Genomic DNA, 258,265 nt, shown 5'->3' on the forward strand with positions numbered 1-258,265 from the left:
TTCTCCCAGCTTGGAACTGAACCAGATGGATATTTCTTCCAACACTACCTCATAGACTTCTTGTTGGGGGGAGAAAAAAAGCAGCTTTGTGATGTTGGAGAAAAGGCAGGACAGGTATGTTATCTATATAACAAACCAACTAAGATTTATAATAAATGGAGGGAGAAGCTGAAGTATCCAGAAAACCAAACAAACAAAAACCTGATGCAAAACAAAGTGGAAGATACACTTGGGAAGTCTTGTTATTTTGCCCTGATGCCAGGTTTTTAAACAAGAGAAATATGATTAGTGAGTTATTTTGATTAAAAGTAACAAAACTGACATTTTCTATAAATAGTGCTTTCCTTACACCCCATAACACTAGCCTGTTTTTATAAAATTGCACGCTGAAATATGATTAAGCTTTGTCAGATGTATTTTAAGGCCACTGCTGCAACATGTGATGTTTACTCCAGATTAGCATCTTATCTTGTGGGTGAGTATGTGGGTGTACTGACAAAAATGGAAAGCTTGCTGTTACTCAACACAGTCAAAGTAATCACCCCACGCCCCAAACAATTCTGCCAAGAGAACTATGTGGAGAACACAAAGTGACAATATTCACATTTTTTATAATTAATCCACATTGTATAAATGGTGACTCAAGGTAAAAAATAGTATCTCTTGCATCAGTTTGTTTATTTGGAATATATGGGAAATGGGACAAAACAGACAGCTTTTAATTCATCTTTGGTAGCCTTACAAAATGCATTAAAACTGTATGTTCAGAGTTGTCAGGGTTATTAAAACATCATACAAGTATTTTCAATGAGCTGAGAGTTAAGTGGAAGTTCATTTAACTTAATCATTTAACTTTTAAGTTTGTTGTATATAGTGTAGCCATATAATCTGGATTAATCATTATCTACAGCTGTCCAAATGTATTTGTTTTACTTTTTACTTGCAAGAATGGTCCACTTTTAAGTGCAATACCTAGCACAAGATATTAGGGAACAAAAAAGAGATTTCAGACTAATGTTTTGCTCCCTATAAAACAGATAATTTTATATATGATTACCAGAATAATATAAAATACCCAGTTCAATTAAATAATAAACTAAGAACTGGGTAAGTTCATTAAAAATCTGTTTTCTACACAACTATGAAAGAAGAGGCTCTGCCGGGCTCCGTCTGACATGGTTAGGAAAGAAAAGAAGGATCAGCACAGGATGTCATTTCCTGCAGTTTCTTTTTAAGGATGCTGATAATGACCTTACTAAGGCGGTATAGTAGTCTGTCTAGTGGTTAAGTTGCTGGGCTTGTCAACCAAAAGGTTGGCAGTTTGTAAATCCAAGTACCTGAGCTCCTGTTCCTGCCCTTGCCAGCCTAGGAGTTCAAAACCACACAAATGCAAGTAGATAAATAAGTACCACTTTGGTGGAAAGGGAACAGCATTTTGTGTTCCTTTGGCTTATAATCATGCCATCCACATGACCAAGGAAGCATCTTTGGACAATGCTGACTCCCTTGGCTATAAAAGGAAGATGATCACTGCATCAGATACGGCTGGGCAGGGGAAACTTCTATACTGCTTTATAGTTTTTAATTGTTGTGCACTATTTGGATGGTTTCCACATGTAGGATATGGAAATTCTTTGGGGGGTGTGTCTGTGTGTGCGTTTTGGAGTCAGTGTTGACTCCTATTGACTGCCTGAACCAGTCCCTGCAATTTTCTTGTCAAGGTTTTGGAACTGGCCTACTCTTGTTTTCTTCCTATAGCTGAGGGAAAATAACTGGCCCAAGGTCACCTTGCTGGATTTATGCCCCTTTACACAGCTCATTCCCGCAATAGTGTAGATGACCAAAGCCACAGAACTTTAAAACTGGTACCCAGACATAAAAAGAACATGGAGATAGCTCTCAAAAATAACAAAATACAGTCCAACTAATATTTATTAGCCCATGTGCTGAAGTGTTTGTCACAAACTGCAATTTTGGAGTGGCTGCAAAGGCAGCCCTAAGGCTAATGCATTACAGTAGTTTAAGACCCATTTGATGTAGACTCTTCCCTTAGGCCACAGTCTACCCACAAGAGAGAGTAGTGACATTTGTCTTCCTTTTGGAATAAGTAGTTTAAAACCACTTTCCCCATCTTGGTCCCTGTGATGGTTGGAAATTCCAGGAGTTGAGCTGCAACACATCAATTTTGTTTGTGTTAACTTCATAATTACTTTATGAATGGTTTGCTTAACCAAAAGTATACAAACTTTTGTTTCTCCATTTGCATATCACATCAGACCTGCAGCTAACCATACAGAGCATATATTGGAACAGCCTAGGGTAAATATAGTAGGCTAGCATGTAATTCAGATGCTCCATGCCATCTGGAAGGCTGTTTATAGAGCTTAGTGCTTAAGAAAACATCCACTGAGGGTAATGAAGATTTCAGTGGAAGAGGAGAACACAGTCCCTTTCGGAGAGAGAACAAAATGGGCACAGCATGTTGGTGAGGAAAGGTGTATCATTTTGCCTCTGGCAGCCATGAGAAAATTAAGTTCCAGCTCTTTGCAAAGACTGGTGAGCATAGGAATGAAATCACCTGCCTATCACAGGAACTCTCTGGCCTGCTATGGTTCAGTGGCTGCTTGAACTTTTTGCTAGTTAAACTTCTACACTTTAATCTTTTGACTCAGTGAAGCGTTTTGTCTCAAGCCTTGAAACACACAGTAAAAATTAGATGAGATGAAGCACAGAGGCAGAAGAGGCTCGCTGTGAGCTAAAGCTTTGAAGAGCCTTGGATAAATCACTTGGATTTTCCACTGGGACTAAATGCAACTGGTGGTCAACTAGCCATTTTATATTACCTTTCAAGAGAGCAGGGGGATCTATCTCAGACCACAGTGGAAACTTTTTTTAAAGTATTAAAGAGAAGATATGGTGTTCCCAAATAAAGTCTTAGATAATACCTAAAGAAGGGAATGTTAAGAGAAACAGCTCAGGCTGCAAATGTTCAGTCACCAGGAGTGGTCAAGTATTTAGAAATCGATTATATTGCTAGTGAGTGGTAATGCTGTGTTCTTGGAATATGGGCTTCTTATTCTAACAAGAACACTTTGCTGGGGACTTCCAGTTTGGGCTTCTTCGGCGATGGACCAAAATCGCGATCGTGCGTGGTTTTGATCTGTGCTCACTGCTGGAGCACCCTGAGCTGCCCGGATTCAGGGCTGAAGCCACCCCATAGAGGTGGTGAAGAAAGGGGAGGCATCAGCGGGGTTGAGGAGAGCCACATCTCTCCTCCTCGGCTGGCCATTACTCCCTTTCCCAAAGGCAGTTGCAGCGGTGGTCAGAAATGGCCACCTCAAAGAAGAACCCGAATGGACAAGATTGTGCAGGAGGAAGTTTAAAAGAGAAAGTTTGACTGACAGGGTTGAATGGAGAATATCTATTTAAGGTACCTGGAACCTAAATCTTAAAGACTAATACTATTCCTAAAAAAGATTTCAAGCAGAGAAAGAGAAAGGGAAAGGAAACAGAATTGGCTTTTTTTTCCTCTCACATTGACAGTTTTAATTGACGTGGAATGTTAAAAAGAAGATATTTGAATAAGTAATTGATACTAATCCACTTTGACATTAATAGGCTATTTCTGGCTGAAAATAAAGTGTCAAAGGGATAAAGAATCTTGGATAATTTAAAATTTTTCTTTAAAAAAGGAAAGAAAGTAGCGGAGAGAAAAAAAGAAAAAAGAAGGTGGAATCTGGAAAATGGAGGAGACCACCTGGAACTTAAAAAAAAATGATAGTGGAATTTTAACAAGGCTTGCAAAAGATACATTTTATCTGAAACTTTGTTACAAGATAACAAAGCCCCTGGAAAGAGAAAGTGAGAAAAGAAGCAAGAAACAGTTTTGGATTATTGGATGATTCCTGGAACTTTGGATGGAGGATCCTAATGAAACAAAATAAAATCATTTGGGGGTTGTTTAAATTTTTTTAAAATGGCATCACTCCTTGAAGAGTTAAAAATGAGACTTAAAGAACACAAAGAAGAAGCACAAGACAGAAGAGGATCTTTTGGTTTCATATTTCTATTTTTAGAAATGGAGATCTTGAGCTATGAAAAGCAACAAGAAACGCTGGCAGAACGAGAAGGGTGAGACAACGAAGAAGCCATCTTTAATGACCAAGCAATTTTAAGCGGGGCAAAATAGGGAAAGGGGGAAAAGGGGGTTAAAAACTTAAGCACTGAAGCAACAACCCAAAAAAAAAGAGTAATTTGAAAAGTAATCATAATATCAGAAAGAAGCAGAAGGGAGGATCACAGAAGGGAGAATCAGATAATAAAGGGAATAAAAGGGGGAGAGGGAGATGGAAGAGGGAAAGGAAAAGAAGCTACAAAGGACAGAAAAGGACAGAAAAAGATATAGAGGTACAGGAAATGTGTACTAGAATTAAAGGTATAAACTTATTTAAAAGACACAGAGACAATGGTAAAAATTTAACTTAAGGAGAGGATTCTGCAAGGGTGCATGGGATAGCATTGTTATATTAGAAATAGAAAAGGATTAGAAAATAGGTTAGATGATTAAAGTGATGTTTCTGTTGATGTGTAGTGGAATATTTGTTTGAAAAGAGAATAAGGCTCTCAATGATTTAAAAAGAATGTTTAAAAAAAACTGAAAAGAAACATGGAAGATTTTTATCAGTTGACAAGATGAACCTGAATAAGAATAATAACTTTACTGACTACTGTTAATAACTATTGTTTGGTTTTTTATTTAAAGACAGTAATAAGTAAAATATGAAATATAGAAGATTAAAGTGAAAGACAACTGATATTACTAGGTAATGTTTGTTAAAAGAAATAGAAATGTAAAAGATTGTTATTAATATTAATGGCAGAGCTGCACTTGAAGAGAATAATTATTCCATTTACTATTGTTTTATACACACACACACACACACACACACACACACACACACACACACATATATATATATATATATATATATATATATATATATATATATATATATATATATTTGTTTTCTGACACCTCCCGCCTTCCAGCCATTTGGAAGCCCGCCCTCATGAACAGACGAGTACCTAACATGAAGAAGGACACCAGACCCACACCCATGAGAGCCACACAAGATGCCACCACCACACTTCCATGTAGAAAACAGACTCACACCCACTCAGAAGATGAGACACGACCATGGACCAGAAGCTGCACTGCAGCTGCATCACTACCCACTTCAAACCCCTCCGAGCCATACATGAAGCAAACCGACACCCACTATGAAGATGCAGCACGACCACGAACTTGAAGCCAAACAGCAAGATCACAGCTCACCAACTCAAATCCCCCAGCAACTAAGACTAACCTGAGCACAACCAAGCCCCCACCTGAACAGAACACGCCTCCAACCAATCAGAACACGGCCAACCCCCCAACCAATCAGAACACAGCCAAACCCCCTACCAATGAGAACACACCCCACCCAATCAGAACACAGCCAAGCCCCCACCCAATCAAGTCCCACCCCCACTAGCAGTTAAAAGGAAGAAGCAGCTGCAATCTCACATCACTCTGAGAAGCACAGAGCCGGAGACAGAAGCCTGAAGATGATGAATGAGACTTCATCGAAACGTTGCCTAGATACTTCGAATCTTACGCGGGAGAAAACCCGAACAACCAAAGATCCATATATATATATATATATATATATATATATATATATATATATATATATATATATATATATATATATATATATATAGTACATTCCTTAAAATACACACTAAATTCTTAAAAACATATATATATATATATTGTTTTTAAGAATTTAGTGTGTATTTTAAGGAATATACCAAGCAGAATCGATTGAAAATAGGTATGTGTTATAAAATAGAGGTTAGAAAATGAATGTTATAACTGTAAAGGTGTAACTTAAATTTTTAAACAAGATTTGAAAAAAGATACAAAGGTGTTACACTCCAGTCTAGTAATTACAGGGGAAAATTTGTTTAATGAGACAAGATAATATGAAATTGTACACAGGAGAGACGAAAGTATAAAAAATTGATTAGAAAGATTTTAAAAATTAGAAAAAGATATGTAATTGAATTAAGAAACGAATGAGCTAATTTAAAATAAGGCTATAGGAAGTAAAGAAAGGGAAAAGCTATTGAAAAAATTGCAAAAATAGTTATAAGATATGAATTAGAATGTATAAGATAAATATTTATTGAGTTTATGTCTGTATGGAGAAGTGATAACCGGGGGCCACAATGTTCTCAAAAAAAGATATTTTATTTGTATTTGTATGTTTTGTGAAAACTTAAATAAAACTTTTATTTTAAAAAAAGAACATTTTGCTGGGCTCCTAAACTCAGCAAACCACTTCGTCTGTGTACCACATCTAGATATATGCTTCCCTGATAATGTCATAAAAGCGGGGGCGTGGGGGGGGGGATCCACTTTCTGACAACATCCTTGCTGGACCTATTTTCAGAGAAAGTACAGTTTAGCCCCACAGAAAGTGGCTGCTGCCTGTGGTTCATCGGGTGATCTCCACTGCCCTCTTGTGGACACGTTGCTGCCCCATCTTTAAAATGATCCAAAATGTGATGGATGCTACAATTTCTTGAAAGTGAAGATTGACAAGTAAAAATGCTTTGCTTTGATTTCTGACTTGCTTTAGATTTCAAAACATATTCATTTCCAGAAAAAAGGAATCATGCATGAGCAATACATTGTTAATAATAGAGACACATAATCTACCAGGGAATTCACTACTTCATGACTACATGACTTCATGACTACTTCAGCTTCAACCACAACAATACAAGAGCACACAACGGATACAAACTCAATGTAAACCAATTCAAACTTGATTGCAGAAAGTACACCTTCAGCAACAGAGTGGTCAATGCCTGGAAGGCACTACCTGACTCTGTTGTTACATCCTCTACCCCCACTCCTTTAACCTCAAACTATCCACTATTGACCTCATCCCATTCCTAAGAGGTCTGTATGGGGCGTGCATAAGTGCACCATTGTGCCTACTGTCCCTGTCGTACTATCCCCACTTATTCGTACCTATTTCCTATATTCTTACTCATGTTTATACTTATACCTATTATCTTGTAAGCGATTGACAAATCAAATAAATTAATAAAATAAAAATAAATAAATAAATAAATTGCAACCCACTGGGCAATATGGCTCTCCCTCTCTTTCTCCTAACAGGACTAATGCTTGGGAGAGACCTCCCTGTTTTCTGTGGCTTCCGTTTTTCTGCATTAAAAACAATTCAGGAAGATGGCCTTTCTTCAACTCTGTCTGGTTCCTCCAACTCCAACTAAGGTATTGACAACTGTGGCAAGAAAAGTCGTAAAAGTGGGGCAAACTCACTTAACAATGGTTTCACTTAGCAACCTAAACTTTGGGCTCAATTGTGGTCATATCTCAAGGACTATCTGTATTTACTTAGCAATCCTGGAGATCCCCTGCCATCAATCACAGCCCATTTTGCTACTGTTTTATTCTCCCCACATCTGCTGAGAACGCAAGAAAACTAAAAGGAAACAAGGGGTTGCTTAGTCAGTGGATGGGAAGGCCTGGAAGGACACACCATTTTAAAAAGTAATAAAAGGAAGGAGTCACTACTTGGTTTTATTTCTCAAAATTAGTCCCTGAAAATATCCATGCGGGTCTGGAAAGTTATTTTACATCTTCAGTGAAGACAAATGCCGAATCTTCAGCTTCCCTGCAACCTCATTTTCCTTTTAATGTTTACTTTCCAATTATTCAACAAACCAAATCACTTCAAATACTGTGATATAAGATTTTCCATTAGTTGGTTTCAACTAATTTTGTTAGACACAAAAAGGGGAGTTTATGTGCATACCTCGTTGTCTCTTTGCTTTTTATTATAGGGAAATTAATATTTGTGTTCCCTTTTCATTATTGGACAACAGCCCCATATTCTGAAGGAAACCTCTTCCCAACCTCCCAAAAATACTTTTCTTGACACTATCTATTGACCCTGCTGGATATCACTTGAACATGGTGGTGCATATCCAAACCTGCAGTATTTTACCACTTCTAGTCCTCTGTTTGCACTTGCGACTTCCAAGCATCTGAAATTAATGGGGCTCCGTTCACATATGGTTTGGTTTGCAGTTGGCCCTGCCTTCCAATCCATCCGATCTACAGCAATAGCCTGCAGCCAATTGCCGTGTGTAGGTTGGAAACCTAACGTTCTTAGAAATTTTAGAAACTGGTACACCACAGCGTTGCGTCTTGAGTCCCTTACTCTACATTCTTTATGTGCATGACTCCATTCCCACTCACTCTAGTAATACTATTACTAAATTTGCAGATGATACAACAGTGGTGGGACTCATCTCCAGGGGCGGGGATGAGTCTGCCTACTGAGATGAGGTATACCGGTTGCTTTCGTGGTGTGGAGACAATAACTTGATCCTCAACACCAATAAGACCAAGGAGCTTATAGTGGATTATAGAAGGAAAAGATCAGACATCCAGCCCTTGCTTATCAATGGAGACCAAGTGGAGCAAGTGGCCAGTTTTAAGTTTCTGGTTGTTACCATAAAAGAGGACCTCATCTGGGTGATCACATTGCAGCCCTGGTCAAAAGGGCCCAGCAGAGATTATACTACCTGAGACTTCTCAGAAAACAACAACTGAATGAAAACTGCTGGTGACCTTCTACTGCTGCACCATAGAGAGTATCTTAACTTACTGTACCTCTGTATGGTTTGCTAATTGCACAGTGGCAGATAGGAAAGCACTCCAGAGGGTTAACATCATTGCCTAGAAGATTGGTTGCCCTCTCCCCTCTTTGGAAGAGCTTTATAGCTCCCACTGCCTTAAGAAAGTTCAAAACATTCTCAAAGATCCATTCTCATCCTGGGAACCCTGTTTTTGAACTATTACCATCTGGCATACAGTACAGAATAATAAAAACAAGGACAAATAGACTGAAAAACAGTTTCTATCCCAGGGCAGTAGCTCTTTTGAATTCTACTGTATGGTGCACTGTTGGTGGGGTGTTGGGGGTTTTCAATTCAATGTGTGGAGTGTGAAGGATGTGTGTTTGTGTTTATTTTCATGGTCATGGTAGTCACTGAAGATGGTGTTTGATTTCATTGTATGAGGTGCAATGACAATAAAGTAAACTAAATTAAAAAACTAAATTTTAAACAATTTTACATTTGTATTACTAGAGATTAAATATGAAATAAACTCATGCTCTGGGTCCTTTACAACCCCCTAAATCATAAAGAAAGCACAAATATGTCCATAAATATATTTGCTTATATATAAGTGGCCATCATTTTTTTCTATCAGCATTTATATTCAGGCAACTGAATTACAAAATTGCAATTTTAACTTAAAACTATGTAGTCAATGCTACTTATTCAAAATTTCATTATTTCACTGGGTAATGTTTTGTAGATGCTAATTCAGATCATTCTTTTTTTACTTAATTGTCTGACCTTAGTTTTTTTTAAATCTGAAACATACCTAATGCTATCTGAAAGTGTTCATGCTATGAAATTGGTTCTTTGTTATGAAAGTTCACGCTGTACTATCAGTGGAAACAACTTTCCAACTATGCACATATACCTTTCCATTTGTACATAGCTACCTGAACATAAAACTAATTCTAAGTCAATTTGGCTTTTGACTTAATAAAGTAAGGCTCATTGATTGAAATGAGATTTAATCCCATGCAAATGTACGTAGAATTGAGGCCTCATTATTTTCTTAAGTGTCATCATGCTTTGTTCCTTTTGGAGAGTTTGGTAGAAGATGAAGATATTTGTTATTATTGCACTTCTTTAATTATCTACAACGAAATTGGCAAATCAGTTTCATTTGTTAAAAACATAGGTCTTTTGTGCATAATTTCTTGGAGCTCCTGCTGCGTCTATACTATTTAGTAACTTTAAAATCTGTAGCAAGAAAGAATGTCTTTTATGTAGCTTTTTTTGTGAAATTAGTTGAAGAAATTTATACTGAGAATGTGTGTGTGTGTGTGTGTGTGTGTGTGTGTGTGTGTGCTTAGACTTGCAGAAGTTAATGAAAAACAGAGCCATTCCATTGTTATCTCTATATAGAGCAGTGGTGATGCAGTGGTTAGGGTGCAGTACTACAGGCTACTTCTGCTGATTGCCAGCTGCCTGCAATTTGGCAGTTCGAATCTCACCAGCTTAAGGTTAACTCAGCCGCACATCCTTCCAAGGTTGGTCACGTGAGATCCCAGATTGTTGGGGGCAATATTATGCTCACTCTACAAAAACTGCTTAGAGAGGGCTGTAAAGCACTGTGAAGCAGTATAGAAGTCTAAGTGCTATTGTTATTGCAGTAAGAAGAGAGATATTTTGGGTCTCTCAGTTCCATGAGATGTCTGTCGCTTAGGTTATACATAATTGTATTGTGGCCAGGCAGAAATCAAATCTGATTTTACCAAAAGATCATCAAAGAACAGAAGACAGGCTATTGAGAGAAATTCTTACAAAGAAAAGTGAGATCTGAGAGCTTGAAAGCTCCTGTTTCCTGCAGGCATCGTAGAAATTAACCAAGTTTTACTTGATTAAAAAACTGCTGATATTCCAGATCAACTGTATTCCGGTGTTTATTTAACTGGGTGATTCTGACACAGCAAATACTGGAGTACTTGTAAACTTTGATAACAAAGGACTGTGTGAAGACAGTTCTTCATTACCAGCTTGCATTTCATTGTGGACAAAGTGGGTTATGTTTCATTTAAATGATTTTGGAGGAATTGTTTCTTTCATGTTGCAGAAAATGTTTTTACTTTACCAACGCCACCTAAGTTAGCATCTGTGTTATCTAATCCCGTTAATCTTTTTTGTAACTTTGCTTGCCAAAGGCCTTATAGATACCTCCACATCATGTGGAAGAAGTTTCAGCTGTTTTTGTTGCTGTTATTCAGTCAGTCACTTCCAATTCTTCATGACACAATGGACATCATTTTTCAAAGACAGTCTGTCAATAACTGCTTCTGTAAGCTTATGTCAACACTCAGAGTCACTAGCCACTTTGTCTTTTTTATTGCCTTTGATTTTTCCAAGCATCAGGGTCTTCTGCAGTGATTTGAGCCTTTGCATTGTATGTTCAAAACATGCAGCTTTAGCTTTTTAGTCACATTTTCAACAAACACACTTTTGCTTCATCCAATATTGAATTATTGGTTCTTTCATTTCAATGTATTCTGAACTCAATTAAAAGTAGGCTTTTTAAAAATGTGATTCAGTTTCAACAAGTTTTTCTCATTTCCAATCACCAAAGTAATATCCTATCTGACATTGCTGATGCTTCTGCTAAAAAAATTAATTCAAATTTATATTTCTTGTTGTCCAGCATTTCTCAATATATATTCTATGTAAAAGTAAACAACAAAAAAGATGATATATAGCCATGGCATACTTTCTGCTTCTGAACTATTCAGTCACTCCATATTCCATTACAAATGTGGCCTTCTACTCGTTATACAAATTCTTAAACTGGCAAATCAGATACATTTATGTTTTGAAAGGATAGCCACAATTTATTGTACTCTGCAGTCAAAAGTTTTTGAAGACTCAAGTAAAAACAACAATTTTTTTTAAAACTGCCTTGCAGATAAGAAAGCACTCCAGAGGGTTAACATCATTGCCCAGAAGATCATCGGTTGCCCGCTCCCCTCTTTGGAAGAGCTTTATAGCTCCCCCTGCCTTAAGAAAGTTCAAAACATTCTCAAAGATCCATCTCATCCTGGGAACCCATTTTTTGAACTATTACCATCTGGCAGACGGTACGGAATAATAAAAACAAGGACAAATAGGCTGAAAAAAGCTTTTATCCCAGGGCAGTAGCTCTTTTGAATTCTACTATGTAGTGCACTGTTGGTGCTGTATTGCAGTTTTTCAGTTCATTGTGTGGAGTGTGAAGGATGTGTGTTTGTGTTTATTTTCATGGTCATGATGTGCACTGAAGATGGTGTTTGATTTCGTTGTCTGAGGTACAATGACAATAAACTAAACTTTTTCTATCATCCCTCAGCGACCGCCAAAATGGGATCTCTTGTTGTCTCTCATCTACTGAATCCACCTTATACATCTGCCAGTTCTTGTTCCACGTCCCGCTGAAGCCCTAGGTGGCAAAATCTTGACATTAAGTATGAAAGGATATGAAACAAGTGCAATTACTTGGTAGTTTGGGCATTGTTTATCGCCACTGTATTTTCTACACCCACTTCGAACTGCAGCTCCCACGTTCATCGCCTTGCAAGCGTTTTTAGCAGCGCGGCACCACCCCCAATAGTTCTCCAGCTAGCAAATATCCGAGGGGCAAAGAGAGCACCAACTTCCGATTAAGCCTTTGAAGCTCGGAAACTCCGGCCTGCCAATCGCCAGCGCTCTTCGCTTTTATTAAGAAGCAACCAATTTCTTGGCCGTGGGGGGGAAGAGGGGGAACGGTCGTCGGAGAGAAGAGTACAAGCCAAGGGGTTAAAGAGAATTAAAGTCGCCGAGTAAAATCACTGAGAATTAAAGTCAGACTAGGAAAGGAGCGGAGATTATGACTTTTGCTCCGGAAAAGAGGAGCGCCGCCGGCCTTGCAAGCCTGAAACTTGGAATGGTTTAGTCCCCCGCTTCCCCCTAGCAACCCTCGCGGGCGTCCTGGAGCTTGGAGACCGAGCGGTTGGCCCGGCTTAGGAAGGGAAGCCCGCAGGCTCGGTGGGTATCGGCGGGGCTGGGAAGGGCGCTGGGAAGCGGGGGTCGCCTCGTTTCTGGAGGTGGGACTCGGGTGCCGTGCAGGCTCCGTCCGAAAGCCTTAGAGCAGCCGTCTGAAATCGGTCACCCAGCCGGTCTGTGGGGGTCATGAGGGCAGCCCGACCGGTGGCCGGTCTGGGTGGACGTTGCAACGGGGTGTTTTGAGGAGGGGTGTGTGGGGTGGGTCAGCCCCTCTGGAGGGCACAGCGGGAAGCGGGTCAGGCCGCTTTAAGGCCCTCTCGGGTCTGTGGTTTCTCTGGGTCACGGATCCTATAAATAACAGGCGGTGCCCGGTGCAGGTTAGCACAGCTGAGCAGTCGGGCAATACAGTCCTCGACTTACGACAATCCGTTTAGTGACCGTTTGAAGTTACAGCGGCACTGGGGGTAAAAAAAGTGGCACAGGGCGTTTTTCCACCCTTACAACCCTTGTAGCATCCCCATGGTCAGGTGATCCAAATTGGGATGCTTGGCAACTGAGTGCTATTTGTGGCAGTTTCAGTGCCCTGAGGTCTCTTTCTGAGGAGCAGAGTCAACTTCGGGGAAGACAAATTCACTCAACAACCGTGTTGCTTAACTCAGCCGCTGCAGCGATCCTCTTAACAACGGTGGCAAGCAAGGTCGCAAAATGGGGCAACACTCACTTAACAAATGTCTCGTTTAGCAACAGGAAACGTTGGGCTCAGTTGTGGTGGTAAGTCGAAGACTGCCTGTATGTTCCTGCAATAAACAAATAAGTAAACGCTAGCTTGCTGAATAATGCACCGTGGGTTGGGTTCTCCATAACGGGGCTAAAGCATAGTTTGCAAAGCACAAGGACCTAGTTCCTTCAAGACCCTAAGCCACAAGCAAGCCAAAGACATTGTGGTCCAGTATGTTGTGAGCCATTTTGCAGAGTTGGTATTATTCAATACAAGCTAAAGTGAGAGACCATGCTGGAAAGATGCTCCTTATTGAAACAGCTATTGTCTGAGGATTTATTCAGTCACAGATCAACCCAAGTTAAAGGAAGGATCTGGCAAGTAATGCCCCATAGGTGGGGTCCAAGGCAGAGTATGGCCATTTCAACATATGGCTGGCAGAGCCCAAGATCATGATTGTTGCTATCAGTTCTAGGCGGAAGAAAATATTCAGAAAATATTGGCCCAGTGTGGTTTGGAGCATTACAGCACTGTTTTTCAAGAAGGAAGTGACTTCAAAATCTGTAATAACATAGTCTTAGTTTCTTAATGGATGCAAAATATAAGCAACTAGCTCGATACCCATGCTTCGTTATGGGACTGTGGTCAGGCTTAGTTTATGGGGAGGAAAATAAGGGGGGGAATTCTGCCTCTGCCTACCAACATCCATCGGTATTCATCTGGCTAGCATACTGTCAGTGTATGAGAATTGAGGGCTGTTTGGAAACTGAAACAGTATTTGCTGTGTGAGCAAGAAGGAGACAGCAAGGAGCCTGGGCATGGCTTAGCTCAACTGTTCTGTACTAAAACTGAAACTCCTCTGTTTGTGTTTTGCATTTGGAACAGATTTGTTTTCAGTTGGGGAGGGGGAGTAGAACTCCTTAGCATGAGAGCGTATTAATAATAATATACGAAATACTAATGCTCTGATGGTCATTTCAAAAAATCCTTTCTTAATGAGCACCTAGAAGCCAAGAGGAACATATATGCCAAATTTCAAGTTTGTAGGCTTTACGGTTCTGGAGATTTTGTGATGATGCGTGAGTGGTATTTTGCTTTTAGATAGATAGATAGATTTAAAAGCAAAAATATAAGCAAAATGTAAGCATTTTTGTCAAGGACAAATAAGTAAATGTTCCATAACAAAGTAAGCACAGAAGAAACATATAATGATGCACACAGTGGAGAGTAAAAAGGGAAAAAATTAAAAAGGAAAAAAAAAGACAAGATATATATACAAAAATAGAGTAAAACAACAAAATTATTTTAAGAACAAGTAAAATACCAAATCCTTACAGTAGAAATTTGTTGAAAATCAAATACACTTTCACTATCAAAGGGAAGTCCTCATGCCACTGACTTCTATGCAGCAAAAGAGGAAGTGTTATGAAAATTCATTTTGTAATATGAGAAGGGGATATAAGATAAATCAGCATTCAGCCAAACATTTAACAGTTAAAAATATAGACCAAGACAAAAGAAACTTCAAAACATGATGTTAAAACAGAGGTATGCCTACAGAACCTAGAAAACTATTGGAAAAGATGGAAACCTGACCCTCTGGCATTGCTTACTGAGAATTGTGATCCACTGGATTCTCTTCCCAGGCAAGTACAGGTACACAGACTTTCGAGGATTGTCATGAGTTATTCCAATTTCAAAACCCAGGGACCATGCTGCCAAAGAGCATTGTTGGCAGGAGAAAAATGCCATTTTCTGGAGACTCCTCAGTTAAGTGATGTTTCATCTAATGATCACTTCACTTAGCGATGGAAATTCTGGTCCCAATTAGGTTCGTCAAATGAGGACTATCTAATATAGAATTTGTCACCATGAGAGATTGTCTCTTACAGTTTATGCCTCTGCTGTGTGATAAGTTCCCATCAGGAATATGTAATTGATTATAGTTCTTATCAATTACATAGTGTCAATTTATGGGACCGAAGAAATAGACCTTTTCTGCCATAGCACCTAAAGAACATTCCCCAGAGATTTGCATGGCTCCCATCCTGGCTTTCATAAACAGGCCTTAAAAACCAATTCTTCCTAGGTATGTGGTAGGCCTCTGGTAGGAATATTTATGTCTAGGTTATTTTATTGATATTTCTGAACATTTATTGTACCTTTTTACTTGTTATTTTGTTCTGACTTGATTTTAATATATACCACTTAGAGTTGTTATGGAGTCTGATGGCATTAGGAATTTGATAAATAAATTCATGAATCCAAAGACAAAAGGAAGATAGAAGGTGACCTTAAAACACAAAAACACTTGTTTGAACTCAGGCAATAAACTATTATCAGAGAATAAAATAAAGTAAGAAATTTCAAGATTGTAAAGAAAGTTGACGAGAGCAGACCATTTTTTTTTTCAGCCTATATTTTCAGCCATTACACAAAACAAAGACAAACTAAAACTTATGTAATTAACTTCAGGTGTGCAAAAATCAGATCTGAAAAACATTTTTTTAAAAAATGGTATTGGGAACTTTTGTCATATACGTTAATCTGCCTTCATTCTCTTGCCTTCGGGCATTTAAAAATAGCAAAAGGCACGTAGTTTAAAAATGAAACATTGGAGGGAAAATGAAAGATAGAGCAAAGGCTTTTTTTGAAGTTGCAGAAAAACATGCTCCTTTCAAATAACTTGCTTGTTTTCTTTCTCCAAGCCTTAAATAAATGGTAAAAATAAAGATTTTTGAAGTTTCTTTCCATACATGCATATATATTTCATTACTACTATTCTTGTGAAGAATGGTGTATAATAAGGCAGTGAAACAATTTCCAGTAAAAACAAGCAAATAACAAAAATTAAAATTCATTTTAAAAAGCAGCCTATGAGGTAGTTTAGTTCTAGAGAAGTTGTTTACCTTGTGGATGCTTTTGTTAAGTAACATGTTTGAATTTTTGTTTAAGCAAACACAGGATGGAAACAATTAGTATCTTCCCAAGGAGAAAATTCCATAATTAGGACACTACAATTGAACAGTTTTTCTTCTAGCCACCATAGTGTCAGAGAAACTGAGTAGTTGCATCAGGATTAGGATCTAAATCCTGATTGGCTTTAAAACTAAACCCAAATTTGGAAATCAGATGGAAGGGCTTCTTGAGCATTTGATGAATCTACAGTTTCACTAATATATTGGATCCTGATTCAGATAATTTAAGACACAATAAACAATCGGAGATATTCATTTTTCCTGAAATGCACTGAACAACAAAAATTGTATGGCTGCAATATTTAAATAAGATGGTTGCTGCAAGGTGGCAAAATGATGGTTTAGTATGATTAAAGAATGTGTACAAAGAAATTGTGTTTTATTAACAGCAGAAATTGATGTCTGTACAGATAATTATTAAAATCTTCTATAGCCCAAAGTTTGGTGCTTAATCCATAAAATCCTCTGCTCTAAGGAAGAAAGTGCGCATAATTATTAAAATCTTCTATAGCCCAAAGTTTGGTGCTTAATCCATAAAATCCTCCACTGTAAGGAAGAAAGTGCGCAGTTGGCATATACAAAAGGCATCTTTGATCCATCTTCCCGAGTCTAGAGCAAAATGGAAGCAATTTCCAAATGACTACCATCAGTCACCACAAAAGTTGTTATATTGAGATTATAATAAGCCAGACAAGGTTGCCTAATGGACTCATTTTTCAGTGGATGAAATGCAGAGTCAGCTGCTGCAGATCAGTGCCAAGTGGTTCCCTTTTTAATCAGCAGTCAGAGTGGGTCTGCTTAATTAAGAATAACTGTCATACAATAGTTACAGTAGCTAGAAAAGAACCAGCAAACCCAGATTTTCAAGAGTTGAACTTGCGGAATAACTTCTGCCTTCTTTGAATCAGGTTTAATTTCCTCAGCTGAGATAACATGCTCTTATAACAACCTCTTCAAAACCAAAATGATTTTTGTTTTATTTAGTTTATATCCTTTGAGAGTTTAAATAGGACTTGATCAAGCCTATAATATCTGTGGTGCTTTTTCAAATGGGGAAATTCTGGTGGCAATTCTATTTGCCAAAACGTCTGGTGCATCTATGTTAGCAAATCAGATGCACCTTGCATAGAACCACAAAATGTTATCTATTTGTACAACCTTGTTTATGCCCCTCCCCAGATTAATGCAAAGCAGATATAATAATTTATAATAAATCAATATTGTAAATATAATAATATAACAACTAAAAATGAGGCTTGCCTGCTCCAAAGAGGATGAGTTATGCTAGAGGCTCAACCACACTGGGCATGTTCATCGGAGGAGCAAAATGAAGAATTCCTCTCCTATATACAATATAAGTATTTATAAATTACAAAAACCCATGCCAGATTGTTCGTTTCTCAGATCAACAAGAACTTTGCGAGGTGTTGGGACTTCCAGTTTGCCAGGCTTCGGTGACGGCAGGGATTCGCGATCCTGCGCGATCCCTGCTGTGCTAGCCGTCTTGGTGCCTCCGATCCTGACAGATCTGGAGGATAAGGCTGCCCCGTAGAGGCAGCCAAAGACAGGGGGATCCGGATAGGGGTTTGGGGGTATCGCAGACCTCCTCCCCAGCCAGCAAAACCCCCTTTTCTCAAGGCAGTGGAGCGGCAGTCTGTAATGGCCGCCACAAAGAAGCCGGCAGCTGGACAAGACTGTGCAGGAGGAAGAAGGAGAAAGTTGTAAAGTGAAAGTTTTTTGGCTGAACCGGGACTTTTAAGATACACTTAATATCCTGAAAACCATGATCTTTTGGATGATACATTATTTCCAGTGGAGGTTTTTAAAGCGGCGAATGGAAGTGCTGAAAGGGGAAGTTTAATCTCCCTCCCTTACGGAGTTAACAAATGGACACTGAAAAACCTGCTTTTTTATAGAAGGTAAAAATTTAAAGCTCTTTGTTACAAGTGGGAAGGGAGAGGACTGAAAAAAAAAACTTATATTAAGATTTTGTTGGAGGAGATGCCTTGAAGATTTAGAGACTAGAAGTTAACTGCAATAAGGCTTTAAAATACAGATTGGGTTTTTTTTCTAATTGACATTACCCCAGGAAGAGAAATTGCAAAGGGAAGAACTTTGTGCTTTGTTTGGACTGCTTGATGACTCTGGGACTTTGGGGAACTGTTTTAAGTTTGGAAATATCTTGGTTGGTTTAACAAGAAGAAGAGGAAAAAGAAAAAAAAGAAGAAAAGGTTTATAATGGCTTTACCTCTTGATGAACTAAGAAAAGAATATGGAAAAACAAGGAAAGAAGGCAAGGACGCTGTGGGAGAAGCATTTCACTTTTTAGAAATGGCGCTTGCTATTTACCAGCAAACGAAGAAGAAGAAGAAGAAGAAGAAGAAGAAGAAGAAGAAGAAGAAGAAGAAGAAGAAGAAGAAGAAGAAGCAGCCATTTTTAATGAATCAAAAAGTTTGATCAAGAAAGAAAAGAGAAAGAGAGGAAGGAAAATGAAGGACTTAAGACCTAAAAAAACACCCAAAAAAGCGAAAAATAAGATGCAAAATCAATACAATGTTAGAAAGCAAAAGAAAAGAGGAATACAACAGAGAGGGAAAGCTAAAAAGGCAGAGGTTAGGAGAGGAGGGGGTAAAAAGGCTAGGTGGGATGAGAAAGAAAGGGAAAAGGGGAAAAAGCCACAAAGGTATGAAACAAGATGGGAAAAAGCAAAAAAATTTTAGGGATAAAGGGTAATGCATAATTTAAAAAAAAAAAAAAAGATTCTGCAAAGTACATATGATAGTATTGTCGTATTTATATTAGAAATAGAAAATTAGAATTTTATAAGATCTAATAAAAGATTAAAATATTAAAATGCTTAATAATGATAGATTCTAAGATTTAATAAAATATTAAAGAAAATGTTTAAAATATTTAGTTTAATTATAGAGTTTAATGGGCTATTGTGTTGATGTTATTATAGATTTATTATTGCAGGATCTGTTTTTGAAATAGACAATTGGAATGTTACAAGATTTAATAAATTAAAATATTAAAATGTTTAAGATTTAATGATAGATTTTAATATTTAATTATGTACTTAACTATTTTATAGATTTATTCTTTTTTTTTCTTAAAATTTAGTAGGTAGAATGTACTAAGCAGAATCAGACTGGGATCTAGGTGTTATTTTAAATGTTAATCTAGGGGAACGATAGAAAGGCATCATAATCCGATTAGTGATTTCAGGAGAAATTTTCTTTTTTTTATTATAGAGAATGAGATAAATGGTTAATTGGAAAAGAATGGACAAAAGATACAAGTGTAATGATTTAAATAATTTATTATGAAATAAATAAAATAGAATTAAGAAGATTGAAAAGCGGGGAGGAGTTATATAGAAGATATAGAATGGTAAACAAGATAGGTAATGGTATATAAGATGAGCATGAATTTAATTGAAGTCCGTACAAAGAGAGGTAATCTGGGGCCAAGCCACTTTCTAAAAAGAAGTTTTATGTTTTTGTGTTTTGTGTGTTTATGTTTGATTGAGAATTAATAAAACCTTGGAGGAATGTCAGATGAGAATAATTGTAAACAAGTCAGAGGGAAATATAAATATGATGATTATATAACAGATAAATATAGAAAAGAAATGTAATTGAATAAGAGTAAAGAGAAATAATGAGAAATTTGTTAAAAGATATTTATGTGTCCATATGGAAATGGGGTAAATTAGAATTATGTGGTATAAAATAATGTTTTATCTGCCTTGTAAAGATTTACAATGGAAAGAGGTTTTATGTTTTTAATGTTTAATGATGTTATGTTTTGTTTGTCTTTAAAATTAATAAAATTTGTTTAAAAAAAAAAAGAACTTTGCGAGGTGTTGGAGTTCCTGGCTATCTAGTGACAAATGACACAGGACTATTGACTGTGCAAAGAGGGCCAGCAGTTGCAGAACTACTGGAAGAAAAATTGTTTACCTGTTTCAGATATACAAAGACAACAATGAAATAGTGATCTGTTGTTACAAATCAAATTACAAATTATTACAAATTACAAGTCCAACAAGAGGAGGATAAGAAGAAAAGAATGCATTAATTCTGGAAAGAAAACATCCAGACTCAGAAATAACACAACAGAAGCTAGCAGATCAACATAAATTTATAATACAAATTAAAGTATTCACAGAAGCAGAATGGGAAGAACTGCAAAGATCTACCCTGCATGGCAAAGAAATCGGAAGCTTTGCCAGAGTAGATCAGACAGTAGAGGCAAGCCAGGGGGAGTCTGCAGTAGAGGAAGCAGCATAGCTTATTGAATTGTTTTCATTTACAAACCAGACAGAAAGAATAAAGCCTTCTAACTAAAAAAAAGGAATTGAAACAGAATAATTGAGCATCTAGAGCAGCACAAAAACACCAATAAGGTTGCCTTCACTGAAGCTTGTTGTAAAGAAACAACTAGCAGAAATAGCAATAGCACTTATATACAGCTTTGCAGTGCTTTATAGTTCTCTCTAAGAGGTTTACAGAGTAAGTGTCAGAGGTGGTATTCAGCAGGTTCTGACCAGTTCTGGAGAACTGGTAGCAGAATTTTTTAAAATAAATTTTTATTGGTTTTTAAGACAAACATAGACAGACAAAACAAAAACATCAAGCCATCTTCCATATATATACATACAGTGTGTCGGTTGATTTACAAATTGTTTTGTGCTTCCATTTGATAGTCATCAATTACAATTACATTGTATATCTCATATTTTCAATCAAATATTAGGTACATTAATATCATTGTTAATCATTTGACTATACTTTTATTCATTCATGTTTTATGAAATAATCCATATTTTACTTAATTTGTTTTATGACAGTTCATATTATCATCTCAAATCTATCCTACGATCATTTTGTAGATATAATAAGAAAAGAATACAGCTTTATATATTTATTATTTTCTAAGAATCTACATATTTCATTACCATGTTTTATTGTCTAACCATTGATAGAATAGATCCCAAATTTTATAAAATTGTTTATCATCTTGTTCTCTGATTTCAAATGTAAATCTACTCATTTCAGCACATTCCAATATTTTCTTAATGATTTCCTCCTGTAATGGTATTTTCTCATTTTTCTAGCTTTTGGCAAATACAATCCTAGCCGTTGTTAATACATTTACAATTAGGTATTTCAATTCTTTACTATATATTTCAGGCAAAACTCCCAATAAAAATATCTCTGGTTTCAAATCTATATGCTTTTTTGTCATTTTTTCCAACTACGTGTGGATTTTAGTCCAATATTTTTTAGCATCCGCACCTGTCCACCACATATGGTAATATGAGCCAGGTGTCTGATGACATTTCCAACATTTTTTGGATTTGTTCTTGAACATTCTTGGTATTCTTGTGGGGGGAAAATCCCACCTGTAAAACATCTTATACAAATTGTCTTTATATGCTGTTGACATTGTCATTTTATAATTTTGAGACCATAGTTTTTGCCATTTCTCTGGATCAATCCCATATCCAAAATTCTTCCCCCAAGCAATCATAGTTTCTTTAACTTGTTCTTCTTCTAGTTTAATTTCTAATAAATATCCATATAATTTTTAATCACCTTTTCATCAGTACCTGTCAAAATCTTATCTAAATCAGTCAGTTTATCATAGAAACCTTCTGTTTTAGAATCTTTATCATACCTTGAATGTATTTGTGCAAATGAAAACCAGTTCATCTTTATACCTTGTTCCTCTAGTTTTTGTACAGATTTAAGTTCACCCATTTCATTCAATATTTCACCATATCTAACTGTTTGTTCCTTTTTATATATTATAAGATAACAAAATGCTTCAATAGTCGATAGCCAGACTGGAATTTTCAAATAACATTGTCTTTTAATCTTCTCCCAGTTTAACCACAGAGACTCCCATATATAATGTCTTCTAAAATACCCCTGTGTTTTAGTTCCTTTATACCATAGAAAAGCATGCCACCCCAACAACAGATCATGTCCTTCTAATGTCAACAATCTAGTATTACTTAATGTTATCCATTCCTTAATCCACATCAGCTTGGTAATACAACTCCCAATTAGGCAAACCATATTCTCCTCTTGTTCTGGCATCTTGCAAAAGTTTTAACTTTATTCTCGCTTTCTTACCTTGCCATATATATTTCAACACAATTTTATTTAAATCTTCAAAATAATCTTTTCCAAGCCTAATTGGAATTGTTTGGAACAAATATCAAATTCTGGGTAGTATATTCATCTTGATTGTTGGTATTCTCCCTATTAATGACAGTTGTAAATTTTCCCATTTTGCCAAATCTAGCGCTATCTGCTGCTTAAGTTTGATATAATTATTCTCTTTTAGTGTACTACATCTTGCTGTCAAATGTATCCCCAAGTACTTGATCTTATTCGTGTCCTGGATTTTCAGTACATCCACCAGTTCTTCCTTTTGTCTTGATAGCATATTCTTTGTCAAGATCTTTGTTTTATCTTTATTTATTTTCAAACCAGCCACCTTTCCATATGTCTCTATCTTTTCTATCAATTTTGATGCTGTTTCTAGTGGGTCTTCTAAAATGAAAACCAGATCATCTGCGAATGCTTGCAACTTGAATTCTTCATTTTTAATTTTCATTCCTTTTATATCCTTTTCTTCTCTAATATTTCTTTTAACACTTCCAAGGTTAACACAAACAACAAAGGTGATAGTGGGCACCCTTGTCTTGTTCCTTTTCTTATATCGTAGAGTCTGTCAGTTCTCCCTCTATCATTACCTTTGCTGTTTGCTGATGATATATAGCTTCTATTGCTTGAATAAATTTTTTACCAAAGCCCATCTGTTCCAGCTGTAATTACATGAATCGCCAATTCACATTATCAAATGCCTTCTGTGCATCTAAAAATATCAAAGCCATTTGCTTTTCAGGGTGTGCCTCGTATTAATCCAAAGTGTCCAAGATTACTCTCATATTGTCTTTAATTTGTCTCTTTGGCAGAAATCCATTTTGATCAGGGTGGATAAAATTGTTTAAGTATTTTTTAAGTCTTTCTGCCAATATTGAAGCAAAAATTTTATAATCTGCATTTAGTAAGGAAATAGGTCTATAGTTCTTGATTTATAATGGATCGCCCTCCTCTTTTGGAACAAGTGTAATATAAGCTTCTGACCATGATTTGGGTTTCTTCTTCTTTAACATAACTTCATTCATAATTTCTAGCAATGGAAGGTTGATCGATTCTTGTAGTGTTTTGTAAAATTCTGCCGGAAGTCCATCTGGGCCTGGTGCCTTTCCATTGTTTTGCTTCTTAAGTGCTTCAGTTAACTCCATCATCGTTATATTGCTTTCTAACGTTGTTTCAATCTCAGTAAGTATCTGCATTATCTTACCTATCTTTACCTATCTCTGTAAGTATCTGAATTAGCATTCTGTAAGTATTGTTAACTCTTTTCTTATCAATATTCTCTTGTGTGTATAGTTTCCCATAATAGTCTTGTATAATTTCATTTTTCTCTTTACTACCATCGCAAACTTGGACTTGGTCATCTATTGCAATATTTTCCTTGATTCTTTCTCCTTTCTCAATTTGTATGCTAACCATCTACCTGGTTTATTTGCATCTTCAAAATAGTTCTGTTTTGCACCTCTGATTTTCAGTGCTAGTTCTTTTTCCATTAGTCCCATTTTATGTTTAATTATTAATTATATCCATTTTTAACTTAATGTCCTTTTTCTGGGGCATTTTCTGTAGCTCTTTTTCAAGCCCTTTATACTCATCCTATAATGTCTTAGAGTTTAGTCTTTTCATGGTATTTCTTTTCCTTGTATAGTCTATTATCAAGCCTCTGGCATATGCCTTCATTGTATCCCATATGTTCTGCATTGATGTATCTTCTTTTTTGTTTTCTCTAAAGAAGAAAGCCAGTTCTTTCTCCATCTACTGTATGAAGTCTTTTTCCTTTAATATAGTATTATTTAACGTCCATCTAGATCTTCTTCTTCGTCCTTTCCATTTAATTGTCATTGGATTGTGATCTGCCCAAATACTTGCTTCAATATTTATTTCTTGAATATTAGCTAACAATTCTCTTGACATCCATATCATATCTATTCTGGACCATGATAAATGTCTGTTTGAATAGAAGGTGTATTGTTTAGTCTTAGCATTTCTTTCACTCCATGTATCTTTTAAATTTATTTCATCTATCATTTTAAAAAAGGATTTAGGGAGAGTCTTTCTGTTTTGCTTTGTTGTTTTCTGTGCTGTATAGTCCAATTTATTATCTACAATTCCATATCATATCTATTCTGGACCATGATAAATATGTGTAGAAGGTGTATTGTTTCATTTTAGCATTTCTTTCCCTCCATGTATCTTTTAAGTTTATTTCATCTATCATTTAAAAAAAAGATTTAGGGAGGGTCTTTCTGTTTTGCTTTATTGTTTTCTGTGCTGTATAATCCAGTTTATTGTTTACAATTCCATTAAAATCTCCCATCATAACTATATTAGCATAGTCCAGTTCAATTATTTTCATATGTAATTTTCTATAAAAATTTTCTTGATTGTCATTCGGGGCATAGATTGCAATCAGGAGTGTTTTCATATTATTGTCCATTATTTCCACCATTAGTAATCTTCCATCGTCATAGATCTATTTCGCTGGGATAATATCTTTAATGTATAAAACCACTCCTCTTTTCTTGAATTGTGTCAAAGAAGTAAATATTTTCTCTAATTTTGGCTGTATCAGCAATTGTTCATGTTGCTTTTTAATATGTACTTCTTGTAGGCAGATTATGTCAAATTTTAATTTATCTAATTTGTGAAAGGTTTTCCTTCTTTTAATGGCTGAGTTAAGTCCATTTATGTTAATTGTAATCAGTTTTTTCTCTTCCATGATTATATTTTATAGGTAGGTTTAGCAGCTCTCATAGATCTTGGTTCACGTTGTTCTTTAACCACCACCTTTCCTCCTACTGCACCTTCCTCTTTTTCGGTCACTCTTTGGCAGTCCTCCTGGAATTCGATTAGTGACATTTCTTTTTCTGCCTCCTCCTCTTTCCCTCCAAAATATTCTGTATAAAATAATTCAGCTTTCTCAATTGAGTCAATTCTATATCTCTGTTCTTGCCATGTGAACATTAAACCTTCTGGAATCAGCCATCTATAATTCACCTCTTTTTTTAAGTAGCATTTTAGTCAGAAATCGGTATTCTCTTCTCATCTCTCTCACTCCTCCAGGTACTTGTTTCAGGGACCACAATCTCCTTATCTTTATAATTCAATGTTTTCTCTCTTGCCACTTGCAATATTTGCATTTTAATGGCTTTCTTTGTAAATCTGTGTAAACTTCTCCTGGTAAGCTATTTCTCATTGCATATCTTGTGAAGACTCAATAAACCTTGTCTATTCCATCCATCATCTTCTCTTTGGTTATTTCCAAAGCTTCAGCCAAGATTTCTTTCATTATCTCAGCTAGGTTTTGTCCCTTTTCTTCCTCTATGTTTTGGAATCCATCTCCCATCTCAGCACCCCACTTTTATCTCGTTCAACCACAGTTAATCTGCTATCAATATCTCCAATCTTCTTATTTCTTTGTTTATCTTCTTCAATTTTTTGGAATCTCTCATCATACTTCATCATCATTTGTTGAATGTTCTCCACCTTTTCATCAGTTTTTCCTGTTCTTTGTTCAATGTTCTCTGTCCCCTTTTCAATATTCTCTGTTCTTGTTTATATATTTTGAATTCCTTGCATAATCATTTGCAGCAGCACCTTTTCCTGTTCTTTTTCTTACTGTTACATCCTCTGTATTGAGCGTTGTCCTCCAGATGGTGAAGAGGAAGAAGTAGAAGTTGAAGGACCAGCCGCTGTTAGTTTCCTACTCATTTCAGACAATTAACAATCTTCAGGTTCTTCTAGACCTTAATCCACTAGCAAAATAGCCAATTGTAATTCCAAGTAAAAATAGTGGGGAAAAAAGAAGCCAATAAGAATAATAAGAATAAGAAAAAAATTCTTCAGGTTCTTGTATACCTTAATCCAACTGATTGGTTAGATAGCAGTAAAAACTCAAAAATGGAAGAAAAGACCACAAACACACAAAAAAAGAAAAAATTGTTAAATCCTGGAACAGGCCGAAAATAAAAAATAAAAAACTAAAGGAGAGAAAAGAAAAGTTCCTCAGGTTCTTCAACACCTTAATCCAATTAAAAAGTCTCAGGTATAAAAGGATGCATAACAAAAAAAGGAAAGGCACAAAAAAAAAAAAATACCAATATGGAAGGTAAATTGAAAAAAAAATACAAGGGAGGGAGAGAGAAAAAAAGAAAAGAGACTACTCCCTTAAAAAAAAAAAGGAAGGAAATCATTAATACTAAAGCTTTTCCTTTAAAATAAAATGCAAATGTAAAAATTAGACATCAAAAACAAAAAGAAAGACAAAAACAAGCTCCAAAAGGCCAAAGATCCAAATAGCTATTACAAAAAGTAAGCTAGTAAGGAGGGGGTTTGTTAAAGTAAGAAATAGCCCAGCTTAAAAAAAGTAAAAAAGAGCACACTGCACCTTGTTTGGTTATCCAAGGCTTTTGTTAAAATTTATAACTCTCTTCTCCAGAGTCTTATCACCTTTTTTTTCTATAAACTTCAACACCAGACTGCAGTTATTGATAGAAACCCAGAAGAGCACCTGCAATAATACTCTCCCATGCTCTTCCCTCTATCGTATCAAACAGGCAATGTCCTTGAAAAGAAGTCTCAGTTCTTTCTCTGCTTTGTCTGGTCAAGAAAAAAAAATGTTTCCAAGCCTCTAGTTGGCAGTGTTACAAAGTTTTTTCTGCTTTCACTTTCGCCCTCTTTTCCAAACAAGATATAATAAAAATTAATTAAAAAGGGAAAAAGATATTAAAAAAGATGACTAGAAGGGAGTCTCTAGCCTAAAATATTATTAAGTCGAAAAGGAAAGAAAGAATAGGTGGAAGAAAAAAAAAACAGTCTAGTTTCAAAATCTAAAATCATGTGTAAAAAATCCAGCAATGAGAAAAAATAAATAAATAAAAATATTACTTTGACTTCCTGTTTAAAATCGCCGCTTAATCATTTCTGTCAAAACTTTTACAGATTCTTTCTTTTCCTTAGGGTGTCCTTTCAAATTTTAAAATAAAGAAAAAATCCTCACCAAACTGGCACACTTTCTCTTTCCGTTCTCTTTCGTTTCAGAGCTATCCCAACTTCAGCAGCTTTAATGGCTGCCTCTTTGCCACTGGCAAAAAGAGCTTCTCCTGGATCTACCAGGGATTTTGCGGTGTCCCTGGGATCAACAGGATGCGCTCTTTACATTCACCATCTCTTTGGGATGATTTAGATCCATTCGGACCATCCAGGAGCAAAGATATCGGCAGCGATCTCAGACCTCCAAGATCACATGCCGTATCGTCGTGACGCCAGCTCCGCCCTCTCCTGGTAGTGGAAATTTTGAGTAGTTCGGAGAACCAGCAAATACCCCCTTTGACTAGAGATTTTACAGTATCCTTCTCCTGCCACGCCCACCAAGCCACAGCCACCAGTAGTAAAAAATTTTGAATTCCACCACTGGTCAGCATAATATTGCCCCAAACAATCTGGGTTCTCATTTGACTGATCTTGGAAGGATAGAAGGCTGAGTCAACCTTGAGCTTGGTGGGATTTGAACTGCCAATTTGCAGGCAGCTGATAGTCAGCAGAAGTGGCCTGCAGTACAGCACTCTAACCACTGTGCCACCACAGCCAGTACAAATATTAAAAGATGTAAATACTGTAATATGAAATATAAGCACTAGCTAATGTATAGCACGGTTGCAGTTATAACTAGATACAAAATCAACAAACCAGAAAACAGGCCAAATTAGAAAATCAGATTAGAAACTAACATGAGCATGCTAAGATCAAATGAAAGCAATTAGAACAGATGAAAGAAAAACTGAAGAACAAGAAAACCACCAAATACCCAATCAAGAATAATCACCTAGAAACAAGAAAAATCAGGGAAGCACTGGAAATAATAAAGCAGCAAATAACAGCTATAATCAAGAAGATCAACATTGATTGATTGATTGATTGATTGATTGATTGATTGATTGATTTGATTTGTCAATCACTTACCAGATACAGGTATAAGAATAAACATAGTTTTGAATACATGAGATGGATACTTATAAGAAAAATAAAAAGAAACAATAGGACAGGGATGGTAGGCACGATTGGTGCTCTTATGCACGCCCCCTACAGGCCTCTTAGGAAGGGGGTGAGGTCAATAGTAGACAATCTAAGATTAAAGTTTGGGGGTTTGGGGAAGAAACCACAGAGTCAGGTAGAGTATTCCAAACATTGACCACTCTGTTGCTGAAGTCATATTTTCTGCAATCAAGTTTGGTGCGGTTAACCTTGAGTTTGTGTCTATTATGTGCTCCTGTATTGTTATGATTGAAGCTGAAGTATTCATTTGCAGGTAGGACATTGCAATGTATGATTTTATATACTATATTTAGATCAGACTGAAGGTGGCGTAGTTCTAGGTTTCCTAGGTCTAGAGTTTCAAGTCTGGTGCCATAAGGTATTCTGCAATGAGTAGAGGAGTAGAGAACTCTTCTTGTGAAATATTTCTGGACTTTCTCAATTGTGTTAATATCAGATACATGATATGGGTTCCAGAGTGATGAGCTGTATTCAAGTATAAGTCTAGCAAATGTTTTGTATGCTCTAGTTATTAGTGTAATATTACCAGAGGAGAAGCTACGTAGGATTAGGTTAAAAACTCTTAATGCCTTTTTGGCTATGTAGTGCAGTGGGCTCTAGTACTTAGATCATTAGAGATCAGTACTCCAAGGTCCTTGACAGAGTTTGGATCATCAACAAGGTCTTGACTATTTAGCTTGTATTTTATTTTCTGATTTTTTTTGCCAGTCTGTAAGACAGAACATTTATTTGTTGAGATTTGAAGTTGCTATTTGATTGGCCATTCTGATACATAGTTAAGGTCTTTTTGGATAGATACGAAGCTCAAATTGCACACTATAGGTAGAATCTCCAATTTCAGTTAAATCATAAATGTTTCTACCTATCCATCAGTGGAGAGACTGTAACACTCTCTACATACACACACACACACACAAATATACACATAAATACATACACAAACAACTTGTAATAACAGCAGAAATGGAGAAAAGGGCAAAGAAGATCAAGAATTAGCATCAGGTAAAAATGGACTGCATGGTTTTTTTGTTAAAACAGCTGACTGGTCTATGCTCATTCATTTCTAAGCAGTTCAAGAACAGACTTCAAGGAGGGGAAATAAATGTGTATGCTGTTCAATTTGTTGGTACAATCAACATGTTCAATATCCAACTTGTATTTTTGTGTTCTACTTTTGCAATACCACTATTCAACATTTTGCTTAATTCAGCATTCATAGCATCTACCTATGTATGTCTAAAAATCTGTTTGAAAGGCACAGTATATTCAAGCACTTTAAGTACTGAATATTCAGTAAGGTACTCAGCACTTTAAACAAGAAGTTGTAGACCTGTTGACTCGGCTGATTCTGGGAATAATTTGTGGCATTCATAATAGATAACAGATAATCAGAGTTGGAAGGGACCCTGTAGGTCATCTAGTCCAACCCCACACCCAAGTGGGAGACCCTACACCATTTCTGACAGATGGCAGTCCAATCTTTTCTTGAAAGTCTCAAGTGATGGCACTCCCACAATTTCTGAGGGCAAGGTGTTCCACTGGTTGATTGTTCTCACTGTCAGAAAGTTCCTCCTTATTTCCAGGTTAAATCTCTCTCCTTGTTCAGTTTCCATCCATTATTCCTTGTCTGGCCTACAGGTGCTTTAGAAAATAGCCTGACCTCTTCCTCTCTGTGGCAGCCCCTCAACTATTGGAAGACTGCTATCATGTCTCCCCTGGTCCTTCTCTTTACTAGACTAGCCAAGCCCAGTTCCTGTAACGGTTCTTCATATGTTTTAGTCTCTAGTCCCCTAATCATCCTGGTTGCTCTTCCCTGTACTTTTTCTAGAGTCTCAACATCTTTTTTGTAATGTGGTGAATAGAACTGGATGCAGTACTCTAGGTGTGGTCTTACTAAGGCTTTATAGGGTGGTATTAGTACCCCCCCTTGATCTTGATTGTATCCCTCTGTTAATACAATTTAGGATTGCATTAGCTTTTTTGGCTGCTGCTGCACACTGCTGGCTCATATTTAGCTGGTTGTCCACTAAGACTCCAAAATCCCTCTCACAGTTACTGCTATTGAGCCTGGTTTCACCCAGTCTATATGTGTACTTTTGGTTTTTCTTGCCTAGGTGTAGGACTTTTCTCTACATTGAATTTCATTTTGTTAGATATGGCCCAGTGTTCTAGTCTGTCAAGATCTATCTTCTTGGGTGTTAGCTATTCTTGCCAGCTTAGTATCATCTGCAAATTTGGAAAGTTCCCCTTCTATTCCCTCATCTAAGTCGTTCATGAAGATATTGAAGAGTACTGGGCCTAAGACGGAACCTTGTGGCACCCCACTACTTACTTCCCTTCATGTAGGCTTAGACCCATTAAGGACTACTTGTTGAGTACAGTTTGCATCCTTTGCTTTTTTTGTCTTTTAGTTATGTTTTTGGTGGGTTGAGCTATAGTTTCTTTTTGTGTGAATAAGGTTCACATGGTCTCCTTTCTGAAGAATATGATAAGTAAAAGTAACTTTCAGTCAAGTAACCATTGAAGATCTAGATCACTTTGGATAAGTATACAAAATAATCAACCACAAATTCCAAATGAATTTGTGGAGTAACTGAAGCATATGTGTTGTAGGTGAGTGAGGCTGACCATAGGCAAAAATTAAAATAAATAAAATAAACGTCGGCAATAACTTAACTCTGCTTGCAAATTCAATAATATCATCATCACCGTCATTTTAGCCATTGTCTATCCACTGCACGAAGAAGGCCTCTTTCACCTGTTTCCAGTCAATACGGTCCTGAGCTTGCTTTTGCCAATTGGGCCCACAATACTTGCTGATGTCGTCATTGATTCACCTTACTTTAGGTGTGGGCACTTTTATCAAGTGGGAACCATTCTATGACTGCCTTGGTCACCTGCCATCAGTTCTTCTTGGTATGTGACCAGCCCATTTCCATTTCCATTCTTTTACTCTTTTGATGGTATCCTATATTTTCATTCATTCTCTAATCCATGCGCAGGTCTTTTTATCTTGTCTTATAATGCTAAGGATGTATCTTTCTGTAGCTCTTTGAGCCACTTGTAAGTTTTTTTTTTATTGATTGTGAGGTTAGTATCCATGTTTTGCCAGCATATGTAAGAGTAGGTAGCACACACTATTGAAAACTTTTCAAGCATAGGGGGAGGCTGTTCTTGAAAATTGTGCTTAGTTTGCCAAATGCCTGCCAACCACATTTAACAAACCGATCAATTTCTTTTATTGTATCACCTTCCACTGAGATCTGTTGGCCAGGGTATATGTACTGGTTTACTATGCCTAGTTCTTTTCCAAATATATACTTTTTCTTTCTTTGGTGAATTTAATATACTTTGCTGTAAAGTTCTGACCAGTCCCAGAATGTCTAGTTAGCATCCATGAACACAACTTCTTTTTCTTTGGAATCCAAAACATGAATTCATTATCTTCACTTTCTATTGTCTTTTTATCCCCTACAGACTTTTCTCCTTTATATGATTGTTCATGTTCTTATTTTTCTCACAACAGCAAAACACTGTTAGGTGAATTGGGCTGAGAGAGAGTGACTGACCTGAGGTCACCCAGTTGGCTTTCATGGCTAAGGTGGGACTAGAATTCATGGTCTCGCAGCTTCTAGTCTGGTGCCTTAACCACCAGATCAAACTGGCTTGCTGATGAACATACATAATTAAATCTCTATAGAAAGGCTATCATTGCAGCCATTAGGTGACTTTCTTCTTGAATACTTTCATAGAATTTATCATGGTAACCACTACATTATATGTATCAAATCTATTGCAATTATGTGCTTCTGTTTTGTGAAAGTATTTTCTCACTTCTTCATATTATATCATATCTGCTGCTTTAGCGCCTTAGCTGACTCCCTAAATGCATTGACATATGTATCTACAGAAACTTTAGAAGCCTATAGGCTATGTCCAGCTTTTAATTGTTTCAACACAATGCTTATGCATGGAGGGAAGCATCTTTAGCTTATGGGAAAACGTATGCTTTTCTCCTGGTAAATTTGAAGAAGAAACCACAATTGAAGCAGAGCTCCCAAGCAGTGCAGTCAGAACATCTTCCTTGTCAGACTTGATAGCAAATTTATAGCATGCAAAGATGTCCATCAACATGTTTATGTCATCTGGATGTTTTTAATGACTTTGTCAGTCAGTCATGTTTCTTTTTAAATTATGTATTCTTTTAAATAATATAAACCTCCAGAGTTTTTTTAAATTCAAATTGCCTCAAAATCCAATAAATAAATAAATATTAAAAGGGGATGAAGAAAATAAAGCTAGCCATGCTTATATAATACTCCAGGATATTACTTAACAATTGTTGTTTTCTTAATAGGTTCTTTATTCAAACTCTTGATTATGTAATTGTTTTAGATATGCTTTTCCTTTCAGTCTATCTTTGTATACTTTTCCCAAGTCTTTTCTCCTTTTGTCTGCCACACAGTCCTATGAGAATGTAATATTGTCTACAGAACTAAAAGGAAACAGGCATAAAAATGTACTATTAAAGCATTCATGTCATATTTATGCCCATTTTTGGTTTATAGGTTTATTCTAACATAAATACTCCTGACTCATTTGCAAGTAACCACACTAGCTGCTTCTCTAACCTTCACTGCTCAGCAAAGAACAGGAGCAATCTTGTCAGCCCCACAAGATAGACCAGACTAAAAAAGAAGTGCCGTATAGGTTAAAGGTAAAGGTTGCCCTCACACATCCATGCTAGTTGTTTCTGGCTCTAGGGGGCAGTGCTCAGCTCTGTTACAAAGCCGAAGAGCCAGTGCTGTCCAAAGATGTCTCCATGATCATGTGGCCAGCATGACTAAACGCCAAAGGAGCGTGGAATGCTGTTACCTTCCCACCGAAGTGGTCCCTATTTTTCTACTTGCAATTTTCCATGCTTTCGAACTGCTAGGTTGGCAGAAGCTGGGACAAGTAACAGGAGCTCACTCCATTATGCAGTGCTGGGGATTTGAACTGCCAACTTTTCTGATCGATAAGCTCAGTGTTTTAGCCACTGAGCCACCACGTCCCTTCCACATAGTTAGGACTATACTAACAGAATCTTGCAAGGCTGAATGTGTCTCCCTCTCCCCCTCCCCACACACATTTTAACTTCATGTGAATTAGGGGCTTTTTTTCAAATTAGTTTCTTAGAAGAGGCTTACACATCACTTATCTGGCTGTTGCCTTAGTAGCAGGGGTGGGATTCTACCAGTTCGCACCTATTTGCTAGAACCAGTAGTTAACATTCTAAGCAGTTTGGAGAACCGGTTGTTAAAAGAAATTACTGGCCTAATCCTGTAAGGAAGGCAGGAAGGAAACATTCTGGTGTTGCTTACAGAAACTGTCTCTCTGTTAACCCTTATTACATTCTTGGCAGGACTAGACTTCTTGTCTCAGGAACTTCTCTGGAGTTTTTTCCCCCCTCCTTTGCTGGTACTTTGTTTGTGTGGAGTCACCATCCAAAGTTACAATGGCAATGAAAAAAGTGACATGACCATTTCTCACACTTACGACTGTTGCATCCCTACAGTCACGAGAGGCCGGGCGAGGAGATGCATGCCTTGATGTGAGTGATATTGAGTTGGCCACACCCAGCCAATAACATGACCACCAAACCATGTCCACCCAGTTACATGACCACCAAGCCATGCCCACACTTAAGCCACGCCCACACTTAAGCCATGCCCACAGAACCGGTTGTTAAAAATGTGAATCCCATGCCTGCTTAGTAGTGGCTCTTCCTCTCATCCTTCAAATATATTTCCTATGCCCTCTACAAATCTAGCTTTTCTTAAAAGCCATAAATCGTGTATAACAACATTGTTATAGTGCTCAATTTTTTTTTACACAACACAGTGGTAATTTGATAGGCAGAAAAGTGTGGAAGGGATTGCAACAGTAACAACTTGGGTCTTGTTGCACCATCTAGTTTTTTAGACATCAGCTCCTAATACAATCTATACCCGTCATGGCTGTATCTTCCATCTTTGAAAACTAAAAGGGGGTGATCAAATTCAAAACCAGCTCAAACTCTTTTTTATACTTTCCATATGCTTTACCACTACTAGTGGTAGTAGGAGGCACTTGAAATCATTCTGAAACTGATGTGAAAAGCAGAGTCCAAACCAAGTACAATCAGCATTGTATATCATACTAGTATATAAATAAAATCTATAAAATATTTCATCTGTATGTTTAAAGGCAAGATTTTGGAAAAGATGTACAAAAACAATGCGCTGTGTTTTTCAGGATTTGAACTTCAAGGCACAAAGTGCCTTTTCTAAAGTCAGACACATTTTGCTTATTCCTGAGAAAAGCAAAGGATGCATTAAGGATGCATTAGCAAACAAAAACACCAATTTGTTGCTGTCCTTTAACCTTTTTAGTTACTCACAACTGAATCTAAAAAAATTTTCTTTCCTTGCAATAACAATTGAGTCATTTTGAACCTCATTAAACAATTTATAGTTTTTATACTTAGTTGAAATATTACATCAAAGAAAAACCAATAGATCAAAAGCTTGTGCCAGTGAATAGGAAGAATATAGCATGGCGATGTTTAATGTTTCCAGTGTGGATTCTGGCTTTGACTAAGAAACTTAAATTGTAGTTATTTATTGTAGCACTTATTGAGGTTTATGTTGTATCAGCATTTCCACATTTCATTTTATCTTAGTATTATTAAACAATGCTAATATAGAATATTCTATGCATATCCAGAACATGAATTTTAAGATATTGTGGAGCTGATGGTGTATCTTGATAATGCACTCAGCAACAGGATCGATGAGCTAGTATGGGGTATTAGTTAGGATATCAGATTTTGTGACATTTTATATTTGTTATTAATCATTACATAGTAGTATATGATACATATTAATAAACCAGTGACTATTGATAAAATATAACTATATATTGATAATATATACTTTTTCTTAGTTTGTTAGGGAAGCTTTTGTAACTAATCTTTTCTTTTTTTTTCTTTAAATTTAAAGATTCTTTTGTTAGTTATGTGGGAGGTTTGTGGTATATTTAGATGTTTGGCCAACCAAGGGGAATAATATGAACATAAAATTTAATAACCATCAGTCAAGGCAGCTTTAGTTTGAACAGCTTACATCCTGCAATGATAACTTTACCACATTAAGCTATAATATCTGGCTATCCCAGGACTTCAGGAAGGACTTGATAGCTGGATAAAAATCCAGCTGGATGGGTCGGATAGGATGGTAAGGGTGTGTGAAAGAAGGATTCTATTTCTATGCATCCTTCCATTCCTTCCATCCTACACCATCTTATCAGAACCCATCCTTCCATCCCCCTCACACCATCCAGTCTCAACTGTCAGTATTATCCATCTCCCCACCATTATTCTTGGATGAGAAGTGAAACATTTTCTTCTTTCTCAAGGGAAAAAAAACAATCTAGTTGCCTTTTGAAAAAAGCACCTTTGAGATATTTGTTCATTTATTTCAACAATATACTGTATTTATCTCTTGACTATTAATTAATAAGGTCAGTAATATTGCATGTTTTTCAAGAGTATAAACATCCAGGCATTTGGGTTTGAAAAACAACTTGACTTATTATTTTAAAACTTTGCTCTTCTCCCACATTATTGTAGGTTTAATTCTAAGGGAATGAAAGAATCAAACAAGACATTGCAAGTTTAGATTGAGTATAAAACATGTGTCTTGTTTAGTGTTTTATAGATTCCTATATTTTGGTTTCCAGATCTATGAAGTATATTGCAAATCCTTGGGGAATATAGAATATCTGTGTGGTATATAATCTGTTTTCACCCTAGTTGCTGACAGGGAAATGATAATTTTTCTTTCTCTTCCTTTTCTTAAAGTAAGAGAGCTAGTTGGCAAATTCAAAACTTCGTTCCTTGGCAAGAGGAAACACTGGCCTAGAATTTTAGAAGCATAACAACTAAATTTTATAGAGATCCAAAACTAATGTTTAGTACAATAACACCCCATTAACTGGCTGAAAGCTCAGCATCTTATACCCTTTTATAACAAGAAAGAACCAACAATTAGTTAGTCATCCATTCTATAGAAAGTGGGGGGAACAATTAGTTCTTAAGATGATTCCCCACTATTGAGAGAGATTATTACTCACCAGTCCATGACTGGGAAAACTTAACCCGCATACAATTTCTGCTTCCCATTTTGTCCTATCTCTATTATGTCTCTCCAAGTCACTGGCAAATGAATTTATAGTTGTAAAAAATAAACATGGGTGGTTCCTCCTATGCATCTGACAAATGGACAGATTTTATCAGGATACTGAGGAGGAATTTGTTTTGATGAATAGATTTTTATGAGCTGACAGAATTTCAGTGCCAGGGGTTGTATCAGATGCACAGCAGCAAAACATTCAAGTTCATAGTTTTTTCTGGCTTCCTCCATACAGCTGGCCTTGAATGGCATATGTTGTTTCCGTTCCAGGCAGAACTACTTACCAGTCAACTACCGTGTATTTCTTGTTGTTTCCTTTCTCACTGCGGGTGTCACTTTAGAGCAGTTTATTCTGAATATAAACATATACACGACATGTACATTTAAAGCATAAAATAAGGCAAGATTGTCATCACCAGTGAATCAGATTTATATGTGTTTGCTAATGGAAGTCTTGATTCTAACCTTTAATAGAATTCATAGGACCAAGAGCGACTCTTTTCTGTTCTCCACTCCTTGAAGCCTTTTGTCATCTAAAAGCTTGTTTGATTTCAGAGCCGGGTTCAAATAAAACAAAGCAGTGGAATGCAGACAAAAGCAGTTTTGCTACTTTTTACTGGCCAAGTAATTAATATAGCTAAAACAAAGAGCATGTCTTTAGCAAACACACACAAGTCTGATTTGCCCAATCTACTGGGATAATATTCAGTTATAGGCAGAAAATGTTTAATAGCACTGAATGTACAGGGAATAAAAAGATATGGAGGTGCTATTAATGAGAGTAGTCCAGTGAGACAAAAATTGTGTGTTTCCAAGTTGGCTACATTTCTCAGTAAATATTCACCGCATTTAGCATCAGAGACTAAATAGACATAGTTTTATAAAAGCAGCTAATGCTGATAGAATAGATTGGAAGGAAGAAAAAAATTGAATTTGAAAAGGATTTGTGATTCCTTTATGGATTTTTTTTTTCATACAAATCGAATTGTCATGCAAGTTGTTCATGAAGAAGGGTATAGATGGTACTTATGTCCCTTGAGCATCCTTCTCAGTAGAACAGGCATAAAGCTTAAGTTTTCAGAGATGAAGAGTTAGTGCAGTTTTTTTGGCCTTTCCTATGACCTCAAGGGAACACTGCTGGCACATCAAGGCAGACACAGTAGGTCAGTTTACATTAATGTTCCATGGTAGCAGTTCAACAGGCATAAAAGAGTCTAATCATGATTCATCAAGAGTCCATGGATCATCTTAGCTGATAACAATCTGTCATGCTGTGTGAAAATAGATATGGACCCAAGATTAAACAGCTCATAAAAACAACATTCTCTGTAGGAAACTCATTCTTCAAGGATTTAACTTTTAGTAGCAAAAGAAAACAAGCTGAAGCAAAAGAGTAAATGAAGATAATGGGGAAGTCTTTAGAGAAAGAAATAGATGTGATATTCTGTTTCATTAAACAATTCATCTTATTAATAAAGCACTTATTGATTACATTTGTATTCAGGGGTGGGGTGATACCGGTTCGGTGTCTGCTGCTCTGCTTGCCCAGCTGCCCGGCTGGGCTCTTGGCTGTCCTTTATTTCCTGCTTTTTCAACCTCAGCTGCTTTGCGCAGCACAGCTGGGGTTGGAAAAGCAGGAAAGAAGAGGATTTTCCAATGCTGCGCATCCACGTGCAATGCTTGTCGGCTGTCCGGATGGCACAGGTGAGGTTTTTAGGAAATGGTCTACACACACGCACAAAACGCACTCTCACCAGGGGTGGGATTTTACCTGCCGGAGAACTGGCAAATCGTGCCACTGGCTGGCCCGCCCTGCCCACTCACTTTTTACCTGGCATGGGCGCCATCAAACTTGCCTGCTAAGTTGCTATTTTTCCTTTTTTTTCCCCCAACCATCAGTTGTTCTGCTATGTTGGGAGATTTAGATTTCTTGCTTTCTAGCTAATCTAAAAACAGAGCTGAACCTTCTAGGACTGAAGCTTCTATTATTCAGGGCAGACTCAGGTAGCAGATGGCAGAAACACAGATCTCTAAGTGATTCTGTGATTCTGTGAGCAACTCAATCTGCCTGCCTGCTCTGTCTGATTTTGGGTAACAGTTGCCCTTTTTAAATAAAAAAAAATCAATATTTACATAAATATTTATAATATTTACATACAAGCCATGCCCAGCCAGTTACATGACCACCAAGCCACACCCACAAATTAGGCTACACCCACAGAACTGGTTGTTAAGAAATTTGAATCCCACCCCTGCTTATATTCCATGTTCACAGGAAACTTCTAGCAGTCAAGGGCTAGTATAGTTGATACCTCCTTAGAGATGCCACAGCATCAGATACTTTTTTTATTCTGATTTGAATAGATTTGTGAGTATCCCACAATATTACAACATTTATTATTCCCTTATTATTCATTCATGAATTAATTTTTTACATTGCCTGACTCCAGTGACTTTGGAAAGTGGTGACAATCTTTTTGCCCATGACACTTGTATGAAAAATTTCTCCAAACATTTAATAATGGAGATCAGAAACACTAAGGTACAAATTGTTTATTAATGGTACTAGTGGGAGCTAAGGCTAACCTAAAGAAAGGCAGGCACAAAAGAGGGGCAACAGTAGGAGGAGACCCAGGAAAGTTCTTGGAAAGAATCTGAGAATATTTGTAGGATAATGGCAAATTGGGCCAAATTTTATCTGGATCATAGTCTTAACTATTAATAAATGAACCCACTAAGTGAGCCATGCTGAGCCACTTCCACTTGTGCTTTTAAGAAGGTTAAAATGTCCATAGCAAATCTGAAATGGAAGGAGGATTTGATAGTGTCTCTGCAAGGCTTCCAGGGATGGAATAAGGTTTGCTGGTTCAAATGCTTTTATGAAGTCGTCTAGAGGAAGGATGATGTTGAGGTTGTTATGATTGCCTCACTCACCAGGGACAGTAGTGTACAGGCTACTGCCAAGAATAAGGGCAGTGGGATCACCTGCGTGCTTTAAACATAGGCAATAGCCTAAAAGGCCATCTGGTACACTTGAGTGAATTTTTGAAGTGCTGTCCTCATACACATTTGAGTTTGTTCCACGAGCTAGGATGTCATAATGTACCAGCATAGTATATGTGAGGATCCAAGCAGTGTTGCCTTTTGCAAGTGACTGGTGGAAATTTTGTCAGTCACCTCGAAGAAAGGAGGTGAACCAGAACAAGACTGTGTCACCCATCAAAATTCCCTATTGGTCAAAAAGGATACCATGGTCAATGGTATCGAAAGCCATGAGAGGATAAAAAGGGCAAGGATGGATGCACAATCTCCCTCCCACTCCTCCTAGAGATCATACAAGAGGGCAATTTTGTTGTGTATCAGGGCCTGAATCCTGACTGAAAAGGGTCCAGATAATGTACTTCATCCAGGATCCTCTGGAGTAGCAGAGCCATCACCTTCTCAACCACAAAAAAAAGGCAGGAAACTGTATAAAAATTGTCCAGAATGGTGAAGTCCAGGAATGACTTCAAGGGAACAATCAGCCTCTCTTACCATCTACAAAACCATAACTCATACCATCAAAGAAAGCAATATATAGAGAAACCACACAAATCAGTACCAAGAACGATATAATGTCCAGAGACACTCCTACTTTATTGAACACCACCATTTCCTCTGCAGCCAGGACTCTCACGGCTAATCACAATTTTGGATTAGTGAACAGCAGAGGTGGTATTCAGGTTCTGACCAGTTCTGGAGAACCGGTAGTGGAAATTTTGAGTAGTTTGAAGAACCGGCAAATACCACCTCTGACTAGCCCCGCCCCCATCTATTCTCTGCCTCCCGAGTCCCAGCTGATTGGCTGGGTCTTCTTTGGTTGCCCTGCACAGGAGAACGGAGCTGGAAAGCAGGTTAGTGGGGTGGGGAGGAAATGGAATTTTGCAGTAACCTTCCCCCAGGAGTGGGGAGGGAATGGGGATTTTGCAATATCCTTCCCCTGCCACGTCCCACCAAGCTACACCACACCCACCAAGCGACACCCACAGAACCAGTAGTAAAAAAATTTGAATCCCACCACTGGTGAACAGGTCCTTTTAGTCTCATGTTTTCTTTAAGCTGAAATTAGTTCACCAGAGTCTTAGGCAGAAGGGTTTTTCACACCTGTTGAACTTTCTTCATGGCAACTGGATGATTTAAAATTGAGTTATAATTCCTCCCTCCACCTTCTATGTTCTGTAGTGAATGCTAAAAAAAAACCCTGCTATTCTTTTTTTTGTTCATTTTAGAGCTTATCAGCATATTTTTTACATACCTTGTATTTCTAAACCTAATCTGAAGCAGGCATCATGTAGTAAAATATGATTTGCTTTTTAGATGCAAGTTGTTCTGTTTGTAGTCTTGCATACAGGATCAGCACAGTCCACTTTATGTGGATCAGTATATCTTTCAGGCTACATCATTTTTACCTGTACAAAAATAACAAACTTGAAAATTTACCTCTAGTAGACACTCACATTCACCAACACAAAGTTCTGATGGATAATGGAGAATTTCCTAAATAAAATTGCCCTATTTTCTTCACGTATGATTAGATCAGCATTGATATAGCAAATTGTTTTGATATTGGCAGTATTGTCATTAGGCTACAGAGTTGACTTCCAATAGGAACAAAAAGCAGTAATTCACATATCATGCAGGAGTCAGGACTGCCATTTCAAAATGTCTTTTACTTCTCAGCCAGATATCACAGCTTCTATCTATCTGCTTATCCTCTTCACATTTTGATATTTACTCTGCATTAGACTGAATTGATTTTAACAGTAACTGCCAGACTGAATACTGGCCCAGTGAATGGGAAGAAGTTATTCACTCAATCTCTGAATAAACCATTGCTCCAGGCCAATTTTCTAAGCAGGTGGCATGCTTAAAACAGTAATTTAAGCAGAAACATTTAGGAAGAATATGGGCACCTATTTGCATGCAAAAAGTCCTTAGGTCAATCTGAGCTAGGCTCAGAAACCCTTATCTGAATGCTACAGTCAAGGCAATATTAGATGGATCAGTGATTTGATTTAATATCAGGCACCTTCTTCATAGGGTTGAGTCTTAGATAGTGCTTATTCTTAAATGGCCTAAAATATGTATTTTTAGACAGAAGGTTGAAGTGTATTTCCAGTTCTAATTCAGAAAGCAAACATACTTCACTAATACAAGTTTGGGAAACATTTATTTTAAAAATGAAATGGAAAAGGTTTTTTTCTGAGTAATGAGTATGTAGTGAGGGAATGCATAATTGTTTTTTTTAAATTAAATCCATGTTTCTTTCTTCCTGATATTCTTTCCAGTTTCAGAATTTTGTGCTGGGAACAGTATTATTTCCATCCATTATATCTGGTAGTTTAACTTGTGATAATGGATATAGGATGGAATGGGAAGTGTCATAGATTACCTGAGGCATTGCTACAGATGAATGAGATAGTCCCCCCCTCTTGTAATTTTTTTTTTAAATGTTATATTTTCACATTCATTTTGCTATTGTCCTGGTTGATCATTCTTCTGTTCTAGATTATTTATTCAGCAAAGTATAAGAAAAAAATAGAAACAAAGGAAGATGTGATTTCTCATAACAATGGCCTGCCATTTCATGAGTATCCTATCATTTTTCTCCCAGATCTATAAAGGCCTTATTCTTTTCCTTTCTGTAACAGATGAGTGTTCAGAGTTATTTTTCTGAAACATAAAAGAATAGCAATAGAATATATTACCTCTTTTCCAACACAACATTGTAATTTTATTTATTTTTCCTTACATGAAGATAACTTTTAGCCTAAATATGGAACTTGCTGAGCATACATAGAGCAGATTAGCTTGACTCCTCTAAGGTATGTAGATTTTGCTCGTGTTTTTATTTCTTTTTATTGCCTTTTCACCTTCGTAATTATAATACAACATCTGCTCAGTCACTGGTCACCAACCCTTATTTGCTGATGCCATCCCACTATGGCACAACCATTCATGTGTGATAGCTGTATCCAATCGGGAAAGATCTTGCTGCGAGAGGTTAGGTTGGGCATACAAGGAATAGCTCTGGGGGCAAAGTGTTGCAAAACAAAAGGCTGCATTAGCCTCTTGCCAGAACGCTGAAGGCAGCATTTAATTAATACCATCATTTACATAAGCATCTTTATCTAGCTTGGATACTCAGGCTGATAATAATTGCTTGTACTTGTATTTTACTTGGCAGTTGAATAGAAATTGAAATGAAATCACCCAAGGGGTGGGGGAACAGCTATTAGAGAACTAAACAAAAAGAATTCTGCAGTAAGTTTCTTCATTTATTTTAATTGCCAAAGAAGCAGAAATGAAATGTTTCAGTTATGTGATACTGTAAAGACCTTAAACACAAATTTTATTTTAACATCGTACAGTTTATATGGAAAAGCTTATCGGTGCTATTGGAACAATCAATTTGTTTTCTTTTGAATTACAATATTGTTTACTTAAAATATAATTATTATTCATGGTCAATCATTTAATGCATTGTGACATATTGGCATTGAAAGGAGAATCTAATTCTGGTTAGTTGCTATTAAAGCATATTGGATAAACATTTCAGCATTTTAAATAATGTGCTTGTAAGCCTTGTTAACACCTTTTTGTTTATTAGGATACTGCATAGAACAAGGTTGAATTAAACCACACTATGGAATGTACATGCTATATTAATCATACATGTTATTTGTTCAAAATCCATCATTTGTAAATAAACCACAATTAACTTATTAAAATAAACTTACTGTGCTTTATTCTGAAAAATATTCAAAGCCAAAATCTATGTTATAAAGTGAAATAGCTGGGTACATCTTATATGTTAAGCCACACACAAATAAACTACATTCTGCCAAATATATACAAATCTAGTCAACAGGTATTGTATATATGAGCTGTGCCTGTCTTGTTGATACCAATTACTCAACACGTAGCCAATTGTCAAAGATTATGTTGTTTCAGAAACTATTTATCTAAAGAATTTTCTCATTTACAGTATGATGTATTGAAACTTCATCCTTAAATTTGTACATCATCCTTATACGAGGACCATGCTAATCTTTTCTGCAGTAATCTAATACAGTGAATATAGTAGTTAGCAAATAGTAGTTAGCAAATAGTAGTTATAGCAAATATAGTAGTTAGATTGTCTTAAAATTGTATTCAACTTAAGTCATTGACTATGATCAAGTAAATTTTGGTCATCCATCTTCTTTCTCATTTATATTTTTATCCCACTTTTTCTTAGGAATCATATATAGCATTTAATAGACCAAATTATCCCATTCTTTCCTCAATATTTACTAGCCAGCAGATCACTCTCAATGCAAATTGAAGATGTTCAAACACTGGAGGTTTTTATGAAGAGATTGGACAACCATTTGCCTGAAATGATATAGGGTTTCCTGCTTGTGCAGGGGATTGGATTAAAAACCTCCAAAGTCCCTTCCAACTTATTCTGTTAACAGTTGGGCATCATGGTGGAGTGAATGAACAGGAGCTCATATTAGAAGAGAGTTTTGCAAGGGTTAATTGGAGAGGAGAAAAGGAATGGAGTACACCGACCACTTATCTTCAGAAACTAAGCATCTAAGAGAGGTTAACTGATCAAGGAAGCTAAAGCTTCAAGGTCTGTAAAAGTATAGCATAGATATTATCTTTTAGTTCCTAAAGAACAAAAATATAAAGTTACCAACAATATCTATATTATCAAATCAAACATTTATGGTCAATGCACAACTTGTGTACAATGAAATTGAAATTATATGAAGGCAGAAAGATATCAGGGGATAAGATGCTTTCACTGTATTGCATATCATAGTAAGTTGTCTGCTTGATGGACACAAATTGTGAGCTTATGCTCAGTACAGTTATCTTCTAGCTAGCAGTGAACAAGTCCTTTCCCTTGAAACAAAAAAAGTTGAATTGGAGATGCTTTGACAGCCTGAGATGCATGTTGACAAAAACTTCTAGAATGCAATAACTTTGTCACAGTTCCAAGATAGCAGCTCCTTTCCACTCAAGGAGAACAAGGGTCTTGGAGAAGGACCTCTTTTAAAAATAACAAAGCCATTCCTATAGGAAGGACACAGTCATTCAGTGATGAACCCACATTGGTCAGCCCTGTAAGACATGACAGATCAGGAGACTACACAAGTCTGACTGGAACTATATTTTATTGTTATAGATTATAGTAAGAGAACTTTGAAAGCTTGACTGAGTCACATCTATGGTTCTAAAAACTCCTCATACTGTGGTGCTTCACTGGGGAAGAAAGTGAAAGACCTTAAGTTTGCAGGTGATTCATTCATTCAGGATTTGTGATGGGAATATACATTGCAAGGTGACTTGCCCATCTGGTGCAAAAGTTGCAGGTATTGTGAGATGTTTAGAAAAAGTACTGGGCTGTGGTCATATTAGCACCAATTATATAGAGAAATGTAGTTATCAAACCCTGGAAACCAAATTTAGTTTGCTAGATAGCAGATGACATCCAAGATTGCCAAGATGGCATTTGAAAAAAAGCTACTTTTTTGATGAGTAGGGCCAACTAGACAAGCAGAGTTTAGGGATCTCAGCCTTTGGCTAATATAGCAACATCAGGCAGAGGAATACTGTATAGATTGATTGGGCACTGGAGAATATTTTAGCACAAGTGAAACTTATAGAAAAGACATCTACTCAAACTGAAGTTGGAAACATTTCCTGGTGCCAAAAAACTGGCAGAGTAATTTTTAAACGAATTCTTAAGGAAATACTGACAGCTGCTAGACAGCATTTGGTTCAGGACGGTACAGATATTTCATACTATCAGAGACCAGTGCTAGAAGTAGGTTAATGAGTGATTGTGTCAATCGGGAGATGAAAGGGAGATAAAAGGATCCAAACTTTGTCAAGGACCCTGGAGTACTCATCTCAAATGACCGAAGTGCTAAAGCCCACTGTAACTACATAGCCAAAAAGGCATTAAGAGTTGTTAATCTAATTCTACGTAGCTTCTTCTCTGGTTATATTACACTACTAACTAGAGAATACAAAACATTTCCTAGACCAATACTCAAATACAGCTCATCAGTCTGGAACCCACATTATGTATCTGATATTAACACAATTGAGAAAGTCCAGAAATATTTCACAAGAAGAGTTCTCCACTCCTCTACTCATTGCAGAATACCTTATGCCACCAGACTTGAAACTCTAGACCTAGAAAACCTAGAACTATGCCGCCTTCAGTCTGATCTAAATATAGTATATAAAATCATACATTGCAATGTCCTACCTGCAAATGAATACTTCAGCTTTAATCAAAGCAATACAAGAGCACACAATAGATACAAATTCAAGGTTAACCGCACCAAACTTGACTGCAGAAAATACGACTTCAGCATGAGATTGGTCAATGTTTGGAATACTCTACCTGACTCTGTGGTTTCTTCCCCAAACCCCTAAAACTTTAACCTTAGACTGTCTACTATTGATCTCACCCCCTTCCTAAGAGGCCTGTATAAGCGCACCAATCGTGCTTACCGTCCCTGTCCTATTGTTTCTTTTTATTTTTCTTATAAGTATCCATCTCATGTATTCAAAACTACGTTTATTCTTACACCTGTATCTTGTAAGTGATTGACAAATCAAATAAATGTTAAAAAATGCTGTGAAAAAGGTTCATGCTAAAATGTGAAAAATATGTGACATACTGGTATTTGTGTGTTAGTGCTACCAGCTTGTAAATTGGATTTTGAACAAAATAGGTATAGTGAGTATAACTGAAACTTGCTGGAGTGGGGAAAATTAATGGGCTATAGTCATTCCTAGATGCAAGCTTTATAGTGAAGACAAAAGTAGGGTTGTTTTGGAAGGTTTTCCTCTTTATATCAAAGAAAATATCTAACTACTAGGAAACAACAAAAAAACCCATATTTGTTCATAAAATCGCAATCTGGTCACAGTGTTCTTTGTAAAATCATACAGTATTAGGCCACAGTATCCATTGGTTCTAAAAGTTCAAATATAAAGCTTCATCCCTCATGTATGTAGGTGCAGTATCATCACGCATATTCAGAAGGGGCAGAATGTGCTCCAGAATATTGTAATGAGAAATTCCCAATGTGACAAGAGCTTTAAAAAGATCTCTTAAATTAAGTGAATGTTGAACCGAATGGTAGATATAAATTAAATTTTAGTATATAATTTTATCAAGGATTTTGATTGCAGTAATAAAAACTAATAGAAATTAAACTTAAAAAAGAATAGTAAGAAAAAAAATGTGAGTAAAAAAGAACAGAAAGGATATTATGAAGAAAAAGAAAAGTACATAGATGATTTCCAATTTTCATTGCAGAAATATAAACAAATTTAGTAATCTTTCACCCCTATAAGGTTACAAATATATCTTCATCCCACATCTCATCCTTTTATAAACAAATCCAATAAACATTTTTTGTCTTCAGCAAAAAGTCGGTAAAGAGTTGCCAGTACTTTGCAAAAAAAAAAAAAAGTGTCATTTTAACTATGACTGAATAAATCAGCTTTATATTCTTTCCTTTTACTTCTAAGTCTTAATCTTTGGTCCATTGAAGTATTGTAGGATTTGGTTTTGTCTTCAGTTCGTCTTTATCCTATTACTCAGACTTCTTCAATCCACTTCTTTAGATCTAATAAGAAAACATTTCATCTGTATTTCCCCTTTAGTCTTTAAAACTTCAGTTTTTTTTGTGTGTGTGTGTATATCCAATAAAGCATACTTTTCTAAATAATTTTCTTGATCTGTCATTTGTAGTTGCACCTTGAGTACTTTCTCTGCCTTGTCAAACAAAATTTGTTCCATATCTGTTATTTTCTCGTTAACATCTTTTGGACATGATCTGTTCATATAAATCAGATATCATTGCTGACACTATTGATAATATAGTTACTAATTTCTGGCTCCATTTTTCAAAGATCTCTATTAATATTTCTGATATAACATTTTGGGTCATTTTGTAAGTCTTAGTTAACCAACACCAAAAGTAGGCTTTTAATCTCCCCCTACCCCTTCTACACAGAATGCTGAAGATTTTTTTTAATGGCAAGACTAGATCTTATCATTTTCATTCAGATCCATGATTCAGTCCCTACCATCTCTATTTTAAAAAGCACAAAGAGTAGAAGCAATTAAAAAGATCTCAGAGGGCTATTAGAAACTGAGCTAGGCAAAATAGAAAGTGGTAGAATATATTAGAATAGGCAATATTGTGTCGTAGGTCAGAAGAATTTAAATTTTGAAAGCAACCATGGGCAGTCCTACATAATGGCTAGTGCAGAACATCTTCTCATAAAAAATAGCTGCCACAATCATAAAATGCTTAATTACTGAAAACTATCATTGGGGCAAATCTCTTAAGACATAGTTTTTTAACTACATGTTTTTATGAATGATGACTGAAATGAAAGAAGGCTGTCACGTAGACTATAAGAATAATTGTAGATAAAGCCTAGCTCATGCTTAATTTCTAGGAAATGTCCATGCTATTTCCTTGGCAGTATTATAGGAGTGGTTTGTCATTACTTTTTCCAGGACTTCCTTTTTTTCTTTATTTCTTCATTATTATTTATTACACATTTATATATGCATTTTTCTTGTTACTTTCCAGGCTAATCTTCATCCCTGGCATTTCTCATCCAAGAAGCTTCTTCAGCTCTGACTGGATAGTTTGGAATTGAAAGATTTATATTCCTTGCAGACAGCTGGTCACTTGCATTCTTTTAGAGTTGTTGAGGCCACTTCGGGGTTTATTTGTGTCCCCAGAGTCACCTGAGTAGTACAAATGGGTGTGGAGCCTTTTTGGAACTGCTGAAAGGACTATGTTGTAGATTGGAGATAGATGATGTCATGTCTATCCATCCACCTTTGGGATGATCAGGTTTGACTCTTCGTCCTTTTTGAGGTTAGCCTAATGTTAGGAATATAAGTCACCTAACAGTGATTTGGGTTGGACAATATATAAACCAGGATAGACATTTTAATACTGTCTCTTTAAGAGCAATTAGGTGTGGTTTCTCAAACGGCCATAAGATGGAGCCAGAAACCTGGTTTGTCTTAGTCTTAATCTCAGAAGAAAGGGTGAGTGTATTTCTGTTTCTTTCTGTTGGAGAGTTTTGCCGTTTCTTCTAATTGACTGCTATTCATGGATTTGATGTAAGTCTGATATACTGGACTTTGTTATTGGATTATCCCTGAGTTGAAAACTGACTGATCTTACCTGTGTATGATTTTGGGCTGCCTATTTTGAACTTTGCTTAAACTTTCTGGAAGTAAAAACTTACATTTACTGTACAGTGTATCTGTGTACTGTGTGTGTATTATTCAAACACTACTCTCAAATACGTCTCCCTGTATGCGCTCATTCTCCTAACGGGGAATTACCTCAACACCTAGTAAGTCAGGTATGATTCTAGGTGTAGATGAATAGACATCAGTTTTCTAAGTTGAATCAAGTGTCAACCCTGGAGCTATTTTCCTTGGCGTCTTCAGGACTGCCACAATGGTGGCTGGGCGAGCTGTGGGAACAGGAGAGGGGAGGTAGAGATAACCTGGGCCTTGCAACCAAAATAAAATTCTTTTCCTCTGAGAACCAAGGACATTCCCACCAGGTTTGAAGAAGTGGGGTGTGACTGTGGATGAACTTTGGACTGTGACCTGATTGGGCCATGTGATGGTCTGAAGGGGCAGGAGGAGGAAAATTGTAACTTTTTACTAAGTGGAAACCTGAGGGATTTTAGATTTGGGTTTCCCCAGATGTGCCAATATGACATGCCTAATAAATCTGTGCTTTGAGGAGGATGTCTGCCTTGGAGTTTTGATTCCATTGGGGTTGTTATTTGGAACCCTAACATTAAGTATAAAGTATAGGGATTATCCAAACAAGCTGAACTCCACCTTCTAGTCCCTTTGGTGTTCTCTATAATTTTGGTTTACCTTTATTTTTCTGTGGTGAACTGGACACTTAAACAAAGCAGTAATTTTTTTAACTAATAACAATTTTCACTTTGTAAGAAATTCCTATGGAGCCTATGCAGTTTTGAACGCAAGGAAGATTCTTATAAAGAGGATGGTAAAGATTTGCTTACAGCATGGTGGTTTTTATTTCATTATAAACAGACAAAGAAAAGTGTGGTTGTACAGGGAACCTGAAGGAGATCTACTGCAGTGTAATGATTAAGATGTTAGACTAGGAGTCAGGAAATACAAGTTCTACTCCATCCATCACCATGAAATGACTTTAGACTAATTACTGTCTTTAAATCCAACTTAATTCCCAGGACTGTGCTAGTCAATGACCATCATTGCGGAAACCCAAAGATATGAGTAGACTATTTTTTCAAAATTTAAGCAACTGTTAGATAACAGGTATAAGTATAAACATGGTTATGAATACATGAAATGGATACGAATAAGAAAAAAAAGAAACAATAGGACAGGGACGGTAGGCATGTTGGTGTGCTTATGCACACCCCATATCTGTGTATGTGTGCGTGTGTGTATGTGTATGTATATATATATGTTTTTGTAGATTTTCACAGGTACAAGTATGTAAGTCTAGGTATATACATACATACATACATACATACATACATACATACATACATACATACATATATAATATAATATATAACTATATTGTGACTGATACAAAAGCATAAGAAAACACTAAATAGAAACTCAAAATGTTTCCCTGGGGTGTAGGAAGGGGATAAAGGGAAACAAAACCAGTTTTTTGACATTCTGTTACTACAGTTTAGATCAGTAAACTTCCAGTCATTCTGGAGGAGTCTGTTTCCTGACCTGGCTTACCTAAAATGGCTGACAATGGTAAAGATTTACTTGATTTGAGATTTGTTAAAAAGAAAAGAGTTGTTTAAAAAAGTTATTAAAAAGAGATTGAAAAATTAAAGAAGGATTACTATTTATGACATCTTGAGTTCCTGGATGTATAATGTTGAATATAGATATTAATTAATACATACATTTAATGATTTATCAAAGGAAGTTCCTGCAGTCCCATAGATGTATATACCATTTGCATTATCTATACTCAGTGCATCACGTCTGTTCTTGTAGACACATTTATTTACTACTACTGCAATACTGCAAATACCGGTAAGCACTATAGTCTCCTTTTCATTCAAGTTAAGTGTCTACATAATGAATTTGTTACATTTTCATGTTAATGTATGTAACAAAATTATATATATAACTGCAGCTTATTTTTTCTTTTGGGTTTTTTTTCCTGTAGTTTTGTTTTAGACACCCTTTTTCCAGGAAAGAATCCACTGAAATAATCATCTCCTTTTAACAACCCCATAATCCCTTGTGGGATAGAGTCTGAGTAACTGAATGGAGCTGAGTGTTTGCTGGCTGGATGCCCTTCCTGTTGCTAATGCAGAACTTTGTTCAGCAGATAAATTCTCATTGTGCCTAGAGCCGTGATGGCGAACCTATGGCACGCGTGCCATAGGTGGCACGCAGAGCCATTTGTGCAGGCACGCGAGCCCCAGCCAAACTTACCTGCACTGCACATGTGCGTGCCCCCCAGCTGATTTTTGGCCTGCTTGAGGCCATTTTCACCCTCCTAGAAGCTTAAGGGAAGCCTCTGCAGCCTCGGGAGGCCAAAAAATGGGCCTTCTGGAAATACTGAAAGTGCTGAAATGGGCCCGTTTTCAGCATCCTGAGGCTCCAGAGGCTTTCCTTGAGCCTCCAGGAGGGTGAAAACAGCCTCTCCCAGACTCCAAAAGCCCTCTGGAGGCTGAAAACAGGTACTTCCGGTATTTCCAGAAGGCCCATTTTTCAGCCTCCAAAGGCTGCAGAGGCTTTTCTCGAGCCTCCGGGAGGGTGAAAACGGCCTCAAAAGGGCCAAAAATCAGCTTTGAGGCATGAACATTTGCAGTACAGGTAAGGGGGAGATGTAGGTGTTGCACACGCATGCACAGGGGACGCAGGGTGCATTGAATTGTGGGTGCCAGCACATGCATGCTTTCAGCACAGCACAACAAAAAGGTTTGCCATCACTGGCCTAGAGAGAGAAATATCTGCCTCTATCTAGGATCAAACTCACAGCCTCCTGATTAAGAGGTGAGGACTCCATCTCTCTGCCACCACATCAAATGTGTGCCTTTATTATCGAAGTTTAATTAAAACTGATCCCATCAACCTGGAACGTTGTGGGGAGTTTCAGTTCTTAGTTTTGGCTTCCAAGAGACCAATTCCACAAGTCGCTCTCTGCACAAATTAAACACTGACCATGGTTTATAAAATGTAGATTAGCCAGGACTTCCGGTTTGAGCTTCTTCAGCGACAGAATGAAACCTCATCTCTGCGAGGCTTCAATCCGTGCTCGCCGCTGGAGCGCCCCGAGCCAGCTGGTTTTGGGGCTAAGCCATCCTTAGAGGTGGTGAAGAGGGGGGAGACTGCCAGCAGGGTTGAGGAGACCCGCATCTCTCCTCCCCAGCTGACCATTACTCCCTTTCCCGAAGGTGGTTGCAGCGGTGGTCAGAAATGGCCACCACAAAGAAGAACTCGACTGGAAAAGAATGTGCAGGAGGAAGATAAGAAGAGAAAGTTTTGGTTGACCCGGTCAAACAGCAAAAGCAACAAATAAGGTACACTGGAATTGAAACTGTTAAAAAACAATAACATTATTCCCTAAGAAGATTTTTAAGCTGTGAAGGAGAGAGAAAAGGGAAAAGATTTGGTTTTCTCCTTTTCCTATACTGACAGCTAAGAGATTTAAGCAAGAAATTGGAAAAAAAGAATAAAAGGGCAGGATCTGGAAGGGAGGAGACTGCCTGGAATTAAAAAAGAACTTACAGCAAAATCTCAACAAGACTTCCAAAAGATACATTCTAACTGAAATATCGCAACAAAAACTTCAAGAAGAGAAAGACGAAAAAGAAATAAGAAGATATAACTCGGGACTATCTGGATTACTTGATTTCTGGATTCTTGGTTATTGTTTTGAATGACTAAAATCAATCAGGTGGTTGTTTAAAACTTTATAAAATGGCTCCACTTTTAGAAGAACTGAAAATGGAACTTAAAAAGTACAAAGAAGATGCACAAGAAGGGAGAGGTTCTTTTGGCTTCGTATTTCAGTTTTTAGAAATGGAGATTTGGAATTATGAGAAACAACAAGAAATGCCTGCAGAACAAGAAGATTGCGACAAAGAAGAAGCCATCTTTAATGAACAAGTAATCTTAGATGGGGGGAAAAAAGGAAAGGGGGGAAAGAGAATGGAAAGTTTAAGATTGGGAAAAAGAACTCCCGCCCCAAATAGAGTGAAAAATAAGTATAAAATCAGAAAGCAATAGAAGAGGGAAATGCAGAAGAGAGAATTAGAACTAGAGAGACAAGGGAGTAAAAAGGGAAGGGCGAAGATGAGAAGGAACAAAGAAAGGAAAAGAAGTTATAAAGGACAGAAGCAAAATATAGAGAAACAGGGTCTATTTAGAGATAATGGGTGAAAACCTAATGGAAAAAGGGATTCTGCAAAGATAAAGATAGTATGGTTATATTAGAAACAGAAATAATTTTAGAAAATATGAAACAATGTATGATTAAAATGTCTGATAAAATAGCTATCGTAATTCAGTGAAATGCTTGTTAATAAATAAATGTAACAAAAGGTATATTTAATGATTTATAAAACATATGTGAAGAGAAATAAGGGAAAAATTAATTATGGAGATTATATGTGTTTTTAACGAAGTATGATATTTAATTGAAAAGAAGTGTTAAAGATCTTGTGGTTTTAATGATTAATGATAGAACTGAACTGGAATAGAATGAGGGTTTATAATTACATATATTTACAATATTTCTTTTTTTTTTAAAGAATATAGTGTGTATTATAAGAATGTGCCAAGCAGAATTCGATTGGAAGTTATGTATTATGTATTATATTGAAGGCCATAAACTTAAGGTATATATTGAAGTTTAAATAAGAGTTGAATGGATGTAATTAAAGATCTAAAGGTGTCATACTCCAATTAGTAACTACAGGAGAAAATTTGTTTAATGAGAAAAGATAATATGAAATTGAAACAGAACAGACAAAAGCATAAATATAATGATTTGAATTGAGATGAGATAATCAAAATAAAATTGAGAAAATTAAAAGAGGGGAAAAACTATATAGAAAATGTAAAATAGTATAAGATATGGAATAGAATAAAAAAAGGAAAATGAAATTGAGTTTTGTGTCTGTATAAAAAAGTTCAACCCAGGACCATGCTATTTTCAAAAAAGATGTTTTACTTGTATTTTGTGTGTGAAAACCCAAATAAAACTTTATTTAAAAAAAAATGTAGATTAGCTGTTTATCTTAAATATTTAAATAATAACTTTAAATAATATTTAAAGTTGTTAAATATTGCTTTTAACAGTAGAAATACTCATAGCAATTTTTTTGTTGTGTATGATGTAAAAATGTGCCTCAGTGTTGGGGAATCCAAAAGCAAGATGGATAAAGCCAAGAAGGAACTGACAAACTCTTTGGGAAGAAGTCCATATCCCCCATATCCCAATAGCCAAAGAGCAGACTCTACTCCAGGAACCAGCTCAACTCCAGTGGATGCTTCCTGCAGACCATTCAATAAGAAATATTCAGTGGTGAAAGAACGTGGATTTTATTCTGATGTCCTAACACCTGGTGCTTCAGATCTCTTGGGCGTAAGTACATAGAATCTCACTTTTCTTCTTATACAAAAAGTACTCATACAGGTAGTCCTCGACTTACAGCAGTTTGTTTAGTGACCATTCAAAGTTACAACAGCACTGAAAATAGTGACATGGCCATTTTTCACACTTATGACCATTGTAGCATCCCTGTGATCATGTGATTTATATTAGGGTGCTTGACAATTGACTCATATTTATGATGGTTGCAGTGTCCCAGAGTCATGTGATTCCCTTTTTGCAACTTTCTGACAAGCAAAGGCGATGGGGAAGCCAGATTCAGTTAACAACTGTGTTACTAACTGAACAACTGCAGTGATTCACTTAACAAATGTGGCAAGAAAAGTCTTAAAATGGAGCAAAACTCACTTAACAAATTTCTCACTTAGCAACATAAATTTTGGTTTCAATTGTCGTAAGTTGAGGACTACCTGTACTAAATAAATGGATGGATGGAATAGGATAGGATAGATTAGATTAGATTAGATTAGATTAGATTAGATTAGATTAGATTAGATTAGGATAGAAAGACAGACAGACAGACAGACAGACAAAAGGTACTTTGGAGCAGGTAGAGAAATAAATAGCACGTCTGCAATTTCTTACAGTAAACAATAGTTTTCTTGGAATTACACAGCAACTAGAGAGAAGAGCCATAGAAACCTAGGAATGTATGAAGCTATTTTAAGGTGTTGCAGATAGCTGTTAGGTGAATGCCCCTGTGTGTTCTTCAAACACTTTTTGGCCTTGAATTTGAAGCACTGTACAGCATGAGCAAATATATAAATTATGGTTCTATTTCATCAATAGGAGTAATTGCTGATTTTCTAGTTTCATTCTTTGCCCAGTTTCTATCTTCCCTCCCTTCAAGCTATTCTTAATTTTGATAGGAAGATGGAAAAAAGATTGTTTTCAGTTCTCTTCTAATTTCTAAGGAGAGAAATTGCCACTTGTGAAAGAAAGTAGCAGTCTCTATTCAATAGTATCTCGGATGCTTTCATAATTAGCTTGGCTTTCCCATAATTGTTATACAAGGGCACCCCATATGTTGTAATTCTGTCTCAACTGATTTTCTTCAATAAAATTTAAGAGCTTAAATTAAGTTTTAATAATTAAAGTGAGAAAGACTAGAAAAGGGAAAGCAGAATAGAAACACATGTAAAAATTGATTTATAATATCAGAGGTCAAAGAAAAATTCTGCTTTATGCTTATTGGAAGTCATTATAGATATACAAACTGTATATCTCACAAAATGTACCAGAAGCCGTATTTTTTAAAAATCAGTGAATTGTATCCAAATGGATATTGGATATTTTAATTCTCAATAATTTCTGCAAAAGATTGTGCAGCTGGGGAAATATGATGTTTGTATGTGTCATACTGAGGATTGGAAATATGATGCTTCTTATGTTTATATTCATCCAAAAACTCAGTACAGATTGAAACAAATGCAGGTTCACAAGTGATTATTTTCTGAACTAAAAGTTACACTCACCCATACATTCATGCATCCATGAGTATCTATTTCACTTAAACGCAGACAGGGATCTGGCAGATTAAGCTGGTACTGGTAATAGTTTTCTTTGCTAGACTTACTCACCATAGAGTCTAGTTTGCCTTGCTAGATTTGAATTCCAGCAGAACTGAGTAAGGATATCCATTGTGCATAGTAACTGGTCCTTTATGATGGATCCAAAGTGCTACCGTTTCACCAGAGTTGAGTAATTCCATTTGCTGCCTTTCTTTCTTTTTTTAAATTTTTATTGGTTTTTAAAACAAACATAAACAAACAAAACAAAAACATCAAGCCATCTTCCATATATATACATACAGTGTGCCGGTTGGTTTACAAATTGTTTTGTGCTTCCATTTCGTAGTCTTCAATTACAGTTACATTGTATATTCTCTCGTATTTTCAATCAAATATTAAATACATTAATATCATTATTAATCAATCATTTGACTATACTTTTATTCATTCATGTTTTACGAAATAATCATATTTTACTTAATTTGTTTTATGACGGTTCATATTATCATCCCAAATCTATCCTAAAATCATTTTGTAGATATAATAAGAAAAGAATGCATCTTTATATATTTATTATTTTCTAAGAATCTACATATTTCATTACTATATTTTATGTCTAACCATTGATAGAATAGATCCCAAATTTTATAAAATTGTTTATCATCTTGTTCTCTAATTTTAAATGTCAATCTACTCATTTCAGCACATTCCAATATTTTCTTAATGATTTCCACCTGTGATGGTGTTTTCTCATTTTTCCAGTTTTTAGCAAATAAAATCCTAGCCGCTGTTAATACATTTACAATCAGGTATTTCAACTCTTAACTATAAATTTCAGGTAAAATTCCCAATAAAAATATCTCTGGTTTCAAATCTATGTGCTTTTTTGTCATTTTTTCAAACCACGTGTGGATTTTAGTCCAATATTTTTTAGCATCCGCACCTGTCCACCACATATGGTAATATGAGCCAGGTGTCTGATGACATTTCCAACATTTTTTGGATTTGTTCTTGAACATTCTTGGTATTCTTGTGGGGGGGAAATGCCACCTGTAAAACATCTTATACAAATTGTCTTTATATGCTGTTGACATTGTCATTTTATAATTTTGAGACCACAATTTTTGCCATTTCTCTGGATCAATCCCATATCCAAAATTCTTCCCCCAAGCAATCATAGTTTCTTTAACTTGTTCTTCTAGTTTAATTTCTAATAAATATCCATACAATTTTTTAATCACCTTTTCATCAGTACCTGTCAAAATCTTATCTAAATCAGTCAGTTTATCATAGAAACCTTCTGTTTTAGAATATTATACCTTGAATGTATTTGCGCATATGAAAACCAATTCATCTTTATACCTTGTTTCTCTAGTTTTTGTATAGATTTAAGTTCACCCTTTTCATTCAATATTTCACCATATCTAACTGTTTGTTCCTTTTTGTATATTATAGGATAAGAAAATGCTTCTAATAGTCAATAGCCAGACTGGAATTTTCAAATAACATTGTCTTTTAATCTTCTCCCAGTTTAACCACAGAGACTCCCGTATATAATTTCTTCTAAAATACCCCTGTGTTTTAGTTCCTTTATACCATAAAAAATCATGCCACCCCAACAACAGATCATGTCCTTCTAATGTCAACAATCTAGTATTTCTTAATGTTATCCATTCCTTAGTCCACATCAGATTTGTAGCTTGGTAATACAACTCCCAATTAGGCAAACCAAATCCTCCTCTTATTCTAGCATCTTACAAAAGTTTTAACTTTATTCTCGCTTTCTTACCTTGCCATATATATTTCAACACAATTTTATTTAAATCTTCAAAGTAATCTTTTCCAAGCCTAATTGGAATTGTTTGGAACAAATATAAAATTCTGGGTAATATATTCATCTTGATTGTTGATATTCTCCCTATTAATGACAGTTGTAAATTTTCCCATTTCACCAAATCTAGCGGTTTCTGCTGCTTAAGTTTGATATAATCATTCTCTTTTAGTGTACTACATCTTGCTGTCAAATGTATCCCCAAGTACTTGATCTTATTCGTGACCTGGATTTTCAATAGATCTGCCAGTTCTTCCTTTTGTCTTGATAATATATTCTTTGTCAGGATCTTTGTCTTATCTTTATTTATTTTCAAACCAGCCACCTTTCCATATGTCTCTATCTTTTCTATCAATTTTGATGCTGTTTCTAGTGGGTCTTCTAAAATGAAAACCAGATCATCTGCAAATGCTTGCAATTTAAATTCTTCCTTTTTAATTTTCAACCCTTTTATATTCTTTTCATTTCTAATATTTCTATTTAGCACTTCCAATGTTAACACAAACAACAGAAGTAATAGTGGGCACCCTTGTCTTGTTCCTTTTCTTATATCGAGAGTCTGTCAGTTCTCCCTCTATCATTACCTTTGCCCTTTGCTTATGATATATAGCTACTATTGCTTGAATAATTTTTTTTAGCAAAGCCCATCTATTCCAGCTGTAATAACATAAATCACCAATTCACATTATCAAATGCATTCTGTGCATCTAAAAATATCAAAGCCATTTGTTTTTCAGGATGTGTCTCATAGTATTCCAAAGTGTCCAAAATTACTCTCATATTGTCTTTAATTTGTCTCTTTGGCAGAAATCCATTTCGATCAGGATGGATAAAATTGTTTAAGTATTTTTTAAGTCTTTCTGCCAATATTGAAGCAAAAATTTTATAATCTGCGTTTAGTAAGGAAATAGGTCTATAGTTCTTAATTTGTAATGGATCGGCCTCATCTTTTGGAACAAGTGTAATATAAGCTTCTGACCATGATTTAGGTATCCTCTTCTTTAACATAACTTCATTCGTACCTTCTAGCAATGGAAGGTTCAACGATTCTTGTAATGTTTTGTAAAATTCTGCCGGAAGTCCATCTGGGCCTGGTGCCTTTCCATTATTTTGCTTCTTGAGTGCTTCAGTTAACTCCATCATGGTTATATTGCTTTTTAACATTGTTTCAATCTCTTTAGGTATCTGGGGTAGATTAGCATTCTGTAAATACTGTTTAACTCTTTCCTCATCAATATTCTCTTGTGTGCATAGTTTCCCATAATAGTCTCATATGATTTCCTTCTTCTCTTTACTACCATCGCAAACTTGGCCTTGGTTGTCTATTAAGTGCAATATTTTCCTTGATTCTTTCTCCTTTCTCAATTTATATACTAACCATCTACGTGGTTTATTTGCATCTTCAAAATAGTTCTGTTTAGCACCTCTAATTTTCTGTGCTAGTTCTTCTTTTTCATATGCCTTCATTGTATCCCGTATGTTCTGGATTGATGTATCTTCTTTTTTGTTTTCTCTAAAGAAAAAAGGCAGTTCTTTCTCTATCCACTGTGTGAAGTCTTTTTCCTTTAAAATAGTATTATTTAACATCCATCTAGATCTTCTTCTTTGTCCTTTCCATTTAATTGTCATTGGATTGTGATCTGCCCAAGTACTTGTTTCAATATTTATTTCTTGAATATTAGTTAATTAGTTAACAATTCTTTTAATATCCATATCATATCTATTCTGGACCATGATAAATGTCTATATGAGTAGAAGGTGTATTGTTTTGTTTTAGCATTTCTTTCCCTCCATGTATCTTTTAAGTTTATTTCATCTACCATTTTAAAAAAAGATTTAGGGAGGGTCTTTCTGTTTTGCTTTATTGTTTTCTGTGCTGTATAATCCAGTTTATTGTCTACAATTCCATTAAAATCTCCCATCATAACTATATTAGCATAGTCCAATTCAATTATTTTCATATGTAATTTTCTATACAATTCTTCTTGATTGTCATTCGGGGCATAGATTGCAATCAGGAGTGTTTTTGTATTATTGTCCATTATTTCCACCATTAGTATTCTTCCGTCGTCATCAGTATAAATCAATTTCGCTGGGATAATATCTTTAATGTATAAAACCACTCCTCTTTTCTTGCATTGTGTCAAGGAAGTAAATATTTTCCCTAATTTTGGCTGTATCAACAATTGTTCATGTTGCTTTTTAATATATACTTCTTGTAGGCAGATTATGTCAAATTTTAATTTATCTAATTTGTGAAAGGTTTTCCTTCTTTTAACGGCTGAGTTAAGTCCATTTATGTTAATTATAATCAGTTTTTTCTCTTCCATGATTATATTTTATAGGTAGGTTTAGCAGCTCTCTTGGTTCACGTTGTTCTTTAACCACCACCTTTCCTCCTACTGCACCTTCTTCTTTTTCAGTCGCTATTTGGCAGTCCTCCTGGAATTCGATTAGTGACATTTCTTTTTCTGCCTCCTCCTCTTTCCCTCCAAAATATTCTGTATAAAATAATTCAGCTTTCTCAATTGAGTCAATTCTATATCTCTGTTCTTGCCATGTAAACATTAAACCTTCTGGAATCAGCCATCTATAAGTCACCTCTTTTTTAAGTAGCATTTTGGTCAGGAATTGGTATTCTCTTCTCATCTCTCTCACTCTTCTGGGTACTTGTTTCAAGACCACAATCTCCTTGTCTTTGTATTTCAATGTTTTCTCTCTTGCCACTTGCAATATTTGCATTTTAATGGCTTTCTTTGTAAATCTGATGTGAACTTCTCTTGGTAAGCTATTTCTCATTGCATATCTTGTGAAGACTCGATAGACCACATCTATTCCATCCATCATCTTCTCTTCAGTTATTTCCAAAGCTTCATCCAGTATTTCTATCATTATCTCAGCTAAGTTTTGTCCTTTTTCTTCCTCTACATTTTGGAATCTAAGATAGAATTCTGATCTATCCATCTCCCATCTCAGCATACCACTTTTATCTTGTTCAACCACAGTTAATCTGTTATCAATATCTCCAATCTTCTTGTCTCTTTGTTTATCTTCTTCTTCATTTTTCTTCTTCATTCTCTCATCGAACTTCATCATCATTTGTTGGATGTTCTCCACCTTTTCATCGGTTTTCCCTGTTCTTTGTTCGGTGTTCTCTGTTCTCTTTTCAATATTCTCTGTTGTTGTTTGAATATTTTGAATTCCTTGCATAATCATCTGCAGGGTCAGATGATTGCCGAACAGGGAACTGTTTTTCTTGTTCTTTGCCAAACAGGGAACTATTTTTCTTGTTCTTTTTCTTACCATAACATTGTCTGTATTGAACGTTGTCCTCCAGATGGGGGAGAGGAAGAAGTAGAAGTTGAGGAACCAGGGGCTGTTAATTTCCTACTCATTTCAAGCAATTCAAAATCTTCAGGTTCTTCTAGACCTTAATCCAATTGTGAAATAACCAATTGCAATTCCAAATAAAAATAGTAGGAAAAAAGAAGCCAAATAGTAATAATAAAAAAAGAAGAAAAAATTCTTCAGGTTCTTGTATACCTTAACCCAATCGATTGGTTAGATAGCAATAAAAATTCAAAAATGAAGGAAAAGACCATAAACACACACAAAAAAGAAAAAGTTGTAAAATCCTAAAAAAGGTGGAAAAGTGAAAAATAAAAAGCTAAAAAAGAAAAAGGGAAAATTCTTCAGGTTCTTCAACACCTTAATCCAATTAACAGGTTTCAAATATAAAAGGATGCATAAGAAGAAAAAAGAAGGCCAGAAAAATAAACAAAAAAGAAAGAAAAAAAGCCAATATGGAAGGTAGATGGAAAGACAAAAATACCAGGGAGGGGGAGGGAAAATAAGAAAAAAAGACTACTCCCTTAAAAAGAAATGGAAGAAAATCATTAATACTAAAGCTTTTCCTTTAAAATAAAGAGCAAGCGTAGAAATTTAACTTCCAAAGACAAGAAAAAAAAAGACAAGTTCCAAAGGGCCAAAAATCCAAAAAGCTATTACAAAAAGTAAACTGATGAGGAGGGGTAGCACAGCTTAGAAAAAATAAAAAGAGCACACTGCACTTTGTTTAATTATCCAAGGCTCTTGTTATAACTCTCTTCTCCAGAGACTTATCACCTTTTCTTTTCCTATAAGCTTCAACGTCAGACTCCAGCTGTTGATAGAAACCCAGAAGAGCACCTGCAATAATACTCTCCCATGCTCTTCCCTCTATCTTATCAAATAGCAATACTCCCTTAAAAGAAAAAAGGAAGGAAATCATTAATACTAAAACTTTTCCTTTAAAATAAAATGCAAACGTAAAAATTAGACTTCAAAAACAAAAAGTAAGACAAAAACAAGTTCCAAAAGGCCAACGATCCAAATAGCTATTACAAAAAGTAAGCTAGTAAAGAGGGGGTTTGTTAAAGTAAGAAATAGCCCAGGTTTAAAAAAGTAAAAAGAGCACACTGTACCTTGTTTGGTTATCCAAGGCTTTTGTTAAAATTCATAACTCTCTTCTCCAGAGTCTTATCACCTTTTTTTTCTATAAACTTCAACACCAGACTCCAGCTATTGATAGAAACCCAGAAGAGCACCTGCAATAATACTCTCCCATGCTCTTCCCTCTATCTTATCAAACAGGCAATGTCCTTGAAAAGAAGTCTCAGTTCTTTCTCAGCTTTGTCTGGTCAGAAGAGAAGTAGAATATATCCAAGCCTCTAGTTGGCAGTGTTACAAAGTTTCGTTTGCTTTCACTTTCCCCCTCCTTTTCCAAGCAAAATATAATAAGAATTAATTAAAAAAAGAAAAAGATATTTTTAAAAAAATAACTAAAAGAGAGTCTCTAGCCTAGAATATTATAAAATCAAAAAGGAGAAAAAGAAGAGATAAAAGAAGAGAAAAAACCCAGTCCAGTTTCAAAATATAAGATCGTGTGTAGAAAATCCAGCAACGAGAAAAATAAAAATAAAAATATTACTTTGACATTCCTGTTTAAAATCGCGGCTTAGTCACTTCTGTCAAAACTTTTACAGATTCTTTCTTTTCCTTAGGGTGTCCTTTCAAATCTTAGAATAAAGAAAAACTTCTCACCAAACTGGCACACTTTCTCTTTCCGTTCTCTTTAATTTCGGAGCTGTCCCAACTTCAGCAGCTTTAATGGCTGCCTCTTTGCCGCTGGCAAAAAGAGCTTCTCCTGGATCTACCAGGGACTTTGCGGTATGCCTGGGATCGAGAGGATGCGCTCTTTACTTTCACCATCTCTTCGGGACGGTTTAGATCCGATTGGACCGTCCAGGAGCAAAGATATCGGCAGCGATCTCAGACCTCCAAGATCATATGCCATATCGTCGTGACGCCAGCTCTGCCCCCTTGCTGCCTTTCTTAAAAGACTCCTACCTGTCGTAGGTATCCAATAGAGGCTTACTACTTTGAATTGTTTGGGTGGGAAGTTCTCTTGTTCTAAGAATATTTTTTCTTCAATAACTATCTTTTGTTTTGTCTTTTTTAAATGTTTATTTGGTAATTTTCTATTTATTGTATGACCCAAAGAGTGACAATCAATGTTCATGATAAGTACATAAGCACACTGATAATAATGTGATGCCATATGCAAAGGGAAGATAGTTAGAAAGTTTTCATTGTATGTGTAGAGGCCTGCTCATGTGGCTGTTGAGAATCTTAGGAAATTGCATGTCAACTGAATTGGAGATTTCAGTATTTTCTTCTCTATATTTTGTACATATAGAATTCTTGACCTTGCTTCTTCTTGAATTTTTTCTTGTGTTTAATTTCAGGATGTGTGCACTGGTCCCAATGTGTACCAGGATTTATTACAGCAGTCAGAGCTTGAGGAGCATACACCAGAAGGTAAACATACAGCAAAGGATACTATCATTATCTTTCTTACTGAGCAATTGGGAGGGAAAGTTGAGCTCCTGGAATCCAGCAGTGAAAATAGTGAAGAATGAGAGTTGATCATATAGTGTCAAAATCAGCAGAGCACCTGAGTAGAATAAAAACAAACAAAAGAAATGTAGGTTTATAAACAATTATATGTGACACAGACTATTTCTGTGAAGCCTCTGTGAATAAAGGAATGAACATCAAGAAAACAAATCTCCAACTGAACTCCTTGAACAATTAAACTCCTTGAAGAGATGTTTGGTTTTGGTTTGGAGATATGAGAGATGGCATATACAATATGTAAATATTTTTGTACTTTTGCATAAGAACAATATTTTAAAATATATGAAATATTGGAAAGATGACATTCTGGATAGTGATAAATAAAAACTAAGGTAATCTCAAAACAGCTATAGCCATAGTTCCACAAAATCACTTTATGCAAAATGAGCAGGCCTGAGAATGCTTTTCAGTTCTAATTCACTGTCAGTGGAGGAATTGACCGAACAAATGCCAAACTAAACAAATGCCAAACACATCGTAATTGAATTAATCCATCTTGCTGCTGGTTGTCTTCTTCCTCTCTTTCCCTCTACCTTTTCCAGCGTTACAGACTTCTTCAGAGAGCTAGGTTGGCATAGTATGTTCAAAATATGATAATTTGAGCCTGGTTATTTGTGCCTAAAGTGAGTACTCTGAATTGATTTTTTGTGTAATCTGTTTGTTGAGTCTTTTCTGACACTAAAGTTCAAAATCATCAATATTTTTTCTATTTGATTGATGGGTGGCCATATAATTTTGTTCAATAAATAAATAAAAATGTCCTCCTCGCTCAAAGTCCAATATTCGGTTTCATTGTGTATCACAAGGAAAACCAATGCCAGCATGATTGTAATCTTCATAGATATAGACACAGCATGGCATCTGAATATTTTTTTCCAAGGATGTATTGTTACCTTATTAAGTGCTAGCCTGTGGTATATTTCTTAACTGCTATTTCCTTTAGTATTAATATTGACCCTAAAAGGCTATTCACCACTTCTGTAATTGTTCTTCATTATCTTATTGGTTACAGGTGGTTGCTGTATCTGTTATTACTGATTTGATCTTCTTTATATTTAATATTAGTCCTTTTTGCACTGTACTCCTTGACTTTCATCTACAGCTTCCAGAACATTTTTATTTTCTGCTATCAAAATAGCATAATCAGCATAATGTAGATTATTGATTTTTTTTCTTCAGTTTTAAATGATACTCATCTTTTTTTAATCCAACTTCCTTCAATATATATTCAGCATCTAGGTTGAATAAATAAGGTGAGAATATACGTCCTTGTCTCACTCCTTTGCTGACTGGAGCCAGTCTATTTCACAATGTTCTGCCCAGATTGTGGTTTCCTGACATGTTTGTATGTTTTCCAGGAGACCAATGAAATGTTTTGAGGTTCCCATTTTTCTAAACATACAATTTTATACAGAGAAGATGATAAAAGGCCTTTCTATAATCACTGAAGCACTTTTTGAATTCTTCCTATATTTTTGGCTTTAATGTTGCCTCATTTGTTTCTTAGCCTTTTCTAAAACTAGCTTGAACATCTTCCTTTCTATCTAGGGTTCTAATGTATATCAGATAGTTCTTAGCATTACTTTGCTAGCATGTAAAAATTAAAGAGATTTTATAATAGTTTGTACACTCTATTAAGTCTCCTTTTTTGATATTAGTATCTAGACTGACTTCTTCCAATGTATTGGCCACTATGTAAGTCTCTAGACTTTCTGGTATAATTTAGTCAGAAACTTTACTGATTTCTTCTGTTGCTTGTCATATTTCTGTAGACATTCTGTGAACCTTCTGACTTGGTAATGACCAGAAGAATTCCCTAACTTCATCTTCTAACACTAGAGGTTCTTGAAAATAGGAAATTTCTTCAAAGGTATCTGGGATATTGACACCTCTGTATAGAATTTCAGCATACTTTTTCCATGCTTGCTTATCTTGTTTCAATTAATATCTATCCAGTGGTGTCTTTCAGGATACCAATTTGAAGTTGAAGCATTGTGAATTTGTCTGTTTCCATCTTCAGTGTCTTTATAAATGTCATTGTAATATTGCTTCTTCTCTCCCCTTAGTTCACTATTATATGAAATCTGAGGCATTGTGGCTTATTTAACAATGTAATTAAAATACATCTTCTGAGGTGTCTGACTCTAGCTTGGTATGTCCAAATATAACTGCTCATTTGTTGCAATAATAAACCTTTTCTTCTCAAGTACTAATGGGATGCCTCACTTGGACTTTTATTCAGAGTATGGGAGTGGACTTCATGACCTGAAGGGTCATTTCCCATTATTTAGGCAAGAATTATTTTTATATTGGGTTGTGTCCTAGTGAAAGTAATGCAATCACACAGAATTAAATCTCGGGTTTGTATAACCAGAATTATTGCTATGCTTACAAAATAAATAAATAAAGCAACAAATATTGCCAGCAAACCCATACCTCCATGCCTAAAATTCAGAATACTATCAAGTCTAAAGTTAGTGATGCAAAATCTAAGATTGAGATAGTAGATAAATGAACAAGCTCAGAAATCTCCTTCCCTTCCTAATACAGGTTTATCACAAATTTAGTTCATGATTTAAAGTTGGTTCATAATGGGCTTTGTCTTGTTGTGGACATTCTGTTTTAATTTTCTTATTTCCTCTTTCTAATTTGATAGTACAGATACAATAGGGACCATAACCCAGCAGATTCTCTGATGCAAGTTTATTTATCCAAAGCTATTGATGACCAGAGGGTTTATTATATTGCCCAAAGTTCCTATGGCATTCTGTTCTGTACATATTTGATTACAATACTTAATTTAGCTTCTGTCAGGAACTGCCCTCACAAGGTAAAAGGTCAGGAACATGCAATGGAAAAAGGATGAGGTGATTTAAATTAGATTCTAGCAAACCTCATGTCCTACTAACCATTGTCTTCAACTTCCAATCATTCTTAACTTAAAACAGAGCTTTTTTTAAGGAGAAAATAATACATTTTGTTTCAATGCAGAAGATCACTCAGTGTCAAGAGATCACAAACAAATAGATAATTGAAACAAACTATAGATATGTTGTTTAAAATAGGTCAAGGAGAATAAAAAATTACCTCAACCTTACCTTTAATCAAGAATCAAGATGCTGTAGCACAAGAGTAAATCAAAAAGCTAGCCAGGTTTGCTCAGGATTAAACAACTCTTAGTCATCGCTGTTGTACAAACATAACCTACTTGACAATGGGGCAGTTCTATAGCTCCAGTTACTCAATTCTGAGACTGAGAACAGCTGAAAAAGCAAGGTTTTCTATACAAACTCATTGGCATTGTCCTGGCAGCCACAAAACATGCTTCTTTTCCACTAATTGGTTCCCATGCCCAAGCCAAATCTACTGCTGTCTGGCTAATCCATGGAAAAAATGCTAATGACATCAAAACTTGACAGTATTTTCTGATGTAAGGGATTAATGAATGTTAGACATTAGCTGTGTGTGACAATTCTATATTATTCCAAATTATGAGGTTTGACTGGTTTGATTATATGCTATCAGAACTGTTATGGTTAGATTAAACATACCACCATATGAACTGGACCTCTGTTAAATCTTTTCACATGTTGTGATAAAAATGAACCTTAAAGATTATTTAAGGAAAATATATATTTAGCTGAAAGGAATTTGAGGAATACTCGTGCCTCAAAGCCTTTTAGCTGTCATTTACTAGCCCTATGTCAATTACTTTCTATATTCTTATTGGATTTTTTCCTCCAGATTGCTCAGGGACCTCATCTTATGGAGCTTATCACAACAAATTTAGGATCAAAATTAGTGTTAGGATCTAAATTAGGATGAGAATGACTGGTCCAATAAGGTTATCCAATGAACCTTCTGGCTGAGTTGGAATTTTTGCTTACATCACCCTACACCTATGCACCCCATTCAATTTTACTAGCTAAAGTAAAATTTAAGTAGTATTGATACTGGATAAAATGGTTTCTCAGTTTTTATTCATGTTTTCACCACCTCAACATAGAAGAGTGTATAAACAAATCAAGAAACATTTAATCTCTGATTTTTTTTCCTGAATTTTGTTTTATGTTAGTCTCAACATTTAATACACCAGAAAATATTGGACTTATCTTGGATAATCAGAAAATTGGACCAAGTACACAAATTATCAAAGAGTCAGATTTTCCACTACAAGCATATAAGCCCAAGGTTCAAGTTCCATTTGAAGTGCTTCCAGGACAATGCCCTCGAAAGATTGCAATTGAGAGGTATTTTCATCCTGAGCTCAGTCAATCATTCTCTGGAGTTTATTTTAGTTTCTTTATTTTGGAAATGTGTAAAATCACCCAGCTCTACAATGACTTTGGACAGTATACAATAAAAGCAATCATAAAATACAATTATTGGTATTACAAACTTGGGGGAAGAAGGCCTATTATATTCGCTTCTGGCACTTAATAGATCCTATAGATTACCAAAAAGCTTTTGCAGAGTTTCCTGAAGCCTTAGTGGGCAATTGTGCTGTGTGCCTGGCTGATCTCTGAAATAAGGGGTCGCTTGCAAAGCTTGATATAACTGCTCCTGAGTGATAATAATTTCAAGGAAATTCCTTGGTTTTCTGAGGAGCACCAAGAGATGAAACAGCTTGAGAGATACTTAAAGCAATGCTAGCATTAAATGAATGCAACCAAACGTGGATAAGAGCTCATGTTCAAGCATATGCTGTGGTGCTAAGAACAGTGAAACATGCATATTTCTCAGCTCAATTATTTAAAGTGAGACACACACATGCCCATGAAGGAAAATGGACCTGGAAGATCATCTGTTGAGAAATTGAAAGGAATGTATAAAATATATAGAGGATAAAATAATTCATGCTCAGAGTTGAATGCCAGTCAAGAGGGTGCAACTGAGAGAAGGAGGCCTTGTTTAGTGAGGTTATATGTGATAAGTGTGTGAATCCTGAAGAGGTTGACAAGGTTTTCTGTGCTGTTAATTTGGCCTACTATGCACTAGATTCCTATATGTCTAGTGAAAGTTTTCAGGTAGCAAGAGGATGAGCATGGGTAGTTGTAAATGCAACATTGAAGGAGAGAGTGTCATTCATTATTCAGCCTTTTCAATTTGTGCAACCACATTATCTGGTGATCAACCTTCTAAGGAGTACTTGTCAATGATGCAATGGTGGGTGTAGCTAAAGCAAAGAAGGGATGGGATTCCCCCCGCACACAGAGAAAATTGACTAGTCTGGCAAAGCAGAAACAGTATTACACTTTGCCAACCTCTGTAGTTGATTTGCCAGTCAAATCGGCTCTTTCTTTGCTGCTGTTCAGCAGAGCAGGAAAGAGATTGCAGACTTAGGATATTTAAGTCACAGTCCCCTTTTATTACCATGGAAACAAATGAGTATCCTCAAAAAGGCATTGGCCTCTAATGGAGCAGCTTTCGCTAACCTTACAAGAGCATAGGAACCTTGAGACTCAATCTCCCTTTGCCCACTCTTTATTTTTTTAACAGAAACAGGATTTCAGAGAAGAGATAGGAGGTATATTCTAAATAGGGAAAACCTGGTGGATCAGAGTTTTCCCACTGTTATTGTAGGATTGGATTGGATCTAGGTATAGGTTATTCTGCATTTAATTGGGTTATCACTATCAAATGTATTACCTTTCCCATAACACTAAAGTGTGATGGAGAATTAAGGTTGTCACTGACCACTTATCATGATAGCCATATTTTAGTTCTATTACTGGAACTTTTCCCAGTCTCAGCGGACTTGCTTTCAGAAACGCAGTGAAAAGTGTATTGCTTTTGTGTCTTATTTATGAGCTTCCTTATGTTTCTATATGGCTATTGTAAAAAAAGCATTTGGACAAGGGTGTCTAATCTAGCATAGTTTTTTGTATATTCTTGCATAGAAAGATTCCTTGAAGAAACAATGATCTACTGATGGATGTCAATTAATTTGGGATATAGCAATAGCAATAGCACTTAGACTTATATACCACTTCACAGTGCTTTACAGCCCTCTCTAAGCGGTGTACAGAGTCAGCATATTGCCCTCAACAATTTGGGTCCTCATTTTACCCAACTTAGAAGGATGGAAGGCTGAGTTAACCTTGAGCTTGGTGAGATTATCTTTGAGATAATAGTGTAAGCACATTAGAAAATCATTTAGAAAATCTTTAGCAGCATTTTACTGTTGAGGCTATCCAAAAAATAAATTATTGCATCTTTAGTAGTGATAACATTAGCTAATAAAGGACTTGTTTAAATATAAACCATTTCTTCTTGCTCTTTAATTAGGAAAAGACGATTATATCTCAGCTTAGATATCACAAAACTTTTACAAAATGCAGGAATAGATTCTAATGAGCTGATGCCAAGACATCAAGACCCTGTTAATTTACCAACAATTGAACAAAACAAAGACCCTCTTTTCCCCATCTATCTACCATTACAGGTAAGATGAGAGAATTATTGGTGTTTGTGTTTCAATGTGGGGCTTCCCAAGCCTATAAGAGATATTTATCAAAGTGTTTGTTACTTTATGATTTTCCATCAGCTTTTCCTTTGTATTTTCCCAATTATGTCCACTATGTCTAGAATTGGAGAGATTAAAAATGAAGACTTTGGTTTGAGTGGGGAATGGAAATGGAAATAACCACAGTGCTTAATAGTAGGTTTATATCTTTCATGAGGAAAAGTTTGATGAGCGGGAGTCTGGCCTTACAAAATGTAACATATGAAAAACCACCTCCAAACAATGACTGCATTCCAGAGTTAACAGGACATTTCATACAGCTCAGATTGTTTTTGTGTAAAATATTAATATGTAATTTCTTGATTATGATTGTGTGACATCAAGTCAGTGCCAATTCTTAGCAACCACATAAGTTTTTTTCCATGAGTATAGCTTCTTATTTGTTTAGATTTTTGATGATGAAGAATATGATTGCCGGACGCCAGAAGAGTGGCTATTATTGGGAGTAGAGCCTGAATCTTCAGATCGGAAACCTATTCCAGGAAAAGCACTCCTACCTACTGATGACATACTTGGACATGGTAAAGTACAGATGATACAGAATTGAATTATACTGTAACAATGATTAAAAGAAAAAATTATAATGAGATAGCTTTTATCCCCTCCAAGTTTTATATTTCGAAAATTGGTAATTAGTTTAAATAAATCTGTTTATTTACTTGATTTATATTTCACAGCTTTAATATTTCCAGTGTAGTTAACAAAATAGTAAGACATAGTATAAGAACATTAAATAAAACATAACAAAATAAAGCTTGGAATTGGCCTAAAAATTAAAATAATAATTTCAGAGAGTCATATAGAAACTTATAAATGTAAGCTGCCACATGTAATAATTAGTAACAGAGTGGAAAAAGTAGTTTTCTGAATGGAAAATAAAGAACATTAGTGGAAGTACCAGATGAGCCACTTTGAAGAGACAGTTTCATTAGTGGAAATTTTTCATTGGTCACGGTACTTTAAATACAAACATCCTCAGATAATCCTCAGTGTAATTCAGATTACACTCTCAGTGAATATATAGACTGATGTAAGAAAAAAAATCCTATACTTACAATTTTTAAAAAATATATAACTTGTCAGGAATATATGATTTCAGCCTATTTTCATGGAAACTGAGTTTGTGATGCTCAACATTTTGAGCTTTGATATCAGTGGGTCTAAGCCATCACATTTTTTGTTGTACCTCCCTATAAAAATGTACTCCATTTCCTTTTCCACATTATAATTTAAGAAATAGTCTCTAATTTTTATGTCTTTGTCCTAAGTGCACAACATAAGATTTTTGTGAGTTATTTTTTCATAAAGCATTGAACTGTCAAGACAGGTCTTCAGCAATTTTGAAAGAAAAATTCTTCATTTAGAAACATTATTTTATCTAAATATCTGTATCTATATACACACATACACACATATACTGGGCAGTTTATAAACAATTAAAACAATATAGAAAAACAACCAAAAAGAAAAAAACTAGAAGCAAAAAAAATAATAATACAAAAACTTATAAAAAAAGCCATAATAAAATACATTGCTCAAAAAAATAAAGGGAACACTTAAACAACACAATGTAACTCCAAGTCAGTCACACTTCTGTGAAATCAAACTGTCCGCTTAGGTAGCAACACTGATTGACAATCAATTTCACATGCTGTTGTGCAAATGGAATAGACAACAGGTGGAAAGCATAGGCAGTTAGCAAGACATCCCCAATAAAGGAGCGGTTCTGCAAGTGGCGACCACAGACCACTTCTCCATTCCTATGCTTTCTGGCTGATGGTTTGATCACTTTTGAATACTTGCAGTGCATTCACTCTAGTGGAAGCATGAGACGGAGTCTACAACCCACACAAGTGGCCCAGGATGGCACATCAATACGAGCTATGGCAAGAAGGCTTGCTGTTTCTGTCAGTGTAGTGTCCAGAGCATGGAGGCGCTACCAGGAGACAGGCCAGTACATCAGGAGACGTGGAGGAGCCCGTAGGAGGGCAACAACCTAGCATCAGGACTGCTACCTCCGCCTTTGTGCAAGGAGGGACAGGAGGAGCACTGCCAGAGCCCTGCAAAATGACCTTCAGTGGGCCACAAATGTGCATGTGGCTGCTCAAAGGGTCAGAAACAGACTCCATGAGGGTGATATGACGTCCACAGGTGGGGGTTGTGCTTACAGCCCAACAATGTGCAGGACGTTTGGCATTTTCCAGAGAACACCAAGATTGGCAAATTCGCCACTGGCGCCCTGTGCTCTTCACAGATGAAAGCAGGTTCATACTGATCACATGTGACAGACGTGACAGGGTCTGGAGACGCCATGGAGAACCTTCTGCTGCCTACAACATCCTCCAACATGACCGGTTTGGCAGGGGTCAGTAATAGTGTGGGGTGGCATTTCTTTAGGGGGGCGCACAGCCCTCCATGTGCTCGCCAGAGGTAGTCTGACTGCCATTAAGTACTGAGATGAGATCCTCAGACCCCTTGTGAGACCATATACTGGTGCGGTTGGCCCTGGGTTCCTCCTAACGCAAGACAATGCTGGACCTCATGTGGCTAGAGTGTGTCAGAAGTTCCTGCAAGACGAAGGCATTGATGCTATGGACTGGCCCGCCCGTTCCCCAGACCTGAATCCAATTGAGCACATCTGGGACATCATGTCTCACTCCATCCAGCAATGCCACATTGCACCACAGACTGTCCCGGAGTTGGGGGATGCTTTAGTGCAGGTGTGGGAGGAGATCCCTCAGGAGACCATCCGCCACCTCATCAGGAGCATGCCCAGGTATTGTAGGGAGGTCATACAGGCACCTGGAAGCCACACACACTGCTGAGCCTCATTTTGACTTGTTTTAAGGACATTACATCAAAGTTGGATCAGCCTGTAGTGTTTTTTTCCACTTTAATTTTTAGTGTATCTCCAAATCCAAACCTCCATGGGTTGCTAAATTTGATTTCCATTGATAATTTTTGTGTGATTTTGTTGTCAGCACATTCAACTATGTAATGAACAAAGTATTTAATAAGACTATTTCATTCATTCAGATCTAGGATGTCTTATTTTTGTGTTCCCTTTATTTTTTTGAGCAGTGTACATAAAATTTAAAGCCCATTGATTAAAACTATCAGTACAGTCACTGAACTTGTCAGGCTTACAAGGTTGCTCAGACAAGAAAGAGGACCTGATTAGCTAATTCTACCTTAATGCTACATTAACAGAATCTTGCAAATTTGAAAATACATCGCTTCCCCTTCCCTGTCCACATTTCTACTGCCAGCTCAGCTGCCTTTTATCTGTCTGGTCCCTTGGCTACATCTTTTTACCCTGTTTCCCAAAGTCATTCCCACGTACCATTACAGTATAAGCTTTTTCAAGCTGCCAAGTCCCTATGTCCATTGGAATAAAACATACATTCAGGGTCTTGAACAAAGCCAACTTCTTCCTAAATCTATTGAAGTATTGAGAAAGTCTGGGATCAAGAACAGCAGGGGTGATAATTGCAGCTGCGTGAAATGTAATTTTTGTAATTCCACTATTCTAATTGGGGCAATTATGAAATTGTAAAACTGTGTTTGTCATTAATATCTAAGGAGATCCAAAAAGCCACACACTGATCTATAAGTGGATAAATGTTGGAGTCTTGGATTATGATGAAGAGTCAAAACTCTACTTGGTACATAAGACAAACAAAATGGGCCTTGTTCGAGACCTCAATGGGATATGTATAATCAATGGAGGAATGACAGCTGAAGGTGGGTTTTGATTTAGTTATAATTGGAATGCAGGAAGGAAGGACAATTTCTAAACCAGTTAGTTCTATCTAATACTTAAAAGCCCGATGTGTAGTGTAATTTCTGATCCCTTTTATAGGGAACAGCAGAACATCTTAAAATGGCTTTCTCCTTCCACTCTTATGCATACTACTGGCTGCACATTTGATCATCAGTTGGCTTTCTAAAACATTTGCGGAAACCTTTGAAAGAGATTAAGAGATGAGATGGTGATCAATCCCTGACAGGGGGTGGGATTCAACATTTTTTACTACCGGTTCTGTGGCCGTGACGTGGTAGGCATGGCATGACTTGGTGGATGTGGCTTGGTGGGTGTGGTGTGGCTTGGTGGCCATGGCAGGGGAAGAATATTGTAAAATCTCCATTCCCACCCCACTCCAGGGGAAGGTTACTGCAAATTCCCCATTCCCTCCTCACCCCACTTACCTGCTTTCCAGCTCCATTCTCCTGTGCAGGGCAACAAAAGAAGACCCAGCCAGTCAGCTGGGACTCAGGATGCAGAGAATAGATGGGTGCAGGACCAGTCAGAGGTGGCATTTGCTGGTTAATAAGTATATAATCAGATTTCCTAAAGATGGTTTTTCAAGAGGCAATTGGACTTTCTGTTTTTTCTTTGAGGTCGTTTTGCTTCTCATCCAAGAAGCTTCATCAGCTCAGAAGCTTCTTGGATGAGAAGCAAAACATCTTCAAAACAAACAAACAAGCCATAAAGTCCAGTTGCCTCTTGAAAAACCACCTTTGGGATAACCATGACCTGGATGACTGAGAATCTCCATAGCCATATAATCAGATTTGTTGTCAGCGTTCCAGAAAAACAAACTCCAGTACCAACACTCTGAGACAGGCATTTTCTCCAAGTTCCATTTTATTAGAATTGTCATACTGGCACATCTAGGAAAACCCAAATCTGAGAGTTCCGGGTTTTCCCACAGTAAGTTAAAATCACAAACCAATCCCCTGCGCCCATCAGTACATCACATGGTCCAATCACCATCCGTCCCAACTTGAGACATCTGCAGGAAAGGCATGACCTTGACTGAAAGGAAGAATGCTATTATGTCTTAAATACATACGCTCTACAAAATCCCCCCCTCCCAATTTCCCAGGCACAGGAATGTGGCAGCATGGAAGCTTCTGGTACTAATGTGGCTTCCAAAACTGACATTTGTGCTCTGACACATTTGTGCTCTGATACAGTTTATCCACATGTCCTTGTTGTCCTGGTACTGCTAAGAGCCAGTGTGCCATAATGGCTAAGATATTGGCCTGAGAACCTAGGTTCTAGCCCATCCTTAACCATGGAAACTCACTGAGTAATTTGGGCCAATCACATTCTTGTAGCTCAGCCCACCAAATGTGATTGTTGTAGGGAAATTAGGAGGAGGAACATGATGCATGCTGCCCTGAGTTTGAAAATAAAAATTATACACATGCATGCACACATACATGCACACACAAGCACAATAAAAATAAAAGGTAGGATATAAATCAAATAAATAGGCTGTTTATTATTTATTGAAGACATGTTCTCACAACACAGCCTTCATTCCTATGCTAGTCAGCCACTAAGCTTGATCTGGCAGGAAACTAGGATTGACAAACAGAGAAGCCCTCACCTATAGATATATCTTGTTGTATAAAGCAGAAACTTAGGGAAGATATACCACTCCAAATTGTCCCCCTTCTCAACTGGCTACAGGTCTCAGTGCCCCTGACAAAATTAGCTGACATTACTGATAGAATTGAAACTTGCATGGCAGTAAATTTCTTTCTTTTTTCTTTTATTTCCTATTTATGTCTATATACACAACTCTCTCCCCACAAATACTAACAGCATTCTGCTATAGGCGGCAAATGCAAACTGACATGTCCCTCAGCCTCTTTGTTGTCCCAGAGAACCACCTCCCCTACTGTCCTTCAAGTCAGCTCACCAGACAGGTAGGTTCCTGTCTATCTGAACCCTGCCATTCACTGGAGGCTTGGGAGATACACCTATTTTCCCATTTGCTGCTAAACTTGCTTTCAGAAGGGAATGGCAGGGAAGCAGAGGGTGGATATGGTCTAGATGGTGATTGTAGTGCTGGAGCTGGTTGGGATCACAGTACACATGGCCAGAGACAGCTGTGACATGGGACAGCAATATGGCTCCACTATAGCCAGGCACGTCTGTTCCCCGGCTTGTTACAGCAACTTCTGCTGGCCTCGTTTTAGAGTTGCAGGAAGGGGATAGCAGTTTTCCAATCAGTATACTTTTTCCCCATCTCAAAAACAGGAATAAAGTACATTGCTAGCTTGTGTCATAAGAAGCCATAGGGGAATAAAGTAAAAAGACAAAATTGTCACTGTTTGCCTCTGTGAAGGCTGTTAGTTCCTCTATGGTACTATTGGGCTGCTGCTGCTTTTCAGTCCTAGGGCAAATAAGACTGCTGAGATAAATTTAAATGAGAAAAGTAGAACAGGAGGAAAGAGTTAAAAAATGTGTGGTCTTGTTACTTCAACTAAGAAGAAAAACAAAGCAGTAGGAGACCTGATCAGAGAGCTTCTGCTGTCTCACTTAATTAGACATGTTGACATTTTCCCTCAGCAATCTCTAAGTCTCAATTTTGAATCTCTTATCCATTTTTCCCCCCAGCAAAAAGGCTATTAACTGGACAGCAGTCTGGTTATGCACAGACAGTTTTGGATATTCAAGCTTTCAAATTTTCTGTTGTCTTGCTTTCTGATCTCTGTCTAGGGAGACCCCCACTGATTCCCTGTCAGTATTGGGTGCCCCGGATCCGTTTGCTTTTTCTTGCTGAGGATCCTCGTAATTTTGCCCAGCGTGTGATCTCAGCCCACAATTTGAGGAAGAAAACACAGGCACTGTTGTTATATAATCTCTATGTGGACTGTATGCCAGTAGATGGATTGCAAAACATTGAAGAGAAAAGTTTGCAAAATATGAAACAAATGGCAATACAAACTTCACATCTAAAGAAAGGAAGCCAGTAAGTTTCATAATACTTTTTCAAAACTTGTAATTGTTCAGATCATTAACTTTTGTCAATGACAAGAAAGGCCCAGCCAGCTGGGTAAAAGTAGAACCAGTTGTTTTTTTCTCATTTCCCTTTTTGTTCCTTCTTTGCTATTCCTTTCTCTCCTTCTGCAAATGCTACAAATATAGCCTTACATGATAAACAAAGATGAAGAAAGAAAATGAGTAAATATAGATAAGAGCAGAAATTATTTGAATAAAGTTAAGTGAAATCGGATGCAACTATAATATGGAATGGCATGGTATTATCAATTGTTTTTGCACATACATGTGCAGTTTTACAATTAAAAATTGTTAAAATACATGGAGGCAAAAGGTGGAATTTAGTTGACTTTCATAGACTCTGCCTTTTGTTATTTCTTTTTGTGATTCACGAATAATCACAAATTTGAAAATACTAATGCACACTTGATGAGTATACATTATTGGGAATGAATACTCAAATGAATACTCAAATGAGTAATCAGTGTATTATGTAACTGAATGGAAGTAATAGAGATCTATGAATAAAAAGTGAGGTTAAGTATGAAAATGATCTTGACACTTGCATTTTATGTATTCTATGACTGGAACAATTTGAGATGCACAAGCAAGATGAATCATGGTATAATACGTCAATTTCATCTCACTATATTATGGCAAGAATAATCTAATTAGTACCTAGGACTAATAGTATTTATCCATTGTTCCATCCATCCATCCCTTGTTAGGAAAAAATCTGATTTTAAATAAGAGTGAAAATAATACAATGGAATGCCTACACAAATGTTTGAAGATATCCATCCCAATAACATCCCACTTACCCTCATCCACATTTTTAGTAATTGAGTATAGGATCATCCCTTTCTAAATTATAGTACTGTGAATTATTTTCCTTTTGCCTTTCTTCTTGCATATTATATTAACCTTGCTCTGTTGTGTAGTTGTAACAATTCAGGCCTATCTGTCACAGGTGAGTAGTTGTACAGATTGAGATATTGCTCAGGATATATATCTCCATGATCATTGTAAGACTTATCATTCAGCCATTTTATTAGGTCCAGGTGAGTGTCATTTTTAGGTGGAGAAAATTATTCCCGATAAGCATCAGGAGTTATTTCCGATAAGTATCTCTAGCATTTATCTGTTCTAGTATCTCCTGGTATGTCTCTCTTTCATCTTAGGGCATTTGCTTTAGATTTGTTGGTTTCTTGTATTTTTAATTCTCCCACCTCAGTAACATGCAAGCATTTGTGATCAATTCACAATTATAATGTATTGTAAAATGTATAGAATATTGCTCCTAATTCTCTCTCTTCTGTCTAATACAGTCTTAAATGCAACATAAGTATGCTCCATTTTCTCTTAAATTTGCTATTCTGTTCTCCCCCTCATGAAACTCCATTAATGTGCTACAAATGCTTTTAATGAAGAAGCAAAGCATAAGTGAGCACAGGAGACATGAATATGGGACTAGAGGTATTTGAGTGACACAGACATATCATTTTGTGGGGTCATTGTTCATTCAGTTAATTAGTTTTTTAATTATGTTTAAGGATTTTACGACGTCTTCACCTCCTGGAAAAGGAAGTGTCCCTAGACTATGAGCGTACTATGAACATGATTAACTTTGACAGAATTGTCACTTCGAAGCGTCAGATATTTTCTTATGTCACTCTGCCTGAGAAAGAGGAAGAGAAGGTACCAGAGAAAGGTAGGTAACACATGATAACATGCACACAGAGAGAAAGAGAAAAGAATAAAAATGCTTATAAAATGAAATGTTTTGTGGTTAACTTCGGATTATAACTGATGTATTATAGGAGATACTATAAAAAGAGACTTTAGTATTGCGGATTTCTATCTATTACATACTGTCGACAGGGAAATTTTTTGTCAAAACCTTTTTTTTAAAAACATACTAAAATAGCAATTTCCTAAATCTTTAATTTATCAAAATTAACATTGGCCAACAGAGTTGGTTCTTGACTTGCAACCACAACTGGGACCAGAATTTCCATTGTTAAGCAAGGTAGTTGTTAAATAAGCCATGTCTGATGTTACAACCTTTTTTGCCACGGTTGCAAAGTGAATCACTGCAGCTGTTCAGTGCCTGTGGTTATTAAGCAAAACTAACTTCTATTGATTTTGCTCGTGGAAAGCTGGCTTGGAAGATCACAAACGGTGATCACATGATCCTGGAATGATGCAATCATAGTAAATATATGCCAGTTGCCAAGTGCCTGGATTTTTATCATGTGACCATGGGAATGCTGCTACAATTGTAAGGGTGAGGACTGGTGGTAAGTAACAGTTCAATTTTTGAACTGTCGTTAAACAAATGGCTGTATGCCAAGAATTACCTGTACATAGCTCCGTTTATTATTTTGAATGTAATCTAAAATGCAATATTATATAAACATCTTTAATATCTCCCAGCAAAGTAGTTAAAAATCAGTTGAATTGTACTCTTAAAATGATGGATGATCACTAGATAAGGTTAGATTGTCTGATGTACTCCAAATGTTTTAGACCAACTTTGACCACACACAATTAACATAACCATGGAATTGTTAGAATATTTTACAACAGCAGCTACTTGGTTCAGTGAATAAAATATTTAAATACAGTGTTCAATATTCTGAAAATTCAGACTTTTTGACTACAATCCTAGATGTGAAAGCTTGTGGCAATGCTTGGTGAAATTTCAGAGAAATTGATAATTGGAATTTTATTGGTCAATAGAAAGTGTAATCATAATAAGTAAGTGTAATAAATGTAATCGTCTTTGTTTCCATTCAAAATAAGAAGGTATAGCTCAATTATATGCAAGAGATTTTTTAATATTTCTAATTTGTTCATGAATCAGGTGTTTTTTATTCCTTTACTGAATAGTGTAAACTTATATTGAGTGCTAATTTTTGCATTCAGTACATCTGGAGACTTCATACTTAAACATCATGTGAATGAAAATTCTGGTCCATTCACCAGAAAAAGTGAATGGACTTTTTTGAGACCTAAGAATTATTGTTGATGAATACCTGCTTGGAAGAAGCTGTTCAATGGTATTCAATGTGCTGTACACATACGTTTGTATATACAGTGATGCTTAACAGTTTATGAACGCAATGTTCATAAATGCAACTTTTTATGTTTTTTCCTTGATAACGTTTTTCTTCTCATCCAAGAAGCGAAAGTCTTCAAGGGAAAAACAAAGAAAACCTCATTGCCTTTTGAAAAGCATCTTTGGGACATTTATGAACCCAAATAAATAAATAAATGAGTAAAAATGTTATACTTATTTGTTCAGGAAAATGATCCAAAGTTAAACACTTATGTGTGGCAAAAGTATATGAATATGAATTTGTATTTTTAATAACTAGTGTGTCTCCTTTGGGCAGTCATGACTACTTAAAATAACTGTTTTAATCAATCCCATACATCAGCTTGGAAGAATTTTAGCCTATTCCTCCTCACAGAAAAGCTTCAGTTTAGGGATGTTGGTGGGCTTCTTCCCATGAGCTGCCTGTTTCAGGTCTTTCCATACAGTAACATTTCTATAGGATTAAGATCAGGTCTCCAATTTGACCATTTGAAAACATTTTTTTTTTTGCTTTAACCATTCCCTAGTCATGCCAACTTGTGTGTTTTGGATCTTTGTCTTGATGCATGATCTATTTTCTCTTGACCTTCAGTTCACAGTTAGACACATTGACATTTTCTTATGGGAAATAGGACAGGTGTTGAATTACCTCCATTTGTATATGATCTGCATGACACTTTTGTAAACTTTTCCAGCCAGGTAAGAATCAATAACTATTTTTTGTAGGTTCTCAGAAATCTGCTTTCTTTAACCTAAGACCCACTTCCATATACCTGAAGAACAGACTTTGATAGTGAATGCTCAGAACTCTTTAAATAAGGCAGACTTCCACCTGATCATTATCCCATTGTCTGAAGTCCTAATTCTACATTTTCCTTCAAATGAGCTGACAATCGTAAATGGTTCTCATATTTTTGCCATACACAAAAATGTAGCTTTGGACCATTTTTCTTAATAAATGGACTGGTATAATATTTTGAGTGATTTGTTTAATTGGGGGGTCTCTTTATCTAGTTTTAGGAGTTATGCAGGGGTCAGATCATGTTTTAGTTCATATTATGTAAAAATATTGAAAATTCAGAAGGGTTCAAAAACTTTTAATCATAACTCTAAAAACATATGGAAAGACTAGTAGAATTGTTTAAAGATAGTGATAAATAAACATGAAAGAAAATGAAAAAAATGAAAGACTTTAGAGTGAAAATAGGACTGAAGAAGAGAAACTATGAATCCTATACAAAGAGTATTAGAAGTCTTAATGATGGCATTTATAATGGAGATTTAGAAAATAGGATATGGAACCTAAAAAGAATTGTGTTTAAAAATGCCAGTGTGTAATTAGGCTAATGGCAAGAATGAAAAAGGATGAATGATAGAATGCTCATGTGAAAAGGACTCTAGATGAAAAAAAATGCACGTAAGACAACAATTGCTACAAAAAATGGGGATAAGGGAAGCTATTATACAATATGTTTATAGAGAAATAAACTAAATTTACTTTAGATATGGAGTGCTTTGGTTACATGATGTTGATGAGATCTTTAAGATCAGTAGTTTAAATACCAAAAGGCAATATTTGAACTGATATTCAGACCAGAGGGAAACCAGGATGATTCTCAACTCTAAAAAGGTTCAAAGAGATAGAGCCAATTGTGTTAGCAAAGCAAGATTTATTGCTTTTATTCCACTTCTATTGTTTGTCTGCTTGCTTGCTTCTTTTTAATATTTTTTTGGTGGTTTGCATGACATTGTTTATTCAAAAGGGAACAAAGAGGTGGATATGTATGTATTTAAGAGGCTTACTTGTGAGACTGATTACTTCAATAACATCTTTCTTTTTATTACCAGGGCTCGTTGAAGTTCCAGAATATCCATTTAATGAGCAAAGAGAAACGTTCAGTTTTGTCTCTCTCCTGACACGGCCAGAGGTTATTATGGCTTTGTGCCAAGTGCGAGATGAGTGCAATAAAACCGCTGCTATGTCTCTTTTCCATTCCACCCTGACTAAGTATGGACGACTTGAAACATTTGAACAGATTCAGACCCAGACCTTTTCTCAGGTAATATGTTATGGCAGATTCTTTGCAGGGGTGAGATGCACAAATGTAAAGAACTATAACCACTGTGTGATGGGTGAAAGGACCCTACATAATGCAATGGTAGAAGATTACTTTAGGCCAGATAAGACTTGTGCTTTACTGCTCTTCAGAACATGGAAGTCCCTCTTTCACTTAGGCTACTGTATGATAAAACTAGCAGAAATGCACACACACGTTTCTTTGATCATGGTGTGGGATAATAACATAACCATATATACCGGTGGGAAAAATAGTTCACCAAGTTGGCCATAATGAAACCAATTTTATATCAGCAAGCTTGGAGTCCTCTAAGATCTGCAGGCATTCAACTTCCAGAACAGCCCACTGAGGACTAACTATGCTCAGCAGCCAAGAAATGTTGGCTGCTTAGTTCAGATTGAGAGAAAATAGCTAACCTAAGCACCATCCTATCCACTTGAATAAAATCAACTCATTATACAACATGGTTCAAGACCATATATTTTAGATCAGAATTCAATCATTGTGTATACCTTACCATAGATATATTGGACATAGTCCAGTTTAATGTGGGGAAAATTGGAAGAGCTTTGAACAATTAAAAAAACAGGTACTATTGATTGACTCCTTACTGTTTTCAATCCTGGATCCCAGAATTTTATTCTGCAAACTGCAATAACATGGTTCAAGAATGCAAAGCTATTCATGCATGTTCGCTACTTATTATGAACTGTTTATACAGAAGAACTTCCTAAACATTCTTTTATCTGTAATCTATCTCAAAATGAAAAGTAGCCCAGAAGTTTGAGAAGCACCCACTTAAAAGAAAAACAGTAGGAAATATACAGGCTAAATATTTAAAGGAGATATCATTAAAGCTTCTTTATGGAGTGTGTGTGTGTGTGTGGGGGGGAATAGACAAGATCCCATAAAGTATAATATCATCTGTTTACAGACTTTTCAAAGGAAATAGTTGGATATTAGGAATAAAAGCTTCTGTGCTCATATCTTAGGAAAATCAAGGTGTTTTGTTTGTTTTTGCTGTCCTTGAGAGTAAATGTTGCACTCTTCTTTAAAAAATAGATTATTTCAGTGTAACATTCTATGGGGAAAGATTTGTTTTGGTGTAGATTGCTTTGGGAACTGTTGCTGCTATTAGCAGAATGTTATTAAAGTACAATAAAATTCTTCCTGTTTACAGAATAGTATTCTGTGGACCATAAAACATGTAATAAGCCTATAATGCCTTTTTTTCCTAGACAAAGCAGTCTCAAGGGGATGATTTAAAATGGAGGATGGAGATGGGGAGGGAATCTAATAGATATCCCTGTATTTTTTCCAACTGCAAACTTCAGCCACTCCTCTATTCCCCAGAAGGGATAGTAATAGAGGAGTGTACTAATGCAAACACAAAGCCAGAGAAGGAAAGGACTAACCACCCACTCCCCACTGCTGCATTTCTTTACCGTCGGCATGTATCTATGGCTGTATCCATTTAGTGTGTAATTTGAAGTTTGGAGTAAGACGACAATTCTTGTATTCTTTTGTTTTGACTTCCTGCAGATTTCAATGTTCCTCAAGGATACATGGATCAATACTCTAAAGATAGCAGTAAGAAGCAGCCTGAGGGACATAGGCAAAGGCTGGTATAATTTATATGAGACAAAATGGGAAGTATATCAGATGTCCAAGCTTCATCAGCTGATGGAGCTTATCAAGTTTATGCTACAAGACTCTGTACGTTACCTGGTCCAGGATTCACTTGTAAACTTCACACAGCTCTTTCTGGATGCCTGTTACAGTGTCCTGGATTGCCCTGAAAATATGGTGTGGGGAGACGATCTTGTTAATAGCCCTTACAAGTAAGACAATTAGGAAATGTCTCCTATCTGAGGGAGGAAAAGAACACTGAGCAATATTTTTGAAATGTATTCCTTTTCCTATGAGTTGAACCTTTAAATGTATTTTGTCTTTTCTAAAGTTCCTGATGAGATAGTGCCACTGCACACAAGCATTTCACATATCCATATGGATTTATATCATCCTAGGATCAGTTCTGTGTTTTTGTGATCTTATATTATTAACTCAGTTTGGCAGCTGAGCCAGCTTATTGTTGGCTCAGCTAACATACACTTGAAATTGCTGCAAAACTACCTTGTTCTTTTTTTTTTCTTTTTGAGATGCTCAATGGAGCATTTTGCATCACCTAACTTCTCAGTCTCTAGGTTACAGCTTTCAAGGGGAAAAAGTTTCAATGGCTTTTCAACTTCTCAATCATCCCAAAGATGCTTTGCATTTTTATAGGCAGCCCTGTAAATGATAAGAACCTAAAGTAAGGATACAAAAGGGGGTGGCAAATAATTTAATTTATTTCAATTTAATTTGAATTTAAGAGTGCCTTATCCAACAATTTCTCCTGCATTCCCATGGCTCCTGCAATAATGCCTAGAAGGGAAATGCTGGTAAATGTGAAGGACAGATAGCCCTTATTGCCTGCCTGAGTTCCATGGCAGTCTGCAGTTGCGGATAACAAAAAATTATTTTTTAAAAAATAATAGCAGAAAAATAAAAAAAATAAAAACTAAATGAACAAAACAGAAAGATATAACAGTATTTTAAAAAAACCCACAGCTACATAAGAAGTGTTTAAAAATAAATGCAAAAAAACAACCCAAAATATAAAGTATTATGTCATTACAACAGTAAACAGTTACTATTCCATATATGCAAACATGCGTGTCTATGTGTGTGTCTGTGTGTGTGCATACACACATGTCTGATTCTTAAGAGACTGAACAAGTCCCTGCAGTTTCCTTGGCAACATTTTTCAGAAGTGGTTTGCCATTGCCTCCTTCCTAGAGCTTACAGGAAGTAACTAGCTCCAAGATCATCCAGCTGGTTTTGTGCCTCAGGTGGACTAGAATCTATCTTTTCCTATTTACACCAAACAGATTCTGTTTATGTGTGCAAAACACACTGTTTTATAAGTCAGGTTTTTTGTATAGATGAGTCCTATTTTCATTATATTTATCCAGACAAAGTCTACCTCTGTAGGTAATCCTTCCATAAGTGGCAAGTGTAAATCAGATCTTCAAATTATTGATTAAATTGGGCCACACATTTATCTTTCCAGTGCTGTAATATCAGGGGCTTTTTTTTAACTCTAGTTAATAGTTTATATTGTCAAGTTGTCAAATACCAAGTAGTGGATAAGCAATTCAAGATAATTTTAGCCTCTGAAAAAATTAGTTTTTCTTATATAGTCACATTCATATACTTTACTTTCTCCCAAAACTTAGTTAAGTATAGGATGCTGTAAAACATGCATCTTAAAGAAGCATTATCCTTATTACATCTTATACAAAATGCTATTTTTGACAGTCATTTTTTAGACAAATGTAGTGGAGTCCAGTAGAGTCTAAATATTTTTGGTGTATACATCATGATGTATTTATTGACATGCTTGCTGTAGAAGTTCAGTCATTTTCCCATTTTCTAGGCAATATAAAAGCCTCTAGTTCTTTCACTCTTTTCTTAACATCTGCATATCAAATATATTGATAACAAATGTCTAAAAAATAAAACAACGAATAATGAAATACAAAAACAACCAAAGGAATATAGATGTATTCTAAAGTTGCCCAAGTTGAAAAATTAATACTAACAGTTAGACTCCAGTATTTAATATTTGACAAATAAATAAACTTGTTGATATAGGTCCAGTTTGGGTAAATCATATCCTTCCTTATTAATTGGTAATTACATTTTCTGTAAAGATATTCTTGGAGTCAAGGAAGCCCATAAGGATTTTCTAAACCAGATGTTTAACTATAAAAATATTTTTGAGACATTTGAACAGGAATTCATTTCATAATATAAATTAATTTGAGAAGATCTTGAGTTTATGGAAATTAAGAAAATAGGTTCTGGAACCTTAACAAAATAATCAAAAGGTTTTTTTGGTTTTTTTGCAAAGATTGGAGTTTTTTTTTGCAAAGATTGGCAGACTGATGAAAAGATCAATGGCAGATCTCTGGGACGATGGGAGGGTGAAGGCCTGATGCGTTCTTTTAAACATGAAGATAGAATTATTTCATATTTATTTTGTTTACTTTTATTTATATCACATTTTTATTATTTTTGCAAATAATTCAAGATTGAGAACCTATCCAGCACAAATTCCTCCTCCTATTTTTTCAACAACAACAAACCTATGAGATGATTTGGGCTGAGAGTTACTGGCCCAAGGTCACCTAACTGGGTTTCATGACCAAGACAGACTTCAACTTATGGTTTCCTCTTTTTAGGCCAGTATCTTTATCACTGGACCAAACTGGGTCTAGATCAAATCCATCTGCCCAAAATTAGATACGTACAATCCTTACCATGGATAACAAGATCAGATTTGTATTTACTAATTCTGGTTACACAAAACTGCATAACAAACAGGAGATTTTGAGTGCCACCTGTACCTAATTAACATAAGTGTTACCCTAGTTGTACCCAGCAGCTGCATTGCTTTTTAATTGCACACAAGTATATATTATAGATAAATTCCTTATGATATTCATTAATATTAAATTTTGATAAACTGGCAAATCGAATCAAAATAATACTCAACCAGAATATTTTATTCATTTTAGAATACACTACCATAGAATAGATGTCAACCAATGTAACAATACTCCTGTGAAACCATCTATTTTACTACAGTGATAATATTAGCTCCATTAAACATTGTGTGAAAATGCCTTCTGGCAGAAATGTAGGATATGTGTGGGCTCCTAGTTCTATGGAATGCAAACAAATAGAACTGGAATTTGTTTTCAGCTCAGTGCATTTTAATTAGCAAAGAGATGAGTTAATGCTTGAATCTTTTTATCCATAACACAATGTGAAATTTCCATATTCTCCCTTTTGCAGGCCACGAAAAAATCCCCTGTTTATAATTGATTTGGCTTTAGACAGTTTTGGTGTCCATTTTAGCACGCCTTTGGAGAATTTTGAGACATCAATTATTTCTCTTTTTAATAAAGGGATCTTGGCTACACATAGTATACCACAACTGGAGAAAGTGAGTTTCTTTCAAGAATATGAAATGTCTTCTCACCCTGATATATGTTCCAACTTATAAAATGCGCATAGTTATATCATTTCAGGCTTTGTTGTTTATACTAAGAAGTTACAAAGTAGTCTTTATAGATGCAAATATACATATGCTAGAATAATGTTGGAGGATCCAATCTGGGTCAATAACTGGACCAAAGATTTAGTCTTCTGAGCTTTCAGATTTGTGCTGGAGCCCATCCTCAAGGAATTTCTTATGACATACTCCACTAGAGAGAAGTTCCCTGAAGATGGGCTCGAACCTAAGTCTGAAAGCTCGTAAGATTAAACTTCTGGTCCCGGTGACCCAGATTGAATCTTTATAGATTCTAAATATTTCTCCACTGGAAAAATATTGTACCTTTCTGCAATGTCCACATGCCAGGTTTATGAAGTTATTACAGTTTTATAAACAAATACTCCAAATATTTAAGGATAGGGTGCTGGAGATTTTCAGGCTAATATCTCTTTTTCAGAAACAATACTATAATTTGTAGTAATTGTAATAATTGAAAGCAACAGCCGAGTCGTGGATTAGTCTCTTTTTTCAGCTGGGAAGCTAATGCAGTTCTTTAGTTAATATGTACTGAGGTTTAGGGAAAGAAGATTGATTTTGATGTCACATCCTGATACTTTTGTGGGGGCGGGAGTTGGGAAGAGGAGTTGAGAAATGTCAGTTCAATTTGTGTTGTAAGTTTCATATAGCGACCCTATATGGAGGTATAAAAACTCTAAAAATTTAAAGGGCAGAAGATAAGGGAGGATTTTGCAGAAGGATTTAGCTAACACTTTTTAGCACTGACATATTGCCAGAGGAGGATTCCACTAACACTTTTACGACTGAGGAAAACATGTCAGATTTAAATGAGAAAGTGTTGGAATAATGCTGTAATTTTAAATCCTGAAGCTATTAATGCTGACACCAAAGTAAAGGGAATATCTGAGATGTTTCATTATATGTATTTATCTTGATGCTTCTTTATAAAGTGATGTGCTGCAGATTAAAAAAAAGGCTTTTTATTTCAAAATTCAAATCTCAGCACAAATCGTTATTAAAGTGACTTTTAGAGTAACTTGAAAGTTTTTTTATTCAATTCTTGCAATATGCTTCTGCTGATTTGGCTAGGTGGGAGATGTTTTTACCATCAAGAATTTCTATCTTCTTTATTAAAAAGAAAAGAATACTTTCATTGTTTTTCACTGAATGCCAGCAAGCCATGCTAAAAAGATAGGTTAGCCAAAATATTTAATCTCCCAAAAGCTGGGGTATGAATCCTGCTACTGCGAACAGCTTGTAGATATAAGCTGCAACACAATTAAGGCAACATTTGGTGCAAATCACATTTAGCATGACCAGGAACTCAAACAGTGCTCCATACATTATAGTTAGATCTTTGAATTGTTTATAATAGACAAGTTCTGGCACTCATGTATGATAACCTTTATTATGGTAGTTATGAGGAAAAAGAATAGTTTCTTTAAGATACTGAAGTTAAAAATTATAAGAGGAATCTTGTTACAGTGCATGGTTATGGGTGGCTTTTAATTTTGTGCAACCACCTTTTTAGAAACAATAGAAGCAGACGATAATCCTGTTTATGCTAAATGACTCTTTTTTTTAATCTCTTTTTCAGTATGTGCTTGAAAACATGTTCATCTGTGGCACACCATTGTTAGAGTCTGTGGGTCTGAATGAGCCAGCTGTGATAGAATTGCGGAATACCATCTGTACTTGCATCCACAAAGCACTGATCCCCCTTCAAGCTTATGCCAAGAATTATGAAAAGTACTTAGAACTGAATAATCGTGATATCCACAGCCTCTTAAAGTAAGCAGCATTCACATGCAAGAGCAGGAGCTAAAAACTGAAAGGGTAGATTGATACACAACTTTACTTTCAGTAGAATTAAAGGGCAAAAAAAAAAAAGCAAGTAGCTTTCTAAAACATATTGGCTTGGATCCTAAGTTCTTGCTCCAATTACTTTTTCATCCATTTCCTGTCCATCTGCAGGTTCCCACCATGTTCTCCATCATTCCCACAGGTCCCCGTCCCCCCCCAATTCTCAGGAGCAGGTGTTTGGCACTGAGAGGAGGGAGTTAGGAAACCTCTGTTTCATGAATACTGTGCAGTTGACTGAAAGGAGTATAGATTCTACTTTTAATATTAGGAACTATATCAAGTTGATTATATTTTCTTTAGCATTAGAATGGTGACTGATTGATTTTTTTTATGCAGATGAGGGGCGTGAGTCACATTTTTCAGTGTATTTTTACCTTTCCTAAAACAGTAGATATTTTAAGGCTCTTTTCCATTGAAAAATTATATGTGACCATAAATACATACTGAATAAGAAGCCACAATTGCTGGTCTTGAATAAATAGTGTAGGCAGCCTTGACTCCTAGAGGAAAAACTGAATATAAATGTAATGAATAGATAAAGGAAGAACTATTTTTGAGAGATCAGTACACATGTGAAGCATTTATTTATTTATTTATTTAAAATATCATTCATGTATTATCCTTTTCAATGTTCACTTAAATTTTTAATTGTCTAAAAATTATCTGTAAAAACCCTTCATAACACTTTTGAATTTTTCATGGCTAGCTTTTTTTTTTCCGGCCAAAATGCTGAAGAAAAGAATTTTTCTCCTGGTATATTAGCCAAAATGGAATTACATAAAAATTGTTTTAAACTCAATCATTAAAATCTTATAATGATACATTCATCTTTGTATCCTCTTATATAACAATTAATTTTCTTCTTTTTCATTCCTTCAGCTAAAAAACTAATGTTTCTCTATGATTTTTCTTCTTACCCTTCATCCCTATTGTCTATTTTTTAAAATAAATGCTAACTATCATTATCAAGAAATTGAGCTTTAAAACACTGTTTGCAAAGCACATGTTGCTTCTCATTATCTTTCCTTCAACTTTCTGCCTCAAACACTTATTTTTTGATTTATTTGCCTATTTGCCTTTTATGTCTTAGATAACCATTTTTGCAAGATAACTATTTCCTACTGTGTACAAAGTTGAATTTTTTAAATTATTTTCTTAATCATGACTTTCCAGTTGATCACAACTTCCTAAGTGGAACTACAGATTAGCTCTGCATGTATTGCCATATTATATAAACAGATTGAATCTCCTCATGTTTAAATTTGCTTCTGGGTGTCTGGAAGCTTGCTTGCTTATTTATTGTTTATTTTTAAATAACAATATTTTTATTCTTCCATTTTTATTACAACAATGCAGGGAGATCTACATAACAGAGAATATAAAGCTAACATTCTTCACATAACATAAAAATTTCAGATGCAGCCAGGGGGTTCTGTCCACATCAAAAGTCAATTTGACCAGGATGGCTTTCACTGATTTGTAAAATGAAAGCAAGATGAGGATTCCTCACAATTAGGGGGGCTCTGTGGTGCAGTGGTTAGAGTGCAGTACTGCAAGCTACTTCTGCTGTAGCCAGCTGCCTGCAATTTGGCAGTTCAAATCCCACCAGGCTCAAGGTTGACTGAGCCTTCCATCCTTCCGAGGTGGGTAAAATGGGGACCCGAATTGTTGGGGGCAGTATGCTGACTCTGTAAACTGCTTAGAGAAGACTGTAAAGCATTTTAAAGCAGTATATAAGTCTAAGTGCTATTGCTATTGCTATATTCTACAATATGGGAATCCACAGTGAGAATGCATGCCTCCAACTTCCTTCAATAGAAGGAGACAGTCCTGCAAATTCATAAGAGATAAGCCATACTGGATTTCCTTCACAAATGAAAATTAGCACCATGAATAGGCCTATGTAGATCTAAATCTTTAATCAGTGTGGAACCCTACTTTTAACAGTAAGGTTAAAAGGCAAAAAGGCCTAGAGCTGAAAGTACAGTCTTTCCAGTGTATTAGGAACTGAAACATATAGTTTATTTCAAATATCTATTACAGAGTTAAATATGATTCTGTTTGATCAGATTAATACTATTGCATTAAACTAATGTTGATACATACTGGACAAAGTGTATATGACTATCTGGTTCCTAAGGTAGGAGTGGAGATTTTGATCCTGTGAGACATATCAGGTCCTGAGGGAAGTCTCTGGGGACTATACATTTAGCAGTTGTTTAAATTGAAAGTGATTCTTTTTCTTGCATGATTCTGTTTAGTCACACCACTGCCCCCATATATGCAGGGGTGGGTTTCTATTGGTTCTGTCCACCTCTGTAGAACCGGTAGCTCTGAAAAGCAGCAGATATAGAACCGGTTCTGTGCCTGCTGCTGTTCTGGCCCACCCGCCTGCCCGGACTCTTACCTGATCTTTATTTCCTGATTTTTCAACTTCAGCTGCTGAATGAGGCACAGCTGCAGTTCGAAAAGCAAGAAAAGATGGCTGTTTCAAAGGCTGCTTCTCTGCAGGCAGCTGCTGATGACGATTTACAGGCATGCGGCTCGCAGCCTGCAGGGAAGCTCATAAATCCTGAACCGGTAGTTAACCCTGTCGTATCCCACCCCTGCATATATGCCTACTTACATTCACATATACACACTCTCTACCTTTCTTAGAAATGGGCTGATTTTCTCCCTTTCTCCTTAGAGGAAAAGGAAAGTAATGAGGTTCCCCTTCCTTCCTTTTAGCAAAGAAGCAAGAAAACATGGCATTTCTGCTGTCATTCAAAGAGCAAATACAGCAATCAGCCTTTCCTCCCAGTAATGGAGGACTAAATGGTTGAGTTTTAATCCTGTTTGCTGTTTTTTGTGTGCTGTTGATATTTGATGGCAGAAGACTCCGGGGACACCCAGAATCAGGTTTTCTGGGGAGTTTGATTACTGTCAGACTAGTTTCCTGACCCGCCATTTTTTTCAGAGGAGATATGTTCCTGAATATGGATTGTTACCTTCTATTCTGATGGAAATTTTAGGAGTTGTTAACCAGATTGGAGAAAATGATTATATACAAATGTAAATATTTAAAAGTTTTGTGAAGCAGCATTCCTACCATAGCTGTATTATTTGGTTTGGTTGGTTGTTTGCTGTAAATTTATTTCTGCATATTTCTAGAGAATATGAGATCAGTTGCCCTTCTGCTCCAGAAGTGAGAGAAATAGTAAACAAGCATTTGGCAGAAAAAGAGTTATTGGATAATAGTTTGCCAAGCTTCATGGTCATTGGTCCTTTTCATCTCAGCGTTGAAGGTGTAAGGCAGAGCCTGTCCAAGAAATGCAAAGCTTTGGCAACTTCAATGCTGGACATATTGGCCAAGAATTTACATCGTCAAGTAGAAGATGTGAGTTGGTACACTGAATCTAGAGGAGTAACCAAATGATTTTATAATTATTTCTGGAAATGTACAATTATTTTACTAGAGATGGCTTATTGACATGCGAAACCCAGTATTATTATCATAAATTGTGAAGAATTATTATCATTTTCAAAGTTGCATTTCCTTTGACTTTCTTTACAATATCTCAGTGAAGACACATGACATAATCAGACAACTTCTGTTTACAGCTCATGTCATTGCTTTTCGCTTGTGCAGAGGACAGAAAGGGAGAAAAAACAGAGCATAATGATATTAATTAAATGTTGTCTTGGAGATATAGAAAAGGCTTGTGAGATTAGTGATCTGGGCAGGAGTGGGTGGTCTATATAAGTGTGGTTTAGTCTCAATTTCAGATACCTGACCTCGCCTTTTTGATGCAGTTGATTGAACTCTTTGTTTCAGACTTCGCGCTGACAGTTATTATATCATTTTGCAGATCTGTGATGCTTTCAAGGCCATCAGCCGAAAAATTTATGAAAAACCAAACAGCATTGAGGAACTAGCTGAGCTGCGGGAATGGATGAAAGGAATCCCAGAGAAATTGAAATCGCAGGAGGTGAACAGTAGTCAGGGAGATGGGATCAAATAATCAGAATGTCATGTGTAATAGGTGGAACTTAGATTTATATGTAAGCTGTTTTTAATCCAGGAATATGCACTATTGGAACAATATGTCTTAAGTGTTCTTTTTTAAAAAAACTAAAAAATAAAGCTTTTTAAACATAGGGACTCCTTGGTGGCACAGTGGTTAGAATGCAGTACTGCATGTTAATTCTGCTGACTGCCAGAAGTTCGACAGTTGGATTCTCACCTGCTCAAGGTTGACTCAGCTTCCATCCTTCCGAGGTTGGTAAAATGAGGATCCAGATTTTGGGGGCAATATCCTGGCTGTAAACTGCTCAGAGATAGCTGTAAAGCACTGTGAAGCGATATATAAGTCTAAGTGCTATTACTATTTTATCCTGCCTTTTTTCCATATACAACTCAAAGTGGCAAACTTAGCAATACTCCTTCCTTCACCTATTTTCCCCACAACATAACAATGTCTCTGTAAGGTGTTGGACTGTGAGAGGATGACTTGCCAAAAGTCCATCAGACTATTTTTTTATACCTAAGGTAAGATTAGAACTCACTTAATAAGAATGACAAAAGAAAATACAAACTAAATTCAGAAACAGGGGAAAGAAGAAGAAATAAACCATGTACAGAAAAAAGGAAAGAATTTTTTTTAAAAAAAGTAAGTTCCAATCTTCATCATAAGTACAAATGAATTTAATTTCAAATGAATCAACTTTGTACTCTTTTGCTTCTAACAATCATAATCTTCAGTTCATTCAGATGCTGTTGTAAGAATTGATCTTTCTTTGATTTTTCTTTTTCTCATCTCAAATATTTCTTCAAGGTTTTAACCAATTTCTTTTGTAATCCAATAAATAGTCCTTGTCCAGTCAATCTCTTGGCTTATCAGCTCTATTTCCACTTCAGTTGTTTTCTCTTTCTTATAGTCCTTTTTTATTTTCCAATATTTCTGTAAATTGGATAACAAAATACTAAAAAAAATCAAGAGTTTAAAAACTTAAACAAATAAATTAACACTACAATTAATACGAACATCATGGAACAGAAGAACAGCATTTTTATAGATTTTCCGAAACACCTAGAGATTAGGAGCCAAACACAGTATCTGAAGGAGTATGTTCCATAACATGTGAAGCAACAGAAGAGAAGGCCTTTCCCATGTGCCAGAAACTCATGATTGCAGAGATATCTTCCAGTGGGTTTTCATTAAGATCTTAACTATGTACAAGGTTATAAATAAGTAAGATACTGTGTTAGAAAGTCAGGCCTTATACCTTTTAGATGTGCTAGCTCTGCTAAGCGATTAACAGCCAGAGCAGACCTTTTAGTATAGGCATCATATGTTCTCTCTATCTGCATCAGTTATTAGCTTAGCTACTTCGGTTTGTGCCAGTTGCAATTTCTGACACTTCTCAAGGGAAGGATAGCCCAATGTAGAACATGTTACAGTAATCAAAACAGCATGTGACAAGGCACAAATCCAATTGGTTCAGAGATAATTACAGTTAGTGCCCCAGATATAATTATACAAATGTGCTCCTGGCCATAGTCACCACCTGTAAATCTAGTAGCAGCTGATATAATCAAAGGACACCCAGACTGTGAACTCTAATTATATTGATTCTCGGGTTATTAAAAATGCTAAAAAGCATGTAGGGTTGGCAATAACAGTATTTTGCAGTTGCCAATAGGATCTAACAGGCTTTAAGAATCATCTATAGCACAGGTGTCAAACTCACCATGTCATGTTGCCATCACATGGCATTTTGTGACATTTTTCCCATTCATTGGGGTGGGCATGGCCTGCGTGTGATGCATTTGGCCCATGGACCACCAGTTTGACATCCTGCTATAGTCTTAAACTTCCTAAAGTTTCCTGAAGTAACACTTCAGAGGTTTTCAGATCCTGCTATGTTTGTTGTGTTACTGTAGCCTAACAACCAAGCAATAGAATTATTTCCTCTTTCTTCATCCTTGTATCTGAATCTCACCATATTAAATTTTGTTCCATAGTGGAAGGAAATGTTGACCGTGGAAATAACATCTGCCTCTGTTTTTTTTTTTCTTTCTATATGTATCATCCTGTAGGAATTGATAAGCAGTGTTATGGAAGAATATGAAATCATGGAGGAATTTCTTTACAATTTGACTCAAGATGACTTCAATGACAAGTGAGCATAAGTCATTTCCCCTGCAGTCAGAGCAAGACCTTTGGCCTGGGTTATTATATTTTGTGCCTCAGGGCTTTATTTACACATCAGAAGGTTTCATCAAATCTCTTCAGGCAGGCAGAAAAGATAACTGCTGCACTACCTTATTCAAATGCAGAAGCTGTGATGATGTGAGTCTTCAGCCTGGAATTGAAGCAATCTTGTAGTTTCTGACCTTTTTTTAAAAAAAATAAGGTCTTTATTTTACATTGCATCTCATGAAAGACCAATGAATTTAGTGACTGTAAAGTGTGAGATTGTTAGGCTGCTTATGTCTATGTATATAGATGTAGTAGAGCATTCACAAGAATTTATTGATTGCTCAAAAATGTCTGTCCTTGCCAACATTTCAATGCAACTATATGCTACAAACTAGATGCAGAAAGTAAAACATTTGGTCCCAGCCTGTACAATGTATTCTCTTTTCCATAGCATTTAAAGTTGATAAGAAAACGTATAAATATTACATATGATGTGAGTTGAAGTACCCTGAACATAATTTGATGTTATTTTTAACTTATTAAGAATTTGAATAGTACGTTTGATTTGCAACATATGGTAATTTATCTATTACTATTTCAGTGATCAGGCTCAAAAATATCTTCTGATGAAATGGGTCATTATAATATTTCCTATTTTATAGGCTGAGAACTAACATAGCTATTCTGTCTTCTGTTTCACTGGAGCTTCTTTTCCTGAATTATAGCATGGTTTGCCATGTGACATAGCCAAAGCTATTTTATTTAATATATATCCTGTGCTTAGATGGGATTGTATGCATGATGAAACTGTGATATGAAGGGGTTTGTGGGATTATTATTTTTCTTTTCATTCCCAGATACTGCCCGTATTTAGTTGTAAGAAGTGCATTAGCACTTTCTTATAATACCCCAAGAGACATTCATTTACTTTCAGGTGGGCTGCAAGTAACTGGCCTCTGAAGATCAGTACACAAATTGAATTAATAAGGCAACAGCATGTTGAAGATGAGGAAAGATTCCATAAAATTCAGCTGATGGATCAAAACAATTTCTTGGAACGTTTAGATGGCCTTCAGGTACTAATCCCTGATTGCTGATTTCTCTGCATGCTCATTCTCTCATTCTCATTAAACAAACATATATGGGTATACAAGCAAGCTTGATACATGAAACTGTGTATTAACCACATTTGTCAAAACAATTGTTCCTATTTAATTCATGCACTATCCGGGTTTACACAGCCCCATATGTTTCGAATCCTGCAATAAATGTTCTTTGGCATGTAGACTTTTAATATAAAATATAAGTTTTTTCATATAAAAAGGATATGCTTCCATGATTTTGCTTAGGCTATACATTTGCTCTTGTCCTGAAGGTATTTATATGTCAAATCCTATTTGGAGATTATTTTGCATATGTTTGAAAAGGTGTTACTTTGAATATTTTGCAAATATTGCTTTTAATTCATGCTGTTATCAACTTGCTGAAATTCAGGTATACAGCCTGTAGCCTAAGTACCATATGCACCAAACACCTCTTTTTTCAAATTTTGTTACCTACCTGTAACAAACCTATAATGCTACTCCTCTGAATATGAATATTATATTGTATATGTGTGTGTATTTATGTGTGGAAGAGTATGCAACCAAGAGAACAAAGGGGAGAGGGATTGTACATACACCTTTTGATTTATTCTCCACCCCAAAATCAAGTGAAATGTGATCAGGTGGGGATCATTTTAAGAATATGTGTGTCTGTGTTGATTACAAGTTTAAAAGTTAAAAAAAATGCCCCAATCCATTTTTAAAAATCTATTTATCTGGTTGCGTCCCCTTTTGCAATGCAACCCTGATATGCTATTCCAAGACTGGTTGCTAATCACTCCTCAGAAATACATTGGAATTGTAACCAAAAGGCAAAACACAACTGAAATGTTGGAGAAAATTCATGAACCTATTTTCCAGTCAACATACTTGTCTGAAGGATTCTCTCTTCTTATATATTATACCTGCTTTGTTTCCCAGATTGCAGTGGCTGGATTTTCTGCACACATGGATATTGGCCGGGCCCATGAGATAGCCAATGAAGCCAGAAGAATCCGGAAGCAATTGAAAGAGTCCCAGCAGTTGGCATTGCTTTATAATAATCGGGAGCGTATTTTCGGCATGCATGTAACAAATGTGAGCGTCCAGCATTTTTTTCCATTCATCATGCTTTATATTCCTCTGTAAACTGATGACAACAGCAAAAACTTCCCATTATCTCATCACCAGTATTTCATTACAACTACATTTCTGTCTGTATTTTCTGAGCAGGTTGTCTTAAAATTCTTCCCTGTGATCTAACTGAAGTGTTTTTCTCCTGTCTGTGAGCAACAAAAAAACTAAACCAGCATATATTTTACTGTCTCCGCTGCCCATTCTAGTTGCCTCTGTTCTGTCTATGAGCTGGAAAACGTATCCTCAATTCATGTGCTGGGAACACTGCTCTTCCCCCATATTGTCAGCATCACCAGCCAGTGGGAAAATCATGTGCCAATCACATCACCTGAAGGTTTAGTCATCTGTCAGAATTTATCCTATTCTTCACTTGCCACTTCGCCCAGCCTAGGGACCAGCTGCTGAGGCTGGGAGAGGTAGTAGGTGAAGGGAAGAGAAGGCTGTTTAGCCACCAGATCTCTGACCCAGTCCCTGGCTCAGAGAATAGCTGACAACCAGAGTCAGAAGTGACAGTTAACAGGAGGGTTATAATAGTCGTCTCTACTGCTTCACCAGGAACCCTCCATCACCATTTCCCACCCCCCCAGCAGAAGCTATTAGGGCAGCTTTTGAATACATGCACCCTAGATAACAGCTGAGAGTTTCTCTCCTCACCCCTCTTGCTCTCTCTGCTGGGGAGTGAAGTGGCAGAGAAAGCCAGCTCTTTGTCTTCAGCTTCACTTAACTCTCCACTGCTTCCTGTGATCAGCTGCTATTCAGACTCATCCATTTGTCCAAACTAGCATTAAACTGGAGAGAGCTCTGTTTGGGGGGAAAAAACACTGCCCAAAATTGAATAATGTTGGAGGGCTGTGTCCAGGGATCACTTTTGCTGCCAATATTGTATAAAAATTAGTTATTGACTAAAGTCTGGAGAAATTCAATTACAGTTACTATTACTGAAGTCTAATAAACAAAGGACCTGGTTAAAAGTAGTTCAACTAGCATTCTTTTGGTCATTTAACTTTTACTATACCAATAGTATCACTTAATGCATCATCTTCCATATTCATGTGACAAATATAGAATTGAATTGTCTTTTTAAAAATAAATGTATGTATACTGTTTGCTTTTATTTTATTAAAATATTCATTTTTGTAAAGTTTTTCTTGTTTTACTCTTAAATTTTCCTTTGTAAATTTATAAACATAAAGAATTGTTTATTGTTATAAATCTCTCTCAGATTTGCCCCTTTTTCAGGTTTGCCCCTTATTTTTTCCCAGCAAAATATGGACACCATAGTTTACAACCATTTCTCAATTTCTCATTTTTAACCAATTTAAGAAATTGCAAAAGTCAGGTGAAATAAGTGCCTAGCAGAGGAAAGACAGATATTTGAATTCATATTTGTATCTATGAATGAATGAATCAATCAATCAATCAATGAAAACTGGGAATTAAAAATACAGCAGAAATTATTTCAAACTGTGCCAGACAGAATTCACATTCAGAACAGGCTTATGTAATTTCCAGGTCCAGTCCCTGGGGAACGAAGTCTTCAAAGCTTTTCTATAGGACAGCAGGGCCAAGTCAGTCTGAATTTCAGGGAACATTGTTCTATAGATAGATACTGCAAGAGAAAAGGCATGTCTCCTGAAAGCCAACACTTATGGGACCCGGAGCATGCTAATCCTATAGTATCAGATCTGGTTGGACAAGCAGAGATAATTAAAAACAGTCCTTCAGATATCTAGGCCCTGTATTGTGAAGGGCTTTATGGGTGACAATTAGCAACTTGCATGCACCCAGAAATTGATTGGTAACCAGTATATCTCATGTACTGATGATAATGGGTATACTATGGTGTGCAAATAAATACTTCCACAGCATTGCTCAATTCCAGACTAGCTATAGCTTTTCAACTATCTGCATAGATAGCTTCATGTTGGGTTTCATTGCTGCAGACCAAATGCAAGCTAACTAAAACATGAGTGATTGGGGTATGGTCTCCCAATTCAGAAATTGGTGCAGTTAGTGAACAGTATATGTAAAAGGCCTCCTGGCCATGTTTACCACCAATTCTTTATGCACAACTCAAGAGTCTATGAAGACCTTCACATTGCACAACATTTCAGTCTGTGAAATTGAAATCCCATCCAAAACTACTGATGAGATGTTTCTGGTATGCCCAAAGTTCACGGTCACTAGGCTTAACTAGGGTTCAATCTGAAATTGTCTTCATCCAGATTTCCACAGCTTCTGGCTATTAAAGCAACATCACTTAATTGGTCTGGATGCCAACAGATAGCTTTATGCAAGAGATCCATGTAGATGTTATATAGGGTTATATGGGAGAATGTTGAGATACTCCACAAAACAAGAGCCTAGGGCTAGACCTCTCATCTATCAACTTCAACTGGAACCAGCCATGGAAAGAGGAGGGAAAAATAGTATAATACTGTGCCTCCCATTCCTAACCCTTTGAGCCAGTAAACCATAATCAATGGTGCTGATGATCTTAAGACATTGTAGCAATCATGCAGTAGGTAATCCTGGTCCCACCACAGGATTTCCACAAGTGTAATCAATGCTATCTTAGTATTATATCCAGGTCTGACACCCCATCTAGAAAAAGTTCAGATTAAACATTAATATAATTTGGCTGAAAAATATGGTTAATATAATATAAAATGTGAGCAAGTAAATTCCTGATTGATATCCCCCACAGGACTATCCAGACAGCTGCTTTAATATTCTTCCTTCAGTTTATGAGCTGACACAAAATTAGCACAATTTACTCTGAACCATCAGACAAAGCACTATTCTATCTCAATAATGAGGCCAACCAGTGGCACCATTTTTACACATTAGCTATAATGGGGAACAAATTAAAAATAGCAATTGGTGAATTTCCTATAGTAAAAAAAACACCATTAACTCCTGTCCTTGGCAAGGGATGTGGCTGGAACAAGAGGCATGTTTTGACTGATGACTATATCCACTAATTTAATCTTCTGGCAAATCTGATGTTGAGGATCCATAGAGTTTCAGTGTTTGTCAGGACCTGATCTGCCTCTTATTTTACATGGAAGTCACCTATTCTGCAGATAATCCTCAGATTCTCACATAAAATTCTGGCTCTCTTTTTATGTTTATTCTCTATCTTTCTGCCTCATTTAGTCTTTCTATCTCACTTGTATCTCTAGCTCTGTGTAAAAACAAAGCAACAGGGGGTTGTTGATCAACACTGGCTGGTGGACTCCCCACTTCTCCTGCTCCCCAGCCCTTGCACTGTATCTCATCCTCTCTGTCACTCCTTCTACCAGATTGGCTATCAAAAACAGGAGCACTCTTCACAGGGAACACATTTGGGAAGATTTGCCAACTGTCAAGTGGCTTTAGGGCTCCTTCCATGTTTATTTGTACCAGCCTAAGGGGAGCAAATAAGTATACAACATGACTGCCTGTTGACTTTGTTTAGAAGATACTTTCCACAAATACAAGCTATCGGCAATTCATTTTTGTTTCTTTGTTTGTTTGTTTCTTGCTTGTTTTTGCTTCCCTCAGTATGATAAGTTGTCCAGGATGGTCAAAGACTTTCAGCCCTTCTATGATCTCTGGACCACAGCATCAGACTGGCTTCGCTGGGCAGACAGCTGGATGAATGATCCTCTGTCTGCAATCGATGCAGAGCAGTTGGAGAAGAATGTCAATGAGTCCTTTAAAACAATGCACAAATGTGTAAAACATTTCAAGGATATTCCAGGTAAATGCTAGGCCTTGAACCAATTATGTATTATTTTGATGAGGGATGAAATTAAAAATCTGGACTTCTTTAGCAAGTGTTCATCTGTTTATCCTTATACAACCTCACTGTGAGCCTGCTCAATGGAAAACGAGTTTCAGAAAATTCGGGAAAAATAATGAATATAAAAAAGACTTAGAAAATGCTTCCCTCTGCACCCTTTCAGAAATTATACAAATGTATCAGAATTATAAACTTTCTCAGAAATGATCTTGATGGTAGCTTTATATTTAAATTATAATATATTCTGCACTGGAGGATTGTGGGGTTTTTTTTGCCTTTCAATGTGTTCTGTTTTAAGCAGTGGATTCTGTTTGAAATGCAGGGAATCAGTTTAACAGAAAAATAATATGAAGGAATGTATATGTAAACAGGTGAATCATTAAAAATCAAGAAGGTTAAAAGTACAGTTGTATAACGAAGTAAAATGTTCGCTTTTCCTGTACTGAAAGAATCTCATCTCATGAAAGCACTGGTAGCTTATTACATTTCTACTGCAAGAGCAGCCAGAGGCTATGCAGCAGACTATTCAAAACAATTTTAAAATATTGCCCCTTTGACACAGGCCTTTCTCACAATTATAACTTTAAAGAAAACATCTATAGGAAAAATTAATCTTTAATCAGAAATACAAAGAAATAATGCCTGCTAGGACAAAATGAAGATTTCCCTTCAGTTAATGTAATGCTACATTTGTCAGTGATCTTTCCCTGATTCTTTTCTCTGAACAATGCTCTGATTTACTCTATCCTGATGTCTTTTGATGGTTATTTTTTCTGTCTTATGAAAAGCATGCCAGGATGTGGCTGTGGAAATCCGTGGCAAAATTGAGGAATTCCGGCCTTATATACCTCTGATTCAAGGGCTGCGCAATCCTGGCATGCGCAACCGCCATTGGGACATGCTTTCAGAGGAGATAAAAATCAACGTGAAGCCCAAAGCCAACTTGACATTTGCCCGCTGTCTGGAGATGAAGCTCCAGGATCACATTGAGATTATAGCCAAAATAGCTGAAATTGCAGGAAAGGAATACTCAATTGAGAATGTGAGAATGCCATTCAATTTCTTTTTCCCTGTAGCCTTCCTTTATGTTCCAATATGTTATCTAACAGCTGAATTGTTTTCTTCTTACTTCTTATTCAGAGAATTTTAAAAATTTTATACAATGTGCTGGTGAAAAATGTGTAACCCAAACACTGGCAGTCTCTCTGAGAAGAATGTATTAAAACAGATAGATCTTCTTCAATATATTAATTAGCAATCATTTCTTAAATTTGCATAAGGTATAAAGAATGTTGGATGGCTTAAACTAGGATGAAATTCACTGGGAATCTTATATATTTGCATGTCATTCATTAAGTTTTCTAAGAATAAAATTTGAGGTAGAAAATAATAATTTCCATTTTCTTTCTTTCCTTCTTTTCTGTTTAGTAAAGCTCAGCCTTTTATCAATGCCATTGCACTCTGTTAACATTTGTCCAGTTGCCATTTTTAAAGCAAACTATGTTCAGTGATGTTCAAAATATTATTTCGCATTTCCTAGGCTTTGGATAAAATGGAGCGTGAATGGGAATCTATCCTCTTCAATGTAGCTCCGTACAAAGAAACTGAAACATTTATTCTGAAGAGTCCTGATGAAGCTTCTCAACTTCTTGATGATCATATTGTTATGACACAAAGCATGTCCTTTTCGCCTTTCAAAAAGCCATTTGAGGAAAGGATCAACACATGGGAAAATAAGCTGAAGCTGACCCAGGTACACACTTTCAAGTTGCTTTTTGTGCTCAGAAGAGGGATTATATTTAACACAAATTCTTAACTCAAAATAATTCTGAAGATAGTAACTTGTTACATAGGCCCCAGTGCATTCTCAGATCAATCCATGTTGATATCTTTGTGTATAGATTTTAACCTTTAGTTTCTGTAGCAGAGGTGCTATTCAACCGGTTCGCAGCAAGAATTTGGCATGGATCACCGAACCGGTAGCAACATCTAGCTGGCCATGCCCCCAACCCAGTTGCCTGTTTCCGTTCACTTGCTTACCCCGCCCACCCGATGCTCGCTGCTCCAGTTTAAAGGAGGACTGCTCCCTCGCCCTAGCCATGCATTTTCAAGCAGCCACTTAAAAACACATGACTGTGGGTGGAGCAGCGGTCCGTTAACCTGCAAAACTGTTCCAAGGCTGGATTCTTCATGGACACTAGAAGTATCGCTTCCCCTTGTAAATAAAGTGCCTGGACCAAGAGGGAAAGAATGCTGGGGGAGGGGGGGGGATCCAGCCATGGGGAAGTTTGCAGGAGCTGCAAATGCAAGTCCGTTTACCTGCAGAACTTCTTCAATGCTGGATTCACTTTCCCTTGTGAATAAGGTGCCTGGAGTGAGAGGGAATGAGGCTGACAGGTGTGTGTGTGTGTGTGTGTGTGTGTGTGAGAGAGTGAGAGAGAGAGAGAGAGAGAGAGAAGAAGAAGAAGAAGGAAGAAGAAGGAGAGAGAAGAAAGAAAGAGAAAGAAAGAAAGAAAGAAAGAAAGAAAGGAAGGAAGGAAGGAAGAAGGAAGGAAGAAAGAAAGAAAGAAAGGAAGGAAGGAAGGAAGGAAGGAAGGAAGGAAGGAAGGAAGGAAGGAAGGAAGGAAGAGAAATAGGGAGAGAGAGAGTGTGTGTGTGGTGTGTGTGTGTGAGAGAGAGAGAGAAAGAAAGGAAGGGAGAGAAAGACAGAAAGAGACAAAGAAAGAGAAAGAAAGAAAGAAGAAGAAATAGGAGGGAAGGGGGAGAGAGAGACAGAGAAAACTCTGTGCTATAACTTTTAATTGTTCCATTATTTATCATGTGTTAATATTTTACACTGTCCCTACACCTAGAGTGATTCTACTGCCTTTCTTTTGCCCAGGGCTACCACATATTTTTCAGGGTTTACATGCGTTCAATGTCTATAGTCCAGAGTATAAATACATGTGTGTTTAACAGAGTTGAAAGGGAGTTTGGAGGTCTTCTAGTCCAAGCCCCTGCTCAGGCAGGAAAACTGAGGATGCCAAACTTTGAGTAGAGGTCCTGGGAAAGGTGTCAGAATAACACTCAGAAGGGACTTTTGGTGGAAGCCTATACCATTTCAGAGAAATGGCTGTCCAGTCTTTAAAAAATTTCCAGTGATTGATCACCCAGAACTTCTGGGGACAAGCAGGTCCACTGATTAATTGTTCTCATTGTCAGAAAGTTTCTCCTTAGTTTTAGGTTGCTTCTCTCTTTGTTCAGTTTCCATCCATTGCTTCTTGTTTGCCTCCTGGTGCCCCCCTTTCTTTCTGGCAGCACCTTAAAAGCCTGTTGCCTATTGCACTCTTGGGCAAAGCATGTGAGCCATTTTCTCCTTTCAGTGGTCCATGAAAGTACATTTATAGTATGTAGATAATGAAGTCCAAAAAAAGGTGAACAATATTTTTACAGAACTATAGATAAGTTGAGGCTGGGTGTGACAAGGAATGGTTGGGAAGGGAGGGGCCAGGTAAGGCAGCCCTAGATGTGAGTGACATTAAGTTGGCCACACCACTCAGTCACATGGCCACCAAGCCACGCCCACAGTCACATGACCACCAAGCCACGCCCACCAAATAAGCCCTGAATAAATAAGCACACCAGAACAACTAGACACAAGAACAGTTTTTTCACAAAAGCCATCACTCTGCTGAACAAATAATTCCCTCAACAGTGTTCAACTATTTACAAAGTGTACACTACTATTACTGTTAATCTTCTCACCACTCCTTATCACCCATCCCCTCCCACTTGACTGTTTCCTAGTATGATTTGATTGTTGATTGTACCCTATGACTATCATTAAGTGTCGTACATTATGATTCTTCATTCTTAATGAATGTACCTTTTCTTTATGTATACTGAGAGTATTTACACCAAGACAAATTCCTTGTGTGTCCAATCACACTTGGCCAATAAAGTATTCTATTCTATTCTATTCTATTCTATTCTATTCTATTCTATTCTAAGCCATTCTAAGCCAAACCCACAGAACCGGTAGTAAACATTTTTGAATCTCACCACTGCTCTTTAGATTAAGTGAATGGTTATTATTCCCTCTATACAAAGTTATTATTTTCTTATGCATTATTCCCTTATAGCAACTACAAGGGGATTAGCTTAAGAAGGGGTTTTTCTTCCAGAATTGTTATCAAAAGAGTACCAAAAGGTAATGAGCTAAATTTGGGGAGTCCAGTGAGGCCATGAAATCCAGAAACATGCAAGAGAATGGGTGCACAGATCACAATTTTGTTCTTCTTAACACAGTTGAAAAATAAATGCATGTAAAAAATAGCTCATTACATACTTATTGATTTTGTTGTTCAGTCACAAGTTTCATCCAATTCTTTGTGTCTCCATGAACTATAGGTTGCCAAGCCCCTTGTCCTTCTCCCAGAGTTTGCCCAAAATCATATTCATTGCGTCAATGACACTATCTAACCATCTCACCCTCTGCCCATTCTCCTTCTGCCTTCAATACTTATTGATTTAGAGAAAGCATATGTTAAATCAGCTTTAAAACATGCAATATTTTGCAAAATAGGAAGTAGATTGGATGCTGAATGTGATAATACTAATGTATGATGCCAGCAAAGAATGGATGAGAATAAATAGAATACTTAGCAAATGTGTTAACACTGAATGGAAAATAAAGCAAAGTTGTATGGTGAGATCTTGATGGTTTAATGTGTTTAGGGATAAACGTGTCAGTTGAGGACATAGATGTCCATGAACTTGGAGACAACTTCATATTGTTAGCTGAAAACATAATGAATTGCCAGGAATATTATATAAATTGTATAATGCAGTGAGGAATATATTATGAAAATGAATTTAAATTAATTTGAGCTAATTTATATTTAATTGAATTTTTAATTTAAATTAATGGTAAAGCTTATTGTGTTTGACAGGGAAAATGGAATAAATAATTGCAAGTAATGCATGAAGAGCAGAAAAGTGAAAGCAAATATGGTACTTGCATTTGTGCAGTTTTGCATAATATTTATTAAACTGAGAAAATAAATATTTTTTCCTACTGGCTACTGTTAATCTTAGAACCTCACAAGAGTCAGTCAAATATTTTTTTAAAAAAACATCCATGGGCAAGTTCCTGATTTTAATATAGGTAGTCTTTGACTTATAATCATTTGTTTAATGACTGTTTAAAATCATTGACAGTGCTGAAAAAGTGACCTGACTGGTCCTAATGCTTATGACTGTCACAGTGTTCCTGGAGTCATGTGATCAAAAGTTGGGCACTTGGCAACTTTCCTGTATTTATGATGGTTGTAACATCCCAGGGTCACCTGATTGCCAGTTACGACCTTCTTAAAGGGCTTCTGACAAGCAAAGTCAAGGAGGAAAGACAGATTTGCTTAACGTTTCATCATTCACTTAATGACTGCAATGATTTGCTTAACAATCATGGCAAAAAAGTTTGCATAGTGAAATGTGACTCACTTAACTGCATTGTTTGACGGTAAAAATTCTGGCCCCAATTGCAGCTGTTAATTGAGGACTACCCAAAATCTTAAATACTTTTAAAAGTCTTTTACGTTTTAGATGGAAAGAAGAATGTCTTTCAGAGTTAATGTATATTAGTATAATGTCTTCTTCAGTGAAAGGCTTTAGTAAAGCATTTTAACATCAAGCTTTTATTTTAAATATTTTTGCTTTGTTTATGGTCATTAGCCATTGTTACATGTTTGAATCAAACTCTGCAGAATATTGCAGGATGGCACAGAGATAAAACTCGAGATCTGAACAAATCAGGTGACATGTTTGCACTTATAATGTGACCATGTGTTCTTCGAGCATAATTTTGCACATTTAAAAAATCCTTTTACCAGACAGATTAATTTTCCATATGATGTGGATTGCAAAGATTTTTACCAACAGATAAAAACTTCCCCACAGAGAAGCACTTTTCTGTCTTGCTGGAAAAATCTTAGTACAGCAATACAAAATTGAATGCTAGAATACCAGTGCAACCCCTTAGACAACAGACAATATAATCATTGTCAGTTACGAAAATAATGCTCCCAGGAAGATCTGCTGCCTTATATGCTGCCCGAGAAGCAAAGAGGTTAATTTGCAAGTCCTGTTAAACTGGGATTGCAGGAAAATGAATGTTTGGGATTATGATGCCCTTTTTTTCAGTTTCAGAAAGTTTTAACACACTGTTGTTATTTTTTTTTCCTGTATGACTTCTTGACCATCCACGGTAGTCTCAGCGCTATCTCCTTTGAAGAAGACACTTAATTACACACCTGTCTGCCCACAAAATCTGAAGTGCAGAGAGAAGTGTAATTTTGTAACCCCCAGCCTGACTCAGAGGAATATTGTACGCTTGCCAGTATCAGAGAGACTGGAAGACATCAGAGCATATTTAATCAGGCATCAAGGAAGTGGGGCTTTGAACCTGACTAAGCCAACAAATTTCAAAAAGGGGTGTCTTTTTGGTTAAAGGTAGTGAATAATCCCAGGGTCATTCTGCAAGTAATTACTTCAGCTGGTCATACAGCATTTGTTGCCATTATATAAGATGGATATTAACCTAATGCAAACTAGATGAGATTTTGTTAGAAGCTAACTCTTCCCTCTTTAGCCCATATATTATTTTTGTGAAACAACCAACTCAGTGGGTATATAACAACTAAAATAAATTGGCTGACTTTTCCATAAAAACCTTCTTTGCCCTGTGTTCAAGGAACATTCATTATTACTAGATGAGGAAAACATTGAAAGATACTGCAGCATTTCCCCATCATCAGAAGCATTCCAAGAATCCATCTATTCTGGACTTTACAATAAATATTAAAAAAAACAGTTCAGTGCTGTGCTGAAGCTCATACATTTAAAATTTATAATACAATTGACCTTGTTACTTCAGGCACATATGCAGAGTAACACATGAGCTGAAAACTTTATACTGATGTCCAAATTAATGATTTGTCAAGGAAGGTCTTATCTTGGGATCTTTCTCTGCTGATAAAAGTACTATTCTTGAGTTAACAGAAAACTATACCACTATAATTTTTTTCTGTCCCCATTAACAAATCCTATGCTGCATCTATTAATGCATGTTCTAAGTTATGCTATATGGTACTGTCTTGATTATGTAGGTGTAGGGCATAATAGGCAAAGCAATTTGTGGATTAATTAACCAGGGAGAAAAGGGAAGCCAGCATCAACTTGAAAAAGCCTCTCTGGTTCCACAAGTTACTAGTCACCTGACATTTCCTTGGACATAATGGCTAGCAATTTTGCAAACCTTGTCATTGTCTTTGGATGCTTTTTCAGCTTAAAAGGAAAAAATAGTTTAAAACCAGATCGCTAAGGACCACTGAAGCCTGTCTTAATCATGGGCTGAGATGAGGATGAGATAAAACCAATACCATGAGGACATTCCACAGAACAAGTTTTGCCAGGGCATGGTTATACTCTGGTTAATGGAGGTATAAAGAGTTCTTCTAATTAACTTCAGAAAGGGCATCTTGTTCATTTATTATTTTCCACAATTTTTATTTTTCACTTTAGAACAATTTTGGCAATAGCTTCAAAATTAAAAGGGCTTCTTAATATAGTTATCATTTTTGAAACACATTTTAATACTAAGTGACTCACTGAAATTTGTTCCTTCTTGTACTGCATAATATAAAAAAAGAATAATGACTGTTTCCGCAAGAATAATAGAGTGCAGGAAAATCAATATGGTTTGGTATTTTAGTAATACTTTAGTTATTATATCAACCAATATAGCATCCACTAGATTCTGATGCTTTATTATGTCATAAAGTGGTTAGTACCATATTCTTTCTTCTGAAGAATATTGCAGTGTTCAGTCACTTCATAAAATGTCTAAAACTAAAAATGGGCAACCAATATGTTCCTTCCCCCCATCCCCCAAGGTCTGTTTGCTTATCTCCAGGGTTGTTCTTTTTTAAAATGATTGTTTTAAAAAGTTTGAATGTTTGAATTTCTGGTTACTCTATTTAAGTGTTTTAAGTCAATGTTAGTTCATTTAAATGCTGTAAGTCAATGTTTTTCCTTGCATGATACAGTATGTATGAGTTAGACATACTTCATACAGCAATAAATGGTTTCTTCCCTTTACAATCTTTTAGATTGTTTTGGAAAGTTGGTTCTCCAATATATGAGATGATTGGTGAAGTCTTTGTAACTCTAGTTCAGTAGATATAGAATTTCTAAACAAGTAAACTGCTGGTTATACTATAGAGCCGTCATTGTGATTAATTTTTTCTAGGTGTTTTTTTAGTCATGAAGAAGCCAGATCTAGAGCAAATACCATACTCTTCTTGTAGGCCTAAGAGTATATTTTATATTGAGAGCTGAACATTTCTCTCCAAACTTTATATTTTGCATGCAGTAAGGGATGAGATCTCTTTGGATGTCCTACTATATATTTAAATCCAACTTGGCATGAGTAGACTTCTATTCATATAACAGAAGTCTATGTCTTTTTCTTTCTTTATGTCCTGAATATGCTCTGTAAGAAGGGTGAGAATGGAATACCTTAAAATTAGGAACCATTTCTTTGACAGAAGATTGTCACTGTTTTTAATATTAAAAAGTATATATGAGCCATTGTTTTCTTAAGTTTTCTAAAAGTTAAAGATGCTTTAGCTTTCTCAAAATCTAGTCTCTTGATATAAATATCTATGTCTGCTTCCATGTATAGTCAAAGCTCTAATTTTATACGTTGTGGTGGTCTTTAACTATGGCCAAAGTGGTTTAATGTGTATTTATTTATTATTTCAATGTCAAAGCTGAGGACTCAACAGCAATTCTGGGCATCTTACAGATAAAAATTAAAATACAAAAATTCCAAGAAAAAGAAAGGAAGATAGTTGAACCAGAAATCAAAACTCCAAAAGCTAACCAAAGGGCTTGATCCCATCCTAGCTCAGGGCCAGGGAGAAAAACCAGGTCTTAAGCAGTTTGTGAAAAACAGAATTGTATGAATCTGAATAAAAGTAAATATCCTCTAGGAGGATATTTTCCTTCCTTCCTTCTCTCCCTCCCTCCCTCTCTTCTTCTATTATCTATCTATCTATCTATCTATCTATCTATCTATCTATCTATCTATCTATCTATCTATCTATCTACATCCACATAATACAACATATTATTTCTAGGATGTCTTGGAAGAATGGCTCACTTGCCAGCGTTCCTGGCTATATCTGGAGCCCATCTTTAGTTCGGAAGACATCAATAGACAATTACCTGTGGAAAGTAAACGTTACCAGACGATGGAGAGGATGTGGAAAAAGATTATGAAGAATGCCAATGAGAACAGAGAGGTGAGGTTATAACTATTAGCACGGAGCACTTCTGTAAAAAGACTCTAAGCCCACCTTAAAGCTGTTTCTGAACTTTAATGATTCCACAATATCAGTAATGCTTAAGAAACAACCAATTTTAAGCTGTGCTTTGGTGTGTTTGAAAATGCATATAAAGCTGTTTTCCTTTTGCTGTTCTCTGGAAAGGCTATGGATGTGCTGACCTCTCACTGGCTGGAATTCTTCTATCTCCATGTTATCTTCATGTTAGCCATTAAGCTCAGTCTCCCCCCCCCACCTTCATGTAGAAGATTTACTACAATAGCATTTTGCTAAGACACTATTACTTCAAAGATCTTTAAAATATTACAAAGAAATAGACACTTATTCATAGCTCTCCCTCTTTAACAAATAAATTGATATTCCTTTTGAGAAATTGCCACACAGCATGAGGTGAAAGCATAAATGATGGAATATGTCTGCACTGTAGTCTGATGGAAAAAGCACTGATTAGCTCCTGGAATTTGTGGTGTTTTGAAGGTTAGCAACATGTTGGCTTCAAACTGGTCATAGGAAATTGGGGGATGAAAACCATGATAATGTGGACATGTTCAATGGAAAATGCTATTCATAAGTTGATTCTGCATAAATTTAAATAAGTATATCAAAATGTATTAAGTGTAGTGTGTAACATATTCTGTTATCAAGGTATACACTTGTGTAATATGTTTCTTCAGTTTAAGACACTGTGTCAAATTAATCCTTACCAAAATTCTAAGAATTGTTCCTTGTTATTTTGCACCTAATTGTGTGCCATCATTATGAATTTTTGGTGGGAGTCCTGTTGATTTTGGGATAAGCAAAATTAAATAATATCAGTAAGAACTCTTATATTTGTTTTCTTCAATCCATGACCAGGATGATTGAGAATCTCCATAGATTATATTTAGTTATACAGCTTAAATGTTTCCTTTGTTTACACATCTGAGAAGACACATGATGAAGACATGTTTTGGAAGATCTGGTTCAGTTTCTTTTTTTCTCTCCTATTAACGCATATGTTCCTTTCTTCTATTCAGTGTTTGCTCTCATCATCTTGCTCTGGGATTCAAATAGGGTATTCTTTGGTTAACATTAGCCTTCAAACAATTATTTAAAATCATAGTTCTAGATGGGGACTCTCTCATGGATTGCATTTTCTTGAGGATAGACATAGCCAGCTCCTTTTCTCTTTTTCCTACTACCCATTTTCTCTTTTTACTTTTCCAAATAATTTACTTACTTTTGAGTATTAATTTACTCTCTTTAAATACAGAGAGCAAAGGTATAAAGATTATGATAGGCTTGCAAGCTCTCTTCATTTTGTTCTTTACAATGTTGTAAATTTGCTTCATCCCAATATTAAGCCCTTTTTGTTGTAACATAACACCAATATTCTTATTATTAGTGCATGGCTGAAATTAAATCCACAATGTAAAATTATATTACAATTTTCATTGCTTGCTCAATTGTGTTAATCTGTCAATTTCCAGGTAATTAATGTATGCCCTGACCCAAGGCTATTGGAAAAGCTGAGGGAATGTAATAAATTACTGGATCTGGTGCAGAAAGGTTTAAGTGAATACTTGGAGACTAAGAGGGGAGCTTTCCCAAGGTAATTTTATGATCTGAAATACTTAAACACATACCCCGGAGCAAAAGAAAAGAAACTGAAGGATCTCTCTTGCTTCCTACTTGAAGATGTCCTGTCATTCTTACTTGAGGAAATGTGTGTTTGGATGCTGTTCAGCTTTTGTATCAGGGAGACAAGTGATATTGAACAAGGAAACTTGTAACCTCAGGAGTAAAATTATTGTAATTGAGATTTAAATATAGAGCAATGGGGGGGGGGGGGAGACTGGGAAGTAGCATGTATTTTGAAGTACTTGCATGGAGGTTTTGTATCTACTTTCATTCCCATGTGCTCAATTCACTAGAAAAAGATTTACTCATATTCTGGGACAGGTCTTAATTGAAGTCTCTTTTCTGCAAGGCATAAGGATATTATTCATTTAAGGAGGGAGGGAGGGAGAAAGAAAAAGATTTATTAACCAGAAAAAAATCTCTCTTCTACGTCTGATGCTACATCTCTCTGAGTTTTTAGAATAGCATCAGGCAATAATCCTTTCTAAAAAAAATGTTCACTGGGAATTCATAAAAGAATAATGGGCTCTAATCTTCTCTTAATATCCTGGATTAATCTCTTTGGTATTCCTACATTTTCAGTGTTGTCCTTTTACAAAAGGAACTTTTCTTTTTTAGTAAAATTTTACTCTTTTAGAATCCCAGTAGAAGGATTGTATTAGAAAGAAAGTGATTCTGGAATTAGATACAAGACTTTAAAATTGCATTCTAATGTACTATATCATATTGTGTTCTAGAATCTAAGGACAAACAAGAATCTTTTTCCTTTCCAGATTTTATTTCCTTTCTGATGATGAACTTTTAGAAATACTGTCTCAAACCAAAGATCCTACAGCTGTGCAGCCTCACCTCCGCAAGTGTTTTGAGAATATTGCACGGGTAAACATTGCACGGGAAAATAATGCTCTCAAGGTCTAGTCTCAGTCCTTGGAATCTCTAGGGGTCTGATGAGGAGGAACTGGCCTAAGCTCAATTCTGACAGGATCAAGTGGCTTTGCATTTACAGACCTTCTAGCTCTGGGGATTTTCCATTCTTATTTCTGAATGGCACAACTGTTTTGCTATTTGGGGGTCTGAAAGAGCAGATGGCAGCTATGGCCTTTGTGCAGATTTGTCCTGGGCACTGATTGCATTTTCCTAAATTGGGAGCCCTTCTTATGGCCACTCATGTCCCAATCACCTCATATTACTGCAATGCATTCACCTTTGAAGACCACTCAGAAGCTAACGCTAGTCCAGAATGCAGTAGCATGAGTAGCTATAGTGTAAGGTCTTGCCTCTCCTCTCTCCTCAAGAAGGCAGAACTCTTGAAACAGGTAGCATTTCAAAAAGAACTTTTACTGGGAAATAGTAATAGCAAGGAAAATAAGCAGGATCTAACATTCCAGCGCAAGAGCATTAGGTTAACATTTGTTGAAATCTCTCCTTTCTGTCCAGTCCCAAGCAAGATAATCCCCAGCTGTGATATTGTGTGAACCTCAAGCTGAGGAGGTGATAAGAAGTCGTTCTCAAGGGCTGCGTACTTGACTCCTCGGATCTAAGACAAAACAGATGGGCCCAGGCTCATCCCTCCCCGTTCTCATTCCCACGAAAGTGCATCAAAGGAAAGATCAAAGCTAGGAACAGATAATAAAATGTTACCAAGTTCCCCCTCCCACCAGAATGGAAGTGTCCCGATAGGGATCTATGGGAACCTGATGTGTAGGCTTACCTTACTATTTCCACGTAACATTCTTTCTTCACAAGCTGCTTTTGTTACCAGTGGGTTTCTGAGTACAACTCAAGGTGATGATATATATTACAAATCCCTATAAGACATATGGTTTAGTGATCTTACTCATTTCTACCAATGCTAGAAGATCTGATAATGTTGGCATGGTCTGGGTCCCATCTATCAAACTATGCTATACTACAACATCCAGGAGTTGTGCCTTCCCTAACATAATATCTATCCTTTGGTACACCATGATCCTGGTAGTTCAAACAGCCTCAGTTCTCTTTTGCTTCAAGTGAGTTTAGAAGGCCTATCTTTTTCCCCCGACCTTGAGCTAGCATGAAATGTGTATCCACTATGGGATAAGTTTTATATATGTGTAGGAGATAAGATAAGATAAGATAAGATAAGATAAGATAAGATAACACTTACATGATTTGTATAGCTGTCCATGTCACACATGTGACTGTGAGCAGTTTACAGAATTAAATCACATAAACCCATTAGACATAATTCATTAGTACCCAAGGATAAACAATAAATAGTATAAATTACCTTCAATAATAACAGACTTCATCTGCCCACTTGATTCAAATGCCTGGGGAAACATTCAGGTCTACAATGCCTTCCCCTGTTAGAACCATCTTTCCTTTTTTAATATATTGTGTCTTTTTAAAAGTTTCTGCACTGTCCTGAATCAGTGATAGTTACTTAGAGATTAAACTGTAAATAAATAAGTAAACAAACAAGCAAACAAATAGATAAATCCTACATATTGAGGTGAGCTAGAGAAGTGACACATAAAGGTACCGCTATGTGAACATGCTTATGAGATCAGAATATATTTCTCTACATTTAGAAAATAAAATTAAATGAAAAAAATAGTTACCTGTTAACAGGATCTTTATCTATTCTTTGTACGAGGCAAGAATGGAAGAATTGTTGTCAGTCTCATGCTGTGTTTTTTCTCATTAGCTTCTCTTTCAGGAAGATCTGCAGATTACACACATGTATTCTGCAGAAGATGAAGAAGTGGAGCTTTTCTCTCCTATTTATCCCACGGGCAATGTGGAAGACTGGTTGCTGCAAGTTGAGAAAATTATGAAGGCTAGTGTGAGGGACAATATTGAAAGAGCAATTAAGGCATACCCAAAAGTACGTTTCTTGTTTATAATTGTATAGAATTCATGTAAAAATTGATGCTATTTGTGCTATTGTAAGGTTCCCATCTCTGCTGATAAATTCCAGATGTGAATTTTAATAACCTTCTGGTTTTTTCATTTTATGCTTGGTTTTTAATATGCACATAATATGTCTTGGTGTCTGCCTTCTGTTTATGTTTCAAAAAGCATATTTCTTCTTTGAGAAAAGCCTCTTTCCTCGTTTTTGTCCATTATTTAAAAGGGTTGTATAGGAATTGCAGAAGTAAGCCAAGTGATTGTCTGAATAGACAGTATAAAATACATTGGACTGTGGGTTAGATTGGCCAGGCCAGGTATTAGATTTTTAGTCTTGTTAGTGGATATTTAAAATGTTGAAATACATCAAACTCCACAAATATCAATCCCTGTTTATAGTAGAAAATGTAAAAAAAAAACAACCAAAGGCTTGCATAGCTTCTAAAATATATTTTCAAGATTTGCAAGATAAGTCAAAGGGAACTGAAATCAGGGAAAAACAATGACAACCCTATGTATACTGTATCATCAATCATGTCTTAGCTTACCAGTGGTAATACCAAATGAATGTATTTGACAGTGTGACAAAATAAAAGAGGAAAGAAATGAGAGGTATTTGTCTGAAACTTATTAGTCATAGTCAATATTGTTAAGATAACAGAGAGACAGTGCAAAATGCTGCACTGTAATCTTATTTTATTTATATTTCATATTTCTTAAATACTCATCTCCCTCTGAGTGGGGCTGTTAATGTTAACTCTTCCTACATTCTCAACTGTTGAATCTTCTGAAGTTATAATCAAATACAATTTGATTGGATATACTGATTGAAGTTATAAATGTAGGAATGAGATTGCCAGCTGAATTTCATGGGTTGAAGTATTCTTGATTGTATGAAGCTGAAAAATGGCTCTCCAGAACAAAGATGCAGGTTAAGTTTTTAAAAGTAGCATTGATCCAAGGAGTATATTAAAGCTGAATGTCTTTTTGGACATCCTAGGCTGAGACATACTGAAGGTGAGGCTTCCTTATCATTCTTATCACCTCAAAATCTGCTAGCTACATTTGTAGTGTTATGTAGATTTGATTTTAGTCTCATCACTTGGCTAGCATCTTACAAGAAATTCTTGTGAAAAAGATTTAAATCTCTGTCCTTGTGATATCACTGAACTGATCTTAACTTTTTAAAAAAGCTTTATGTGCGTATATGCTCTAAATGTTAAGAAAAATGTACTTGTCCTTCTCCAAAAGGTATGCATTACCAAGTACTGTTATATATGTTTTACAGTAAATTACAATTGGTTATATCATGGTTATGGAATAGTAATGAAGATGAAAGAAAATTACCCATTTTTTAAATCAATAATGTGATCTATTTTTAATTAAAGACACCTCGGACCACATGGGTCTTAGATTGGCCAGGCCAGGTGACCATAGCTGGATGTCAAACATACTGGACAAAAGAAGTATCAGAAGCTTTAGAAGCTAGAGATTTGTCTACTAGGCTATTTCCACAGCTAAGTGCTCAGGTAAGAATATCAGTTAATTGCATATTTCAATTTAAATTATTTCTGCAATGAAATGCTTATTTTCATGTTATTTCCTAGAATAGTCTTCTCCTAGCCTTATTCAGATATTTTTTCAAATAATAATACCATGTTTCAAATAGTTATTCATGGTCTTGGCCTAAAAATCTGAATGGTTTGGACTTCTGGGATCAATAAAGCTACTAGAACTGTTAGGATTCAGCTTGTTTCCTTGCTTTTGTCCTGTGTATAAAATTCAGACAGGGTTTGGTATATCAGCATGCTTGTCCAGAATCAAATTCTGTCTATTCACATTTCCTCTGGAAAACTACTATCAAAATAATCCAGAAATTGATGGTTGAAAAAGAGTGGGATAAAGGAATAGCCTGATCTCCATTCTCACAAATTATTCAATTCTGCATCCATTAGCATACACAGAATAGGGAAATCCAGGCCCTTTTTTGTCTTGAACATGAGCAGTGAGTTGAGGAGAAGATCTTTTTTTTCCCTGTTTCCTAAGTAACAATAGTTTTCTTGTGGAGTCAATATAGAAGTGCCCAGAGCATATCAAGTAGATTTGTGATATAGTGGGTAAGGCATGGCTTGATTTGTTTTGCTTTATTTGCGCAGCTGCGTGACCTAGTAGCACTTGTGCGAGGTAAACTGTCTCGGATGCAGCGAGGAGTGTTATCAGCTCTCATTGTGATTGAAGTTCATGCCAAGGATGTGGCAGCTAAACTTATTGAGGAAAATGTCATGAGTGAAAATGATTTTGAATGGATTTCCCAGCTCAGGTGAGGGATTTCCTCTTACCTATTCTATTAATAGAAATTGCTAGTAGTACAGAAGAATTGTTCTTTTTAAGTAGGAGGTACATTGGACAAGAGAGAAAAAGAGAAATCGGGCATAATTTTAATGGTCTAAAAATATTCTTTCAATTCTGTGTTTTTACCTTCTTATAATTATATTCAGGTCATTATTCTAGTACAACAGGCATCCCCCTAATAATCATCAGCCTCATCAGCATCATCGTTATTTCTGAGAAGATTGTTTAGTATAAATGAAATCTATCCAGGTGAACAGAAATGTTGTATTATAAAATGTACCATCCATATATTTCAATTTAACTTTTAATGCATTATTAGGTACTACTGGACAAGGGATGATTTATACATTCGGGCAGTGAATGCTGAATTTATTTATGGCTATGAATACTTGGGCAATAGTGGGCGCCTTGTGATCACTCCTCTTACTGACAGGTATAGTAACTCCTTTGGTGTCAAACAATTAAATTCCTTCATAGTTCTGAATGAATAAATGAGTAAATCTGAATCAAGGGTCTTGTTTGTGACTTTTGGTGAAGTCTGTTATCAATTGACCCACAAGGTAATTTGTCATGAGTCAGCTATATGCAGGAATCCTCCACAGAAAAGCATTTTGGAATACTGTACATCAATAAATATTGCAATGCCTAGGATTATTCTCACAGCAGCAGTCATGGACTTGTGTCAATCAAGCCTGAAGTGACTGGATAAAATGTGATGCAGTCAACAATGGCAGCCTTGTAGATTCCACCATTTGATTTTCTCTGGATTTGCCATGCTGCTGTCATTCTTTGCATGCTTATCGATCTTCATATCAACACGTGTCTTATGCTGGGCAAGGTATTTGGATGAAATGACCTTTGCACCCATGACAGTGGGGAAGTCAAATCATTGCACACAGGTAAAATCTAGCTATTGCGGTTGCTGCTGGCGCAGGTGCTCAAGTGGTTGACATACTTTTTTGAAAAATGTGCTGGTGTTAATGAGTCATTTGTTTTGGAGAAATCCAGTACTCACTGTCCTTCATCGTTTTGCATATCATGTTGATTGCCACCATGACAATTGTGACATGTCCACTTAGGTTGTTGCAGAGAAACAGTAGGTTTTCTTGCAGGCAGGTAGATACACACTCTTGAATGGTTTTTATCCAAAACTATTGTTTCTCCTCTCCACCATATCCAGTTTGTGGGGCATAGACCAAGAAAATGTGTGGCAGCAGTGTGATGGCAGTTAACATGAGATGGACAGAGTGTCAATGAACCTCAACAAGATGGCTGTACAGATCAGTGGCTACTATGATAGCCATGCCTTTTTTGTTTGAAACCGTAGATTATTTTGTGTTTTTACCAATGTCACTAAACTTTTGATTTTTCTAGTGTGTCTCTTGTGTGCACATAATATCCACCTTACATCACATTAGCATGTCTACTACTCATGGCTGTGTCCAGTCAAGTCAAGATGCTGGCTTCTTTAGCCAGTTCTGCCTTGAATGAGTAACTTTTGCCCTCTTGTCAGGGCAGTCAGGCAAGACCAACACATGTCACCTCCGGGGAGACATCCTAGCACTCTTCAGCATTGTAGGTGGCTGTTGATCCATTAGTTGTAGCAAAAATCTACCAAGTGGCTTGTTGCCCATACCTGACACCAGTTCATCCATGTTCAGTTCAGCACGACCATTGTGGGAGGGCAGTTTCTGGTAGCATCAACAACGAAGAACAGATCTCGCTGCCAAGCTGTGTTTTGTCTGCAATATCCTAATCTAGATGAGCTGTCTCTTATGAGTTGTCTGCCAAATCAAATTGAAAAGTTGAACTAAGGATTGTGTGTCCAGAAACTGGTGATTTACTGATGAGGCAAGATGTGAAGCTTAATGGCATGCTGTTTAAAAAGTAATAAAAAATTGATTGCAGTCAAATGTGCTGTGGAAGATGATAGCAGGATGTGTTCAGAATTTCAAAGAAGTCGGAAGCCTGAAGAACCAGGTGAGGCTAATGTGAATGTACAACTGAGGAAGATAAGTTCAGCACAAAAAACAATTAATAGGGTTTCAGGATGTTTAGAGACAGCATAAAGCAAGAAACCCAGGACAAGACCAACAAGTAAAACAGCAATATTTGGGCGGGGGGGAAATCAAGGCAATTATGAAATGGGCACTAAGCCCTTCATGGCATGGGTGTAGGTTACTTGAGAGACCATCGCATCCCACTGGGATTGGCCCTTACCACTCATGCCAGCAGAGGAGGCATGCCACAGGTCCCATCAGCTGGATTATTCTGGCTGGTGGGGTCCAGAAACAGGGCTTTCTCTGCTGTTTCTCCTATCCATTGGAACATCCCCCCCACCCCAATGTGAGGTTGGCCCTAACCTTTCGTAAGGGCCTAAAGACATGGCTATGCCAGTCAGCTTGGCACCCCAGAGGGGGAACAGTGCAATGGAAGTGGTTGAGTGATTACAGATCCCACGTCTCCCCACTCTGCCCATCCCTCCCGATGTGTCCTTGGTTTTAATGTCCAATTTAAACTTTTTATGTTTTAACTGTATATGTAGCTGTAAGCTGTAAGTTACCCTATGGTAAGAGGAGTGGCCAATACATTTTATAAATTAAATAAATAAATAGGTAAGCAAGTAAGCAAGTAAGTAAATAAATGAATGAATGAATGAATGAATGAATGAATGAATAAACAAACAAACAAATAAATAAATAAATAAATAAATAAATAAATAAATAAATCCAGCTTCTTTGCTGTTCTGCAATACTCATCTGGGTTTTGCAGCCCAAGTTCATTAATCCTTAGTTAAGGTGTGAAAGTTTTCAAAATTTCTATGAATCAGATATGTCAGTATAATGCTGGAAACAAGGTTAATTATTTACAGTATTTTAATCTCACCCTTCAGACAATTCTTTCTCTCAAAACAATTCTTTCTCTCATCAATTAATAAAAGAGAGACAGGCTCCACCATCAGGTTTTCAAACTAAAAAAAAAGGACACAGAAGGAAAGAAGACTATTGGGAGTTAGGGAGTTTAAGGCCAAAATAATATAATATGCTATAAACTGGCATTTCTATCCAATTTTGATCAGACCAATCTTTCCCTGGTGGCATTCTTGCACACATCCAGCCAGAATTGATTACACTTGTTTCTTTCCTCAATGGACAGGGCCAAAGTGCCCTTTCTCTTTGCTTCAGTAATCCCATAGCAAGAGAATATTGGAGCTGCTTTTTCTTCTTTTTTTTTCCTGACAATCGAGGAAAAGGTTTGTGATGCAAGTATCACTTGGGGTTAATCAGCTCGTCCATAGTCGTATGGAAACTAGAGTGTCTCGACATGACTGTTATAGTTAAAAGTTGTGTACAATTAAGATTTATACAAGTACATAAAAAGAAAATTAGCCTTTCCTGCTAAAAGCTATTACACAAATGCAAACCAATGCTAAGATATATTTCTTTAATTATGATAATGTAGCATCCATATATGTGCAAAAAGGGCTTGTATCTTTTGTAAGTGGAACAGGATATGGCCATTGAGTTGTCAGAAATGGTTGTAAAGGCAATTTAAGCAAGTGGTCTTTTGTGGATAATATGAAATGATGGAAATGCCTAATTAATTCAGAATGGTTAAAACACTGTGTGTGTGGAGGGGGGAGGTGGTGGAATAGCATAGACTGTGGGTATTGTTTCAAAGAAGTCTTATACTTGAAGATTGGCGTCAGCATTGATTATTAGTACTTTGAAGGAGGGTCAAATGGATTTCTGAAATGCTAATTGTTCTCAAGGGATCAGTTGAATCATGTCTAACCTCATTCAACTCTAACTGATCATCAAATTAAAGAGTCAGAAAGAATCAGAGAAGCTTTTCAGCCCTTTTAGTATTTTTTCTTTCATGAAATAATTGCATTTATTTTACTAAAATAAAAGAGAACTATTTTCTATATCTATCATTTTAGACTATGCTGCTATTTACATATGAACAATTTCAAATTGCAATTGTACAGTATAAACGTATAAGCTGGTTCTTCAGAATGCTGATTTATGAATAATAAATGCTTCAATCTAGAACATTTAAAAGGATACATTCAGAATTCTGAAAATGATTTAATTCCTGTTACAGATGCTACCTCACCTTGACTGGAGCCTTGCATTTGAAATTTGGAGGTGCTCCTGCAGGACCAGCTGGAACAGGCAAAACAGAGACAACTAAGGATCTGGGGAAAGCTTTAGCTATACAGACAGTTGTGTTTAATTGCTCTGATCAGCTTGACTTTATGGCAATGGGAAAATTCCTGAAAGGACTAGCCAGGTACTAAAGCACAGTACTGTACCCATGTAAAGAAATATGCCTGAATTAGAATAGAGCTACATCAAATGAGGAATGGAAGAAAGGAATGGAAGAGAGCATGCACGTGTTCAGAATAAATCATAGTTTTATCATTCTTTTTTTTGTCTGTTTTTGTTGCCAAGGAGAAGTGTTAACATACTTGGCCCTAAAGTATTGAGAATTGGCTAAAGTACAAGATTCATTTACTTATTTATTAAATGTATAAGCTGCTCCAATATGTAAAGTTCTGAGCAGTTATGACCTTAAAACCATAAAAAATGCAAACAGTACAATCCAAAAGAAAAATCAGAGAAAACCCACAATCAGATAATCAAACTCCCACAAAAGCTCTATTATTGATTCTAATCCAAGGCTTGAGATAAAACCATGCTTTAAGGGCTGAGGGTGATACAGATCTCAGGTGAAACTGTATACTATATTTTGAACTAGAATAAATTAGGGTGTTCATGAAACAGAAATTTTATTTTGCTTTGAATAAACCTGAAACACAATCCTACATCCCAAAAGTTTTGTAATTGTTGCAATTCAATATTAAAACAGTGTCCCAGCACCACAACATCAGAACTTTAGAAGTTACTTCTCAATTTCATCTCTGAGTAGAGCATTGCCACAAAATAAATAAATAATCTATGAGTACTGTGTTTTAGTGTGGATTTCACATACAAACCTTATTTGCAAAATGTCCTAATAAGAAAATTAAAGAATTGGTTTAGTCATTTTTCCCTGCTGATATCTTCTGATTATTACTGATTGCATTAGTAATAATTACTATGGATAACTGGTATTATCTTCTATTTCTACACTTAGCTCTGGAGCCTGGGCTTGCTTTGATGAATTCAATCGCATTGACATTGAAGTGTTGTCTGTAGTTGCCCAGCAGATCACAACTATTCAAAAGGCCCAGCAACAGCGAGTAAGTCAGGATATCTTCATAATGTCATTTTTTATTATTATTTTTAATTGGTTTTCATCTTGAGTCAACATGAATGCATGCTAATGTATTTGGGGGCTTTTTAGGAGTAACTATTTTGCTGTCTGAATGCAAAAAAAATGCTACATAGGCATGCATCTCTATGTGTACACAGCAATTACAAATATCTCTCTGTCCATCCATCCATCCATCCCCAAAGGGTACTCTAGTGACTGAGTGAAACATCTGTTAACATCTGGGATAAACAAATTACCTAGTGTTGCCTATTTCATATACTAACCTAATACTCTTTGATTACGTCTTATATTGTTTATTCTCAGATATTTATCACAACTGAGATTCTTAACTACTATTTATCATTAGAATTCAATGATTTTTTTAAATTTAAAATTCTAAACTGGACAACTGTTTGTGCTGGACTTACCATATAATTGTTCAGTCACTGGTGTGTGAAATCTGTAAAATTGTGAGGAAGATGTTATAACCCAAAACAGTCTCTTTATAATGGAATTTAAAGATACATTTTTGAATATCAAATTTTTCACTACATTTATTGCTTCCAGGTAGATCGCTTCATATTTGAAGGAGCTGAGATCCCACTAGTTCCATCTTGTGCAGTCTTCATCACAATGAACCCTGGCTATGCTGGTCGCACTGAATTACCTGATAATTTAAAGGTAATGGTGCTGAAAGTTACAAAAATACTACATATATTACCTTCATTTGAATTTAAACCTCTTCCATTTTCTTTGTGTGATCATTAGAAATTATGTGGAGAGGGGAGGGGCCATAAAAAACAGGCAAGGAAGAATACAGGTGAAACTTGAAAAATTAGAATATCGTGCAAAAGTTCATTTATTTCAGTAATGCAACTTAAAAGCTGAACCTAATATATGAGATAAATTCATTACATGCAAAGCAAGATAATTCAAGCCATGATTTGTCATAATTGTGATGATTATGGCTTACAGCTCATGAAAACCCAAAATCCAAATGAACTTTTGCACGATATTCTAATTTTTCAAGTTTCACCTGTAGAATTGAGATATCTCAGTTCAAGAGATCACTAACAAAGTATGGCAAAAAAATTAGAGGAAAGTATATGAGGACAAATAAACTGAGGTTGACTCCTGATGAAACAAAAAATATGTGGATTGATAGTTCTTGGCTTTGGGAATTGGGAGCTGTAGGAGCCTAAATGTGCTATAATTTTTTTTTCCTGGATAGTGACGTCCTAGCAACAGTTCACAAAGTCTCTTCTTCACATTTAGATTACTGTAATGTATTCTATGTGAAGCTACCCTTAAACTTGATCCACAATGTGCAGCTGATACAGAATGTAGTGCCCAGGTTGCTGAATGGTATAACTATATTATCCCTTTTGCTAAAACTAACATGATTTTGGCAGCTAAATAATACCAAACAAAAGGTTTCCTTTTGACATACAATATGAGGTCCTAAGCTACTTGGAACAAGGATAGTTATTAGAACACCCTCACTTTTAGAGACATGGGTAGATTACTAATTTTATTTTATGCCATCTTTATTTTAATAAATAACTCAGAGGTGATCAGTGCTAATACATCTTCCTCCTTCTATTTTCCCCACAACAACATTCCTGAATCACTGCATATTTCTATAAACTTTATAGAACTGACAGAAAGATATGCTGGGAAAGTGTTGCTTTTTATAGCAAGAAACATATAAAAGCTAACATGCAATATACAAAATATTGACACTGGATTCTTTCACAGAATCACTATAGTTTATAATACCTGACCACAAATATAAATTAGATCTAGAAATATGCTATCGAATAAAAAACTGAGGAAGATAAATGTGAAATTGCTAACTTCTTAACAAAAACATGTGCCATATTCTTCAAATTAGTGGAAGAGCATTGGAAGGTAGCTGAATGTGACATCAATTTTTTTTAAAAGGACTAAGAGATAAAAAGAGAACATATTGTTCAGTTGGCTTAATGTCCCTAGGAAAGGGATTGGAAACAAACCTGACAATCACATACTATTCCAATTACCTTGTTTTAAAAAAAGAATATGATCGAGATTAAAAAAGCAAAGAAGACAGCAATGAAAATTACCATGCGTTTGACCATCTTCCCTACAAAGAAAAATTAGAATCTTTGGGATTTCATCAGCTAAAAATGTAGGAAGACATAAATAAGCATACAGTAGAAAATAATGAAGAAAGTAGACAGGGAACTCTAGGATTGGGGCCATTAAATGAAGATGAGGGAAGATTTAGAACAGACAAAAGAAAACACTTCTTCATATGGTAAATAATCTGTGAAATTCATTATTATAAAATGTAGCACAGGCTACTTACTTCATCAGCTTTAAATGGAAATAATATTGATTTAAATGAAGAAGGCAATGCTATCAAGGACTATTAATTTTGAGACTCCATGGAAACTTTAGATTGATGGTAGCATGCCTTCAGATACCAGTTGCAGAGAAATAAGATCTCCACACCTCTTTTAGGCACTCTAGAGACTTCATTGGCCATCATGAGAAACAAAATGCTGACTATTGTGATCCAACAGGGATATTTTTAAAATATTCTTAAAGGTAATCGTATCATTCCCACTAAATTAATTTATATATTCCAGGCTCTTTTTCGTCCAGTGGCCATGATGGTTCCAGATTATTCCATGATTGCTGAGATTTCTCTGTATTCTTTTGGGTTCAATGAGGCCAAAGTTTTGGCAAAGAAGATCACTACCACTTTCAAATTGTCTTCTGAACAACTCAGTTCTCAGGTAAATATGCATTTCCATCAATTTGGTAATTCATACCTGAATGAGGAAGACATAGGATCTATCTCTTTGATCTTTTGACATTGATCATACACAAACATTAAAACATGAGATTTGCTTTGAACAAGTACATACTACTTTTCTTCTTTAGAAATATGATTCAACTGCAGCTGAAGTAGGAGGTTCTTTTACAAATTACTTTTCTAAACTTAACTAAACAGATAATTACCTTTCCAATACAGTTCCTGCTTTAACAGCTTGTTATTTTTCATATCTATCTATCTATATATATATGTACCATAGGATCATTATGATTTTGGAATGAGAGCTGTGAAGACTGTGATTTCAGCAGCTGGCAATCTCAAAAGAGAAAATCCAACCATGAATGAGGCAAGTTCTTCTTGAGAATATTGCAGTGTTAGTAGGATGTCTCTTTGTACTATGGAGAATGACCTTTGAAATAAATTAAAACATAGTTAAATACCACTTCCCTTTTATGTCTGAAAATTGTTAAAGTATTTAGATTATTATATCATAATCATATCATAATACTATTAAATTCAGATTAACATTTAAATAAATAAATAATAGTTCAGAAGCATAATAGCATTTTAGCATTTTAAAACATTTATTCATCTCATTAAGTTTTAACCTATCTTATATTCAGTTGAATGTTCAAAGAGGCTAACAGCAGCAAAAAGATAAACTTAATTGCAAATAGCCATTGACTTGCGACCATAGTTGAACCTGGAATTTAAGTTGTAAGTCATTACAATTATTAAGTGTTTATTAAGTCATATGACCCCCCTCACTCAGGACTGCAATCCCACCTCTTCCCTGTTGCAACCATTAAGCATGGGTCGTTAAGCAGATGGAACGAAAGAATTGCCTATCAAAGGGAGGCAGGCAGTTCCTCTCCATACCCAGAAGGAAACTACAGTGGTGAGCCGAAGGGGAAAAAAAGCTTTTCTTCAGCCAGTGCTGCAGTTTCTATAGGAGACGTCTTGTGCCTGATAATTCCCCTTCCCTCTGTGAACAGAAGAGAATATCCAAACAGGATTTTGGCACGAAACATTTACAGCATGGGGCATTTGGTGCCAGACCCCAGAAATGACGAGGAGTCCTCTCATTTCTGGGGACCAGTTGTAAAACACCCCTTATTGCGAATGCCCTGTGCCAAAACCCTGCTTAGATTTCAGGGGCCTTTTTCATCTAACCACCTTGACAATAAAAGTGCTGCTTCAGTTGGTTTCTTCCTCTCTCTACCAAGTAGCATATCGGTCTCAAGGAAGCTGGGTGAAAAAAAAATCATCCCCAAAGCCAAGCGGGATGTCCCACTTGGATTTTGTGGCAGACCATTTTCAGCCAGCCCGCAGAAGAAGTCCTTTGGGCAGGCAACAGTGGTTTGTGACTTTCCCTGCTGGTTTCCCGATGGGAGAGAACATTACACATGGCAACTGAATGATTGTGGGGTATTTGGCAGCCCACCATAAATGTGACCAGGTTGCAAAATGCTCAGGTCACAACCATTTCATTGCAGGGGTACCGAATGGCCATAAGTTCAGGGAAGCTTTGTAAAACCCTTTTTAATTTCAAATGGTGGCTGAACGATTGATCATTAAGTAAGGATTACATGTAATGATTTATTATTAAAATATTAAGAATTGACAACACCTGGCTGATTAAGGGAAGACTTGAAAAATATGGGTTATGTTGATATTTGCATTCCCAAAGATGATCTGTAATAGACTCAGTAGGCCTTATTTCTGAATAAGTATTGTATAAGCATGTATAAATAAATAATGTTCCTCTTTTACTTTACAATACCTGTTGATTTTATTCCAGTGTAAAGCTTCATATTATAGCAGTGTGCATATAGCACAAATTATTTCATTGCATCTGACTCTTGTAAAATGTATTTCTTATAATTTTCATTGATGAGATAATAATAAATTAAAATTATCTCAAAATATTAATTTCCTTCCTATACATATAGTAATTTTAATCCGTATATGATATTGGAACTAGATATAAGATAGGACAGACCCATTCTTACTGCATCTGCTGACCATCCGAACTGAAATAAATAACGGTTTTGTAAAATACTTTACTTATCATTAATACTTTGCCGTTGAGGGCAAAGCTGATCATTCTGATAGGAACATAATTTCCTAATATTTTCTTTTGATGGTTTCTAGGAAATGATTTGCTTAAGGGCTATCAAAGATGTCAATGTTCCTAAATTCCTGCAAGATGATCTCAAGCTGTTCAATGGTATAATTTCTGATCTATTTCCCATGATCAAAGAAGAAACTATTGACTATGGCATTTTGGAGGAAGCAATTCACAAATGCTGTCTAAAAGACAATTTGAAAGATGTTGATGGTATGCAAAACTTATACTATTTTTTTCACCATACGTTGTATTACTCTCGCATTTAAAATATTGCCATTTTTGCTACATAACAGAAAAGCATTGCAGATGGAGGAGGTTTGAGTAATTTGTCATCCCACACAGTCTATAATTCAAGTTTCCTGCTTCAGCTCATATATCAATTTGTGAGAATAATGTTGTTAATGCTCACATGAGCAACCTATGTAAAATATTTTGCCTTTATTTCAGTGGAAAAGTTAATCTTACTACTCCCAAAAGATTGTAACTTAAAATTGTCTATCTATGAGCAATTATTAATACTCTATTCTACATCTCAGAGGCTCCTAAAATTTTTGGTAGAAAATTGGGCAAGGTACAGTGAGTTCAATTGAGAGCCAGGCTAGTGTAGTGGTTAAGACATCAGGCTAGAAACTGGAAGACTGTGAGTTCTAATCCTGCCTTTGGTACAAAGCCAGCTGAAGGCCCTCCTGGGCCAGTCATTCTCTCTCATCCCTAGGAAGGAGGCAATGGTAAACCATTTCTGAAAAACCTTGTCAAAGAAACTTGCAGATATTTGTCTAGGCAGTCTCTGACAATTGAACATGATTGAATGAGGGGGGAAAAAAGCTCTTATGAAGAATATGTGATATAGAGTGAGGAACCCATCATTTATCTAAAGAAAGAAAAAAAAACATAAATAAATTCAATTCCCCTGTCCCCAGATTTCATTTGAGATCCAGATTCTTTATATTTTCAAAAGAGTTAGATAAAATACTGAAGAGTGAGGGCAATAGGGCACACTTGGAACTTGAAGTTGTTGCTGGTTTTTATATTAATTTTTTAATTTTATTTTTATTACAAACATATCTTCTTCCATTTGACGACGTTTCGTCTGAATACAAATTTCTTGTGCAAAACAGTTGGTATTTACAGTCATATTCATTACATTAGTATTATTCTCTAATTTTATCTTAATATACTTAATATCTCTATCCCTTTACCCTTCTTCTTACCTTATTTACTTCTATTAAGATACCTACTATACTTCAGTATCCTTAACTAATTGAACTTGATGTTATTTATTGATGTGAAACTATATAGCATTTGCTATTACAATTTGCAGCCAAGAGCCAGGTATTTTCAACTAATAATATAAATAATAAATTATTAAAACGTCAGTGCATTTTAAGAAGAGCAAATAATATTTTTGATAATAAAACTGTGATGGTGGTGGGCAAGTTGCCAAGTGTATTTTCTTAGAAAGAATTCATGCAAGAAGCTTTTTAAAAGCTCATTGATAGAAGCAGTTATATACCATATCATATTTCAGTATCTAAGCCGAAACTACTAAAGAATTAAGTAAACATGCTGCTGACATCTCACGTCCTATCCTATGAGGACAGAGGTTTCCTATATAGGTCATCCAAATTCATGGCAGGCTTTCCAAGGCATTGCTGCCTGAATTTACCACTCTGCAGCCAGTAAAAGCCACCAGGAGGCATTTCTGGTCTGAATCTTATTTTACTCCAGGTTTCATCACCAAGTGTATTCAGCTGTATGAAACAACTGTGGTACGGCACGGCCTCATGCTGGTGGGGCCCACAGGCTCTGGAAAAACAAAGGTAAGCATTGCTGAAGACGTGTTGTGATAGAACAAGAAAGAGAACTAACTCCAGAAATTTCCTCCAGCACTATCAATTTCTTTTGCTTAATCTTCTCTTGCTAAATACGGTAGCAGCCTCTATTGGAGAGCTTTGAAATAAACAGGCTAGGATTAAAGGGCTAAATTGAATCTACATGTTGTTTGGAAGAGAAGAGCCTCATTAAGGTGAGTATGGATGACTTTAAGCCTCCAGAGCATTAGCAAGAGTTTGATATTATATTCTTGGCCAGCTTGTCATTGACATTCAGAAATGTGGGGTCACTCTCTTTTTCTATTTCTTTTCTGATTTGTCTGCTTTTTATAAATCTTAATTGTGCCAAAACCTTGGATAAGGTCCTGCATTACTACTTTATATTGTTAAAGATTCATGGTGAATTTGGGCTACTGTCTTCGTCTTGAAAGAGATGCTTATGATGCTTCCTTCTATTTTCTTCAGTGTTATAAAGTTTTGGCAGCTGCAATGTCATCTTTGAAAGGTCGGCCTTCAGTCAGTGGTGGAAATTATGAAGCTGTCAATTACTTTATACTGAATCCTAAATCTATAACTATGGGCCAGCTATATGGAGAGTTTGACTTGTTAACTCATGAATGGTAAAAGACAAAACTTCTCTTTCTCTTTTCTATGTTAATTGGGTTTTATATTTCTTCCTTTCAGGAATTAAAATGGAAGCTTAAGAAAACTTTCTGAAAATTCTAAATAATTTAACTGCAAAAGATTCAGGCTTGATGCAGTAAAAGTTAAGCATCTGATTTATTTTCTGCCAATATTCATATGACTTTGAATATTTAACTTTGGCTGGATCACACCTTTTCTTTTGAGCTTTCAACATTTTTGTGTATATTTAATGAAGTAGTTCTTTCATAATAGTGCTGCTGTGATTAAGTCATTCTGAGTCATTCCTTTTAAAAAATTGATTAAGTCACTTTGTGAGATAATAATTATTTGAGAAGCAGAAAAAATGTGATTAATCAGTCACTAATGTAATGTATCCATTCTGATATAAAATCCATCTCTTCATTTTTTCATTAGCTATAATTTTTAATCTAAATAGAGAAAAGCAAAAAGCATTTGGGAAATCCCATCTACTCCCAACACCACCCTTCACAGTCATCTTTTCACTCTCTGGGTTAAAGGTTTCCTGGTACATTAAGTGGAACAGATTCTGTGGATTACTGTACTTATGTACAACTATATGCAGTATACTTTACGTAGTATATTGGAGAGCGTCCTGTTTAAGAATGAGATAATAAGGATATTTATATGCTGGAACATCAATTTTACTGCTCCTCTTTTACTTACTGTATCAAATGTATATTTCTGTTACCAAACATTTAACCCTGTGCAGATACGAAAAGCTGTGCTGAGTAAACATCTTATAGCTTTACTTGGAAGCTTCTTAGATATGGGCACATATTTACTCAAGTTTTCTTTAGCAAATTGTGGTTGAGTGTGTGGACTAATTTACAGTATAGTTTTTGCTTAAAGGTTGATATATAAATCCATCTGAATGAGCAAAAACAATAATTGCAACAGCCATAAAAGCTTCTTCATGGGTATGAAACCGTCTGCTTTCTCCAACTGGCTTCTGAAGGTTTTATTTTAAAAAATATTGTAAAAAGAGACTTGAATATCAATATCTAAATAAACAGAAATGAATAATAATAATTATAATAGTTTACACTGATAGAGATAAAATGTTGGCCTAAATCCAGTTGGCCTAAATCCAGTAGCCTTTGGGGCTTGATATATATATATATGTATGTATAAATATGTATGTGTGTGTATGTATACATATACATATACATATATATATATATGCATGCAGGTCTTGACGTGTTCGGGTCTTTTCCCGTGTAAGATTGAGAGTATTTTGACAATGTTTTGACGAGGTCCCACTCGCCTTCTTCAGGCTGGTGCTTTTGGCTTCGTGCTTGTGTGAGCCCAAACATGTATATGTATATGTATACGTATACTTATACTTATACGTATGTATATGTATGTATACATACGTATTATACTTATACATATGTATATGTACGTATATGTTACATACTTACATACGTATGTAAAACTGATACCACAGGTATATTTTTATGTACCTGATACTACAAAGTTAGCAAATAGGAAACTGTATTCTAAAACAAAGTTTCCTTCTGCAGAACAACTTCTCAACTTCCTCTTTGACTTCCCGCATCTTTAAATCTCTTGATAAGATATATAATGCTTTTATAAAATATATGAGATTCAAAAAAAGTCTGCAACTGTTAAAGGCTTAAGTATTTCTCCCTCTAATTTCATAGGACAGATGGGATCCTCCCTGCTCTCATTCGGGTAGGAGCTGTAGCCACTGATAAAAAAAAGAAATGGTACATGTTCGATGGTCCCGTGGATGCGGTTTGGATTGAAAACATGAACACTGTGCTGGATGACAACAAGAAACTCTGCCTTAGTTCTGGTGAAATAATTAAACTAACAGAGGTATTTTCTCTCTCTCTCTCTTTGTTTCATTACACAATCTCAATATACATTCATATCCATTCATAAACAGCTTCCAATTCATCCATATGTTTGTTTTTAAAAAGGTTCCCTCACATTGAAGAGAGATAAAGAAATAGATAAGTACAGATATATGATTTGACAAGCAAGGTCATGATTGTTGGTTTTTACTTTTTCTTAGGAACCTTTCCTACTTTTTAATATATAAAAGATATCATTTTAATTTAAAATATATTTTATTCATTTATTTTATATGAGTTTGCTGCTCAACTTACTGCCCAAGTATCAAAGATGCTAAACAAATTAAAAAAACAAAGTAACTAAAATACAGATAGCAATATTAATATCCTAAATATGTAGGTCAAAAATGTACATATATAATATAGCTAAAAGTAGTGTTTCTCATTAACTTCATTAATTATCTCAACAGGATTATTTCAACACTGTGGTTAAAAGGGCAAAATTAATTTGATTTTTGTAGAAGTCAAAGCTAGGACCACAACACTATTGTTTATGCCAATGCTATTTTTATTAGACCCAAATTTCAGGTGCTTGAGGGATGTAAATAACTGAATTTAAGGAGCCTTCCATTTTATAAATATAATTCCATCTGTGTAATTTTGATGTGTTCCTTTGATAAAAAGCTTGGGAAAATCGCTATCTTGCCTCTCCTTTCTAGGCAATGACCATGATGTTTGAAGTCCAGGATTTAGCAGTGGCCTCTCCAGCTACTGTGTCTCGATGTGGCATGGTATACCTGGAGCCCAGCATCTTGGGACTAAAACCATTTGTGGAATGCTGGCTAAAAAATATTCCAGAGATTATGAAGCCATTTTCAGAGCAGCTGGCGTCACTTTTCAACAGATTCCTAGAGGTAAGCTATTGCTTGATCGTAACATTTTGATGCAATACAAACCGTATAAGTGGGTTCAAGGCTTAGCCGAGGGTGGGGGGAAAGGGGACATTAGTCCTGATTACAGAAGCTTGGGAGCAGCTAGTAGGCAGTTGGCAGGAACTTTTGCAGGAGGTAACCTTCCTCATAATTCCAATTAATTTTAATTGGTACCATAATGGTAAAGTGTTCTACAGACTGAGCTTCTGTGCACAATGGCATTTTCCCGCCTTGAAAGGCCTGAGATAATGACTGCTGCATATATGCTTCAGGGTTAATATCAGACTTTGGCATTTTTGAGTCTGGGCTCTTTTTTCACTTGTTTTGTAATGTGAGTTGTAGTTTGGTAAGAATGCTAATTTTCATGCTTCCCTGCAATCTTTCTTGGGATATTAATATTAAAACAGTAACGGTGTCGTTTGGAAAGGCTCCACATCCTAAGACGCACAAGAAAATGTTTCTGATCTTTATCCCCTTGTCATGCTAAATTCAGATTAATTTATTTTCTTCCATTAACCTAGAAAAACAAATAGCTCTGAAACCTATATTTGCCATGTCATGTCTATTCTTAGCAGTTATGTCAATTTCTGAACATAGCCAAATTACATGTTGCATTGGAGGTCAGTGTTTGGAGCCTCTAATACACTGCTCAAAAAAAATAAAGGGAACACAAAAGTAAGACCTCCTAGATCTGAATGAATGAAATATTCTTATTAAATACTTTGTTCATTACATAGTTGAATGTACTGACAACAAAATCACACAAAAATTATCAATGGAAATAAAATTTAGCAACCTATGGAGGTCTGGATTTGGAGTTACACTCAAAATTAAAGTGGAAAAAAACACTACAGGCTGATCCAACTTTGATGTAATGTCCTTAAAACAAGTCAAAATGAGGCTCAATAGTGTGTGTGGCCTCCATATGCCTGTATGACCTCCCTACAATGCCTGGGCATGCTCCTGATGAGGTGGCGGATGGTCTCCTGAGGGATCTCCTCCCACACCTGGACTAAAGCATTCCCCAACTCCTGGACAGTCTGTGGTGCAATGTGATGTTGGTGGATGGAGTGAGACATGATGTCCCAGATGTACTCAATTGGATTCAGGTCTGGGGAACGTGTGGGCCAGTCCATAGCATCAATGTCTCCATCTTGTAGGAACTGCTGACACACTCCAGCCACATGAGGTCTAGCATTGTCTTGCATTAGGAAGAACCCAGGGCCAAACGCACCAGCATATGGTCTCACAAGGGGTCTGAGGATCTCATCTTGGTACCTAATGGCAGTCCGGCTACCTCTGGTGAGCACATGGAGGGCTGTGCGGCCCCTTAAAGAAATGCCACCCCACACCATTACTGACCCACTGCCAAACTGGTCATGCTGGAGAATGTTGCAGGCAGCAGAACGTTCTCCACGGCGTCTCCAGACCCTGTCATGTCTGTCACGTGTGCTCAGTGTGAACCTGCTTTCATCTGTGAAGAGCACAGGGCACCAGTGGCGAATTTGCCAGTCTTGGTGTTCTCTGGCAAATGCCAAATGTCCTGCACGGTGTTGGGCTGTAAGCATAACCCCCACCTGTGGACGTTGGGCCCTCATACCACCCTCATGGAGTCTGTTTCTGACCATTTGAGCAGCCACATGCACATTTGTGGCCCGCTGGAGGTCATTTTGCAGGGCTCTGGCAGTGCTTCTCCTGTCCCTTCTTGCACAAAGGTGGAGGTAGCAGTCCTGATGCTGGATTGTTGCCCCCCTACGGGCTCCTCCATGTCTCCTGATGTACTGGCCTGTCTCCTGGTTGCGCCTCCATGCTCTGGACACTACGCTGACAGACAAACCTTCTTGCCACAGCTCGCATTGATATGCCATCCTGGATGAACTGCACTACCTGAGCCATTTGTGTGTGTTGTAGACTCCATCTCATGCTACCACTAGAGTGAAAGCACGACCAGCATTCAAAAGTGACCAAACCATCAGCCAGAAAGCATAGGAACTGAGAAGTGGTCTGTGGTCACCACCTGCAGAACCACTCCTTTATTGGGAATGTCTTGCTAACTGCCTATGCTTTCCACCTGTTGTCTATTCCATTTGCAAAATAGCATGTGAAATTGATTGTCAATCAGTGTTGCTACCTAAGTGGACAGTTTGATTTCACAGAAGTGTGATTGATTTGGAGTTACATTGTGTTGTTTAAGTGTTCCCTTTATTTTTTTGAGCAGTGCATAATTTTATTTTTTGTAAAATTTGCTGCAACAAGAGCTTGATTTGGATTTTGACTGTAGTGTAGGTTTGGCAGTTTTAACATTTTTTTTTTCATGTGTTCCATATCCTCAGTCCATCACAATGCACAGATGACTGACTGTGAATGCCCTGAGCTGCAAAGAATGGATATTAATGTAGAAGATTTAAAATTCAATTGTACATGTTTCATTCTTGTTCATGTCAGTGTTAGTTACACCCAGCAGGGTTGCTCAGCTTCTGCTGTTGCCTGTTCTCTAGCTGAGCTGGAGAGTATTAAAAGTACTAGTTAAAAAGCAGTGATTATAGAAGAGTTAGCTGCTAGAATAAAAGAGGAGGAAAACATAAAGGTTCAAGATGAATCTAAAAACAATTTACTCTGGGTCTTCCTTCATTTCAGGAATCTATCAGTTTTGTCCGAAATTCAGTGAAAGAAATAATTGCCTCCACAGATTCTAACTTGACAAAAAGCCTTCAGAAGTTATTGGACTGTTTTTTTCAACCCTTCATTCCCATCGAGGTAGGATTACGTGATGCTCATAGTCCCAGTGGAAACACTGGAATGGAAAAAAATAGATATAAAGGAGAGTTGCATTACAATGCATTAATATAACAATTGTGTGTGTGTGTATTGTGTGTGCATGTGTAATATATAAGTGTGTGTGTGTGTGTGTAGCTGAATTTTGAATCCCAGCTAATTAGAATTAGAAGAACTTTATTGTCATTGTACAAGTACAACGAAACTGTGGATGCACCCCAGCAACTGTTCGTAATACATAAAACCAAAGCACTTATAAATGAAGATAAGAAAAATAGAATACCCACATCTCCATTTGCAATTTGAGAGTACAATATCTACGAATATACACAAAATATACATCCAACACTGACTGTAATGCTTAGCCGAGTATAATACACAAGAGATGGATCATACTGTAATATGTTATTATACATCTGAATGGGGTATTGAGATTTCACGTCTTTTCACATCTTAATAAGGTAGTGACTTTGTGTTTATTTTCAGTTCAGATGGCCCAGGGAAAGAAACTATAATAATCTTATCATTAGGAGTCCTTGGGCAATGAACCCCTAGGGTTTAACCTGCCTACCCATGATATGAGCACAACATGAATTAGGAGAGTCACACTAGCTCAGATATTGCCCAGATTAACAAGGACCACACCAGATGTTGGGGAATCAGGGACTCTGATGATAAATTGGCTCCTGGAACAAATCATATGTGGGCAAAACAAGAAAAGCTGGAAATGATGAAATGTTGCTCCAACAGCAGACTTAATGAGAGGGAATATATGAAACGTATGGGGGAATTGTGTATGGATAAAGACCCATGTTCATCCTAATTGAAAAACAGCTTGTTACCTACTATTTCAACATAATGAAGAGGAACCTGCTCTACAATTTGAGATATGCCAATTACACATTATATCCAGGATTTAAGAAAACATGGAAAAACAATTGGATGTGCAGCCAACATCTGAAGTTGCAACATCACTGCCACCCTCTTCATTACAGAGTACAGCAGCTAATGTGAGGTACAAGATCTGGCTAAATTAGTTACAGTCAAGCCCTGAGACTAATTACCAAGTCTCAGTGGAGAAGTACCATCAGAGAGTATGGTAGTTGTGCCAATAAAGCCAATCTCTACTACCACTATAATTCAAACCAATGAACTGGCCTACTCTACAGCTGCTTTAATCCTGGAGATGCTTAGCTACATGATTAAGAAGAACAGCACTATGTATTGCATTGGAAAATGGGGTTGGAGGCTAAGATCAAAACAACTTGGAGAGACGTTAGCTGGTGGATCTACAGAAGGTGTGGAAATTAAAGATAAGGCTTGGCTACTCAAAAAATGCAAGCCTAAAGAAAGGCACTGGCTAGGAAGCTAAGCAGATACAATAGAAAAGCAAAAGTCAAGAAGATGAATGCCCTGTTCTCCAAAGAAATATCTAAGGTGTACTTACAACTCTTGTGCCACAATATAGTACAGGTAGTCCTTGTCTTATGATGATAATGGAACTTTCCCATTATGGTTGCAGGTCATCATGATTGTTAAATGAGATAACCATATGATTACTTCACTTAAAGGCTCTCACCCTTGCTCCCCCAATAAGGTTGTTAAGCAGATACCAGGTGCCTCAGGGGTGAGGCCCTGGGAATTGTTAAAGACATAACATCTTAACAATTTCTGTTAATTAAGAAGACAAAAAAAATCCACAACCCTCTAGCTGACTATATATCATAGCTCAAGGAATTGGCATTTCTTTTTGCAATAAAAGAATTTCCCAGTTGTCATTTTGTTGACACTTACTTGTTTAGGTTGTACTGAATCTTTCACAATTCCTCTCAAGCATTAATCTGTGTTGTTGCTTCTGTATGTTTCTTAATTCATTTGGAGGTTCTTGTTCTGTTAAAGAATCTCAAGAGACTGACAAAATTTATATGTGGTCAGTGTTGGAGAAGCTTGTTTTCAGTTAATAATGCCTCCATCTCCCCTCAGGCATTTCCTATTTGCAGTTGTATAGAAGTTTTCCTTAAGCACTTTCACAACACAATATTCTCTCACATACTTATCCCAAGCCCTCATCATAGCAACTGATCATGTAATTTACATATTGATTTTACAGAATACATATTACATATTTCCATATTCACTTTACAGAAGATAATGTAGAAAAGGTACTACATTACCTAAAACCATCCCTATTTATTGGCCCCAGTGAATTATTTGCATACTTCTTAAAAAAACTCTGCCAGCTCTGCGGAACCCGTAAGCAATATATATGAAATATCATTCAGAACCAGCTCCTTACTGAACCTATGGTCCTTAGCTACGGTCATCCCTATCTTCAAAAAAGGTGACCCCAGCCTGGTTGAAAACTACAGACCAATCTCACTGTGTTGTGTCACGTGCAAAGTCATGGAATCAATCATTATCCAATTCATCACCCTCCACTTAGTGTCAAACAACCTACTCTCCCAAAAACAATTTGGGAAAAAATGTCCTGCAATCTTCAACACCTACCCTGCAAAAACATATGGACTACTCTACTTGACGAGGGTAAAGCTATAGACGTGATTTACATAAATTTCTGCAAAGCCTTTGATTCAGTGGTACATGACAAACCACTGTTAAAACTAAACTCTTATAGCATTTCTGGATCCCTTCATCAATGGACTGCTGCATTCCTGTCAAACAAGCAACAAATAGTAAAAATAGGAAGCGCAATATCAAACCCTGCTCTAATTATCAGTGGTGTCCCCCAAGGCAGCATTCTAGGACCCACTCTCTTTATACTCTATATAAATGACCTTTGCGATCACCTTATAAGCAACTGCATCCTCTTCACGGATGATGTAAAACTATTCAACACCACCGACAATGCTACTGTCCTTCAAAGCAACCTTGATTATGTGTCTGAATGGTCAAACAATTGGCAACTCCAAATCTCAACCAACAAATGCTCTGTCCTTCACATTGCTAAAATAAAAATCAGTACACCAAATACAAACTAGGCGGATATGACCTTGTTGATGATCCTCACTCTGTCAAGGACCATGGAGTACTCGTATCAAATGACCTAAGTGCCAGAGCTCACTATAATGGCATTGCCAAAAAGGCATTAAGAGTTGTAAATCTAATCTTAAGAAGCTTCTGCTCCAGAAATATTGAATTGCTAACTAGAGCATACAAAACTGGAATCCGAACTGTATATCATACATTAATACAATTGACCAAGTCTAGAAGTATTTCACGAGAAGAGTCCTACACTCCACTGCTCACAACAAAATACCCTATATCACCAGGCTTGAGATTTTGGGCTGGACAACCTTGAACTACGCTGCCTATGGTTGGACTTAAGCATAGCACACAAAATTATCTGCTACAATGTCCTACCAGTCAATGACTACTTCAGCTTCAACCATAACAATACAAGAGCACACAACAGATACAAACTCAATGTAAACCACTTCAAACTTGATTAGAGAAAGTACGACTCCAGCAACAGAGTGGTCAATGTCTGGAATGCACTACCTGACTCTGTTGTTACATCCTCTAACCCCCACTCCTTTAACCTCAAACTATCCACTATTGACCTCAGCCTATTCCTAAGAGGTCTGCAAGGGGCATGCATAAGTGCACAATCATGCCTACTGTCCCTGTCCTATTGTCCCCATTTATTCATACCTATTTCCAGTATCCTTACTCATATTTAAACTTATATCTATTATCTTGTAAGCAATTGAAAATAAAATAAAGAAAAGAAAAGAAAAGAAAAGAAAAGAAAGAAAGAAAGAAAGAAAGAAAGAAAGAAAGAAAGAAAGAAAGAAAGAAAGAAAGAAAGAAAGAAAGAAAGAAAGAAAGAAAGAGAAATTGGGAGGGGAAGTTGCTGCATAGTTTGAATGGTAACATGTACACATGTTGTTAGTTCCCTTTATTAAATTTTGCCATCCATCAACATTTGTTATTGCTTCAATTCCCCCCTCCCCACACATTGTTCTTTCATACATTAATTGGAGCTCCAAAAGAGCTGTTTTCTCCTTTATCTGTTTCCTAGTATCCAGTTCTATCTTGCACTGAGAATCCAATCAAGGGGTTCCTCAACTGTGATCAATTTATAGCAGTTTCCACAGAGGGATAAGGCTAGCTGTCTTAGCACAGAAAGACAAGGATATATAGTTTGGATATACCTGCTTCAAGTGTTCTGGATCTTTCATAATATTTCTGCCAAAGTCTTGGCCTTCTTCAGCTGGCTTCAATACGTGAGAGTCTCAGAGTGGCAGAAGGAGTCAGGAACTATTGCTGAAATCAGCTTTCTATGGATCAGATTATTACTTCCCTCTTCACCCTTTGATTATCACATTCCATCCACATTGCCTAAAATGTTGAGGAAACTGTTGAGGAACCAACAAGTTTTTCCATTAAAAAAAACTAACGATGGCCGGCAGAAACTTCTCCAGAAAGGAAACAGTTATATTATCAAAAGTCTAGCCAGAAAATGACTAAGATCTGAGTGATTGTGAGTGTCTCCCGATCCAAGAAAATTATATTTGTGCAGTCCAAATTGTGTAGCAGTTCTGCCTGGAAGAATGAGACCATATCCAGAACTACACAAGGAAGGTCCTGGGATCCAAGAGATCCTAACATCAACAAAATCTTGCTAGGATTGGGCTGAAGACTATACTTCCCATGCAAAACCCCACAACCTCTAGATAAAAGAATCCAGGTGGCCTCGGCTAGTCAGCAAGGAGTAGGCTTGTATATCTGATTATCATCTATATGGTGATTATCACTCCATACTAGCAGATGATCTCACCCAGCAGTTTCATGTAGATAAATACTAATGGAAAGAGGCTAGAGTCCTATGAAATATCACAAATGGGGGTCTCGATTTTTCCTATTCACACCATCTGGAATTCCATATCTCTTTGTGATAAATCACAGGAATCTATCTTATCTAAATCTTGAAACTTACAGCTGGATTGGCAATAATTAGGATTGCTTTTGTCTTTCAGGCTGCCCAAAAGTCATTAGTGCCACATATAAAGCCACATATATTTATATCTTACAAAGCCACATATATTTATTTCTCTGCCCAATCTATATAACTACCCATCTACTCAAGAAACTTTGGCAGCAAACAAATTAAAAAGAATTCCATTAAACCTTAAAAAAAAACATAATTATTTGGAAACTCATTTAAACCACAAAACCAAACCAAATCCTGTACGGAAATTTTAGAGCCCTCTCCCCACATGCTAACATTGAACACCGTGCCTGAAATTGGGATGTCAACATGGCGCCCTTCCTACTTTTACTCATGATGTAGAGGAATCATCGGCAGAATCTGTGGTTGTAGTGTAAGTGTTCCTTATCTTTTTACTGTAAAGGTTTAAGCAATTTCTTCTTTATGGATTTATCGTCTGTCCATTTCAGCTATTTGTGTTCCAATTATACAATATTCCTGTCATCCAGCAATTTTTAAAAGGTCTGACTAACATTTCTGTATCACCCTTACCAGTATTTCCTTTTTGAAGCTTTTCTGTATTTTTTTTTCCTGCAAGGGGGAAATTCACCCTTTATGATCCTTAATTGAAATAGGGTGGCATTTTACTTAATTTTTTACTTTCTATCAAAGGTATTTATGGTTTTCATTTGAATGAGGAAATTATATTGCCAACTTTTTCCTACTCTGACAACTCATTAGAATAGGTATTCAATTCTTTAGACATGTGAAGACGTTGGCATTTTCTGTTGAGGAGTTTTAGAAAACACAAGGTGTGCTGGGAGTACTTAAATCTCTTCACAAAGAATTTCCCATTGCTAAGTAGCCCCCTTTTGACTATATATTGTCAAATGAACATATTACTGTTCTTCATACAGTAGATATGCAATCTCAACTGTTAATTCTGTACTTCTGCTTGCTATTTAAATCATTTGGGCAGAGGGCAATTATCCACTATAGATAATGGTATCAAAAGCCACCAAGAGGTTCAGGAGAACAAGCAGGACCATACTTTCCTCTCATCTATTTTCTAGCATGGGTTCATCAACCAAGATGTCAAAGCAGTTTTAGTAACCTTCCAGCCATAAACCCAATTGAAATGGCTCCAGATTATGATCATAATTGTTCATTAATCTAGTGTCCATTTTAATTGTATGTCTATTTTAGATTGCTTAAAAGAAATAGGGAGTGAAATATTTACTTTGAGTAGCAAGGTAGGTGGATAGAAAAGGAATACGTTAATAAATCAAACATAAATACTGAATATTTGAGAAGTTTTAGAATTAAGTATGTTTTGTTAATTGATTCTTCAGGGAATGAAAAAAATGCCTCCAGAGAAGACAGCCCGTATTGGTGAACTGATAGAATCCTGGTTCATATTTGCTTTGATCTGGAGTGTTGGTGCAACTGGAGATGCCCAAAGTCGACTCGCCTTCAGTAATTGGTTAAGAAAGAAGATGTCAGATGAGAAGGCAAGTTAATGGGAAAGGGCTATCATCAGCTCATAATGGCACTTTGCACACATTCCCTTTTTTGAACCACCAATAACCAGTTTGGCCCAGACTCAGTATTACAATTGTTGGTTTGTTTAAATTCATTGGCTGTCCAACTGCAGTGAACTCTGGGCAGCATATAAAACTAGAGCAGTTATAAAGACAGCTAAAATACTGCACTGATTGTCGGTTTGCAATTCAAGATGTTAGTTATCACCTTTAAAGTCCTGCATGGCATGAGTCCAGGCTATGTTTCAGGAACTTCTTGAGGAGCTTCTCACCCTGATGGGATTGGCCCACCCCACCTGTGCTGGCAGAGGGCAATATGCTGCGGATCCCATCAGCCGAGGAATTTCAGCTAACAGGATTCAGAAGAAGAGCCTTCTCTGCCATGGCTCCTACCCCTGAGGTGCCTTCTATACCCTCTTGACTTTTCATAGCAGCTCTTCTTCTGGATCCTGTTAGCTGAAATTCCTCGGCTGATGGGATCCGCAGCATATTGCTCTGGCTCTGCTAGATGACTTGAAGACCCAATGATGGAGATTCACATTGAAGGTGGTTGACTAATTAAAACCTATTTCCCCCCCCACCACCACCATGTGTCTACCTCCTTTGCCAATGGGTTAAAAATTGTATCTGCTGTATTGTTTTGTAATTTATTATTTTAATGCTTTTATGTTGTATGCTGTCCAGAGCCATTGAACACAAGATGGGTGGCAAATAAATTTCAGAGTAAAGAAATAAGTAAAATATATAAAAATATTAAATCAAACAGCGTAGGTTAACACTGAACAAACACAGTAGTAAACATTAAGTTCCAGCCTAGGTCCAAACCAGGTTTTCAAAGCTTTCGGGAACCCCAGGAGAGAAATCCTTACCTTTGATTCTAGAGGATGGGAGCTGCAACAGAAATATTCAGTGCTGGAAACCTGAACAATTAATTGGATTTTTGTATCTTCCTTCCATGGTTGGGGTGGAGAAATTTTATTTTACAAAAGGAAAACTTATAAATAAAAGAAATTGGAAAGTAGAAATGAATTTTAATAAGATTATTTTCTATTTTAGCCATCTATTTATCTATACTATATTCCTTAAAGTTCACTTTCAATATATTTTCATATTGTTCTATTCCTCCAAAATATTTATTTATTGCTTGTTTCTGTATTTGTTCTTTTAATCTCTGTCTGTCTATTGTCACTCTTGTAGAGCTATGCATTTTTTCCCTCGGAGTTCAATCTGATTTATTCTTCTTCTTTTTTTTTTAGTTTATGGTTTTTATTTCTGTCCAGCCAGGTCTTTAGGTTTTCTTATTCTTTTTCTTCTTGTTTGTTCCTCGTAAGACATCTTATATCATCTGCTCTGAATCTTTGCTTCATATAAGAGAAACAGCTTAAAGAAAGATGTTGTACATTACTGGAACCTATGTATTTCATTATTGCCAGGCCAACTATCTGTCAGATATCACTAATATGATAATTTCTTTCTGAATCATTTTGGAAGATAAATTGGATGGAATCACTCTAATGTTATCTCCACACTTATATCTACTCATCATGTTTTCACTCCATAGATTAAACTATTATTCCCAGAAAAAGGGACGGTTTATGACTATAAACTGGATGATGCTGGAATTAGTAGTATTGAAGAAGATGAGGATGAAGATATTGTAGAGGTGGTATATTTATAATTTTATTTAATTTTATTTATTTACAACCCTGAAGGTTATACAAGGTTACTACATCTGCTAATCAATTGTTTCTCTCAAATTAATTTGTAAAAGGGCTATAGCTGTAGTTCTCACCTGTTAACTGCCTTGTTTGATTTCCATTTGAACTTATAACAATGCTGAAAAAATAGATTTAAAGGTCCTTGAACTTCTGGCCATTGAAGCATCCCTTTGGTCACATGACTGCAATTTGGACACTTTACAACCATGTACATTTGTGATGCTTACAGCATCCTGCATACATTTAATCACCATTTCCAATCTTCACAGCCAGCTCTCTACAAGAAAAATCAGTGGAGAAGTGGCCAGAAGTTCAAGTCATGGTCATATACTATTGTGCTTAGCAATCTACAGTGATACATTTATTGACCATCGTGCAACTGAAAGCCTAAATCCAACGCAGTCATGTGATGTTTCACTTAGTTATTGGATCGCTTAGAACAGACTTGCCAGTTATGATTATGATCAGTAAGTGACGGCTATTTGTATATCAGATTATGCATATTCTTTATTTAAGTCTGTAGCAAGTAGATCAGTTCTCTGTAATGCCTCTCTGGACAATGATAGAATTTGAGATCACCCATAAGTTTTCCATACAGTTGCTCCTCATGGGGAGACTGCAGAACAGTGGGTGGTGTGTTTAGATCTCGGGTCGCGGGGGTGCAGTTAGATCTCTGGGAGACAAGGAAAAAGGTATCTTGCTCAACCATTGTGGACACTTCAAAAGGACACTGGATTTGCATACTTCCTTTTTAGTCAATTTCAGAAATTGCTTCTGAACTGCTTTTTGACTATTAGGAAACCTTGGATTGAGAAGTTATACAGCATCAGGTAAGTTTTGAACGTTAACTTGAACATTGGACACTAGAGGGAACTAGAAAGAACTAAAGATTACAATTAGGAACAGTTACATTTGACTTACTAATATAGAGTGAAGCAAAACATTTTAACATTGGACATATTGAAGGATATTTTTGAATAATGGACTCAAAAGTTAATTTTAAGAGTATCTGCCTATATTGATAGACTGTGTTTAAAAGATTTTATGAACGAGAAACAAGTTTTACCCAACAATATTTTGACTGATTTGAAAGTGATTTTTAAAATGACTACAAGAATGATATGGAAAAAGATGTTACACTGGACATACAAAAGAAACTGACATATCTTAATAATTAAAAGCGATATACAAATAACAAATCAAGAGAGTGACCTGAATAATTTTCCTATATTAGATTTACTAAAGAGGCATGATAAAGCTTTGAAGAATTTTGTGAGAAAGTATTAAAAAATGAAAAGAAATTAAGTTTTAGGACGTTGTTTGAAGGAACTAAAGATCAAGATTATTCAAAGTAAAAAGAAGGACAATAAAATTGGTTATTAGATCAATGTTAAAATAGATACGTTGCTATCTCTGGTAACCTTAATAGATTTGCAAAGCAAAATCAATGGAGAAGCTGGCACCAAAATTGCAAGTTTCAGTCACCTGATGTCTTACTGAATGACCATGGGTGATTCACTCAATGACCATGGCAGAAGTAAAATCATACGCCCATCACAGTTATGTGATGACTTGCTTAATGCTGATGTTGTTGATCCCAATTGTAGTAATAGCACAAGGACTCCATGTAACAAGTTTGTAATCAGCATTGCATAGGGTACTTAAATCCTTTACTGCATTCATGTAGCATGAGAAGTTAGTCTGTTAGTCTGTTAGTCTATGACAGCCAAAGCTTAGAACAAATCTGGTAGCACCTTTTCCCACTAATAAATTTTATTAAAAGGAATAAGTTCTCTTTATCAAAGAATATTATATTACATTTACAGCAATCTGAACATCTATTAAGAAAGTTAACATATCAAACAATGACATAAGATTAGTTTGGCAAGATCTTTCTGGACAAATTCATGCTGACTTTTGTTAATTACTTCACTGTTTTCAAGATTCTCTCAGGTTGATCAATGTGTTTTCTGCTCTAGAATCAACCAATATAGAGGTGGTATTCAGCAGGTTCTGACCAGTTCTGGAGACCCAGTAGCAGAAATTCTGAGTATTTTGGAAAACTGGCAAATACCACCTCTGACTGGAGATTTTACAGTATCCTCCCCCTGCCACTCCCACCAAGCCATGCCCACATAACTGGTAGTAAAAAAAATTGAATCCCACCACTGAACCAATCAATCTAGAATCTGATTGGCCTGTGGTTTCCTGGATCCTCCTTTCCCCCTTTTTAAAACTAGTTTATTTAATATATGTTTTTAATATATATATTTGATTTATATCCATGATCTACCCAGAAGATTATTTGTTCACATTAATATTGTGACTAAAATATGAATATTTTTCTTCCATTACAAAGAAAGCTTACAAAGCAATGTTTATTCTTTCCTCAAGCTATCATACTTGATGATCATTACTTGATTTTTTGTGTGTGCATATATGTATGGTATTCAGCTTTGTTCGGGTATTTTCCCACGTCATTATAGTTGTGCTTTTAAAGTTGTAGTGACGTTTCAGCAGAATCTCATCTGCCACCATCAGGCTTGTGTATTGTGTTCGTCTGTGAGTCAGGCTTTCACAGCCGTTTCTAGCACCAAATTTAAAACAGAAATGGCTGTGAAAGCCTGACATACAGACAAACACAATACACAAGCCTGATGATGGCAGATGAGATTCTGCTGAAATGTCGCTACAACTTTAAAAGCACAACTATAATGAAGTGGGAAAATACCTGAACAAAGCTGAATACCACACACACACACACACACACACACACACACACACACACATTTCCAAGTCATTTACATATTCTAGTGCCTAAAGAGCAAATAATCTGCCCTATTCAGGCATGCATAAATTATTGCTCTAACTTCATTCATAATCATATAATATACTTTTGAGATTAATTCTTCAGAGGTTCAAACATCATTCTCAAATCAAGAGTATGGAATTTTTAACACTGTGGCCATGTTTCAAATCATTCAAAAAAAAATCAATTGAGTGTGTTTACAGCTTCATAGAGTACTTTATCTGCTGGAGTCCAAAAATAATTTTCTCACTACCATTATGACCATAAAATCAGAACATTTAACTTTGCAATACCAGTAGATAAAATTGCATAATGCATATATTTCCATAAACTTAACCAGCAAAAAATATTTTGTATGTATATTGTTGTTTTAAATGGTTATGGAAAGTGGTACAATAATGAACTACAAATGCGTATTTTGAATATTTGTAGAGAAAAATCATATTTTTAGGGTAAAAAAATATATTTTAGGGTAATATGCCATTTTTCCCAATGTTGAAGGCCCTGTTAAGAATCAGCTTTGATATGAATTTTCTGAATAACCATTGGTAACCTTTTTTTTTTACTACTATATTTTCTCCCCAAATTTTAAATTAGGAATATTAATCGTAGCTTGTCAGGCAAATGCTGTATAATTAGTAAAGTTTTAAAAGATTATAAATTTTGAAAGGCATAACAATTGTTTTCACTTTTAAGGAAATGTGAATTTTCAGCATTTGGTTCCTCCAACCAAAACTCAGTAATAAATCTCTAACTTTACATAGTTAAATCTATTTTCCAGACTGCTGTTAGCAATAGGCCCACAGTCTCCATTTGGTTAGTTAAGAATTTTGATTGCAAACAGGAATCAAGCCAACCAAAATAGTTAATTTTCCACTGCTACCGTACTATCTATATGTCTTAGTGCCTCTTTAATGCACAAAGGTGCAAATCCCTGCCTCTCTCAGGCATTAATGGGTTCTTGCTGTGATGCTTCAGGACCTTGAAGTTGAATGGTTGCTGATTGCTTATACAACTGCCTACTCTGAGCTGAGAATCACTGGTCCACATCTTCTCACAAAGTTGGAATGCTACCTTGAGAAAAAGTGCTTGGATGTTATTTAATCATAGGTATGTGTGTTGGTGCAGGTGTCTTAAGTCAGAGAAAAGGAGCTGGAAAAAGATTTCTGAGTCTACAAGTGAAAGTACCAAAACAAATGCAAATGGCTTTAACTAATAAAGGAAACACCTTTTAAAATAAGCTATTAGTGCAGTGGTGGAGTTCAAATTTTTTTACTACCGGTTCTGTGGGTGTGGCTTATTTGGTGGGCGTGGCTTGTGGTATTGTGACTGGGTGGGTGTGGCTTCGTGGTCATGTGACTGGGTGGGCATGCTTGGTGGTCATATGACTGGGTGGGCATGGCTTGGTGGTCATGTGACTGGGTGGGCGTGGCCAACTCAATGTCACTGACATCAAGGGGTGCCTCACTTGGCCCCTCCCTTCCCAGCCATTCCTTGTCACCCAGCCTCAACTTATCTATAGTGCTGTAAAAATGTTGAACTTTTTTGACTTTATCATCTGCATACTATAGATATACTTTCATGGACCACTGAAAGGAGGAAATGGCTCACATGCTTTACTCAAGAGTGGGTTAGGCAACAGACTTTTAAGGGGCTGCCACAAACAAAGGGGGACAATGTATTTTCCAAAGAAGCAGAATGCAAACAAGAAGCAGTGGATGGAAACTGGACACAGAGAAGCAACCTAAAACTAAGGAGATACTTCCTGATAGTGAGAACAATTAACCAGTGGAACTGCCTGTCACCAGAAGTTCTGGGTGCTCAATCACTGGAAGTTTTTAAGAAAAGACTGACAGCCATTTCTCTGAAATGGTATAGGGTTCCCCCAAGGTCCCTTCTAAGTATAATTCTGACACATGTGTATTTTATGCTCTGGACTATAGACATTGAATGCATGTAAACCTTGAAAAATATGTGGTAGCCCTGCTCATAAGAAAGGCAGAAAAATCACTCTAGGTGTAGGGACAGTGTAAAATATTAACACATGATAAATAATGGAACAATTAAAAATAATAGCACAGAGTTTTATCTCTCTCTCTCTCTTCCTATTTTTTTTTCTTTCTCTACCTTCCTCTTTCTTTCTTTCTTTCTTTCTTTCTTTCTTTCTTTCTTTCTTTCTTTCTTTCACACACACACACACACACACACACACACACACACACACACACACACACAGCACTTAACAGATAAGCATTTTGGAAGCAGCTCCTTTAAATTTCTCCAAGGCTCGATTCACCCCTACCCCTCTGTCAGACTGCACTCTTCTCACTCCAGCACTTTAACTCACAAGGGGAAAGCGATACTTGCAGCATCCATGGGGAATCCTTGGAGAAGTTTTTAAAAGACCTGCTTCCAAAATGCATTTCTTTTACATTGCAAAAGTGCTCCAAGGCTCAATTCACCCCCACCCCTTCTGTCAGACCGTACTCCTTCTCACTCCAGCACTTTAACTCACATGGGGAAAGCGATACTTGCAGCGTCCATGCCTTTCTTCCTTTTCCCCAGGGCGAAAGAGGACGTGGGGAACAGAAAGCTAAGAGAGCGATCACCAGTGAGTGACCGGGTGACCGGATTGGGGGCATGGCCAGCCAGGGATTGCTACCGGTTCAGCGACCCATGCCAAATAACCGCTACCGGTTCACCCAAATAGGTGCGAACCAGTCGAATAGCACCTCTGCATTAGTGCCAAATCACAACTAAAAATTCAACTTCAGTACCAGCAATAAATGACAGACAAGTAAATGGTTGTAAAAACCTACATTGAGCATAACTAAATAACTATCAGACCTCACTGTCAAACTTAGTGAGACTGCAGACAGTTACATATCACTACCATTTTCACTCCCCAGCCTCTTAAAAACAATGAACTAATACCAAGGGTGGGTTTCTACTGGTTCTGTCCACCTCTGTAGAACCGGTAGCTCTGAAGAGCAGCAGACATAGAATCGGTTCTATCACTGAACCTTGTAAATCCCAAACCGGTAGTTAACCCTGTAAAATCCCACCCCTGACTAATACCATCAGCTTCCAAACTGAAAAAAAGACCATGAACCAATCAAGGTCCCCTTCAACAGAAGAGTGAAAGTGTACATGATTCAAACAATGTCATCTCCCATCCACATTTTTGGTATATTTTATATGCGTTTGATTAGCAATACACCTTTGACAGGTTGCTAATCAGTGAAATTGTAGTATTTCAGCATGGTGCTCTGGTAGCTAAACTCTGTTGGAAAGGAGAGGCTAGGTTAAGATCAGAAATCAAGAACTGGGGTAAAGCAAAGGCCACTGATGGTGAAGAAATGGCCCAAGGATAAGCCTCAGCATTTCAGATGTGTGATTTCACATATATTGCAGCTGAGCTGGGAATAAATAGACACATCTGCCAGGCACATATGACAGTATGAGATCACAAAAGTTTTGATATGATGCTGGAGTAATGCAAAAACTATATGTGGAAGTGTCTATGGAGATTCTCAGTCATCCAGGTCATGGTTGTCCCAAAGTTGATTTTTTCAAGAGGCAACTGGACTTTCTCAACTTTCAAAGTCTAGTTGCCTCTTGAAAAAGCACCTTTGGGACAACCATGTGGAAGTGGCCTCTGTGGTCATATGTAACTTTTTTGGGAAGTTCCAAACTTTAGGACAAATAGACTTACAGATAGGAAATAGACTTGTAAAAGGAAAAAATGACTATCTCCTCATTTATTTATTTATTATTTTTATTTTATTTATTTATTTTATTTTGCCAAGCGATTATAAGATAACAGGTATAAGTATAAACATAGTTATGAATACATGAAATAGATACATATAAGAAAAATAAAAGGAAACAGTAGGACAGGGACAGTAGGCACGTTGGTGCACTTATGCACGCCCCCTACAGACCTCTTAGGAAAGGGGTGAGGTCAATAGTAGACAGTCTAAGGTTAAAGTTTTTGGGGTTTGGGGAAGAAACCACAGAGTCAGGTAGAGTATTCCAGACATTATTCTAGAAATTATTTAATTTGTTTGCCACCTATCTCATCATAAAGCAACTCTTAAAGCGAGTCTTACAGTATTATCCAGTCATAAATGAAATAATAGAAATCTTTTTACTGTTATTTTGGTACAATATTGACTGAATGACTTTAAAAGATGCTATGCTAATGGGAAAAATGATCTGTATTTGTTACATAATACCATATCCCTAAGGTCAAAAATTCAGGATTTTTGAAATAAATTCAATTTTTATTATTCTCATCAAAAACTCTTTGTTAGGAATTGATAGTCACCTAACAGTTGGGTTGGAAATATATAAACCAGGATAGACATTTAATACTGTTTCTTTAAAAGAATGCTAAAATTGTAATTGGGTGTGGTTCCTCAAATGGCCATAAGATGGAGCCAGAAACCTGTCCTGTTGTTGCTAGTTGCTAGTTGTTCTGATGTTCACTGTTTTTTGGTTCCTAAATTTTTCCCTATTTACTGTTGCTGATCATCATTCTTCTTGGATTGCTGTAAGTCTCTTACTGAACTTTTTATGATACTGGACTTTGATATTTGGATCATCCCTGGACTGAAAAACTGACTGCTTTAACCATGTATGACTTGGGCTGCTTGTTGGACTTTGCTTAACCGTTTATTGGAAGTAAAAACCTACATTTTACTATACAGTGTATCTGTGTGCTGGTTGTGTGTTATCTCACTCTCACTACGTCTCCCTGTGTGCACTCATTCTCCTAATGGGGAATTACCTCAACACTCTTCACATATCATATTGGCCTATTGCCTTGTTAAATTAATTTTTAAAATATGTTTACTACAATGCTGGTGAAAGGTTTAATTATATTCATAAACAATACACATTGCTCCAAAGTAGTCCAATTTTTTTTAAAAAAAATAGAATGGGCTTTATTAAATTTAAAATAGCATAGCATTTATACAAAAATGTCACTGTCTTTCCCTATCAGGTTTTTAAGGTTCAGAGTACAAGTTCAATTTATTTTCAAATTGTTACTGGAAATGCTTTTGAAAATAAAAATGAGTCAGTTATAACTACCAGTAGAAGCAATAATTAGTAGGGCAGGGCTGTGCAGCATTTCAAATAACCAATTCTAAATTTTAATAAAGTAAAATAAATGATCACCTTGTATTGTTATTCTTTCTAATTTCTGTTTTTTGTTTTGCAAAAATAAAGGGGAAAGCAAGGGAAAGAAATTAGCCAGAAATCACACGGCAGTTGACTACATAGTTTTAACACTACAATCTTTCCCAGCTGCTGAAAAAAAGGGGAAAAGAGGGTGGGGAGGGAGGGAGGGAGAGCGGCTGTTGGCTGGAGGCAGCCTGCAAGCCATGGCTTGCTAATTATAAAATAGCTATTAAGAACTAGCCTCCATTCATTACTGCTAAGGATATATTTCAATCAATGTGCATATCTCTCTAATTCCTTCCCTTTCTTTTTGTTTGGTTTAATCACATACCTCACAAGATTTCACCAGTGAAAGAGGAAGTGTTGATAGATACCAAGTGGTATCGGCGCACCTGCATTCATATGTGTGGGTATTAAATTGAAGGAGTAATTCTGATAGTTCATGAGAAGGATATAATGATTGTGTTGTTGATTGTTTGCTTGTTTCAGGGGAAGTGGAGATAGAGCCTCAGAAACTTACCATCTCTTCCTGTCTCTTTGATTGAGCTGTGAAGACTGTGCTAATGGGTGCTAATGGCATCAAAAACAGTGCTCCGGATGGCCTTTGTCTCCAAAATATATCTTGTCATGATTTCATTTTCAAAGTATACTGGAAGGAGGATCGTTTTTAAAGTAAAGTCACTCATACATCCATCCCCATTTCCATGTCCCGTCTAAATTTTATCTCCCTGCACCCCCTGCAAATCCAAATCTTCTTTGACAAGAAATCCTCAGTTTGGATGAAGCAATATTTCGGGAAGAGTCAGCACAGCCCACTTCCAGTTGGGCTTATTATGATTAATATTAATTTGATGAGGGCCAATCATTTTTCAAATGGCACAATAGCAATTAGAAGGGTAATAACTTGCAAGCCTATATCAGATACAGGATAATTTAAACCAGTGGTTCTTAACCTAGGCGATATCGCCCCCTAGGGGGCGATTTTGTTTTTCAGGGGGGCGATGGAATGAAAAGGGGTGATGTGGGGGCAAAGGAACAGAAGTGGGGGTGATATGGGAGCAATGGAGTGAGAAGTTTTGGGGACACTTTTGAGACTTTTTTCGTACAGTGAATAGCTGTATATCTGTCGTACAAAAACATCAGATCACTTGCTATTAGTGGATTGAACTGTGTTTTAAAATGTTCTGTAAAAATTTTCTTTGTGTTTTTTTACCCTTTTTACAGTGTGCATAAATATATATTTTCCTCTAATCTTAATTTAGTTTCAGAGTTTTCATCTTGAAATTCTTAGTTCCTGCATTGCGGTTTGTTCTTATGCCCTTTTTATATGTCTTTTTGCATCTTAAAATTCACTTGTAATTAAATCATTAAATGTTATTGTTTTTTTCGGACATTTCATTTTCTTGCAATTGAATTTTATTTTCGGTGGTCATTGCATTTAAGTGTCTTGAATAAATAAGGTAATAATGAAATACTTGTATCACGAAGTTTGGGAATAAAGTGTTGAGTGGCATCAGAATTTTTCACACAGTTGAGATATGGGGAAAAGACTGGAAATAAATTATTTGCATCGATATGTCCTAATGACAATTTTAAAGAAAACAAAAAATGTGTTTGCATAAATTGAAGAATTATTTCCCTGTGTTGTGATTGAGAGGTTATGCTGGGGGAGGAGGGCAATGATAACTTCCTCAATGGCTCAAGGGGGCAATTCTTTCAAAAAGGTTAAGAACCACTGATTTAAACCATATAACCTCTCCTTTTCATCAGTACCTTCATCTCTCTTAGGTATGCTGGCAGAATTGGATGAGTTCTTCTACAGAGTTTAAGATGGCGCCTGATACCAGCTATTGTGATATTATTGTACCTACAATGAACACTGTCCAAATGGCATGCCTTTTAGAAATGTTACTGACTAATCACAAACCGGTATGTATGTGTCGTGATTTGAAAATTGGCATTGAAAAATGACATTGAAAAATGACATTGAAAAATGGCATTGTCATGCCAATGCAAGCATTCTGTTGCACAATTAGACTATTGGGAGCACTTTTCTCAAGCAGCCAGAAACATGACTACTGTTAGGACATTATTCTTCACATTCTTTTTGGCATTGTAATCGAAAAGTTATTTAATGTTCCCCAAGTTTTATCTGAATTTTACTGGGCAAAAAAGTTATAATTAAGCATCATTTGAAAAAAAAAAAGTATATTTGGCAAATGTACCCACAATAATTACAATTTTCTTTTCCTTATATAGGTTCTTTGTATTGGTCCCACAGGAACTGGAAAAACGCTCACTATAGCAGACAAACTTCTGAAGAACCTACCATTAGAATATATCAGCCACTTTCTGGTATTCTCTGCTCGAACCTCAGCCAACCAAACCCAAGATCTCATTGACAGCAAGCTGGATAAAAGGTACTCTGTCTTAAAATAATTATCTAATTTTCTTCCTGTTTAGTTTATTTGTTTTTGCATATATTGGTTGACTTTGCTTTCCAAATCTGCTAAAATGCATATTGGTAATCCACAACTTGTGACCACAATTAACTCCAAATCTTCCATTGCTAATCAAGACAGTTTTGTGACTTTTGCCTTATTTTATTGCCTCTTTCCATAGTTGTTAAGTGAATCTCTGTGATTGTTAAGTTAGGAAAATGGTTGTTACGTGAATCTGGCTTCCACATTGACTTCGCTTGTCAGAGGGTTGCAAAAGATGATCAGGACACTGCATAAACACTGCAGTCAAATGCTGGTCACATGACCATAGGAATGCTGCAATGGTTTGCAAGTGCGAAAAATAGTCATAAGTTACCTTTTTTAGTCCTGTTGTACTTTCGAAGAGTCACTAAATAAATGGTTCTAAGTGGAGATCTACCCATAATTTAAAAGCTTGAAGTAAGAAACAAAATGTTAAGGAATGACTTCTCTTGTGATCTGTGGCAAAAATAAACCTTTGAGTTTAGCATTTATTTGATTTGTCAATTGCTTACAAGATACAGGTATAAGAATAAACATAGTTTTGAATACATGAGATAGATACTTATAAGAAAAATAAAAAGAAACAATAGGACAGGGACGGTAGGAATGATTGGTGCACTTATGACGTCCCCTACCGGCCTCTTAGGAAGTGGGTGAGGTCAATAGTAGACAGTCTAAGGTTAAAGTTTTTGGGGTTTGGGGAAGAAACCACTGAGTCAGGTAGAGTATTCCAGACATGGACAACTCTGTTGCTGAAGTTGTATTTTCTGCAGTCAAGTTTGGTGTGGTTTACCTTGAGTTTGTATCTATTGTGTGCTCTTGTATTGTTATGACTGAAGCTGAAGTATTCATTTACAGGTAGGACATTGCAATGTATGATTTTATATACTATATTTAGATCAGACCAGAGGTGGCGTAGTTCTAGGTTTTCTAGGTCTAGATTTTCACGTCTGGTGGCATAAGGTATTCTGCAATGAGTAGAGGAGCAGAGAACAATTCTTGTGAAATATTTCTGGACTTTTTCAATTGTGTTAATATCAGATACATGATATGGGTTCCAGACTGATGAGCTGTATTGAAGTATAGGTCTAGCAAATGTTTTGTATGTTCTAGTTAATAGTGTGATATTACCAGAGAAGAAGCTATATAGGATTAGGTTAACAACTCTTAATGCCTTTTTGGCTATGTAGTTACAGTGGGCTCTAGCACTTAGGTCATTAGAGATGAGTACTCCAAGGTCCTTGACAAAGTTTGGATCCTCAACAATGTCTTGACTATTCAGCTTGTATTTTATTTTCTGAATTTTTTTTTTTGCCAATATGTAGGACAGAGCATTTATTTGTTGAGATTTGATTGACCATTCTGATACATAGTCAAGGTCTTTTTGGAGGGTAGTAGTGTTGTTTGTGGTGTTGAATAGCTTTACATCATCAGCAAAGAGAACGCAGTTGCTCTTAATATGATCACAGGGGTCATTTATGTATAGTATGGAGAGAGTTGGTTCTAAAACACTGCCTTGGGGAACACTACTGTTGACAGGTACAGAATTTGATAGGACGCTCCCAATTTTGACCATTTGTTGTCTGTTTAACAGAAATGCTTCTATCCAGTTATGCAGGTGTCCAGAGATACTGTAAGATTTTAATTTTAGGAGTACTTTGTCATGTACCACTGAATCAAAGGCTTTACAGACATCTATGTAGATTGCGTCTATTGCTTTGCCCTGATCAAGTTCTGTAGTTCATATGTTTTTGCAATGTAAAAGTTGCAGATTACAGGATAATTTTTTCCTGAAACCAAATTGTTTATTAGAGATAGGTTGTTTGTCTCTAAGTGGAGGATAATGGATTGGTTAATAATTGATTCCATGACTTTAAGGTGATGCAGCATAAGGAGATTGGTCTGTAATTTTCAACTAGGCTGGGGTCTCCCTTTTTGAAGATGGGGATGACTGTGGCTTGTGACCATACTTTTGGCAAGGAGCTGCTCCTGAAAGATTTTTCAAAGATTATGCTTAGAGGTTCGGCTATGGCAGTGGATAGCTTTTTTAAGAAGTAGGCACATATTCCGTCCGGTCCAATAGATAGAGATGGTTTTAGATTGTGCAGTGTTTTTTCAACAATGTCTTCTGTAAAATCGATATGTATTAGATATTGTAGTTGTCTGTGGTTCAACTAGGGAGTACTGGGCTTGATCCGATGCTGTTTACAATTACTGAGCCAAAGAATGTGTTAAAGAGGTTTGTTTTGATGGTGTCATCGTTGCAGTCTTTGCCATTAGGTCCTTTCAGGGGTGGGGTGGACCTTGAGTCTTTTAGTTTGTTGTTTACAAAATTGTAGAAAACGCAGGTGGAATTTGTGCATACAAGGTTTTCCTCTTGTTTAATGTGATAATTAGTGCATTCAGTTTTTATTTGGTGGCATAGATTTTTGTATCGGCTTTTGAAGTTGGTAACATGACCAGATTTGTTTTTCCGCCAAAGTAATCTCTTTTTGGATTGAAGCTTCGTTATTGTTATGGATAATCTGTTTTTCCTGGTTTTGGGAGTTGTTATTGATACATATAGTTTGATGGCTGTTTTGATTTCTAGTAAGAATATGTTGTAATGGTCTTCAACAGTATTGCATCCAGTGAATAGAAATTGCCAATCAAGGGAAGAGAGTTCATTAATTATAAGATAATAGTTGCCTTTTTTGAAGTTATAATTGGGAATTTTGTCATTGTGATTATTTTTGTGTGGACGTATGTTGAGACAAATGTCAATCATGTTGTGGTCACTGTTGGAAAAGGGTAATTTAGTTTGTATTCCGTAAATTGAATTCAAACTATTGCAGAAGATAAGATCGAGGCAGTTTTTAAGCCTAGCATTGTTGGTTACTAGTTGTTACAGCATTGTAGAAGGTTGCATGTGTGGATTCAGTTGTACATTCGTTTAGGGTCCAATTAATATGAGGTAGATTGAAGTCACCAAGAAAGATAAAGGCGTGTGGGCAGGATGCTGCCCATGTTAGTAGTGTATTTAGCTTGTTTACATGTTCAATGTCATAATCAGGGGCTCTGTAACATAGTAAGAACTGAAATGTGATATTTAAGGTCAGTTCACAGATAATGATCTCAGGAAGAGCAAGCTCCTGGGTAACTTGGATATTTTTTAGATGTAAAGACTTTTTATAGAACATAGCAACACCACCTCCTCTACAGATTTCACGATCTGATCGGTAAACATGCAAGTCTCTTACTGAGGTAATGGAATCAGGGAGAGATGCGTTGAGCCATGTTTCACAGACAAATATGATGTCAAATTTAGCCATATTTAGTAACAGGAGAAATTCAGGTATTTTATTTACAAGGCTTCTTGCATTGAGAGGCTTCCATTTAAGGTTAGTTGTAGTTTGAATTAAGGTAGTTGAGGGCGTGCGTGCCTAGTGTTGGGTGATGGTGGATTGGTTGAAGTAGGGTTGGATGCTTTGTTGTGGGTTGTGTGACTTTCTTTTGGTACAATCTGCATGGTAATTAATGTACAGGTCCTTCTCTCCATTGTCTAGATGATTTTTGAGTTCTGTGTGTAGCATACGGGAGTGGGCACGTTGCTGTAAGGTTAGGTCAGGATGAGATCGAAGGTTTTTATGGTTGTTGTTGTTTTTGGCAAGTGAATTTATTGTATAAATGAATTTATGTTTGCTTAATTCATTTTTGCAAATGACTCTGCGGAAGTGTGGGGCCACAGAGCCGTCTCTGTCTCTGTTTTTGAGCTCTCGGCCAATGCGGGGAATGTCAAGTATTTCATCAGGGGATATGGTTGATGCTTGATAGTCACTGATGATGTTGCGGACAATTGTGATATCATAATTGTTATTGATGTCCCCTAGACCAAATAAGATGGTGTTAGGACGCTTTAGTTCATACTCGACAGCTTCTCTGATGAGGATTGGGATATCATTATTGGTTGGATTTATTTTTTTTGTGGATTAGGTTGCAGTTGTTGGTTTGTAGCTATTGGATTAGGTTGCAGTTGTTGGTTTGTAGCTCTTCGATGTTCAGGTTTTTGTGTTGTGTATTTTTTTTTCAAGGTTAGCTAATCTTTCATTTAAAGTGTACAGTGATGCTACTATGGTGTCAAGGGATGAAATTCCTGTTTCTATGGCGCAACTCTTTCAAAATGGCTATATGTTTGTCCAGTTTGGTTTTGCATGGTGGGCAGAAAAATGGAAATGCATAATTGGATGTTTCTAGGAATTGAGTCATTTGCTTGGGTAATTCCAAGCAGTCATGATGAGTGTATTTTTCACATAGAGAACATTTGATGGAATTTTCATTAACCTTTAGAGTTACAAAGTATATAAGGCATGTGCAGGAGTCTTGTGGTTCATTGGTGGGGATTTTTTTTTCTTTAGGTTGTGGTTTGGTATTGGATTTTTTTACTGGCATCGTGGGTTTGTTAAGATAGTACGTTGATTAAATTGCTTAATAAAACAATTTTGGGTAATAATTAATATTAATATGGGAAAAGAATATTGGAGAAATGCAGCCCCTGGAATGCCTACCCATTATATCAATAATTATCACTGAGCTTATAACGTTATTTCTTACTGTTCAGAATTGTTTTTTAATCAAATCACATTGTGATAAGAACGCATGATTATGGATGTACACTCAAACAACATTATATAATGTATGATATTAATTGTTTATGAGTACATTTGTACAACATGTATTTCTGTGAAACTGTGAATATAACTTACACCTACCGTACTGAGGAGCATTGTGTTATTAAGTAACGTGGGAGAACTGTAGAAAATCTGTACTAAGAACTCTTCTAAGATGTGTGAAGTATCTGACCAATAAATCATTTTTCACTTACAATAAATTCTTACTGTTAGCACTGGGAGCATATATCAGTAATTCTGCAGACCCATAGCAGCACAGAGCACAGCCTGCCATTAGAGATCAGGCTAGTCCCCACTTTGTTGGACTTCAGGAAATTGAATTCTGTTGGAGAGTCTTCTCCTAAGGTCGTAGGCCACACCATTGTTTACCCTTTTAGTTTCATTTTTGTTGTTTTGTTCATTTAGTTGAAGAGTTTTATGATTGTTTGTTGTTTAATTTTAACCATGAATGTTTTTAATTTTTTTGTCTTATGTACACTGCCAAGAATATATTAAATAAATATTAAACATAATATTGACGGTTTATTAAATAATATTTAATACTATATACATTATATATGGTATACAATAGACGCAATATATATCAATATATATTCCATAAATAAATACATCTCCAACAAGGATTATTATGTATCATGTATTCCACCCAGTAATTTTTATTTTTGTCGTGTTAAATGTAGGCGTAAGGGAGTTTTTGGCCCCCCGCTTGGCCGGTATTTCATTTTTTTCATTGATGATCTGAACATGCCAGCCTTAGAGACCTATGGTGCCCAGCCACCCATTGAGCTTCTTCGGCAGTGGATGGATCATAAAGGCTGGTACGATAGGAAACAAATTGGTAAGATACAAGTTCTTTATCTAGTTTCTGTACAAAACACTGTTTTTCAGAACAGGAAGATCAGTTTTAAATCTGCACCGGTATACTTATATTTCTGCCTGTTGCGGGGTCTGTGTTTTAATGTTAATGTTTCCTCTTGGGCATGTTTTTGCTCATTTTCAGGTACCTTTAAGAAATTAGTGGATATTAACTTTATCGGTGCCATGGGACCACCAGGAGGAGGAAGAAATGCAGTTACACCACGCCTCATGCGCCACTTCAACTATCTCTCATTCACTGAGATGGAGGACAGCAGCAAGAAGAAAATCTTCTCCAATATTCTTGGCAGTTGGATGGGTGGGTTATGTGAAGCAGGGTTCTTTCTCTTTTTCTTTCTTATCTCTCTTATTAGGTGATCTGTAACTTTAGAGGGGTATATCCTGTTGTTCCAAGAGATTGTTATTTGGACTGCTAGCCCTGTTTGGGCGGGCAGTGAAATCATAATAGAATCTACAAAGTGGTCATATGCTATTTGTTATCTTTTTCTCCAGAATACTGTCAGATACTGCCAGATAAATGCTAGATTGTCTATCCAGTTATTCTTATTGTATATTGCCTGAGTGAGAGGCAAAATCAGACCATTGAAAAATACAACATTTTACATAACTTCAAGTTTTTATGTACTTGAGGAAATCCCTCCTCAAGAGGGATGTGTAGAGATATGTGCATCTTATATACTGTAAGAAAAAGATGTTTAAGTTCCCTGGATTCCCAAGCTTATGCTAGCTGCACAATGTATTTAGGTGGTCATTAAAAGTTCTCCCACATTCTTCCATTTGTAAGGTCTGAACACAGGGGGTGGGATTCGGCTGGTTTGGACCAGTTTGAGTGAACTGGATGTTAAATTTACATATGGTTCACTGAACCTGTAGTTGAACCGACAGGCTGGCCCTACCCACTCCTCCCCGCCCCTCCCAGGTGTCTCCACATGGCCCATTTTGGATGCAGGTAAACACAGGATTCGTGCGATTGCTCTGAGAGAGCAAAAAATGGCCTTCCCAGAAGTTCTGGAAGTTCAGAATGGGCCTGCTTCTGGCTTCCAGAGGGCCTCCAAAGCCCAGGGGAGGCCGTTTTTGCCCTCCCGGAGGCTCAAGAAAAGCCTCCAAAGCCTGCAGTAGGCAAAAAAATGAAGTTCCAGTAGGTCACGCACACCATGGCCACGCCCACCCAGCAACCAGACAGAGAACCTGTTGCTGGGATTTTTGAATCCCACCCCTGCCTGAACAGGATGACAAGATCCTTTTGCAAGCTCCCAAGTAAAAGCCTCCTCTTCAGGCTATTGGCAGGGGAACTCTGACTTTTGCTATGCCTTCTCTAGCCCACAAGACTGCAGCCATAGCTGTCCGAGAAATAAAATGGGCCAAGAAAATTGAGTCAGCATCAAGAGCAAACAGTTTTTGAAGCTACCTCCTTTCCTTTTTGGAGGGAAAATTGATTGCCTGTAGAAGACAATTGCATCCGGATTCCTGCCATTCCCTGAGAAAAGTTCCCTGGAGTTGGGCAATCCATAAATTTAAATAAATAAATAAGCAAATAAATAAGTGCATGTTTTCATTTGAAAAAGCACGGAGAGGAAACACAACCAGATATATTTACATAAAGGTAGCCCTAACTTAGTGATTGTCTTAGAGAGTGACTATTCATAGTTAGGGCCACGCTGCAAAAGTAACTCTTAGACGATCCCAGCATTTATGACTTTGACAGCATCTGTCTCTGTCTTTGAATTGCAACTTAAAACTTTCCTTCTCTACAGTTTTCTCTTGCTCCCCCCCTCCTCGGATTCTGGCATGTCTATGTGAGTACAAGATAAACAATATCTTTATGAGGGAGAGGACACTTCAACCTGGCACAGTTTGTACTCTATTTTCACTCCCTAATCTCACACAAATGTGTTTGAAACCAATCTGTAATCATCTTTGCTTCCATTGGCTTCAGAGCACTGAAAGGTGTTTTTGTGGGTAAAATAGAAGCAAGAAGGTACATATGTTTGCCATCTTAATTTATTTGTAAAAATAATAAAGGTAGGATACAAATAAAAAAATAAAAAAATCCTATTATAAACTTTTCAAAACTCTCTCCAGATAGCCAGTAAAAGATTTTATTTTACTCTTTTTTTAAAAAAAAAAAGCACTTAAAAATTATAGTACCCTCTGAGCATCATAGCTCCTGGAGTAATAAAAATTATTTTGCTCCCATTCAGCAAATGTTTTCCTCTACATTTTCATTATGTATAGTGTGCACTTTGTTACCTAGGAAGCTCTCTACAACCGTACGCCATTGCTTCTGTTTCTATTAGATCAGAAATTGGAGCTGTAAAAAGAAAAACTATCAGTCTGAACAACTTCTTTCAACAGGGTTTGCAAAGCTTGCTTGAAATAATAAAAATTGGGTAAATAGTCTATTTTACTTCTCTAACAGACTTAGGTTGTAGGCTGAAACTGAAGAAGAGCTTGCTTAAACCCAAAAGCTGAAAAATATTGGGATACATGACAAAAACAAGAGCAGAACCAAGAGAAAAATCAACTTTCCAGATAGGATCAATAAGTTTCCTACCAAGGCAGAGTGTCCTTGGGGCAAAATAACTCCCCCCCTCCTTTCTATTTTGAAGATGGAACTTTTTGTAAAAAAAAAATAAACATACTAATTTTTTTCTTGATTTTTAGCTGGAAAACTAGGAGAAATATGTTACAGAGAGCCAGTCCGTAAGTAATTTAATATATTAATTTCCAGTATATTAGTGATACATTTTAGAAGTATACTTTTTCAGTTACCTATTTTTAAAATTTGGGTGGTGTCCTTCAGATTTAGACTTTATTAGAGGAAAGCATGGAGTTTGTCTGCAATAGTTAATAGTAATATAACTATAACATATAAATATAAAATTGCAGACTGACTATAAATAACAGCATGACAAAGCAGCAGCAATGTTGCATTAAAATATCTGCAAGAGATATCACTTGCCTACAAACAAGTACTAGTGGGATCACAAAACAGACAAAATAATAAAATATGAAGAAGCTAAAGTGCTCTGAGAATTAAGTATTCAAGCAGAGAAGCATTTGTCATATAATACCCCAGACTTAACAATTGTTGAAAAGAAAGACAAGTTAATCTGGGTGATGGATGTTGAAATACCTGGAGATAAGAGAAAAGAGAAAGTAAGAGAGAGAATCACAAAATAGAAAGACCTGTAAATAGAAGTAGAATGACTATGGCAAAAGAAAGCTAAGACACTACCTATAGTATTACATGCTTTTGGTGCAATCTCAAAACATCTGGAGCACAACTTGAACATTATTGGCATTGACAAAATCACCATCAGTCAATTGCAAAAGGCAGCCTCACTTGGCACAACTGGGCCAGTGGGTCAAGACCAGTTGTCTGCAGAGAGTTGGCCACACCAAGTTGCCCCATCTGTCCCAATAACAGTGTGACAAAGCAGCAGCAATGTTGCATTAAAATATCTGCAAGAGATTTCTCTTTATGAGTAAACCATCTTAAGGTGCTTCTTTCATATGTTCCTCGTGTTTATATTCAGTGCACTCTTCTTCGGCATTCATACTTTCTTGTGTTTTTTTTGTTTTAGCACGCACACTCAATCCATTCCCACTGCATTTCAATTTGCTTTATTCTTTCTCCTAATACCAGGACTCATTTCCCTATGCAAAGAGGGCAGAAGGATGCTCTTAAATGTAAATTTTCTCTTTTTTCAACAAACATTCATCCCTCACAATGAAGCATATTATATGCACTCTCTTTTTGTTAGCATTTTCCTATCTTAAAATTTCTTCATTCATTTCCCATTTAAGGAAATATTCTACCAAGATGCACAAATTCCCCTGTTGCCTCTGTTTTTTTTCACCACTTATGCACATAAGAAGCAATTATTCACTCCATTTTTCCCTGTCAAACATAAATACCTTGGTCTTTTATAAATTAAGTTATATGCATAAGTCATGCCATCAAATCTCTGCCATCACCACAAGAATTCCTTATATGCTTATCCATAAATATTTTAAACAAGCAAGCAGACATCACACATTCTACTCTTGGGGATGTTGCCCTGACTGCTTTTCCCCTTGATTACACACAGCATCTAACAAACAGGGGGGAAATAGAAGTGGACCACAGAAATGGAACGAAATTTTTCAAAATACTAGAACCAAGAAAGAACTAAGTTAACTAGTGAGGATTGGTGGGGAGAGAGAGAGCAGAATTCCAATTTGGCATGACCAGGTACAATCTTAGCAGCTTTAAGACAGATTGAAAAGAATATTGAACAACAAATAAAGCTTTCGTATAATGTAGATTCAGGAATAAAGGTAATAGGATATTTTCTTAATCTGTTTGTGAAATAATTATCTTGCTTTGTCCCACGCCAGTTTTCTATATTGTCATGCAAACAATACTCAATTTATCTCTTTTGAGAAGTCCTCCCTGTAAGACTGATCAGAAATTTTGTTTTCTTTTAGCTGGATGTCCTCAAATTGCAAATCTAAATGAACCTCTCGTTGATGCTACAATATACGTGTATTCAACCATTACATCCCAACTGTTGCCCACTCCAGCAAAATCTCATTACACGTTTAATTTAAGGGATCTCTCCAAGGTTTTCCAAGGAATGCTGGTGGCAGATCCAGCTAAAGTTGTGGTGAGTGCTGTTTTCATAACATTGGCTAGAATGCCTACCAAAGGGACTTGTAATTAATTTTCTAATTAATCAACTTCCTGATCCTTTCCTGATCCTTTTCTGTGTATCTCATAGATCACATTAAAATGACTTTTTAAATGTAGAAATTCACATTGACTTCACTTAAAGTGTATTTGAGATTTTAAAGAATGAAATAGTTTTTTTTGTGTTTGGTGGTAACAGCAAATGAATCATATCTGCATGATTCAGCCAATCACATTTTTATCTAGACTATCCATAATTAATATGAAATGGCAAACTCAAGCACCAAGATATATACCAGGTTTTTGTTTATTAATTTATCACATTGTTAATAATACAATAAGTACAACAAATTGGGAAATGGAGTACATAAAAATGGTTAAATTCTGTATAATGAGATAATGCTTATTTTAACCTTCCTTAAGGAAAATTCTAGTAATTGCTATCTTTACTCTGAGTTGCTGGTTGTTTAGACCAATGCCTGTGGAGATTCTCAGGCATCCAGGTCATGGTTGTCCCAAAGGTGCTTTTTTCCAAAAGGCAACTGGACTTTCTTGTTTTTTTCCTTTGAAAATGTTTCACTTCTCATCCAAAAAGTTTCTTTAGAACTTCAGAACCAAAGAAGCTTCTTGAATGAGAAATGAAATGTTTTCAAAGAAAAAAAACAAGAAACTAGTTGCCTTTTGGAAAATCAAGCTTTGGGTTTGGATCAGTATATAAAGAAAAGATTATTTATTTATTTATATTACTTATTTGTTTGTTTATTTGTTTGTTTATGAAATTTATACAGCTACCTACCCTACATATGTGATTTAGAAATGCTTTGGGGTCCTGTGGAAACCAAACATGGAACATTACTAAAGACTTTCTTTATAATTCTTTGCCAGGATAAATTGGCCCTATTGAGGTTGTGGTATCATGAAAGCTGTCGTGTGTTCCGTGATCGTCTAGTTAATGATGAAGATCGAAATTGGTTTGATGACTTGATGAAGGATATGATGTTGGAATGGAAAACCAGCTTTTATGAAGTTGTTCCTTTTGAGCCCCTTCTTTATGGAGATTTCATGACGCCTGGGTCTGATGTGAAGCTTTATGAACTGATTGATAGCAAAGAGAAAGTAGGTTGCAAGTGAAACTTCTCTGCTTCTTCTGTTTGCTATGTCTTTAATTCACCCGGCACAATGTATAATTTAGGTGTGGTTAAAGATAACATAAAGTCTGGAGAAATATTCCATATATATTGCACATGTGGGCTAACACAGGATGCATATATTAAAAGCATGTATTATTTTCGGTATAGGAAGAATAAGGTTGTGCAAGGATAGACTGAACTCTAGAAGCATGCTGAGAATGATAGATGAAAGTGGATAGAACAGACCTAGATTATGCACTTTTTCCCCAAGCCCCCTGCTTCTTTTGGTGTTTAGGCAAGTAATAAAGAACAGTTGGGAATCTGCTATGCAGATGACTTGAGCATAGTACTTACGCTTGAAAAATGCAATAAACTAGGAAAGAGAACAAGTTTTATGTTCATAGTACTGCAGCGAATGCCATTAAAATCTTTACAGCTGACCTTTGCAAGTAATTACCCTTCCCACAGAACTCCCAAGTGGAAGGAGAGTACTTACTGAGAAAATGTTAATTAAGCAGAGGGTAAAAATGTAAAGATTTTAATAAGGAATGATGTCCTTTGCATTCACTGCCATGTAGCCAGAAATAATAATGATAACAGTATGCTTTCTTTCTTGATCACCAAATGAATTATAGTCATTAATTATTCTGGCTTCTTTGGTAAGCAAATGTTTGTCACATCTGTTGCTCAGATAGTTGAGGCTATGAGGAGATAGATGACTTAATCAAGTCCATCCATCATGGCTAAAACAATGAACTTTATTCTGAAATATTATCCAATTTGTTGATATGACCTCTGATCATTGCAACAAAACTAAGGGTGCTAGTTCTAATTCTATGTGTACCATGTTTGGTCTCAGATATCAAAGTCAGTGTTTCCCTTTGTTGCCTAAAAGATAATAGTTTCAGAACTCAGATTCTAATTTTATTCTTTCAAATAACAGTATTTCATTTATTATCATCAGTGGCATTGGATAATAATAGAGAGAAGGGATGCACTTCTCCTAAGTTGGCCTCCAAAAATGTGTCTTTCCTAGCTGACTGGTCTCATTGCTCTTCCATTTTGCTTTGTTCCCAGCTTATACATGTGATAGAAGAGTATATGGATGAATACAATCAGATCAATACTACTAAGATGAAGCTAGTGCTATTCATGGACGCTTTGGCGCACATATGCCGAATCACACGTATTCTGCGCCAGGCATTGGGCAATGCTCTTCTCTTGGGTGTTGGTGGTAGTGGAAGACAATCGCTGACTAAGCTGGCATCTCATATGTAAGATATGAATGCATGTTATTCATTTCTGCACTAGTAAGCTGTGACAAGTTGCTTAGAATGCACATTATTTGAAGACTGGATTTGCAAGTTAGCATGCCGCATATCAGAAACCAGGAATTAGGAACTAAATAAAATATATATTCCATCACTGAAGACATAGATGATTGTTTCCAGCGGTAGGAAGTGCAACAAAATCATCTGGATATGTTACTAACATATTGGGGGGAGGATCACTTTTGCAAGGCAGCAATAACAACTTCATCTGATCACTGAGGGTCATTGCAAAATAATTCCATAAGCCAAACTATAGGTCATAACCATACTTATGATAGAAATAAGTCGACACAGAAAAAACTTACACTTTTATCAAGCAGATTTTAACCTGTTCAATATATTTCTTGCTAAAGAAATAAGCAACACGTTTTGAAACAACTATACAAGCAAGCTTAATCTCTCTTGAAAAAAGAAAATACAGCACAGATAAGTGAGTACCTATCAGCTCAAAATTAAATCTCACAATAACCACAACTACTACCTCAACTACGATCACAACTACAAACAAAAATAACCACCAAACCAGAGTCACAAACAATTACTATCACTTCAAATAATTCCACAAATAATATCCCCTTACTCATCAAAGATATCATGAAATGTGAACAGAAACGTCCAAATGCCATCTTATTTGGTCTCGAAGACACCAATGAATCAGACGACATTGCCAAAGTTCGCGATATCATAAGCAACTCAAATACAACAAACATCTCTGCTGAAGATATCATTGAAATAACCAGAGATGGCCCTGGGTGCAAATACGGTGACGACTCTGTGGCCCCAAGATTTTGTAGAGTTGTATGCAAAAATGAGTTCAGCAAACACATATTCATTCATACAATAAACGCCATTGCAAAAACCAATCCCAACCACAAAAAACTTCTCTCAAGACCAGACTTATCCGTACTGCAAAGAATAAGCTCCCGTGAACTGTGCACAGAACTCAAAAACTGTCTAGACAATGGAGAAAAGGATCTATACATTGACTACCAAGCTGATTGCATCAAAAGAAAGTCACACAACCCACAACTCTGCATCCAAACCCACCCCATCCAATCCAACATCACTCAAAACTAGGCATGCACGTCCCTAACTATCTCTATTCCAACCACAACTGGCCTTAAATGCAGGCCTCTCAATGTAACAAGCCTTGTAAATAAAATACCTGAATTTCTCCTCTTACTAAATACAGCTAAATTCGACATTATATTTGTTTGTGAAACATGGCTCAACGCATCTCTCCCTGACTTCATTTCCACAGTAATAGACTATCATGTTTACTGATCAGATCGTGAAATCCATAGAGGAGTTGGTGTTGCTATGTTCTATAAAAAGTCCTTACACCTAAAAAACATCCAAGTTACCCAGGAGCTTGCTCTTCCTGAGATCATTATCTGTTAACTGATCTTAAATATGTCAATGTCCAGAATAATCTATCTGAGTCTGTGGTTTCTTCCCCAAACCCCAAAAACTTTAACCTTAGACTGTCTACTATTGACCTCACCCCTTTCCTAAGAGGTCTGTAGGGGGCGTGCATAAGCACACCAATGTGCCTACCGTCCCTGTCCTATTGTTTCTTTTATTTATTTTTTCTTATATGTATCCATGTATTCATAACTATGTTTTTACTTATACCTATTATCTTCTAAGCAAAACAAAAATAAAATAAATAATAAAATAAACTTTTCTAAACTTTTCTAATGAAAATGTTAAAAAAAATGGGGGCAGTGTTTGAAATCTTCCTAATGATGTTCTTCAGTAACATCTTTACAGGAGTAACTCATGTCCTGATTCAGATTCCTTTCTTTTTAGAGCTGATTATGAATGCTTCCAGATAGAGCTTTCAAAGAACTATGGAACAGCTGAGTGGAGAGAGGATATCAAAAAGATCATGCTGAAAGCTGGCTTGCAAAGCCTCTCTATTACATTTCTGTTTACAGATACCCAGGTAAGCAAATCTATTGGCAAAGTTCAAGGATTGGAATTTCTTTATGTACTGTACTAATTACCATGTTTCTTAAATGAATAATAGTGTGCTCAGAAGAGTCCCAACAATGGGCCTATCCAGCTCAACTACCTCTCATATATGCAATCCTGTACTATTTATATCTATCTATGTATTATTCTCCTTAAATTCAATGATAATTAATCCCCGATAAGCATGCATAAAATTGAAACTATTAGGCTTATTTTAGAATCTTTGTAATACTTCTATGATATGGCTCTCACTCTTAGCCTGTCATCCATTCCTTACATGAGAAGGAAGGTTTATTGCAAAACATATGTGCATTTATATTTAGTATTTTAATATTTGTATCTGACTAGTCCTATTAGAATTTCCAAAAAGTACTTGAATTAGCCATAGGAACTGGAGGAGGAGGAGGAGGACACGTATGTGCTGCCTTTTTCACCATGGGGTTACTCTAAGCGACTCACAACAATAAAAAAAGAAATAAAAAGGAGGTTTAAGCAAAGCAAAAGTAATATAATAGAAACAATAAAAGAAAACAAGGAAAAAGAAAACAAAGAAAATACATCAATATAACTGCTAAAAATGATGGCACGTATGGAGGCGGGGGAGGTGGAGTCAGCTGTCAATGTGCAGCCACCTCTAGAGTAGAACTCCCCCATGAGATCCCCAGGCCAACCTGCAGAATCAGAGAAAGATAGGAAATTGAGGCAGATCTTGCACTAGAGGGCAGGAATTTTCAAAGGGCAGGTGATGCAGCAGAGAACGCTCTTCTGGATCACAACAGTTGGAGTTCTTTACCAATAAGTTCCCAGTAAGCCTTCTCTTTCAGCATAAATAGGATAGGCTAGTCTTAGTGGGATGAGAGAGTTCACCAGGCAGCCTGGACCTATACCATTAAGGGTTTTAAAGATCATAACCAAAACTTGAACGGCACTCAGAAGCAGACCAGTAGCCAGTATAGTTCGTGGAAAAGAGGTGTAATATAAGCCTCCAATTCTTATTTGATATTCAAATAAGATTCTTGCGGTATTCTACTTTCAGTTACAACTTTAGTGTAAACTCTATTATATGACAGTTTTTGGAAGTCAAAAGAGAAAGAAAAAAGTTTATAAAATAATGTGACAAGGCTATTCAGGGAGGGCATATGCCTAACATGTACTGCAAAAGAAGAAGAGAAGGAAAAATAGGGATATTGAATCTTTCAATATATAGAAAGTGTATCGGTTGGTTGGTTGGTTGGTTGGTTGGTTGGTTGGTTGGTTAAATAAAATCTGCTAATATAAAAATAAAATAGATGCGTTGGAGAGATCGTGGAGAAAATTGAAACAATGAAATAATATCATTATATGTTTTTTAGATCAAAAGTGAATCCTTCCTAGAGGATATCAACAATTTGTTGAATTCAGGAGACATACCTAACTTGTATGCCCTAGATGAGCAAGACCAGATTATGACTGCTATGAAACCAATTGTTCAGGACCAGGGACTTCAACCTACCAAGGCCAACCTGATGGCTGCATATACGGGAAGAGTGCGAAGTAATATCCATACTGTACTATGTATGAGGTATGAGCTAACTTGGAACATATGGCTTACAGGAAAAAAGGAACTCTTCATCTTCAGCATCTTTCCTCTTGTCTAATGGTGACTCATATCATAGAAATCTACACAAATTACCCCCAGCAACCTTCCCAAGCTAATACCAAAAGCAATTTGTGACTAGTAACACTTCATCCCTGCAGGGATAATGAGAGATGTCATCCAAAAGGCCGACATAGCTACAAATTAGGGGATTTTAATCTAAAAATATATAAAAAGGAAGACAGGGAGTTCTCTATTCTTCACATTTTCCCCAACATGCTACGCAAAAAATACTTGAGCCAGTGGTACTTCCATCCTAGTCCTGCCCATTTAATTACACATGTGGTCCTAAGTCTCTATAAGCTTCTCCTACCACTGTTGCAAAATGAAGACCCGAATTAAAACCTACACCTTGAAAAGTTCTCTATATGCCATGGTTGCCATTTTTCCTGTTTTGGAAGAATTTGTGAGATGTGTTAACTTTCTTTTCCATTACAGAGAAAATACCATGGCACCTAGCACTTGTTAGAGTTTGGGAGAAGGAGAGTGTATCTATCTAATCTATCTAGTGTATCTATCTTCTTATTTGTACCAGCATGGGGTTCTGAAACAACAATTCCATTATTATTTTTGCTGCTACTGCAGGACTTTGCTTGGCTTTGCCTTAAGTATTTCCTTGAGTGAGTGTCTCTTCTGAGCCACTTCTCCCCTTCACACCCACTCCAGGCCTTATACATTATTTTGCATATCTCAGTAGCTAAAACTTAAAGTTCAGGATTTTGCTTTGGATTACTGTAAATTCAAACTCCCTTACTAATCTTTGTGAAATGAAGTGCTGAGAACATGGGATTTTTTTTGTCCTTGGACCAAGCTTTCAAGTCTACAGATACTAGATGGATTAAAGCTTATGAGTCATAGTGCTTCCACCTTCAGTTATAATGGAACCCGCAACCCTTCCTTGTGTCTCCAGGACAGCCTTTCCTGCCTATAATGTATTCCAATAGAACAAAACTGATATAAACTGTTCTAACAAGAACTTTTCTTACTCTTTTCTGTTTCCTGACAATTTAGTCCTATTGGGGAGGTGTTCCGAGCACGGCTCAGACAGTTCCCATCTCTGGTAAACTGCTGTACCATTGACTGGTTCAACGAATGGCCTACAGAAGCCTTGGAATCTGTTGCTGCTTCCTTTTTCAAAGATATCTCAGATGCTGAGGTTACTCCTGAAGTTTTAGGAGGCATGGTAAATACCTCTCTTGAAACAAATTTGTCATTCTGTGAAAGAAGGTATAAAGTTTAGCAGCTAATAGGCTGACTCTGTAAACTGCTAAGAGAGGGCTATAAAACACTATAAAGCAGTATGTAATTCTAAGTGCTATTGCTATTGCTGATTGCTAGACAAAGGCACAGGTCCTTCCACTGAGGATCTGTGTACTGCATGAGTCATAAAGATGGCTGGGAAAATATCTACAGACCCCTCACATCCTGGACATAAACGGTTTCAACTTCTACCCTCAAATTGATGTTATAGAACACCAGAACAACTAGACACAAGGACAGTTTTTTTCCTGCATGGCATCACTCTGCTAAACAATTAATTTTCACAACACTGTCAAACTATTTACTGAGACTGTATTAGCAGGGGTGGGATTCAGCTGGTTCGGGCTGGTTCGGGCAAACCAGATGTTAAATTTACATCTGGTTTGCTGAACCAGTAGTTGAACAGACTGGCTGTCCCCGCCCATCCTGCCCCACCCTTCCCAGGTGTCTCCACGTGGCCCGTTTTGGATGCAGATAAGTGCAGGGTCTACGTGGAGGCTCTGGAAGGGTGAAAAACGGCCCTCCCGGAAGTTCCGGAAGTCCAGAAACGGGCCTGTTTCCTTCTTCCACAGAGCCTCTGGACCCTGAGGGGAGGCCATTTTCACCCTCCCAGAGGTCCAAGGGAAGCCTCCCGACTCTGGGGAAGGTGAAAAACAGCTCTCCTGGAATTACTGGTAGGCCATGCCCACCATGGCCATGCCCACCCAGTAACCGGGCAGAGAACCAGTTGCTGGGATTTTTTAATCCCACCCTTATGTATTACTATTACTATTCTCATATTTCCTATTACTTATCTCCTTCTACTTATGACTATAATGTTGTTGCTTGTGTCTTTACCATTATATTGTTTTATTTAGTTTCCTGGTATGATTTTGATTGCTTATTTAGTATTCTATGACTATCACTGATTGTTGTATCTTATGATTCTTGATGAATGTATTTTTTATGTACACTGAGAGTTTATGCACTTGTGTGTCCATTCACACTTGGCCAATAAAGAATTCTATTCTATTCCAATCCAATAATTATTAGAATTTAGAGCATTTTCTTTTAATAGTGGAATGCGCGCTATTTTTTAGGTTGTGTTTTATATTTTCCTAAAATATGTATTCCATAAATAATCTCATTTGGTTCAAAAATCTACTTTATTAAAAAGTCTTTGGAGTTTCTTAAAATTGTTTTCTATATTGTAGATTCAAATGTGTGTAGAGATTCATCAGAGTGTTGCAATTAAGTGCAAGGCATATCTGGCAGAATTGGCAAGGCATAACTATGTCACTCCCAAAAGCTATTTGGAGCTGCTCGGTATCTTCATTGGTTTGATAGGAACAAAGAAACAGGAACTCAACAATGCCAAGAATAGGATGAAGAGTGGATTGGATAAGGTGGGATTCTTTGGAAACATTTGCATTGATTTGCTTCCTCTTTTTAGAGGAACTTCATATAATGGATTGTCACAATGATTCCTGTATGGAAAGGTCTTGAAGCAACTTTTGATATTGCTTTAAAATTGCACCCAATGTTTTACTACACCAAAATCACCTCCTCCTCACCATATTCACCATAACTGCTAACATATTTATGTTGGATATAAGCGGGCATTCGTTTTTTCTTCATGTGTGTGCATATATACACAGAATGATAAAAGTTAAACATTTTGTTGTTATCTTTTCCTGAGTAAAGCTGGCCTAGCATTTTCCTGGTTTTGGGATGGGGGGAGTTTGTTTTTCTAAAATTGGATCTAGCCTAAGTTTCTGAACCTGCTTCCCAATAAAATCAGTGACGATTCCAACAGATCTGACTAAATTATCCAAGTGATGTCACTCAGGCTTTAGATTTAATTAATGTGAAAATGCTACTATTGATGCTGATGAATTCTGTTTATTTTTAAAGAAAATTTAGACATTTCATGAATAAACTACTTTCAGAGAAAGTTAGAGATGATTAGAAACATGACACTGTATAATAAAACCATGGAAAAGCCAAACTGACAATGGAACAGCCAACTTTAAAGTAAAAAATAACTACAACTGACAAGAGTCATCCAAAATTAAACATCCGTATTTACCATTTAGTTCATGGCATAGTTACATGTATGCTCAAAATTGCACTAATACTTATTCTGACTGAATTTTATATCTGAAAGACCTTGATAACAAGTATAATCACATTATTCTGTGCAAACTAGAATCTCTAATCAGGAGACAGCCTTGATTAGTGATTCTACAAGTTACCCATATCCCATCTACTAGGCTGTTTGGTTCATGTAGGGTACTGACACACTCAGGATACAAGAGAAAATAATTTCTATCCCACTTAAATTCTTTCAAGTATGATCACTACATTCTTCTCTTCATTTGAGATTCACCTTGATGGATTTTATATTTAGTTTTTTTCCTTCCAGCTTTTGCGAACAGCAGATGATGTAGCAAAAATGCAGGAAGAGCTAGAATTAGCTCGCCCCCTGCTGGCAGAGGCTGCCAAAGACACGCTCGTGACCATGGAACAAATACAGGTACTGTATGCTCTGCAATGTACCTTCATAATGCAAGGTGAACATATTATGTGCAAATGCTAAATCTCATTGTTCCTGTGTTAAAGAAAGCAGCATTTATATTGCATATCTGTGTTATTTTCATCTAGGCCGTGGCCTGCACTTAGAATAGGGAAGTATAGGTTGAATATCATTAAAGAGCCACAAAATGTTTATTGTTGTCTTTATTATACAAGAGAGGAGTGCCATTTATATTTCCTTACAGAGGTGACAAAATATCTAGAGTTGCTTTTGCTTTAGTACGCAAACATTTAGTTCAACATATCAGTTGCTTCTCAAAAAGTAAAAATGTATTCTTTAAGCCATGTTCTTGAAACTGATTTTTCATGCAATCAAGAATTGGGAATTTACATTTATTCCTTTAGAAATGTTGAAATTCATTTTACCCCATAGCACAAATAACCTCATTCAGCAGCCTTTCATGCCAAATGACATTTCTGTAGTCATTCCATTTGCATTTTCAATTATCCTTCCATCCTCCAACAATATCTTTTGTTCAATTTGATGCCCTCTAAGTAACTTGGAAATCAGTTCCTTTAATACTGAAGTCCTTCTGCTAGACAATTGCAAGGGTTGAGGGGGGTTTTTCAACTCTGAGGGGCAAGAGTTAGGGAAGATTGTGCCACACTCTGTGGTCGTTGAGCCACTCCAACTTGCTACAGGCAAGTAAATAAATTGATACCACTTTGGTGAGAAAAATAATACTGTTTTGTGTGGAAGTATGAACCCAATCAGTGCTGGACCTGCCCAAATGTTGTGCCCAAACATGAGACAACATCAATGGAGAGAAAAAGCATTGGATGACTGAGTCTAGAGCTAGTCCACCTCCTATTATGCATTTCTGAATAGTGCACGAGTGTGAACCAAAGGGACTCATAGTCTTAGGAAGCCAAATTCAGAAGTTGTGGGAGCTTCATCACTAGAAGCTTTCAAGAAGAGACTGGACTGCCATTTGTCAGAATTGATGTAGAGTCTCCTGCTTGAACAGGGGGTTGGATAGATGACCTACAAAGTTCCTTCCAACTTTTTTAAATCTGTTAAATAACTACTCTGTATTAACACTGTAGTCTCCTGGCTAATGTACCATCACCATACGCTAAATAAGTTAGTTTCATTCCCTTAATAATAATTGTATGTTGCACAATTTGTTATCCCATTAAGCTTAAAATTTTGGTCACAATTACATCTTCATCAGTTCTGTTCACTATCAGGGAAAACAACTTTTTATTAAATAACTGCACCTTAATTATAGCGGTAAATGTATTTAAACTATTTCAAATCTTCCAGAAAATAAGGACAATAAAGCTAAAGTGATTAGATTGCTGAATTGGATTTACAAGCTTGATTGATAGTAATGCCTTCTTCTCAAGAAAAGTGCATAGAATCATGCTTTTAATATTGCTTGTGTTTCTGTTACATGTTCTCTGTGCACTTAAATAAAATAAAATTATTGCTAATAGGTCTTAAAGATCAACTGAACCCTAAAGGCAAATTTATAAAGAATTTAACTTATTCTACATTTGTCTTAGGGATAGTTATTAATGTACATCAATAAAATATTGCTACAGCATATCAGGATTTGAAAATCTTTAGCTTCTCTAGTTCTTAGATTCTCATCATGTTTAGCCATTGAGAGATGATACTGCTTGATATCAACCATAGTATGATATAGATTCCAAACATTTTACAAAATGCACAATGAAAAAGTATCTACAATGACTATAATGTATATAGGTAATCAGTGGTGGGATTCAAATAATTTAACAACTGGTTTGCCCAGGGTCAGGTTGGCTGTTATGGGAGGTGTGGCCTAGCCCTGTCGTCCAGCTCTAAGTCACATGCAGGACGAGACTCCTGCAACAGCCAACCTGACCCTGGGTAAATCAGTTATTAAATTATCCACCCCCCATGCTATCAAAGTAGATCATGGGCACCGCACTGCAATGAAGAAATGGACAACAGAGTGGCCAGCACAAGGAAAAAAGGAGGAGCAGGGAGAAGAAAGAGGGAAAGCAGCCTTCTCCTTCCCTCATGTTGGCCACTCCATTGCCTGATTCTCCATTGCAGCGCAGTACCTAGGATCTCCTTTGATAGCTGAGAGCGGGGTGTGTAATTTTACAACTGGTTCGCACCAGTTCAGCGGAATCCCACCACTGTCGATAACCAATTAAGCTATATTCTCCAATGAAAAATTCAGTGGGATGAGAGAGAGAGATTGCACACAGTCCTAAACACATTTGTGTTATTGCAGGTAGACACAGCTGTAGCAGAAGAGACAAGAAATGCTGTTCAAGCAGAAGAAATGAAAGCTAAAGTGAAAGCTCAAACTGCCCAGGCTATTGCTGATGATGCACAGAAAGACTTGGCAGAAGCCCTCCCTGCTCTGGATGCTGCCCTCGCCAGCTTGAGGAATCTCAACAAAAATGATGTTACTGAGGTAATTAAGAGGATAGATTTTAGCACAAATTTGGTACAAGCATTTTTAGGGTAGCTCACTCTCTGCATGATACATTGGGCTATCTCATTTGGTACATGTACCTCTAATATGACGACATTATGGTTCCCAGGTAGTTATAAAGAAGGTCCTTGAAACTGCTTCTAATTTCACTCCCTGAAGCATAAAAGTCAGGCCATATACCATCCGGTCACCTTATGACTTTTCACCATTACATCATAGCAATTTCAAGTTTTGAAGGAGCTATCTGATCAAGATATGGTTTCCATGTCCTCTGAATGTGGTGCTGATCCCCAAGATGTTTCCTTCCCAGGCGTTCAAGTATAGTGACCCAGGTACTGAAGATAGGAGCCAAGGTAAGTCAGTCATTTCCCACCTGAACAAAGCTAGATTTTGTACCAATTTTGACTCAGTCTGGTGTAGTCATTGGATTGGGAGTGGGGAGATCCTGCCGTGGAAGTTCTAAGGGTGATTTTGAGCCAGTCAGCATTTCAGCCCAATCTACTTCACAGGATTGTTGTTGGGGAAAACATAGTCTTTGTGCTGGGCTTGGCACAATAAAACCATGTCAAATATACCTGCTAAATACTATTCTAATCCAAGATTTACTGTTTATTTACTGCTTGAATCATGTATCCCATGCCATAACAAGTAGGAATTAGATTACAAATGCTCTTCCGTAGAAATTTCTATGGGACAATTGGATCCTTGGCTGAATTTTTTTTCATTATCATATTTTTTTGTCACAATCTTTTGGGGGGCTTGTATGAGATTACAGTTTTGTTTAGTATTGCCCACATTGAGTCACAGTTGATAATTACATTCCAGACTGGTTCACCTATTGGTTTTCTCTATTCATACTACTATTTTGTAGTATCACTTGTGAGATTCATCAAAACAGTTGTCAACCTCTGCTGCATTTTCATGAACCAGTACTTTGTAAGGGCACATAGTTAGGCTTTAAGCTGATGGTTGGTGCATGATGGGAGGCAGAATTGAAGCATCAGGTTAGCTAAATCTGGGGAGGCTATGGTGGACCAAGTATGAACTTTCACGGACCATACTTTGAAAATTATCACTGTCAAATTTTCTATTTCCCCAATATTAACCATGGTCAGTGGGAATTGTAGATGCTGTAGTGTAATCCTTTCAGAGGGCACTAGATTGAGAAAGGTTAAAATGACTGTAATATCCTAATGTTTAGAGAATATTTGCAGAATAAGCTTATAATTATTTCACCATCAAGTCTCTCTTAAAATTACTGAATAGTTCTCTCACACTGAAAATAAAATGTCTGAACTTAAGTAATATTTATACTGTATAACCAAATCACAACCAGATTATGCAATCTCAGCATGGTTATAGCTTTGTCAGCATGCTTTGCTTAAACTATGAAAATTCACAAATAATTAAGACATTTTTAAAAATAATTTCTATAGGTCCTTTCCAACGCAAGTAATATATGCAAAGGTCTATTTAAGAGAACTGAATTTAAAAAGATAACAACATAAAAGAGGGAAAATAATTGAATTTGGCCTTCCTGACAGCTAAGAAAACATACAGTAGTTGAATTCACTGGCAGCTTTTTGAAGTAAAAAATTGAAATGGAAAAAATATCAAAGGAGAGATAGACTATAAGCTGATAATACCAATTCTTATAAGTATCTTTATTTCAGTTCTTTAAAATATTCATAGTTTTATGTATCCCATCTCAATTTCTGCACAACAAATTCAGAAGGAAACCACCCCCACCCGCCCCCTATGTATATATTCTACTATTCTACACTGTAGCATTGAAGAATCCAAAAAAGAAGAACATTATACATGGAATCCTTATATTGTACAATATTTCCCAGATGATTTATGGTAATAGATAGATTTTGTCAAATTAATTCCCAGAAAAAAGCCTCCAATGCAATAGACATTAATGTATTCTTCAGAGAAGAGATGGTAAGAAGATGAAACTTTACCCTGCTAACAATGCCAGAATGTTTCTCTCGAAAGCTTTCCATTCAGTTGAGATGGAATTTATATGAGAGCACCTTGGAGCAAGATTTTCTTCTTTTCTTGTCCACTGACGGCTCCATTATGCTCATGAAGATGCCTGTATCGGCTTTTCAATTTTTTCTACTGTCTTCCTCAGAAGGTCTGGGTTACTGAAGAAGTAAATGTAGAGGTTGCGCTCCGTCTTCAGGAAGTGATCCTGCAGAGATTTGCGTTTGGCCTTTAAGTCGGTCTGGGTGTCCATTAGAATTTGATAGATTTTAGCTTGTGTGATGTTAAGTTGCTCCAGAGGTTCTGATAATTCCTGAAAAGAAAAGTGGTCGAAATAAATGTGAGAAAAGCAGCATATAATTCGTTTAATTCACATGGAAGGGGGTTTGCTATCCAAATTTCATTTAGCATTTATTTCAAAGGGAGAAAATGTAATTATGGTAGGATAGACTGATTCTTTGGTATTCTGGGATGTCTGTACATATATAGCAATAATGTAGTAGAAGAACAGAACTTAATGTATAAAGGACTTTTAATGTATAAAGGACCTTTGCACACCTGAGCACGAAGCATTAATTTATTGGAGTCATCATACATCAAACAGTACAGTGCCTTCTTGTCAGACTCCAGTTTAAGAACCTGAGGAAATGGAGTGGCTAGCTGTACTTGAAGCATTTTGAGTTCCTGGCACAATCTTGAACCCTTGCTTGCCAAAGTATCATACGAACGAAAAAGTTGTTTCTCTTGATTGCGTTGGTCCAGCATCTCCCACAACCTGAGAGAGAAAAGGGCCCTCAAAATTAAATGATTTAAGATTTTAATTCAAAGAATATTTAATATAAATAATAGGGAGATAATTATATATTATCATAACCATATGTGCTAAATAAAGTTGCTACCAAACCTTAAGTCCATTTATTCTTGTTTTATTATTGTGAAAGAATTCAGATTCTTTCTAATTAAAATCTTAAGACAATTCCAATATTTTTCTGAAATACAAAGAGGTGGTTTATTGATGTGACTATTGTGGATATTCTACTCTATAGAAACTGTTCCTTTTCTCCCATTCTGCCTCAATATTCAATTTTTTCCCATTAAATTCTGTTCCATAAAAGGGATGCAATTGTTCTCTGGGATAGTGTTTGTTTCAGATTTAGTCAAATATTATTTAATTTTCCAAAACAATCCAAACCAAGCAAACCTTTCTTCATGTCTAGTAACTATTAGGCGCTTGTAATTCAGTAAAGTTCCACTGCCATTCCACCACCATTCTTTACCGTAAGGTAGTAAGATCGCTTGGCTCTATCAATATCCGTGGAAATTGCTTAATGGAGAATCTTGAATCCTCGAAACAGGATTGCCATTCTTCTGACTTAGACTGAGATTCTTTCAGTACAGTCATCAGTCCCTCCAGCTTAGTTCCAGTCCATTGCACATTCTTTGTCTTCAACATCAGCAAGAGTTTCATCACCTCAAAGTGGCTGAGCTGGCCCAATAGCTGGTCAATAGCTTCCTTTTGTACATGCTCAAGATACTCAAGTTTAATGATTTCCAAGTCTAGTTCTCCATTTATTATTGGCAAACGAAAAAGGCGGGCAATGCCTTGAAGCAAGGGCATAAGCAATTGGGTGTTCCTGTCTATCTCACTTTGGAGAATGCACAACTGTTCCTGGCATCTAGTCACATGAAAACGCTTTGCTTCCTTCATCTGGAAAACAGCAATTAAATTTTTTACAGGCAAAGTTACTAGCTTCACATTTTTCTATCAGTTTTACTGCCAAGTACAAAAATATATTCTGATACCCTCCAAAAAGATTACACAAACAGTAACATTTATGGTTTGCAAAGACAGCTTGAGAATCTAATAAAAAAAGACCCATGGGAATTACAGCAAGATAATCCCTGTACATCTCAAATTTCTGACCTTAAAACAATTTATTTGTAAATGGAAAATTGCCAAAGACATTCAACCTAGTCTCAATTGACTTAAGAAAAAGAAACATTTAAAAATGCAGAAGGAAATTGAAATGAAACATCAGGAGGTTTAGATCTTTTTTCTAACAGTTGGAGGTTGCTGCAAAGAGTAATGAAAATTCAGTTAGTGTGCACAGCATATGTCAGAAGAACTACGGCAAAATTTAAGAGATCACCTGAGAAGCTAACAAGATATGTTAAGGAAGTTAGTGGAGAAAAGAAGGATTAATGTCCTGAAGAATGTGTTAAAAATTCACTAAAAAAATAAGTAGACAATAACAGATTCAAAATTATTTTGAGTATATTGTGAATATTAGAGCCAACAATAACATTTTTTTAAAAAAATATTAAACTAAACTACACTTTTGATCTGCTCCTTATGTTACTGTAAGTAGTGTAACTGCTCAAATAGGATCAATACCAAAAAAGGTACTGCTAAATAGAAATTGTTGAAGGAACATTACAGGATAGTAAGGTAATTGTGGAGAAGGTTTGGCTTCGAAAAATAGGCAGGTGAGAGAAGTATATAAAATTGGCCATGATTTTAAGAAAGTAGGTTGAAAGTAGGTCTTCTTGTTTTTTTCAACATAGGTAATATAAGATTCAGGACTGATAAAGTCTTTTTAATAAATTGGCATTTGTGTCAAAATACATTATATAGCAATAGAGCCACTAGTTTGTACAACTTTAAAATAATTATATAAATTCGTGCACAATAAAGTATTTGATGGCCATTAACAATAATGGTAAAGCATAACAAATAAAACTTGATTATTAATAGCTGCTAGAGTGGCAGGGCAAAACACTATTGGACTTTTGTCTTGTTGTGGGCTTTTCCTAGACATCTGAATGGCCATTACAGAAATGAAAAGTTAAAACAGATTGACTTTTGATCTGCTCCTTGTGTTACTGTAAGTAGAGTAACTGACCAAATAGGATCAACACCAAAAATGGAAAAGAAAGGGCTGTTAACTGAAACCTGAAGGCTTAACCTACCTTGTTCTCCTTAGTGACTTTTAAAAGTTTTTCTGCCCATTGCAAGGCAGATGAAATTCCTTTAATTCTTGCAGTGGTCATGACTGTATTTGTTTTGCTCCACAAATATGTTAACTCCATGTGTCCCAGCTCTTCCCTATAACTTTCCATATCTTTAAGGTGCTTTGTTTGACCAATTTCTGCCTGTGTCTTCAGCCCTTTTTGAGAGAAATCCTGAACAGGTAGGCCTTCAGTCTTGAAATAATCTGCTTTTGGTTGATCTGTTTTTCCTAGCAAGTCTTTCTGTTTAAATTCTGGCTTATTCTTGCTGGACAGTTGCTCTTGATAGAGAATTTGATCCTTCAAAACTTCCAGGGTTGTTTTGTGATTATCGGGATTCTCAACATAAACTAAGCTCTTGTCTTCTAGTTGAAATTGTTGAGCTGTAGATTCTGAAGTTAGTTGTTCTGTAATATCACTTTGGCACTTTTCCCCCAAAGTTGTTTGATTAATCTCCATATCATTGATCATACTTGTCACAACATTTGGAAACAATCTCAGAAAAGCTTTTGTGAAATTTTCTTCTGTTTCCAGATAATGCCCTAGATCTTTTGACAAAGTTAGTTGCTCATACCCAGGTTCCTTATGCCAGTGTTCTAACTTTTCTGTTATCTGACAAACCTTACTGAGGATATCATTATTTTGAAAATTCTCTAGCTCAAGCTTTAGGTACAACTTCTTTAGTTCTCTGTTTAATCTTTCCTTTTCGTCTTCTAAATGGCAGCGCTTTTGCTTTAAACTGGCTACACAAACCTCAAGCTTGTTGCAACGCATTTTTTTACATGCATGTTGATTCTTCAGCATCTGCATCTCTTGTTCAAGTAACTCAAGGGGGAGGTCTTCATTTTCTTGTAGCTCACTGGTTGGCTGAAAAGACTGGCTACAGGTTCTCAACACTTCTCCCAATACTTCACCTTCTAAGATAGGCTTCCCAGAAATTACCAGTTTCTCATAGTCCTCTAGTTCTGCAGTAGTCAGCATATTCTCTTCTCCCACTGTGTTGCAGAACCATTCCAGAAAGTGTTCTGTCTCGGGACAATCAAAGAGCCAGTCAAAGTCTTTTGCATCAAGAGTAGTTCCCTTGGGATAAATAGTTTTCAAGACTTCTACAAACTCTGTTCCTCTGTCAATGTCTTCCATCAAGAAAGCTCTGGAGCGTCTCTGTGTGAACATGTTTGGGTTGTTCCTGTAATCCTGAGAGAAATATTCAAAGTTTGTTTCATATGAGGAACAGCATGACAATATAGCTGAGCAATTATAACCCTTATCACCTCAAAGTAGAAATCTGTTCAGAAAAGACCTAAAATACTAGGATTTTTTTGTTACATTATATAAAAAATACATTAGTCTTTGAAAATATGGACAATGTTCTCATTCATCTTAGAAAGCAGAGATGGACTAAGTAAGGTTTCCAATGGCCAGGGTCAAACTCCAGAGTCTTATGCAAATATTGGTTCTATCCTGACCTTAGCCTAATGATCGGAGGAGGAATGTTTAGAAAATATAGCTCTTACAAGCAGAATAAGGCTTCTTTGCATGTTAATTCTAATAAAAACTTGGGTATTTTAGGAGATTTCAATCAAGCAAATTTAAGGAAAGAGCTCCCAAAATATTTCCAGCATGTAAATTGTCCCACCAGAGGCAAAACTACTTTAGACCACTGCTACACAACAATAAAAGATACTTATAGGTCTTTACCACGAGCAGCTGTGGGGCACTCTGACCACTGCATGATTCACCTTGTGCCTGCCTACAGACAAAGACTTAAAACCATTAAACCAACAATTAAATCAATGAAGACTTGGTCGGAGGAGGCAAAGCTGAAACTCCAGGCCTGCCTTTATTGCACTGATTGGAATTTTTTTGAAGATGCCTTTGCAGACCTAGATGAGCTCACAGATACTGTAACATCATATATTAGCTTCTGTGAAGACTTATGTGTAGCAACAAGGAACCTGTAAATATATAGTAACAATAATCCTTGGTTCACAGCTAAATTTAAACAGCTACGTCATTCCAAAGAGGAAGCCTACAGAAAAGGTGACAGAATGCTATACAACAGGCCAGAAACATATTAACAAGAGAGATCAGAGCAGCAAAAAGAAGCTACTCTGAAAAGTTAAAGAATCAATTCTCAATAAATGAACTAGCAAACATGTGGAAAACTCTTAAAAACATCACTGGCTTCACCAAACTTCCTTCCCAGGCAGAAGGAAATCAACAACTAGCAGATGACCTGAATGTGTTTTACTCAGGTTGGAAAAGAAACTACAGCCACCTATCTCCACAACCCACATCTCAAACACACCAAAAACAGCCAAGCCTCCTACAACTGGCCCCAATCCATTGGGCTCACAACCTCTGGTGATCACAGAAAAAGAAGTGCAAGATCTATTACACAGACAGAAGCCAGGAAAAGCACCAGGGCCAGACAAGATAACTCCTTCTTGCTTAACAGTCTGTGCTGACCAATTGGCCCCCATCTTCACTGGACTCTTCAATAGATCACTATGTTCCTTCCTGCTTCAAACATTCTACCATCATCCCAGTGCCAAAGAAGCCCTCCATCAAGGAATTGAATAACTACAGATCAGTTGCTCTAACATCTGTAGTTATGAAAATCTTTGAAAGGCTTGTGTTGTGACCACCTGAAAACCATCATGGATCCGTTGTTAGATCCCATTCAGTTTGTATACTGAGCAAAGAGATCAACAGATGATGCTATTAACATGGCTCTGCATTACATCCTACAACACCTTGAATCTCCAAATACCTACTCAACAGTCCTCTTTGTAGACTTCAGTTCAGCATTCAATACCATCATTCCAGATATTCTTCTAAGTAAATTAAACCAACTAGCGGTACCTGAACACACATGTAAGTGGATCATAAGCTTCCTAACAGACAGGAAGCGGCAGGTGAAGCTAGGCGGAATCACATCTGATACCTGTACAATCAGCATAGGGGGCCCCCAAGGCTGTGTGCTCTCTCCACTTCTCTTCTCCCTATATACCAATGACTGCATCTCAAACGATCCATCTGTTAAAATACTGAAGTTTGCTGATGACACAACCGTGATTGGTCTCATTCGAGACAATGATGAATCTGCACACAGACAGGAGATTATACAACTTGCCTCATGGTGTAACTGGAGCAATCTGGAACTGAACATACTCAAAACCGTAGAAATGGTGGTAGACTTTATAAGAAACCCTCCCATACTACCACCTCTTACAATACTAGACAACACAGTATCAACAGTAGAGACCTTCAAATTTCTAGGTTCTACTATATCACATGACCTAAAATGGACACCTAACATCAAAAACATCATCAAAAAAGCACAACAAAAAATGTTCTTTCTGCGCCAACTCAGCAAGCTCAAACTGCCCAAGGTGCTGCTGATCCAGTTCTACAGAGGAATTATTGAGTCTATCATCTGCACCTCTATAACTGGTTTGGTTCTGCAACCCAACAGGACAGACACAAGACTTCAGAGGATAATTAGGACTGCAGAAAAAACAATGGCTACTAACCTGCCTTCCATTGAGGACCTGTATACTGCACAAGTCAAAAAGAGGGCTGTGAAAATATTTACAGACCCCTCATATCCTGGACATAAACTGTTTCAATTCCTTCCCTCAAAACAATGCTACAGAACACTGCACACCAGAACAACCAGACACAAGAACAGTTTTTTCCCCAAAGCCATCACTCTGCTAAACAAATAATTCCCTCAACACTGTTCAACTATTTACAAAGTGTATACTGCTATTACTGTTAATCTTCTCATCACTCCTTATCACCCATCCCCTCCCACTTGTGATTGTAGGACTGTAACTTTGTTGCTTGTATCCTTACGATTTATATTGACTGTTTCCTAGTTTGATTTGATTGTTGATTGTACCCTATGACTATCATTAAGTGTCGTACCTTAACTACTGATTCTTGATTCTTAATGAATGTACCTTTTCTTTATATATACTGAGAGTATTTATACCAAGACAAACTCCTTGTGTGTCCAGTCACACTTGGCCAATATTCTATTCTATTCTGTTCTGTTCTGTTCTATAAAACAGTCATCCATAATGTAGAGTAGAGTAGAGTAGAGTAGAGTAGAGTAGAGTAGAGTAGAGTAGAATAGAATAGAATAGAATAGAATAGAATAGAATAGAATAGAATAGAATAGAATAGAATAGAATAGAATAGAATAGGTTTATTGGCCAAGTGTGATTGGACACACAAGGAATTTATCTTGGTGTAAATACTCTCAGTGTTCATAAAGAAAAGGTACATTCGTTAAGAATCAAGAATCATAACGTACAACACTTAATGATAGTCATAGGGAACAATCAACAATCAAATCACACTAGGAAACAGTCAAGTGGGATTATTTTCTAATTACAATCTTCTTCCTACACCAAGTAGACATGACAATAAAAGAAATACAGATAGCACATTGCTATCCTTTTTTCAATCTCATCTCTACAACCACAGAATTTTGGTTTGTTTCTTTTTAAAACAGAAATTGCAGTTCTTAGGCATATTGTATAAAATTGCAAAGCACCACCACTACTGGTTAATCAATGAGAAAAACACTTCCACATATTTCTGGTCTGTAGGCTTGCTTCTGTTAATATAACTCTACTGATTAAGATGAAGCTTTTACCTGACATGTAGTGATGTGCCTGGTTTGCTCTTTTTTGTTTTTTACTCTGCCAAATTGTCCTTGCTTAAGTTAGCTATAAAGGTCATCTGAAAAAGTGGCAACCAAGTTTCAGTCCAGTATCTTATTCTTCTATCAAGGCTGAAGTCTATTTAATCTTTTTCTTACATTTTGCTTAACTTAGGGTAAACTAATACCAAAAGTACAAGGCTTCTATTCTTGTGCATAGGAGAGACTTTCTACAGATGAACCCTATCATGCTGAAAATTTCCTCTTCCACATGCCTCTTAAAGATACAAGAATCCTATACACTTTTAAGCTCAGTCACACTGATTCCAGTTACAACAACCATAGTATTCTACACTGTCTCCCTTTCTCTCCTGTTGTAACACAGTTCACCTTTAAGGTGTTTGATCCTGCAATAGTTAAGTCACTGGGTAGAATCTACCATTGCATTCAAAATATTCTCAGAATTATATTCCCTCTGTGCTTTGTACAAACACACATCACTTAGTAACTAATGACAAATGCTGGACACATCTTTCTATTATCATTTAGATAGTTTTATCTAGGTGACCCTGTGCTTATGCTTGCACCTTTATTCGAACATTAATCTTACTGAACACACCATAGCAAAGCCTTAATAAAAAGACACAAATGGACCTCGTGTGACTGATACATATGTGCACCCCTACTGGTAACTTAAATTAACAATTTCAATCACAAATGTTCTTTTCTCATGCAGCATAAGCCTGACATGGGTTACCTGCAAATATGAAACCAGCATATCAAAGAAAAATATTTTGGCCCTTTAATTGTTATATAATTACTGATCACTGATTTGGCTTTTAGAACAACATTCTTGCAAGAAAACTGTAGTCCTGAAATTTTAATTTCATTTTCTTGAATTATAGGAGGGGAACCTGTCTTACCCTCCGCATCAAACTTAAGCAAGCAGCATCTCAGTCTGATTATAAAAGGACCACAGGTGTATTATGGGGCAGAAATATTACTTTTGTTATACTAACTGGTCTGACACCCCCCCAAAGAGTTAATGAACTAATCTAAAACCTTTTGGTTAATAAGTCTTAGAAAGGATCAGCCTTCTTGATAGGGATGTGGCCTTCCAAATGGTTTTGAACTTCAGCTCCCAAAACCCCTCACTAGTGGCCATGCTGCCAGCATCAACAGCCAAATATGGTTCAACATTTGAAGCGTCTCCCCACCCCCCTTCTTCTCCTTCCGATAAATAAAGCCTCATCTTGCGCATTCCATCTTGTTGGTTATAAACAGTTTGTTATTGCTATGCAGCGATTAGACTGATAATTTCCCTGTGTTGAATTTTCGATTTAAAATTTCCCATATTTATCTGTGAAGGACAAATATTCAGCAATCAAATTACATCTTTTAAATAGAGAACAAATAAGTTTCTTGGAGAAATGCACGTTGGCAGACTTCACGTGTATTTTAAGCACACAAATCCTAAAGAAAATAAATGCCATCAATTCTAATAAAATTGTCTTTTGCATAATTGTTTGCCTAAGGGTAAATGCTTGGTAAACATATATTGCAGCATTTTATATCTTCTGATGAATTTGATCTTTATTTCTGAGGCTTTTTTAAAACAAAAACTAGGTAACATTGTATATACAATCTCTGCTTTATTAGGCCTGAGTTTGTCTCCCTATCACCATCCACCTGTACTTTTACTTCTGCAGCTTTCAAGGCAAGGTCACTCACGACCCAAAAACTTCATGCAGTTCCCTATCCCTTAAGATACCCTTTTTTCCCCTGGTAAGCCCCAATGTTGTTGGTTTATTTGTTTTTGGAGAAATTAAGCTTTCTCCAAAAGACAGAAAAATGAAAACAAAAGATGTCTTCATTAGTCATGATCCCTGAGTTCTTCAGAATTGCAGAAAATGTCTGTTTTTCCTTATTCCATTCGAATATGCAGTTGTTTCTAATATTCTAATCTAGATTGTTTGGCCAATTATTGTTCATTTTTCCTATTCACAAATTCTATCTGTGGTTCTTAAAATTTTGCCCTCTTGGCTTCTGCCTTTTATTTTCCATTAAATTGCCTTGCTCAAATAATGAACTTTTTCTCCCCAGCCAAAACCTGTGATTATATAGTCTTCATTTTTCTCCATTTTTGTGCCTGTCTTTAATAATCATTGTTACCTGCTTTAATCCATTTTCATGTTTCAGTCTTCCTAACTATCTTTAACTTTTCTTGTTCACAGTTCTTTCCAAATGTATCAGGTTTATAACTTCCAGCCAGGTTGGGCTGGTTGGAATACATTAGGCTAGGGAAAGCTGCCTAAAGAGACTATTTAGTTTACTTTTTCTTCTGTGTTCGAATCCCTCTTAAGTTCTATTCTTGACTATTTTCTCCCTTTACCCATTATAGAGAAAGGACAGTATCAACAAATTGTTCAAATGTTCAACTATGACTTGTTCCAGCCAATATAGCTAAGAGCTGTGGAAAAGTGTAGTCTATCAATACTCAAGAGAGAATTTGTTGTTCATTGTTTTTTTAGAGCAAAGAAGACACTGAATTAGGCCTATCTAGCTAGATGCTTTGCTCATCTAATCTCACATTTGCAAATGCCTTTCTGATATTTGCATTTGGATGCTTTATTGTGAGTCAAACTTTGTATATCCAAGACAGAATATATAATCATCTCCCTCCCAAGTTAACCATGGATCAAGCTCTTTTCCAACATTTTTCCCTCTCCGCATGTCAGATCATATCATATAGCACTCATCAATTTATATAATCTACAGCAACGCATCTCTTCTAAGAATCTGTTTGCACCATTTGCAATGACCTCAGACATCCTCATGGTTTCTAACCTCTCAGTTTATATTTTTCTTTCTGTCTTTATATTTTAAACTTTCTACCATTGCTTTATTGAGTTGGAGATAATTATCAACACTCTACTGATAGAAAGACATTAATCTGAACTACTTTTTAAAATATTTCATTGTAAAATATTTCCAATCAGGTGCGAGCAATGCAGCGCCCTCCACTTGGAGTGAAATTGGTGATAGAAGCTGTTTGTATTATGAAGGGAGTTAAGCCCAAAAAGATAGCAGGCGAGAAGCCAGGAACTAAGATAGATGACTACTGGGAACCTGGCAAAGGTCTTCTTCAGGACCCGGGGAAGTTTCTTGAAAGTTTATTTAAATACGATAAGGTAAGTACTTGAAAGGTGTTTATTCTTACTCACAGACACGTGCACTTTTGTTTCCAGGGTCTTCTCTTACTTTTCAGGGACCAGCAGTATATGTTCTGACCTGGATGAAAGGTTGCTAAAATTGTTCCTGGGCTTTTAACAGCAGCTTGATCTGCAAGATATAGCAGGTGGAGCCTTTTATGGCAATCGGTAATAATCCATACTACCTCCTGATATCTGTAGGTGGAGCTGTTGCTATAAGCAGAAGAGCTGAGTTGTGTTGAAAAAACACATAGTTTGGTAACTTTAAGCATCTGGCTAACTATGGGATTTAAAATGGTCAATGTGTATGCATGTGTGTTACTTTTTTTTTTTAACCCTGTGCCTTTTACATATGGATGGCTATTGTTATTCATCCCAAATAAAAATGCCAGCAAAATCTGTGGGAATCAAGAACTTGCATTGCTAAACTAAAAATAAAATGGGGCGGGGGGGAGGGGAGGTAAGGGTTGCAAACCCTTACTTTTTTCCTCAATTTAGATTGGAATTCAAGTTGAAATGCCTCTCTCTTCCAGGACACAAACATCTACCTGATACTTTTGCAGAGATGCAGAAGTCTCACTGCATTGTTTTCTCATGGTCATATGCTATCTTGAAATAACATATAGTAGTCCGCTCAACTGTAGAAATTAAATTATATTTTGCTTGTTTATGCTTAACAAATGTAGTTTTTTAAGTATGGCTTATGATTCAGTGTGTTTAAATCTATCCAGTTGGAACAGCCTGCAGCCTGTACGCCATTACTAGAGATTTTCAGACTAAGGTTGTACAATCATTTGTTTGGAATAGTTTTAGGATTCCTGTTCTGATTTCGAGAATTGGGCTAGAAGACCTCCAAGATCCCTTCCCCATTACTGTGGTTTTATTACATAATTCATGATTATAACTTTGTGACTATGTGTTAGAAACTATTATCTTAGCTTGGCTTCAAGTGGAAAGGAATAATACAACAAACTGTAACATTCCTCTGATACAGCTAACGTATTTTTATTATAAAACCTTGCACTGTTTCTCCTGAGCATTCATATCTTCCTCCTACCAGCATTCATAAGCATTTTTTTTTTAAAAAATCATTTCAGGATAATATTGCAGATACCGTGATCAAGTCCATCCAACCGTATATTGACAGTGAAGAATTTCAGCCGGCAGTCGTAGCTAAAGTCTCCAAAGCCTGCACATCAATCTGCCAGTGGGTCAGGGCTATGCATAAGTACCACTTCGTGGCAAAAGCTGTGGAGCCAAAGCGCGTAAGAATTGCTTTTTCAAAAGATGTGCTTTTTCAAAATCACGTATTAGATACCTCTGCCATCTTCTATGCTTTAGGACAGAGGTCCCCAAACTTGGCAACTTTAAGACTTGTGGACTTCAACTCCCAGAATTCAACTCCCAGACTTCAACTCCCAGCTATGCTGGCTGGAGAATACTGGGAGTTGAAGTCCACAAATTTTAAAATTGCCAAGTTTGGAGACCTCTGCTTTAGGATCTTCTTAAAAAGTACTTGAGAATCAGGGACAATGACTTGGTGTTCACAGTTATTTCCATTTCCATAGCAAGCCCTGAAGGAAGCTGAAGAAGATCTGCAAGCCACACAGAAAATCCTTGATGAAGCCAAGGAACATCTCCGAGAAGTGGAAGATGGCATTGCCCATCTTCAGGCTAAATACAAAGGCACTTTAGCCACAAAAGAGGAACTAGAGATGAAGTGTGATCAGTGTGAACAGAGACTGAACCGAGCTGACAAAGTAAGCATAAATCAAGTAATAAGATAAATTCAACAAATTAAGTCAAATAAAATTTTAGCTGCTAGTTTATGTGCAAAGATTGACTAATAGATTGCTTCATTTACACTGGGGAAACCCAAACTTGATTTTTACAGCTATATTCAATTATGATTAATCTCACAAGCTGAGTTGATTTTTAAACAGGCCTTCAATGCAGGTTTGAAATGGTGGAGCTTTTTTGTGTCTTTTTTAAATGATCTCCAGGCAAATGCAATGATAAATTTACTCATTTGAACTATTTGGCCAATGGGGTAATCCCTCTTATCACAAACAGCTACAAAAACAAGGAAGCAGACACCAGTAGACTGTATGTATGTATGTATGTATGTATGTATTTATGTAAATGGAAGGAAGGAAGGAAGGAAGGAAGGAAGGAAGGAAGGAAGGAAGGAAAGAAAGAAAGAAAGAAAGAAAGAAAGAAAGAAAGAAAGAAAGAAAGAAAGAAAGAAAGAAAGAAAGAAAGAAAGAAAGAAAGAAAGAAAGAAAGAAAGATTCTGAACCACTGGGGATTATGATAGTTGGCATACTGGCAGGTTGATTCTAAAGCATCACAATCCTGAATTGTGATTCAGTTGAGATAGCTTAGAATCAAGCCAGTATCTGCATAAGGCAGGGCAGCTTAATGGTGCAGTGCAGAAGGGCCCAATAGAAGAACACTAGGAATTAACACATTTTCTACCCCTTTTTTACTGTCTTAAATAACACGACTGTCTTCCTACAAATTTGCTTTGAAGTGTTACATTGGAAAAATAATAATAAAATTATATCTTTCTACCAAAATATATGTTGGTCAGGAAAGGTTTTCCACTCCCAATTTACAGTTATTTTATTAATTTAATCATATGTGGGATTCAAGCCTAATGTTTCATGTTAAATGTTTTTTTTAAGTTCATGTGTTACCTTCTTGCATTTCCTATTAGAGTTTTCTGCTAGGAGGAGCTCTGAGGAAGAAGCAAAATAATACATTATATATATGTTGTGTTTAGCTAATTAATGGTCTGGCTGATGAAAGAATACGTTGGCAGGAAACAGTCCAGAAACTAGATTATATGATCAACAACATTGCAGGTGATGTTCTCGTTTCCTCCGGCTTCATTGCATATCTAGGACCATTTACGGTGAGTATGAAAAATGTCTTCTTTTCAATAAACAGTTTGATATTGAATAAAGGCTGCTCCTACAGCTTTATACCAGGACAATATATTTGCTGTCCAAACATTTCCAAGAGAATTATACTGTAGACACTTGGACACAGATGAGTCCTTTCTTACAGTCTCCCAGGAAGCAAGCCTTTCCAACCAAAATGGCCTACTACTCTTCTACTGGCTGCTACTCTTCTATATAGCCTCACTGCTTTCAGTTCATGCCCTGGAAGGTCGGCTGAGATGATGGGGATCTCCCTCCTGATAAAAACAAAGGGAGTGAGCCAAACAGTGAATTTGGGTTTGGGTTTATCCTGGAGCAATGAACAAAGTCTCTTTTAAAATAGCAGGAATTTAAGCTGCTTGCAGCAATCCATCCCTGTCTATAGTCCCATGGTGAGATAGGTGGCAAATAAATTTAACAAACAAAAAAATAAATAATCTGTGAGATGACCAGCTTCACTCAAAGTAAAGTATTTCCTCATTGCTTTTCTTCTTCAATTGCACCATTTTCAGAATTACGCAGATATACAAAGTTGTTCTTGCTACCCAAGTATCTTTCATAGATTGATAACCTCCTTTCATTGGAGAAGGGGAATCCATCAGTGGTGGTATGCTACCAGTTCGGACCGGTTCACTCGAACCGTTAGTAAAAAAAGCCTCCAAGGATCAGCTGAGAGGAGGGAAAAAAAGGCCTGGGACAATCAGCTGGGAGGAGAAAGAAGAGAAAAGGACAGGATTAGCCCTCCCATTCACCCCTGTGCTTTTCTCTTCTTTATCCTCTCAACTGTTTGGCACTGCAGGCCTCAGCTGGTGAGGGGAAAGCTGCGCATGCATATTAGGTGCGCGCAATCACCGAACTGATAGTAGACCAGGTGGGATCCCCCTGCTGGAATCCATGGTTTGCTCTTATCCATGTGAGGCCTAAATTCTTGTTAGATTAGATCCAGACTTGCTGTTAAAATTATCTAAATTAGAATCAATTACGCAGTACTAACAGGGAGTATGCACACAGTTCAAACTGTGTTTTCTAATCATGCTTTGGGAATCGATGAGCTCTAAGTGCATAGTTGATGTTATGTTTACAATAAAATCTGAACATAAAAGGGAGCATGTGAAACCATAATTTATACCATTTGAACTGAACCTTCACTTGAAACTTCTTAAAATAGTTATTCCCTACTGAAACTACCGTATGTTCTAAAACAGGTTTGCTTATTGACATCAAACCTCACCTTCAATATCAAGTACAAGCTACAAGTAGTTGGAAAAAAAAAAATTGATTAACCATACTGGTAATTTATGCTAATGGTTTGATATTTTCCTTTGTAGGGTCAATATCGCATATCCCTTTGTGAGGAATGGCTAAGCCGTCTGGAGTTATATAACGTTCCACACACCAAAGAACCAAATCTGATATCCACACTTGGAGACCCAGTGAAAATCCGTTCATGGCAGGTAATCTTAATGTGCATACCAGCTGGTTTTGTCATATATCAAGGCTTTGAATTGCTATGTGCTTTTTAAGGCATGCAAATCCTAGATGGTGATCATACAAAAGGAACAATTCAGGGCGATTTTAAAAAGTTTTGAGAATTTTATACATTCTACTTGATCAAAAATATTCAAGAAATTACACCGCGAAGAAGTATTTATGTTGGTGCCCTCCAGTTATTTGGGATTGTGATTTCTATACCTTCTAGAATTGATGCCTCCCTGAGAGGCTCTATACTGTTTTTTCAATATGCCAACAGAGCATCAGTACATTGGGATAACATCAGATGAATCCTTATGTACAGAAAATCACCAGTACAGTTTGCTTGGACTTGCTTAAGAGTAAATCAAATCAGGGAAATAAATCATATTTGGACCATCTTAAACCTAAATTATTCATTTTATTTAAAAGAGTTTAAGATTAGTTATGATTGCAGTCTTCTTGTAATATGGACCATTGCAGTATTTCTGGAAAATATGGACACTTTTTCTTTTTATATACTGTATTCTAGAAGCTCTACTGGCTCCTGTCATTCATGTGGATCAGTCAGAGAGTATCTTAACTGAACCTTAACTAAACATATTCAGTTGTTCGGTTTGAAACAACATGCCACATGCCCAACTCTATAAATAAAAGCTGTGCAAGGATGTCTTTAGTTATTCTGTTACCAATAAAAAAACTTTACAGTGAATCAAAGGCGTAGTGTAAAATTCTACTTATATTTTTGATTTCTCTTCCATTAGCGCTTAATTTACATAATGTTTGTACTTTACAAGATTTAACTTATTTTGAGGCATAGCAAACATGTTATCTTATGCTTTTCATATGCAGATTGCAGGTTTACCTAATGACACCTTATCTGTGGAAAATGGTATGATTACACAATTTTCTCATCGCTGGACTCTGTTTATAGATCCACAGGGACAAGCCAACAAATGGATAAAAAACTTGGTAAACCTTCCCTGTTGATGTTATTAAACACCTTCATTTGTATCAAAGGAGTTTTTCTAGGGACATTAAAGGCTTCTTCCTACAGACACTAGTTATTTCTTTCTCTTAAAAGGTTTAACTTACAAATGGCAAATATAACACTAGAAAATTATATTCTGCTATAATTGAACAGTGATTATTTATAGTATATTTTTATTTAATTTTTACCTTCATTTTTATAGTTTTTGATTTCCCTAGGGCAAAACATGTTCTAGAATTGTTAGGGTAAAAGATCAATTTCACCCATGTTGAAAGATCTTGGTGATGAGAAGCTGTGATAAACAGAGTGACTATAATTACTATATTTGCTATCATTTATCAATTAGTTTACACTTCGTTGAAATCAGTCTTCAAAACTTTGCAATAGCATGGTTCCTAATTTCATTCACTATACTTTTTCTTATGTTCATTGCAGTATCAAAATTTATGTCAATACATTGATCCTTTCTCTCCATACATGCACCCATTTTGATCCATATCTTGTCTTTGTTCCTTTCCACTTGCACATAAATCAGTCATCTGATTCCACGTCTGCTGAGTTTCTTTGTACCCTGCTGTTTTTCAGGAGAAAGATAGTGGGCTAGATACATGCAAGCTCAGCGACCGGGATTTCCTACGCAGCTTGGAGAATGCTATTCGTTTTGGGAAGCCATTTCTCTTGGAGAACGTAGGGGAAGAACTAGATCCAGCTCTTGAACCTGTTCTGTTGAAACAGGTGACTCTGTATGTGTGTGTGTGTGTGTGTGTGTGTGTGTGTGTGTGTGTTTTATAAGGTAAACAGGAATTGGCTGTTTCTAAGCTGCCAGCATTGGGAAAGCAGGTCTAAAGTAGTGCTGAAATTAGTATTAAACTACATTCCACTCCATATCTTGAAGGCCAGTTTGCTATGAGTTTTGTGTGTGTGTGTGCACACGTGCGCGCGTGCGCCAGTCAAGACTAAACTGTTCCATATTGCAACTGAGTTTTGTTCAGTAGGGAATGCCTTATTTTTTTCACTATGTGATATTTTTCTTCATAACAATCTTCTACCACTTGTTATTCCCCATCATTTATAACACAGAGGAAAGGAAGATGTCAGCTAATTTATGCCAATATTGTTATTGCACCGAGTAGTTTGCAACGAGATAATGTATTGATGGGGTAAAATGCGAGGTTACTGCTGAGATGTACAAATCATCGGAACAGCTGGGAACCAGGCCTTCACTTTTGGCCATGAATCTCCACATAGATTGATTCATCCCAAATGATACTTTCCATGCAGTCTCCTCTTCATGAGATGGACAGAACTCACTGTGAAAATTAAGTTTTTTCATATCCTAATTTTTATTATAAAAAATTAAAAATAAACTAAGCATGGAAAATCTAGAAAATAAAATTAAGAAAAATATAAACGAGGAAATGCAGATTAAACTTCTTTACAGCAGTTAGAAACGCATGTACTGTCATTCCTCCCTCATTGAGGGAGAAAACATGGTATTAAAATTAAATGTTATTGCTCCTGCATCACCTTCTCTCTTTTTCATGTTTCCCTGAAATGTTTTCATATTTCCCTGTTTATATAGACTTACAAACAGCAGGGTAGCATAGTATTGAAGCTGGGAGACACAGTGATTCCATATCATGATGATTTCAATTTATACATCACTACCAACCTTCCTAATCCCCATTACACTCCAGAGTTATCAACAAAGCTGACCCTGATTAACTTCACCCTATCTCCCAGGTAATGTCAAATTACTCTTTCCTATATTAAATATCAAATCAAACTGTTGTGGTCATTCATGGATAACTAAAATGTGCTTTTTTATTTTCATTTTCTTCTTTGCCTGCTCTGCTTACTTGCTTGCTTACTTAATTACAGTGGTTTAGAAGACCAGTTGCTCGGTCAGGTGGTAGCTGAAGAACGCCCTGACTTAGAAGAAGCTAAGAATCAGCTGATTGTCAGCAATGCCAAGATGCAACAGGAACTGAAGGAGATTGAAGACCAAATTCTGTACCGTCTGAGCTCTTCTGAAGGGAACCCCGTGGATGACCTGGAGCTCATCAAAGTATTGGAAGCATCCAAATTAAAAGCAGGAGAAATTCAGGTGCTGATTTAAACTCCCATCTCAATCCCTTGTTTCTTTTGACTTAAGATAAATGGGCATTTTCTTTTGTCTTTCACTCTCCTACAGGCCAAAGTAAAGGCAGCTGAGCAGACCGAGAAAGATATTGATATCACTCGATTGGAGTATGTCCCTGTGGCTGTCCGCACCCAGATCCTTTTCTTCTGTGTCTCAGACCTGTCCAATGTTGATCCCATGTACCAATATTCATTGGAGTGGTTCCTCAATATATTTCTAACAGGAATTTCAAACTCGGAGAGAGCAGGTATTTTAAATGACTTACAGGTATATCATACCTATCCTTTCCCATCCAGAACATCTTGCTGTCCCACTGAAGACCAGCAAAGGGAAACACATTTTATATACACAGGACAGTGCAGGTCTTTGCAGGGTCCGAATGACAATTTATGCAGCACATAAAGGGACCGAATATTCATATACAGTGCATTCAGAAAGCATTCAGACCCCCCTGCACTTTTGCAAATTTTGTCATGCTGCAGCCTGACTCAATTCCCCACAAAACAGAATTTTAGAAAATGTCTGTAAATTTATTAAAAAGAAAAAAAAAACCTGAAATATCACATTAGCATGAGTATAACAAAATTGACAAAAGTGAAAGGGTTCTGAACACTTTCTGAATACTCTTGTTTGTCTGTTCGCTCTTCTGCCTCCATTGAAACATTACGGGTATTAAGGTATCAGAAGCAAGGATGGTGGCAGCATTCACTCTGCAAAATGCGTACTATGCTAACATGGGTGTTTATATGCTCCCCCCCCCCCCCCCACTATTCTAAAAGCTATCCCTATGATTAAAATTCCAGTTGAATTGATTCTTTTAAAAAGTTTTAAAACTCATCTTCAGCAGTATGAGTTTTTCTCACAGAGTTTTTGAATGCCCGCAAGGGTGAGGCAAAATTTCAAAGAACATTGTTGCTTGCATGGACCCTTTTGGGGTTAATAATCTCTCTTAAGTCTTTGCTTTAAGTCTGCATCTTTTTCTGAATTCTTTTGTGAATTACTGCTTTCAGATACACTGAAGAAGCGGATTGCAAATATCAATAAGTACCTCACCTTTAGCCTTTACAGCAACGTTTGTCGCAGCCTCTTTGAGAAACACAAGCTCATGTTTGCATTCCTGGTGTGCATCCGGATCATGATGAATGAAGGCAAAATTGACATGGTAAGACTAATGACATCTTCTGTCATTCTGTTAAGAGGTTGGCTTATATATGGGTGTAAAATGCACCTGAACAAAAGCAGTCTAAGATATTTAACATATTCAAAACGCCAGTTATTATCAATAGTAAATCAGATTATAAACTGAAACTTTCTGAAAGAATATTAGTGAGAAAATAAGACAGTTCTCCTTCACAAATGGCCTTCTGAGCTTAAGCCCAGCTACCATGAACTAGGTCTTTAATGTACTTGCTGGCTAGAATAAAGGAATATGTATATGCATTAATAACTGATCAAGAAATAATAGTTTCTACTAATCATGCAGAGTATAATGTGCTCTATAAAAAGTTTTATAAACGTTTAGATTTATAGAATCAAAAAGAGAACATTGCCATATAATTATAGACAGAGGTGAATGCAAAGACCAAAAATGAGTATAATAAATAATTGTCACTCATGACAAACCTTCACACACAGACAACCCTCTATATCCTTTTCTAATTTCAACACACAGGAGGAATGGCGTTACCTTATTTCTGGTGGCACTATAAAGATCATGCGAGATAATCCAGCTCCTGCCTGGCTATATGAAAGAGCATGGAATGATATCCTGGCCTTAACCAACTTGCACAATTTCTCCACGTTTGCAGATGACTTTGTGGCAAACTTGTCTGGGTTTCGCACAATTTTTGACAGTGCTGAACCTCACAGGTAATTTTACTTTCAATCTCCAGATTTGCCATGCTACATTTGCCAGTCACATTATCATTTAACACTGGTTAAAACTAAGGTACCATTTGAGTCAAGTGCGAGTTCTCTTGACTTCAGGGACATGGCCAGTGGTGATATTCTACCGGTTTGGCCCGGTTCTGGAATACTGGTAGTGCCAAAGATCAGCTGGCACAGAACTGGTTTGTTCTGAGTCTCTCTGACACTCTGCAGTTGGCCCCGCCCACCCGCCCCTGCTCCTAGGTCCTTTGTAACCTCTCAGCTCTTTTGCACGGCAGAGCAGATTGCTGTGCTAAACAGCTGAGAGGCACGGTAGCCTAATTTTTATGGTTTTAACGAGTGTGCAAAGCACACATTTGGCACACGTGTATGCGTGAGTCGCATGACCCCCCCTGCAGCCATACCCACCAAGCCACACCCACAGAACCAATGGTGGGAACTTTTGAATCCTGCCACTGGACATGGCTATGGGTTTTTCTGACAATAGCATGAATGTGTTTTGCTACCATGTCTTCCGGAGTAGAATTTTAATTTTCCAATCTAATCTACAAAGTGAAATTCTCTGATAGTCCCCTAATCAGATCTGATCCTGCTAAACCTTCTGAGAGCAGCCATTCTGTAGTAGGCTTGCACATAGTTGCGTATGCAGTGGTTACTCTTAATTAAAACCCATTTATGATAGCAATTATGCTCAGAAAAGGACTTGAGAAATGTCATCCAGTTGTTGACCCTTGTCTTTAGTCTTTAGACTTAATGTAACCCCTTCTATTTTTGCAGGGAGCCTCTGCCAGGCATATGGGACAGCACGCTGGATTCTTTTCAGAAGCTGTTAGTCCTGCGTTGTCTGCGTGGGGACAAAGTCACCAATGCGATGCAGGACTTTGTGGCTGCTAACTTGGGCCAGAGCTTTATTGAACCACAGGTAGCTAACAATGTTTAATCACATATGCAGAGGCTGAGCAGTAGAGGTGACAGGAATTTTGGTTGACAAGACTTTGGGCTCCTGTTCTGATCCCGTGTTTCTCTTTCCTTGTCCAGCCTTGCTCCCAATAGATGAAAGCATAGGAAGAAGTTCTAGGCAATAACAGTAAACAAATGAGTCCTTTTTTTAAATATTTCAGACTGCAAACCTTTCAGTGGTCTTTAAGGAGTCTACTTCTACCACACCGTTGATATTCGTCCTTTCTCCAGGCACAGACCCGGCTGCTGATCTTTATAAATTTGCTGAAGAAATGAAGTTTTCCAAGAAACTCTCTGCAATTTCTCTTGGACAGGGACAAGTAAGAGCTCACCCAGAAGCGCTTGCCCTTTTAAGCAGACTTCCAGCTCCAGACCAGTTCAGTCTCTGAAAGGCCGCAGGAAGTATTCTTCTGCCACAATCGTGTTACTAACTGGCATATAAGCTACAGGCATGCTCAGAGGCACCAGTGATTCTTCAGGTGTCAAAGAGACTCTGAGCCAAGTGATATTTTGAACCCATTTCTTTTCCCAGCATTCAAAAGCACTGGGTACTGACCTTCTACAGGTGGTCTTTGACTGATGACCACAACTGAGCCCGACTTTTCTGTTGTTAAGCGAGACAGTTGTTAAGTGAACTTTGTCCCATTTCACGGCCTTTCTTTGCCACAGTTGTTAAGTGAACTGTTGCAGTTGTTCAGTTAGTCACACGGTTGTTAAATGAATCTGGCTTCCCCATTGTCTTTGCTTGTCAGAAGGTCTCAAAAGGGGATCACATGACCCCAGGACACTGAAGTCATCATAAATAGGAGTCAGTTGCCAAGCGTCTGAATTTCAATCCCATGACCGTGGGGATGCTGCAGTGGTCATAAGTGTGAAAAACGGTCACAAGGCACTTTTTTCAGTGCTGCTGTAACCTCGAACACTCACTAAATGAACTGTCGTAAGCCAAGGACCACCTGTACTTTTGCTGTAGTTCAGGCCAATTTCATACATTCTCCAAAAATAACCTATGGTATTGATCTATAGCTAAGCATTCTCTGATACCACAGCTTAATTTAGAATACAGAAGATAGTTTGTTATTATTCTTCTGAATTGATTAAGGCATCAAAATCTTTCCTACCTATTATAAAATACCACATTGTCTATTGGTAGGTTTCAGTTCTATTTAATGCCTGGACTGAAACTATTTTAGTTTCCTTTAGCCAGCACTTTATGCTTTTTCCCCCCCATTTCTAAAAAATGTAGCTGCACTAAATCTTTGAAAGCTAAGAAGCCTCTCTTGTTGAATTTTTCTACTCCTAGTCATAGATTTGGAGAATAAACTGGCTCCCTGAAGCGTACCTGATGATATAATATTCTGTGCTTTTGTTTTTGTTTTTTTATGTTTATATTAATTAAATCAGTAGAAAACCAAAGGGAAAAAATAAACTATACTTAAAATTGTAAAGAAAGGGGGAGGTGGGGGGGAGGGAAAGGTCGGGGGGAAGAAAAACCAAAAAAAGAAGGTAACTTTGCAAACCATTGACTAGCTAGGACCATGCGCTTATCCTTTCAATGTTGAAGAACAAGCCACCGTGTGGAAGGCACAGGGAAGCCGTGTGCTTGGTTCAGATGTCAATCTCTATGTCGTTATTTAGGGACCACGAGCCGAGGCCATGATGCGCAGTGCTATGGAACGTGGGAAGTGGGTCTTCTTTCAAAATTGCCACTTGGCTCCAAGCTGGATGCCTTCTTTGGAGAGACTCATTGAAGGCATTAACCCTGATAAGGTGAGATGCATATGGACTTAAACCATCTTTTTCTTTTTAGTAGTTTAGCACTGAAAATAATTTTCCCCTCGTTTGGGAAGATTGTGCCCCCTCCATCACTTTTAGGCTGGGAGGGGGAGGGCTGCAGACACCTGTGCTCTCTGCTGTCCTCCCCCAGACTTTAATTTGATGGCAAAAAATTTTTTGCAGGGATAAGAGAAGTTCCAAAACTTTAATAATTTAAACAGACATTATTACCGGGAAAGAAACAGAAACTTCTATTCTATTAGCACTGTGCGTTTGTCTAGTGTAGAAAGATTGCTTATTGCTGACCTAGGCATAGAAACTCTGATTCTACATTTCTTGTGCCTAGAATGAAAACTGTTTTCTTCCAAAGTTTGGACAGTAATTAGTAAATATTCAATTCTTCAATCATTGGTTGCTAACTCAGTGTGTATTTTCAATATATATATATGGCATTCAGCTTTGTTCGGGTATTTTCCCACATCATTGTAGTTGTGCTTTTAAAGTTGTAGCAACGTTTCGGCAGAATCTCATCTGCCATCATCAGAAGCCTGTGTTCTGCTTGATTGGTGTTTCTAATATCTTCTGTCTGGTTTTTGGTTCTTTTTGTATCTTGATTGGCTGGCAACATTGTGTTACTAAAGGCCTCCAATAAAGTAGCACCAATCAAGCAGAACACAGCAAACTCCAAGACCAATAAACACAGACCAAGACTCCCAACCAATCAGGATGAAGAAAAAACCATTCTGGCACAGCAATAGGCTGCCCCAAATTTAAACCTGAAACCACTGTAAAAGCCTGACTCACAGATGAACACTATACAGAAGCCTGATGATGGCAGATGAGATTCTGCCGAAACGTTGCTACAACTTTAAAAGCACAACTACAATGACGTGGGAAAATATCCGAACAAAGCTGAATGCCATATATATATATCCAAACCTATCCCTAGAAGGATAGGACAACTATTCCAATCTATTTTTTTTATACCTTTCCATGCTTTCTAAAATAGGAGAAATTCTTTAGGATGACTATCTTATTTTATTCCCCGCCAAAGAGAAACATTTCTGTATGTCTGTTCAATGAGGACTTTTCCGATGAGAGAGAAACTGGATTCCAATAGAAAAATTACTTTCTAAAAGTTTGGCTTCAGATTACTGATGTCCTGATCCATTTTTCTGGTTCAGGTACACCGAGATTTCCGACTTTGGCTGACCAGTTTGCCAAGTAACAAGTTTCCAGTGTCCATCCTCCAGAACGGATCCAAGATGACCATTGAGCCCCCTCGAGGAGTTAAAGCTAACTTGCTGAAGTCTTACAGTAGCCTGAGCAATGACTTCTTGAATTCCTGCATCAAGGTAGGGAATCCTACCCTTACCTACACATAGACTCCTCCCCCTACCCCCAAAAAACCCTTAGTGCTCTCTTCCTTCGACAACTTTGGTTTGCCCAGAACAGGTCCAATGTTCCTTACATCTGCTAGTGTGGAAGTAATACAGAGGATACAGAGGAATTCTTGGTTCTGTTCTCCTTCGAACCATTCATTATTATTTCCCTATTTCTCAACGGTTTGTCCTCATGGAAGTATATTCCTTTGGTTGGAATGGAGTTAAGAAAAAGGCATTCACCATTTCATTCTACAAAGTCTGAAATAGGAACTAAACAAACCCAACGTACACATTCATATACATGCACCGTAACATTTTAGTTGTGGCCTTTTAGAATCACAAGAGATGTTGTGTTTTGCAGGTTACCGAATTCAAATCCTTGCTCCTTTCCCTTTGCCTGTTCCATGGCAATGCACTAGAAAGGAGAAAGTTTGGGCCACTGGGTTTCAATATTCCGTATGAGTTCACTGATGGAGATCTACGCATTTGCATCAGCCAGCTGAAAATGTTTCTGGATGAATATGAAGAAATCCCTTACAAGGTAAGGCTCCTCCCTAGGCACGCAGAGGGTGAAATGAAGCATAAGCATGAGAATTTACGAAGCGAGAGGTTTGTCCTATTTCTGAATCCAGCTGGATCTTTTGCAGAAACATAATTTGTTTAGCTATATATTACTTTTTATTTATCTTACTTAAAATGTTTGGTTTGTAGCACTTCAGGCTAATAAAATCAAGAAATGGTGCAATAAAATTGTATGTACAATGCAGATGTTCTTCCCTACCTAATGGAATAATGCTTTTCTTTCTACCTCAAGAGATAACAAAAATGATTAAACGGTGCCTCAGTGAATTTGTAAAAAATAAACAAATAAATAAAATAGTGCAATAAAATGGATAGCTTGGGGAAATTAAGAAAAGTAGTATTTTTAAAAAAAAAACTTCTGCAAATGTTGCAACCATTGTACTAGGGAAGCATCACAGATAGGCTTAGCGGAGATTAGAGAACTAGACCTTGGAAAATGCAAGAACTCTTTAATTTAGAGTTGGTTGCTTTGAAATAGCTATAATTATAATTATGAATGTTATAATCTAATGTGCAGCTTTCCAGGAAGGCAATACGGCAATAAACAATTATTAATAAGCAAATTTTAAAATTATATAAAGTCAGGCTAATAGCTGCTAAAACCATTTCTGACAAGAACAAAATAATCTTTGCTTAATAACACAATGGAGCTACAGTAGCATTTGAGATACCTGATTGTGATTTGACCAATCAACCAGGTGCTGTAAGAGACTTCTGGGTTTTCAACTGGAATTCAGTGTTGTGGGAATCTGGCTGGCATATTTTCCTTTTTGGAAGAGGTCCTAATTTTATGAAATGTGCAGCAGTGTAAGTTGACCTGTACATATGTGTATTATGATGCTTTAATTTTATAAATAGTTATTATTTTCAAAATATAGAGATCCGTCTGGTAAGACCTGCCTGGAAAAACGCCTGCTTGTTGATTTGCTGTATGCTGAATTTTATTGTTAACTGATGAGGTTTTTGTTTGAAAATATTGGCTATAAATACAATCAATGCTTTCTGTGCTCCGTTGCTTTGCAGGTTTTGAAGTATACTGCTGGTGAAATTAATTATGGAGGCAGAGTGACTGATGATTGGGACAGACGCTGCATTATGAACATTCTGGAAGATTTCTATAATCCAAGTGTTCTAAATTCAGAGTTTTCTTACTCTGAATCTGGTATCTACAAGCAGATTAATACCTCCTATGATCTCAATGTAAGTTAAAGAAGAAGCAAAAAGACAAATTGACTTTGTCTAAGCCCAAATGACTAAAAAGGGTCAGGTCCCAATAATACTTGATCAGAAAATTATTGAAAAATCCCAGAACTGAAAGGGTGATTGGAAGTAAAAAAAAAAAATACACACACACAGACAAACCACTTGGAAATCTAGGTGAGACGGGCAACATATTTATTCAATAAATAAATAATAGAGAATCCCCTTCCATGACCAAGGAGATCTATATGGATGCTTGTAAAAATCCTAGGAGTGCAGCTGAATTGGAGCAAAGCTTTTGTTTATACTATGCAGAAAACAAAGTTTGTTCTTCTTTTAAGTCTACATAATTTCAATTATAGGTTCAAAAAGATTTTTGTCTGTCCATTGGTTAAATTCCCACTGTGGTATGTGGAAGCTTCTTCCAACGTATAAATTTTAATTAAAAACAAGGGTGACCAACATAACCATGTGTTTCCATGTCATATTCAGGTGCATATCATGGTTCATTAGCTGTGCCTGAAACATGCAATATCACACTTACTGAGCAGCTTATTTCATTTCTGCCTTGTCTGTTAAAAAATATTCATCTTTGTCCTTCCTTCTTGACTTGTTCCCATCCCCTTCCCCAAGGGATACATCCAGTACATCAAGACCCTTCCCCTTAATGATATGCCTGAAATCTTTGGTCTGCATGACAATGCCAACATCACCTTTGCTCAGAATGAGACCTTTGCACTGCTTGCTGCAATTATCCAGCTTCAGCCAAAGACTTCAGCTGTAGGAGGACAAAGCAGGGAGGAGGTTTGTAAACTTGTTTCTTGCAGATCTTATGGTTGGGAAGAGAGGGCTGATAAGTAAGTAGCCATACATGCGTAGTAGTGTCAGAAGCCAGAATTCAGCAAAATGTTTCTTCCAAGGACAGAAAGCTGAGGTGTATGACAGACACAGCTGTTGGGCATGACTGAAGAATTAGGTAATGAAATTTTTCAACATGACTTGCAGAATTTTTCAGTGTTCAATATTTATTGTTTCTTTGAAATGCAGTCCCTGGTCTGTTAGGTTTTCATCACAAAGTGCTGGTCATAGGATCCCATGCTTTAAGAACCTATACAAATTCTAAGTTCAAATTCTAGAAACCAATTCATTGCTACTGAAGGAGGAAACAGAAGGGTAGGTTACACAACCCCAAAGCCAAGTTGCAATTCTGAAGGGAATCTAGATAATCTCATTTCCTTTTGAGGAAAACTCTTCCTGTCATCTAATACTGAGATTCCTCTGACATTTTCTGCCACAATTTTGTCTGTTGTCTAGATTGTAGAGGAGACCTCAAATGACATATTGCAGAAAGTACCTCAGCCCATCGACTTGCATGAAGTGTTGTTGAAATATCCTGTGTTGTATGAGGAATCTATGAACACTGTTCTGACACAAGAGGTGATCAGGTACAGTCCATGCATTCATTGAGCTTTCTGTATTTTGATACACTTGTCAACTGAAACTACTAGAGGAATCTTAGAATCATAGGGCTGAAAAGGGCTTCAAAGATCTTCTAGTCCAACCCACTGCCCAAGGCAGGAATCCTTATATCATAGCAATAGCACTTAGACTTATATACCGCTTCACAGTGCTTTACCACCCTCTCTAAGCGGTTTACAGAGTCAGCATAATTGCCCCCAACAATCTGGCTCCTCATTTTACCTACCTCGAAAGGATGGAAGGCTGAGTCAACCTTGAGCCTGATGAGATTTGCACTGCCAACTTGCAGGCATCTGGCAGTCAGCAGAAGTAGCCTGCAGTACTGGACTCTAATCACTGCGCAACTCCCAGATAAATGGTTGTTTTTCTTGAAAACCTCCAGCAATGGAGCACAGATAACTTTTTATGCCATTTTTGACTGGTGTCTGCAGACTTTCTCTGCTTTCATCAGAATGAAAAAAGCATGGTTCCACCTTTTGAGTGTCCGGACATATGGAAAAGTTGTAGAGCTGCTGTTGCTATGCCTGATGCTCCCTCTGGTTCCCATGCAATGGAACTCAGTTCTCAAGAAAGTAAAATTCCCTTCATGTTGCCTATACAAAATATTCACTGAGCAGTTCTCTGAAATGGTAGAAAAGTGGTGATAGTGAAAATTGCAGTATAAGTTGGAACAGTTTCCAAAATCAGACTATTTTTATGAATTGATCCATTGTATGGAGGGAATATTTTCTGTAGCCATAATCAACACAGTCTGATCTGAGACCCGATATTCCCCATAATGTATAACTCTTACAAAGTATCACAGTCTATAGTTAACTGAGACTGAACCTATAGATTAAAATTTGCTTTTTACCCCTTTGGCACCTCTGTACAGTTGCATATCTTTGCAACTGAGTGCTATCAGAGCTTATTGTGTGTCCTGCTGATATATAAAAAACTGCTTGTAGGTCTGATTCCGTGACAGGTATACAAAAGTCCAAAGATTCTTAAAAAGAGTGTAAAAATGCATAGAATTTCAATGAACTACATTGGGAGTTAAGATTAATATATTAATTTGCTTTTGAACAGATACAATCGTTTGCTACAAGTAATTGCACAAAGTCTAAAAGATCTGCTCAAAGCTCTTAAAGGCTTAGTAGTAATGTCTTCCCAGCTGGAGTTGATGTCCAACAGCCTGTACAACAACACTGTCCCAGAGATGTGGAAGAGTAAGGTAAATACTAAGCAATGTTTTCATAGATACAGCAATTTCTGTATTCATGAAGTCATCCTATAAAAATACTCTCATTCCAGCTTCCAGCTGTGGTGGCTGATCGGATATTTTAAAGGAGCACAAAATCAAACTATATATCATTCACAAACCAAGGCAGAACAATCTCGATAAAATCCACTTCAACAGTTATTTTTATTGCTTGTCTCATAACCACAAATGTTCAACTATTGAGAAACACACTTGATTAAAGTTCAATTTATTGAAAAAGTGCTTTGCATTTTCTCTTGCCATAGGCATATCCGTCTCTGAAGCCCTTGGCCTCCTGGGTGAACGACCTGCTTCTTCGCATTGACTTCTTGCATAAATGGATTGCTAAAGGAATCCCACCAGTTTTCTGGATAAGTGGTTTCTTCTTCCCACAAGCTTTTTTAACAGGAACATTACAGAACTTTGCTAGGAAGTCCGTGATATCTATAGATACCATCTCTTTTGACTTCAAGGTCAGTGAAACCATCAAAAACTACCCAAACAACCCACTGACATATCACTCAAAATGCAGTTGTTAAAAATATAAATTACAAGTGCTTTTCTGCCTTCCCAATTAAGGTACTGAGGGAGTCTGTGAGTGAACTAACTAAGCGTCCTGACGTGGGGTGTTACATCCATGGCTTATTTCTAGAAGGGGCTCGATGGGACCCTATATTCTTTGAGCTAATGGAATCCAAGCCCAAGGAACTATACACAGAGATGGCTGTCATTTGGTTAGTTCCTATTCCCAACCGCAAGCCTCCGACCACAGGGATGTACCTGTGTCCCATTTACAAGACACTCACTCGGGCAGGTAAGAATCTTCTTTGCTTCAGAGGCATAAGGCATGCAGTCTGCTAGTGTGCCAAGAAGATAGGCACAAAAAAGGCTCTTTTTTTTGCCTGTGAGTGAAAGGAGGAAAATGGGAGTCTTAAGCCTTGCACATTCCAAAGCTTCATTAGGTATATTTTTAGACATATTTCTAATTAGTTTATGATATGAGAGGAAGAGACTTACTCATACAAACAACTGGGTTAGGATACAGAATAGGCCAAATTGCATTGGTAATTATCCTCTTCCTCTCTAACCCCAAAACAAGCGAGGAACAAGTCTGTCTCTTGACAAGATAGCACAGGGCTATCAGTGTCTGTCTGGCTCAGCATTTGAGCTGATATATCAAGCAAACATTTCTGTTGCAAATGAAGCACTTAGCACAGTTATGGTATTAAAAATATCCACATCTAACTAGGCAATTAACATATCTCAACATTTACCCTCTCTCTTCCTCTCTCTCCCTCTCCTACTCACACACAACTTGGCAGTTACTTGGTGATCTATATTTATTCTGAGTTGGTTTATTTTTGTGAAATACTGGCTATTTCTAAGAAAAACATGCTAAATATTAGTCACTTACCAAGAAGATTCCTCAGGGTTGATGTGATGGAGACAATTTAAGTACGAATTAAATTCTGCTGCCCAAGAATGTAGGGAATCATGTGGCTAAAAGATCAGTACCATGTTAGCTCTTCTCATACTTCTTTCAGTTTTTATTCATAGCCAAGCTTTGAAGAGATTTTCAAGAAAGCCATAGAACAAAGAAGTATAAATAGATGCTTTACTCATTCCCACATGGTGGTTTTGAATTAATGTAAGTCTCAAGAGACTACAGCCTTCAATGTTTTGTTTACACCATTCTGGAAGGAATTGGCATGTTAAATTATCTGTGTCCTGTTCATTACTTGGTGTTTGGAGGCATCCAAACATGGGAGATACTTCAGCTGAGGCTCTCATAGGATGGAAATGGCCAATTGACCCTAAGGAAGCAGCTTGCCTTACATTGGCAAAAAAACATAACAATAAATGTGAAAGCTTAGACTTTCTAGTTTATTAGCGATGAAATATTTATAAGCATTGCTCTGGATCTGGTTAGAATAGAATTCTTTATTGGCCAAGTGTGATTGGACACACAAGGAATTTGTCTTGGTGCTTGTGCTCTCAGTGTACATAAAAGAAAAGATACATTCATCAAGAGTCAAGAAAAGTTATTGTTCTAGAGGAGAATGCAACGATCCAAGAAGGCTTGGGCAGCTTTGGGCTATCTTATGGTGTGCAGGCCTTGAGCCCTTTGGCTAAAGTAAAGTACTTAAGAAGGTCATGCTAAATGAGACCAGGATTTCTAGGCTTGCTTCACAAGAGTTGTTTGACAAAAGATGTTCAGCAAGTTCTATGAACCAGATCATCATATCGTCATAATATGGCTTGTTGAGGCATAGCAAGGTACGCAAATCTAATGCTTGTTTCTTTTAGTCCAGGTTTAGGATTTAATGTGTTGCGTGAACCCATCCTGATGGCCTGTATATATAGTGCTCAGAATATAATTGCTTTATGCCACAATCATGTATGAAGGATTAGGGTAGATTAAATATAGAATTGCATTCCTTAAGTCATTTGTTATTTCTAAACAGTATCTGTTTGTGATATCAATACTCCAATATTTTGTACAGTATAATGAAGATATTAATTTTGTTCCATTTAGTCTTTACTTTCAAGTTAATGTTGTACCAGTAAGAGGGATACTTTCCTACTTTCCTTTTTTTTTCTTAAACAATAAAGTACTTATGGATTTGAAAATGCTGAGAATTTGGTAGTTTTAGAATACAAACCCAAAGCTATTTTAGAAAACAAAGAGAAGTTATCTAAATTAAGATCTATTAATGCGCGTGTTCTCTGTATTGCTTTTGTGTTCATAGAACCAATCTTTTTCATACTTATATTCTTTGCTACCAACATCTGATTAATCATCAGTGCAACGGACCACTAAGGGTAGAAAATGGTAAAACCTTTACCTACTCTGGCCCAAACCTACAGATCCAGACTGCACTTAATTAAAGTGCATTTTATTCCTGTCCTGTGCACGGTTTAAGGCCACCTGGTGGCCAACAGGCATATGAGAAAATGGTACCTAAATCCAGTATAGTTAGGTTTTCCTATTCAGAATTGTCTTCCCTATTTGAGATAGGATTGATGTGCTTTGGGGAACAGGATAGGGGATGACATCCATTTGATAAGCTCATTTGGACCAGTGATCCAATAAGCTGACTGCACTTCACTATCTAAGAATCCTGGGAAGAAAAATCCTCTTCTGGATGCATTTAACCAGATGCAATGGATACGCTTGTTGGTTTTTTCTAACTAGGTTACACTACATTGGCACTGAGGCTGGAATGTTACCAGCTGGCTTTTTTGTGCTGACTTTGGTAGTCTGATGTGGTTAAAAACATTCATTTTGGAATGGGTCCATAATTCATCCTTTTGCAGGAACTACCAGAAGAAAAATGAAAGGGTTTTTTTTCAAGATAAATAAAGAGTAATGAAAGAAGGGGATGAGTCTCAACCAGACTCAAAGCAGGAAGAGCCTGTGAGTGAAAGATTCTCTGTCTTCAAGTACAGTCCTCCAAACACCAACAAAGAAAGAAAACTTTTGAAATGTAGGATATGGAATTGTTTTTAACTAACCTCATTTTAACATTAAAGACATCAGCCTATAGTAGCAAAAGAAGCCCTCCCTATGTCACAATACAGCATTAACTTTAATTTTCTCTTTACCAGGGACACTATCAACAACAGGTCATTCAACTAATTATGTGATTGCTGTAGAAATACCTACCAGTAAATCTCAGAGACACTGGATTAAACGGGGAGTTGCCTTGATCTGTGCCTTGGACTTCTAGACATGAACAATAAAAGTGCAGCCCCATAAAGCAATATAATTTGGAAGTTGTTTACAAGTTGTTTAAGACTGGATTCATATCCTGAAGCCTGATCCAAAGGAAGCACAGAACTGACTAAAATGAGACAACTACAAGGACTTAAATAAATATACATAATGTGTATCTTTTCACTTAATTTAAATTTACATTAAAATCTTTTTTTTAAAATTTCACAAATGACTGCATGGTGCTGTTCTCTTAATATGTCCCATTCAGTTCTTTTTTAAGGTAGCCTATAAATTGTAATCAACTACAAGGGAAAAAATAAGTGCACATGATATACAATTAAGGTGTATAATACTAAAAAAAATATGTTTGTGTTACATTTAAGCCACCATAGATCACAGAGATGATCTTACAGCACTAATTTAGTATGTTCTTGGCAAAATTCTCAGTCTCCATATTACAAAATTAGATACTGCAATTAAATAACACAAGATTGACACATAGCACTGGCATGGTGTAATGTTTTCTTAGTTGTATAGAACAGCCAAAGCCAAGTTCAGCAGTAGTTCAAACATTACTCCTTGCCTAGTTTTGTGCTGTTAGATTTTCACACTGAAGGTAATTTCTTATTCAGAAATGTTACCCCAAATTCCAATTCACTATAGAGCTATTTGTACATATGTTCTGGTGTACAGATTCCACTATACAGTCGTCTCCAGAAGACTAGAGATACATTTTATTTTTAACAGAACTGATATATTTACAGCACTTGACAATGCAAGAGACAGGTGATTCTGTCAACAAATAAAAAATAGTAATTTTACAGTCAGGCACTGTACATATTTGCAAAGAAAGCAAATATATTTCACCATCTTCTCAGGAACTATTCCTTTTCACATTGATCTTCTTTTGAATCTCATGATGATTTTAATATCTATACTAAGAGACTCAACTGTACATATTCATGGAATAAAAGTTGCAGAGGAAACGTTAAACTGTTCTTCCAAAAACAATTTGCAAGGTTCCTCTGGCTATCAGCTAGCATAATTTAATGCAAATTTGCTATCATTCTGCCAAAAGCTTAAAAACATTTATAAATCTGCTGTATTGACAAAGGACTGTTCTTACAGGACAAAGATAAAGCCATGTAAATAAGGAGAAGCTGGTAACAACACTTGTCTTACGAGTATCTAGGTAGGTAACTGACTACACTGCAATTAGAGACTGTAAATGGACTGGAATGAGAGGTGCTGAGGTGGCTCTGGAAGACAAAGGCAGATGATAACCAGATCCTGCTGGCCAAATATCATCTATACTCTTGCAGAGTAATAAGCCAGATGCTCCAATTTGAGCTATAATCAATGCAAAATTATTACTTTGTGCCCTATCTTGTCAGAGGACCTACAATCTGCAGACGTTTTCCACCTGCAAGCTTTGAAGTGACCTGGAAGGGCTCCAAGTAAGCATATTAGACTAAAACCCTACGGTACAGAGACACATCCTTCATTGTCTTGCCATCCCAAAACCAGGCCTCCAGCCCTTTCTGCTCTACATTTCCCCTATCCTTACATCATAGGCAACTAAAAAGTTCACTATTCCACTTCTTGACTGTAAGATTACATTAAACACAGGGATTATTTTGCTGTAGAATATTTCCATTTTTCCCCTGAAATGTTAAGCATAAAAAACCCGCAAACAATGATTCATATCCCCATTGAAGCACTTTATCCCAATCTCTTTCAAAACGTTGGTTCTAACAGTTCATTATAAAAAAAGGATGGGGGATATCTTTCTGTGTTTTTGATTGGCAAATTGTAGCACCCAGCCACTTTGTCTCTCCACACATAGTTTGATATCCTAAAAATGGTTTTAGGAATTTGAGTAAAAAGGAGCAACTGCCAAAGAAAATCTAAAAAAATAAGTTAATTCCATGTTTTGAATCATGGCGTCTGCATAACTTCCATACATACAAAGAAAATACCTTCCAGGCGGCAAGGCCTACAGGCTGTTACAGATGAACAAATATACTCTCATACCAAAAGACCTTACTCTGGACATATAAAAGCCATAAAGGAAATTCTCCTCTCTGTGTCAGCACCAGTGGGTTTTTTGGGGGGTGGGGGTGGGGTGGGTGGGAGGGGGGGAATCAAGAGAAAAATTAGCAGGATTTGAAGACCAGTTGGGATTTGAAGGGAGCCTGATGCATCTAGTTCAATAGAATGAGGGTCATCACTACCTGAACATTATCGTTATGAACTTGATTCAGGAAACACACACATACTTAAAGATGTAAATGCAGAGATTTGTTCCCCTGAAAATAGCTAATCCCGAGGATATAGCACATTCTGACTGTCTCTGAACTAAACAATGCATCAGCTTAACCGAAATGCACTTCTACAAAACTGCAAAGATTTTACTTATTTCTTTTTAAGCAATATTCACGTAAAACTTCTGAAGACTGCCATTTACTACTGCAAGATGCACTGCATTTTGGTTTAGGTTGCTAAGTAACATATTCAAGTGCAGTGTCAGCCAAATACTCAAATGGTCCTGCTCTTTATGCTTCTCACACCCACCTCTGGAGGGAAACTTTATCTTTGGATGCCCAAATGGTAAACCCCTGGAGCAATGTCTAAAATCCAGCTGAATACAGGTAGACGTAGTCACACTAATACTGATCACGGTGAAGACAATTTCAGTGCAAAGCTCTGTCCTGAGCACTCTCTGATTGGTGAAGAAGTACATGAAGTATAATGCACCACATTATCAAAGAGGCAAGCAGAGGAAATCAAGTCCTGTCCAAAGGTTGAGACTATTGACGTTTAGCTTTATATGGCCTGGAACGTTTCCGTCGGTCAGGCTTTCGCTGCTTGTGGAGACGCCCAATGCTGACCCCTTGCCGTCTACGAACAGAGATGTTTTGTTCAACAAGGCTAGGCAACATTCCTGCAAAATGATAGTGCATAAGATTAGCCAAACAGAAGCAAATCTTGCTTCCCTTTCAACATTTTTAAAATATAGAAGTCCAGGAGATTGCATTCCTGTTATGGAAACCCCAAAAGGGATCATATGGCTCCTTAACCAGATTTACTATGACATTAAACCTTTATGGAGTAAACCTTTCTCAGCTCAAATTCTCTAAAGGTTATGTCTTAATAAATGCTCATTTTGAAGTGCCAAAAGTTCGTTTGTTTTTCCTTCCTTCCTTATATGGACTTTCCCTTTTAGTTAGCAATAAATATCTGGGAAAAGTTATACCAGTGAAGAAGGCTTGCTAGTTTCAGATTAATCACGTTTACCGATATAAAAGATTCCAGATCAATAGGAAATCACAATGTAAGATAACCAGAATCCTAAACATACATATTTGAATTTAATTTTTAATGGTGGGGAAATTATTGTATTGAACAATCAAAACATATATTACTCAAAAGACTGATCAAAATCTCATTCACAAGCTGTTTTTAAAAAGTGTTGACTTGTAAGATAGTTTTATTTGGATTATTCATGGAAAACTTGCTCTACTGATAGTCCTCATTTAAGAATAGTTAATGGAACATTTTGTAGGGTAAATTATTATTTTATCATCACTAAAACTGAACTGATTGATCTCTGAATGCCTTTTACAGTGTATTTAACTTAAGCACTTGTCTGATTCTCTATTGACACTATATTACCACATGCAAAATTTCCTATTTGCTAAAGATTAAGTAGGAAATAGATGAACATATTTTGAATAACACACACAAATATATCCTGATATATAACTATCAAATGGTTTTTTAAATGATGGAATTAATTCTTCCACCATCTTAAACATATTTTATGTAAATTAGACTCAATAGAAAGTATTCGTTAAATGTTCACTCATTTTTATAAATGACTATAAAAACTAGAGCAAGAGATAACAATTTAGAATCCATATCACAAAGTCCTTGTGATAGCCTGGGCCTATCTAATTACTGCTGTTTTTAGTGGATAACAGATAATCAGAGTTGGAAGGGACCTTGCAGGTCATATAGTCCAACCCCCCACCCAAGCAGGAGACTCTACACCATTTCTGACAAATGGCAGTCCAATCTCTGCTTGAAAGCCTCCACTGATGGTGCTCCCACAACTTCCGAGGGCAACTTCTGTTCCATTGGTTAATTGTTCTCACTGTCAGAAAGTTTCTCCTTGTTTCCAGGTTAAATCTCTCCTTGTTCAGTTTCCATCCATTATTCCTTGTCTGGCCTACAGGCGCTTTAGAAAATAGCTTGACCCCTTCCTCCCTCTGGCAACCCCTCAGATATTGGAAGACCACTATCATATCTCCCCTGGTCCTTCTCTTTACTAGTTCCTGCAACTGTTCGTTGTATGTTTTAGCCTCCAGTCCCCCAATCATCCTGGTTGCTCTTCTCTGTACTTTTTCTAGAGTCTCAACATCTTTTTTATAATGTGGTGAACAAAACTGGATGCAGTACTCCAGGGGTGGTCTTACTAAGGTTTTATAGAGTGGTATTAGTACTTCCCTTGATCTTGACTGTATCCCCCTGTTAATACAACTTAGGATTGCATTAGCTTTTTTGGCTGTGATCGTTTCAAACTTTCAACACTATATGTTACAGCTATCACTATCTTTATTATTTGGAATTTTGAAAGACATCAAGATTTATGAACATTTATAGGTGGGAAAGACAGATTATAAATTCTTTTCATGTTGCTATTTGTGCTAGAAAAATAAATCTACCTCTGATTTGGAGCAAAAGGTTGCTGGTTTTGTGCTGTTTATCAACCTCTGAGTTCTAACACAGTGCAAAGAAAAGCTCTTTCAATCAAATTCCTCTCACCTTCTTGTGCCAACATGGAGATAAAAGTACATATAAATTCATCATAATTGTGAGTTCGCCTCTGATCATCAATCTAAGAAAGTTAGAAAAGGGAAAACAGCAGTATTGAAACAAACAAGAGGGGGAAAAAAGCCAACACTTATCTTTTGGCTAGTGAACAAGATTCAAGATCATTAAAAAGCATTCCAAAACAGAGTCACAGTAGTAAACTAAATCAAAAAGACTAAAAAACCTTCTTCGTGTTCTCAACATTTTGCCCCTTGTGTAATAATTGAAAGACAATGGGATTTCCAGCTTCAGGTAAGAAGCTTAAATGTTGTAATCCATACTTAGGAAAGTTAAAAAGAAAACACAGTAATTCAGACTTGGCTGGACTGAGACTTAACTTCTAATTTGTTTTCAAATCAGAATATTAGGTCAATCTACCAAGACATAATCTTCAACTGAATCTACAATTTGACTAGAATTGAACAAGCCTGAGCAAGCTCAGATCTGCCTGGAAACTGAATAGGAGACTACCAGGAAACCCCAGAACTAGTCTGGGAGTCAAAAACACATAGTGGAAAAGCTAACTACTTCTATGAAAATTGCAGGATTGTCTATGTACCCGTTAAGAACTGAATTCAATCGGAGAAAATAATTGTCTTATCAAATATTAACAGTTTTTAATCGTTTGGTATTTGTAAGCCACCAAGGGTGTATAAAAGTGGATGGCTATGAAAATAGTAACAAAAATAACAACACAATATTCTCTATTAGCTACCTTGAATTTCTTTCTTTTCTCTACTTCCTCCTTTAAACAGGCCTCATAGTTTGCAATTTCAGCCTCCACACACTTAAGCAATGCCAGGAGCTCCTGTCAAAACAAAACAGTGGCAGTATAAGCAGAATGGCTCACTAATGCTAATGGCACAGCAGTACCTCATAATCAGCTTAAAGCACTAGCAAAATCTCAGTATAACTTTATTCTAAGAGTAGACCCCCCTCTAACTAATCCATTTTTTTTAAATAAAAAGCTTCTACAATCCCAAAACACCCAACAGGGAACAACCAGAGTGTCAATAAAGTAACACAACTTGGTAAATTAAAGGAGAAAAAAGTCATTGTAAACTATCTTGACGTAAGCATAAATTAAATAGTGCCTAAAAATTCTTACAGCAAAAGTAAACACTTATCTTGATGCTATTTCAAATTTTCTATTGGCACTTTTCTCAGTATTCATGTCACTAGAGTAATAAGTCTTGGAGAGAAAAACACTATGTCAAGAACAGCATTTCCTTCATTCCTAATTTTTGTTTAAAGAGCTATCACTATAATTTATTTGTTTTTTTTATTTATTTATTGAATTTATATTGCCACCAATTTGCCCATGGCGACTCAATTTGCCATAGTTGTGCTTCCTTGCTACTGGGCTTTGTCACTCTTAATAATAATGACCTTTTGTTATTATATTGTTTTGGAAAAGGTGCCTAGTCAACTGCATTCAGAATCTTTTCTGCATGGGGTAGCATCAGAGCATCAAATTAGCAGGAGCTGCGCAAGCCCCTCTATGCAAAAGCATAAAGACATCTGGACTTCCCTTCTCTCTCTTCTCTCACTCAAGCACCGAACCCAGAGGAGAGGCAACTGTTGTTTAAAAACATCTATAGTAGCTACAATGATGTTTTACGATGACGTGACCAGACTGATAAGTGATGACTTTGTCCCTCTGCCAAAAGAGTCTCTTTTCCATGCATCTTCTATGAGGTTCAGATAAGACTCAAGAAAAAGCAGATTCCTGTCAAGTTTATTGTCACATATTTATGAGCAAGGTCCAGCCAATGCAACCAAATCTAGGCAAATAGCACCCAAAAGTACTTTCGGCCATCACAGAATTGCTTTAGGTCAAAAGTAACTTACTTTAGGAACATATTTTTCCCCAGCAGGGGGATCGGTAGACCGGCCAATTCCAGCCTTCTCCTTGCTGTCACGAGGCTCAATAGAGTCCGCTGCTTCTGCTTTGACAATAATCTGAACCTCTTCATTTGATTTGCTAGACTGAGGAGAGTTTTTTGCACCCTCTGGAAAACAAAAAGAATTATTAAACACAATGTTATCTTCTTTTACATTCTGGGTACTGTGGAGGAAAAAATAATGGTATTTTCTTTCTAAGCCGAACAATGCATGTTCTTAGCCCAGGAGCCCATAACAAAAACATTTCATTTATAAACCAGTGTTGGAAAAGTAGGTAACTCAACAGAGAAGGAGCTCCCATTCAGAGCACACACAGAATTTTTCTGTCAGGATTGTTCATAATTATGTGCCTTCTACATTATTCACACAAACTCAGAGGTAAGGGGAATTTTCTCCAATGAGTTTATCCGTTGAATTCCCATCCATTGTATGGTGTATAAATCTACTTTGAAAAGCACTTGGAAGCAGAATGAAAAATGGTCCTAAGTAGTTATCTTACCAACTAGTGATGCATGATTTAGTCCACAAATACAACAATTTTTTTGAACTTTTGGACATGTTTGGAATACTGCGAATAGGCAATAAATGCATTCACAAAATGTCTGTCCAAGAAACTTGCCTATACATTAATAATGATTGAAATATAGTTGGGCAATCACTCGCCAGAAATTGAGCAAGTCGTCCAGAACGCCATTACCCTAGTTGAGTCCTTTATTAGGCCCAAAGACAATGCATCAAATCAATATGATGCTCATCTTACCTACTGTCCTTTTTTTGTTACAAGCCCTTTTGAGTACAAACAGCACTGGCCTTTTGTTGCCAGAAGTGCTAATATGTTTAAAGTTGTAAATTAGGAGGTACCAAAAAATAACCTGGAATTCAAATTTAAAAGCCCTTCCACATTCAGTTTGTTACTGTTCATCCTGCTAATCACCAGAGTCCTCCAAACAGACCCCCTCAACTGCCCAGCAACCAAAAAAGAGGACCCACATAAGAGTAAGAAAATAGTTAACTATCGTTTCCTGTTGGAACCATACCTGTGACAGTAAGAGGGCAGAAAACTCCTTCCTCTGTGAGGTGCAGCAAACCCGTACTGATGATGGGACCCAAATCTCTCACAGCCCGATTGTAGCGTATACAGTCTACACGGAGCAGGCTGTCTTCCTCCCCAAACAGCACCTTGGAGATATGAGAAGTGACAGGACTGGAAGGGCGAGTGGGATTGGCTGATCGGATGGGGGAGCGAAGAGGGGAATTGAAGGCACTCCCGATCTCTGAGGCAGTGTCCGTGCTTTCATTGCTGGGTGTGGGAGATGGCTGAGAGTGGGCAACAACAGCTACTGCTGTGCCTCCACTGCTAGTCTTAATAGACAAGGGAATGGAGAGGTCCTTCTGAGTTTCTTTCAGCTTTTCCGCAAGGACATTGATGGTGTTGGGCTGCAGCATAGACAGCTGGGCGTCTCCGCTGCCCATCAGGTGCTCCTGTTTCACCAGGCCCTTCCTCTTGTAACTGTCCACAGCCAGAGAGAGAGGGGGGGAAATATTAATCTGTGGAGGTTATACTTAGCAGTAGCAGTCAAAATTATGTTTTTATATATCAATCTCAATTTTAACAAGGTAAAATAAATATTATACAGCATTAAGATATGTTATTGTAGCATCACAATATTTATACAATTATATCTCTGTGATTTCATTTATATGTTTTTGTAATTACCACTTTGCCAAAATAGTCTCTTTTTTCTAATATCTGAAGATCAAACATCCCATTTTGAAAACAGTCCACAGATGTCATTCACTGCCCCCAATTTGTACATCTACTGCCATTTTTCTTTCCAGCTATATATCAAACTCTTGTAGAATTTTTTTTTAAAAAACCACGCAATTGTAATTTTCACATTTTCCAGATTAGACAATGGACAGTTCCTCGCTTTTACTACACATATAGCTCTCTAAACTGATGACTTACAAATAGGATGGACCTACCCACATAAACTTTGTTCCATATTAACACTCCTCTCTTTCCACAAAGACATTGGGCCTCATCTCAAAGCTAAGGTGCAAAACACCTTTCTTTCTCATGGAGCCCTACATAGTACAACTATAAATGCTAGAATATTTTTCAAGAACTGGAAGTGGAGAACTCTCAAATTTGACCTAGGTAAAACGGCAGACTGAGTAACTACTGAACACCATCAGACCATACCTGATGGCAGGATTGGTATTACACACTTCCTCATCCTCGTCATCATCATAGTCATCCTCATCATCAGAGTATTGCTGGTGCTGTGGGACTGAGACTCGGCTTCGGCCCACTCCTGCTGCAAGGTCCTCTTCCTCCTGAAATACAGTCATCCAGATGGCTTCAGATAAGGTTAGTATCTAAGAAGATCTCTGATCCTCCAAAGACCATATTTAAAAACAAAAGTATTTAAGAAATAACTGTTTCTCCTGCTCAAATGATACATGGCACTCACTCATAAGTCTGAATTAGAGAAAGAAAACAACGGTGCACACTATGAAAATCCCTTCCAGACAGTATACAGAGTAAACTATCTAAAATAGTTTTAAGTTTCTTATTTGCTAAGTAGAAAGGGTGTAAAGCAACGTGGGGTTTTGTACATGTCTATATCTCTATCATGCACTTTTTTGTATGAGAAGTGAAATATTATTAAGGGAGGGGAAATCCAGCTCCCTTTTGAAAAATACCATTTTTGTACAATATCCTAGGAAGTTTCTTGACAGTGGACTTTCCTTTAAACAAATAGCGGTCAAGTTAGATTTTTATTCAACTTAAGAAGGATTATACATTGACTAGCATATGCAAAATAGTAGTTATTCCTTCAAGTATTTTCTTTACTGGAAAAGTGTTCAAATATTCTGCATTCATGAAAGAAGCAGAAAGGTGAGATGACAACATTTAATTGCTTCTGCATGGAAATACAAGATGCACTGGTTTGCATGGCATAAAAGAATAGTACTAATGAAAATTCATTTTCAATTTTATTATAAAAATATTTTGTGTGTGAGATTTTTTTTTTTGAAAACAATTTTATTGTTTTTTTAACAAACAAACAAACAAAACATAAAAACATCAGCTCTCATCCGTATTTATATACAAACAGTGAGTCGGTTGGTTCATCAGTTTTGTGCATTCATTTTGTAGTCACAATTACAATTACCTTACATAATAACTCTTATTATCAATCCAAACTTATATATCCTCATATCATTATTAAAGAAAAAAAGATTTGACTATACTTTTATTCAATCATGCCTTATGAGATAACTATAATTTAAGTAATTTACTCTATAACAAATCATATAATCCTACCAATTCTATCCTAAATAAAAGAAAAAAAAGAGAGAAAACATTTTATAAATATAATATCAAATACCAAAAAAAGAAAAGTGAAATCAATATTATTCCTTATTGTCTAACATTCTAAATATTCTATTTTTGTATTTCATCATTCAACCATTGATAGAAAAGATCCCAAATTATATAAAATTGTTTATCTTCTTGCTCTCTAATTTCAAAAGTCAATCTACTTATCTCAGCACATTCCAATATTTTCTTTATAACTTCTTCCTGCAATGGAATTTTCTCATTTTTCCAATTTTTTGCAAATACAATCCTAGCCGCAGTTAACACATTTACAATCAAATATTTCAAATCTTTACTATAAACATCTGGTAATATTCCCAATAGGAAAAGCTCCGGTTTCAAATCTATATGCTTCTTTGTCATTTTTTCCAACCACATGCGGATTTTAGTCCAATATTTTCTAGCATCCTCACAAGTCCACCACATATGGTAGTATGAACCGAGATTTTGAAACAACTTAATTCCAAACCATCATTAACATCTAGTTCTTTTCATCCGCAGAAAAAAGGTGAACATGAGAGTCTTTCAAAGGTTAGAGTTCTTTGTAACAAACAAACCAAAAATACACTGCAAGACCTAAGTCAACCATTATACTCATTAAATCCCTAGTATTTGTCAAAAACACAAAACAAAGATGAAAATTTCATCCCACCAACACCAGGGGTTCTGAGAGCCACAATATTGGTGCTTCAGAGGGACTTAACAAAATCTAGTACATTCTCATAAACATCTCTGGAAAGAAGATATTAAAAACTCAAGGTTAAACATTCCAATGATGGTAATTTACAAATGAAGACAAGATTTAAAAATACATAGGCATTGCTAACCAAAAATTCATCAAATAAAACTCAAAATTATGAAATTCTAATGTTAGATGTTTTCAATGCTTTAATATTTTAATTCTTTTATACTGCAGTTTTTACGATGTTCTAAGCCACCAAGAGTCATTTGGCAGCGAAGCAGGTAGCATGTAAATTTAATAAACATAGGTGAATAGAAATTCAACATACATGTATTTAACATATTCCACACTGCTAGGTTAAAAAAAAATGATTCCCAGCTATTTAATAATAAAAACATCCAAGGCAAAAACAGAATAAAATAAGAATTCTTACCCAACAAGTGCAACTATCTGCTCTGATAAGAAAGAGTCTGATAAGCTCAGTTTATACAGAGTGTGGCATATAAGGCAGAAAAGATAACATGTTGTCCAAAATCCCACCTGCATAGGTGACTTGGCATAGTTGTGGTTATCCAAGAAAGCCGGCAGCCTTTGCACGATGGGGTTGGGAGCTGACAGGGCCCCATTTATGCTGCTCACATGTGGTTTAGTGCTCAGCTTTGCCTTGCTTGGAGGGCTCTGGGTTGAGACAGGCAAGTCCTGGGCTCTAGAATCCTCAGTAGCCTCTGCAAAATGCACATGCATTAACTTTCAAGCTGCATATTTTCAGGCAGTATATCCGGGATACTTCCATCTTCACCCTAACCATTTTCTATATCTCCATACCCTCACCCAAAGGAATAAATGTCTCACTTGTCTAGAGCTGCCTAACTATTAGAATCCTGGTTGCATTAAGTTCAAGGCCACAATGACTTTCTTTGAGAAGTCAAGCTTAGAATAGATTACACTGACAAAATTGTTCCCTTATAATCAACTTTGGGATGCAAAAACCTTATTCTGGGATCATACCTTGCTCAAATAAAATTCTACATTCCTAGTAGCTCTGGGTTTTTGTTTTTGTTTTTAAATATTCAGTGCTCCATACCTGCTTGGGAGCTCTCTGGAATTAACTGTGTTCTTCCTGCTTCCAGTGGGGTGGAGCTCTTGCTGTTAGCTGACCTGGGCTCCTCAGAAGTCTGGAGCTCTTGAGATTTCTGGGTATGTACCAGTTCCGGTTGAGTCACTCGGATGAGCTTACGTAGAAAAATATAGTAATAAACTTCACAAAAGAACAGAAAAATGAAAATGATCATGCTTCCTATATATCAATACAGCTTCCAATGATACACTCATTATATATGGGAAAAGAGGCTGAGATTATGATTAAATGTGCATGTTGCCAAATCCTTAGAGACTAAGAGCAACTTACAAAAATAAAAAAGTAATAAAATATTCACTGTAAAATGCTATTTCTCCACTATCTCACAATACAAAATAATATGAATAGAACACTCCACAAATAAATAGGAATTATCAAAATTAACTAATGGCAAATAGCCACTTCCAAAGAAACTTTCATAAACCATCAGTGTGTCTGGACAAAAAGCAGTTTTAGTACACTGAAGATTTTGACTCATTATATTATTTCAAACAGTTCTGATTTCAAAGGCAAGTACAAAATAACCCCAACCACCTAGCATAAGCCTCTTCCATGTTTATACCCACTTCTAATATTTGGGCTTTCTTCTTGTTGTTAATATATGTTTCTAGATCATAGGCCATTTATGATTAAAAGCAAGCAATGGTATTGAGGCATAATCTAAGTATCATTGAAAGGAGGAGGAGGAGGAGGAGGGGGAGGAGGAGACAACTAGAGTAGGTTACCATGGTGAAAAAAATACAATGAAAAAAGATTTCTTTTAAAGTATCAACTCGATTAGCAGACATGGTCTGTGAGCTTCTTTCAGTTTCTTTCTGGAAAAGTTATTCAGCACTCAGAACTCTGCTCTGCTTGGTGATCCTCAACGTTGAACCAATTGTTGTCTCTTTCAAAAGCTAGATGTAATCAGAAAAGATATATGACTTTTAATCTTATCTTCTCTTTATCTCCTTCTTACCTGCTGTAAAGCTTCCAGCACAGTTTGCCGGTTCACCTTTAAGATGTGTAGCTTAGATTCGTACTTCATTCTCCTGTCGGGTACCACAGCCATCAAGTTAAAGCGGATGTCATGATATGGTTCCCTGTGAGAAATAACAGTGGGTATTAAGCATTCCAACCGTAAGTAATTGTGGCAAAATTTCTTCTGTCACTTTCATGTCAACCTAACTATCGCAGTCGGTGGCATATATAAATATGCTTGATTTTCAATTCTTGTGCAAGCACTGCAGAACTTTTCAGAAACCGAAAGAGGATTTCTGTTCAGTAAACACCCAAACACTACATCACTTCTCAAATACTCCTCTCAAATTTTAACATAAATCTAAAATGCATTGATTTGTTCATTCACCCTGCTGTAGCAAGTCCAATCCTCTCCATGATAACTCTCCTGGCTTTGTCTGTCCATTCCTCATCTTCTGCCCAGGGCCCTGGAAAAAGGAAATAAAAGAAAAGGCAAATATAGAAATATACAGAGCAAATGTTTCTACTAATAGAACAATTTGTTAAACTGACTTGCATACTGCACAATAGGTTCTTCCTTGTTATCTGGCTATTGATCTGAGATATGCGGTGCTTTAAAGACAATTAATAAAAGAAAACTAAATAAAAAAATAAATAAAAGGTGTGCGGTGGCTGAGTGGCTAAGACACTGAGCTTGTCGATCAGAAAGGTCAGCAGTACGGCAGTTCGAATCCCTAGCACTGTGTAACGGAGTGAGCTCCCATTACTTGTCCCAGCTTCTGCCAAGCTAGCAGTTTGAAAGCATATAAAAATGCAAGTAGAAAAATAGGGACCACTTTGGTGGGAAGGTAATAGCATTCCGTGCGCCTTCAGCGTTTAGTCATGCCAGCCACATGACGACAGAGACGTCTTCGGACAGTGCTGGCTCTTCGGCTTTGTAACGGAGATGAGCACTGCCCCCCAAAGCCAGAAACAACTAGCATGTATGTGCGAAGGGAACCTTTGCCTTTACCTATGCAGTGCTTTAAAGACAATTAACATAAGAAAACTAAATCCTGAAGGAAATTATTTCAAGCTAACTCACACAATGAGTTACCAAACTGAAAATATATTTATACAAAATATATTTGTATAAAATATCTAAAAATTCAAATACAAACATCTTGTTCTTACATGATTTTAGCAATAATTCTATTGATATTAATCTGCATTTAAACTGCTTATTGTTTTTCTTTTAAACATTACTATCCACCTTATGCTTCTGAGAGCAGAAAATTCAAATAAATAAATTCAAATTACAAAACAAAATATTCCAGCCCTGTGCTCTCTAATGCTACAGACAAGGTCAAAAGAATTGTAATCTTTCCACTCTAATGCAAACAAAGCCTAATATATGTTACAGAACATTACCTAAGAATAGAATAATTACAATTCACTCTCCTCCACTATCTAAACTATTCCATATCTATTTCCCCAAATCATTACGTTCATCAATTGGGATATTGCTATATTTCAGTTGTGTGCAAAGTGTTTCAAAACAAACCACCTCAAATTCAAAATGTCTCATTTTGAATGCAAAATGGACAATTTTAGCAACTTCAAAAGTATTGCAAGCTTGAAGCAGCCCTGGTATTAACTACAAAATACTTCTGAGGATCAAATTAGCCTATTTTGGACTCAAACCAACTGCCTCACACTCTATTTTTTAAATTCAAATGGTTAAAATCTTGGCACAACTTTATTGTACTCTTTGTAGCAAACTACTGATGACCCCAATTTGATTCCAGAACAAAATGAGAGAGACAGCGCCCCTTGTAAGCTAAATCAAGGCAGCAAGGTTCCTTACCATGATCAATGGGGTAAACTTTTAGGCCATCCAGTTCAAAGAGCCGCCCTTTAATGGGAACATAGCTGACAAAATGAAAGGCCTCCATGGTCCGTACAGCACTAATTCCATTCTGTTTTTCTGGTAAATGTCGGGGTTCTGGTCTGATTCAAAAAGACAAGAAATCTATGTAGACGTAGTTTAGTCTATATTGTAGCAAATACATATTCTGCCCTCATCCAACTTACCTAGCATGGCTGTTATGGGCCTTGGCCAATTCTGGAGCATTCCCAATGGCATAGCCTTTGCTCTGGGAGGTTGGAAGAAAAAAAATAAAATGATGGGAAACTCTGTAAGATCACATATAGCCTTTTTTGTAGACCTAAATAGATGCTCTATCCCAATTGTCTTACTCTATTTGACAGGGAACAAAAGCCTTCAAATTAATTTGAGTCATATCATGTGGCCATGAGGATTGCTGTCTTAGGGTTAAGTAAGGGGGATTTTAAAACAATTTTTGTACACTTTTATTTAGGAAAAATTGAACCAATTCTCTGCAATATCACTGATGCCAATATTATTTGCATTTCTCCAAGCAAGTTACTAGCCTCATTTCAGAATTCTGAACTTTAACGCACCAAATTCTTTTTCAAGAGCAATACTGACAAAGTGAGGTCTACAAAAATAATTACTTAAAGCCAACTTTCCTTAATTTGGTGCCCTTTCAATGTGCTATAAGATCCAGAATTGCCACCCAATAAAGACACACACATACACACACACACACACTCATTCATTTTCTTTCTTTCTTTCTGTCTCTCCCTCCCCCCTCCCCACTTGTTCTCCCTTCATACCTCTGGACTAAAACCTTTGGTGAATTCTTTCATTCGGCTCAGCGTTGGTCCCAGATCCACACTGTTACAATTCAGGAGTACACTTAGCAGTGCATGTGTGGCACAAGAATTGGGAATCAGCTACAAAGCAAAAGAACATTTAGATGAAATTTGAAATTATGGCAATCCGTCAGATTAGCCTATCTATACAAAAACCATATGTCCATTCTTGTTCTCTTGTGTATAGACTGGCCTTCTTGTGGTGCCCTCCAGGCAATCTGATTTTGTCATGGCTAAGTAGTCTACATATTCTGGCTGCTGGCCCTCACAAGGATCTTCCAGCAAGAAGCAGCAGAACAAGTACCAAAAATAAAAACAACAGATAATGCTGTCTTCTATTAAAACCACAAAATAAGTAAATTCTTCAAAGCTTCCAAAATGTGCAATTTATTAATGTATATAATATTCTATCAACACATTTTCTCTGAGTGGATATGATAATAAAAGTAAAACCAATGAAGTATTACATATATTATATATAAAACAGAATGCATATTACACATTATATGGAAAACATATTTAAATTCAATTCCCCAGTTATAAAGAGAGTAGGATTCTTAAGAGCGTAAAAGAAGCCATCTAGCAAAATTTCTTTCTTCGGATCAGTTTACCTGGTGAGCAAAGAACATGTTGTTGACAATGTCATCATCAATCACTGATGTCTCATCTACCAAAGTAGAAACTTTCCGTCGGGACCGACGTTCTTCAATCCATTTGAAAAGGAAGATAAATCCATAGACAGGCCTGAAAAAAAACAATTTTGCAATATGTAATCCATCACTTTTGAAGGATAATTCTCTATTTACAAACATATTCAATATTCAATAATTCTCCAGGCAGACATTAGTCTAAGAAATTTCTGGGGTAGGCAAACTAATACATTTAGATAACTGAACTGCAACTTCTATGAGCACAAAGAGTTAGGCAAGGATTTTTAGAATTATAATATAAAACATTTTAGTTTGTTTTCTTTTATTCAGTTTAGGCATCATCTAACTCCAGACTGACTCTAGGTGACTGACTATAAAACAAAGACAAAATAAGAAATGAAACAGAAAAAAGAGAAAAAGAGTGTTGAAGAATTTGGCCAACACTCATACATATAGACATATCCAACAGGACCTCCAATTATCTTAGCCCAACACCTAGGAGAATAGTTAGGTCTTTAAGGCTTTCCAAAATGCCCTTGTGGAGGAGCCGCATAGATCTGAGGGGCAACCATATTCCAAAGGGCAGGTGCTTTGAAAGAGAAGGCATGCTTCCTGGGTCTGATGTTTAATCAAAGGGATTCCAAACACACAAACCCTGTTGGCTCCTATAGTGGACTGACATCACAGGAAATAGGTCCTACGTTATGTAGGGCTTTATAGTTTCATAACTAGCACATTGAAAGAATTCTGATGAAAATGCAATCAATGGTGGAAGAATATAAAAGGAATCTTAAGGATTTTTTTTGAGAATAATTTCAATAAGGGCACAGATATAAAAATATGTAGGGTGTCAATAAAGTCTGTATGCAAGGACAATTTATAAGCAGAACAATAAATTGAAAAAACAAAGACAAGAAAAGATGCAGAATATTTTAAGGGATATAAAGACAAAAAGAGGATAAACTAATGAGATCTTTGGGGAGAAAAAATATCTTGAAGCAAATTAAACTTCTGCAGCGCTAACTTTCTATAATAATGGTGAGAGGGATGGAAATAAAATTGAACTTTGCTAAACAGAGGATTTTGAGCTAGCAAATAAATCAGGTAAGTGGCTGGTTTATCGACTGAGAAAGGAAGGAAAAAAGATATTAAAATTACAAGATGGGAAGCTATGTTGACTGATAATGTAGGCATTCAGAGAAAATGTCATCATTTCAATTCAATCCTATGTAAAAGAGAAGAAATTTCATTGATGAGGACAGATGAATAAAACAAAATCTACCAATATAACAGATAAACAGACACAAATAATGAATGAACCAATAACAATAGAGGAAATGTGTGATGCTGTAAAGATGAATAAAGACAGAGAGCTCTTAGCCCAGATGGAATATCAGTGCCCTATTATAAATATTTTGAAGATACGCCTTTATTATTTTTACAAGAAATAAAAGAGAAAGAGAGAGAGAGAGAGAAATGAATCTATTTTGGATAATGGAAAGATATCAGATAGTTGGAAAGGGGCATATATCCCATATATATTCAAATGGATCAATGGGCGAGAATGTGGTTCAAAAGTTAGACATTGTCAGTGTCTTACAATTTGAAAGAAAGCTTTTTTAAAAAGATGTTCTGTTGGAATGTAACACCAAATAAATTGTATAAGATGTATAAAGATACTTCTAATTATGTTGGGAAAGTCAAAAACATATCGGAACATTTTATCATGCATGGTGGGCTTATGAAAATGTGAAAAGATATTGGATATGTATGATACATATGAGACATAAGATACATATGACGTAGAGAGTTCCAAAAATGAACTTCCAGATGACACTGGAATTTTCTTATTAGAACTTACAAATAATCAACTAGAAAAGACTCATTGACAATTATTTTTATATATGCAACTTTACCGAGGCCATTAAATGCATAAAGATGGAAGAGAATAGAAACTCCAATGGAGGAATGAATTGGGAAGATCACTGAGGTATAGAAACGGTTACACTGATTTCTTTGATTAAGAAGGGAATTAAAATTATTTTCATAAAAGTCTGGAAACTCTTCATGGAGTCTTTGCTGAAAATAGATGAAAATGAACCAATGGTTTGGGGATTTACTGGTCTGTCCATAGGAAAAAGGGAATCATGATGTGCAACATGGGAAAGTTAAAGATGGTAAATGTTCTGCTTGTATCTGATGCAAAGAAGATAGGGAGTTGCTTCTTTAGAAATCTGTTTCGTTCCTTTTTGTTATCCTTTACTTTTACTTTTATGCTTTCACTATTTCTTTATTTTTCTACTTCTTTCATAGTATTTAAAAATGTTTGTAAAATAATCTTTTAATAAAAACTGTCTAAAATGAATCACTGTCCAATTATTTATAACTGAAGTGCTATCTTACACTGAAGCACAAAAGATTGGAAAATTTCTAGACCTGTGTGACATCATAAGTAACAATAGAATTGATTTAAGCAATTTAATCTTAAAAATGAAAACTGAATCCAAAATTAGTGTGATTCCATTCCACCATTATAAGTGTTTTAAAACAGTTATTACATCTTTATTATGGCCCTTTTTGGCAATCAGTTCTGCTATGTTATAAACACTGCTATTATATTCCAGCCTATTTCCAGAAGATTTCTGACATTTATTTGACAGAAATGGAATAATTTCCAATACATTCCAACAACATCTTCGTCATTATTCATACATTTTGGACTGTGTCATTATTTCAGAAGGATACTTTTTTTCTAGTCAATATAACAGCCAAAATCTTACCCTTGGCATTTGCTCTGTAGATCATAAATTTCTTCAACTTGCACTCCCTTAACACCTATATGAACATAAACCTTGAGTCAGTATATGAAGGAAAAAAAAGCAAGAACTGATTAATATACTACCATATGATTGTACTCACCAAAATCCTCCACTAAGAGTGTGAAGAGGCCTGCAAAAAAAAAAGGGGGAGGAGACCAGAGGAGAGGATATTATTAGGTTAGTATTTAGAAAACACTAGTTACAAAAATAATTTTGGACATATAATTCACTCTAATCAATCTACTGCGAGCACCAATGCAAAATCAAGATTAGAAATTCTACAGAACATCTTCATAAAAACATTTAAATAAGCCCTGATTCATTTCCCACTGCATAAGCTAGGCCACCTTGATAAATAACTATCTGGGGTAAAACTCAAAAAATATTTCAATATTTCAATGATAAAATGCTAGCTCCCCCTCCCTCCCATTTTATCACCTGGTTCTAAAAATCAGATAATGCAAGCCCCACTTTCTTGTGAGGTACCTGGGATGAGGGTTAAAAACCAGCCTTTTAAATGACAGACTTCAACACATAGCATATTCTCCACTTGGGGATATAAACAGTATCTATCTGACTAGAATTTCCAAAACTAGCCAAAGAAGTACTATTTCAGTGGGCATTTGGCCTGTAGGATAGCTTAATATATTTATATTTATTTATAAAATTTATTGGCCACCCATCTTATCATAAGGTAATGTGTGAGATGTTCTGACACAATACTTCACTGATATATTAAGTATTTGTTTTTATTCTGTTATTGCTCCTTTCTTTTTATCTTTCTGTTATCCCCTCAGAATCCATAAGATTGGGCTGGGCTATAATTACTGTTAAATAAATACTGAATTTTTATGAGCTGCTATATAGTGGAACAGCAAACATCTTGTATCATGACAGATGCAACTCCTGTATCATCTAAGTCAGTCTACATCAATAAAGTCAACACAACCACTTGGCTGCCATCAGTTCATGTCAGGTGACATGGAACATCCTGATCTCAAAAACACCCTAAACATACAGGGAAAAGGACAAAGGATGATGCATACTCTACAGTCAAGAAAATAGTAACTGAGGCTCTGCTTCATCGCCAGCATGTATGATGGGATGGGAGCTTGATGAGAATAAGGAATCTTATCAGATCAAATATATGTACATATCTTCCAAACTTGAAGCTTTATTATTGTTATACTATTTATAGCACTTTGCACATTTTCAAAGTGAATGGAATCCAGTCATTTCTAAGAAAATTGTACTGATTTTAAATTTTAAATTTTATACTATGCCATTATAATTATCTGAACCACTGCTGTGACAATTTCACTAGTTCCTGGCTTCTTTATAATTTAGTTCTCATGTATACAGGTAGTCCTTGACTTATAATTAAGCCCAAAATTTATGTTGCTAAGTGAGACAATTGAGTTTTGCCCCACTGTATGACTTTTCTTACCCCAGTTGTTAAGTGAATCAGTGCAGATGTTAAGTTAGTAATATGGTTGTTAAATGAACCTGAGTCCCACATTGACTTTGCTTATCCAAAGGTTGCAAAAGGTGACCACCTGACCATGGACACTACAACCGTCATAAATACATGCCAGTTGCCAAGTGTTCAAATTCTGATCACGTGACCATAAGATGCTGCAATGATCGGGTGAAAACTGGTCACAAGTAACTTTTTCAGTGCCGCTGTAATTTTGAAATGTCACTAAACAAACTGTTCTAAATCAAGGACTACCTGTAGTTTTTGATCTTCAAAGATCTTCACAATTTAGAATAAACACTAATAAATTCTTTAATTCCAGAGAGTGAAGTATGGTTGTGGCCTAGGAGTTATTATTTCAAGATGACCTAGCTGGCACCGAAACACTACTGAAGCAACATAATTTCATTTTAATTTTTAAGAGTATTTAATGTTATGTCTTTTGTGAAGTAATGATTCAGATGCACAACATCATGGTCAAATCTGATGTAGAAAAGGAGAATGACCAGAGGCATCGAGCTGTCTATTTCTACATTACCAATACTGAATTGGCTCAAGGGGGGGGGGAAAGGATTCTGTTCCATAGTCCTAAGCTTTCTTTCTGAGCCAATTCAGCATAAGGCAGGAATAAAATCACTCAACTGTACCAAATCTAAATTAGTATCCAAATCTGCCTGGCTCAGATGATGGGCCTTATATGACTCTTAGACATTGAAAAAAAAAAATAAGAGGCTTTGTGTAAGACAATGGAGAAATATAATAAACATTTAAGCTTTGCCAAAGCAATAGGTAATACTCACATTATGGTATTATTGTTTTTAACGATAACACAGAGCTGTTTATTTCCAACAGAGTCTTGACGAACTATCCCAATCACCATTTTCAAATAAAAAATTAGTGCGCTTACTTTGAAAATGTTATTTACATTTAAATGCATTTTAGAAGCTATTTTCACTACTGAATACTAAGCCTCTGGTTATCTTATCCCATCTCCATTTGGCTAAAACAGACAGGTGGGCCTAAAAAAAAGCAAGACACCCCCCCCCCCGGAAGATACAACGAGGATAACGTACTTGGGTCAAACAGGTACCCACACCTTTCAAACACACAATATGCCATCCACTTAATTGCGATCCCCAATTCCCTTGGAAAGGGGACAAATCTCAACCGAATGGCTGAGGATTCAATCGTTTGTCTGAATCACGGGCATATGTTATATATACATCGTCTGGGGGAAAGCCAGGTGGGAAGCTAAGCCCACTGCACAACACCACAAGACAAGGGACCCCAATTTCCAAACAAGAACAGGGTGTCACCCTCCCCTCCCCCAAATGGGACGTAACTTCGCAGGAAGACGGCCCGCCCTCTCGGGGGCAGGTCGGAGGTTGTTTTCCCCCCGCCCCCGCCCGTTGGCACGACGGCTCCTTCCCGAAGTGGGCTCGCTGAGCCCGGAAGGCGGTAACGGTGCTGCTGGCACGCAGAGCCACACCCTGTCGGTGGGTGCCCCGCCGCACCCCCGGGAAGCGAGAAGGGCGCCCCCCTCCGGAGCCCAGGCCGCCTCCTCCTCTTCCTCCTCCCCTCGCCCCCACCCGAGCTCGCAGGGGCGCCTTCGCTCACCGGGGTCGCTCTCCAGCTCCAGCCAGCCCTTATTCATCTTCCCCTTGGTCAGGCCTCAGCGCCATGACGGGTCCTGGGCGCCCGGAGGGGAACCATACCTCCGGGTTCCCCCGGGCACATCCGGTCCGCGCTTACGGACCGGCTCCCTGGCCAGCCGGGAAGGAGGAGTGACCCAAACACAGCCAGGACAGCCGGGCCGGGTGGGGGGGGGGGAAGTAAGGAGAGCAGGGGGAGGAGGAGCAATGGCAGGAGGACGGAGGCATCGGGCTGCGCGCGCAGCAACGGCGGCCCCACAAAGGGGCGGCACTTCCCCGCAAGTAGCCTCTCGGAGAAAACTTTCGCTAGCGCTGCCTCCGGATTGGTGCGGAAAAAGGAGACGGGGCGGGATCAGCAGACTGTAAATGCTAGAGTGGGCGCACCGCTGCTGGGACGAGTGCTTGCCCTCAGTGGGTTTCCGTTGAGGTGACTTTTGTTCGTTGCGCCTGAGCTGTGTTTTATATGGCAAGCGATGGTCTATATCAAGGGTCTTCAAACTTGACGGCTTTAAGACTTGTGGACTTCAACTCCCAGAATTCCTGAGCTAACATGACTGGAGGAGGAATTCTGGGAGTTGAAGTCCACGAGTCTTAAAGCCGTCAAGTTTGAAGACCCTTGGTCTATCTACTTAAAGTAGTGTTTTAAAGGCTTTTTAAGCACCGCGGCAGATTATGTGGTATGAAAGCGACAATGCAGGCTTCTGTTGTTATTTTGCTCCTATCACAGTACCTGACCTGGTTCACACACAGACCTATGGTTTCATACTGCAAATACAGTTATATTTAATTTCGTAGCCCAAACTGTAATGAACTGACAGTTGGGACTCCATATAGCCAACAACATTTTAGATGACCGTTTGAAAATTTGTTTCTTTGATGGTAATGTAACTCGCAAAGACTTCTGATTTCATGCCACAAGCCAAGTTGAACTAGCTCAAACTTTGGATTAATGTAAACAAATGCTCTTTCAAGTGACACAAGACTTGTTAGAATAAAACAGTTACAAATCTATAATTATCTAATACATTGTTTGTGCATCTCTACATATTTCTGTTTGTATGTGTGCATGCACACACATGCCTGTGTGTGTATCTGATACATTTACGTGTATTAACTTTTTTATACTTTCTGTACTTGTGTAAAACGAGTGCCATATTTCCATACATGCATATACACATACATACAAACTCTACAATGGGCAAACCATTCATAGGTAGAATGGTCTTCAATCCAGAATTTCATATTTCACAACAGGCATGCTTGATTTTTTTATTATTATTTATTTCCTGTGTTTATTATTTCTACAGATAACTCAAGGCAACAAACATATCCAGCACATCTTCCTCCTTATATTTTCCCCATAACAATAATCCTGTGAGGTGGCACACCTTTAATAGCTAACATTGGACTAGAGCTCCAGAGTCTGAAAAACAAATCCATCCTCGTTAATTGGCAATTGCATTTTCTATAAAGATATCTCGGAACTGAAGAAGCCCATTAAAAATTTTAAAAAATATTTTCCAGATTTTTGATGTATTTCAGGATACATTTCAGAATATAAATTAATATTCATTTTGAGAGCAAATATATTTTACCAAAGAGTGGCATTTAATGGCGCCCATCTACAGGTAGTCCTCGACCTATGACCAATTTTGAGCACTGCTAAGCAAGACAGTTGTTAAATGAGTTTTGCCCCATTTGATGTCCTTTCTTGTGATAAATTTTGTACTAAAGGAAATTTTCTCTACAGAACATATTGCAGAATATTTGGAAATGAAATCCTTAGAAAACGTATTTTATTCCATATTGCTTGCCTTGAATGAGACTCCAAATTGAACAAGGTGGAATCTAGTGTCAACACTTTATTGGAGAAGTAGCTGCAATTAATAGGCCATGATTTAATTAATTTAACAATCTGAAGAAATCCATAGATAATTACTAAATCATGTGTCTTTGGGCCAATTATTGCCAGCTTAAACTCCTCCTGTAGAAGGAGTAATTATACCAGGATGGGCTCTTCAAGGAAAGGCAGGAAACAAATATAAATTAATAAATTATTCCATTTTACAATGAAAATTTGGGGCAAGTTTTTTCACTGATACAAAAGTAGTGGACAAAGAAAAAGAATAACTTGATCACTGAGTTGCTATAAGGGGCTTCCATAATTCAATGTTTACAAAAATGTTTTTTATTCTGGAAGACCAGTCAACCATATATAATGAATATATTTATTCATTATATTTATATGGCCACCTACTCACTATCAAGTGACTCTATGTGTCATATAACAAAATTAAAAAACAATATATACAAATCAATATTAATGTTATTAATATTAAAAACTTCAAAATTGTGAAAAGCTCAAAACTAAGAATTAAAACCATTATGTCAAGAGAAAGTGTTAATTACACTGGAGCAATAGCAATATTTCACCTGTTATCTGGGATCTCTAGGCCTGATGACACAACTGAGTCTTGAGTGACTTGACTGGCTGGAGAGTTAAGTATTGATGGCTCGCTGCTGGGAAGATACTGTACAGTGGGTAATATTAAGACAGTCGGCTGGGTGGAATGGCTCCCCAGCTAGTATAGGAAACAGCGTTAGAACTATAGCCATTTCATAAAATTTGTGCACAAACACACACAAACATTCCCTATTCTATATCAATTTCTGGAAGGCAACCAAACATTTTTGCTCTAATTTATGACCAGCATGTCTATCTTGATGCTGAATTGTTTTTAAAGAGGAAGTAGAAGAAGGTAGCAATCACTCTCTACAGGAGCATATGGGGCTGGCACTGGCAGATGTTCTTTGAAAGAACATTTTTAACAGATGAAGAATGAAAAACAAAAACATAATGATCATTCCACACCAGCTGTCTGGATCTGTGGATTTTAGCGCACTATTTCTTGTGCTTTTGAGCAGGGGAGAATAATATTTTTTCTGATGTAGTTAGGAGTTTTAACTGGATGGTGGCTGCACAGGAAAGTGGTATCCATACATGGGTCTGATGCACTAAGAGAAACCTATCTCTTTGAACACATTCAAAATGCACAAGAGGAAAATGTAACAGGTTTGATAAAGATCCATAGCTATGAAGGTTGAGGAAAAGTTGAATATGAACCCAAGCATAATTAAGACAGCTGGCATGGCACTCTAACATCAATATTCAGTACAAAAACAGAGAATATATATAGCCATAGTTCAGGCCCTCACAGCTAGGCCGTTACATAGTGCCATGCTATGTTCTTTACAGACCCTACATCCATGATGCCGAACTTATGCCACACGTGCCGGAAGTGGCACCCAGAGCCATCTCTAAATTTCATCATACTAAATTTCTGGAATTTCTCTGAGGGATTGAGAATAAGGAACAGCATTTTTCAGTAATTCTCCTCCTCCTTCCAGGAATGGTTCTAGTTGCTAGTAGTGGGAGAAGAACGGCTGATTTTTTTTTTAAACCGAGTGTTTAGTTTCTGCATGAAGTCCCTGAACAAAAGTATTCAGGGACACAGTGTCAAGTATCATCATAAGCTAATGAAACTCAGCTGTACAACGTTACCATGGGCAGAATAGGATATGTGGTCAAAGTGCTGTCTGAGGGCCATGAGGTTTTTAGTGTTTGGATGGGGAAGAACAGACTCAGGCTCAATTCCAGCGCCACTGAGTAGCTTTGGGTTTTTGCCAGGTATACTTCACTGTTGGTTCTGAATAGGATCCACTTGTTTGGAATATTTCACAATCTGATGGTTCTCTTGAATTCCCAACTCTGCTCAAAGATCAGGTAGCAATGGTAGCTAAGAAGACCTTTCCACAACTTCATATTGCATACTGGTTATAACTATTCCTGAATCAAAAAGCCCTATTCACAATCACTCATGCCTTGATTACCTCTCAATTAGATTATGCATGGCAATGTGTTTTGCATAGGGAAACTATTGAAGAAGCCCTGGTCTATAACTGATTGAGACTGTCACGGCTTAAGGAATTATAGGTGCTTTCTCTTTCACCCATTTAACACCACTACTTTAAGAGTTGCACTGGTTGCCTTGTAGTCTTTGACTTACAACTGCAATTGTGACCAGAACCATTACTAAGTGAAATAGTTTTTAAGTGAATTGCACTCAATTTTATAACTTTTTTTTTTTTGCCATGGTGGTTAAAGGAATCATTGTGGTTTTTAATTGAATCATGTTGTTGTTAAGCAACTTCAATTTCCCTAACTGGCTTTGCTTATTGGAAGCCAGTTGGGAAGGTCAGAAATAGTGATCACATAGCCTTGGAATGCTGCAACCATCATAAATGCATGTTGATTGCCAAGCACCTGAATTTTGATCATTTGACCACAGGGATTCTGTTATGGTCATAAGTGTGAGGACTGGTTGTACGTCACGTTTTGAGCAGTTGCTAACCAAATGATTGTGAGTCAAGGACTACCTGTATAATTAAAGCTGCTAAATGTTACTTTTAAGGTTCTAAATTATAAGAGACTTCAGCATTTGCTACAACTGGTTTGTTCTAACTATTGGAGTAGACAGAGTGTCTGTTAATCACAATAGCAGTATCAAGAAACGCCACATGATGGCACTCCTATCAATATTTATGTCAAGCATCCAAGCACTGAAGTGTTCTAATGCCTTTGCTGTTTAACAAGTTGTGCTCTAAGATTACTTGTCAAAAAGATGCTTTGGTTCATAAGACAAATTCCAAATGCATATAAGAACCATGCATTTAAAACAGAAAAGTGTTCACTTTGGTTTTTTTTTAGCAGAACTAAATTCCCAAAGATTATGTAGACACATTAATGTAGGTTACTTAGCAACCAAACTGAAGTAGATTGCCATTCCTTTTTCAGGGATGTTTTTTTAAAGTCTAAAGGGGATGAAAGAGGATGAAATTTCCTGATGTTTTCCTATCCAATTATTAGGCCAAATAGGTTTTTCAAGATGACACAATGCCAGGTCCTGCTACCTGCCAATAAGCTTCATAAAATTCCACAGTGAAGAAGCCGTTACTCTTATCATTTATCAAGCAATTTCAGATGATTCACAAATGAAGCCAACTTCATGCTCCATAAAATAACTCCCCTGTCACTGATATGTATCCAAAACATTTCAGTCTGCTTGTGAGCAGGTGTAGGGCCCTGTTTTTTCTAGCAACAAATGCAGTGAGTAATCTCAACTGTACAATAGAAAATGACATCCCCCCACTCCCCCAGTTTGGTAAGCATTGTGTTCAGTGGATCCAAGTCAAATCCAGTTCACCCAAATGCAATCTCTTAAACTATTTTATATGAGTTTATAGACTTTTGTGTTTCTCTCTCCTGACATTAGGTGGATTGAAATGAGTATGTTTTAAAGAATGAGTCATTATCTGTAAAAACCTTGAAATCAAATCTTAATTCATAGGACTGTCTCTTTCAGCTTCTGTAGAAAAAGCTGTCTTTTACGTTGCAGCCAATTAGAAGAATTGAACTTTGGTATTGGAGAAAATTCCTGAGAATATGGAGGATAGCCAATTAAAACCCAACAAATGGAATATCAAACAAATCAATCTAGAGCTCGAGGCACAAATGACCAGGCTCAAATTAACTTACTCTGGAGACACTCTGCTTAGACCTATAGCTCTCTAGAGAAGGTTATAATGCTGGCAAAAGGAAAAGAAAAGAGAAGAGGGGATAAACAGCAGCAAGGTAGAAGCAGTCAGTGGTGATGGATGCACTGTTGAAAGACTTGAATGACGTGGTGAGAAACAGATTATCATGGAGAAATCTATGTAAAGTCAATCCCAACTTGATGGCACCTCATCAACCAATCAGATTAGAAGTATGCAAGTGAGGGCCAGCCTACCACAGCATACCAAGTTAAAAACGATACTCCTTAAATAAAAGCAAGTGTTATGCCCCAATTCTAGCCATGTTGTGGAAAATTAAAATAAGGAGCTGCTTTTCTCTCTCTTTCTGCCCATCATATTACTGAAATATGGAATCAACCAGTCAAGCACAATGGAATGATGATTCAATACAGTAAAAGGAATGTGCTTCAAATCACATGTAAATAAACTTTGGAACTTAGTACTATAGGATAGTGCTGGCCACCAACTTGGATAGCTTTAAAATTAGATTAGAGAAATAAGAAAGATACAGGGTACGAAGTGTAGCCAGTTATTAGGCTTATGCAAAACATTGGGAGGGATGCTTCATGAACTCAGAGCTTCAACATCCTAGCAGAAATGTCTTCCATACATGCATGGATATATTAAAAATAATCCAGAAAAGCCCCAAAGCAGCTGTATCAAAAACATTGCAAGACACAGCCCCCTTAGTCATCTGGGCAGCAGATCCAGAGTATTGCCCTGTTGAAGTTACCCTCCCAATAGTTTATACAGCACTATTACTGTAGTTAGAAAAGGGCTGCCAGTTGGTCCTATAAAAGTACATTACATTCATACCTATTAGGAAAAATAATAGTGGTAGCAATCAGATTTATATTCCATTGGCTTTAAGAAGCTCAGGGGTGGTATACATAGCATTTCTTCATCCAGGTTTTCACCACATAAAAAATAACTCAGGGGGATAGGTGGTGCTAAAGGCTAGTAAGGTTTATCATCAAGGGCTGACTTGAACTCAGATCTCCTTACTCCTAATCCAACATTATATCATAAACAGGAAAGAGTCTGCCTTTGTATACCAATTACTGTGAAACACAAGCAGGAAAAGGGAAGTGTGCTAATATTCTGAGTGGCTAGCACCATGATGGCGAACCTGTGGCACACATGCCGGAAGTGACACGCAGAGCCATCTCTCCGGGCACGCCAGCCATCGTCCATTGCTCTTCTGGGTTCCAGCACGTGCTTGTGTGCTGGCCAGCTAGTCTTCACGTGTGCATGCGTGCCAGAAACCGGAAGACCAGGTGGCTGGTGCACATGCGCGTGCCAGAAACCAAAGGCACAGTTCTTCCACTTTCCAGTGCATGCTCCTGTTTTGGCACTTGGTGCCAAAAAGATATGCCAACACTGGGCTAGCAACTATGGGAATACTGTTTTGCTGAACTTTGCTTCAGCTGTTTTTTCCAATATTCCTAACTTCACTCAGTATAAAAGTATATTGTATAATCTCTGTGTGTGCCTGTGTGTGTGTGTGTGTGTTCATGCAATGATTTATTCAGGAAGCTTAGAGTAGTGTACCTAAAACTGTTTCCTCTTCTCTATCCTATTGTACTGTGTGATTGTTACTTCTACCTAAGCTATAAGCAGCCTTCTTGTTCTGACACAAAGGGCTAAATAATGGTATCTGATTAAACTAAGAAGGAAATTAAACATTTGGTAATGCTTAAGCAGGGGCAGTCTCTCTGCATATCTCCCATTGAATCAGCTAGTCTGACAGTAAATCAGAACCGATTGTACAATTGATTTATTGTAATTGCGTCATAAGCAATTTCCCCTCGATCTTTATTACAGATATCTATTACATCTTCCTAATGCCATTAAGTGAATCTTTCCACACATATAAAGTAATTACTTGTGTAATTGGTACCATTTGGACAGCGTATCAAGATTTGCGCACGTTATTGTGAAATAAATAAGCAGTTGCTTAGCCTGTGGGAGGAACGCTAGCCCTAACCATCGCTTCTTGGCACTGGCAGCCTGCAATGATCTCTCTTTCTGAGTGAGCAGAAGCCTCACTTGGGGCTAACAGCTGCCAGAGTTATGCTGAACCAATCTTTTCAATGAAGCAGCTGCTTAAGGAAGTCCCCAGGGGAGGACTGAAAAGCCAGATGCAATCAACCCTTAACAAGAAACGTATACAGGGAAATGTGGGACAAACCAGCATGGAGGCCACCATAAAATAGCCTACACAGCCTCAAGGAGTCTCCTTGAATGATTTAAAGAGGCCAGCCACATTCACAAGATTGTTATGGGTAACTAGCATTTGCTATATTTTGGTACTTGGACAGAGGAAACCTCATCTAGCCTCTGACAATGTACAGAATGCCCAGTTTTAACAAAAGTCTTTACAGGATCAGTACTTGTTTATGAGGAACATTGTCTTATTGTAGGCTCATTTAAATGAACATAGCACAATACTTTATATATTAAAATGTATCCAAATATTACACACTACATTGTATTGCATGGGAAGCAGGGGGCCCTTGAAAAGACACACGAACTAATTTATCAGTGCTGTTCATAGTGGAAACATCAGCCACCAATATAGCTTTTCAATGTTGGAGACAAAGAACCCTCACTTGCATAAATATCAGGCACTACCAAAGTGAGAAATGTCACTTTCTTAAATAATATCAGGAGACCAACTAGAGTCAGGTGTGAAAAAACCCACCACATTTCAGCCCAAACCTGAATAGAATAACTAATCGGTTAAACAAAGGCAGGCATACCATAGATATATAGTATCACATCTGTAAGTCATATATTGTAACTTTGTGCACCACATTAATTGACTTCAAATTAAAAGTAAATTCTATGCTTTGGACCAGTGGTTGCCAACTGTGAGAAAATTTTGGTGGGCCGCAGAGAAATGTCCCCCCAAAGCACACCCCCAAAGCCCGCCCACCCGCTGGTTCCCACCCTTTGGCCAAGAGCAAACCTGCAAAAAGCAGCACAGCCCTCGCCGGGCAGGACGAGGTAGTGGTGCTATTGCAGCAAGAGGGGGCTGGCGGCACAGGCGGGCTAAAGCGGCAATGGAGATGGCCGGAAGGTGCAGGAACGCCGTGCTACTTGCATTTGCGCGGCACTCCCGCACCTTCCAGTTCACCTTTCCTGGCCTGGGCTCTTCCTCCATGGCCACGGGCTATAGGGACAGCCCAGGGCAAGAAAAGTACTGGCTGCTGGTGGTGGGAGGGTGTGGAGGGGGCAAGTCTGTGCTCACCATCCAGTTCAGAGGTCCAGAATGGGGCGTTGGCATCAGTTTTCTTGTCCCTCTCAGCGCTCGGCTCTGCTGCCCCCTCCCCCCCAGCCCAAGCCATCGCTGCCCAGGAAAGCACAGGAAAAGTGAGCAGAAATATAGCTCTTGCTGGGGCGAAAGAGCTGAGATCGAGGAAGCTGCCGCCTTTGAAAAGCATCGCTTTCTGTTGCTTGTGCCTTCCGATTTCTGCTCTTTCGCCCCGGCGAGAGCTGTTTCTGCTTGCTTTCTTTTCCCGGGGGGTGGGGCAGCAGAGACATCTGGGCTGCTCTTTCCCCTCAGCAAGCCAGGCCTGGAGGAACGTGAAGAATTGGGAGTGAGCACCGGAGAAAGTCGTGTTGGAAAAGCCAACACACGTTTCCAGAGCGCTCTCCTCTGTCCCAAAGTAAGATTGGGTGGGGGGAAGGGTAAGAGGAAAAGAGAAGCCCAGCTGGCTTTCCTTTGGCATGGGGTGAGGGGGGGGAGAGACCCGATGTCCAGACCAAAAGAGCGCTGAGGAAGACGGGCTCCTAATAACCAGCCTGTTTGTGCAGGCGAGAGCTCCAGCTTTTCTGGACTCATAAGCCCCCCCCCCGCGCTTCAGCCTCCACACAGGGAAGGCTCCTTCTCTGCTTGGAAGCAACAGGAGAAACCTGGAGCTTAGCCTCAGGGAGTCCTCTTCTTATGTGGAGTCTGAAGTGGGGGTGCCCGTCGGTGATTCCAACCCAGCACTCCTTCCCTCTCCCAACTCCAGGTAGACACACCTGGCAAAGGAGGGAGTGGTTTCCTCTGACCTGGGGGAGATATGAGATGGCTCTGCTTTTCTTCCATTTGAGGGGGAGCCGGTTCCTCCCCATCCAGATCTTACCAGCCTCCAGGCACAATCGTGTGGCTTCTTAAATCCTCCCTCTTCCCCCCCCCCCCAAAGGATGAGAGAGGCCCCTCCTTTCCCTTCTCTCTGCCCCATAGTTATGATTAAGCATTTATGATTTTGTTATAATTAAATAAGCATTTATATATGTGTGTGAGTGTGTGTGTGTATATATAATAAGATTATTTTTTAATATTAAACATATTTAATATAAAAAATAAAAATTTTATATTAAATATATTATCTTTTTTAAAAAAAATTGTATTAGTGGTCCTCGGGATTTAAAATTATGCGTTGGGTGGTCCCCGAGGTCAAAAAGGTTGGCGACCCCTGCTTTGGACAATTATTAATGGATATTAAATCTTTCCTCAATTATATACTGTAAAACTAGAACAATCCTGCCTTTTAGAAATCCCAAATAATTGAATTAATTATCCATCCAATCCAACATCACTCAAAACTAGGCATGCATGCCCCTAACTACCTCTATTCCAACCACAACTGGCCTAAAATGCAAGCTACTTAATGCAAGAATCCTTGTAAATAAAATACCTGAATTTCTCCTCTTACTAAATATGACTAAATTCGACATTATATTTGTCTGTGAAACATGGCTCAACGCATCTCTCCCTGACTCCATTACCACGGTAAGAGACTATCATGTTTACCGATCAAATCGTGAAATCCGTAGAGGAGGTGGTGTTGCCATCTTCTATAAAAAGTCCCTACATCTAAAAAACATCCAAGTTACCCAGGAGCTTGCTATTCCTGAGGCCATTGTCTGTGAACTGTCCTTAAATATCACATTTCGGTTCTTACTATGTTACAGAGCCCCTGATTATGACATCAAACATGCAAACAAGCTAAATACACTACTAACATGGGCAGCATCCTGCCCACATGCTTTTATCTTTCTTGATGACTTCAATCTACCTCATATTAACTGGACCCCTAACGAATGTACAACTGAACCCACACATGCAACCTTCTACAATGCAGTAACAAATCTGGGACTAGAACAACTAGTAACCAACAACACTAGACTTAACAACTGTCTCGATCTCATCTTCTGTAATAGTTTGAATTCAATTTATGGAACACAAATTAAAGAACCCTTTTCCAACAGTGACCACAACATGATTGACTTTTGTCTCAACATACGTCCACACAAAAATCATCACAATGATGGAATCCCCAATTATAACTTCAAAAAAGGCAACTATGATCTTATAAACAATGATCTCTCATCCCCTGATTGGCAATTTCTATTCTCTGGATGCAATACTGTAGAAGACTATTACAACATATTTTTACTTGAAGTCAAAAGAGTCATCAAACTATATATACCATTAACAACTCCCAAAACCAGAAAAAACAAATTACCCAAAACAATAAAGAAGCTTCAATCCAAACAAAAAATCACTTTGGTGGAAAAACAAATCTGGTCACGTTGTCAACTTCAAAAGCCGATACAAACATTTATGCCACCAGATAAAAACTGAATGTACCAATTATCACATTAAACAAGAATAAAACCTTCTACGCACCAATTCCACCCGCACTTTCTACAATTTTACAAACAACGAATTAAAAGACTCAAAGTCCATCCCATCCCTGAAAGGACCTAATGGTAAAGACTGCAATGACAATACTATTAAAACCAACCTCTTTAATACATTCTTTGGCTCAGTATTTGTAAACAGCAATGGATCATGTCCAGTATTTCCTAGTCGAATCACAGACAACTACAATGATCTAATACATATCAATTTTACAGAAGACATTGTTGAAAAGCACTGCGCAATCTAAAACCATCTCTATCTATTGGACCGGACGGAATATGTGCCTACTTCTTAAAAAAGCTATCCACTGCCATAGCCAAACCTCTAAGCATAATCTTTGAAAAATCTTTCAGGACCAGCTCCTTGCCAAAACTATGGTCACAAGCCGCGGTCATCCCCATCTTCAAAAAGGGAGACCCCAGCCTATTTGAAAATTACAGACCAATCTCCTTATGCTGCATCACCTTAAAGTCATGGAATCAATTATTAACCAATCCATCATCCTCCACTTAGAAACAAGCAACCTACTCTCTAATAAGCAATTTGGTTTTAGGAAAAAACTATCATGCAACTGTTATACTGCAAAAACATATGGACTACAGAACTCGATCAGGGCAAACCAATAGACGCAATCTACATAGACTTCTGTAAAGCCTTTGATTCAGTGGTACACAACAAACTACTACTAAAACTAAAATCTTACAGACACCTGCATAACTGGATAGAAGCATTCCTGTCAAATGGACAACAAATGGTCAAAATTGGGAGCGTCCCATCAAATTCTGTACCTGTCAACAGTGATGTCCCCCATGGCAGTCTTCTTGGACCAACTCTTTTCATACTCTACATAAATGACCTCTGTGATCATATTAAGAGCAACTACATTCTCTTCGCTGATGATGTAAAGCTATTCAACACCACAGACAATATTACTACCCTTCCAAAAGACCTTGACTATGTATCAGAATGGTCAAACAAATGACAATTTCAAATCTCAACAAATAAATGCTCTGTCCTACATATTGGCAAAAAAAATCAGAAAATAAAAAACAGGCTGAATAGTCAAGACATTGTTGATAATCCAAACTCTGTCAAGGACCTTGGAGTACTCATCTCTAATGACCTAAGTGCTGGAGCCCACTGTAACTACATAGTCAAAAAGCTGTTAAGAGTTGTTAACCTAATCTTACACAGCTTTTTCTCTGGTAATATTACACTACTAACTAGAGCATACAAAACATTTGCTAGACCAATACTCGAATACAGCTCATCAGTCTGGAACCCACATTACGTATCTGATATTAACACAGTTGAGAAAGTCCAGAAATATTTCACAAGAAGAGTTCTCAACTCCTCTACTCGTTGCAAAATACCTTATGCCACGAGGCTCGAAATTCTGGACCTAAAAAGCCTAGAACTACGCCGCCTTGGGCCCAATCTAAGTATAGTATATAAAATCATACATTGCAATGTCCTACCTGTCAATGAATACTTCAGCTTCAACCATAACAACACAAGAGCAAACAATAGATACAAACTCAAGGTTAATCACACCAAATGATTGCAGGAAATACGACTTCAGCAACAGAGTGGTCAATGTCTGGAATACTCTACCTGACTGTGTTTTTTTCCCCAAACCCCAAAAACTTTAACCTTAGACTATCTATTATTGACCTCACCCCTTTCCTAAGAGGTCTGGAGAGGGCGTGCATAAGCGCACCAACGCGCCTACCATTCCTGTCCTATTGTTTTTTTATATATTTTTAAATTTTTCTTATATGTATTCATATATTCATAACTAAGTTTTTACTTATACCTATTATCTTGTAAGCAATTGACAAATAAAAATAAATAAATAAATTAAAGAAGCATAAATCAACTTTGAGCATGATAAATCTGAGTATACGCATACTGGAAATTATAGCCAAACCCTGTGATGTTATCTATTCAGTCATGTTTGACTCTTGGCAATTTATGGGTCAGGTTTCTCCACATCTTCTGATCTTGAACTACTTCCTTGAGTTTTTCTATGTCTGGCTGGTGTCAGCTTTGATGGTGTCCAACCATTGTGTTCTTTGGCGACCTGATTTCCTTATACCGCAAACTCATCAAAACATAATTGCTTTCTCCAGTGAATTCCCATGTGTGACTTGACCAAAATAAGTGAGATGCAGTTTTGTGTTTTTTTTTCCTTCCAGTAATATGTTGGTGTTATGCACTCTAGTCTTTGTTTATTGGTCCCCCTTGCAAGAAATACACAGTAATCTTCTCCAGTACCACAATACAAAAGAGTTGATTTTCTTCCTGTCTTGCTTTTTAAGTTCCAACTTTTATACCAAATGTAGCTACAGGGAACACAATAGAGCAGACTAACTTACATTTGGTTGCCAAGCTGATGTATTTGCTTTTCTATATTCAATTCATATTCATCGTTGTTATGCAGCCCAGTGCAATCCGATATTGAGATCATTGTTTTTCAGTGAAAAAAATGTTTATAGAACAGCATATCAAACTTAATGCAGGTTGAGTAATCAAGAAAGTTGACCTGATTAGGAACTTATATGCAAAACGCGAGGCTTTAATTATCCATTTGATCTCCTTTGAAGACTACACGGGGAATTTACAATATACACAAACATACCATCATGCACTCATTTCTGTAGTTAGATGATACTATTGAGATATATGTTAATTCAGAAAATTATGGCAGGGAAAGAGAAGGTAGAGCTGACAATGATTGATGATTTGCATTTCAGCAGTATAATACTACCCCATGCAAACACTTCCCATTTCTACCCTACTGTTCTGATCGGGGTTAACTCTTGCCAATCCGTAAAATTTTTCATAACCAAAGCTTTTGCTTTTCTCTGTCCTGATTGTACTGTATTAAAACAAACTGTCTTTTCATGTTCTCTGTTAATATATAAAGTCAACCATGGACCCCAGGAAGATAAGGAGTTCCTGGCTGGCAGGGATGTTAGTCCCAATATCTGCTCATGATGGATACTTTTTAAAATAGCAGTTGTCATTTCTTGTATTTATTTCTCAGTGAAAACAATGCTCAGGAATCTTTTAAAATGAATTGCTTCAATATCACTGCTATTGGGTTTTAAACTGTTCTAGCAATTATAGGGAAAGGCAGAATTTTTTTTAATCTTTCAAGAAAGTCTCCATGTGCTGATCAAATGAAGGCTACTAAACTACAGTTATAAAAATAGATATTTTGATGCATAATATACTACTATTTCAGTTGCAATCCATTAAACTGGGAGTTGTATTAAGGGCTGTTAGGAATGTAAGTCACCGAACAGTTATTTGGGTTGGAAATATATAGACCAGGATAGACATTTTAATACTGTATCTTTAAGAACATGCAAAAACTGTAATTGGGTGTGGTTCGGCAAATGGCCATAAGATGGAGCCAGAAACCTGGGTTGTTTAGTCTCATAAAGTCTCAGAAGGGAATGTGAGTGAATTTCTGTTTTCCTTCTGTTGGATAGAGTTAACTGTTACTGATGGTTGATGTAAGTCTGTTACTGAACTGTTTTTGATACTGGACTTGATATTGGAATTATCCCTGAAATGAACATTGACTGATTTACCTGTGAATGACTTGGATTGCTTGTTTGGACTTTGCTTAAATGTTTATTTGAAAGTAAAAACCTACATTAACTGTACAGTGTATCTGTGTGCTGTGTGTATATTATTCAAACACTACTCTCACTACGTCTCCCTGTATGCACTCATTCTCCTAACGGGGAAGTACTTCAACACTAATATGTAGCATGGAGAAAAGTATAATCATTCATCAATTCTAACATGAATTTCATGTTTAAATTAACATAAATTTAATTGTCCACATCTTCCATATCTGATAGAAGATCCTTCAAAAGTGGTTATCACCTTTTATTCCTGTACCAGAAGATACATTTCTTTAACAAATTGGGGAACAACTAACCACACATTTTAAGAATATTTTGGGCAAACCTCATGGAAGCTGGCTGACAGTCCTCTAGTTAGAGGGAGTCAAATATTTCAAAGTTGAGGGTTTAACTTTAGTAATTTGGCATATTATAACAATAAAAGGTACTTGTAAAGGATTTCATCTGGCGATGACACTGCATTGTTGAAGCCACTTCTGCCTCTAGTTTGATCTGAATGAAATGTCATATTAAATCAATATAAAGGGAAAATATGACAGTTATTTTTTAACAAAACCAAAATAATAAAAGACAAAATCAAGCAGGCATCCCATTGAGAATTTTAGCTATAGCAGATTCTGTGTATCTATGAAGATGCCTTACACTTGTTTCAGCCCATTTCTTTAACCTAGTCATATATTGGCAGCAAGGTTTCTAAGATAAATGTAATATTATCTTCTACCTTCAGTTATCAAGAATGGTGCATACTTTGCACCAAAGTATGTTTATCACTTCCTTTTCTATCTCAATTTGCTATGGAGACCAATGCCAGACAGCACTGAGAAAAAAGCATTAGAAGTCAAGTGATTAAGTAGTCTAGAATAGGACCTCATATAAGTGGGGCATATAGCAAATATACATGAATCCTCGATGTGGCTCTCATCTCAGTTAGACAATGAGTAAGCCCACTTTGCCTAAGTTATTCCATCAAGGTTAGCATCATGAGTGCATGGCCTGATTTACATACTGTGTTAAGATTTTATGTTAACTTTTTTTAGCTTGGTGTATTGTGTAAACTTGACCAATGAAATTTGTAAATCATGGTTTATGATTTCATATGTTGTATGAATCCAGTCTATTGTGACTTAATAAACTGTGATTAAACTGAGACCTAGTGCCACGTTGATCAGTAAAGGGCAGAGCTTTCACAGTTACTTGTCAATACCCAATGGAAATTGTCCCTTTAGGAAATATCTCATCTCATTATGAGCATCTTACTTTTTCCTTTGGAAAACTTTTCAAAGACATAAATTGAAAATGTGTGTTCATCACTGAAATTTGGCTAGCTTCTCTGCCATGTTGCTGACTTGTATCTTGTTCGTGACTGTTCAAATCTTGTATTTTGTGACTGTAGTCTCCATCTGGTAAAACAGAAACTAGCAGGTTTTCTTAATAAATCCACAGACAAGGGTTTTCCCTAATGTTTCTCCCAGCAAACATTAATTTAACCCCACTTAATTAAATGTATATTATCCTCTTGGCAGCAGTTTCCATACCTGCCAATTCTAGAAAGAGATGAAATTTTATTTAGTTGCTTGTCTACATTAACTTCTCCCAGGAATAATTCCTGGTGAGACAGCTGAGATGAAGGAGGCTGATATTAACGGGTAATAAATTCAGAAAGAAGAGGGACTGTGGTCATTACAATTAAGTTGCTGCAGGCTGTTCTAAGTAATTACAGCCAGTAATCAACCATGGATTTCCCATTTTATCTTCATCTTATAAACAAGTTCAACATTCTCCTGCTAAACCCCTAGTGTCTAAGCATTACTTACATGTTCAATCTTGGCAGCAAATGCCAATTTTAAATGTTCTGCCGAGAAGTTCTGAAGATGGGAAATTACATCTAGAATAGTCCTTTGTTTTTCCAACTAGATGTAAGTTAACAGTTATTTTTGCTGGACTTTATAAATACTATTTATTTATTATTAGACTTCTATGCCATCCATTTTGCTGAGGCAACTAGGGAGCTTACAGTCATGCAATTAAAATACCATATAAAACATTTTAAAAAATGATAAATAAGAACTGGCAGTTAAAAGTTCAGATAAAATTTGATTAACCATGATGGAAAAGAAGGGAGAAAACTATGCATGAGGAAGAGCTGGAATCTGACTAATCCATTAACTACCACTAAGATGCTATGCTCCCTTTGGGGCCATGGGCCAACTGGCAAAGCCATCTTCAAGCCCTTTTGGAAGGCCAGAAGGGAAGACACTCATCTCACCTTGGAGGGGAGGGAGGATGTTCCAGAGGGCAGGTGGAAAAGAGTGGAAAAGGCTCTTCTTCCCATGTCAAAAGGTAATTTTTAAAGAACCCAAGGATTCTCTGGAGATTTCTACCTCACCATTATTTCTCAATCTCTAAACTCACCAAATCAGTTTAAATTTGGTTTATCACAATCCTCTGATCAATTGATCTTAAAATAATGAAAATAAAGAGTGGAAATTACTGCCACGACTTCTCCAACAGCAACATCCTTGCCATCCTACTTTACAGAACCCACTCCCATTTCAGAGACAATTCCTTCCACCCCCACCCCCAACAAAAAAGCCCAGCCGTTGCAGCCAACTGGTCTCCACTGAAGAGAAAGGGGAACCAGAGCAATCTTCCCTTGGGTTCTATGGGTGGGATCTGAAAAACCCTCAAGCCATCTTTTCCCTTGAGGAATCTTTCTACAGCAGGGGTGTCAAACTAGATTTAATTGAGGGCCACATCAGGGTTGTATTTGACCTCGGGAGGTCAGTGGGTATATGGCCAGGGTGGGCATGGCCAGCTCGATGTTCATTTTCAGCTATGATGGCCTCCTGCAACCCTATGCCAGCAAAAATGGACCTCCCTGTGTGGCCCTCCCGAACTCCATTTTTGCTGGCAGAGGTCGGTCCTTCGCTGTTTCCAGGGAAACCCCGTGGGCCAGATCTAACCAACTCAGGCCATATCTGGCCTGCAGGCCATGAGTTTGACACCCCTGTGCTAGAGCATCTGAACCCAGGGATGAGGTGAAGCATAGCAGAAGATCTGACATCTCATAAAAACCCCAGCTTGACTAATAAGCCAGAAAGAAACCAGCTTAGTTCTCCAGCATGGATATTGTTGGGGAATTACAGAGATCCAAAGATGCTTTTCAGCTGCCTTAGAGTCTTCATGTAGAGTCTTTGGGGCAACAAGCTAACATGGTTCTTCTGGGTGCAAGGAGAGTGGGGTATACTTGGGAGCACTTCCATCAACCAATGCCATTGTGCTGGATTTCACAGTCAGGCCTTCTCTGTGGCTGCATCTATGCTGTAGAACTCCATAGCCCCAGATATCCAGACGTCCTTTTGTAAGCTTCTGAAGACTTAGCTGTCCTCAAGCCACTTGGGCTCAAAGTCACTGCTATGAGATGCCTGACTTTGTAAATCATTTAAATAAATAATACAAGCAAAGAAATTCAAATAACAGCTGCAAAACTGGTGGAAATCTTTTGACACAAGGGACAACTGGGTTTGAGTTATATGAACATACACATACCTGTTATCAAGAGGTTTCAATCCATTGCGTGATTTGTAAACATTTAGAAGCAGACACGCACATCTCTTTGGGCAGACCAGACATGACTGGTTTAAATTCTTGATTGTTCTATTTTTGCTCTGTAACAGAAAGGGGGAAGCTGAAATCTGAACCAGAGCTGCAGTGTTCTGTTTTCTCTTCAAAACTGTGCCCTGAAGCTCTGTGTTATCCCAATGGATTGTTGCAGGAAATAACTTTGTGTGTGAGAGGAATCCTCAACTAAATCAGATATGCCCAAATCAAAGTAGGATGTGGAAAGCTGCCTTCAGCTCACCTGGAATTCCACCGGCTCCACCACCCTGTTGGCCTTGAAGTTAAAGGATGTAGTCAATACAATGCAAGCAGTTCTATTTGATGAGATTCTCAGATGAGTGACATATGTTTCTGATCTCAACTTAGGGAAAGCTGGGGAAGAGTCTTGCTTTCTAAAGCATGCTGAATTGGGGAATTTTGGGACCTGACATCCACATATCTTAAAGTAGCTAAGGTTGAGAAACACTGTATATTCTATATATATTCTCAGTAGCCACCATAACTCTGCCACTGTGGCATCTCCTTGTCTAACTCTTTATTTCTATTGTACCTGAAAAAAGGGCAGCAGTTTCTCGAAGCCATCTTTGCAGCTTTCCCCGAGTCCAGCTTGTAGACATTGCTTTTATCTTTGTTGTCTGGTTTAGTCCAAAGGCAATCTACAGATATCCATCTTTTAGCAATAATCGTTGGACTATTCCAAATTACACCATTTGTTTTATGACTGTTTGCCTTTTTTTCAGGTATAATAGAAATAAAGAGTTAGATAAGGAGATGCCACAGTGGCAGAGTTATGGTGGCTACTGAGAATATATATAGAATATAAAATTCTTTATTGGCCAAGTGTGACTGGACACAAAAGGAATTTGTCTTGGTGCATATGCTCTGTGTACATAAAAAAAGATACAGCTTTTTGGCACAATTCAAAGTTCTGATATTGACCTACAAACTTCTACAAGGCTTAACTTTTAGGTATGTAATGGGTACATCCTGGAGATGGAAATTCCCTGAGGATGAGCTCCAGCACAAGTCTGAAAGCTCAAAAAATAAAACCTCTGGTCCCGGTGATTGATTCAGACTGGATTCTGCAACATTATCATAATTATTATAACATATGTGGGACACATATATCTGCCTCCATTTGCATGTAAAGGATAGTCTACTTCAAAACAATCCTATCTATTTAGATATCTTCAGGGAAGCATGCTGCACATGGCTTCTCCAAAAGAGATTTGGGGGAGACAGCGTGTTCCTGTGTCAGCACCCTCCCTTTAGAGCTGGCTCCTGCCCAACCCGGAATCCTGTCTTTGAGTTTTGAGAAGCTTTGAGAATTGCACTATTCAGAAGGGCCTTTGAGGCATGTTTCTTGGATGGATATTTATACTATCTTCATTTTTATTGCAGGTCTATTACTTATATGGTTTCAGAGACAGAGATTACTATCTATCTATACAATGACAACCATGGCATAGATTGGAATGTAAGAGAAGTAAATGGTAAAAAAAAAATGAGTTAACAAATGAAATGAAAACACCAAAAGTAGTATTGATGGCCATGGATTTTGAAAAAAAGAAAAAGGATGTAACAAATCTCAGTCAAAGTGGAAAGCCATCTGATCTTACTGAGTAGAATTGGTGAATATAAGCATGGAGATGAATGTGTAAGATTAATTATGAATGAAAACTGTAAAAGGGAAGTCAGAATCTCCCTTTTTATTAATTTATATTTATATTTCCATTTTATTTTCATTATGAATAAGAGCACTAAAAGGGAAGTCAGAAAGTAGGAATCCATGGGTTGTTGATAGTTACATGCTACCTTCCAGAGAACAGTGATACCGGAAGAACCAGATATGATATTTAGGAAAACACATATGATATTCTGGATAAACATGATCTAGGACAAAATATTCAGCTAACTGTCATGAATGGATAGTTGGCAAAGAGATAAGAGAGTAAAGAAAAAGCAATTGGTGGTCCCTTCAAAATCCCAAGAATTTTGAAGACATCTTCTACAAATCTGGCATTTTTGCATTGCCAAAAAATGACAAATCAGCATCATAATGTCATGATGAAGAATTGACCCTTTCATGTTTTATGTTCTCAGATTGGATGCAAATACATAACTCCTGGGATCTGCATTGTGATGTCATGACAGATGTTTTGTCACTTGTTCTCTCCACGGTGCCAGTGATGAGAGTGTCAACTGGTGAGTATGCTTTTTTTAAAAAATTACAAGTTTCAGCATGAGTCTGTACTCTATACTCTGTGCACTGTAATTAATTTTTAATTATGATTTATTTACAGGTTAGGGGGTTATGAAACAAAATAGGTGTCAAAGTTTAAGGCTCTTAATTCTCCCCAAACTCCATCCAAACAAACTGAATTTTTTTCGCTTTATCGTGTCCAATGATGCTAAGATCTGGATAGAGCCTAAATTGCAAATCTCTTTGAGGGAATAGCATAGTTAAAAAAAGGAAACAAATGCCTCAAGATATGCCTCCTGCAGCTGTCAAAGGCCAAAACAATCTTTCCCCAAATGTAGTTCCCCCTTTCCCTGTTGCTTATTGTTCCTCAATTCTTTGCAGTTGTATCATCACTGCATAGTAATTGCTAGAAGAGGTTCTCAAGTGAACTGCCAGGGATAAGAACATAAATGGTGCCCTGATGGATTGGACTCTTGACCCAATCTAATCCAGCAGTCTGTTCTCACAGTGGCCAACCAATTGCACAAGGAAATCTTTGGTCTCCCTGCAGATGGCATGAGAGCAAGTCACGCAGTCCTTAAGGCTAACAGAATTGGTCCAATCCTTTTTTTGAAGCCAACCAAAGCAGATAGCCAGCATCACATCTAGTGGTAACGAATTCCAAAATTAAATTATATGTTGTTTAAAAATTTTTTTTTACAAAAGATAAGTTGGCAATCCTCAAATCTCAAAAGGCTCCATTTGAATTGAAACTCTATGATCAGGATTTCAGGCTTATCTTTTTAAAGGTGAACACTGAGCTTAAATTCAAGGAAATGGAGTGTATTATTTCACTTGAGAAATACTCAACCAGAGAGGGCAGAGCTGGCATCGCGACAATACAGCATGCGATCTTGGAGGTCTGAGATCGCTGCCGATATCTTTGCTCCTGGATGGTCCTATTGGATCTAAACCGTCCTGAAGAGATGGTGAAAGTGAAGAGCGCATCCTGTCGATCCCAGGGATACTGCAAAGTCCCTGGTAGATCCAGGAGAAGCTCTTCTTGCCAGCGGCAAAGAGGCAGCCATTAAAGCTGCTGAAGTTGGGACAGCTCCGAAACGAAAGAGAATGGAAAGAGAGAGTGTCCCGGTTTGGTGAGAACTTTTTTTTTTATTCTAAGATCTGAAAGGACACCCTAAGGAAAAGAAAGAATCTGTAAAAGTTTTGACAGAAGTGATTAAGCGGTGATTTTAAACAGGAATGTCAAAGTAATGTTGTTGCTTTTTCTCATTGCTGGATTTTCTATACACGATCTTGTATTTTGAAACTGAACTGGTTTTTTCGTTTACATCTTTTTTTTTTCTCCTTTTTGATTTTGTAATATTTTAGGCTAGAGGTACCCTTTAGTTATTTCTCTTTTTTAAAATATCTTTTTCTTTCTTTTTTATTAATTCTTATTATATCTTGCTTGGAAACGGAGGGGGAAAGTGAGAGCAAAGAAACTTTATAACACTGCCAACTAGAGGCTTGAAAATATTCTATTTCCCTGTGACCAGACAAAGCTGAGAAATAAAGAACTGAGACTCTTTTTCAAGGACATTGCTATTTAATAAGATAGAGGGAAGAGCATGGAAGAGTATTATTGCAGGTGCTCTTCTGGGTTTCTATCAACAGCTGGAGTCTGATGTTGAAACCTAGGGGGGAAAAGGTTTTTGGAGAAGAGAGCTACAATAAGAGCCTTGGATAATTAAACAAAGTGCAGTGTGCCCTTTTTATTTTTTCTAAGTTGTGCTATCCCTCCTCACCAGCTTTATTGTATTTCATTTTATCTTTTTTTTTCTTGTAAAAACTATATGGGTTTTTGGCTTTGTTGGAGCCTGTCTTTGTTTTTCTTTTTTTCTTTGGAAGTCCAATCTCTAGGTTTGCTTTTTTATTTTAAAGGGAAAGCCTTGAAAGCCTTTTTTCCCCCTTTCCTGGGAATTTTTGTTTTTTCATCTACCTTTCTAGTTTATTCTCATGCACTCTTTTCTATTTGAGACCTTTCAATTGGATTAAGGTGTTGAAGAACCTGAAGAATTTTTCCTTTTCCTTTTTTTTTCTTTTCTTTTTGTCTTAAGCCTTTTTCATCATCTAACTATTGATTGGATTAAGGTATACAAGAACCTGGAGAAATTTTGTCCTCCCTTTTTTTTTCTTTTTTAAAAATCATTATTATTGGGCTTCTTTTTTCTACTATTTTTATTTTGAACTATAATTGGTTACTTCACAATTGGATTAAGGTTTAGAAGAACCTGAAGATTTTGAATTGCTTAAAATGAGTAGGAAATTTACAGCTCCTGGTTCTTCAACTTCTATTTCTTCCTCTCCACCATCCAGAGGACAACGTTCAATACAGACAATGTTAAAGCAAGAAAAAGAACAAGAAAAAGTGACTCTGCAGATGATTATTCAACGAATTCAAAATATTCAAGCAAGATCAGAGAATATTGATAAGAGACTAGAGAACATTGAACAAAGAACAGAGAACATTGAACAAAGAACAGAGAACATTGAACAAAGAACAGGGAAAACCGATGAAAAAGTGGAGAACATCCAACAAATGATGCTGAAGTATGATGAGAGATTCCAAAAAATTGAAGAAGAAGATAAACAAAGAGACAAGAAGATTGGAGATATTGATAACAGATTAACTGTGGTTGAACAAGATAAATGTGGTATGTTGAGATGGGAGATGGATAGATCAGAATTCTATCTTAGATTCCAAAATGTAGAGGAAGAAAAAGGACAAAACTTAGCTGAGACAATGATAGAAATACTGGCTGAAGCTTTGGAAATAACTCAAGAGAAGATGATGGATGGAATAGATGAGGTTTATCGAGTTTTCACAAGATATGCGATGAGAAATAGCTTACCAAGAGAAGCTCACATTAGATTTACAAAGAAAGCCATTAAAATGTAAATATTGCAAGTGGCAAAAGAGAAAACATTGAAATATAAAGACAAGGAGATTGTGGTCTTGAAACAAATACCCAGAAGAGTGAGAGAGATGAGAATACCGATTCCTGATTAAAATGCTACTTAAAAAAGAGGTGAATTATATAGATGGCTGATTCCAGAAGGTTTAATGTTCACATGGCAAGAACAGAGACATAGAATTGACTCAGTTGAGAAAGCGGAACTATTTTATACAGAATT

At 36.8% G+C, this 258,265-nt stretch overlaps 3 protein-coding genes across 7 annotated transcripts; 1 reads left to right on the plus strand and 2 right to left on the minus strand.

Annotated features, from left to right (window-relative positions):
* The first annotated feature begins 12,493 nt into the window (after positions 1-12,493).
* DNAH1 (dynein axonemal heavy chain 1) lies at positions 12,494-212,318 on the plus strand. Of its 4 annotated transcripts, none has more exons than XM_087924016.1 (79): positions 12,494-12,756; positions 54,363-54,594; positions 63,750-63,822; positions 67,997-68,171; positions 70,210-70,366; positions 70,836-70,968; positions 74,030-74,191; positions 76,965-77,217; positions 78,800-78,957; positions 82,195-82,406; positions 83,967-84,265; positions 87,327-87,477; positions 89,144-89,337; positions 92,563-92,788; positions 93,261-93,380; positions 95,492-95,574; positions 96,529-96,670; positions 97,619-97,774; positions 101,360-101,558; positions 102,389-102,642; positions 103,141-103,353; positions 110,780-110,944; positions 112,456-112,577; positions 113,380-113,485; positions 115,296-115,475; positions 116,887-117,027; positions 117,655-117,818; positions 118,170-118,283; positions 121,958-122,146; positions 122,993-123,098; positions 123,680-123,793; positions 125,746-125,895; positions 126,196-126,282; positions 128,091-128,277; positions 129,796-129,887; positions 130,365-130,519; positions 132,230-132,407; positions 133,105-133,299; positions 135,955-136,074; positions 142,396-142,554; positions 144,146-144,247; positions 154,087-154,227; positions 154,558-154,718; positions 160,129-160,286; positions 160,449-160,622; positions 162,989-163,027; positions 164,798-164,976; positions 165,885-166,115; positions 167,207-167,403; positions 169,273-169,408; positions 170,790-170,998; positions 172,085-172,256; positions 173,527-173,718; positions 174,738-174,848; positions 177,139-177,324; positions 190,021-190,212; positions 191,331-191,498; positions 191,802-191,993; positions 193,019-193,150; positions 194,507-194,632; positions 195,501-195,620; positions 196,225-196,374; positions 197,222-197,382; positions 197,521-197,746; positions 197,834-198,029; positions 198,793-198,944; positions 199,455-199,651; positions 200,447-200,591; positions 200,791-200,949; positions 202,268-202,399; positions 203,590-203,760; positions 204,152-204,331; positions 205,396-205,572; positions 206,206-206,376; positions 206,887-207,017; positions 208,120-208,264; positions 208,558-208,764; positions 208,871-209,105; positions 211,901-212,318. In XM_087924016.1, exons 2-79 carry the CDS (start codon positions 54,385-54,387, stop codon positions 212,020-212,022), a joined length of 12,669 nt encoding a protein of 4,222 aa, XP_087780142.1. In that variant the 5' UTR covers positions 12,494-12,756; positions 54,363-54,384; the 3' UTR covers positions 212,023-212,318. The 4 variants fall into 4 exon arrangements, with proteins under 4 accessions (XP_087780142.1, XP_087780141.1, XP_087780143.1 ...); XM_087924015.1 differs by lacking the exon at positions 12,494-12,756 and adding an exon at positions 42,653-42,720; XM_087924017.1 differs by lacking the exons at positions 12,494-12,756; positions 54,363-54,594; positions 63,750-63,822 and adding an exon at positions 65,692-65,791.
* LOC148126871 (HAUS augmin-like complex subunit 3) lies at positions 179,435-183,519 on the minus strand. Its single transcript, XM_087924021.1, has 4 exons — positions 182,308-183,519; positions 180,615-181,045; positions 179,896-180,112; positions 179,435-179,650 (listed from the first exon to the last, which is right to left on the minus strand). Exons 1-4 carry the CDS (start codon positions 183,517-183,519, stop codon positions 179,435-179,437), a joined length of 2,076 nt encoding a protein of 691 aa, XP_087780147.1.
* Positions 212,319-212,721: 403 nt separating the features above from the next.
* Positions 212,722-234,518, minus strand: BAP1 (BRCA1 associated deubiquitinase 1). 2 transcript variants are annotated; one of them, XM_087924020.1, is made up of 17 exons: positions 234,239-234,518; positions 231,245-231,274; positions 231,106-231,160; positions 228,287-228,419; positions 227,637-227,756; positions 227,031-227,092; positions 226,804-226,946; positions 225,346-225,424; positions 224,956-225,079; positions 223,944-224,091; positions 223,400-223,584; positions 220,996-221,129; positions 219,827-220,299; positions 218,736-218,896; positions 217,600-217,692; positions 216,737-216,909; positions 212,722-214,953 (listed from the first exon to the last, which is right to left on the minus strand). In XM_087924020.1, the coding sequence occupies exons 1-16, from the start codon at positions 234,273-234,275 to the stop codon at positions 216,778-216,780; spliced, it is 2,109 nt and encodes a 702-aa protein (XP_087780146.1). In that variant the 5' UTR covers positions 234,276-234,518; the 3' UTR covers positions 212,722-214,953; positions 216,737-216,777. The 2 variants fall into 2 exon arrangements, with proteins under 2 accessions (XP_087780146.1, XP_026580890.1); XM_026725105.2 differs by having other exon boundaries at positions 216,837-216,909; positions 234,239-234,460.
* Between the last annotated feature and the right edge of the window lie 23,747 nt (positions 234,519-258,265).

The sequence above is a fragment of the Pseudonaja textilis genome, chromosome 2, assembly GCF_049901715.1.
Source record: "Pseudonaja textilis isolate UNSWEBS1 chromosome 2, rPseTex1.2, whole genome shotgun sequence".
NCBI classification, from domain to species: Eukaryota; Metazoa; Chordata; class Lepidosauria; order Squamata; family Elapidae; genus Pseudonaja; species Pseudonaja textilis.

Excerpts from the sequence above, each read along its gene's own strand:
- DNAH1 (XM_087924016.1), top strand. The coding sequence starts at position 54,385 with ATGGATAAAGCCAAGAAGGAACTGACAAACTCTTTGGGAAGAAGTCCA. Across the intron at positions 70,969-74,029 it reads TGATGACATACTTGGACATG|GAGATCCAAAAAGCCACACA; the intron begins GTAAAGTACAGA and ends TTAATATCTAAG. Across the intron at positions 172,257-173,526 it reads CTGAAGTTTTAGGAGGCATG|ATTCAAATGTGTGTAGAGAT; the intron begins GTAAATACCTCT and ends TCTATATTGTAG.
- LOC148126871 (XM_087924021.1), bottom strand. The coding sequence starts at position 183,519 with ATGTTCACACAGAGACGCTCCAGAGCTTTCTTGATGGAAGACATTGAC. Across the intron at positions 181,046-182,307 it reads AAGTCACTAAGGAGAACAAG|ATGAAGGAAGCAAAGCGTTT; the intron begins GTAGGTTAAGCC and ends GCTGTTTTCCAG. Across the intron at positions 180,113-180,614 it reads AGCGATCTTACTACCTTACG|GTTGTGGGAGATGCTGGACC; the intron begins GTAAAGAATGGT and ends TTTCTCTCTCAG.
- BAP1 (XM_026725105.2), bottom strand. The coding sequence starts at position 234,275 with ATGAATAAGGGCTGGCTGGAGCTGGAGAGCGACCCCG. Across the intron at positions 231,275-234,238 it reads GGAGCTGGAGAGCGACCCCG|GCCTCTTCACACTCTTAGTG; the intron begins GTGAGCGAAGGC and ends TTTTTTTTGCAG. Across the intron at positions 227,093-227,636 it reads CCAAAGGTTTTAGTCCAGAG|AGCAAAGGCTATGCCATTGG; the intron begins GTATGAAGGGAG and ends CCAACCTCCCAG.